This window comes from Stegostoma tigrinum, chromosome 13 (genome assembly GCF_030684315.1).
Source record: "Stegostoma tigrinum isolate sSteTig4 chromosome 13, sSteTig4.hap1, whole genome shotgun sequence".
In the NCBI taxonomy this organism is placed as follows: domain Eukaryota; kingdom Metazoa; phylum Chordata; class Chondrichthyes; order Orectolobiformes; family Stegostomatidae; genus Stegostoma; species Stegostoma tigrinum.
This window is the reverse complement of record NC_081366.1, coordinates 6455583-6682223: the sequence shown is the minus strand read 5'-3', so window position 1 is coordinate 6682223 and position 226641 is coordinate 6455583. Positions and strand designations below refer to the sequence as shown.

Sequence of the window (226641 nt, the reverse complement as noted above, 5' to 3'; positions counted from 1 at the left end):
TGACCTGTCCGTCTTCCCTGGACTGACCTATCCCCTCCCTACCTCCCCACCTATAATCTCCTCTCCACCTGTCTTCTTTTCTCTCCATCTTCAGTCCGCCTCCCGCTCTCTCCCTATTTAATCCAGAACCTTCACCCCATCCCCCTCTCTGATGCAGGGTCTAGGCCCAAAACGTCAGCTTTTGTGCTCCTGAGATTCTGCTTGGCCTGTTGTGTTCATCCAGATTCACACTTTATTATCTGGGGAGATTTTGAAACTGGTAAAGTCCACATTGCGATCATTCAGTTATAGACTCCTTTGATAATACTCCTTAATATATGCAACTCCACTAATTTTGGTACCTTCTGCAAACTTAGTAACTGGGCCAGTTGTATTTTCCTTCAAATCATTTATGTTCATCATGAACACCAATGATCCCAGCACTGATCACTGTGAAACAGCACTAGCCACAGTCCTCCACTTGGGAGAGCATCCTTTCACCACTACCCTCTGTCTGCTGTGACTAAGCTAGTTCTGTATTCATATTGCCAGCTAACCCCTGATACTATGTGGTTTCACTTTTCGTACCAGTCTGGCAGCCTTTTCAAAGGCTTTACAGAAGTATATGTCAACAACATCGACTGCTTCTCCCTCACCAATCATCTTTGTTGCCTCTTCACAAAACTTGATCAAGTTACTGAGGCACCACCTCCCGGGCACAAAACCATGCTTTCGTTAATGAGCCCATTTGCTTCCAAACGTGTATAGATCCTGTCCCTGAGAATCTTTCCCAATAATTTCCCTACAATCGTTGTGAGTCTCACAAGCCTGTAATTTCCAGGAGTACCCTTTTTACCCTTCTTAAACAATGGGAAATAATTGGTTGTTCTCCAGTCCACTGAGACCTAGCCTGTGGCCAAAGAGGGTATAAAGATATCTGTCAATGCTCCAGCAATTTGTTCTCTTGCCTCCTTCAATGTTCTAGGATAGATTCCATCAGGACCCAGGGCTATCGCTATATAATACTTTTTTTTTAAAGATGAAAAACACTTCTTCTGTTTTAATAGCAATTTGGATGAGAAACTCGACACTTCCTTTCCTGAGATGACTCTCCACCAATTCCTGCTCTTTGCTGAATACTGATACAAAGTATTTTTTTCGGACCTCACTTACCTCTTCTTGTTCCACACATATATGTGTAAAAAGCCTTTGGATTCCCATTAATCCTGTTTGCTAATGCTTTTATTGACGTCTTTTAGACCTTCTTCTTCCTAGTTTACGTTCTTTCCTACTCATCTTATATACGTCAATGACTTCATCTGTTCCTATCCTCCTCGACGTAATATATGCTTCACTTTTCTTTTTACAAAGTTTATAAAATCCCTGGGCATTTAAGTTTCACGTAATTTGCCACATCTGTCGTTCACTCTCGCAGGAACATGCCACTCCTGAACTCTTATCAAATGCTGTTTGAAATGCTCTGACATGGATGCAAATTCACCTTCAAACAGCTGTCTCCAATCAATATTCTCCAGTTCCTGCCTAACATTGTTCTAGCCTTGCCTTTATCCGATTTAACAGCTTTTCCTGAGTACTGCAATTATCCCTATCCATGAATGTCTTCTGGTATTACTGCTGCTACTTCGAAAATGGTCCTCCACTGAGACTTCATTCACCTGGCTGGGCTTGTTTCCTAAAACCAGGTCCAGCATAATCCCCTCCACTGTTTGGGATACCCGCACATTGTGTCAAGAATCCTTTCTGAATGGTTCTTCCAAATTCTGTCCATCCAAGCCCCAAGCACATAGTGAGCTCCAGTCAATACAGAAGAAGTTAAAATCACCAACTACAACAACCCTACTGTATTTTACATCTTTCCAAAATCTGTCTACGCGTTCTCTCCTTTATCTCCCAGTGGCTGTTCGGACTTCGGTAATATAGCTCCTTCATTGTGATTTCACCATTCCTATTCCTCAATTTTACTCATGTTGCCTCACTGCATGAGTTATCTGATGTAACCTCTCTCAGTACAGAGGTGAGATACTGCTTTAGCACTAATGCAACTCCTCCAACACTTTTATGTCTGCATCACACCTAAATAATTTAAATCCTGGGGCATTTAGCTGCCAATCCTGTCCCTCTCTCAGCCAAGTCTTCATAATCACAATAATGTCGTAGTTCCAAGTACTAACCAAATCTCTAAGTTCATCTAACTTGCTTGTTATACTTCTTGCATTGAAACGACCTCCTCTATTCTTTTCAGCAGCTTCAGTCTGCCTGTTCTTGTTCTTTATCGTGTTTGCCTTGATTTCTACCTCTCCCTCAATTTCTGAACCTACTACCTTACTCCTCTGTTTTCCGTCCCCCTTCCACACCAGTTTAAACCCTTGCCAACCATTCTACCAATTACCCTGACAAAGAAATCAGTCTCAGTCCTGCCAGGTGTAACACATCCAGTTTGTACAGATCCTACCTCACCCAAAATTTGTCCCAATGCCCAACGAAATCTGAAAGCCTCTCTCACATCATCTTTGTACCATGCATCCACCCTACATATCCTGCTGTTTCTACTCTGACTAGCTTGTGGCAATGATAGTAATCATGAGATAATTATCTTTGAGGTCCGACGTTTCAACTTTCTTCTTAGTTTTCTACATTCTGTTTTAGGACATCAACCCATTTTTAACCTCTGCCATTAGCATCAAAGAGTCCTACAACCATTGGCTGTTCGTCGTCCTCCTCCAGCATGTCCTGCAAACAGCTCCGAAGCATCCAGAACCCGAGCAACAGGAAAGTAACACACCATCCTGGACTCCTGTTTCCAGCCACAGAAATGCATAACGAACACCATTACAATTGAATCCCTCCAGAGTTTGCATTTCGAGACCTTTTTCTCCTCCTTCTTCAGCAGAACCAACCATGGTGCCATGAATTTGGCTACTGTCATTATCCCCTGTTGAGAGGCCTTTCCTCTCAACAGTATCCAGTACATCAGTTTTTCAGGGGAATAGCCACAGGAGATTCCTGCACTGCCTGCGTAACCCTTTTTCTCCACATGGTGGTCATGCATTCCCTTCCTGCCTATGGAGTCTGAGTCTGCTGTGTGACCACCTCTCTATACGTGCTTCCCTCGATGCCTTCCACCTTGCAAACACTCCACACTGTCCCCAGACACCAGTCCAATTCCAGACCGCAGGCGTCCAGGAGCTGCAGCTGGAGACGTTTCTTGCACATGTGCAGGTCCCGGACACCTGAAATGTCCACAGCTTCCCACATTAAGGCACATGAGTAGACTGCGATTTGGTGCTCTCCTGTCATGTGTTACCTCTTTTAGTTAACTATTACTTACAAGGCCAATTATTTTTAACAATAAATTGGGATTTTGATACTCTCTGCTCCTCAGGAAGGGCCACTTGAGCCGAAACGTTAACTGATTTTTACTTTACAGATGCTGCGAGACCTACTGAGCTTTTCGATCAACTTCTGGTTTTTTTTGATGTTGCTGATTTACAGCATCCACAGTTCTTCCCGTTTTTACCAAATCAAATGTCTCGCTTGATTTTCCGCTGAACACCAATGGCTGCAAAACTGGCGCAAAGAAGCCGACGTTCTCGTTTTAAGAAACAAGCAATATTCTGATCAGTTGAATACGATTGTCGGCCTGGAAGTCAATCAGAAACAAAAATGTTCGTGGTGATCGGGAAAAGTCCTTCCCAACATCCGTCAAAACAGTGTGAACCTGAATTGCGAAATGGTGCTGATTTTTCACTCAGGATGTTAAGCAAAATGGAACAACATCAATTAAATATCCCAGAGGTTCTCCAAATACGGAAATGTATGGCGGAACAATCGGTTCTTCTGATTTAAGAAACTGCATTCTCTTTACTGCTACACCGAAATTGAATGACACCGTCTCATGGTGAAACCATTAGAATGATTCAGTTTGAAAATGAAATAAAAACTGAGGAAGGGTCACCGGACTCGAAACATTAGCTCTGTTTTCGCCTCCACAGATGCTGCCATCCTGCTAGGCTTTTCCAGCAACTTTGTTTTTGTTCCTGAAATAAATACAAGTTCGTTGCTAAAATGCCAATGGTTGCTCTCCATTTTGCTGTCATGGGATCTGATTTCCGGGCAGTTTCGTTGTTCAAGTTCCGAAGAGTTCCTCCCCGGGTACCTTTGTCGGGAATATCGTCAACAATTTTGGTTTGGCTGTGAGTTCTCTGCTCACAGTTTGCACTTTGTGACGAACGGCAGAAAACTGAATTTGGCGATAAATTCAGACAGTGGGAATTGCTCAGTGCGGAACGAGATTGAGAAATCACAGCTTTTTCGGCCTAAACTCATTCGCTTGCTATCTTTGAAGGGCCTGTTTCAAACTCTCTTAATTTGTACCATCTCGAAATGTAGATTTTTGATGTAAATGATTATTTTCCCACATTTCAAATAACAAGTTTGACCTCGAAATCTGAGAAGTGGCTGTGCCTCGAAGGGTTGTTTCCCCCCTGAGTCTGCACATGGCCCGGTTTTTAGGGATCAGTTATGTTTAAATCTGCCAGCTGCTTCCGAACAAATCCTTTGCCCTGGATTTACGTGTGCGCAGTGGAATAGGAGCGTTCCTCTCTCTCAACAACGGCCCTTGTAGAACACCACTTTTCATGATCTGCCATCCTGAGAAAAAACCCTTTTAACTCCACTCTCTGCTTTTTGCCAGACAGCCAATTTTCTATCCATGCTCGTCCCTTGCGTCTAACGCCATGGACTCCTATCTTACGCAGCAGCCTCCGGTGCAGCACCTTGCCAAAAGCCTTGTTGAAGTCCAAGTAGATAACATCCACTGGCTTATCTTCGTCTAAACTTCCTGTTACTTCATCAAAGAATCCAACAGATTTTTCAGGCATGACCTCCCCTCATGAAGCCATGCACATTTTCCCCTATTTTGCCATGCACTTACAAGTATTCAGAAATCTCATCCTTCACAATGGACTCTAAAGTCTTATCCACAATCGAGGTTAGGCTAATTGGCCTGCAATTTTCAATCTTCTGCCTTACTGCCTTTTGAAACATTAATGATTTTCCAGTCCTCTGGAACCCTCTCTGATTTTAATGATTTCTGAAAGATCACCACCAAGGCCTCCACTGTTTATTCTGATATCTCCTTAACAACTCTGATGGGTATGGCAATGCATACAAAACTTTAGACCAAGTGTTGGCAAATGTGATTACAGTGGCTGCAAGGGTTTTGATGACCTCAATTGCGATTAGCACACAGCACTTTTTCCGTGCTGTAGACCTGATGTGAGACTATGACCAGTGACTAAGATTATGACTGTTTTGATTGATACTTTAAATCCAGATTTCTCCCTCTGCATGATAAACCACTGTTCCATTGCTTAACTTTTTTTCCACCTCCAACGTAAAAATATTCAAAGGCCCTGCTTATGACACCATCTCACAAACAGAGTTCCAAAGAACTCTTTAAAAAAAGTCATAATATCTGTTTTAAATGAACGACACTTAATTGTTTAAAAAGTGACACTTAATTTAAGATTCCACCGTAACAAGAAATTTCCTTTCTACATCTAGCCTGTCACCACCTCTCAGGATCTTATAGGGTCTCATCAAACCAAATCTTACCCTTCTAAACTCCACAAGATGCGAACCGAGCCAGTCCAAACTTTGATTATAAGGTAAACGCCCATTCGAGGTATTAGTCAGATAAATATATTCTGACATCCTTCTAATGCTGGAAATTTATACCAGCCAATTGCAATTCATCCAGATGGATATCCATGTCTGTCTACATTCCAGAATTGTGAAGTCTTTCGCAATTTAGATTGGGTGATACTTTTTGTTGCTCCTGACAAAAAGGCTAATTTCATATTTCTTTACACGATATTTTCCATTTGCCAGGTATTTACCTATTCACTAAAACTATCGATTTTATTTTGGTTTGGTAATCCCAGTATGTGCTCTTCACAACTTACTTTCCAATCAATGTTTGTGCAGTCAACGAAAATAAGTTCTGTTGCACCATCAAGCTTTACACAATTGTCAGAGTAGCTACATTGAGATCTCAGTTCACTTTCAAGGGCAGTTGAATTTTAATTCCTTAATGTCTTCAGAGAGCAAATGGCATCTTGAGATCTCTTCAAGCTGAACATTAGAAAATATTGAATGTAAGTGGATCACATCCATAAGGTGGGCGAAACATTCATGTTTCTGTGGCAAGGGCAAGGGAGAATAGTATCTTCCAAACTCATCCTCAAAGACAGGAATCCCTAGAATACATACCAAATATCAGGAACATCTGACCAGGAATAGAAAAATGAAATGTCAATGGTATTCAAATGATCAAGGACAGTGTTAAAACATGGTGATAGTAGGAACTGCCAAAGCTGGAGAATCTGAGAAAGCAAGACACAGAACTAGATGAACACAGCAGGCCAGGTGATATCAGAGGAGTAGCAAAGCTGATGTTTAGGGCCTGGACCCTTCAGAAATGGCGGAGGGGAAGGCGACTCTGAAATAAATAGGGAGGGGGAGGTGGTGATGGAAGGTAGATAAAGGAGCAGATAGGTGGAGAGGATGCAGACAGGTCAAGGAAGGGGTGATGGAACGAATAAAGATGAGTGTAGGTGGGGAGTTAGGATGGGGGTCAGTCATTCAAGGGAGGATGGACAGGTAAAGTAGGTGGGGTTGAAGCTGGTAGGTAGGGTTGGGGATGGGGGTTCGTCGGTGAGGGGAGAGGAGCTGATAGTTGGGAGAAAAAATGGACAGGTTAAGGAGGCAGGGGAGATCTGGGCTGGTTTGGGGATGAGTTCAGGGATGGGGAGATTTTGAAGCTTGTGAAGTCCACATTGATACATTCAGGCTGCAGGGTTCCCAAGCAAAATATGAGGTATTGTTCATTGTGCCACTGGAGGATGCTGAGGATGGGCATGTCGTCCAATGAGTGTGAGGGGGAGTTGAAGTGTTTCACATCTGGGAGGTGCAGTCATTTGTCATGAGCATAGTGTTCCACAAAGCAAACTCCAAACCTCCACTTTGTTTCCCCGATGTAGAGGAGGCAACATCAGGAAAAACAGATACAATATATCACATTAGCAGATGTGCAGGTGAACTTCTGTTTACTGTGGAATTTTTTTTTGGAGCCTGGGTGGGGTTGATGGGGGAGGTGTAGGGACAGGTGTAGCACTTCCTGCGGTTGCAAGGAAATGTGCCAGGGGTGGTGGGGCTGGTGGGGAGTGTGGAGCGGACAAGGGACTCATGGAAAAAGCAGTCCCTCTGGAAGACAGATAAGGGTGAGGAGGGAAAATTGTCTTTGGTAGTGGGGTCAGATTGCAGGTGGTGGAAGTGAAGGGGGATGATGCAGCGAACCTGAAGGTTGGTGGGGTGGTCCGTGAGGATGGCAGCGATTCTGTCTTGGTTGTTATTGTGGGAGGGGATGTGAGTGATGAGTTATGGGAAACGTGAGATATGCGTTCGAGGGCACTTTCAAACACTGTGGAGGAGACGTTGTGGCCCTTGAAAAACAAGGAGATTTGGGATGTCTGGGAGTGGAATGCCTCATCTTGGGAGCTGATGTAGTGAAGGTGAAGGAAGTAGGAATAGGTGATGGCATTCTTGCAGGATGGTGGCTGAGAGAAGTTGTATTTGAGGTAGCTGTGGGAGTCGGTAGGCTTAAAATAGATATTGGTTTCCAGGTCGTTGCCAGAGATGGAAATAGAGAGCTTCAGCAAGGAGATAGAGGTATCAGAGATCGTCCGGGTGAACAGGATGGGGTGGAAGGTGTTATTAAAGTGCATGATCTGTTCAAGCTGCTTGTGGGAGGGCAAGGTGGCGCCAATACAGTATTCATTATAACAGAGGAAGATTTGGTGATGGGGTCAGTGTAGCTGTAGAAGAGGAACTGTTCCACGTATCCTACAAAGAGGCAGGCATAGCTTGGACCAATGGAGTTCCCATGGCTACCCCTTTTGTCTGTTGGAAGTTGGGCGAGTTGAAAGAGAAGTTATTAAGTGTGAGGATGCATTCGACTAAGTGGATAAGGATGTCAGTGGAGGGGGAGTGCTCTGACCTGTGTGGGAGGAAGAAGCAAAGGGTCTTTAGGCCATCTGCATGGGGGATGCAAGTTTTTCAGTGTTGGACGGCCATTGTGAAGATGAGGTGTTGCGGACCAAGGAATTGGAAGTTTTGGAGGAGGTAGAGGGCATGAGTGATGTCACGGACATAGGTGGGGAGTTCCCAGACCGTGGTTGGTGGGGAGAAAATGGAGTCGAGATTAGGTCAGGTGTGGAAATAGAAAGTTCCAGGAAGGAGAGAGGGGTATACTTGTATTCCCCATGCAGATGGCCTAAAGGTCCTCCGCTTATTCATCTCCCGCTGGCTCCCCCCCTCCCACCCCTACTTATTTCAGAGTCCCCTTCCACTCCCCCATTTCTGAAGAACGGTCCATACACAAAGCGTCAGCTTTCCTGCTCTTCTGATGCTGCCTGACCTGCTGTGTTCATCCAACTCTACACCAGGTGAGCTCAGGAAACAAACAAAATATTGCAACCTTCTTTTACACAGTTTTCCTCATATTTTCATAGCTTATGGACGTGTACACAAAACAATGTTAATGTTTGTACCAACAGCATTTTGAACATTCAGTAGCAGCATTGTAGTTGTTCCATTGATATTTGCATGGCAGTGCGGAAAATTGCCCAGACATGTGCTGTACACAATGACATGAATGTTACACTCTAGTCAACTACTGCCACAGACTGCCCGTGGTTATCAGTAAGGTGATGCAAGGAGTTGCTAATCGTTCTATAAAGCAACACTTTCTCAGGAATAGCCTCGCTGTTCCTTCATTTGTGTTCTGCTGGTGTCATTTGTTCTCTGACCTCATTACAGCCTTAGAAAAAAGGCGGACAAGAGGGATGAAAACAGCAGTCTGTTGAGTGTGACTACCCTTAATATCACGGTAACATTTGTCAGAGTATGCCATGAATGACCCTAGTAATTTTAGAGTCAATGGGAAACAGGAACAAAATTCTCTGCTTTTTGTGTTATGCTAGTCGAAATGCAAGAAAGTTGTGATTGTTGGGTGGAGCCATCTCAGCTCGAAGTAATCTCTGCAAGAATTGTTCGGGTAGAGTGATGGGTCCAACTATCTTCACCTGATTCATCAATGCAAACCTCTTCATTACAAAGTCAGAGATCGGCATACTCACTGATTCTTGTGTAATGATCAGCAGCATTAATGACTTGTTGAAACAGCAGCATAACGTACCAAAAAAGAGCAAAACCTGAAAATATGCAATCTTGGACTAATAAATAGCAAGTAACATTCCAGCCTCACAACAAACAACAGCTACCTGTTCATCTTTAATGGCATTACCATCGCTGAATTCAACACAATTGATATCCTTCATGTTACTTTTAGCTACAAACTAAACTAGACAAGTCATAAAACTACTACGGCTACACAAGGATGTCCACAGAGCAGGAATCCTGTTGCAGGATTCCTTACTCCCTTCCTCACTTACTCAATTCCTTACTCCACAAGCCTATAATTTAGAAGTTACAATTCAGAAGTGTCAGGCAATACACATAACAAGCTTCAATACGTGCAGGTCCAATGATACTCAAGATGCTTCACCCCATCGGAGACACAGCAGTCCTCTGCATTGCCAGGTTGCACACCAGCATTCACTCTCGCCATTACAGACAAGAATAACAGCAAAGCAAACTATGTACAAATGCACTGTAGAAATTCACAAAAGTTCCTTCGGCAGCTCTTTCCAAGACTGCTCCCGTCTGGAAGGACCAGTGCAGTAGATAGTTGGAAATGGCATCAGCAGCTCATGCCCTCGTCAAATTTACTCACTGTTTTATTCCATTATTGCGACTGAACCAAAATCCTGTGATTCTATTCCCAACAGTACTGAGATTGGAATCAAATTAAATGGGCTGTCGCAATTCAAGAAGACAGTCTACTGCCACTTGCATCAATGATGATTAAGATGGCCAATTAATGCTGGTCCAGCAACCAAAGCTCACATCCCCCAAGTATGTAAATGCAATTTGAGATGTGCCAACACAGAAACAGAGACAGCGGAACCAATTCAGCCTTTCTATCTCTGCATTCACAACACATTAAAATTATCCCTTTCAAGATCCACAAAGGTTACTGCAATAATTCCTAACCATTTGAATATTGAAATTACCAACACCAAGTTTTTGTGAAATATTATACCCGACTTTGGTTTTGTACTTTAAACAAAAGACATAATTTATTATGCATATAAGAATGTTAGCAGAGAAGAAATAAAGGTACTCTCAATAACATCAATGCGTTTAATGTGAAACATTTGTTTTCAGAGCCCATTACAGAAGAGTATGATGTACAAAGGAAGATAGCTAAGGAATTAAATGAAAATAGCAAAACTGGCAAAATCACATCATTAGTTTTCACAATGCATTGCTTCATGGGCTTAGATGTGGATACTTCACTTACTTTTGTGGAACTGTGGATTAGGGTTACTTTTCCAGTTCATTTTGGTAAAGGTAATAACACTTCTGCCTCAGAGTTCCACTCTTTGGGTTTCCATAAGATTGTAAGGGAGATTACGTAGGTCATTTCCAAATTTATGTGCTGTGTCATCAGCAGCCAAACTCATCGTCACAGAAAAAAGTTCACAGAAAATCAACATCAGCTCTTTTCCCGTTCAACATCCTCTTGAACACAGCTTCCAGTTCCAATTTCCAGGTACTGTCCTCGTTGACAGCCAACTTCCGCCATCTGTTTTAACACAGGGCTCTTTCCGGGGTCGCTGCTTCTGTAGAAACCTTTTAAACTTCAATTCGCCTGCAATTAATCCCAGGCCTTGTCTCACAAACAAATGAGGATTGTTGGCCTTTTATTTTGCGTTTAGCATCAACTGCTTTCCAAAGTCCACAAGTAGTCTTCGGCTCAATTCCTAGCTCAGAGTTCGAAGCAGAAATTGATGATAAATTAAAGAACAGAAATAATGAAAAGTCAGCAAGGGTTCTAAAAGCAATTTAATATTCCTAATAAGTCAGGCCAACAATACAGCAATTTAATGTCTTACCAGATCTGGACTGTTGTCTATAATTTTGCAATCCCTTTTCCAAAATTATCATTAAACAAGTAAAAACGCTATTTGCTAGAGAAAAGCAGCAGGTCTGGCAGCAATGCTCTGAAAACGCCACTCAAGTTCCGACATTTATCTACCTTTCCAAAACTAATTCCACTCAAAGCCCACATCCCAGGCTTGTATAAGATGCAATCAATTTTGTCTTACTACCACCACACACACACATGCACAGCTCTTTTACTTACTGCAGCAAGAAGCAGAATTAATTTCCATCATCCTAAGCTTATCTGAGCTATTCCGAAAGACAAATCCCACTTTGGTGTCTCCCATCTTCCTATTGGAAGCAACCCATGTTTAATCCACACCTTTGATCATCTCATTCACTTTCTCATATCCAATCTCCCTATCCATGCACTCACTTCACAAGATCCTGTCAGCCTGGGCCTGCTATTGAGCTAAATTTGCGTACAGCCCAACCTCTCTTGCTCCGCAACTGGCTATAATTCCAGCAGTAGCCAGCACGCAAACCTGGGAGTGTACAAATTACGCAGTTGGCAGTCACCCAGTTAGCAGACTCAATGTTGGAAAGTTCGCACCCTAACTAACAGCAAACAGCTTGTATCATCTCCCCAGATGCATTAGACTGCAAGCTGAGAAATTTCACTGTTGAATAATTCCATGGATTTGGCAGAGCAACAAGAAACAGAGGCTAGGAATTTAGTGCTTCATTTGTTTTGACGAGAGGAAAGTTCGCAGTGGAAATCATATTAGGTGTGTGTTGGAAACTTTGCTTCCTTTTAATGCATATTAATGATATGGGCATTAGAGTATCGGACAGAATTTAAAGCTGTGTGAATGATAACAAATGCAAAAACAACACGATGTTGCAGGGTTTCAAAATTTTGAATTGTCCAGAAAGACAGGATAGGCTGGGACTTTTTGTTTTCACTGGAGTATAGGAGGTTGAGAGGTGACCTGACAGACGTTTATAAAATAATGAGAGGTATGGATATAGTTGATGGTAGTTATTTTTTTCCCGTATGATGCAGAATTTCAAGACTAGTGGGCATATTTTTGAGGTGAGAGGACAGAGATGCAAAAAAAACTACGTAAGAAGCATATTTTTTGTTACACAGAGGGTGGTTTGCGTGTGGAATGAATACCCTGATCAAGTGGTAGATGCAGGTCAGATTCCAACATTTAGAAAAGATTTAGGTGGATATATGAACGGGAGGGGTTTGGGATGATATGGGCCAGGAGCAGGCGGGTGAGACTGTTTTAGTTTGGTATTATATTTACAGTACACAAGTTGAAACGAAGCGATGTTTCCATGCTGTACAACTCTAAAACTGTAACATTGTTGGCGAGTGTGAAGTAGAACTTGAAAGTGATACATAGGCGGCTTTGCGTAATGAGCCGACAAATAGAAATACAATGCAGAAAAGAATGAAGTTATTCATTCTCATTTGGAGGAAGTAAAGAAGATACAGAAAATAAACTGTATAATTGGAAAGGTGTTGCAGGACCACATGGATGTGCATTTTTATGCTCGTTAAACATTGGAATTGGCGATAATAGATGAGAGCATAGTTAATTAATAAATGATCGCAGCATCATAACTTTATTAACAGGTATATGTTATATAAAAGCAAGGACTTTTATCTTAAAGTTGTATAGAACACTCTTGCAGCCTCAGCAGTTGTATGCATTCATATGCGTTTCTGCCTTCGCAGAGACAGTCACAGGAAATCTCCCTTGAACATAAGCGATCCAATGGTCTTTTTTACAGTGGTGATGTGAAAGGAGTTAGCATTAAGTTGTGGAACTTAATGAGACTGGAAGTTGAGAAAACTTAATCCCCTTTCCCTAGAATTATTGCGTTAATTTCTATAAAAGGTTACAAGCACGGTCCCAGGAAAGATGGGTTTCAGATTTATGGACAGATAGAAAATATTGGACCTGTCTTTTTTATCACGCACACAAGGAAAGATAATAACAAGTTTGATAAAAATACCAAACTTATGAGGGATCTAGACAGAGCAAACGTGGAGAATCTGTACGACTTGTGAAAACGGGTCAAAATGGTAATGTTATCAGAATAGTCTCCAGTTATTCAGGATAATGACCTGTGATTTGGGCTCGAAAGAGTCAAGGGCAGTGGACATTGAAGATGTCTTAAAAATTATTATTAATAAAACTGCTCATACATTACAGGAGACATTCAACTTATTTTTTTTTTCGTCCACAGTAAAAGGCATTACCCTTGAGCTAAAATGCTGCTTTGGCGGGTTTTGAATGCCACCAACAGAAGTAGAAATTTGAACCACTTATAAATTGCGAAGTCAGATTTAGATGCATCAAGTGGGAGAATGCAGTAAACATAGGTCACTATGCCTTGGTAAATGAACTGATAAAAATTGAAAGTATGAAATATTCTGTTTTTCTTCTTTTGGAAGATGCAGATTATTCAGAAATAACGTGATATATTTGTAAAAGGGAAAATGTGCAGGCATGAAGACAGTGCTGATTGTGATCTGTTAAGACAATACCTTGAAAGATATTGAAGTGTGAAGCTGGATGAACACAGAAGGCCAAGCAGCATCTCAGGAGCACAAAAGCTGACGTTTCAGGCCTAGACCCTTCATCAGAGAGGGGGATGGGGTGAGGGTTCTGGAATAAATAGGGAGAGAGGGGGAGGTGGACCGAAGATGGAGAGAAAAGAAGGTAGGTGGAGAGGAAAGTATAGGTAGGGAGATAGGGAGAGGATAGTTCAGTCCAGGAAAGACGGACAGGTCAAGGAGGTGGGATGAGGTTAGTAGGTAGGAAATGGAGATGCGGCTTGGGGTGGGAGGAAGGGATGGGTGAGAGGAAGAACAGGTTAGGGAGGCAGAGACAGGCTGGGCTGGTTTTGGGATGCAGTGGGGGGAGGGGATGAACTGGGCTGGTTTTGGGATGCGGTGGGGGAAGGGGAGATTTTGAAGCTGGTGAAGTCCACATTGATACCATTGGGCTGCAGGGTTCCCAAGCGGAATATGAGTTGCTGTTCCTGCAACCATCGGGTGGCATCATTGTGGCACTGCGGGAGGCTCATGATGGACATGTCATCTAAACAATGGGAGGGGGAGTTGAAATGGTTCGCGACTGGGAGGTGCAGTTGTTTATTGCGAACTGAGCAGAGGTGTTCCGCAAAGCGGTCCCCAAGCCAAGAGTGGGTGGCAGGTGGAGTATTCTAGGTAGCTGTGGAAGTCGGTGGGCTTGAAATGGACATCAGTTACAAGCTGGTTGCCTGAGATGGGGGATGTGCTGGAGATGGCCCAGGTGAACTTTAGGTTGGGGTGGAATGTGTTGGTGAAGTGGATGAACTGTTCGAGCTCCTCTGGGGAGCAAGAGGCGGCACCGATATAGTCATCAATGTAACGGAGGAAGAGGTGGGGTTTGGGGCCTGTGTAGGTGCGGAAGAGGGACTGTTCCACGTAACCTACAAAGAGGCAGGCATAGCTGGGGCCCATGCGGGTGCCCATGGCCACCCCCTTTTTCTGTAGGAAGTGGGAGGAATCGAAAGAGAAGTTGTTGAGGGTGAGGACGAGTTCAGCTAGGCGGATGAGGGTGTCGGTGGAGGGGGACTGGTCGGGCCCTCAGGACAGGAAGAAGCGGAGGGCCTTGGGGCCATCTGCATGCGGAATGCAGGCGTATAGGGACTGGAAGTCCATGGTGAAAATGAGGTGTTGCGGGCCAGCAAATTGGAAGTCCTGGAGGAGTTGGAGGGCGTGGGTGGTGTCATGGATGTAGGTAGGGAGTTCCTGGACCAAAGGGGAGAAAATGGAGTCCAGATAGGTGGAGAGGAGTTCGGTGGGGCATGAACAGACTGAGACAATGGGTCCACCAGGGCAGGCAGGTTTGTAGATTTTGGGAAGTAGATAGAAACGGGCCGTGCGGGGTTGGGGAATAATAAAGTTGGATGCTGTGGGTGGGAGGTCCCCTGAGGTGATGAGGTCACGAATGGTGTTGGAGATGACACAAACCCCACCTCTTCCTCCGTTACATTGATGACTGTATCGGCGCCGCCTCTTGCTCCCCAGAGGAGCTCGAACAGTTCATCCACTTCACCAACTCCTTCCACCCCAACCTTCAGTTCACCTGGGCCATCTCCAGCACATCCCTCACCTTCCTGGACCTCTCAGTCTCCATTTCAGGCAACCAGTTTGTAACTGATGTCCATTTCACACCCACTGACTCCCAAATCTACCTAGAATACACCTCCTCCTGCAAAAATTCCATCCCCTATTGCCAATTCCTCCGCCTCCACTGCATCTGCTCCCAGGATTAGGCATTCCACTCTCACACATCCCAGATGTCCAAGTTCTTCAAGGACCGCAACTTTCCCCCAACACAGTGGTTGAGAATGCGCTTGACCGCGTTTCCTGCATTTCCCGCAACACATCCCTCACACCCCGCCCCCGCCACAACCACCCAAAGAGGATGCCCCTCATTCTCACACACCACCCCACCAACCTCCGGATACAACGCATCATCCTCCGACACTTCCGCCATCTACAACCTGACCCCACCACCCAAGACATTTTTCCATCCCCACCCTTGTCTGCTTTCCTGAGAGACCACCCTCTCTGTGACTCCCTTGTTCACTCCACACTGCCCTCCAACCCCACCACAGTCGGCATCTTCCCCGCAACCGCAGGAAATGCTACACTTGCCCCCACACCTCCTCCCTCACCCCTATCCCAGGCCCCAAGATGACTTTCCATATTTAGCAGAGATTCACCTGCACATCTGCCAATGTGGTATACTGTATCCATTGTACCCGGTGTGATTTCCTCTACATTGGGGAAACCAAGCGGAGGCTTGGGGACCGCTTTGCAGAACACCTCTGCTTGGTGCACAATAAACAACTGCACCTCCCAGTCGCGAACCATTTTAACTCCCCCTCCCATTCTTTAGATGACATGGCCATCATGGGCCTCCCGCAGTGCCACAATGATGCCACCCGATGGTTGCAGGAACAGCAACTCATAATCCGCTTGGGAACCCTGCAGCCCAATGGTATCAATGTGGACTTCACCAGCTTCAAAATCTCCCCTTCCCCCACCGCATCCCAAAACCAGCCCAGTTCATCCCCTCCCCCAACTGCACCACACAACCAGCCCAGTTCTTCCCCTCCCCCAACTGCATCCCAAAACCAGCCAAGCCTGTCTCTGCCTCCCTAGCCTCTTCTTCCTCTCATCCATCCCTTCCACCCACCCCAAGCCGCACCTCCATTTCCCACCTACTAACCTCATCCCACCTCCTTGACATGTCTGTCTTCCCCGGACTGACCTATCCCCTCCCCACCTCCCCACCTATACTCTCCTCTCTGCCTATCTTCTTTTCTCTCCATCTTCGGTCCGCCTTCCCCTCTCTCCCTATTTATTCCAGAACCCTCACCCCATCCCCCTCTCTGATGAAGGGTCTAGGCCCAAAACGTCAGCTTTTGTGCTCCTGAGATGCTGCTTGGCCTTCTGTGTTCATCCAGCTTCAGGCTTTATTATCTTGGATTCTCCAGCATCTGCAGTTCTTATTATCACCTTGTAAGATATGACTGATGGATTGTAACTAGTATATAATTTGCTTCTCTTTTGCAAATAATGTACAATCAAGAAGGCCCTCGAACTTACAGGGGGTGAGAGTGAGATAGAAAATGAGAGCGAGATAAACAGAGAGAGAGAGGGGTGGGGGCAGATATATATATATATATATATAGAGAGAGAGAGACAGACAGACAGACAGAGAGAGTTGGTTTACAATGTTAGCATTCGACCTGAGAAATTACCAAGAAAATGTGTAAGCCTGATCATTGTGAAATATTTAGGCTTCAGCAGAGGAGGAAGAAAAATTGCACAACAAAACAGGAGAAATAATTTCAACGTTACAAAGCAATGAACATGGATAAAGGTAGAAAACTATGCAGGTGTGTAAGACGGAAATGTTTCACAAAGACAAATATCCAACCCATTACAGTAAAAAAAAACTTGTAATGCAGAAATCGCAGAAAATCACAATACTTACTTTGTGTCTGGCTTTACAGACAAAGTCTCAAGAGCTCTCCTTTGAATAATTGAGATTTAATGTCCTCTTGAGTATACTGAAATGAAAGAAATCAATATTAGAAAAGAAGTAATATTGTGGAACTCAACGAAACAGAAAGTTGAGAAAACACCATTACCTTTCATTCAGACTGTTGAAAGAAATGATCTCAGAAATGATGGAGGCATTGGTGAACATCTTTCAAGATTCTATTAATTCTACAACAGCACAGATCGATTTATACCTTGCAAACCAAACTGCCTTGTATTTTTGCCTCTCCCATCCTTACAATGCGTTCTAGATGCCCTCTGGGTGAAAGAGTTTTCTTTTTTGACACCTCCTCTAAGAGGTCTGTCCCTTTCCAGAAATCTATGCCCTCAGCCATTGGTCCTTCCATCAACGGGAAATGGTTCTTCCTGTCTATCAGGTCTTTGCCCTTCTTAGTTTAAAAATACCAGAAAAAGGAGGAGGAATAGACCATCTGATCCCTCGAACCTGCTCTGCCCGTTGATAAGATATGGCTGATCTTGTCATGGACTCAATTCCACTAACCTGTCTGCTCACCACAAACTTTTATTTCTTTACTGTTCAAAAATCTATCCATATTTGCATGAAAAACACTCATCGAGGTTCCTTGAACTGTGTCACGGGACAGTAAATTCCTCAGATTTAGAACCCTCTGAATGAAGAATTTCTCCTTAACTTAGCCGCCCCCCACACCCCTTATTTTGAGGCTATACTGCCTAGTCCTAGTCTCATCCACCAATGGAAATAACCTTCCTGCTTCTACCTTATCTATTCACTTCATAATTATATATAAAATCCCTCTTAATTACTCTAAATTTCAATGGGTATAATTCCAGTCTACTCCATCTCTCCTCATAGGCCAACCCCCAAATTCCAGAATCAATGTTGTAAATCTCTTCTCTACCCCCTCCAGTGCCAATTCATCCTTTCTCAATTAAGCAAACCAAAACTGTACACAATTCTCCAGGAGTCGCCTTATCGGCACTCTATGCACCTGCAGCATTAACCCCCTATGTTTAAACTCCATCCCTCTCGGAAGAGGGTCAATATTCCTTTTGCCATCTTAATTACCTGCTGCAACTGCAAGCCAACAATTTGAGATTGATGTACAATGTCAATCTGATCCCTCTGAATGCTGCATTTTTTCCCGATTTAAATAATAATGTATTTTGTCACTTTTACTTGCAAAAGGTTGACCTCACGCTTATCAACGTTGCATTTCATCAGCCAGACCCTTACCCACTCAAATAACCTCTCTATATTCCTTTGTAGTGCTTTTATGTGCGCCACACACTTTGCTCCAACACTCATTTTAGAGTCATCTGTGAATTTTAACAGCCTGCACTTGGTTCCCAACACCAAATCATCTATGAAAATTGTAAACAATTGCAACGCCGACACTGATCCCTGAGGCACATAACTGATCAATGATCACCAACCAGCAAAACACCCAGTTATCCTTACTGTTTGTTTTGTTAGCTAACCAATTCTACTTCTACACTAGCACATTACATGTAACCCCATGCGCCTTTATCTTATGCTGCAGTCTTTTGTATGGCACCTTACTTAATACCTTCTGGAAATCCAGGTACACCAAATTCACCAATTCCCCATTGTCCACTGTGCTCACAATGTCCTCAAAACATTTCACTAAATAAGTTAAACATGACCTGCGTTTCGTGAACCCATGTTGTATCTGCCCATTGTGTCAATTTCTAACTAAAAGTCTCGCTATTTCTTCCTTGATGAAAGATTCAAGCATCTTCCCGCGAGAGAAGTTAAGACAACAGACCTACATTAATCCTGTTTTCGTATACCTCCTATTAAAAACAGAGGCTTTACATTTGTTGTTTTCCAATCTACCAGAACTGGACCAGCTTCTTCATTCTATCTTCATGATTGAAGGCTCTTATCTCTGGATCCATTTGTGTAAGCAGCTTCTTCATTGTCTCCAATGTATTTATACTCTTCATGGAGTCATAGAATGATACATAATGCAAATAGACCTTTTAGTCCAAGCCAGCCATGTTCTCAAACCAAACTAGTCCCATTCATCTATATTTGGTCCATATCCCTCAAATCGTACCTATTCACAGAATTGTCCCAATGTCTTTTAAACATGTTTTAAGTGCTCCTGCATCTATCATCTCCTCTGCCAGTTCATTCCACGTACGAACCACTCTCTGTGTAAAACATTTGCCCCTCATACGTTTTTTTTTAGTTGTTCTCCTCTCAACTTAAAAATATGCCTCCTGAATTTGATTTCCAACACCCTAGGGAAAAGACTCTTGATATTAATCTTATCTATGTCCATCATGATTTTTGAAACTTCTATTAGATCAATCCTCAACCTCCTGTGCTGCAGTGAAAGAAGTCTCAGTCTATCAACCCTATTCAGCCTATCTATATAACTCAATAACTCAATTGTTGCAATATTCTGTTAAGTCTTTGATGTGGATGAATTAGTAATAGTGTAAAAATGAAGTGCCCAAAATTTTCATATCTCAAGAAAGGAAACGATATTGTCAGCGTAAGAGAAACAGCATGAGTGTGAAGCTGAGACAGAGTGTGTCAGAAGAAATTTTAGTGGGAATTCTTTTTTTTAGAAACCTTGGTCAGACCTAGGGTCAAGAGCTTTTAAATAATTTAGAACATCTAGTTAAACTGGTAGCTCCCTGATAGTAGTTACGAAATGTCAAACATGCGAAATGCTATGCTTGAAGTACAGTTGATTAGTACAGCAGTAAGTTAAAAACAAATAAGTCATCAGAGTTTTCTACTTAATAATGGCTGGCTCAAAGTGCAGTCATATTAAGCTGCCTGGTCAGTTAAGGGAGATTTCGATGAAGTGGCACTGGTATACAATGATTAGTTTTGTGGACATGTGAGGAAAATTTGGAAATCCATCCAGATTCAGTAAGTGCTGGTTTCATTCAGAGTTTTTGCAAGAAAAATAGTCTCCAGATTGATTGATGAGTGGGAGAGGACATAAAGTGCGGATTGAGAGGCTTACATCGACTAAGTCCAATGCTAACATGGAATCACGTGTGCAGGGAAGGCGGCTGATTGATGAATAGGTTTTGTCAACATTTTCAGTCTTCAAATTTAAAATTAGGCATTCAGTTTGCACTGTCTATAGACATTCTTCTGTATCTCTGAAAAAAAACTTGTTAGTTTTTCATAATAAGTCCAAATGTATTCGAGGGGTAACAAATAATTTTCAGTGGTACAGGGTGGAAAGCCAAAATGGTCAAGTGGATTGTACATCCTGTGGCAAATGTAAAATCATTAGCATGCTCCATATTACAATCAAGAGCGACTGTATAATGTCTGACCACCAGCAAACATTTTCCAGATTTCACAATTTGGAAATATCTGCAGTCATTGCTTTGCATCTGCGAGTCAAGGACAATGTAGATCGCGCATAAAGGAGGTTATCACACGGCAGATTTGCATTGTACAGAGAGAGAGGATTGGGTGGATTTCCAGTAGTCTAAGGAAACCAACCAAGCAATACAGAAGCCTGTTCTAATAATTAGTATTCCATTTTAGAATCTGGTGGGAGTGATGGTTCCTCGGTGTAGTGCAGTCACAGCCAAACCCATGGCGCTACAGATGCCTCAGCTGCGCATCAGAGGAGGTAGACAAATACCAAAACAATTGTTATAGGGTCTTCCATATTCAGTTGGCAGGTGTCTTTTCGGCACTGATCATGGTGCCAATATGGTATAAGGTCCTTGCAACGCACTTCTGAAGGAGTAGCATCCGCCAGAATTCATTGTCCTCATAGGGCAAAAGCAGGAGAAGAAATGATTCCCTGAAGCTAAAATTGAACAAGTTAGAAATAAAACTAAAAAGCAGGCCCTCAAAGGTAGTAACGTCTGGATTACTCCCAGTATCATGGTTTATCAACCATAATAGCAGGAGGACTGTATACGTGGCTTGACAGCAAGAAAGGAGGAAAGAGAACAGATTTATGAATAATTGGGAACTGGTCCTCTACCCGTGTTAGCCTGTACAAGATCTCCAGCTTACATCTTAAGAGACTGATGTCTTTGAAGTCAGATTTTCCAGTTCACTTGGGGAATATTTAATTAGCTGACCCAATGGATATGAACTTGAGGGTGAATCAAATTACAATGACGTAAAATGCTAATGAGAAGTCAAAAATTTCTCGACAGATGAGAATGCAGGAAAAACAAAGTCGAGTATCAGGCACGCTTCACAAGTAAATTCATGTCAAAAGGACAAAGTTAACCGCACTCTAACTGAATGCATGCAGCATTGTCAAAAAGGTGGACGATCTACTGTCAGAAATTAAGTTATACGGGTATGTTCTAACTAAAATTATAAAAACATCATTCGACAAATGAATGGACCCTCTACCTTCAACTAACGGCGATCTTGTTAATGTTGAACTTGTTTGACGCACCTCCTGTGCAGTGTAACCTGTATGCCTCCCTCTGTCTAAGCACTCTTTGACCTCTATGTTGTTGCTTACTATGATCTCCCTATACTGTTCACAAAACAAAGTTTTTTACCGAACAGATGTACACGTGATGATAATAAATCGAATCAAATTAAATCACGTTGCGTGGTGACCACCACCAGGAAATGTATATTCATAGTTATTCAACGTTTTTGCACTACAGGCGAGAAGAAATGGAGATAGGGTTGCGCTGTTAATATGACGTGGGAGGAACACATTAGTAATGGAGAAATGCAGATCAGAAACTAATATGTAGAATCTCTTGAGGTGGAGTTTAGAAATTAAAAGGGGCAACAGAAATTGGTTGGAATTATTTATATAGCTCCATACACTATTGGTTTTGGAGCAGCGTACTAATCATGAGATGACTGAAGCATGTGAGATGGGCAACAAGTTATCTGGGATGACTTCAATCTGCATGTAGACTGGGTAAACCTACTGCGTATTAAAGCAATGTAGAATGTGCTTCTGAAATCTGTTAGGAATGGCTTCCTAGAACAGTGTGCTGAGGAGCCAACTTGAAAAGCAACAATCTTAGATCTTGTAAAAATAATGGAAAAAGACTGCTTAACAAAAGGTGAGTGATCACAATGTGAGAGAATGCCATATTATGTTTGAAAGAGAAGTCGTTTATTCAGAAGCATGAGTGTTGAATTTGAAGATGAGAAATTATAAAGGCATCAGGCACAGATTCTCTCCATCTTCGGTCCGCCTCCCCCTCTCTCCCTATTTATTCCAGAACCCTTACCCCATCCCCCTCTCTGATGAAGGGTCTAGGCCCGAAACGTCAGCTTTTGTGCTCCTGAGATGCTGCTGGGCCTGCTGTGTTCATCCAGCCTCACATTTTATTATCTTGGATTCTCCAGCATCTGCAGTTCCCATTACCACAGATTTAAATGAAGTGGATTGTGAAAATAATTTTAAAAAACATTACTGTGCCAGGCTTACAAGATTTAATGCATGAATTAGAACAATTATGCACCCTTTTAAACTGCTGAAACAAAAAAAAAAGTCAATTGTGACTATCCAAGGAAATTCAGTTTTCAATAAAACCTACAAAGTTGTCAGAAAAGCAGTGATTCTGAGGATTGGAATGTTTATAAAATACAACAAAGCAGGGACAGGAAATTTATAGGGAAAGGGCAATAAATTGTGAATGAAATCTGCAAAAAATATCCGAAATGTGGACCATATAAACTTCTTAAATGTGCAGAGAAATGAAATGTTTGGCTAAAATTACTGTTTTATTATGGGTCATGAAAGGAAAAATATACTATGAATTAAGATATGGTGGAGAAGCTAAATTAATTATTTGTGTCTGAATGAATGCTTCGTTTCTGTTTTAAGTGAGGAATATAAGACAAATTTCCCAGAACTGGAAATCAAAATGGAGAATGAGTTTGAAGGAAATTGGTGTTTGTAACAAAGTTGTATTGGTGAATTCAACTGAGCAAAAAGCTGATAAATCCCCAGAAACAACTGTCTGAATCGAACACGTTTGAACCAGATGGAGATAGGTACAGCCAATGCATTCATGATTATCTTTCAAATTCTATTGGTTGTGCAATAATTCGTGCGGATTGGGACCTCTGAAAGATCACTGTCAGTTAGGAAATGGTAGAGAAAGCAAAGATCTGCCGACATCTTAGCCGTACACCAGACGTGGAAAAAAAACCAAATAGAATCTATTATAATGAATGAGATAAATAGACACTTGGCTGATAATTATCTGATTGGGCATATTCATCATCGAGTTGCCAATGGGAAATCATGTTTGCAAACTTGTTGTTCCTTAAAGATGTCACTCAAAAAAAAAGAAGAATACTGACAGATATCGTATACTCTAAGAAGATCTGGATGGGAGTTTGCTCGCTGAGCTGGAAGGTTAGTTTTCAGACGTTTCGTCACCATTCTAGGTAACATCATCAGTGAGCCTCCGACGAAGCGCTGGTGTTATGTCCCGCTTTCTATTTATAAAAAAATAAATAAATAGAAAGCGGGACATAACACCAACGCTTCGTCGGAGGCTCACTGATGATGTTACCTAGAATGGTGACGAAACGTCTGAAAACTAACCTTCCAGCTCAGCGAGCAAACTCACATCCAGAACCTCAACCTGAGCTACAAATCTTCTCAAAACTCACTCTAAGAAGATTTTTGATGAAGTCCCCCTTAGGATGCTAACCGAAAAGATTAAATCACATTCCACATGAGGTATGTACTGACAGGGATTAGCGATTGTCTAGCAGGCAAAAAATAAAGAGTAGGAATAAACGGGCCATTTTTGCAACGAATGAGAAACTGCAAGTTTCAGCACTTCAGCTCCAGTAGTTCACAATATTGAGCAATGATGTAAAAGTGGTGAGCAAATGTAACCTGTACAACTTTGCAGATAGTACATAGTTAAATATAAATATGTGTTATGAGTAATATGTAAAGCAGCTTCAGGAAGACAGACAGGCTTACTAAATTGGCAAGAACATGGTAGATGCAACATATTGTCGAAAATGTGAGGTTATCAATTTTGTTAGGAGATACAGACGCTAAAATATTTATTAAATAGTAAGAAGCTGTCCAGTCTAACAAGATAAAATGACCTAACTATTCTTGTCGACAATTAACTGAAGTTTAACATACAGGTGCAGCAAGGCTTTGAGAAAGCTGTTGGATTGTTAGTCTTTATTGATTACAGGAATGGTCAAATCGTTCCTCAGCTGAATACAGGCTTGATTTTACTGCGCCTGCAGTACTATGTACAGCTTTGGTCTCCCAGTTTCACGATGAATATGATTATCAGAATAATCAGACTTGTTCTCGAGATGGTGAAATTATCTGATGTAAAGGGATTGTGCAAACAAGTTTCTAGGAATGCGGCATGATCTAATTGAAACATACAAATAACCAAAGATGGAGATTTTGGGTGCAGGTAAGATATTTCCCGTTACTTGGGAGTCTAAGCCCGGGGACATAATTTAAAAATAAAGGGATGCCAAGTTGATCCGAAATTCGGAGTATTTACTGCTCAGATTATTGTGAATATTTGGAATGCCGAGCCTCAGATGATTATGTAGGCTCAACTTTAAGTTTGTTTGGAGTTATAAATTGGTAGATTTCTGACTCTTCTATGCTTCTAGCAAGAACGAGTTCATAATTTATTCTTCCTTAAAGTGCAGTCAATGGTGACTGAATTCGGAAAGCAAGATGCACTAATAATGGAACGTGCATGAGTGGAATTGAACTGACAGGCCTAATTAGCAACACTGACTTCAGTTCTTCTTATGTCTTTATTTCGTCTCAGCTGTTTCTACTCTTAGGCCTCAAAATGATCATTAATTCATTTTACTTCTTCTGCAGTGGCCAGGAGTAGCCAGAATACTGAAAATAACTCAGCGCAATTTTAACTGTGCAACAATAAATGTAAGTATCGGACGCTGGAAAACTGCCACTCAGCTTTAAGAAACGGGTTGCCTTATGATTGGTTAACTTTCAGTGAGCCTCTGTTCACCAATCAGAAGCTGATATGTCGTTGGGGATCCGGACTGCCCCTTTTCACTATCCAGGCAACATTACGTCTGATCAGAGCAGAATTGGACAGCAAACAGCTCGGAACGATTTGCGCATAAATTTACTGGCAATTTGAGACAAAACTGGAAGATTGGAATGACATAATTCAAGCATTTCGCAAGACGAACAGGTATTTTGTGTACCGTAGATAACCAATTCTATCGATCAAAACTGTCTAAATAACGTTTAATAGGATAAAGATTCGGGCGTCTCAGCACTGAAAATTTGCAATGCATTGACTGGAAATGAAACTTAAATCATTTTGTTTGGTAAAATGCGAGATAATATACTGTGTTTTCTCGTGGAGTCTGGTTTTGGGCCAGATTCGTTATTCAATTCCTGAAGAGCTGCAATTAGGCGCCTTTGTTGGAAATATCGCAGCCGATTTAGGTTTTGATGTAAAACTGCTTTCGTCTCGCAGTTTGCGGATTTCACCCGGGTCTAGGAAGCTGTATGTGGACGTGAATTTAGAAAATGGAGTTTTGTTTGTTAAGGAAAAAATTGATCGAGAAAGTCTTTGTGGAACAAGCCTCACTTGTGTAATATCTTTGGATGCAGTGCTTGAAAATCCCCTCAATTTGTATCAGGTTGCGTTGGAAATTCTCGATGTGAATGACAATGCTCCCAGTTTTCCAAAAAGTCAATTCCGCCTTGAAGTCTCAGAGGCTGCTGCAATTGGAGCACGTTTCCACCTCGAATCCGCTCATGATCCAGATATTGGAAATAATTCTCTACAAACGTACCAGCTGCTTCCTAACGAGTACTTTACTCTCGATATACAAATGCACCGCGGGGATAGAAAGCTACCAGTATTAGTGTTACATAGACAGTTGGATAGAGAAACAGCGTCGGTGCACAGGTTAAATCTAATTGCCAAAGACGGAGGGGTTCCCGTAAGGTCAGGTACTGTTCAAGTTACAATAATAGTAAAAGATGTCAACGACAACGCCCCCGTTTTCCCACAGTCAGTTTACACAGTCAATGTCTTGGAAACAGCAACTCCGGGAACCCAAATAATCAGATTGAACGCGACTGATTTGGACGATGGCAAAAATGGGGAGATAATCTACTCGCTCAGTAGCCATAGCTCTGCCAGAGTTCGGGAAGTCTTTGAGGTGGATCCCAAAACTGGCGAAATCAGAGTGAAAGGGAAATTGGACTATGAAGAAAACAAAGCTTTTGAAATTAACATTCAAGCAATAGACAAGGGATCTGCTGGAGTGCCCGGTCACTGTGATGTGCTGGTAACTATTATTGACATGAATGATAATCCCCCTGCGGTGTCGTTGATGTCATTGTCTAGTACAGTTTCAGAAGACATTCCAGTTGGGACTGTAATCGCTCTATTCAGTGCAGCAGATCGAGATTCAGGAAAAAATGGGCAGGTGAAATGCCAAATTTCAAATAAATTGCCATTTAAATTAGAGTCAGCTTTGAAAAACTATTATAGACTCCTTGTTCAGGATTTATTGGATCGCGAAAGTATTTCCAAATATGACGTCACAATAAGCTGCACAGACGCAGGAAATCCACCTCTCACAACGAAGAAAACTATTCGAGTAGATGTGTCAGATATAAATGACAACGCGCCACGGTTCTCACAACGTTTCTATACTGCAAACGTTATGGAGAATAACGATGTTGGAAACTCCATATTCTCATTGTCAGCCTTCGATCCAGATGCAGGAGAAAACGCTCTTCTGAAATATTCTATCATAGAAACTCGGGTTCAGAATGTTTCTATATCCACTTACGTTTCCATTAGTTCCGACAGTGGTGTGATATTTGCTCAGACGTCTTTTGACTACGAGCAAATGAAAACGTTTCAAATGCAAATTCAGGTTAGAGATACCGGATCTCCGTCACTGACTAGTAATGTTTCAGTAGCTGTTATTATTCTGGATCAAAATGACAATTCTCCAGTCATCATTCAACCAGTAACTGCGTTTGGATCGACAGCAGTAGAGACAATATCTAGATTTGCAGAACCAGGATACTTGGTTGCCAAGGTATCAGCCACAGATGCTGATGATGGTCAGAATGCTCTCCTTGCTTATTCAATTTTTCAGGCTACCCAGCATAACCTTTTCACTATTTCATCAAACACGGGGGAAATTTGGACTACCCGTCGTATTGTAAATACAGATGCCTCTAAACAAAGATTGGTGATTGTGGTAAAAGACACTGGAACACCATCATTTTCTGCCTCAGTGACAATCATCTTATCTGTGGTAGGAAGTGACATAGAAACATTTTCCAGCGTCAGCAGCTCGTCCGAAACTTTAGCATCCACTCCTGATTTGAGTTTTATCGCAGTAATGTCCTTGGGGATAATTTCTACTGTTTTTCTGGCAATATTGATTGTCCTTGCTATTAAAGTCCATAAAAACAGGAAAGCTTTAGGTGGTCAGCACTTTTCCCTTGGGGTCTGTTGTTGCAGTGACACGAGGAAATCTCTGAATGGAATTCAAAAGGCAAGTAGAAACCTACAAATACCCACAAACTATGTTGAGGTATTTGGGGGTGATCCACTTTCTCAGCGTTTCCGCTATGAGTCATGTTCAACATTGCAGTCAATAAAGAGGGGTTTCATAAACTCGAACACAAGCAAGTCATCTACAGACAAAGATTATATTCGAAATGAATCTATCGGAAAAGAAAACTCAGAAATTATTAACTGGCAAAACTACAGAAACAGTGTAAACAGTGAGGTGAGTTGGTTTTAAGAAAATAAGCTAATTTTCAGAATTAATTTTGGCACACAATTATTTCGAACAATTCTGGAATGCAAGTTTTTGCTATATTACCTTAAGTGAGTAATTTCAGTTCTATTCATTATTTACAATTCCTGTCAACATACCACCTGATTTTTTATTAAATTCTCGATGGTAAGGTATACATTTGCCTGTGAATATTTGCTGCTTTTGTATCGTAAAGTAAAGTTTAACATTTATTCTCGACACACGTAAATGTCTTGTTTGGTTATCAGTTGTCATGATTTCAGTACATTATTTTGATTTAATTAATATCAACATTTTACACAGATGCTGCAGAAGAAAACAGCTTTATTTCAATCCAATATTTTAAAACACCACATGTTTCATCTCTTTTTGTGTCAAATAGAGAAGGAGTATCACAAATTTTCAAATGTGCGAGCAGTGATCAGATTTCTGTTTGCATGCAAAAATATGTGAAAGGATTTCTCTACTTGATAGGACTGCCAGTGGGACCACCATCCATATCTGATCATTCCCTTAGATATAACTGAGGTCTAAAGATCCCGAACAAATCAGTTACCTGCAAAATCTGCCCTGGATAGCAAAAACAGAAAATGGGAATTTCGTTCAATCAGTGTGGGTGGAATTTAAGTCCTTGCATTTGCATTATCTCTCACCAACCTGATTGATTTATTTTAAGAGTTTACAAAGATAATTAATGATGAAATGGCTGTGGATGTAGTTTATATGGACTTTAGAAAGACATTTGCTTAGGTCATAGAAGGCAGAGGGTAGCAGTGGAAGCGTCTTTTTCTGAACAGAGACCAGTAATTAGTTGTGTTTTACAGTGAACAGTTGTAGATCCTCTGTTGTTTGTAGAATATATAAAATGTCTAGAGGAAAACGTTGTGGCGGGGTGGGGGGGGGGGGTGGGGGGACTGATTACGAAGTTTGCTGTGACACAAAGGTTGGTGGAGTCACTGAAAGTGCAAACAATTGGGCACAGATGAAGTTTTGTCCGGACAAATGTGACATGATTCATTTTGGTAAATCAAATTTAAATATGAATCATACTGTAAATGGCAGAAACCTTAGAATCATTAACACACAGGTGGATCTGGGTGTGCAGTTCCACTTTCACTAAAAATGGAAACACAGAAGGCCAAGTTGCTCAAGAAGGCATATTGAATGCTTGCCTTCATTGGCTGAGTCATGGAGGTACAAGAACAAAAGCGTAAATTGCTGAAAAGCTCAGCAGACCTGGCAGCATTGGTGAAGAAAAAAATCAGAGATTACATTTCGAGTCCAGTGACCCTTCCTGAGAACGGTTTTGAGGAAGGGTCACCAGTACTGAAACTTAAGCTCTGATTTTTTTCTTCACAGATGTTGTCAGACCTGTTGAGCTTTTCCAGAAACTTCTGCTTTTCTTCCTGATTTACAGCATGCAGTTCTTTCAGTTTTCATGGACAGCAAAACTTGGCCAACTATGTTGCCGCTATATAAGAACCTTGTAAGACTGCATTTGGAGCATTGTGCACACTTTTAGTCGCCACACGACCAGAATGACGTGAAAGATTTGGAGAGAGTGCAGAGATGGTTCACCAGAATATTCTCTGGCCTCAGGAACATTGGCTATGAAGAAAGGTTAAAAAGACTGGGACTTCTTCCACTGGAAAGACAGCAGTTGAGAGGAAACCTCACAGAGATCTACAAAATTGTGAGAGGCTCAGACAGGATGGATAGTCATAGGCTTTTTTTCTCAGATTTGAAGTTTCAGTTACACAGAGGCACAGGTTCAAGGTAAGAGGGGAAAATTTTAAGGGATACATGAGAGGTGAGTTTTTTTGTTCTTGCCGAGTGTGATTACAGACTGTAATGCAACGTCAGAAGGGATGTGGAAGCAGGCACATTGGTGACATTTATCAGACACTTGGATGGTTACACGAATAGGGAGGGAATTTTAGATTAGATTAGATTCCCTACAGTGTGGAAACAGGCCCTTTGGCCCAACAAGTCCACACCTCCCCTTGAAGCATCCCTCCCAGACCCATCCCCCTATAATCCACACATGCCTGAACACTAAAGGCAATTTAGCATGGCCAATCTACCTAACCTGCACATCTTTGGACTGTGGGAGGAAACCGGAGCACGCGGAGGAAGCCCACGCAGACACGGGGAGAAAGTGCGAACTCCACACAGAAAGTCGCCCGAGGCTGGAATCGAACCCGGGTCTGTGGCGCTGTGAGGCTGTAGTGCTAACCACTGAGCCACCATGCCGCCCCGGAATAGAGGGTTAATGCACAAATTGATGTCAGAAGGTTTGTTTTTTTTTACTTTACTTAGACCATGATGATCAGGACAGGCTTAAAATGCTGAAGGGACCTTTCCTATGCTGTACTTCATTTTTGTTCTTTTTGTTTTTTATGTTATCTCAAAATACAACATTTAAGGCAAGACAGCAGAGAATCCGTTTTAATATTCAAGGAATAAGTGAATACTACGGTAATAGTCTATCATACAGGTTACTTCCAAATTTAGAAAACAGTTCTAATCTATTCAATGCATGGTACACGTGATAGACAACGAGACTGGTCATCCGAAAGCAGTTTAACAAATGAAATTTTGCAACGAAAAATACAATAGAAATATCCGCAGGTATCTTATTGCGTTAAGTATTTCAACTTTTTAAACTGGATTTTCAATGGGTATTTGGCAATATTCGAGAAGTAAGATTTTTTTGGGGACTCATGGTATTAATTACAGCCAATACTGATGAGGTGAAAGTCATTTTGTTATTATTAATGTTATATAGCTCAAAATATATATGAAGAAACATTGGATGCTTGTGATAAAGGGATATAAGTAATCCAGGAATAATTTAATCTGAACTAATCTGAATAATCAAATTAATAATTATAACCAGGGTGGCTTTCATAAAAAGGTGTAGAGCTGGATGAACACAGCAGGCCAGGCAGCATCAGAGGAGTAGGAATGCTAACGTTTTGGGTCTGGACCCTTCTTCAGAAATGGGGGAGGGGAAGGGGACTCCAGGACAAATAGAGATGGGGAGGTGATGATGGAAAGTGGATAAAGGAGCAGGTAGTTGGAGAGAAAACGGACAGGTCAAGGAGGCGGGAATGGAGCCAGTTAAGTTGAGTGTTATTAGGGAGTTGGGATCGGGGTTGGTCAATTGGGAGGGAGTGGTGCGTGGGTAGCAGAGAAGACAGTCAGGTCAAGGCCGCTAGGGTGAGGCCAGTCGTTAAGAAGTGGGTGGGGGTTGGTCAGTGATGTGGGACGAGTAGATAGGTGGCAGAAATAACGGAAAGGTCAAGGAGGTGAGGACCAGTTGAGCTGGTCTTGGTATGAGGTCGGGGGTGGGAAATTTTAAACCTTGTTATCTCAGTCTCCAGCATCAGCAGTTCCAATTATCTCAGGATGGCTTTCGTGGTGGTTTCTAAGTGTATTATGCTGTCAAATCGACCAGAATACGTCATATCTGACCAGATGTGATGTAATGTGACAGGATCTATTGATGTCTTCTGAACTATGTCCCTTGACATAGCAACGACTGCAACATGATAGCACTTTACACCCACTTGAGAAGCGAAAGATTGGATCTAAATGATAATTCTATGCTTCATTAAGGAAAGCAATGAGCTCGCTGTCGTGAACTCAGATACCAGTTTGAGGATGGACAGTTAAGGGGATATTTCAGAATGTTCAGACGAAGTGTATTGCTACTATAAAGAAACAAAATCGGAAGGGATGACCTATCATCGATGGCCAACAAAACAAGCTACAAGCAGCATCAAACATAAAATAAAAGCTGCAGAAAGTTTGGATGTTTGGCTTTCACTTAAAGAACAAGAATGAATGAAAAATAAAATGAATTAGATGCCACAAATTACCATATTAGAGGATGATAAGTAGAAATTCAAAGCAGATGGCATAAGTTGATATTGGTCTTTAAAACAGAGTACAGTATCTAAAACAAATGCCTGTTCTCAAGATAGTGAGAAGAAGAAACGAACCATAGACAATAGTGAAATAGCAGATGAAATGAACAAATATTCAGCTTCGGTCTCCAATACAGAGAATACATTTTTCAAAATTCCACTAATACTTGTAAAACAGTTGGTGCAGGGAGACAGGAAAAAATGTGGGAAAGCACTACAGAAGTTGTACTGACTAAACTGATGGAGCTGTGAGCTGAGAAGTTTTCACCTCATAATGGACTTCAAACGGGAATCCATAGAAATAATAATTGTGGTGTTTTTTTTCATAATTACATTGATTCTGGAAAGATTGAATCAGAATGGAATGTAGCAGAGTCAATCCCTCTATTTGAAAAGTAATTGAAAATGAAAACAGGAAACTATCAGCAATTGACTTAACATCTGTCCTGGGGAAAGTGTCAAATTGATCGTTAAAGAGGATAAAGGTGGATTGATAGGCAGTGTATGTGTCACCAGTTTATTAGAGCTGTTTGAAGGAATATCTTGCTGGTGATAAAGACAAACATTTACATGCATCCTTTGTTGATATCCAGAACACATTTTACGAGGTGGTAAATCATAGGTTATTGTGCAAAATCAAAAGCTGGTAATTTTTTGTGCAAAATACTAGCATTGATAGATGCTTAACTGTCTGACTGAAAACAGATTTTGCAGAAATTGTTCATTGTTTGAGGGGCAAAATGTCTTGAGCAGAGTCATGTCTTGGCCTCAAATATTTTACAATTTACGTCAATGACATAGATGAAGAGAGCAAAAGAGTTGCCTCTGAATTTGCAGATTATGCAGAGATAGGTGTGAGGTTTGAGGAGGAAAGCATATTGTAAATGAACATCAGGATATTGCAGATGGGTATGGTTTTGTTTAGTATGTAGGGATATGGACTATAACTGGAGAACTGTAACATTGTTCATTTTGATGCGAAGAAAAAAAAAACTGTTACTCCAATACAGAACAATTACAGAACTTTTATGTTCAGAGGGGAATGAGGAGCAAGACGTATTAAATATTAACTGAATGCTATTCATTATCATGACAGGCATTGAAATAAGAATTTTACAAATTAACCATGCAGAAATTGGTAAGACACCGTTTTAAAAACTCTGTGTTGATTTAGGTTCTTTATTTTTGGAAGGATATAAATGCACTAGATGTGGTTCAGGAAAGGTTTACTAGATTTATATCTGTGAAGAATGGGCTTTCTAATGAGAATAGTTTGGATTGTTCTTTTTTCAACCAGAGTTTACAATGTTGATGTGTGTTTTGATTGTCGTATTAATATCCTGACAGGCCTTATGAATGTGGACATAAATCCCTCTTATGGGTAAACAATGATCGAAAGGAATTATTTCATAATTTTGTGTTTCCCTCTTCAGACTGAGACGAGGATTTTTTTTTTAAACTGCAGAGTGTTGCGTGACAATGGAACTCTTTGACTCAGAACTTGGTAGAAATGGGGTCATTGTGGTTTAAGGAAAAGATAGATAGTTGGTTGGTAAAGGAATCAAAGCATAATGGGTGGAGATGGAAATGTAGAATTCAAACCAAAAACAAACAAATCATGGTCATATTTAATGTGTTTGTATGCAACAAAATGAATAAATTGACAATGCAAAGGGCCTGTCCCCAAATGCGCATACCAAATCAAATTAAACAGATGGTCTGATCGTTCAAAGAGAAATAAATAATTGCAAATTGCGCTCCAGTAGAATGAAGAACAGAAATAACCATGAATGATAGAAATCAGAAACAAAAGGTGAAATTGATAGAAAAACTCAGCAAGTCTGGCAGTATTCGTGGAGAAAATTCAGTTTTAATGTTTAGTGTCCAATTACCCTTCCTCAGAACTGAATTGTCTCCATGAATGCTGCCAGATCTGCTGAACTTTGCCAGCAATTTCTGTGTTTGTGTTCCATAAGAGAGATATGGTTGGAGGATGATGAAGATTGGGAACCAAATATGAAACGCTACATGACACTTGAGAGTGCTATGAAGGTAGGTAATGTTGGGTCTTGGTTTGCTTAATAAGGGCGATGAAAATTCTAAGCAACTTCTGCATGGGTACCTTTGAGTACTTTCTCAGCTTCGGTTAATAATGGATCCATTACACTCATTTATTTCCCCAGCTACTTACTGGTGTACAACTAAATAGCACGACGACAGAACAATAAATAATTTTAGAGTGACAACTAACAAACTGGTTTTCAAATGTTTTAAGAGAGCATGTGAATACAACGTGGATGAAAATCTACTGTTGGCTTGGGTGAGAACAGGGAGACAAAATGTGTACTTTTATATCAAGTCTTGAAACGGTCTTTGCAACAGAAAAAGATAGTAATGCAACGAGACTGTAGTGATGCAATAGTTGTGGAATTATCCCAACCTCTAACTCAAGAGATGCAGGTTCAACTTCCAATTGCTGTCGAATTATGTTATAACATACTTGATTTGGAAAACATCTGCTCAGAGATAAAAACAAAGTTACTGGAAAGGTTCAGCAGGTCTGGCAGCATCTGTGGAGGAGAAAACAGAGTTAACGTTTCAGGTCCAGTGACCCTTCAACAGAACTGATGTTCGCTGGGAAAACATCAATTTATATGCAGAAAATAGAGAGGTGGGTGTGTTACAGAGGAAATGATAGGATTGAGTCCAAAGAAAGAGAAACACAGTTGGGCAGACAAAGGAGTTACTAACGATCATGCTGGGATGGTGAATAGCTGTTAATGGGTACTGTTAGTGATGAACAACAGCGGGTGTGTAAAGGTAGACTATGTGGTAACAAGTTTTGGTATGTGGGTTGGGGGGGGGGTGGTGCTGGGGCAATGGAGACTTTAGGCTCTAAAATTATTGAACTCAATATAGAGCCCAGAGGGCTGTACGGTCCCCAAGCAGAAAATGAGATTTTGTTCCTCCAGCTTGCATCGGGCTTCACTGGAACACTGCAGCAAGGCAGAGGCAGAGATGTTGGCTCGGGAGCAGGGTGGTGGGTTGAAGTGGCAGCCAACAGGTAGTTCAGGGTCTTTTTTGTGAGAAGAATATAGATGTTCTGCAAAGCAGTCACCAAGTCTATGCTTCATTTCCCCAATGTACAAGAGACCGCATGTGAGCAGCAAATGCAGTAGACTAGATTCTGGGAATTGCAGGTGAAGTGTTGTTTCACCTGCAAGGTGCGTTTGGGCCCTTGGATACTGGGGGAAAAGGACGTGAAAGGACAGGTGTTGCATCTTCGCCAGTTACAGGAGAAGGTGCCATCAGCTTGCAGGGAGGTGTTGGGGATGAACGAAGTGTGGACCAGGTTGTCCCAGAGGGAATGGTCCCTGCAGCAAGCAGACAAGGGAGAGGAAGGGAATATTTGTTTCGTAGTGGCATCTTGCTGGAGGTGGTGAAAATGGCATCTGATAATCTTCTGGATGTGGATGCTGTTGGAATGATAGGTGAGGTTAAGGGGAATCCTTTCGCTGCTGCGGGAGGGAAGAGAAGGGTTGAGGGCAGAAGTACGGGAGGTGGGTTGGACCTGGTTGAGGGCCCTGTCAACAATGGAGCTGGGGAATCCTTTGTTGAGGAAGAAGATGGCCATTTTAGGGGGTCCCTTGTCGAAGTTGGCCTCATCTGGGCATACACAACGAAGACGTAGGAACTGAGAGAATGGGATGGAGTCCTTACAGGAAGTGGGGTATGATGATGTATAGTCCAGGTAGCTGTGGGAGTCTGTGGGTTTGTAATGGAAATTAGTGGCCAGTCTATCCCCAGAAATGGAAACAGATTTATCGAGGAAGGGAAGGGAGGAGTCAGAGATAGACCAGGGAAAAGTGAGGTCAGGGTGGAAATTGGAGGCAAAATTGATGAAGTTTTCCAATTCCAGATGAGAATGGGAAGCAGCACCGATGATATCATTGATGCATCAAAGAAAGAGTTGTGGGTGGGGGCCAGAACAGGACTGGAACAAGGAATGTTCCACATAATCCATGAGGAGACAGGCATAACTAGGGCCCATGCATGTGCCCATGGCAATCCCTCTTACCTGACGAACAAGAGAGGAGTTCAAAGAGAGGACTTTGAGGGTGATGACAAACTCGGCCAAATGGAAGAGCGTGGTGGTGGGTGGGAATGATTCAGGTCTTTGCTCCAGGAAAGAAAAAAACCAGAGAGCCCTAAGACCCTGCTGGTGGAGAATGGGCATGGAAAGGAATTGCACGTCAATGGTAAAGAGAAGGTTGCTGAAGCTGGTTAACTGAAAGTTATGAAACTGGCATAAGGTGTCAGATGAGTCATGGATATATGTGGGCAGGGATTGTACCGGGAGGAGAAGCCTGAGTCAAGAAATGAAGAGATGAGTTCTGTGGGGCATGAGCAGGCTGAAACAACGTGTCTGCCTGGACAGTCCTGTTTGTGGATTTTTGGCAGGATTCAGAAGCAAGTTGCGCAGGTTTAAAGGACTATTAACTTGGAAGCAGATGGGCTTGGAGAGGGGGAGATCACTGATTGAAATTAGGTAAATAACTGTAGTGGATACAATGGCCTGATGTGCCATGTTGTGGTCATGATCCTTGGAAAGGCAGGAGGAGGTATCTGAGAGTTGGCGCTCAGCTTCTGCAAGGTAGAGGTCAGTACACCAGACTACAACAGCACCACCCTCATCAGCAGGCTTAATTGCAAAGCCAGGGTTAGATCTGAGTGCACAGAGTGCAGTTACTTCAGAGGGAAATAGGTTGGATTTGGTGAGGGGGCAGTGAAATTGAGGCAATTAATGTCACATCAACAGTTCTCAATATAAATATCCAGTGTAGGTAAAAGGGCGGAACCTGGGGTCCATGTGGAGGGAGAATGTTGGAACTGGGTGAAGGGGCCTGCGGGATGGGAAGAAGACTCTTGTTCAAAGAAATGAGCACAGAGGCAAAGATGGCAGAAGAAGAGTTTGGCATCATGTCATGCTCGAAATTCTTTAAGGTGGAGATGCAAAGGAACAAAGCCGAGGCTTTGCTGACTACAGAGCATTCAGCATTGGAGAGCAAAAGGTTAGGGGGGATGGTGAATACCCGACAGGAGGTGGAGAGGTTGGGAAGGCGGAATAGAGTCAGAGGGAAGGTGAAGAGAAGAAGGTTCAGAGGACTGTAGGTGTCTTTGAGTTGATGCTCAGAGATAGTCGTTTCTGAGCAGATTATTTAAAGAAGGATATCCAGTTTGTGAAAGAAAACAAAAGACAGCATAGATTTGAAGTGATTTGCAAATGAAGCAGTAGTTATGTGAGAAATATAACATTTTCACAATGTGAATCATCAGAATGTAACACGCATTGTCTGGAAATACCATGAAGTCAGATTCAACTCAGGCATGCAAGAAGGCATTTTATGATTATTTAGACAGAAATGATGTGCATGGATGTCGGAAATAAAGCAGGAAAATGGCACTAACTAATAAAATCAGTGCAGGTACCATGGGATAGATGACCTCTTCCTGTACCATAACAATTTTGTGCCTCTGTTTTATAACATAATATTTCACTATTTTGTTTTATTGATTCAATGCAAGTGAGTACTGCTGACTAAGCTTATTGCTCATCCATGACTTGTTGCTCTCGTAAATCTTCCTTGTTGAGATGCTTCCACGTGTTTTTGGATGCCTTGGTGATGTTAAGAAGGGAATTCTAGGTTTTGACATAGTGACAATGAAGAAATGAAAAGAAAGTTCCAAGTCAGGACTGTGGCTGACTTGAAATAGAAGTTGCAAGTGATAATGTCCCAATGTGTTTGCTTCCCTTCTACATGTCGGTGGTAATGGGCTTGCAAGATACTGTTAAAATAGATTAGTCGAATTACTGCAGTGCATCTTATGGATGTTGCCTTCTACCTGTGCACTAGTTGTGAAGAAGGTGAATGGTGGACAGTGTGCCAATTAAGCAGACTCCGAACTTTCATGGGCTGCACTTGTCCAGGCAAGAGGGGACTATTCTATCATTTTCCTGTTTTGTGTCTCGTAAACTGTAGGTAGGCACTGGGATAATAGCGATGAGATAATCACCGCAGCATTCCGAGTTTTTGAACTGTTCTCCAAGCCATCGTGTTTAGCTGTTGGGTCGCGTTCACATTCTGATCAATAGTTGCTCATTGAGTATTCAGCAATGCCATTGACCATTAAAGTGTAATGCTAAGAATTTCCTTGTCAGTAACGGTGTTGCTTAGCACTTGAACGTTAAATGTCATTTTGAGCTCAAGCCTCGATATTGTTCAAGTTTGCTTCGCTTAGTGCCACTGATTGATCAGTTTCTGAGAAGTTGAGAATGGCATTTTACCTTGAGCAGTCATCAACAAATGTTATTATTTGTCATTCGAAAAACAACACAAGGTCATTTATGACTGGGTTGAACATTAATGAGCTTTGCAGATGGTCTTGAGGAACTCAGGCAGTGATCACTAGGAGCTGAAATGGCTGACCTGAGGAAGGGCCACCGGACCGAAATGTTAACTCTGATTTTTGTTGACCGATGCTGCCAGACCTGCTAAGTTTTTTTTTATTCCAGCAACCTCTGCCTTAGTAAATGTTATTAAAGTTCTTTAATGGTGAGATAAGCATCTTTGCACATGAAAATCTCCATTTCAAGCAACAATTTTTCAAAAAAAATCTGTTCCAATGCCCTAAGGATGTGTAGGCTAAGTGGATTAACTGTGGGATATGCAGTGTTACAGAGATAGGGCTGAGGCTGGTTCCGGATTGGGATACTCTTTGGAAGGTCGGCGTGGATCCAATAGGCTGAATGAACTGCTTCCACACTACAGAGATTCTTTGCTGCTATGAATTCCGACTGCCGTTTTGCTGGGGCTGCACAATGACTTCCTCAATCAAATAGTGCCATGAGATAAAGTGCAGTCACACTCACTTCTCACCTGCAGTTCAGCTCCTTTTTTCACCTTTAAAATACAGCCCAAATTAAGTCAGCAATGGAGTAGCCCTTGTAAATCTGAAACTCAAGGCAGTGAATTGACTGTTCCTTTGCCAATGCCACTTGGTAGCACCAGTGATAACCCCCTCAATGCTGTTGCTGAAATTTGAAGCAGATGAAGAATTTGCTGAGATGGTCCTTTCTGTTGTTAATAGGACGTGGTTGGCTGTTATCCACCTGGTTGAATGGTAATTTTGTAACTACTGTAGTGACTTATCCAAGGTGCACCTACTTCTAGAGAACAAGTCTTGCACGCAATTGCTAGAATGCTGTCAAGGGCCAGAGTCTGTGTGCCTTCAGCTATCTACTGATTTTACTTGGAGTGAATCAGTTTGGTCGAAAAAAGATAATTGCAATACTGGGGGCATCAGCAGAACTCTAATATGAATCATCCACTCAGTATTACTGGCTGAAGGTAATGCAAATGGCTTGACATGTTATTTCGTGATTCCCTGAGCTCCCCCACGGCCGTGATAAATGTTACTTCTGGAACATCCACCTGTTAGTTTATTGTCTTTGCCCATCAGCATTCCCAACTGGACGTGGCATTTGGTAGGTATTAGAAATGGGCTGTTGGTTATGAGACTAAATTTAAACATTTGCTTTTCATAAGCATTCCCAAAGTTAATGGATCAAATCTAAGCTCTGCAATCCTGCTGCATCCAGTCATACCTGATAGGGGCCAATTCAAAGGAGGATCCATAAATACCTTGCCCTCAAACATGAGGGAGTCCAGCATTTTTCTTTCTACAAAAGAATGTTCTGAAGCTTTTTCATCGTTTTCGAATAGCTCTAGAGTATGACATATAACTAGGCATCTTTCTAGGGAATATTGCTGAGGATCTGGATTTAGATGTAAGACAGCTCTCGGCTCGTAATTTCCGGATTGCAGCCGGCCAAAGAAACAATATGTGGATATAAATTTAAACATTGACGTTTTATTTGTCAAGAAAACAATGGATAGAGAAGAGATTTGTTGCACGAGCTTGAGTTGCGTGCTAAACTTGGACGGTTTGCTCGAAAACCCCTTAAAGCTGTGCCAGGTTGCAGTGTAGATTCTGGATGTAAATGACACGCCCCCGCTTTCCCAAAGAGACAGCTCCGCCTTGAAATCTCAGAGCTTTCCATGCCGGGAACTCGCTACCCACTCGAGTCCGCGCAAGATCCGGTCGTTGGAACCAACTCCGTCCAAATCTATGAGCTCCTTCCGAACGATCATTTTATTCTCGAGGTACAAACATGCGATAGAGAACAATTGCCAGTATTGGTGCTACAGAGTTCCTTAGATCGAGAAAAGGAATCTAGCCACAGTGTAACGTTGATAAGCCAAGGACGGCGGTGTCCCAATGAGATCACGCACAGTTCACGTGACAGAGCAAAGGATACAAACGATAATGCCCCTGTATTTTTATCAGACAGTTTATCGAGTCAGCCTATTGGAAACTGCACCCACAAGAACGCAGGTAATTATCTTAAATGCCACTGACTTGGACGATGGGCCCCATGGAGAGATAACCTACTCGCTGAGTAGCCACACTTCAGCTAGGGGCCAGCAGTTGTTTGATGTGGATTCCAAAACCGGCGTGATCAAAGTTAAAGGCGAGCTGAGCGATGAAGAAAACGCAGCTTTTGCCATTAACGTACAACCTATTGACGGGGGGGACTGACGCAGGGCCAGCGCACTGTGATGTTCTGGTGAATATTATCGATGTGAACGATAACTGTCCTGAGGTCATGTGGACATCTCTGTCTCACACAGTCTCAGAAGACGCTCCAGTTGGGACGGCAGTCGCTCTGTTCCGTGCAGCAGATAAAGATTCGGGCAGAAACGGGGAGGTAAGTAGTCAAGTTTCAAAGAAACTACCGTTTAAACTGGATTCTTCTTTACAGAATTATTATGGGATTCTCGTTCATCATCCACTCGATCGAGAACTATATAACATGCACGGACGCAGGAAGTCCTCCTCTTACATTCAAGAAAACTATTTGGACAGAGATTTCCGATAGAAATGACAACACACCACAGTTCACGCAATCTGCCGACACGGCAAACATTGTGGAAAATAATATTCTCGACGATTCTATAATTTCCATCGCAGCCTTTGGTCCAGATGTGGGATTAAACGCTCATCTCAAATATTCAATCCTGGAGACTCAGGTTCACAACACCTCGGTATCCACTTACATCTCTGTTGACTCAATAACTGGTGTCATCTTCGCTCAGAAATCTTTTGACGACGAGAAACTGAAAAACTTTCAAATCCAAGCGCAGGTCGTGGACTCTGGAATACGACCACTCGCGAGTAATGTTACAGTAAATATTATTATCCTTGATCCGAATGACAATGTTCCAACTTTTCTACAACCCTTCGCCGAATTTGGGTCAACAGTAGTAGACACAAAATCCAGATTTGCTAAACCTGGCTACTCGGTTATTATGGTGTCTGCCACTGATACTGACGCCGGTCAGAATTTCTTACTTGATTTTTCAGGCCAGCCAGAATAACCTCCTTACTATTTCACCAGGCACCGGAGAGATTTGGACAATCCGTCATCTTGCAAATGAAGATGTCTCTCAGCAAAGTTTGATAATTGTTGCAAAAGATAATGGAATACCATCACTTTCTGCCACAGTGACCCACATCTTATCTGTGATATATGGTGATGCAGAATCATTCTCCAGTGTAAGTGACTCGTCTGAAGACTTCCGGTTCACGGTGGATTTGAGCATTTCCTTGGTCATCGTATTAGGAGGAATTTTTGTCAGTTTTTTTCGTCATTTCAATAATCATCGTTCTGAAGGTTCAGAAAAGCAGGAATGCTTTCGGTGATCGTTTCTGTTCCTTCGGTGATCCACTCCCTCAGATTTTCCACTGTGAGTCAAGCTCTATTACAATCAGCAAGGAGGGGATTCAAAACTCCACACACAATAACGGACAAGAATGGCATCACGAATGAGTCAATTAAAAATGAAAGCACGCGAATGAATGAACCTGAAAATTACAACAACTCTGTAATCAAAGCGATGAGGACAATTTCATACGCGCTGAACAATCTAATTAGGCCATTACTTCTATCCTATTCATTTCAACGTTTGTAATTTATCTCAACTCCGTAAATTAGAATCGCATCATGTGGGTAAATGAACAAACCTTGCTCACGATTACACTGTGCAGCAGTGTTTGAAAGCCTGAACAAACGGGAATTTATTTCAATGCACTGGAATTTCTGACTTTGTTCCACACATTCGAGTCTTTGAAATGTACATATCGCCTAAAGAACACAATACTGCCCAAGTATGTTTTTGTTTTCCTGGAAATAGAACAGCTGTTCTTCTAAACAGGTCCTAAAAACACGAGGTTAGTTTGTCATTGTTTCAGATATATTATTCTAACAAACTCATACCAGCTCGTTTCTGATTGTAAATTGATCAGGTTGTCTTACGTTATTGGGCTTGAGACAAATTGAATAAAACTGACTTCAGATCAATTCAATCTTTGAAAAACAGTAGTTTGGAAGCATTTTTGTCAACTGAACCAGAGCGATATTTCTTGGAAATGGCATTTCTTACCAAGAAATGGAGATACGTTCACACGTGAAAAAAAAACTGTTGAAAGGAGTTGCAGGTGCGACCATTATTCAATTATCACTACGCTTTTTGATTCCATTTTGCTCTGAAGTAACAGACGGTGTTATCTGCACCTTTCTCACAGAAAGAGGCATGATAATAATATCCAATTAATCTGAGCGGAATTCAAGCCCCTGAATGACAGCAAAATGAGGTGTGGCTGTAGAATATGTCAATCGTCATTTCTAGGTCTATAAGTTCATTACCTCATGTTGAAATCACCACCAAACTTTGCATAACTAAGATACTGGTGAGTATTGAGAGCATAACATTTAAGTTTGGTATATAATGACAATACAAGCATAATATAATATCATTGTGAATTTCCAACATCGTTTCAAGTACAACAAAATAAAACATGCTGAGTTCCAAGGATAAGCAATCAATTTGATGTTTTGAAATGTTAAAAAAACCGTACTGATGATGATCGACCATCCACCTCCTAAATTCAGGAAAAAAATGTGAATTAAGCAGAGAACAGTCCAAGTTGTGTTTAAAATCAAGGGTAAGCCGAGGACTTGTTTGTTAAATCTTATCCTGCATGATAAAAGTATAATTCTTTAAGAAATATCTAATTGCAAAAGTTATTGATAGCTTATGTCTCTAGTATAGATTTGATAACAGTTTAGAGGCAAATTTGGAGCTAGAATTAAAGAATCAAAGAATTCGTGGCAAAGTGAAAGAATAATTGAGCTGGTTTCAGAAATCAGACATTGGTGATTTTTCTTTCACTGGACTAGACAACCTAATCAATTTACTATGATATACTGCTCAAATAACTTCAATATAACATGGTCAGAACTACTGTGTTGATAACTGATACCTAAAAAGTAACAGTTGTCTTCATCTTTTCGAGGGAAGAGCTCAGTACTTGCAAGTTGTGTGTATAATCCGAATTCTTTTCAAATTGGGTGCATTTAAACAATTAGAGTGTGTGAAACAAAGTCAAAACTTACTATGTGTTGAAGTTTTGGAAGTGACAATAACATTTTTCAGCACAATTTTTGTGTATCCTTTTCAGGTTCAATATTTTATTTATTTCTTCTGAGTCATATTGAGACACCAGAGTCATTAGTAAATTACTTTTCCCAGTGACCATTAGAGGAGGGCATAGAGAGTGAGCTCACAGAAAGTGATTATTTTCAGTGTTCTTTTTTAACAAATAAAACAATTCTTAACAGTATGGAATGCAGTTAATGTGGAGAAAAATAAGCTGTAACATATATAATCGAATAAATAAATAAGGAAACTGGACTGATCTATTTATTTGTTCAGAGGCGAGGTCAGTATATCTAATTTTCCAAAACTCAGTTAAAAGGCAACAACATGAATGTGGTTATGGAGTTACCTGTCTAGGATCAGGAAGGGGCAGCAGAATTCCCAGCCTAACGGACATGAATGAACCAGCCAGTCTTTTTTTTTAGAAATAATTCTCAGTGATTCCAGGGTGATCGTGAGACTTGCTTGTAATTCCAGGTTTTCATGGAAGTATGAATTCGTAACAATTTGCTATTCCAGTGACATTATCACTATTGCTGCTATATATCATTCACAGAAATAACCAAGGCAACTTGAAAGGTAATAGCAAAAATAGAAATTTCTGAAAAAGCTTAGCAGGTCTGGAAGCATCTGCGGAGAGAAATTAAAGTTAACATTTTGGATCCAATGGCCCGTCTCCAGAACTGAAGAAGCATCTTCTTAACTATGATTTCTCTCCACAGGTTGTGCCAGGCCTGCAGAGTTCTTCCAGCAATTTCTGTTTTTGTTTTTGTTTCTGATTTCAAGCATCTGCAGTTTTTTCTTCTTATTTCAATGAAAGATAATATTATAGCCAATATCAAAGCAAAGTGAAGTTCAAGGATTTTGAAGCTATTAGTTTTACATAATGCAAATTAATTTATGCCTGGTTCAGGTATATCAATAGTTGAATTGACAATAGCATTCTGCCTGACCGAAAATGTCAAAGGTGACAGCAATGATTGCAGCCTTTGTGGTTGTCTGTGTTCGAATATTTTCAGAAGCTATGCATATGGCTCCCTTTAGGAAAGAGTTCGTCGATGCATGCATTTATAGTACAAAATGGTAGTGATGAAAGTGAACAAGCTATTTAACTGAACCTGAGACTGACAGTTGGAAGGTGTGTGGGGTACTCAGTGTTAAGGTTATATTGTCAATGCTCAAGATGGTTTTGAGTTGACAATGTGTATTTATTCACAAATTGAAGTAAATTTCTGGGAAAGAAAAGTGTATCTTAGTTAAGTGTTTCAGTTTGCACTTATCTGGACATTTGGCAAGAATATTGTGTGAGTATTGTGACTTTAGGATGTTGAATTTCCTTTCTTTTATAAAAAGAAATTGAGACAGAGGTTATGGGTGATCTGCTTCCAGCAAATAAAGTAGAGAGCTTGTGAGGCTTTGGCCTTTTTCTTCAAAGTTGCAAGTGACTATACATCTCTCTCTGTTACAGCCAACCTGCCCGTCTCTCTCTCTCTCTCTCTCTCTCTCTCTCTCTCTCTGTATGTGTGTGTGTGTGTCTGTGTGTGTGTGTGTGTGTGTGTGTGTGTGTGTGTGTGTGTGTGTGTCTGTGTGTGTGTGTGTGTTTCTCTCTCTCTTTCTCTCTGAGTTGTCTCTGTTCTTTCCTTCTGGACTGGAGAATTGCGTGTGAGACGATCTATTTTAACTAATTTATCTTTGCCAAAGGTGAGTTGATATGATGTTACTGTATTGGAACAGTTGCTGTTTCATAGTTTGATAAACTATGATTCTGTGAAGATTTCCAATCAAGTTAATTTGCTCCACTTCTTTATTTTGTTTGTATTTTAACTAAAGTGTAAGAACAAAGTGTGTTTTGTTTCAAACGTTTGACCAATTGAATTGCATCCAGAACACAAAGTCTTACACTTGCCTTTCAAATAAGAAAAACTTCTGGTCGAGGTGATCGTTTTAATATATTTGGAGGTCTTCTTTTTTTTCTGGTCCATAGCAATAGAAATTCAGCATTGCTGATTTATATGACATGTCTTAATTCATCACAGGTTGCTTTGCAGCTGACATGGCATAAAGGTATTATATCTAACTCTTGCCTGGAAAGCTTGGGTTCAGATCCCCTCTCTGAAGACATATTTGGCATGAGGGTGCAAAGGACCCATGACATATTTGAATAGTTAGATTGAATGTATTTACAGTTAAATTTTTCATTGCAGGTCTTGTGAAGCAATGGTTATGTCCCATCATCTGATCCAGGAGGCATAGTTTATCTGCCATGTGCTTTAGACATGCATTGTCATGTATAAGATGTTGTTTTGAAATATCCACGAATTCAAAGGGAAAGAATCAGTTCTGCTGCATAGGAGATTGGTTGGCAAATATGTTCTGATTAGTACAGTCTAAACCATGAGAAATGGATCCATTAATGATGATTGATAGTTAATAGGCCGATTTCATTCAATTTTAACTTGGGCAAGTTGTGTTCATTAGTGAGGGCATTACTTTAAGGAATGAACCAGCAAATGACTTTCATCTATTTCCTTAAGCTGAAACAGGTGCAGTGCGTGTGCATGTTCTTTCTGCTCTCAACATGAATAAATGTAGCTCCAGTAGACAAAAGTGTATTACTGTCCAAGAATAAATGATAATCCTAAATGTTTTGTCAGTTTTATTCGTCACACAACCAACTTGACCCAGCAAAAAATATTTAATTGCGTGATGACATCTAATGTTAGAAACTGTGTTCCAGGTTTCACAAGCATGCTCTGGTTAAGTCTGGTCAGTAACTTGCTTGTTGCACACAGAAAATGGAACACGCTGTTTGATGGACTTGTACAAGCCCACGAGGCTCTTGGGCATAGGGCATATATGCCTCACATCATGCCAGAACTGAAAGTCATTGACCAAGTAGCCATGTGTGTGATGGGTAAAACACATTTTTAGCTGGATTGTTAGGACCTTATTACTAACAAAAAGCCACTCATGTTGCTCAAATATATCAGCAACATTAAGCTTCTTGCTCCACCTGTTTCTCCTTTTATATTCAGATGCTTTACTCTTCCTCGGTATTCTCCTCGGAGAAGTACTCACCACTATTTAAGAAATAAAACTGTCTACCTTATGGGCATTTAGAACATAGAACATAGAAAAGTACAGCACAGCACAGGCCCTTCGGCCCACGATGTTGTGCCGTGGAATATTCCTAATCCAAAAGTAAAATAACCTAACGTACATTCCCCCCAATTCACTGCTGTCCATGTGCACGTCCAGCAGTCGCTTAAATGTCACTAATGACTCCGTTTCCACGACTACCACTGGTAAATTATTCCATACGCTCACAACTCTCTGGTGAAGAACCTCCCTCTGACGCCTCCTCTACACCTTCCTCCTAATACCTTAAAACTACGACCCCTCGTGGCAGTCAATCCTGCCCTGGGGAAAGGGCTCTGGCTATTGACTCTATCCATGCCTCTCATTACCTTGTACACCTCGATCAGGTCACGTCTCTTCCTCCTTCTCTCCAGAGAGAAAAGTCTGAGCTCAGTCACCCTCTCCTCGTAAGACAAGATCTCCAGTCAGGGCAGCATCCTGGTAAACCTCCTTTGCACCCTCTCCAAAGCCTCCACATCTTTCCTATAATAGGGCAACCGGAACTGGACACAATATTCCAAGTGTGGTCTCACCAGGGTTTTGTAGAGTTGCAGCATAACCTTGTGGCTCTTAAACTCGATCCCCCTGTTAATGAAAGCCAAAACACCATGTGCTTTCTTAACAACCTTATCCACCTGGGTGGCAAATTTGAGGGAGCTATGCACTTGAACACCAAGATCCCGCTCTTCCTCCACGCTGCCGAGAATCCTGCCTTTAATCCTTTGAGGTTGTGCATCATAAAGCAGGAACTTATCTAGTGTGATAACAAAGTGTGAAGCTGGATGAACACAGCAGGCCAAGCAGCATCTCAGGAGCACAACTTCATACTTTGTTATCTTGGATTCTCCAGCATCTGCAGTTCCCATTATCACTTGTCTAGTGTGAGGTATTTTTATTTCGCACTGGCCACCGGTGAAGGACCACGTGAGTCAAGAATAGCTTGTATGGTTTCTTATTCAAGAAGGACAGCAGAGAGAGGCCAGGCAATTAGAGAGCCGTTAGACTGAGGTCAATGATCGGGCAATTATTGGCAAAACTCCTGGGGGACTGTAATTGTTCAGGGATATCAGCACGGATTTCATAGAGGGAGATCCTATCCGTCTCATTTAATTGAGGTTTTGAAATGATGAGTAAATATATTGATGAGCATAGCTCAATTGATGTGGTACACATGGACTCCATTGAGGCCCTTGACAAGGTTCCGCATGGAAAGCTTGTCCCAAAGATAAGAGCTCATGAAATCGAAGAAAAGTTGGTACATTGGATCCAAAATTGTCTTGCAAATAGGACACAAAGCGTAATGGTGAATGACAGGTCTTGTGCTGGAAACCTTTGACCAGTGGCGTGCCACTATGATTTGTGCATTCTTTTTTATTCAATTAATGACCTGGTTGGGAATATTGAAGTTATAATTTGCAAGTCTACAGATGTCACCAAAATTGTGGTGTTGTCGATGGTGAGAAGGATAGTCTCAGGCTACAATATGATATTCATCAGCTGGTAAATTGGACAGAGCAATGGTCGATGGAATTTGATCCTTGCAAGTGTGAAGTGGTGCATCTTAGGATGTCCATTAGGCGAAGGATATAGGCAATGAATAGTAGGTCCCTGCAGAGTAGTAAGGAGCTAAAAAATCTCCTTGTACAAGTCCATTGATTCCTGGAAGTGTCAGCAGATATAGAGCAGGAGGTGAAGAAGGCATTCAGGATGCACGCCTTCATTGACAAGAAGGAAGCACAATAAGATTCTGTATTCAGGGCTCGTCTGTTCCTTTTCTTTCTGCCCCCTTTTTTTGAATGTTCTGTCGTCAACTTACCAGTCACAATTGAAAGAGACCGAGTCGGAGAGGCAATCCCCAGTAGTGGCCCAGAGGCGAGTCCATGGGAGTGGAGGGTACTATCAAATTTTTGAGATGAGTTCGTGGGGGCAGCGAGTCCAGCAAATTCTGGAGGTGAATCCGTGGGAATGGAGAATCCAGGCAAGTCTCAAACGTGAAGCCCAGGCCAAGCCAGCGTGGGGGTGGCAAGTTCAGGCAGATCCCAAGGAATTGAAATCGAGGCTTTTTTGAAAAGAAAACTTCTCTATTCCTTGTTCTAATGATAAAATTTTAATTATTAATCTCGGTACAGGTCTGTAACAAGCACGGGTATTCCAAACCGAGATCTCCTGTAGTTAAGATGGCACTGAATTGATGACATTATGAACATTTCACTGCCATGATTCGAGTGAAGATAAAGGCTGTGCTTTTCTATTCACTTCTGTTCTATTAGCCATGACATCGAAAGTCGGAGCAAGGAAGTCTCATTTCAACATGATACAATGTTGATGAGGTCACAGATTGGATACTGTGCACCGTTATGGTCGCCAGACTATCATAAATTCGCGAGTGTAGTGAAAAAGTTGCTGCATGGGATGTGATATATTTTAAGTGAGGAGAAACTGGATGGTCAGGGTTTGTTTTCCTTGGAACAGAAGAGGGTCGGAGGTGTGGATCTGCTTAATGTACATAAGTGATGAGAGGCATAGACAGGATAATTGTGAGAACCTTTTAACTGTGTCAGACGTGCCTTATATCAGAGGGCATATGTTTAAGGTGAGGAGTACGTGGTTTAGAGGGATCTGAGGAAATATCTATTCATCCAGAATGTGGTAGAAATATGGAATACACTTTCTGACAGGGCAGTGGAAGCAAGTCATGTTGCAATATTTTAGAAGCGTCTGATGTTCACTTAAATGCCACGGCATAGTTGGGTATGTACGAAGTGTAGAAACATTTAAATGATATAGTTGGTGATTGTTGGTTGGCATAGATATGGCGGGCTTAAGGGCCTGTTTATGTCCTTTATAAGTCTTGTCCTCAAAGGGTAGCGATTATTCTGCATGGCAGCTTTGACGTTTTGAATTGTAATATCCAATTAGCACAATGAGAAAATCAGTCCAGCTCTACTTACAAGAATACTGATTAGATCACGTAGTGCATTTCTCTGTAAGAATCGATATATGTAGTCTGATCGATGATGGTCAGTTTTCCAGAAAATCCCCTGACAATTACTCAGCTAGACAATGAGGAAAGGTAAACCATTTAACTGCTATATTTGAAACATAAGTTCAACACAGAATGGAGGCGACTGAGATTTGTGAATAAGTTCTTACACACAGATGCAGGTTCATATGTAGAAAACATATTGTAAATAAACTGGAAAAAATGCAAAATATTATCAGCCCTGAACACTCATGCAGTTTAAATGTTGGATTTCCTCTAGAATTTATATTATTAAGAAATGTACTATTAAGCACAAGATATAAACTTTAAAAAACTATATCTTCTTATGGGCAATACTTAAGTGCAATAATACAAAACGACAGTTGATTGAGTTTTTGATACAGAGATTACAGTTTGAGAAAGGTTAAGACACTTTAAGAAATTGTTCCTCTAGGCTTCTCAGACAAAATAGCATGATTATAAATGCCATTGTACTGTAGTTTTTCCTTTGCCTCTCTTCACTAACAGGATGACAGCATTGTTGCTAGGCAGCATTTGTTGCCGTTCCCTAATTGCCCAGCGGGCAGTCCAGAGTCAAACCAATTGCAGTGCTTCTGGAGTCACATGTAGGCCAGACCAGGTAAGGATGGCATTTTACTTCCCTAAAGGACATTGGTGACCCAGATGGGTTCTTCCCAACAATCAACAATGGACTGACGATCGTCATTAGAATCTTAGTTCGAGATCTTTTATTGAATTCAAATTTTACCATCTGCTGGGGAAGGGTTTGAACCCTTGTCCCCAGAATGCTATCTGTAACTCTGGGTTACCAGTCCAGCAATAACGCTATGAGGCCATCTCCTCCCCATCTACCAGTTGGCCAGAATTATAGGAGCAATAATTTATTTTTCCCCAAAAAAAGAATGAAAGCTGAAGGCACTTTGGAATTTTGCATTCAATGACATATTATTTTTAACGGAACCAATGAGTTATGCTTGTTTCAAGGATTCATAATAATTTATTTTGGGACTTATATTATTCTACATTCTAGAAAACATGACCGTGAACTTGCTCTTGAACACTACGAGAGATTTTTTAAAAATTATTTTTGGCAGGCACTTTCAAAATAGCAACAGAAAAACTGGATTTCAGTTATAATTGGCCAAAGATAAACGAAGGGAAAACATTGTTTGCAGGTTTCCATCTTTAAGGAAAGAACTTTACTTCGATTGGACGAATTTATCTATGACACTGTTCAATGATCGGAAGCTGAGATCTGATTGTGAATCTGAACTGCCCTCTTCACTGCCCAGAAACCATCAGGTTCGATCGGACGCACGGTAAATTTGGATAACGAGACACTCATATAGATTCGTTCACGGAACCATTAATTTAGAAAAGGCAAAACAGAAGATTTAAATGAAATTAGCCAGTCGCTACTTGAACTATACAAGTATATGCTATATCCCTTTTTATTTGTTCCGTTGAGAGGTTGTTCAGGTGAGAGGAGGATAATTCTTGGTACCGAATGTTCTGAATCAAACAGAATGTTTCATACTGGAAATGAGATATAAAATGTGAGGCTTGATAAAATGCCATTGATTTCACTTTGTGCTCTCCCCGTGGAGTCATGTGTTCATGCACATCCGTTCCTTAATTCCTGAAGAACTGTAGCAGGGTGTATTTATAGGGAATATTGCTGTGGTTTTAAGTTTAAATGTAGAGCAGTTCTTGGCTCGTTTCTTCCGTATTGTACCCGGATCCAGGAACAATATATGGCATGAATTTTAACACCATCATTTTATTTGTGAAAGAAACAAACGACAGCAAAGAGAGAGCCTGATTTTTCTTTTTTACCTTGGGCGGTTAGCTTGGACCTCCAGTAGAGCTATATCGGATTGTATTGGGGATTCTCGATGCAAAACTCAATGTTCCCAGTTTCCCAAACAAAATGCTGCCAACAAAAGTCAAAGCATTCAACATAAGAAACGTACTTTTCAGTCGTATCTGCACGTGATCCGATATCGAACCAATTCCATGTAAACCTATGAGTTTCTTCCGAACGATTATTTTACCCTCAGTAAGCAGATACGAAATGAAGAAGGAAAACTACCTGTTTTGGTGCTGCAGTATTTCTTGCAGTGAGAAACGAAATGCAACAACTGATTCTCGTCAATAACCAAGAACAGCAGCATTCCCATGGGACGAGGTAAGTTTCGTGTCCTAATTACGATAATGACAATGTTGCTGTATTTTCTGAGCTAGTTTATACAGCCCGTGAATTACAGCCTGCGTGCGGAGGAAAGCACGTAATCTTGTTGGAAAACATTGAATCGGACAATGGTCCGAATGGAGAGATAACATGGTCTCCGTAGCGACGCTTCAGCTCGAGCTCAGGAAATACTTAACGTGCATTTAAAGGAAAATTGAAAGGCGGATGATGCTATGAAAACTACAGAACGATTGATATTAAAATGAAAGTGATCGACAAATGTTACGAGCCAATGTCTGGGTACTGTGTTGTCCTTGTGAATAATGAAGTGATGATGACTCACATAAAGTAATGTTGAGGAGTTTTTTCTCGGATAATTTCAGGAAATACACCATTTGCGTCGTAGTCGGTCTGTTCATTGGTGAAGATGAATATTCGGTGAGAATTGAACGGTTGCAATGTCAAACCCAGGTTCCTGGCGCTGTGAGGCAGCAGTGTTATCCACTGAGCCATCATGCTGCCTTGAGATGCCTCTAAGCAGCTGTAAAATACATTTTCTGCCACGGAAACGCTATTCTTATTGCCAGCAAACATTGATTTTGAAACATTCTCCGCCATCAGTGGTTCGTCTGAAGACTAAGTTTACTCTTGATCCGAGCCGTTCACTTGTTTATCACATTGGAGTAGCTTCTGTCATTTCTCTTGTAATTTTAAGCCATGAACGTTCATAAAAACACGAATGGTTTGAATGCTCAATACTATTCCATGGCATGCAGCTGGTGCCTTGAACCCCGACGCTTTCTGACCAGAACTCAGAAAGCCAGTTAGGTATTCATTGGTGACCCATTTTCTCAAGTTTTTGCTCTGATTCATATTCAACATTGCAGTCCCCAAAGAGAGATCTTAAAACTGCCAACACGTGGATAGCACCCACCGACAGGAAGTCTGTTCAGATTTAATGTATCAAGAAGAAACCCAAGAGAATGATTCGCTTTGAAATTAATTAATTACAACAACGCTGTTGCCACTAAGGTGAGGAACATTCATATGTATAATAAGGTGTTCATACCTTTTCTTGGATGTGCAAACACTTCTGGAAAATGTGTGCTTGTGAAATTAATCTATCTGGAAATTAATATTAATATCAATGCGTAATTAATCCCCAAGCCAGATGGTTGCCTATTAGAACTGCACAACTGAGGCTGTTGCAACCAAAAAATAACAAACTGGTTTACACTGGCAGTGTATAACTTCCATTATCAACCAAGGTGCCCTGTACTTGCACAGATTTGTGTATGCACAAAGGTCCCTCAAGGCCAATTGGCTGGTACTCTCATCTTAAACTGTACACCAGTAATATTTCAGCAACATGTGTGATTTATTGCCTTTTGTATATTTATAAACTCACTGGAGTTTATTGAACATTTGAGAACTGCTGACGTTTCCATTCATGAAACATTTAAATCAAATTGACCTTGAGGGACCTTTGAGCATACACAAATCTGTGCAAGTACAGGGCACTTTGGTTGATAATGGAAGTTATACACTGCCAGTGTAAACCAGTTTGTTATTTTTTGGTTGCAACAGCCTCAGTTGTGCAGTTCTAATAGGCAACCATCTGCCTGTATAAGCAAACTGATAAAGGACTCCTGTGGTACGATGGCAGAGCATTACTTCTGGGGTGCCAAGCCCATGTTCAAACCCCTCCCCCTCCCACTATCCCAAATTGGAGGCGTCGTAGTTCAGTCTTTCGGTTATCTTTACCTTTCTGGATGGACGTAGCCAGTTTTGGAACATGCAATATAAGGAAGTTTAATGAAAATCTGGAGTCCATCTTGCAGGAGATACTCAGTGTTGGAACCAAGTACAGATGTTGGACAGAATGGATATTTGTGGATGTGGTGTCAGTCTATGAGACGCCATTTTCTTGAATATTTTCTGGTTTCTTCTGTGTTATTGGAGTTGTAGTTATCCAGGCAAAATGGGATACTTTCAATCACACTTCTGACTTGTCCCTTGTACCTGGTGGACAGCCTTTGGTAATCGTGGGATGAGCTACATGGTACAAAGTCCATAGCCTCTGGCCTGCTGTTGTAGCCTCTGCATTTATACTGCTGTTCCAATTCGAATATTTGCAATAGTAACTCCTAGGGAGTGGTTACAGGGGAATTTGATGACGGCAAAGCCATTGAATGTTAATGTACAATGGTTAGATACTCTCTTGTTGGAGATGACCATTGCCTGGCATTTGTATCAGGTGAACGTCATTTGCCACTTCTCAGTTCAAGCCTTATATTGTCTAGGCCTCGTTCCATTTGTGCTTGAATTACTTCAGCATCTGAGGAGACAGAAATGGTGCTGAAAATTATGTAATCATTAGTGAACATCCCCATTTCTGACCTTATGATGGAGGGAACACTAGAAATGAAGCAGCTGAGGGTGGTTTATACTAGGTGGCTACCCTACAGAACTCCTGTAGAGATCTCCTGAGCTGAAATAACTGAAACCCCAGCAATCGCAACCGCCTTCCTTTGTGCAAGGTATGATTCCAAATTGTGGAGAGTGCTCCCACATTGTCATTAGCCCCACTTTTACATGCACATGCCTTCAGTATTTCTGGGAAATATTCAAGCTTTTGTAGTATGCAATGCCTCTAGTCCTTACTAGATATCATGACAAGTGAATCGACTTGGCTGAGAACTGGCATCTGTGATTCTTGGGACCTCTAAAGTTGCATCATCCAGTCAGCACTTTTCAATGAAAATTGTCGTGAACGCTTCAGCAATATTTCTGACTCTGACTTCATTTGAGAAGGGAGATATTCATAGAACCACCTCTTCCAAACAATGTTTTGATTGTCCACCAGTATTCATGATGTGGCAGGAAAGCAGATCTTTGACCTCGTTCAGTGTTGTCAAATTACTTAGCTCTATCACTCATTGCTTGTACCATTTGACATGCCGGTATCCCGTTTCAAATGATCACCAGGCTACTGCCTGTTATATAGGTATGTATTCCTGTGCATTTCACTCCTGTGCATCTCGATTAATTAGCCTCTGGCTGGATTGTGATGGTAGAATGGATATGTCAGACCATGAGACTGGTTTAGAGAATGATACCACTGCCCCTGATGACACTTCCACAGGTGTTGTGCACAGCCCAGGCCGTCATGGAAGCCAACATTCCATAAATTCTGTTTGCATGGCTTTCAGCTACAAAAAGCTGCCAACATCATCAAATGCCCATCACACCCTGGTAATGCCCTCCTACAACCTTTTGTATCAGGCAGAAGATACAGAACGCTCAACAGATGCTCAGGCAGTATCAGGAACAGCATCTATCCGGCCATTATCTGGCTTTTGAATGGATTCTAGCCTCAAATAATGGAATCTGCAATGTCGCCTACACGCCTCTAAGTCTTTTTGACCTGTATATCCATTGTTTGTGGTGACGAGCCTGTACTATATGTAAACAAAGATTTTCATTGTAGTTTAGTACACGTGACAATAAAATTAATGAAATAAAATCAAATTAAAAACCCCTCGTGGATTCACAGTCTTGGATTCCTAGATTTGTTTGAAATCTGTCCAATTTAGCATGGTGATAACGCCACATATAAGTATGCTTTGTCGTGAAGTCGGGATTTTGACTCCAGAAGGAATTTGTGACAGTTACTCTTCCAAATACTGTCATTTGCAGCTGCATCTGTTGCAGCTGATAAAGTTCACAGCTTAAATATGCGCAATTGAATGTGTCTCGGTACGTACATCAGTGCTTCTCATACAGAACACATGCTGCTGCCATTATGTATTGGTGGTCATGAATGGGAATATTGAAGTTGGTGCACGGGCTGTCAATTAAACGATTTGTTTTCTTTTGGTCAGTGCCAAGCTTCTTTAGTTTGATTGCAGGTAGATACATCCAAGCAAGTGCAAATGGAAATTTCAATCCTGACCTGTGACTTTCAGATGATGGACAGGCACTGGGATGACAGGAGAGAGATTCCTTACCTTAAAAATTCTAGACTTTTTCTTTGTCTTCACAATACCTATATGACGGGACCATTTCAGTTCCTCATTAATGTTAACCCCCAGGACTCTGAAAGTTGTGGATTCAGCATAATCAATGCCTCTGAATGCTAAGAGGCAATCATAAGATGTTATCTTGTTGTAGATGGTCATTTGTTAGCACTTGTGTGGCATTAATGTTACTTCCAATTTTACGACTCAAAGGTAGATGTTGTCGTGGTCTTCCTCTAATTGGACTCAGTCTGCTTCAGTGCCTCATAAATTTTGCACGGTGCTGAACATTATGTAATTTTCATCTAATATCCCTGCATGTCGACATGTTGAAAGAAATCGCATCGGTGAAGTAGGTCAAGACAGTTGGGCCTATGATACTCTCATCAGGAACTCCTGTAGTGATATCCTGGAACTGAGATAATTTTTAAACTAATTTTGTTACTGATTTATTGGTCGTATGCTTCAGTGACTGAATAGCATTCAATGCCTGTCCCTCGTTGACATTGAGCAGATGATGATGAGCAGCCTTCTTGAACCACTGAGGTCCATCTGCTGTGGGTTGACCAACAAAGCCATTAGGGAAGGAATTACATGATTTTGACCAATGGCAGTGAAAGAACAGAGATATATTTCGAAGTCAGGATGGTGAATGACTTAGAGTGGAACTTTAATGCGGAGGTGTTCCCGTTTGTCTGCCACCCTTGTCCTTCTAGATGGAAGTAATAATGCGTTTGGGAGGTGCTGGATGAGGAATTTTGGTAAATCTCAGCAAGGAATGTTGTATGAAGCACACCTGCTGCGACTGAGCATTGGGTGATAATGGATGTACTGCCAATAAAATGGACTTGTTCTTTTTCCAGATGATGTTAAGAGTCTTCACTTTTGTAGATTTGCATTCATCTAGGCAAGTGAGTAAAATCCCATTTCACTTCTGATTTGTGCCTTGTAGATAGTGGACAGGTTTTGTGGAGTCAGGGGTTTATTTAATTGCCACAGTATTTCAAGCCTCTGACCTGTTCTTGCAGCCATTGTGTTTATGTGGTGAGTCCACCTGCAACAGCCTTGAGCACCTTAATTTATGCTGTGTATTATTCCAAGCAGTGATATGCTATCGCTATACTTTCTGCTCACTGTAATATTCGGTCAAATGCTGCCTCAGTGTCAAGGGCAATCACTTGCAACTCATTTTGTAGAAGGGCCACTTTTGTCCATATTTGGAGTAAGGATGTAATGAGGTCAAGACTTTAAAGGCATCTGCCCAATGCAAACTCTGTTAGCACTTTGTTTAATTGCAAGTTCTGCCTGATAGCACTGTTGAAGACCCCTTTGAGCAGCTTGACAATGGTGGAAAGTAAACATATATCAAATAATTGGTTGGTTTTGAGGTGTCCTTATTGATGTGGACAGAAAAGTCTTGGCAATTTTTCACGTTGGTGAGTCGGTGTCAATTTTTCAACTGTATTGCAACAGCTAGACTAGTGACACAGCTAGCTCTGCAGCAGAATTATTCACTCCTAGTGATGGCAAGTTGACAGAGCCAACATGTTGACAGGGTGTGATTTTTGACATCGACAAAAAGTTTCCTGTTGGTGATAAGTGCAAATGTTTCAGGGTTATGCTTTACACTGAATTGATGGGTTCACCCATTGCCGAGAATGTGCATATTTGTTGAACACATCTTCCTGTTAATTGGTCAATTGTCTACTTTCATTCAAGATTGGACCTGGAAGTGCTCCAGAACTTTGATCTAATCCATTTATTACCTGATTGCTTTGCAAAAACGTGTGAAGCATGAGTAGTGGTCCACAAGTAAACAAAAAACTGGAGCCTGTTCAGTGATTGGTGCCCAGCACACCAGCACAAACGACAACGCTGAGGAATGTTTCTATTTTGAGATAATTCTGAAGTACTACCTGTAAATATGATCAAACATACATTTCCTGCCTTATAATTTGAACTAAAGCCATGATCATTAGATACATTAAGGAACTCCCAGTGTGGGTCACAACAAGAAAGAAACTTCATGAATGTGTTTTTCTTGAAAATAAATTGAATGCTGCAGATGAAATTGAAAAGAACAAAATACATAGTTGCATCTATGTGTAAGATTAAGCTGAGAGAATGTGAGTGAGATAAGAATATTATCAGAGTGAGTACTGTGATTAGTGATTACTTTTACTAACACGCTCATGGATGGTATGTGATGCAGGAAATGAAGTATATTCCTAAAACATGAGTAAATAATCTGGGCTTCTTGAAGGACAATGTGCAATTTTGAAACTCTCAAAACAGTAATGTTCGTGTTTTTTTTTCAAGACAAAGAATTAACAACGAGTTAGGGATGAAAAATCAAAATCAAATATGGATAATAAAATGAACTGTATTATTGTAACAAATGCTCAATCTGATCTTCAATACGTTCTACAACTAGGACTCTTCGATTGTTCTTTCTAATTTGATTGAAGAGCATTGAAACTGTGACAACAGAAATGAAACAGATAATCGGACTAATATTTAAATATAATTTTAATTGTGCAACAAAAAAAAACACTGCATTGTTTGTAGGCGTTATAGCTTTACGAAATAAGTGTTTCCTTGATTGGTATGATTTCAATTGGCCGGCTTTCAACAATGAAAGCTGAGATGTGATGAAGAATCCGGGCGGACTTTTCACTCCTCAAATATCGTGACTTCAGATCAGATGCAGAACAAAATTTAAGAGTGAACAGTTTGGAAGGAATTGTTCACCAATTATCAGATAATTTCAGAAGAAAATTGGAGACTTAAGTGAAACAATCTGAAAGATTTATGAAATATTCAGGTATTTGATACATTCACAATAGTTTCAGGTCTTCAAAATACAAACAGAACAGTAATCAGAAAAATTCATGCTGTAGAAATGTTCTCAAATAATGCGAATGATTGACTCTGGAAATGAGATATTATTGGTTCATAAAATGCCAATTATTATACTGTGTATTCTTGATGAATGTAGTATTTGAACAGATTCGTTGCACAATTCCAGAGGCACTGCAACTTGGCGTCTTTGTTGGAGATCTATTCCAGCTTATGATCCAGATGTTGGGCTGAACGCTCGACTCAAATACGCCATTCTGGAGACTCAATTTCAGAACACCTCAGTATCTGCTTAAAGTATGTAAACTGCAACACTCTGTCTTTCTTCAGTAAGTTTATAGAGTGAGTCAATTGAAGAATGCAACTTTCCGATAATTGTGACTTTAACCATGCCTGAGCTCACAGGCACCCTGTCGTCCTTCACTATCAGAGTTAACCAGTGGTTTGGTTTATGTTTCTCTATCCAAGGAACTCTGCAGCACCAATGCTGATGAATTTTGTTTATCACTGCACATTTGTACATTGAGAATCAAATAACTGTTCAGAAAGAGCTGGTGGGCTTGGACTGAGTTAGTTCCAACGTCTGATCATGCTTGGACAGGCACTTTCCCAGAGGAGAGAGCTCTGAGATTTCGAGGGGGAATTATTTATTTGTGAAACTGGGAGCATTGGCATTTTCATCAAACGCTTCAATTACAACGTAACACAGCTTTATTGGGTTTTCAAGTAAACCCTCCAAGAATAACATACAACACCAGCTGGTGCCGTAAATCTTTTCTATGTCGATTGTTTCCTTCAGAAATAATACCACAACATCTAAATTGATGCCCACCCATTGTTTCTTGGGCTTGGGTACAATCTAAAGACTGTGATTGAGATCTGTTTTACATCTAAATCCAAGATCCAGATACTGGGGAAGTATGGGCTGCCTGTCATTTCGTTAATAAAGATGTCACCAAGCAAAGTTTGATTATTATATCACTTTCTACACAGTCACCGTTATCTTAGTTGTCAAAGGTAGTGACAGGAAAACATTCTTGATCGTCAATGTTTTGCCTGAAGATACCCAGTTTAATCCTGACCTGAGCTTTTCCTTAGTTATCGAATTGGGAGCAACTTCTACCATTTTTCTTGCGATTTTAATCATCCTCGCTGTGAAAGTTCAGAAAAGCACAAATGCTTTCCGTAGCCTACGCTGTTTCAAGGGAGCCAGTTGTTGCCTTGAATCCAGGTTTTCTCTGAATGGAATTCAAAAAGCCAGTAGAAACCTTCAAATACCATTAAAATACGTTGACATATTCAGGGTGGGCCAATTTATCAGATATTCCACTGTGTTTCATGTTCAACGTTGCATTCAACAAAGAGAGAATTCATAATATCCAAATCATGCAGGTGACCTACAGATACAAATTGTGTTCAGAATGGCTCGAGCAGGGAGGGTGCAACAAGAATGATAAATTCTGAAGGTTACAGTAACACTGTAAACATCAGGGAAGTTGAGATATTCAAAGATCTGATTTGGATGTGAGTATGGATTTGCACATATGATTTGCCTTGAAATGAGTCGGAATTACCTACGTATAAATATATAATCACGGTTGTTTGCCCTATTTCTAGATCCTCAAATCAACAATGATTTGTAATAGGGTTTTGTAGTAAGCGCCTAAACCCTTCTGATTGTACTTACTTTATGGATGTAAGTTTGCTCGCTGAGCTAGAAGGTTTGTTTTCAGACGTTTCGTCACCATTCTAGGTAACACCATCAGTGAGCCTCCGGTGAAGCGCTGGTGTTATGTTCCGCTTTCTATTTATGTGCAGATGATATTACCTCGAATGGTGACGAAACGTCTGAAAATGAACCTTCCAGCTCAGCGAACAAACTTACATCCAGAAACTCAACCTGAGCTACAAATCTTCTCAAAACTCACTAGTATTTACTTCATGTTTTATTAGTCGTGTTTAAAATGTTTTCTCCGCCCCCATGGTGTCTGTCAGCACCTCCTGTACCAATTCGAATATACATAAATATTCGGACTTTGCAACCCGAAACATTGAAATGGAACTATCTGTCAAGGCAACCTGAGCACACATGAAACCCATATAACCACAGGCTATAGAAATAGCCAAAAATGGGCAGATACAAATTCAAATAGCAAACACATTACCCCCTAAACTGGATTCTTCTTTGGGTGACCATTATGCAATACTTACTCAGCATCCTCAAGATCGGGAGCATATGTCCAAGGATGATGTAGCATAACATGCATGGATGCTGGGCACCCTCCACTTGCATCAGAGAAAATCATTCAGGTGTAGATTTCTGATATACATAACAGTGTGCCACAGTTCAGGCAATCACCATATAAGCTAGCCTAATGGAGAACAATGTTATTGGCTCTTCCACATTTTCGATTCGTCACTACAGAACATTGCACGGTCGAATTGCAGTTCCACACAAGTAACATAAATCAGTTGCCGTGTTCTTAGTTATGGCAGTCTCCTCTTGAGCACACTAACTACCGAATGTCCACATAATTCTTAGTTTCTGATCATTATACGTTTATTAGATTGTCACATACTATTAAACTTCATAAAAAATGAAACAAAATTTCCTTTTAAACAATTCAATTTGTGAAAAACATTCACTTGGCATTTGTTTCAATGTTAACAAGACCTGCTTCTTATATCGTCTAAGTAGCATTTCTGAGCATAGTTGAAGACACTGATTTAAAATAAGAAATGTCACATGTTCATACAATATGTCAGCCTTCTCTTTTGTTTTGAAGCCGAATCATCACAGGTTGAAATCGTGAAGCAACTGTGCAAAACCAATACAAGTCGGGTAATTAGCACAAGGGTTTGCATATTTGATACGTCACTACAAAATTAGTGTGACGTATTTTTTTCGATCTGTGAATAGTATTTTGAATTGTATAAGTCGAGCAGCAGATCATTACACTTCACTTCCACTGGACGAAAGTTTTCTTTAGGCCTGTGTAGTATTTTGTAAGAATGTTTATACTTACATTGTATACCGGATTAATGATATATTTATTAGTACTGAAATTAAATTAAAATCTGTGCAGGCACTTTAAACCACGAAGAGGAATGTCGGTAGTTGGAAGATTCTGCCAAAGAATTCTGTCTAACCCAATCACCCCTTCCAAAGAGTCTGGTATATCTGTTATCTAGCCCGTGAAAATAAAAATAGAGAAGCCAATTTCATCCAAATAGTAGAGCCAAGATTAAAGACCCCGTATCAGAGCAGAGAGAGCACTTTTATGGTGTGATCTTCAAAGCTTTTGATGATTGAGGCTTGAACTTTTATCGGCATATGTTTGATCTCTACAACAATGTATATACTTTCATGAAGGTTAGAAGGAGCGTCTGTAGGCTGGCAAATTAAAACAACATGATCAGAAGGAAATATTAATTTTGACCTGCTGATATGTTTCAGCATTTTTTTATGTACAGTATCTAGTGCAAAACATCGGTTGGTTGTCATTTTCAAACTAGAGGAAGTTATAATGGGAAAACATTTCTCAATGACTAACTGGATGGCACAATTAAGGATCGTGAAGTACAGAAAACCGTAAGTCATAATAACAATGATAGGTAGCACGATAAAATAAAACAGAACATATCAAAGTGTTCCCCAAAATCTGGACCAAATCAATATATCGCACTAATGAGTATTTTCGATGCCCATTTCAAGACAGGAGTGATTCTGGTTGAGGATTTTAAGTATCATAAATTTGATGACTCATGAGAAAGTTGAATGAGAATTAACATGGCTCCAGATGACTATTGATTTTAACATGGGATAATAAAGACAACCTATCAAAGTGCTGGGGGCTAACATTGACCATGGGCACAATTGGACTCGCCATTCAAACACAGTGGCTGTAGGAACAGGTTAAAGGCTAAGAATACTGTGGTGAGTTACTCACCTGCTGACTCTCCAAAGCCTGTCCACCATCAACAATGCACAAGTCAGGAGTGTGATGGAATACTGCCCACTTGTCTGGACGGGTGAATTTCCAAAGACACTAAAGATGCAAAAAAAAACCCAGCCTATTTGAATGACATCACATCAACAAGCATCTATTCCCTCCACCACCAATGCCAAGCAGCAGTAGTGTATATTATCTACAAGATACAGTGCAGAAATCCACTAACGCTTCTAACACAGCATATTTCAAATCTAGAAGCACTACCATCTAGAAAGACAAGAGCAGCAGATACATGAGAATACTACCTTCAAGTTCCCCTCCAAGTTACACAGCATCCTGACTTGAAAATGTATCACGCTGCCTTCACTGTCATTGGGTTAAAATCCTAGAGTTCTTCCGTAAGGAGATTGTGATTCTATTCACAATGCATGGACTGCAACAGATGAAGAAGTCACCTCAACACCACCTTCTCAATACACCCAAGGATGAGCAATAAATGCTGGATAGCCAGTAAAGCACCGGTCCCACAAGTGAATTAAGAAAAGGGACCTGAATATTTTCGTAACTGGAAATCAGAACCATCCTGACAATATCTGACGTGATCTGCTACATTGTACATTGCAACTAACACCTGGTTTACCACACATATACAAAGGTCTGTACTTGCATGGCTATTTGCATGGCAAGAGTTCCTCACAACAAACTATTTTACATCATGCAGAGTACGTCGAATAAATGACATCTTCTTCATGGATGCCTTCTTAGATTATTATCATTCGTAACCATTCTAAAACACAAGGAGCCTCAATGGTCAGATAATTAAGTTAATTAAGCAGACGTGCATGAGAACATGGCAGCTTGTGAGCAGAACAATGATTTTCAGAATCACATGTATTAATAATAAGAAGGGGTTTGAGACATTAGGTTTACTTGCTTTGCATAAGTTAAAAGGTTTGTACGTGTAACATTTGGGAGAAAACGTCAGAAACTGGAGGGTGGCCAATGCTAAACATTGAAATATTAAGGCCAAGGAAAGATGTAGAAATTTAACAAAACCAACATGTACTTAAAAGTTAAAAGTTGTGAGTGCAAACAAGTAATTATACTGGCACTTTGGAAGTAATTTTATGATTGCTTTTTGAGTATTGCCTTTGATACTGAGAAAAATATTTTCATTATGCTGGAACTTCAAAAGTGACAGCGAAGATTATTGTCATTTACAATGAGTACTTTTTTAACAACAATGAATGCATGATTCACTGAAGAAAGGAGGGCAGGAATGGTGGTATTTGCTTGCATTTAAAATATTGAAAGCCGCAAGTTAAATAGAAGGACATACAGTTCACATATTGTGTCTTGCGTAAGATTTTGGAAGAAGTGTGATGTTGTTTCAGCATATGAATATCGATTTCACGTAAATTTCGAGACTAAATTATATTTTCTACAGGTCAATGGATGCATGACACGAAGAATAGAGTTCATTGAAGAACAAACAGCATGCTAACAGGATTAGAACAGTTATTGTTTTGAGTCCAAAGGCTTATCTTCAAAACTGAAGGGATGAAGAAATGACGTTCTTCTACACTGTTGACAGAACTGGGGGCACTCACCCCATCTATTTTATGCCCTCTACCACCTTTGTCAACACCATTGAAAACAATAACTTCCAGCATCCACCGGTCTTGGAGTAAACTCTTTGGGCTCAAAACGTTAACTCTGTTTCTCTCTCCATAGACGTCGCGAGGCCGACTGAGTTTCTCGAGAAATTTCTGGCTTATTTTAATATCAAGTGTCCAGTATCTGTATTACTTCGCCTTTGCTCGAATAAAAGAGTGGGCTGGATGTTTAGAAGGGAATTTAGGATGAGAATTCCCAATTGATTCATAAATATTGTTTGATTGTGCCAAAGAAAGGGAAATAATGTATTTTTTGCTCAGTGAAATACCAGCTAGTTGGCGATGAACACCATGACTGAACATTCATACCTATATGGGATTGAATAAAACTAATGAATGATGTTGAATGTTTAAATTCTTCTTTTTATTTGTTCTTTGGAAACCCAAGTCTTTAGCTTTTTTTTGCACTGTGGTTGTAGAACTTCAATCCGTGCAAAAGGCAGGAAGAATGAAGAACACTGATGTAACGCTTAATCCAATTTTAAATTGTGCAACATTAAATCGAAGCACGTTGAATCATTTCGAACATTGCAGCTTTAAGAAACGGGACATGCATTCATTGGTCAACTTTCAATGTGCTGATATCCACCAATTAGAAGCTCAAATGCAACTGGGGATCCGCACAGCCCCCTTCACTAACCAGACACCATCACATCCGACCAGACGCAGTATAAAATTGGAGCTGCTCGGGCGTACTTTTAAACAAGGTTAGAAGATTTAATTCAAATAATTCGAGAGATTCGGGAAAAATCCAGGTATCTTAACTTCGTAGATATTCCAACCTTAAAATATAAGTCTGTAATGAGGATATGTCATTGTGTGAGCACATTCTGAAACAAAGGGGAATGTATGAAGCTGGAAATGAAATATAGCATTTATTCGCTGCTAAAATGCCAATTATTGTACTGTGCATTTTCCTCGTGGAATCTGGTGCGTGGGCAGATTCGTTACTCGATTCCTGAAGAATTGCAGCTGGGTGCCTTTGTTGGAAATATTGCAGAGGATTTAGGCTTAGATGTAAAACAACTCTCCACTCGCAGCTTTCGGCTTGTACCCGGTCCTAGGAAACAATATGTGGAGATCAATTTGGACACTGGTATATTATTCGTGAAGGACAAAATTGACAGAGAAGAGATTTGCGGCCGGAGCCTGAGCTGTGTTTTATCCTTGGGCGGTTTGCTTGAAAATCCCTTAAAGCTCTACAAGGTTACAGTGGAGATTCTCGATGTAAATGACAATGGTCCCACTTTCCCAAACAGACAATTCCACCTACAAATATCTGAGCGTTCTAAAGCAGGAATGCGTTTTCCCCTCGAGTCGGCTCACGATTTGGACATTGGAAACAACTCCGTTCAAAAATACGAGCTCCTTCCGAACGATTATTTTGTTCTCGACGTTCGGACTGGCGAAGGAAAAATGCCAGTATTGGTTCTGAAAAGTTCCTTGGATAGAGAAACGGAACATAGCCACAGCTTAACTTTAATAGCCAAGGACGGCGGGATTCCTGTAAGATCGGGCACAGTTGAGATCATAATCATTGTAAAGGATGCAAATGACAACGCCCCTGTATTCTTTCAGAAGGATTATCGAGTCAGTCTATTGGAAACTGCGCCAACAGGGACTCAAGTAATCATGTTAAATGCTACCGACTCGGACGATGGTCTAAATGGAGAGATCAGGTACTCATTTAGTAGCTACATTTCAGCTACTGCTCGGGAAAAGTTTGGCGTGGATGCCAAGACTGGTAAAATACAAGTGAAAGGGAGGTTGGATTATGAAGAAAACAATACCTTCGAACTTCTCATACAAGCCATTGACGGGGGATCAGATCCAATGTCAGGCCATTGTGTCGTATCGGTGAATATTATTGACGTGAATGATAACCCTCCTGACGTGACGGTGACATCTTTATCACGCGCAATTTCAGAAGCTGTTCCAGTTGGGTCTGTGGTCGCTCTTTTCAGCGCAGCGGATAAAGATTCGGGAAGAAACGGTCTGGTACAATGTCAAATTTCAAATAAATTACCATTTAGACTAGACTCTTCTTTGGAAAATTTTTATGGAATACTTATTCATCAGGCACTGGACCGGGAAAATGTCTCCAGCTACGATATTACAATAACATGCACGGATGCAGGAAATCCTCCCCTTACATCGGAAAAAACCATTCGAGTAGACGTTTCGGATGTAAATGATAATACCCCACACTTCACGCAGTCTTCATATACCGCACATGTCAAGGAAAACAATGCTATTGGCGCTTCTATATTTTCCATTACAGCCTTTGATCCAGACATTGGACTGAACGCTCAACTGACATACTCTATCCTGGAGACTCAAGTTCTGAACTCTTCGGTATCGACTTACATCGCTGTTAACTCGGAAACTGGTGTCATATTCGCGCAGAGATGTTTCGACTACGAGAAATCGAAAAAATTTCGAATCCAAGCTCAGGTCATGGACCATGGGACGCCACCACTCGCAAGTAATGTTTCTGTAAATATTATTGTCCTTGATGAGAATGACAACATTCCGGTCATTGTGCAACCATTAGCCCAATTTGGATCAACAGCAGTCGAGACAATATCCAGGTTTGCAGAACCAGGCTGCATGGTTGCCAAAGTTTCGGCCACGGACGCTGATGCCGGTCAAAATGCACGAGTCTCTTATTCCATTTTTCAGGCTACCCTTCATAACCTTTACACAATTTCACCAGACACTGGCGAGATTTGGACAATACGCCGTATCACGAATAATGATGCCTCTGAACAAAGGTTGGTGATAATTGCGAAAGATAATGGAAACCCATCACTTTCTGCCACAATGACCATCATCTTATCTGTGCATGGTGGCGATACTGCAACATTCTCTAGCGTCAGTGGTTCGGTTGGAGGTCCTAAGTTCACTCCTGACCTGGGCCTTTCCTTGGTCATCGTATTAGGAGGAATTTCTATCATATTTCTCGTGATCTTAGTTATTCTCGCTGCAATGGTTCATAGAAACAGAAACATTACAAGTAGTCAGCACTGTTCCCTGAGACTCGGTTGTTGCGCTGAGACAAGGCATTCTCTGAATAGAATCCAAAAAGCCAACAGAAACCTTCAGATCCCCCCGAACTACGTCGAGGTGTTCGGGGGTGACCCACTTTCTCAGAGATTCCGCTATGAGTCATGTTCAACTTTGCAATCAACAAAGGGAGATGTCATAAATCCCAACATATGCAGCTCAAACGCAGACAAAAACTGTGCCCAAAATGAGTTCATCAGGAAAGAAAATGCAAGAATGATTAATTCTGATAATTGCAGCAACACGTTAAAAATTAAGGTGAGGAGCCTTCTTCATGGAGAATAAGAACCTCGCGGCTTTGATTTGATTGTGTGGCAATATTGAAAATTATTATGTATCTTGAAATTCTTCCTGTAGGAGTAATTACCTAATGCATTATTCGCATGTTTTCTGCTTTATTTCCTGTTCTTGTTCAAAATAATCTCTGGTAGTATCATATCTTGTAATAATTTTATGCTTTAAAGGATTGCGGTATTACATTGTAGAGCTGATTAAAATTGTGTTCTGGTAGCCTTGGATACCTGTTAGGACTTTCAAAATCTATTGGAGTTCCTTTGAATCGATGAAAATAGTCGACTTTTCACCCAATGGATAGTGGAATGTAACTACCTCTGATGAACTGTTTGCAGATATGAAGCCATGCAGCTGCAGAACACGTTCTTCGACAATGGAGGAGCAATTGCACACATATCCAGAAAACAATTTGGCTAGTTATTAGTTGTTGCAGTGTCAGCTGTTTCGATCTCATGAGCTAATATCAGCATTTTCCTGACTGTCAGGTTATTCTGAATTGATATAAGCTCATACAAGCTTGGGAAATAGTGAACGTAGATCAACTTAACTTTCTTTTTTCAGATTTATTCGCATTGAACTGTTTTCGTGTCCACATTGTATGGATACTGTATATGTTCAAACTTAAATCTAAATCCAATGGAAAAATGGCCTGTTAGCGTGTTTTACTTGTTGAACAAGCCTCCTTAACGTGAATATTCTGGTGATGATTCTCGAGTCAATAAGAATAGTTTGTAACTCCAGTTATTAGTTCATATTGTGCTCCAAAACTAAAAAATATATCTCCTATTCTATCAGGCGTTAAACAACAAAAAAGAAATGGAAATGTCATACAGTTATCCTCAATAGAAACGAAACTCCTGTATTGGAGCAGAAGAGGTAATGTTGGAATGCAATGCACAAGGCATATTTTGGACCTTGAAATTTGATTTCCATATCCTAATACTACAATCCAACTTTGCACAACTAAAATTAAGCTATTGATTAGTACAGGAATTTGCAGGTTCCATTTAATCCTGCATTCCACCCCCCACCCCCCACCCCCCCGCCTCCCAGATTCTATTACCACTACAGCTGGGAACAAGTATTAACGTGTCTGCATGTTCAAACATGAAACAAGGGACTACAATGGTAACCAATTCCAGTTCATGTACGTCCAAGACATTCCTCCATTCAGAACATTGCAGACATAATGCTGGTGGTGCTCAAAAACGCTAATATAGCATGCGCAATGGCAGACTGCACCAGGAAATACAATAGAATTGTAATAATTGTCTACGTGATGGAAAGTAAATAGATATCTTTAATTAGATTTACAATGGGTATTTGATAACATTGCAGAAGTGAAATTGGCTCTGGATTTGTAAAGACTTGTAAAATTGTTTGTGAATAATCTAGAGGAAATGTCAAGTACTTCGGAAACATAGGACTTTGATGGTATTCCCACTGTACAAAACGCTCTGTTCAACTAGGGAACTAGTACTCCAAGAGTGCTTGATTTAACTTATCTGCAACCACAATGGACATTGCACAAGCTTGGAAATCATCACCTTATTGTGAAAACCTGTCCAAACTGTTAAGCTCTTTTAGGGAAATATACAATACTTTCACTTGTGAGTTATATGCTCTTAATTCCTAACAAAGTGCTTTCGTTTCATTGTTTAGAACGTGTAAAACTTCTGATTCCTTTCACATTAAACAGAGGCCAACGATCTTAGTGGGTCGTACAATGGATCCCAGCACTTCACAATTATTCTCAATCATATGCACAAATGATAGACTTGTAATTACTTTTCCCTGTGATGCAGATGTGTCGCAGTGGAGAGTGAGATGAAAGAAAGTTATTTATTTCCAAAGTGATATTTGACAACTTAAAAACTCCTTGAAGTTGTGAATTTTAAGATATTTAAGCTGGATACGAATACTAGATCATGGCTGTTGTCAGTTATAAAATGTACAAATTAAGTGGGAAAGATGATAAACCAAATGGAGAAAATATTTATTCAATTCTAAAGATGTCAGAATATAGCAAACTCGAAACATAGGTGTAAATGGAAGAGAAGAGTTTCACCAAACGGCAAATTGATACATGGCATTATGCAAACCATTTCATGCCCATTGCTGTGCCATTACTATTATTTCTGATTAATCTACCGTTTCTGCCTTGGAATTTGTAAGGTAGCTCTGATCATTTTAGGTCTTTATAATTAATCGTTTTGCATAACTGTCGGAGCGACAAATTTAGTCCAGTTTATAACCTATGTAAAAAAGGTTCACAGCATTTGTATCCTTAAAACATGAAGTCCATTTGTTGACTTTGAAAATGGCAGACTATTTATCTTGAACAAAAGTGAAAGATAGGGGTATTGAGGGCTGGTATGTGCTTACCCTCAATATTCATGCAATGGTCGCAATTAGTTAATTTTTTGAACATAAATCAGTTTGTGGGGCAGAAAAACGAATTGCAGGTTAACATTTAATCTAACAAGATGGTTCGCTGGATGTCTGGAAGAGAAATTGAGAATTATGGAAATTTCAGTATTTTAATTTCCATCACTTGATTGTCTAGCAGAAAGATACAAAATTAATTTCGCTTTGAGGTGCATGAACTAATTGGTCAGGGAAGTCAGAACCCATCTATTGTTTATAGATTATGACTTGACCACTATTTTTGGCACAAAGAATGGTCTTAACTACTTTTGCCCTTATCTGTCAAATATGCAACAATCTTGACACGACTTATTCCTGGGAATTCTGTTCCAATGCTTTTTGCAGCACAGAGTGCAATCCAGTGTAGAATATAAAATCATTGTGCAATTTTGAGTTGTGCAATAATAAATGACAGTCTTTGCGCTCATTTTAGACTTTGCAGCTTTAAGAAGTGAATGGCGTTTGGTTGGTCGAATTTCAATGAGCTGGCATTCACCAATCAGAACCTAAGTTGGGAATGGAGATCTGAACAGCCCCCTTCACTACCCAGACAACTTCACGTCCGATCAGACGCAGAATTAAATTGAATAGCGAACAGCTCGGCATGAATTGTTCACGAATCCCTGATAATTTTGGACAGAACAGTAAGGATTTAGATAAAATTATCCGAGTGATTTGAGAAACATTCAGGTATTTGTTGCATTGCGGTTGATTCGAATCTGAATCAGACTGATGGTTCATGAATATTTTCAAGGTGCGGACATATTGTGAAACAACGGGAATGTTTTACAGTGGAAATGAGATGTAAAATATTTTGGTTTCTAACATGCCAGTTGTTCTACTGTGTATTCTCCTCGCGGAACCTAGTGTTTGGGCAAATTCGTTACTCGATTGCAGAAGAACTGCAGCTCGGCGCCTTTGTTGGGAATATCGCTGAGGATTTAGGTTCACATATAAAGCAGCTCTCGGCTCGTAGTTTTCGAATTGTGCCCGATGATAGGAAGCAATATGTGGGCATAGATATGGGCACTGGCATATTATTTGTGAAGGAAAGAATTGACAGGGAAGAGATTTGTGGGTCAGGTTTGAGTTGCGTTTTATCCATGAGCGGTTTACTTCAAAACCCCTTAAAGCTGTACTCGATTGAAGTGGAGATTCTCGATGTAAATGACAACACTCCCAGTTTCCCAAAGAGACAATTCCGCCTTGAAATTTCAGAGCTTTCTTCGACGGGAACGCGCTTTCCACTCGAGTCAGCACATGATGCGGATGTTGGAACCAACTCTGTACAATCCTACGACCTTCTCTCTAACAATCATTTTGTTCTCGATGTGCAGCTGCGCGATGAAGTAGAAAAGTTACCAGTACTGGTGCTGCAGCGTTCCTTGGATAGAGAAAAAGAATCTACCCATAGTTTAATACTGATAGCCAAGGACGGTGGTGTCCCCGTCAGATCGGGCACGGTTCAGGTTATAATCATTGTAAAGGATGCAAATGACAACGTCCCTGCCTGCTCACAGTCAATTTATAGAGTCAGTATTTTAGAAAATACAACCACGGGAACGCAGGTAATCGCATTAAATGCTACTGACCCGGACGATGGCAATAATGGAGTGATAACTTACTCAATCAGTAGCCACAGTACCTTCGGAGTTCGGGATTTGTTCAGCGTGGATTCAAAAACTGGTGAAATCAGAGTGAAAGGAAAATTGGACTATGAAGAAAACAAAGCATTTGGTATCAACGTTCAAGTTACAGATGGGGCTCCTGACGCTATGTCAGGGCACTGTGAAGTGTTGGTGAGCATTCTTGATGTGAATGATAACCCGCCCGACATGACGTTGACGTCTTTGCCTGGCGCAATTTCAGAAGATGCTCCTCTTGGGACCGTAGTCGCTCTGTTCAGCGCTGCAGACAAAGATTCAGGGAGAAACGGGCAAGTACAATGCCACGTTTCAAACAAATTACCCTTTCGAATAGATTATTCTTTGAAGAATTATTATGGATTGCTCGTTCAACATCCATTGGATCGTGAAAACTGTTCCAACTACGAGATCACAATAACATGCACGGATGCAGGCCTTCCTCCTCTCACGTCCAGGAAAACCATCACCGTAGACATTTCCGATATAAATGACAACCCGCCGAGGTTTTCGCAGCATTTGTACACCGCACATGTGACGGAGAATAATGCTATTGGCGTGTCTATTTTTTCCATCACAGCCTTTGACCCAGATGAGGGACTGAACACGCAACTGAAATATTCTATCCTGGAGACTCGGGTTCTCAATGCCTCGGTAGCCACTTACATCTCTATTAACTCGGAGACTGGCGTCATATACGCGCAGAGATCTTTTGATTACGAGAAATTGAAAAACTTTCAGGTTCAAGTTCAGGTCATGGACTCTGGGACACCACCACTCGCAAGCAATGTTTCCTTGAATATTATTATCCTTGATCAGAATGACAATGTTCCAGTCATTGTGCAACCACTAGCCGAGTTTGGATCAACAGCGGTCGAGACAATATCCAGGTTTGCAGAACCAGGCTACTTGGTTGCCAAGGTATCGGCCACGGACGCTGACACCGGTCAGAACGCTCGACTCTCTTATACCATTTTTCAGGCTACCCAGCCTGGCCTTTTTACGATTTCACCAGACACTGGAGAGATTTGGACTATCCGTCCTATTGTTCATAAAGATGCCTCTAAGCAAAGATTGGTGATTGTTGTAAAAGATAATGGAAAACCAAGGCTTTCTGCCACTGTAACCATCAACTTATCTGTGATTGGAGGTGACACTGACACATTCTCCAATGTCAGTGGTTCGCCTGAAGTACCCAGTTTCCGTCAAGATCTGAGCCTTTTTTTAGTCATCGCGTTAGGCGTAATTTCTATCATTTTTCTTGTGATTTTAATACTTCTTGCTGTGAAGTTTCATAAAAGCAGAAATGCTTTGGATAGTCAACACTGTTCCCTGGGGTTGTGTTGTTGCCTTGAAAGCAGACATTCTCTGAATGGAATTCAAACGGCCAGTAGCAGCCTCCAAATACCCCCGAATTATGTTGAGGTATTCGGAGGTGACCCACTTTCTCAGCGCTTCCGCTATGAGTCATGCTCAACATTACAGTCAACAAAGAAGGAATTCAGAACACCCAACACATGCAGGAGATCTCCAGACAAGCACTTGATCGGGAATTATTCTGTCAGGAAAGAAAGTACAGCAATCATTAAGTTTGACAATTACGGCAACTCTGTAAACAACGAGGTGAGGGAAATTATATATTAAAAAGTAGATTATGATTATCAGAGAGTTGATCTTTATACATATTTATTTGGGGTAGATTGACTGCATCATCATTAATTGGATGAAAATAATGGCTTGAATGAATCACACATTGTTCTCTGCTTTCTGCATCCTTTCTTTGTTATGGCATCTTGCATGCTATATTTTAATTCCCTTGGAATTTTTGCGAACTCGTTCATTTTGAACAGGAGAATTAAACTGGAATATTTTATTTAAATGGAAAAATATTGGACATCCAGAAGTACAGAAGGATCTTGGTGTCTTTGTGTGACAACCATTTAGAAAATTTAACATATTTGATCCCTATTACTCCTAGGATTGTGAAAAATGTTAAAGATTTAATCAAATTGCTCTAAGTTCTCAATATAGCTGTCTGCTCGACCCATGTTAACGGAAACCTCTGAGACCAGGTTCTTGTACTTAACAGGGTATCATATTTACTACAAATAAATTAATTCAAATATTAGCCAAATGAAATATGAATCATTATCAACCTATAACTCTGTTACTTTAAAATCTCCAACTTGGTATGAAAAGTTGGCTCCCAGATGGAGATAGACGCAGGAAAACAATCTAACGCACATCTTGTGGATGGAAAAAGAAACATATAGCAGGGGAGTCCAATTCACTAGCAACAGTCCAGTAGATTCGATTAGATGTTCATTTGCTCCTCGAATTCCTTGTGATCTCTTATCTTATTTCTGGTCCTTTCAGTTATTTCCTGCAGACACAAGATAAATGGCACACTGTTGTTAAGTCTGTTGGTCACTGGTTACAGGCAGAGCGTTGCAACAAATAGAGGAACAAAATAGCTAGCTATTTTTCAATATTTCCTTGCTTCACTGAATAGAGAGGGAGAAAGAAAGAGAGATACAATCACCAATTTTTGTTGCCTGGAGTTTTCTGCCTCTGTATTATTCATGCAGAGATTGTCCACGAGCCAATGAAAGATTTGTCGCCTTGCTGATGGTTGGGTATAAATCGAAAATAGCAATCAATAAGACGTCTCAGAGGCAAACCTGCGCTCGAGATACACTCATTGTGCTGAGACTGAAACATTTTCCCCTCGAGTGGGGATCAGTGTCAATATAACTAACACTGAGTTTAATCAACTTGTTTTTAAAAGTGCAACCTTTCCTCCTATAGTCCTTGGCTTACAATAGTATCCTATTCTCATTTTTGACCAAACCCAAATTTAAGAAATCATGAGGAGTAACAGTTTTGACTTGAATATAACACATGAAGTGATTGCATTCAAATACAGCAAGTGATTTGGAAGGAAAACTGAGGGCTATAAGTTATTCAAAGTGGCTGGAGCATCAAAGTGATGGTGTCTTGCTATATTTGTACAGGTCGTTAATGAAGCATGAAATTATTGTATATACTTCTTTGAAGCTTACCAAAAAAGGAAATAAATGCATTTGGAGCAGCTCATAGAATGTTCATTGAACCAATTCAGGAATGATGGCAGCTGGAGGAGTGAGGCAGAGATGGGGGGAGGGAAGAGATTATTTCATGATGAAAACTTGCACAGGTTAGACATTTAGCGATTGGATCCAATAAAAAAAAGATGCAACTTCATTGAAACATGCAAGATAATGAGGGGACTAGATAGTGTGGATGACGAATGGATATTTCCTCTTATGTGGGAGACCTGAACAGCGGACACAATTTAAAATTAGTGAGTCACTCTTTTAAGACAAAGATGATGACAAATTTGTATTATTTGGGTATGTTGGAATGAGGAGTTGATACCACAATAAGATCGCCAATAAGATCTTGTGGAATAGCAAAGGACATTCATGAGGTTGAGTAGTCTACACCTGCTCCCAATTTTCATGTTCCAATGATGAGCACAAAAAATAAGAAAAACATGAGTTAAATACATCAAAAACAGATGGTATCGAGCAAGATGAAAGAATTAGTTATGTAGAAAATTAATAATGAAGAAATATCCAGAAGTTAATGAGTTAAAATTCAAAACTCAAAGAATCTAAAAGCTATTATATTCTATTAACCAAATTCGTTCTGTGCGAGATAAGATGCATGAAATGCCCTGCCCGAAACGTCAACTTTTGCCCTCCGAAGATGCTGCTTGGCCTGCTGTGTTCATCCAGCCCCAGACTTTGTTATCTTGGATTCTCCAGCATCCGCAGTTCCCATTATCTCTGATGGTAATTTTAAATCTTCATCATTGGATGTTTCCAAAGAGCAAAAGCAACTAGATATGTGATAAAAACCGGAAGAACTGCGAATGCTGTAAATCAGGAACAAAAACAAAGTTGCTGGAAACGTTCAGCAGGTCTGGCAGCATCTGTGAAGGAAAAAACAGAGTTAAAGTTTCGTGTTCAGTGACCCTTCCTCAGAATTGATGGTGGCTGAGGAAACGTCAGTTTAAATGCAGAAAATAGGGAGGTGGGTGGAGCTAGCAATAAATGGTAGGATTGAGCCCAAGGAGAGAAAAAGACATTTGGACAGACAAATGAGTTACTAACAATTAGGCTGGGATGGTGAATAGTTGTTGATGGGGATTGTTAGTGACGAACAACAGGAGATGTGTAATGGCAGGCTATGTAGTAACAAGGCCTGGTGTGTGGGGTAGGGGGTTGGGACATGGGAGTGTTTAAGCCATAAAATTGTTGAACTGAATATTGAGTGCACAGAGCTACAGGGTCCCCGAGTGGAAAATGAGATGTTGCTCCTTCAGTTTGCATTGGGCTTCACTGGAGCTCTGCAGCAAGCCAGGGACAGAGATGTGAGCCAGAGAGCAGGATGGTGTGTTAAAGTGGCAGGCACAAATAGTTCAGGGTCTTTTTTGCAACCAGAACGGTTATGTTCTGCAAAGTAGTCACCAACTCAATGCTTTGTTTCCCCGATGTGGAGGAGACCACATTGTGAGCAGCGAATGCATTAGACTAGATTTTTGGGATTGCAGGTGAAGTGTTACACCATTGCCGGTTACAGGAGAAGGTGTTGTGGGCCTGGTGGGGAGGTGTTCGGAGTGAAGGAATGTGGGCCAGGGTGTCCCGGATGAATGGTACAATTGGAATTCAGGCAAGAGAGAGGAGGGGAACATGTGTCTGGTGGTGTCATCTCGCTGCTGGTGATGGAAATGGTGTCTGATGATCTTCTGGATGTGGATGGTAGTGGAATGATAGGTGAGGATAAGTGGACCCCTATCGCTGTTGTGTGAGGGGAAAGAAGACATGAGGGCAGAAGTGTGGAAGATGCGTTGGACCTGACTGAGGGGCCTGTATAGAAATCCTCAGTTGAGGAAGAAGGCAGACATTTTGAAGGCTCCCTTGTCGAAGTTGGCCACATCAGAACATATGTGACAGAGACAGAGGAACTGAGACAATGGAATGCAGTCTTTATAGGAAGTGGGGTGTGAAGAAGTGTCGTCCAGGTGTTTGTGGGAGTCAGTGGGTTTGTAGTGGAAATATTCAGAAGTTAGTCACTAACAGTCCCCATTAACAACTATTCACGCTTCAAATCTGATCATTTGCAACTCCTTTGTCTGTCCAACTGTCTTTCTCTCTCTTTGGGCTCCATCCTATCCTATACCCCAACGACCTGCCTATTTTCTGTGCATAAACTAATGTTTTCCTAGCCACCCCCAGTTCGGAGGAAGGGTCACAGGACCCGACACTTTAACTTTTTTTTGTCCTTCACAGAAGCTGCCAGATCTGCTGAGCTTTTCCAGCAACTTTGTTTTTGAACTGATATCTGGTTCGTCTTAAAAAAAAGGGATGAAAATTCTGCGTGTGAACTTCTTCAGAATATTGAGCAATACAGAATAAATTGAAAACAACAAATTTCGGCCTAAGTGATGAGTCTGCGATGAGTCTGGGGAATCCGGAAAGCCCCCTTCCCTACCTAGACGCCATCTCGTCCAACTTGACGCAGACTAAAATTGGATAGCGAGCAGCTTGGCAGGAATTCTTCGTGAATCCCGCTGAAAATTTTCAACAATTTAGAAGACTTAAATGAAAATATCTGAGCAATTGTCAGAGCATATAAGCATTTACTACATCGCAGTTGCTTCAGTATTTAAATATATTGATCAAACTGGAAAACGAGTAGCTCATGGTGCTTACAGATTCTGAAAAGACGGGCATGTTTGACACTAGAAACGAAGCATTAAATATGTATGCTGCTAAAATGCTCCTAATGCTACTGTATATCCTTCTCGTACAATCTACTGTTTGGAGAGATTCATTACACTATTGCTGAAGAATTGCAGGTGGGCTCCTTTGTTGGAAATATTACAGATGATGTCGTCTTTGGCCCCAATCAGAATTCAGATTGTAGTTTTCAAATTGTACAGTACAGCAGGAAACAATGTGTGGATATATTTGGACACGGGCATTTTATTTGCGAAGGGCAAAAATTGACAGAAATTAATTGAGGCCCAAGCCAAAACTGTATTTTATCCTTGGGCGATGAGCTTGAAACCCCCTTAAAGCAGTTGAGGTTGCTTGGCTCGTCCAGCTGGTTTGTTGTTCCGCAGATGTTTCATTACCATGCTTGGTGATATCCTCAGTGCAGCCTCTGATGAAGCGTCGGTGTGTTTTCCCGTCTGGTTTTTAATCTCTGGGGTCCGTTGCAATGGATTGCCTCACTTCCGGGTTTCCTCAGTAGTGGAATGTAAATGGGATCGAGTTCAATGTGTTGATTAATAGCCTACTTCGTGGAGTGCCATGCTTCCAGGAATTCTCATGCTTCTCTCTGCCTAGCCTGTCCCAGGATCTTGGTGTTGTCCCAATTGAAATCATGGTTCTCTTTGTCCATGTGTTAAAACCCAGGCGGGAAAACACACTGACGCTTCAGCAGAGGCTGCACTGTGGATGTTACCAAGCTCGGTAACGAAACGTCTGCGGAACAACAAACCAGCTGGAGGAGCCAAACAACCTCACCACCAACAACCCCAGCTACAGATCTGCTCCAAAACCCTTAAAGATCGACAGGGTTAGAGTGGCGATTCTCGAAGTAAATTACAATGCTCCCAGTTTTGAGGAGAAAGAATTTCGCCTTGAAACGTCAGAGCGCTCCATGCTGGAAACGCGCTTTATCTTCCGAGTCCGCGCATGATTCCGAAGTTGGAACTAACTCCGTCCAAACCTCTGGGCTACTTCCCAATGACGATTTTATTCTCGATGTACAAATGCGCAGTGGTAAAGGGAAATTGCCTGTTTTTGGCGTTGCAGAGTTTCTTGGATATAGAAACCGAATGTAACAACAGGCTAACGCTGATGGCCAAGGGTGTCGGGTTCCCGAGAGATCGAACATAATACATATTTCTATTAATGTGAACGATGCAAACGACTACGCCCCTGTCGTCTCCCAGGCAGTTTAGAGAGTCAGCCTGTTGGAGAGTACAGCGACAGGAACGCAGGTAATCATTTTAAACGCCTCTGACTTGGACCATGTCTCCAATAAAGAGACAACCTCGATCAGGGGTCACACTTCAGCTAAAGCTCGGGAACTATTTGGCGTGGATTCCAAAACTGGTGAAATGAGAACGAAAGGCAAGTCAGACTATGAAGAAAACAATGCCATTGAAAGTAACATACGAGCAACAGACCTTACACTGTACCGGAGTACTGCGAAGTTCTGCTGAATATTTTTTGACGTGAATGATCACCTCCCTGAGGTGCAGTTGACGTCTTTAGCTCGCACAGTTTAAAAAAAAGATCCGGTCAAGGCTGTAGTCGCTCTGTTCAATGCAACAGATAACGATTCGGGAAGAAACAGGAAGATACAACGTCAAATTTTAAATGATTTTTTACGTTAGATTCGTCTTTGAAGGATTATTGTGGAATACTTGTTCAAATTCCACAGGATCCGGAAAACGCGCCCAAATATGACATTACTATAGCATGCATTTAGGTTGGAAATCCTCCTCTTCCAACCGAGAAATCCACTTGAGTAGAGATTTTCGATGTCAACGACAATGCACCAGGGTTTACAGTCTTTATACGCCACAAACGTCATGGAGAGCAATATTGTTAGCGCTTCTATATTTTGCATGATAGTCTTTGATACAGATGTGGGACTCAAATTCTCAAACGTGGAGCCTCAAGGTCAGAACTCTTCGGTGTCCAATTACGTTTCTGTTCACTCGGAGACTGGTGCCATATTCGCTAGGAGATGTTTTGACTCCGATAAATCGAAAAACTTTCAAATCCCATCTCTGGGCATGGACTCTGGAGTACCACCACTTGAGAGTAATGTTTCATTAGAAGTTATTATTCCTGATCAGAATACAATGTTGTCGTCAATGTGCAGTCATTAACTGAGTTTTGGGCCACAGCGGTAGAGATAATATAGAGGTTTGTAGTGCCAGGCTATTTGGTTGCCAAGGTATCCGCCACTGACGCTGACGCCGGTCAGAACCCGTGTGTTTCTTATTCGATTTGTCGGACCACCAGCATAACTATTTGGACTATTTCATCACAAACTGTGGAAATGCGGACAATCCGTTGTTTTGTGAATAAGATATTTCTAAACGAAGGTTATTGATTCTGGTGAAAGATAATGGAATACCATTACTTTCTGCTTCGGTAATCATCCTCTTATCTGTGGCTCGCGATGACACTGAAGCATTCTCCAGTGTCAGTGGCTCGCCTGAAGATCCCGATTCACTCTGGATCTGAGCCTTTCCATCGTCATCGCATTTAGAACAAATTCTTTGATTTTTCTTGTTGTTTTAATAGTCTTCACTGTGAAGGTTCAAAAAAGCACGAATGTTTTGGACGGTCAGCACTGTTCCTTGGGAGGGTGTTCTTGCGTTAAAGGAAGGCATTGTCTGAATGGAATTCAAAACAAAAGTAGAAACCTCCAGATACCCCAAAACTATGTGAGGTATTCGGGAGACATCCCTTTCTTCAGTTATGAGTGATATTTTAACATTTCAGACAACCAAGAGCGACTTCAAAACCCACAATACCTTTCAGTTATCCACAGACATGAATTATGTGCAGAATGATTCTAGTGGGAAATGAAACATGAGAATTACTAATTCTGAATGTGACACTGACCCTGTTATCAACGAGGTCAAAAGATGAAATGATTGCAGATGTGTTCTGCCGGTAAGGATATATTTGGACAAAATGTGTGGGTGTTGAGAGAAACAGGACAGAAATAATAGCTTTAATGGGTTACTAACACCTCTGTACACCTATCTAGTTCTTGCTAATAACAGTGACCTGTAATGGTATTATGCAGAGTGCATTTACATCTCCTGTATATTGGTGATTTGAGTGTACGTTTTGTTTTGGAATTCCTGTTTGCTGTTGACACTTACTGAACCCACGGATTTGATTTGAATCAGCCAGAATTTTTGATTTTGTCTCAAACTAAACATTTAATTGGATTAGCCTTTGGAGAATTCTGTGCAGCCACATATCAGAGCATTAACGGAACATTCTCCTGGACAGTGGAAAGCAATTATACACAGGTTCGGTAAACCAATTTGATAGTTCTTGTTTGTCACCATCTCAGCTTTGACATTCTAAATAATTAATGTCAGCATGTCCCTACCAGTCTTATCACTGTAAATTGATTAGATAATCCTGTATGAGAAGGATTTACTTAAACTGGAGAAAATATGAGTCAATTCAATTTTTCAAAACAATCATTTTGTATCCTTTCTAAGTAAGCAGGGTCAAGATTTGTACTTCTTGTGACAGAAATTTAAATAACAGTAAAGAAAACCTGAGCAGCACTTGGTGAAGAAGGCAAATTGGTGATCTAATGGCACAAAAATGCAAGTATTAGGGCTGGCAAAAAGAACTTTAGGACTAGGAGCAGGAGCAGGCAAAATAGACGATCGAACCCGCTCCAAAACTTAATGCAATTACATGTCAGGCCATATTTTGACTCCACTATCCTCCCTATTCCCCATAATAGTTAACCCGTTATTAACGTAAAATCGGTGCATCTCCTTCTTTTCCCAACCCCACCGTTAAATACGATATGTCTTGCTGCAATTGTGCAGGGTCTTGGAAGAACAGCCTTGGAGTATTGTGTGTTGTTTTTGTCTTCCTATCTTAGGAAGGGTGTTCTGTTCACGCAAGGACTGCAACAAAGCTTTCACCAGACTGATTCGTGGGATGGCAGAACTGGCCTATGAACACAGATTATATTGGTTCAGGCTACATTCATGGGTATTAGTAAAATGATAAGTAATCTCTGGGAAATTTATAAAATTCAAATAGAAGTGGACTATGTAAATACAGGAAGGATATTCCCAATAAACTGGGCAACCCAGAACCGGGGCTTGCATTTAAAAGATAAGGGCTAGGCCATGTTGGACACAACTGAGGAGAGAGTTTGTTACCCAGAAACTGGTCAACCAGCGGATGGCTTTATGTGTGTTGTAAGGTGGTTGAGGCTAAAGCATGAAATAATTTCAGAAAGTGTGAGATATACTTTTCAGGGCTAAAAGAGTCAAAAGGTATGCGGAGAAAGGTGGATCGAGATCCTAAGACAGGTATCATTTCTGATCAGGGTGGATAGTGCAGCAGACTCGAAGAATAAAATGACTTATGTCTGCTCCTACTTTCGATGATCAGGTGAAATAACAACCGTCCATCTCCAGTCAGTTCCACAGATGACTTTCTCTTCTGAAAATAAGCACCAGATTCTGAAAATACAGAGGAAAAGAGGGAGATAACAATTTCATTCAATTATTTTGAACAGCATCGAGCCCCTGCATTAGAGCAAACAAAAGGGATAACGATGTGATTAAATATACCAACATCCCATTGTGAATTTTGATTGCTACTGATTACAATGGGTCTGAGAAAAATATTAGTTCCTGATAAACTTTTGATGCAACTGCATCATCTGAGAATTAACGATTTCTTTTCCAGTGTCTGACTTAACCCCCTATTCTGTTATCAGGAAAATGGTCTTACGTGCACTGATTATTTGTATAGACAGAACTGCTCATATGTGAGCAAATTCACTTACGGTGCATAGGATGAAAAGCACACTTCCTCCTTTCAGATATCTTAACTTGAATCCCTACCTTTAACAATGTTTCTGAAACTTTGGATGTTATTGTAGTTGTGTGCTTATTTTTTTACAAGCAATGCAGATTTGCGTGCTCAGATAGTGAGGTGAAAAAACGTTTATTATGATAAGTGATGTGGAGATACTAGTTGTGGGCTGGGGTGGCAAGGTCAGAAATTAGATGGCACCCCATGTTATCATCCAACAGGCTTATTTGAAATCACAAGCTTTTGAAGCGCTGCCCATTCTTCAGTTGAGTGAGAGGAAAACACACAGAGTTTATAGTTAGACAGATCAATGGGCAGAGAGATCAAGCATTCATACAAATTGTGTGAGTGGAGTGTAAACAGGCCAAATAATAGGTGTCTACAGGTGATAAAGAATGTCACACAGTGTGAGTAATGTGTTAACAGCTGAATAACGAGTGAAATGATGACCAATAATTCAATTAAATGAGTCAGAGAGATAATTACGAAAAACAAGTTATATTATTAAGCCTTTTGACACTTCACTTACACTACGATCTTTTGATCTCTCTGCTCAGTGACCTCTCTGCCTGTGTGTTTCTTTTTAACTTCACCTGAAGAAAGGGCAATGCTCAGAAAGTAAAATGTGAGGCTGGATGAACACAGCAGGCCAAGCAGCATCTCAGGAGCACAAAAGCTGACGTTTCGGGCCTAGACCCTTCATCAGAGAGGGGGATGGGGTGAGGGCTCTGGAATAATAAGGGAGAGAGGGGGAGGCGGACCGAAGATGGAGAGAAAAGAAGATAGGTGGAGAGGAGCGTATAGGTGGGGAGGTAGGGAGGGGATAGATCAGTCCAGGGAAGACGGACAGGTCAAGGAGGTGGGATGAGGTTAGTAGAGGTGCGGCTTGGGGTGGGAGGAAGGGATGGGTGAGAAGAAGAACAGGTTAGGGAGGCAGAGACAGGTTGGACTGGTTTTGGGATGCAGTGGGTGGAGGGGAAGAGCTGGGCTGGTAGTGTGGTGCAGTGGGGGGAGGGGACGAACTGGGCTGGTTTTGGGATGCAGTGGGCGAAGGGGAGATTTTGAAGCTGGTGAAGTCCACATTGATACCATTGGGCTGCAGGATTCCCAAGCGGAATATGAGTTGCTGTTCCTGCAGCCTTCGGGTGGCATCATTGTGGCACTGCAGGAGGCCCATGATGGACATGTCATCTAAAGAATGGGAGGGGGAGTGGAAATGGTTTGCGACTGGGAGGTACAGTTGTTTATTGCGAACCGAGCGGAGATGTTCTGCAAAGCAGTCCCCAAGCCTCCGCTTGGTTTCCCCAATGTAGAGGATGAACTGTTCGAGCTCCTCTGGGGAGCAAGAGGCGGCGCCGATACAGTCATCAATGTAAGGGAGGAAGAGGTGGGGTTTGGGGCCTGTGTAGGTGCGGAAGAGGGACTGTTCCACGTAACCTACAAAGAGGCAGGCATAGCTGGGGCCCATGCGTGTGCCCATGGTCACCACCTTAGTCTGTAGGAAGTGGGAGGAATCGAAAGAGAAGTTGTTGAGGGTGAGGACGAGTTCAGCTAGGTGGATGAGGGTGTCGGTGGAGGGGAACTGGTCGGGCCTGCGGGGACAGGAAGAAGCGGAGGGCCTTGAAGCCATCTGCATGCGGAATGCAGGTGTATAGGGACTGGATGTCCATGGTGAAAATGAGGTGTTGCGGGCCAGGGAATTGGAAATCCTGGAGGAGGTGGAGGGCATGGGTGGTGTCACGGACGTAGGTGGGGAGGTCCTGGACCAAAGGGGAGAAAATGGAGTCCAGATAGGTGGAGATGAGTTCGGTGGGGCAGGAGCAGGCTGAGACGATGGGTCGACCAGGGCAGGCAGGTCTGTGGATTTTAGGAAGGAGATAGAAACGGGCCGTGCAGGGTTGGGGAACAATGAGGTTGGAGGCTATGGGTGGGAGGTCCGCTGAGGAGATGAGATCATGAATGGTGTTGGAGATGATGGTTTGGTGCTCGGGTGTGGGGTCATGATTGAGGGGGTGGTAGGAAGTGGTGTCGGAGAGTTGGCGTCTGGCCTCGGCGATGTAGAGGTTAGTGCATCATACTACTACTGAACCACCCTTGTCTGCGGGTTTGATGGTGAGGTTGGGATTGGAGCGGAGGGCTGCCCATTCTGCGGGGGAGAGGTTGGAGTGGGTGAGAGGGATGGAGAGGTTGAGGCGGTTATTATCTTGACAGCAGTTAGAGATGAGAGTTCGAGGGAGGGTAGGAGGCCTGGGGGTGGTGTGCAGGAGGAGGATATGTGTCGGAAGCGGGTGAAGGGGTCAGTGGAGGGAGGGTTAGGCTCCCATTTGAAGAAGTAAGCATGGAGGCGAAGGCGGTGGAAAAACTGTTCTATGTCCAATCATGACTGGTTTTCGTTGATGTGTGGTTGTAGGGGGACAAAGGTGAGCCCCTTACTAAAGACTGACCGTTCGTCCTCAGTCAGTGGGAGGTCTGGGGGGATGGTAAAGATGCGGCAGGGTTCAGTGTGGCTCTGGGCCATCTCCAACACATCCCTCACCTTCCTGGATCTCTCAGTCTCCATCTCAGGCAACCAGCTTGTAACTGATGTCCATTTCAAGCCCACCAACTCCCACAGCTACCTAGATTACACCTCCTCCCACCCAATCTCCTGTAAAAATTCCATCCCCTATTCCAAATTCCTCCACCTCCGCCGCATCTGCTCCCACGACGAGGCATTCCACTCCGGCACATCCCAGATGTCCAAGTTCTTCAAGGACCGCAACTTTCCCCCAACAGTGGTCGAGAACGCCCTTGACCACGTCTCCCGCATTTCCCGCAACACATCCCTCACATCCCGCCCCCGCCACAACCGCCCAAAGAGGATCCCCCTCGTTCTCACAAACCACCCCACCAACCTGCAGATACAACGCATCATCCTCCGACACTTCCGCCATCTACAATCCGACCCCACCACCCAAGACATTTTTCCATCCCCACCCCTGTCTGCTTTCCGGAGAGACCACTCTCTCCGTGAATCACTTGTTCGCTCCACACTGCCCTCCAACCCCACCACACCCGGCACCTTCCCCTGCAACCACAGGAAATGCTACACTTGCCCCCACACCTCCTCCCTCACCCCTATCCCAGGCCCCAAGATGACTTCCCACATTAAGCAGAGGTTCACCTGCACATCTGCCAATGTGTTATACTGCATCCACTGTACCCGGTGTGGCTTCCTCCAAATTGGGGAAACCAAGCGGAGGCTTGGGGACCGCTTTGCAGAACACCTCCACTCGGTTCGCAATAAACAACTGCACCTCCCAGTCGCAAACCATCTTCATTCCCCCTCCCATTCTTTAGATGACATGTCCATCATGGACCTCCTGCAGTGCCACAATGATGCCACCCGAAGGTTGCAGGAACAGCAACTCATATTCCGCTTGGGAACCCTGCAGCCCAATGGTATCAATGCGGACTTTACCAGCTTCAAAATCTCCCCTTCCCCCACCGCATCCCAAAACCAGCCCAGTTCATCCCCTCCCCCCACTGCACCGCACAACCAGCCCAGCTCTTCCCCTCCACCCACTGCATCCCAAAACCAGTCCAACCTGTCTCTGCCTCCCTAACCTGTTCTTCCTCTCACCCATCCCTTCCTCCCACCCCAAGCCGCACCTCCATCTCCTACCTACTAACCTCATCCCACCTCCTTGACCTGTCCGTCTTCCCTGGACTAACCTATCCCCTTCCTACCTCCCCACCTATACTCTCCTCTCCACCTATCTTCTTTTCTCTCCATCTTCGGTCCGCCTCCCCCTCTCTCCCTATTTATTCCAGAACCCTCACCCCATCCCCCTCTGTGATGAATGGTCTAGGCCCAAAACGTCAGCTTTTGTGCTCCTGAGATGCTGCTGGGCCTGCTGTGTTCATCCAGCTTCACATTTTATTATCTTGGATTCTCCAGCATCTGCAGTTCCCATTATCACCAATGCTCAGAAAGCTTGTGATTCCAAACAAGTCTGTCACTCCATAACTTGTTGTTGTCTGATTTATGGCATTATTTTCGGTGACATTTACCAGTCTTCAGAATTGGTTGGACGTAAGAAAAATATTTAATTTGGAGAAAATATAAGCTTATACGTGTATAATCAGTAACGTTCCATAAGAGAAAAGAAAACTTCACAAGCCAAAGAATGAAACAAAAAACAGAAATTGCTTGGAAAAAGTCAAAGTGAATGACAGTATATTTGAGAGCAGTCAGAAGAATGAATGTATTTCAGCAAACCAAAGTTGTATGATGTAGCACTTGAAAATATGAACTAATGTAAAAGTTACTAGTTTTGAGTCATGACTATTTAAAATACTCACATAATGCAGATTTTTTGAATAAAAATATTATCTTTCACATTAACCAAAACAAATTTCTCTGTCTTCTGAACTTGAACAAGTGGTCCTAATGATTTAAACTCTTTGGGATTAGTTCTTTCACGTGTTTGAAGGAACTAAATGTCTGAATGACTTCAGAAAAGACTGGCTCATATATGTGTGCCTGTAAAATATTAAGTGCTGTAGATAATAGTGAGAGTGTAACAATTTAGGTTGGAGCTGAGTACAATGCTTGTGGAGGGATTGATGGTTCAACATGAAACTCTCAGTATTGATGAAAGGTTGGCAATTAGACCACTTTCTTCGTAGGTTATTTTAGACTATGAAATTTACTACACATTAAATAACTGAAAAATAGTTGCAAGGATAAACATGAAGTACTGTAGTTATTGGATACCTCAAATAACAATTGGAAATACTAAACAAACCTAGGCACTCTCACTGCGATTTCAGAAAAAAAAGAAAAGTTAATATTTTAAGTCTGATATGACCCTTCTTTGAAACTTGCCCTTCTGAAGAATTCGTATCAATTTGAAAGGTTGACTCTGTTTCACTCGCTGCTGAATTTCTGCAGCACCTTACATGATGATACGAATGTCTAGAAGAAACATGACAGTTTATGCTAACTTCATTATGGTTATCTTGTTGTTTAAAGCATAGAAGTGAGTAAAAGAAGGATTGCATAATCTGGTTTACTTAAGTGAGAATTACAACAAGTTAAAGACGGAAGATAATATCAGAATTGTCCGAAATAGATTTTATGAGCAATCAATGGCTTATGTTGTATCCTTAGATTTTGCTTTTATTTTGACTGTCATATATGCTGCAACCCGTATCTTACAATTTCTGATACAATTCAGTTCTAGCTGTAAATTTGGGAACAGGGGAAGCCAGTAGAGAGCTGTGAAATACATGTTAACGTAATTTTTATTTGTACAACAATAAATGTTGGTATCGGAAGCCATTTCAGACCATTCAGCTTTAAGAAATGAACATTATTTTGATTGGTCGAATTTCAACGTGCTGGTGTTCACCAATTAGAAGCTGATATGTGACTGGAGATCCGGACAGCCCCTTATAGTACCCAGACACCATCACGTCCGATCAAATATACAGCAAATTTGGATCGCGAACATCTCCGTCCGGTTTATTCAGAAATCTAATGGAAGTTTTGAAGAAACGTAGAAGATTTAAATGCGATATTTCCGAGAGGTTTATGAAGCAGTCAGGTACTTGCTACATTGAAGTTTTGTTTTTGACGTTTTATATGGTGAAGGCACGTTCTGAAACAAAGGGAACCTTTACCGCTAGGAATGAGATATCAAAAATACCTGTTGCTAAAATGCGAATTATTCTACTGTGCATTGTACATGTGGAATCCAGTGCTTGGGCTGATTCGTTACTCAATTCCCGAAGAGCTGCAGCTGGGTTCCTTTGTTGGGGACATCGCAGAGGATTTGGGTTTAGATGTAAAGCAGCTCTCAATTCGTAGTTTTCGGATTGTATCCAGGGCCAGGAAACAATATTTGGACGTAAATTTAGACACTGGTATTTTACTTGTGAAGGATAGAATTGACAGAGAAGAGATTTGTGGCCTGACCCTGAGTTGTGTTTTATCGTTGGACGGTTTGCTTGAAAACCCGTTAAAGCTGTACCCGATTGCAGTAGAGATCGTCGATGTAAATGACAATGCTCCAATTTTCCAAAAGAATAAATTCCACATTGAAATTTCGGAGCTTTCCACACCGGGATCGCGTTTTCCCCTTGAATCCGCATACGACTCTGATATTGGAACTAACGCCGTGCAAACCTACGAGCTCTATCCGAATAATTATTTTATTCTAGATATGCGCAGCGGCGAAGAAAAGATGCCAGTATTGCTGTTGCAGAGTTCCTTGGATAGAGAAACCGAATCCAGCCACAGTTTAACGCTGATAGCCAAGGACGGCGGGGCCCCTGTGCGATCGGGCGTGTTACAGATCTCAATTATCGTAAAGGATGCAAACGACAACGCCCCTGTCTTCCCCGAGTCAGAATATGGAATCAATATATTTGAGAATTTAGCCACAGGAACACAGGTGATCATATTAAATGCCACTGACTTGGACAATGGTCCCAATGGAGAGATAAGCTACTCGTTTGGTAGCCACACGTCAATTACAGTTCGGGGACTGTTTGGCATAGATTCCAAAACTGGCGAAATCAGAGTGAGAGGGACGTTGGACTATGAAGCAAACAAGGTCTTTGAGATTGCCGTACAGGCAGTAGACAGGGGCTCAGAGGCGATGTCCGGGCACTGTGTAGTTTTCGTGAATATTATTGATGTGAATGATAATCCCCCTGAGGTGACTTTGACGTCTTTGTCGACTGCAGTATCGGAAGATGCGCCAGTTGGGACTCTAGTCGCTCTGTTCAGAGCAACAGATAAAGATTCGGGGAGATATGGACAGGTACAATGTCAAATTTCAAATAAACTGCCATTTAAGCTGGACTTCTCTATGGGAGATTATTATGCAATACTTGTTCAAAATTCACTGGATCGTGAAAATACCTCGCTGTATGATGTGAGTATCACATGCTCCGACGCAGGAAATCCTCCTCTTTTATCAGAAAAAACCGTTCGAGTCGACGTTTCGGATATAAATGATAATGCCCCACGGTTCACTGAGTCATTATATACCGCAAACGTCATGGAGAACAATGCGAACGGCGCTTCTATATTTTCCATTACAGCCTTTGATCCAGATGTTGGACTAAATGCTCGACTGAAATATTCTATCCTGGAGAGTCAAGTTCACAACGTCCCCATAAATACATACATCTCGATTGACTCGGAAACTGGTGTCATATTCGCTCAGCGAACTTTTGATTACGAGGAATTGAAAAACTTTCTGTTCCAAGCTCAGGTGGTGGACTCTGGGTCGCCATCACTCGCAAGTAATGTTTCAGTAAAAGTTATTATCCTTGATCAGAATGACAATGCTCCAGTCATTGTGCAGCCAAAAGCCGAGCTTGGGGCAACAGCCATGGAGACAATATCCAGACTTGCAGAACCAGGTTCTTTGGTTGCCAAAGTATCGGCCACTGACGCTGACGTTGGACAAAATGGTCAGCTTTCTTACTCGATTTTCCAATCATCCAATCATAATCTTTTTGTTATTTCCCCAGACACTGGGGAGATTTGGACTAAACGTCGTATTGAGAATAAGGATGCAAATAAGCAAAGTTTGATGATTGTAGTAAAAGATAATGGAACACCATCACTTTCTGCCACAGTCACAATAATCTTATCTGTAATGGGCAGTGACACAGAAACATTCTCCAGTGTCAGTGATTTGGCTGAAGAACGCGTATTCACTCATGATTTGAGCTTTTCCTTGGTCATTGCATTAGGTGCTATTTCTGTAATTTTTCTCGTGATTTTAATAATCCTCGCTGTGATGGTTCATAAAAACAGAAATGTTTCAATTCGTCAGCAAGGTTCCCTGGTGACATGCTGTTGTCTTGAATCGAGACATTCTTTGAATGGACTTCAAAAAGCCAGCCGAGAACTCCAAATACCCCCGAACTATGTTGAAGTATTTGGTGGCGATCCACTTTCTCAAAGATTCCGCTATGAGACATGTTCAAAATTGCAATCAACAAAGACAGACTTCACACCCTCAGAACCATTTGGGCCACCTACAGACAAGTATTATTTCCAAAATAGGTCTATTAGGAAAGAAGGTATGACAAAGATTACTTTTGAAAATCACAACATCCCATTAAATAACGAGGTGAGGCACTTGTAATACGCAACATTATTAATGAAACTGCTTTAGATTTTTAGATATATTTCTGACAACGTTAACGTGTTGAAATGAGCGGGATAAAATGTAAGATCTTAAATTCATCATTCTATTTTTCTGAAATATTTCTAATTTATGTTCATGACATCGTCTGCAATGCTCTCCTGTAAGAACTATGAAGTTTCCTTTACGATATTCCGTAACTTATTACGCTGTCTGGCTAAGTTTGAATTGAGTTCTTCAAGTCCTATTTGCCTGTTGGCACTTTCTAAAATAAGGAAGTTTGCCTGAATTTCAGAGAATTGTTGTATTCTTTCCCAGGCGGAACAATTGCATGTAACTACAATGGAGATTTCCATGCAGGCTCATACCTGTGAAAGCACAGAACACTTTCATGGCCAGTAAAACACCAATTACACACAAGGACTAGAAACCAGTGATTACTTGCTAGATAATGTACACTCAGCTGGCAGCTGCTATGAACTTACAACGCATTTCTTTCGTGTCATATGATGCTAAACTGATCAGGTAATGATGTAGATTTCAAGAATACAAACTGTAACTCAATGTGCGCCACAGGAATCAGTGCTGATACCACAATCCATATGTATGTGGAAAGTGAATGTGCTATAGCCAGATTTTCAAATGGTACATATATAAATGGGAAGGCAAGTGGTGAGAGAAAGCAAAGAGTTTGTGGTGATATATACACAAGTTAAGCAGCTGCGCAAAGTAATTGCAAGAGGGAATATATGACATTATGCATTTTGGCAGGAACAATACGGGAGCTGAATATTATTTACATTTGGTAAGACAGCAGAAAGCATCAGATAAGAGGGATGTACGCGTCCTCATGCATGAATTACAAAATATTAGCATCCAAATCAACAGGAAATATTGGAGGAAAATGGAATGTTGGCCATGATTTCAAAGTGAAAGAATAAATGTGGAGAACTTTTGCTGAAACTATACAACTTACTGGTGAAAAACCAGCTGATATACTGTTGGCAGTTTGAGTGTGCCTTATTTAGAAAAAGATATACTAGCTTTTGAGGGAGTCTAAAGAACGTTCACTTAGCTCGCAGCAAGTGTGGAACGATTGTCTTAAGAGGACAGGGTGTGTAGTTTGGGCGTAATTTCGCTGGAAATTAGAGGAATGAGAAGAGAACTTATTTAAACCACGAAGATATTTAAGGGACTTAACAGAGTCAGTGCAGAGAGGTTGTTTCTCCTTATAGTAGAGTTTGAGAGAAGAGGGCATAATGTCAGTGTAAAAGTTCACACGTAAAAGACAGAGATAAGGAGGAATTTCTTTCCTCAGAAAGTAGTGACTCTGTGGAATTCTTTTGCTCAGGTGCTTGTCAAAGTTGGATCATTAAATATATTCAGCGCTGAGATAAATAGATTTTTGATCAATAAAAAAAACGAGGGTCACAGAGAAAAAGACTGGAAAGCAGCGTTCAAGGTTATCAGATCAGCCATAATCTCATTGAATGGTAGAGCAGACTTGATTAACTGAATTGCATCCTTCTGCTCTTAGACCATATGCTCTTATGGCAGTAGTAGTTGTCAAAAAATGCTTTACATGAATTCAATATTTTGAAATTAATCATTCTTAACTTTTTGTAGAAAGCATTGATTGTAGGTGTTATATTTATTCAAACTTAATTTTAAATATTATCAAAAAATTAAATGGTTGCACACTGACAAATGTTGAATGAAAACTTACTATTCAGGACATTCTGAAAATAAGACCAGTTGACTTGAACATTGTACATCTCTGGTCACTAGTTTAGAATCCATTGTGCTCTCAATGCTGAAATCTATTAATTGTAACATCTGAACTTCAACAGCAAAAGGAGAGATAGGAACTTTATCCAATTAGACTTTGCAGAACTGAGCCCCTTGCAGAAGACTAAAAACAGCAGTGGCATAACGCAATGTACTAATCTTCTCTTACGTCCACGAAATTTGATTAACTCTACAAAATTAAAATTAAGGTTAAATTTAGATGAGGAATTTTGAGGGTGTTAAATGTCTATAATATAAGTACAATGCAATGCTAACTTAGTCCTGGCAATATTTTTCATGCACCTAAAATGGGCAGCACTTAGAATCAAGGTAATCACATTCAACTATAACAAAAACTAATTTAATTTGAGTCCATTTTTCATCTAAACTATATCCAATATTGTTTTAGCCCTGACACCATTTTTCAATAGCGAGTTTTGAGAAGATTTGTAGCTGAGTTTGAGTTTCTGGATGTGAGTTTGCTCACTGAGCTGGAAGGTTAGTTTTCAGACGTTTCATCACCATTCTAGGGAACATCATCAGTGAGCCTCCGGTGAAGCGCTGGTGTTATGTCCCGCTTTCTATTTATCTGCTTAGGTTTCTCTGGGTTGGTGATGTCATTTCCTGTGTCGGTGATGTCATTTCCTGTTCTTTTTCTCAGAGGATGGTAAATTGGTTCCAAATCAATGTGTTTCCTGATGGAGTTCCGGTTGGAATGCCATGTTTCTAGGAATTCTCGTCCGTGTCTCTGTTTGGCTTGTCCTAGGATGGATGTGTTGTCCCAAACAAAGTGGTGTCCTTCCTTATCTGTATGTGAGGATACTAGTGATAGTGGGTCATGTCGTTTTGTGGCTAGTTGATGTTCATGTATCTTGGTGGCTAGCTTTCTACCTGTTTGTCCATTGTAGTGTTTGTCACAGTTCTTGCAAGGTATTTTATAGATGGCATTACACAAATATACCTTGCAAGAAATGTTACAAACACTGCATTGGACAAACAGGTAGAAAGCTAGCCACCAAGATACATGAACATCAACTCGCCACAAAACAACATGACCCACTATCACTAGTATCCTTACATACAGATGAGGAAGGGCACCACTTTGATTGGGGCAACACATCCATCCTAGGACAAGCCAAACAGAGACACGCACGAGAATTCCTAGAAACATGGCATTCCAACCGGAACTCCATCAGGAAACACATTGATTTGGAGCCAATCTACCATCCTTTGAGAAAAAGAACAGGAAATGACATCACCGACACAGGAAATGACATCACCAACCCAAGGAAACCTAAACAGATAAATAGAAAGCGGGACATAACACCAGCGCTTCATCGGAGGCTCACTGATGATGTTACCTAGAATGGTGACGAAACATCTGAAAACTAACCTTCCAGCTCAGCGAACAAACTCACATCCACGATAATAAAGTGTGAAGCTGATGAACAAAGCAGGCCAAGCAGCATCTCAGGAGCACAAAAGTTGACGTTTCGGGCCTAGACCCTTCATCATCTGCATTTCCCATTATCTCTGATACAATTTAAACTCACATCCACCATTTTTCAATAATCTAAATCATGAAATATTCAATTTTTGAAAGCTAATATCATTTGAGTCCACTTTTCATCCAAATCGGAAAAATGTTTCTCAATCATGGAAGTTACATGCCAGAGGCACAAAAATCCTGAGGTGATATTTGCCCAGAAAGGCGACACCATTACATTGAATATAATTCTACTCAGACATACCTAAGCAAGTTTCAATCAATCAATACCCGTAGTGAGTAATTCCAAAGGTGATTTGATAACAGTGCAAAAGAGAGACCACTTCAAAATTTTAAGATTTGTTAAAGTGATGGCAGGTGTTCTTTAGAAATTCACAATTAGCTTTATTCCAAAAGCCTGAGGCGAGTTTCTGAACCAATAAAACAAAGTTAGACTGAAAGACATGGGAGCAGAATTCAGACATTTAGCCCATCAAATATGTTTCACCATTCAATGTGATAACAGCTGACTTGATCATGTTCAGTGTCACTTTTCCTCATACTCCTTACTTCAGAACTCACTGAAAATTGGTTTACGTCAGCCTTGAGTATACTTAATGACCTAACCTTGGTAGCTCTGTATGATAATGAATTCCATACATTTTCTATCCTCTCAATCTTCTTCATTTCTGTAATAAATATATGACGTTTTATCATAAGGTATTGCCTTCTAGTGCTAGACTGTATCACAAGGCGAAACAACCTTTGTGCAACTACCCCACCATGTCCTCACAGAATAGTGTATGTTTCATCAAGGGCACCGCACATTATTCTGTATTCCAGCGATGCAGGCCCAATCTATTCAACATCTCCTCATGTCTTTCTCTTCATAGTTGATATCAGCTTCGTGAACCTTCTTTTGACAGCTTTCAATGTCGATACATCTTTCTTCAGATAAGAGGCCCAGAACTGTTCTCAACAATTCCAGCAGTGGGCTGGCCAGAGCCTTGCCTCGATTTAGCGAAAGTTCTTTACTGTTCAATATCATTCCCTTTGAAATAAAGGCCACTATCCCATTTGTATTTCCTATTGCATGATAAAACTTGATGTTCCCTGTTTGAAATTGATGGGCTAAGACTCCCACTGACTGTTCTGTTGCTCCCTGAAGTCATTCTCAACAGACCTGACAATCAAAGACACTCTGATACTAAATCGTTACAAGCACTACAATTAAATTGCATAAAATTAGAACGAACCATTTAGTTAAAGCACCTATCTCAACCTCCTACTTTGTTGTCAAGGTAATTTCAAGTACTTCTACGGGTTATTTATATATTCTGAGGTTCTCACAAGATACTCCGATTGAATCATTTAGACAGAGAAGGGTCAAGAAAAGACCACTTAAATATTTGAAGTTTAGAAAGCTACAGGATGGCTTCTTTCACGAATTCTCTCTTGAATTTTCACCTTTTATACCGCATCTGAATCCAATGAGACGACTGTGCTAATGTAATTAGTTTTGTTCGTGATGCTGATTTGTGTAGTGATAGTGAGCTAAAAATGAACAATTTGTACCAGCAGAGCATTTAATGATTAGCAAAATAAAAAAATTAAAATGTTTTTACTTTGGACAAAACAAAGCAACCACTGCATCACTGATTACGAAGAGTAAGAAAATTGAGAATGTCCATAAATCAAACCCTGAAAACGCATAGGCCATATCAAAAAAGTCACAACTTCACAGCCAGAAAATATAGATGGATTTCGAAGTTAATAGTTTCCAACCATGCCTTGTTAATATGCTGGTATTATTTCTTTTTTACCATGATAAATTGTACAACGTTGTTTTTAGCACTGACCAAAATATGTTTTCTTCCCTTACAACTAGAAATGTGTGCCTGATTGTTATAGGCCTCTGTGATTGAGTGTTTTTGAACAGCTGAATGAACAACGTGTGTACTTCAGTTTTTTGGAAAATTCAGGCACATCTATGCTTGCCTTTATAATATTGAAAGCAATAGAAGACATTGCAGATAACAAACAATTTAAGTTGGACCAGAGTGAAAGACATGTTCAGAGGAGCGGATGGTTGAGCGTTGAATTCTAAACAGCCATGTCTTACTGCTTCAAATGAGAACACTTTTTTGCCATTGGCTAATAGGTGTCGCTCGCAGAGAATGAAGTTTGTTGCAGATCAAACAACACCACAACAAAATGGTTACATGGATTTCTGGAAACTAAATTAATTTTAACGTCTATACCAACACAGTAATGCACATTGTTTAATTAGAACAGGGAATGTGTAAATAATTCAGTCTTATTTTCGTGAGAATTGACAGGTGGTTGGTAATGAAAAACTAGAATACAACAATCATGGATGAATTGTAAACTGAACCATATTCATCAGGACAATGTGCCCCACTGAATGCTTTGGTTATATTTCCTCTTTTACTTCTCTTGTCACTTATGTGATAATGCTATCAAACAAGGCAACTAGCAACTTTCAGTACTAGAGATAGAATTGGAAGCATGTAGTTTGTGAAATAGATGTAATTATTAATTGTGCAACAATAAATCTAAACATGTGCATTTCATTCAGACCATCCAGCTTTAAGAAATCAAGACTAATTTGGTTGGTTGAATTTCAATAAGCCGGTTTTCACCAATCAGAAGCTGAGTTGCGTTTGGGGATCCGGCCAGCCCCTTCACGACACAGACACCATCACGTCCGATCAGACGCAGAGTAAAATTAGATAGCGAGCAGCTCGGCAGGATTTGTTCACAAATCCACTGAAAATTTCAGAGGTAAAAATCGGATATTAAATCAAATAATCCAACCGATTTGTAAAACATTCAGGTATTTATTACATAGCAGTTGTTTCGGATATAAAATACATTGATATAGCTATGAAGAGGGTAATTCATGGTGCGGGAATGTTGTGAAACAAAGGGAATGTTTAACGCTGGAAATGAGATGTAAAATATATTGGATGCTAAAATGCCGGGTACTGTGCTGTATACTCTCCTTGTGGAACCTGGTGTTTGGACAAATTCATTACACGATTCCTGAAGAACTGCAGCTGGGCGCCTTTGTTGGGAATGTCGCTGAAGATTTGGGTTTAGGTGTAAAACAGCTCGCGGCTCGCAGTTTTCGGATTGTGTCCGGGTCCCGGAAACAATATGTGGACATAAACCTGGACACTGGTGTTTTGCTTGTAAAACAACCAATTGACAGAGAAGAAGTTTGCGGCCCAAGCTTGAGTTGTGTTTTATCTTTGAGCGGTTTGCTTCAAAATCCGTTAAAGCTGTACCCGATTGCGGTAGAGATTCTCGATATAAATGACAACACCCCCAGCTTCCTAAAGCGAGAATTTCACCTTGAAATTTCAGAGCTTTCTTCGCCGGGAACGCGCTTCCCTCTCGAGTCTGCGAACGATCCGGACGTTGCAACTAACTCCGTGCAAACCTATGAGCTCCTTTCCCACAATCACTTCGCCCTTGATGTACAAATGCACGATGGGGAAAAATTGCCAGTTTTGGTGCTACAGAGTTCCTTGGACAGAGAAACTGAATCCAGCCACAGTTTGACACTGATAGCCAAGGACGGCGGCTTCCCTGTGAGATCGGGCACTGTTCAGGTTTTAATCAGCGTAAAGGACAGAAACGACAACGCCCCTGTCTTCCCCCAATCGGTTTACAGAGTCAGGGTGTTGGAGAATGCAGCGGCAGGTACGCAGATAATCAAATTAAATGCCACTGACTTGGACGGTGGTCCTAATGGAGAGATAGCCTATTCACTCAGTAGCTACAATTCTGCCAAAACTCGGGAAAAATTTAGTGTGGATTCGAAAACTGGCGAAATCAAAGTTAGAGCGAAGTTGGATTATGAAGAAAATGCGGTATTTGAAATTAATATTAAAGCAGTAGATGGAGGTTCTGACTCTATGTCGGGGCACTGTGATGTCTTAGTAAACATCATTGACGTGAATGATAACCCACCTGAGGTGACATTGACGACTTTGACGAGTACACTCTCTGAAGATGCTCCAGTTGGGACTGTAGTCGCTCTGTTCAGTGCAACAGATAAAGATTCGGGGATAAACGGCCAGATACATTGTAAAATCCCGATCAAACTACCCTTTAGCCTGGATTCGTCTTTGGAGAATTATTACGGATTAATTGTTCAACATCCGCTCGATCGAGAAAATATCTCCAAGTATGACATTACTGTAACCTGCACGGATACAGGAAATCCTCCTCTCACGTCCAAAAACACCATTCGGTTGGACATTTCCGATGTAAATGACAACACGCCGATGTTTGCGCAGTCTTTATATAGGGCAAGCGTAACGGAGAACAATGATTTTGGCGCTCCTATATTTTCAATTTCAGCCTTTGATCCCGATATTGGTCTGAACGCTCGATTGAAATACTCTATCCTGGAGACTCAAATTCACAACGCCTCGGTATCCACTTATGTCTCTATTAACTCTGAAACTGGTGTAATATTCGCACAACGATCTTTTGACTACGAGAAATTGAAAAGTTTCCAGGTCCAAGCCCAGGTCATGGATTCTGGTTCGCCACCATTAGCCAGTAATGTTTCAGTGGATGTTGTTATTCTTGATGAGAATGACAATGTCCCTGTAATCGTGCAGCCAATGGCCGAATTTGGATCAGCAACAGTGGAGACAATATCCAGGTTCGCAGAACCAGGCTATTTGGTTGCGAAGGTATCCGCCACTGACGCTGATGCGGGTCAGAACGCTCGCCTTTCTTATTCCATTATTCAAGCTACCCATCATAATCTATTTACGATTTCACCAGACACTGGGGAGATTTGGACTATCCGGCGCATTGCGAGTATAGATTCTACGAAGCAAAGCTTGGTGATTCTAGTAAAAGACAATGGAAAACCATCTCTTTCTGCTACAGTGACCATCAGCTTATCTGTGGTTGGTAGTGACTCTGAAACATTCTCAGGCATCAGTGATTCATCTAAGGACCATCGCTTCGGCCCTGATATAAGTCTTTCTTTGGTCATCGCCTTAGGGGTAATTTCTATCGCTTTTCTTGTGATTTTAATTATCCTCGCTGTGAAAGTTCATAAAAGCAGAAATGTTTTAGGTGGTCAGCGATGTTCCCTGGGGGCATGTTGCTGCCATGAAAACAGATATTCTCTGAATGGAATTCAAAAGGCCAGTAGAAATCTTCAGATACCCCCAAACTATGTTGAAGTATTCGGAGGTGATCCTCTTTCTCAGCGATTCCGCTATGAGTCATGTTCGACATTGCAGTCAACAAAGAGAGACTTCATAACCCCCAACATGTGCAGGTCATACACTGACAAAAAGTATGTTCGGAACGATTCTCTTGAGAAAGAAAGCACGAGAACGATGGATGCTGAATGCAAAAGCAACTCTGTGTACAACGAGGTGAGTTTCTTTTCAAAAGTTAAGATATTGACAGATTTGATTTGGTAATACATTTCGTAAAGGTTTGAGACATTTGGAGACACGGAATAGGCTGGGGTTCTTTTTGTCTGGAACGTTCGAGGCTGAGGGTTGACCTCACACATATTTATAAAATCGTGAGAAGCATGACTTGGATAAATACCCTAGTCTCTGGAGCGCTAAACTAGAGGTCAAAGGTTTGAGATCAGAGGAGAAAGAATTTAAAAGGACCTGAGGGATAACTTTATCATGCAGAGGATGGTGCACAAAGGGAACAAGCTGCCAGGCGAAGTGGTAGGTATGTACAATGACATCAATCAAAAAAAGGATGGATATATGAATAAGAAGTGTTTAGAGGAAAAAAGAGCAAATACTGGAAAATGTGATTAAGTCAGATTGGGATGCCTGGTCAATGCGCCCAAGTTGGACTGATGGGCTTATTTCCCTCTGTAAGGCTCTGTGACTCTGTGTTGATGAATTTAGAAATTTTCTGTGTTGAAGAAGGAAGTAACGGCTTTGATGTATCATCCACATTTTTCTCTATTTCTTTTTATCGTCAACAGTAATGTTTCCTAATGGCATTTTTGATTGCACTTATATTAAATTCTGATTATAGGCAAGTTTTGCCCTGTCAGACGGAGTTTGAATTTTGTTATGGAAGTCGTGGTCGTTTGTTGGCAGGCGGGGGTACTTAAATCTCTAAGAATTGTTGACTTTATCTAATGGCCAACATTTAAGAGTTATTAATCTGTAAACAATTCTGTACAAATACACGGAAGTGAAAGTACGGAGCACTTTTTGGGTCAGTGGAACGGCTGTCATCGTAAAACAAGTAAACATATTCGTTTGTCCTTTGTTGCCATGTTCACAGCTGGTACTCTTCGTTAACTAATATGAGCACGTTTCAGTGCGTCAGGTCTTGTTTTTAATTGATGAGGTACTGCTGTATGATACTGCTTCACTTTATTGGGAAACAGACTAAAGATCAATACAATACGTCGTTTATTCAAATATTACTTTTGAATTGTTTTAGTGAACTTAAATTTTTGGCGAGTATTTCTTTACATTATTGAAGCACCGTAGATTGAATGTGCCATTCACATACTTCTACTGGTAAAAGAGATATCTCTGCTTGGGAAGTGCAAGCAATGAGAGGTATAATCACAAAGACCTGATCTCTTTACAGAGGGATGACTGCTGGTGCCTTAATCTAGGAACACCACTCATCAAGTGAGGGCAACGGTAACAAGACATGATCTACACGGTGTTCTGTGTTGGTATGGCGGAATCAGACCTGTGCTGTCAGCGTCTCATTGTTTAGAAACCAACCATCCAGCTAACTGAGCTAACAAACTCCTCTTTGCTTTTACTGTTGATATCCTGTCACTCTCAGAACATATTAGGCTCTCAATGTAGAGATGTGCTTTCTACAACAACTGGCTCTTAACTGCAAAAGGCGGGGGGGGCGGGGATTTTCAACAAATTATTCATGGATATTTGAACATCGCTGCTCAATCAAAAGTAGCAGTGTCAGAAGGCAATATGTCACCCTTCTCTACGTAGTTAATGTGATCAGCCCATACAAACAATGCACTGCATTGCATGCATAAATTAATGTATGAATTAGAAAGGTAGTTTTTTTGTTTCATTTGATACATCACCAGAAGATAAACGGAAAGAAATATTAACGCATTTTTTAACATATTTCTGATTTCTTTAAGTACAGAATCTAGACTCAAATTAATCAATGTCCATGTGCCATACGAAGTCCAGGTAACAATAAATTGGGCCTATTTTGCTCAATCATTGACTGGATCATCGAAATGACAACCTGGAAATGGGAAAATGGTAATGTGGTGTTTGCAAAGTAGGCTGTGTCATCATATACAATAGAATTCTGAGGGTTACATATGTGAGGGTAAATCAACTGATACGCTTTACAAAGTTATTTAACAGATATTTTAAAAGACAGCTGAAGTGTGGTTGGATCTAGATTTTAAGGCTCAAAGAAGTCATAGTAGCTAGCTTTATCTACACGAAATGAGAATTGGATTTGTGACAGAAAACTGTTGCGATTTTGCCAAAACACAAGAAAGCTCAATCAACTCAGTGGCAGAAAACTTAAACGCCCCAAAGTTAAATGAATGCAAACATCGCACTTTTTCAGCAAGGAACTAGCAATCTGATTTGCACAACATGTCTGAATCTCCAACTCTACTCTCAGGGAAAGGGTCCTCCGGCGTCTTATTTGTGCTGTGGTCCAGACCAGAACCCCTCAAAGTACTTTAAGCTGTTTTCCGAGACCCAAACCTTTTCTGAGTTAAAAGGTAGATGTGAAGTTTGTGTTCCGGATGTGATGTGACTGGTCGAGCTACTCGATGTTAAACAAAACACGAATTATCTAAACACTATATTTAAAATTAAAACACAATAAAGAGCAATTTAGAGTAGCATGTATTGGAAAACCTAACTGAATAATACTTACGGCAACTATTACTGATTAACTGTTCCCATATGGTAACATCCAACATTAAGGTACATTCAGAAAAAAAGATTCATACATGCAATTTTCCAATCCAGGAGGAAACAACGTCCAGAATATTACAGAGTAAGTAGCAGCTCAGAATCATTCAGTGAAACAGCAACTCTTCTGGGATCCCTAAAAGTTTCTGACAGTTAAATCTTTCAAAAAAAATGCCTGGTCTTTAAGAGGTAGCCACTGCTTTTTCGTTACATTTTTTAAAAAAAACTTGAAGGTCTCACAAGTTATTTGCTTAAGCTGTTTTCAGTGGCCAGTTCATAACCTGTGCCTTTACAACCTCTCTTCAAAAAAAAAACCTTAGGACAAATTAAGCTGTGTAACGTCACACTATTGTCACATCTGTATCCTCATGACTTCTCGGAGTATGCATACATTTCATCATTTAGAATGCGTAGAATAACGAGAAAACATTGTAAGCATTTCAGGTTAGAAAACGAAGGGAAAACTTCTTTCATGAGTCCTACCCTTTATTGCAACCTTTTAAATTTTTTTTTTTGGAATCACAAGGGCTGACTGGAATTACATTTTCCAGTGACCCAGAATTGTGTGGTCAGTGCGAGAGATGAAAGAAAAATCAGTCTTTTCAGAGTAACATATTGCCATCAAAAAAAATGTTTTCAGATTTGAAATGCATTTAAATTGGGAATAAGTCAGGAAATAAATGTATCAGAGTTATCGCCTGTAGTGGGGAAGCTCTTGGAGAAGATACTGAGGAACAAAATATTTGCACATTTGTTAGAAAATAGCCTGGTTAATGACAGACAGCATGGTTTTGTACGGGGAAGAACATGTCCTACGAACTTGATTGGGTTTTTTGAAGAAGTGACCAAGATTATTGATGAGGAAAAGGCTGTAGATGTAGTTTATGTGGACTTTACAAGACATTTCATAAAGTCTCACATGGCAGATTGTTACAAAAACAAAAATCACATGGGATTCGGGGTAGGCTGGCTCGGTGAAAACAAAACTACCTTAGCCATACAAGACATAGGTTAGCAGTGGAAGAGTGTTGTTCAAAATGGAGGCCAGTAACTCGTGGTGTTTCACAGGGATCAGTCTTAAGTTCCCTATTGCTTGTAGTATATATAAAATAATTGCAGGACAAACGTGAGTGTACTGATTAGTAAGTTTGGAGACGACACGAAGATTGGTGGAGCTACTGGTAGTGAAGACAACTGTGAAAGGACACAACAGAGTATAATTGGTGTGGTGAATTGGGCACAGAAATGGCAGATGGTGTTTAATCCAGACAAATGAGAGGTGATCCAATTTGTAGGGTCATATTTAGGTGTGAATTATCCTGTAAATGGCAGAATCCTTAAGAACATTAACATGCAGATGGACCTGGGCGTGCAGGTCCACAGTTCATTTAAAGAGGCAATGCAAGTGGGCAAGTTGATTAAGAAGGCATATGGCATACTTGTCTTCACTGGCCAGGGCACAGAGTTGGCCAGCCATGTTGCACTATATAAAACCCTGGTTAGGCAGCATTTGGAGTCTTTTGTGCAGTTTTCCTTGCCGCAGTACTCGAAGGATGTGGAAACTTTGGAGAGAGTGTAGATAAGGTTCATGAGGATGTAGCCTGGTCTCGAGGGCATTAGTTATGTGGAATGTTTGAAAAGACTGGGATTGCTTTCACTGGAAGGACAGCAGCTGAGAGGAGACCTGATAGAAGTCTATAAAAATACAAGAGGCATCGACAGGGTGGATAGTCAGAGGCTTTTCCCCCTGGTTGAAGTTTCGATTACGAGGGGGCACAGATTAATGGTGAAAGTGGGAAAACTTAAGGGAGATGTGTGAGGGAAGTTCTTTCATGCAGATAGTGGTAGAAGCCTAGAACGCACTGCCAGAAGATGCTGTGGAAGCAGGAACGCTGGTGACATTTAAGAGGAATCTGGATGGTTGCATGAATCAAGAAGGAATAGAAGGCTATGGACCAAATAAGGGCAGAAGCCTTTTTAGTTTCGTTAGAGCATGATGATCAGTACAGACTTGGAGGGCCAAAGGGCCTGTTCTTGTGTTGTACTTCTCTTTTGTTCTTTGGTAAACATGCAGCAAGTTATAATTCAAACAATCAAACATAGATGACACTTGAACAATGCCAAAGAGTTATGAATTTCACAAACTAAGAAATGGGGAGAATTTGAAAGAAGATAATTTCAAGGGAACCTTGACAATTTCATATGCTTTTCACACTCATTTTAATGTCCATTCTGGAATGTGGACATTAGGACTGATCAAAAATGTGTTTCCTACCTTAACATTTGAAAGCTGCCTCAGATTATTGTTGACCTCTGTGACTGTGTCTTTTGTTTGAGCAACTGAAAGAACGGTACGCACTATGCAGTTTAGAAAATAAGGGTTGATGAGGGGTTCATGTATGTGTACCTTCAAAATGTTCATTGTTCATGTTAAATTGCATTAACAGACTTTTTAACGTGGACCAAAGTGTAAGACATGGAGGAGGGATAAGCTATTCAGCATGTAATATACAACAGTTATACAAGATTCGACATTGGAACATTTTTTACACAGGTCAATGCATGCTTTACACAAAGAATGGAGAGTGTAAAGAATACCATTATGGGATAGTCATGTGGATGCCAGGAAATGAAACAAATGCTCATATAAATTTAAATACTGTAAACATTCTGTTTCATTGCGTTAGAGAAGAGTGAAATCACTTGACTTTCCTTTAGTGAGAATTAGTGACTCATAGGGGATAGAAAGCCACCACGGAAGAATCACATATAGATTGTAAATTGCATTATATTTACATATCAACGGGTTTTCCTGACTGTTGAGTGATTTTTTTTTTCTTTAACTTCTTCTGTGACATAGAGAATAATTCTAACTCGTAAGAGATCATCCAACACAATTTCGTTCGAGATATTGTTACGGGCACGCAAATAAACTGCACAGAAGAGTGTGTTACCTCTTCATACAATTTTTAGTTGTGCAACATTAAATCTGAGTATTTGCTCTTACTTCAGACTTTGCAGCTTTAAGAAATCAACAGCACTTTGATTGGTCGTATTTTAACGTACAGCTATTCACCAATCAGAAGCTGAGAGGTGATGAGGGATCCGGACAGCCCCCTTCTCTCCCCAGACACCATCACGTCCGATCAGACGCTGAGTAATATTGGACAGCGAGCAGCTCGGTGGGAATTACTTAACTATCCAGTTAATTTTCAGAGAAGAATAGAAGACTTACAGTAAACAATCCGAGCGGCTCGTGAAACATTCAGGTATTTACTACATCGCAATTGTTTCGGAGATAAAATACATTCATATAATCCGAAAGTAAAGCTGATGGTGCGGGCACGTTGTGAGAGAAGGGGAATGATTGAAGCTGGAAATGAGGTATAAATTATATAGGCCTCTGGAATGTCCATTCTTCTACTTAACATTTTCTTTGTGGAATCTGGCGTTTGGGCAGATTCGTTATTCAATTCCTGAAGAACAACAAATAGGCTCCTTTATTGGGAATGTTGCTGAGGATTTGGGTTTAGATGCGAAGCAGCTGTCGGCCCGTAATTTACGGATTGTGCACGGTCCTAGCACACAATATGTTGATATCAGTTTAGACAGTGGCATTCTATTTGTGAAGCAAACAATTGACAGAGAAGAGATTTGCGGGCCGAGCACCAGTTGCGTGCTATCCTTGGACGTTTTCCTTGAAAACCCATTGAAGCTGTATCAGCTTGCAGTGGATATTTTCGATATAAATGATAATAAGCCCAGTTTCCCTAATAGACAAATGCACCTTGAAATTTCAGAGCTTTCTACGCCAGGAACGCGCTTTACCCTCGAGTCCGCGCATGATTTGGACGTTGGGACCAACTCAGTGCAAAACTACGAGCTCCTTCCGAACGATTATTTTATCCTCGATGTACAAATGCGCAGCGCTGAAGGAAAATTGCCGGTATTAGTACTGCAGAATGCTTTAGATAGAGAAACGGAATCCGGCCACAGTTTAACGCTAATCGCAAAGGATGGCGGAGTTCCGGTGAAATCGGGTACAGCTCAGATAACAATCCTCGTTAAGGACACAAACGACAACGCCCCTGTCTTCCCCCAGTCAATTTATAGAGTCAGCCTATTGGAGAATGTAACCATAGGAACGCAGGTAACCCGATTAAATGCCTCTGATTCAGACGATGGTTCCAATGGAGAGGTAACCTACTCGCTCAGTAGCTACTGTTCGGCCAAGGCTCGAGAAAAGTTTGCCGTGAATTCCAAAACTGGTGAAATCCGAGTGAAAGGGAACCTAGACTATGAAGAAAACAAAGTGTTTGAAATTAACATACAAGCTACAGACGGAGGCTCTGATGCTATGTCGGGGCACTGTGATGTTTTGGTGAATATTATTGATGTGAATGATAACCCACCTGAAGTGAAGTTGACGTCTTTGTTGAGTACAATTTCGGAAGATGCACCAGTTGGGACTGTAGTCGCTCTGTTCAGTGCAGCAGACAAAGATTCTGGGAGAAACGGGCAAATACAATGTCATATATCAAACAAACTATCCTTCAGACTAGATTCTTCATTGAAAAATTATTATGGAATACTTGTTCAACATTCATTGGATCGTGAAAGTATCTCTATGTACGACATTACAATTACATGCATGGATGCAGGAAATCCATCTCTTACATCCGAGAAAACCATTCGCGTAGAGGTTTTAGATGTAAACGACAATGCGCCACAGTTCACGCAGCCTTTACACCCAGTAAACATAATGGAGAACAACGTTATTGGAGCTTCCATATTTTCCATTACTGCCTTTGATCCGGATACTGGAGTGAACGCTCGACTGAAATACCTAATTCTGGGAACTGAGGTTCACAACGCTTCGGTATCCAATTACGTCGCTATTAACCCAGAGACGGGTGTCATATTCGCTCAGCAATCGTTTGACTACGAGCAACTGAAAGACTTTCAGATCCAAGCTCAGATCATGGACTCTGGGACACCACCTCTCGCAAGCAACGTATCAGTGGATGTTTTTATCCTTGATCAGAATGATAATGTTCCAGTCATTGTACAGCCATTAGCGGAATTTGGGTCAACAGTAATTGATACAATATCCAGGTTTGCAGAACCAGGCTATTTGGTTGCCAAAGTATCGGCCACTGACGCTGACGCCGGTCAGAATGCCCGCCTCTCTTATTCCATTTTTCAAGCTACCCAGCACGGGCTTTTTACTATTTCGCGAAACAGCGGGGAAATTTGGACTATACGTCGTATTGCGACCAAAGATGCCTCCAAACAAAGGTTGGTGATTCTGGTACAAGATCATGGAATACCATCATTTTCTGCCACAATGACCATCATCTTATCTGTGGTTGGTGGCGACACTGAAAGATTGTCCAGCGTCAGCGACTCGTCTGGTGATCCCGAATCGACTCCTGATCTGAGCATTTCCTTGGTCATCGCATTCGGCGTAATTTCTTGCACGTTACTACTGATTTTAATTATCCTCGCTGTGAAAGTTTATAAAGATAGAAATTCTTTGTCTAATCTGCACTGTTCTCTGGGATTCTGCTGTTGCTTTGACACCAGACATTCTGTGAATGAAATTCAAAAAACCAGTAGAAACCTTCGGATACCCGCAAATTATGTTGAAGTATTTGGGGGAGATCCACTTTCGCAAAGTTTTCGCTATGATTCATGTTCAACATTGCATTCAACAAGAAGAGACTACAAAACTACTAATACATACAGGTCATATACAGGCAAGGATTTTGTTCAGAAAGAGTCTCTCGGGAAAGAAAGCACGAAAATGGTTAATTCTGAACATAACAGCAAATCTGTAAACAACGAGGTGAGAATCTTCTAAAAAGGAATACGGTTTTACATGTTTCACTTTAATATCTGGATATGTGTGTCTTGAAGTTAACGTCATGAATGTCAGAGCGTAAACGCATCATTTGCAATTTTCATTTCTGTTTCTGTCTCTGACCAAGAGTAACGGCCGACTATCGTAAATTGTAGGAAGTATTAATGTTACTCTGTGGTTACATGAACTTTTCCAGCCTGAATTTTAGTTGTTCTCCGGAAGTCTCGGTTCCTTGCTGATAGTTTCCAAAACCACTGGAATTAATCTGAATCTGTGACAATTGTTGGTATTGTCTGCTGATAATCATTTAAGTTTAACTCCTGATATTTTATTCTGTACAGGTACATATCTATTTATTGAACGTTAGAATGGCTATTCTACACAGGTCCTGTGTGTAAGTTTTATTTCCCAGTGCCAAGTTCTCAGTTCATTGTTAATATTAACTAATATCAGCGTATTTGCGAGTGTCAGATCTTTGTGAGTTGATGAGGCAATCTTGTATTCTATAGCTTCACTTTAAGTGTTCATAATGTGTTTTCGGTCAATTCAAAATATTTTTAAATACTTATTTTGACATTTTCTGGTGAGCATAGATTAATGAACTCACATTTATTTAAACTGGTTTTTAAATGCCATAGAATCAATGAACTATTCACTTGCTTCAAATGGTAAAAGCCATCACCCTGTTCTGGAGATTTGGAGATACTTCCAACGAGATTAGCTGCTGTCACTGCAGTGTACCTCCAATCAACTTCTTTGAACCCATTGTGCACTGAAGTGGTAAATTTGATTCTTGATATCAGGATGTTAAAAGTAGTGATGGTTGGGAGAATTATATCAAATTATTCTGAGTAAAATTGAAAACCAACCTTTGAGCAGAAAAGGCATGTTTCACAACAACTCCCTCTGATGTGTTGGAAATTTGATCAGCCTGTGTTAATACTGCACTGGAAAGTTTCATAATTAAAAGCTGTGTATCAATTAGAACAGCATATTGTACATTTGGGAAATCACCAGAAGATAATGAAATAGTATTTAAAGCTTGCTAGCATTTTTCAGACTTCTGTAAGTATAGAACCTAAAATCAAATTTGACAGTTTCCATGAGCAATGAAAAGTGATTTTACTCCAGCCCAACTACCATCTAAATTGAACAAACATTTCTAAATCATTGCCTAGATTATCAAAGCAACAACTGGAAGTATAAAATTAGTTATATGGTAATTTTAAAGACATGTTTATCCAAAATATATAACAACATTGTTTAGGCTGTTGCCCAAGTGAGACCAAATCAATAGATTTGATGTTGAACTTGTACAAGGTAAATCATTAGACCTCACCGAGACTCTGTGTACGATTTTGGGTACCACATTAAAGGAAAGTTGCAAATGAATTGAAAAGAGTGTAAAAGCAATATACTTGAATCGTTACAATGCGAGAAAATCCAGTTATGAGGGTAGAATGGAATGGTTAAGTCCGTTATCCCTGGACAGAAGAAGGTTTACAGGAAACCTGATTGAGATTTGTAAAATGGGCAAAGTAGATAAGGTGAAGCAGTTTAATTTGCAATTGCAATAAGAATCAGACAGCATACATTTCGAGTAGCGTGCAAACAGGGTAAGTGTAATGTCAGAGATGAACATTCTCACATAACGAGTTTTGACGGTATTGATTGCACTTAAAAATATGGTGAAGGCCCTGCAGAGGGCTTTGGATTATTTTTTGAAAGGATAGTGTGCAGGCATATGCGGAAAAGGCAGTAGATTGACACTACATTATAGGACCGAACTAGATACATAGAGATAGTGTAGGCATGATGGGTTGAATTTAGTCTTTCTGCATTGTCATAATTCTGTGATACTTTGATATAATTATACAAACTGCACACGAGACATTTCAATATACTACTGTATTTGGCTGGATATGGATGCTAAGACTCAGAGTATTGACGGCAGTTCATCTATCCCGTACAAATTTGGAATTGTTGCATAAAACATGGATGATTTTTCCAATGTACAAGACACTTTGTTCGATTTACGAACTTTTAATCCAAGAATTGCTGATAGAAAATACTTACAGCTCTGGTTTTGATATAACTTCATTCAGGAAATTGCAACCTAGTTTACAATACATACCTGAAACTCCTACTCTGTTGTCAGAGATAAGAGCTTGAACTTCCGCTCATTATTTATATGTTCAGACCTCATAAGCTACTTGTATTTCACGACACGATTTGGAGAGCAAAGAGAGCATCTCACAGCCATTTCCGAGATTTGCAACAGGTGGAGGTCACGGAGCCTGACTTGAACCTATAAGCTTTAAAATGCTCCTGAATTATATGATCATGCTGTATACACTTGTATGTACATACACTTCTCAAGTGAGATAGAATTGGGTGGACGGTCAGTGAGACGAAAGAAATATCCCTATTTTCAGGGTGACAATGGCATAGTTGATGAAGGTATAGAGTCACACCACACAGAAACAGGCACTTCTCTCCAACTCGTCTATCCTGACCAGGGTTCCTAAACTGAACTGTACGGCCAATATCCGTCTAGCTCTTTCCTATCTATGTACCTGCACAGACTGAAAACTATCTAACCTGGAAGGTAAATGAGGAAATGTATCCATTATTGGTTACAAGAGTGAAGTAAACTGGCAATGATGATTACGCCAACATGGAGACAGAAACACTGAAACGATAGAAACTCGGGTCAGAACCAGGCCTTTTGAACTTTCACACCTGCTCCACCATCCAATGTGATCATGGCTAATCCTCTGTCTCGGGACATATTCCTCCATTGTCCCCAATTTCTTTGGTGACTTAAAATATGAATATTGATCCATCTCCATCTGAAATATATTCAGTGAGATGGTCTCCACATTCTTTATTAGGTGATAATTCAATTGGTTCACGGCAATTGGAATGAAGAAATGCTCCCTCATTTCAGCCTGAAATGGCCTACTCCATATGCACGACTGTGACTGCTGGCTCTAGACAGCCCAACAAGAAAAAAAAATCTTCACTGTATCTTGTCTGTCTAGCCCATTAGAATTTTCTACGTTGCAATCAAATCTGCACTCATCCTTACAAGCCGTCATGATTACAGAACCAGTGAAGCAAATCCACTCTCACAGGCAATACTTCGCATCCACAGTACTAGCTGAGTGAATCCTCTTCCACACTCCCTCAATGAAAAGTATATGGTTTCTTAAGGAGAGAGCCCAAACCTGCACACAATACTCAAGATGCAATTTCACCAAGACTTGTCGTAGTAAAACACCCCGCTTCTGATTGCATATCTTCTTGCATTGAAGGACAATATATTCCCTGCTTGACCACTTTCATTGGCAAACGTGCACGGACACTAGGGAGACAGCAAGAACTGAAGATACTGCAGTCAGAGATAACAAACATGGGGCTGAAGGAACACAGCAGGCCATGCAGCATCAGAGGAGCAGGAAAGTTGAAGTTTCGGCTCGGGACCTTTCTTGGGAATGGCTCAAGTCTCGATAATTGTCAACAATGCAAACGACAATGCCCCCGTCCCTCCCAGTCAGTTTCCAGAGTCAGTATATTCGAGAATGCATCCACAGGAACGCAGGTTATTAATAATATGAAAAGCCACTGGCTTGGACGATGGCCCCAATGGAGAGATACTCCATTCTTTTGGTAGCCACGCTTCAGCTGGAGTTCGGGAACACTGTGGCATGGATTCTAAAACTGGTGAAATCGGAGTGAAAGGCAAGCTGGACTGTGAAGGAATCGCCGCCTTTGAAATTAATATACATGCTACAGACGCGAGGTCTGAGGTTATGTCAAGGCACTGTGAGGATTTGGTAAATATTATTGATGTGAATTTTCACCCCCTGAAGTAACTTTAATGTCTTTATAGAGTAAAATTTCTAAAGATGCTCCAATTGCGTCTATAATCGGGTTGTTCGCTGCAGCAAATAAAGATTCCAGCAGAAATGGACAAGTACATTGTCACGTTTCAACTAAACTACTACTTGGACTGGATTCCTCTTTCATACTTTTTTATGGAATACTTATTCATCATCCACTGGATCGTGAACATACCCCCAAGTATGACATTACAGTAACATGCACGGATGCTGGAAATCCTGCACTGAGTCGGAGAAAGCTGTTCGGTTCAAGGTTTCCGATATAAATGACTGTACGCCACAGTTGAGGCAATCTTTATTTACACCAAGCGAAGAGAGAATAATGATCCTGGCGCTTCTATAAATTCCATTACAGGCTTTGATCCAGATATTGTGTGAACGCTCGACTGAAATGCGCTGTCCTGGAGATTCAAAATCAGCGCGCTCGTTATCCAATTGCATTGAAGCAATTAATTGTGCATGCATTGCCTTATTCCAATTATTCGCAACATGGTCCTGTACTGTCTCATGCAGTAAGCAGTAAATCCCACCGTTGGATGCATGGTGAGAAGTAATATAAATTGACGGCTTCATCGTGTATTTCCACTAACCACAGACAAATTTAACCAGATCTGTTTTCTCACACATTATGTGCACCCCACTCTCTCTGCACTCCCATTTTTCCCAAAACTATCGAGAACACAAAGTCAATCAGAATCCATCTTGCACCAGGTGCTTAAAGTACATTGAAATAAAATCAAAAATATATGACACAAACTCAACAGATCTGTTTGCAACCGAGGAGAGAGCATCAGACTTCATGCTTTGATTCCACTGTGACTCTCCATTATACGTTGTACACAAACTTAAAGCGATAATTTCGTCTCTCTTGCCGGAAATTCTGCCATACCTACTGAGTTTCTCAAGTACGCTTTGCTTTAAATTCGGATCTCCAGCATCCACAATATTCTATCTTTTATTTTACAGTAACCATAATTTTCAACCATTTCTTTACTTCAAGTGATCCTGTTGAGTCATAAAACGTAGAATCTGAGTGAGCATCGAATGAATATCAAATGTTGACAAGTCAATGGTTAAATTTAGTTAAGAATATTTAAATAGTGAAGCAGCAAAACGTTCATGTTAAGTGTGTTAAATAGAGTCTAAAGAAATGGACTGGCGAGAAGGAGAAGGTAATCCTGCTCCAGTCATTCACTGTATAAACATCTCACAAGCTATATTTCAGCAAAGGGAACCAAAGCTACAAACAAGGAAACAGATCTCATTTTTAATTGCACAATCACAAATGTTAATCGAAACTAAAAATAATCTGCCAAGTCATTCCATCTGAAACAAGCCCTTTATTCGGTGATCGGTTGAATATGAGAGCTCAGTACGAAGCAATCAGAAGCTAAAGTTTGAGTTTAGGAGAATGGAATGGAGAACTGCAGCGCATTTCTGAGGCTACTGCAATTAGTGAGGTTTTCGCGGGGAGCAGGTATATTTGTAAGCAAAAATCTCAGTGAAATGGAAATCTGAATGCACCTTATGCACATTATCATACAGCTAATTGTTAGCGAATGAAATCCAATCAAAAAATTGTGGCAGAAGCAGTTCCAGTTGAGGCATTCAAGAAGGCATTAACTTTTTTAAATAATATTTTGCGCAGTGTAAGGGAAATGCAGAAGATCATCATCAGGTAATGGAGCTGCCCTAAATAAAAAAGACAGTGCAGATGCAATAAGCTGAATTTTCTCTTTCTGCATTGCAAAAATTGTGTGATCCTTTGACATCATTAACGAAACCATTTAATAGAAATTTCAGTACATGACAGATGAGACTTGGTTTTAAAGTTGACCTCAAATAGTTGATAGCAGTTCATCATATCGTATGAGAATTTGATTTGTTGCAGAAGACAGATCATTTAACCAAGACACGGGAGAATTTGATTGATTTAGGAACTGTTACCCAAAGAAGAAGTGGTAATAAATATTTACAGCTCTGGGATCTCTTAAATTACATTAGCCTTTTTTGTTGCTTCACTATTTGAATATGCTGAACTGAATTTAACATCATGGGAAATGGCATCTTAATTTACAGCACATACCTGAACCTCCTACGCTGTTGCCGTAGAGAGAGTCCTGAACATCCACATCATATTTGCATGTTTGACCTCGTAAGACGCTTACATTCCACAACAGAGTTGGAAGAGCAAAGAGAACGCTGCATACTCTTTTCCCAGAACACAACAGATGGAAATTATGAAATATTTCTTGGATCCCTAGCTTTTAAAATATTTCTGAATTATATGAGCATACTGCAATCGTGTAAGTACACTTATCAGTGAGCCTGAATTACGTGGGCAGTGCATGAAATGAAAGAAATACCCTTGTATTCCAGGTGACACTTTACAATGAGAAAAGTTGTGTGAAAATACATGCATCCATACTGACCAGGTTTCCTCAACTGAACTGTGCTTGACCAATATCCCTCTGAATCTTTCCTCTCCATGTATTTGTGCAGCCTGAAAACTATTTAATTTGAAAAGTAAATGAGAAAATCCATGCATGATCAGTATCAAGACGTAAGCAAACTGGAAATGATATAAATCAAACACTGAAGCAGAAATATTGAAATATAGAAAGTAGGCCCAGAACTCAGCCAGTTGCACTTTCAAACTCGCACCACAATCCAATACGATCCTGACTAATCATCTATATAATGAAATATGCTTCCGCTTGAAAGCTACAGGTGACCTTGAAAATAACACACTACTTAACTTGGATCAGAGTGTAAGACCTGGAGCGGGAATAAATGGTTCTGCACACAATTTTCTACAATAACTGCTTGAAGACTTTTTCACGATTTTTTATGTGTATCATGGGGAGAATTGAAATTATGACAAGTGAAACTGGATAATTCTACGGAGCATGAAAGTGGACATCAGGGTATAGTAATATCTATTGTCTCATTATAGAAGAGAACGATCAGATAGTTTTGTGCTCCTGGTGTGAGAAGCGCCTAAATTGGCTAGAGAATGCATTTACAGAAGAACCGCTACGAAGTAAGAAGTCAAATAAAACTGAAATACAAACGAGGCAGTTGGCTCATCCGATTTTTTTTTCCTGTTCCATCATTTGTAGCATATTGTAACTTTGGGAGCGGGAAGGAATGATACAGCTCAAAATATTTTTAATTGTGCAACAGTATTTGCGCTCACCCCAGAACTCCCAGCTTTAAGAAATCAACGATAATTTGATTGGACGAATTTAAACGGACTGCTCTTCACCAATCAGAACTTGAAATGTGGTTCGGGATCCGGACGGCCCCTTCACTACCCAGACACCATCACGTCTGATCAGACACTGAGTTACATTGGATGGCAAGCAGCTCGGCAGGATTTGTTCACGAATCGAATGGACATTTTAGAGAAAATAGAGCAATTAAATGTTATAAGCGGAGCGATTCATGAGACGTCAAGGTATTTGCTATGTCGCAGTTGCTTTCGATACAAAAAAAGACAGAACTATAAAGAGAATAATTAATGCTGCGGGGACATGCTGAAATAAAGGGAATGTTTGACTCTGGAAATGAGGTATAAAATATTTTGGTTTTTAAAATTCCAATTCTTGTACTGCATATACTCTTCTTGGAACCGAGTGTTTGGAGAGATTCGTTACTCAATTCCTGAAGAACTGCAACTCGGCGCCTTTGTTGGGAATATCGCTGAGGATCTCAGCTTAAATGTAAAGCAGCTCTCGGCTCGCAATTTGCGAATAGTATCCGGACCCAACACACAATACGTGGATATAAATTTGGACATTGGCATTTTACTGGTGTCGAAAATAATTGACAGAGAAGAGATTTGCGGACCGAGCCTCAGTTGTGTGCTAAGCTTCGATGTTTTCCTTGAAAACCCTTTAAAGCTGTACCAGGTTGCAGTGGAGATTCTCGATGTAAATGACAATGCTCCTAGTTTCCCAAATACACAATTCCGCCTAGAAGTGTCAGAGCGTTCTATTCCTGGAACGCGCTTTCCACTCGAACCGGCGCACGATCTGGACGTTGGAACCAATTCCGTACAAAACTACGAGCTCCTTCCGAACGATTATTTTATTCTCGATGTACAGTTGCGTAGTGGTAATGTAAAATCCCCGGTACTAGTGCTACAGAGTACCTTGGACAGAGAAGCGGAAAGCAGCCACAAATTAACGTTGATAGCCAAGGACGGCGGAGTGCCCGTGAGATCGGGCAAGGTTCAAGTTATAATAATTGTAAACGATGCAAACGACAATGCTCCCGTCTTCTCCCAGTCACCTTACAGAGTCAGTCTGTTAGAGAATGTAGCCACAGGATCGCAGGTAATCAGACTAAATGCCACTGACTTGGACGATGGGTCCAATGGAGAGATAATCTACTCATTTGGTAGCCACACTTCAGCTCGAGTTCGGGAAATGTTTGGCGTGGATTCCAAAACTGGTGAAATTATAGTAAAACGGACATTGGACTATGAGCAAACCAGTGTCTTTGAGCTAAACATTCAGGCTACAGACGGGGGTTCTGACGCGATGTCGGGGCACTGTGATATTTTGATAAATATTATTGATGTGAATGATAACCCACCAGAAGTGAAGTTGACGTCCTTATCAAGTACAATTTCGGAAAATGTAGCAGTTGGGACTGTAGTCGCTCTGTTCGCTGCGGCAGATAAAGATTCGGGCGCAAACGGGCAAGTACAATGTCAGATTTCAAATAAATTGCCATTTAAACTGGAAACTTCTTTAAAGAATTATTACGGAATACTTGTTCATCGTGCACTGGATCGTGAAAATACCTCCAAGTATGACGTTATAATAACATGTTCGGATGCCGGAAATCCTCCACTTATGTCTGAGAAAAGCATTCGGGTGGAGGTATCCGATGTAAATGACAACGCGCCACAATTCAGTCAACCTGTATTTACAGCAAACATAATGGAAAATAATGATATTGGCGCTTCTATACTTTCCATTACCGCCTTTGATCGCGATGTTGGAGTGAACGCTCAGCTGAAATACTTCATTCTGGAGACTCAAATTCTGAACGCCTCGGTATTCGATTACATCTCTATTAACCCGCACACTGGTGTCATATTCGCTCAAAGATCTTTTGACTACGAGCAACTGAAAAACTTTCAGATTCACGCTCAGGTATTGGACTTTGGGACGCCATCATTGACAAGTAATGTTTCAGTGGATGTGATTATCCTGGATCAAAATGACAACGTTCCAGTCATCGTGCAGCCATTAGCCGAATTTGGGACAACAGCAGTTGATACAATATCCAGGTTTGCGGAACCAGGCTATTTGGTTGCCAAGGTATCCGCCACTGACGCTGATGCCGGTCAGAACGCTCGTCTTTCTTATTCCATTTTTCAGGCTACCCAGCATAACCTTTTTACTATTTCACCAGACACTGGGGAAATTTGGACAATCCGTCGTGTCGTTTCTAAAGATGCCTCGAAGCAAAGGTTGGTGATTCTGGTAAAAGATAATGGATCACCATCTCTTTCTGCCTCAGTGACTATTATCTTAACTGTAATTGGTGATGACGCTCTAACGTCTTCCAAAGTCAATAGTTCATCTGAAGTACCCGGGTTTCGGCCTGATCTGAGCCTTTCCTTGGTCATCGTATTAGGAAGCATTTCTACCATTTTTCTCGTGATTTTAATTATTCTCGCTGTGAAGGTTCATAAAAGCAGGAATCCACAGTGTGGTCAGCACTGTTCCCTGGGAGTTTGTTGTTGCATTGAAACTGGGCATTCTCTGAATGGAATTCAAAAAGCCAGTAGAAACCTTCAGATCCCCTCAAGTTACGTTGAGGTATTCGGTGGTGACCCACTTTCTCAGAGTTTCCGTTATGAGTCATGTTCAACATTGCAGTCAACAAGGAGAGACTTCATAACCCCCAACAGATGTAAGTCACATGTTTATTTGGAGAAACAGGACCCTGAGTTGTTGCACACAGAGAAGGTCAGCAACACTTTGCGCAATGAGGTGAGCAATTTCGAAAATGGGAATTTTTTTTATTCTTTCAAGCAATGTCAGCATCACCATTTGGCCAGCACTTTTGCATGGACCTAGTCTTCCTCAAGAATATGGTGTCTAGTTGCCTTCCTGAACTGTGATGGTGTTTTTTTTTTTACCCTGGGTTTAGGGGGGGTCTCCAGTGATTTAACTCCATGACAGTTTTGGAACCATGTTTTCCTTTAAGTCCAGGTCAGTCTCTGCCATGTCAAGTTATTTTTTTTAATTTGCATCTCCTATTCTTGCCCTTCTAGTTGCTACTTGCAGTGCTATTACAAGTGATGTCTCAGAGGCGTTGGTGAGATGCTGTAGTGCATCTTATAGATCATGCACAGTGCTGGTATTGTGCTTTGCTAATGAAGGGAGTGGATGTTGAAGATTTTATGTGGTGTTCCAGTCAAATATGTTGTTTAGTCTTCGTTGGCATTAAATATCTTGAGTTTTGTTTGAAATACATGCCCCCCCCCACCCCCAGGCAAGTGGCGCTCAGTCCATCACAGTCCTAACTTTCGCCTTAAAAATTTTGAACTTGTCTGTGAAGTCAGAAGGTGAGATTCCTACCCAGAATTAATAGGTTCTGACCTTCTCTTGTTTGTCAGGTCGCTCAGCTGGCTGGATGTCCAGTTTCTCGTGAAAATAACACCAATAGCTGTTCTTCTGGATCATGTCCAGATTTTTGTTTTTCAGTGCTGTTAGGGTTGCACCATCCAGGCAAGTGGGAAATCCTCTTTCGTACTGCTGCCTTGTGTATTGTAGATGGTGGGTCAGCTTAGGGTGGTCATGCGCTGTGCTGCTCGCCATTGTATTCTTGCCCTCTGACCTGCTCTTGTTTATATTCTACAATAAGAAGGGTATTATTTAGCAGGAAAAGTTTCAAAAGTGAGTCACCAGGATGTTGCTGGGAATGGAGAGTTTGAATTATAAAGAGAAGCTGGATAGGCTGGATAGCTTTTCTGATGAAGGGTCGAGGCGTGAAACGTCAGCTTTTGTGCTCCTAAGATGCTGCTTGGCCTGCTGTGTTCACCCAGCTCCACACTTTGTTATCCTGGACAGGCTGGACGATGTTGTTTTCCACTGGACCATTGGAGTTAGAGGGGTGACCTTATACAAATTTTGAGGATATGGATTGAGTAAATGGAAGGTGTCTTTTCCCTCGGGTGGGGGATTTCTAAACTATGGGGAAAAGCTTTGAGTGAGAGGAGAAAGATTTTTTAAAAAACATGATGGGTGACTTTTTACCACAGAGCGTGGTTTGTATTTGTAATGAACTTTGAGAAGAAATTTTGGATGCTGGTACAGTTGCAATGTTTGAAAGATGCTTCGAAAAGGAGATGCGGAAGTGAAAAAGAAATGTCAGCAGACAGATGTCCTAACCAGAAGAAGATGGGAGTAGTTTAGTTTGTGATATTGATCAGTGTAGAATTGTTGGATCGAAATGCCTGTACTAGTGATGTATAACTATATGATTCTACTGTAATTAAGTGTAATTCCAAGAAGTTCTTTAGCCATTTTTTACCTATTGTTCTGTGGCTCATATCATTTTCATATTATATTTAGGTGTATAGTTGCTCATTTTAAAGTATTGAACATGTAGACACTACAAAGAGCAAAGAACAGTACAGCATACTACCAAGCCATTTGACTCCCACCAAGACTGCGCCCACACATGGTGCCGTTTGAAACGAAAAATCTTTTGTCTCGACATGGCCTCTATCCCTCTGTTCCCTAACTATTCACATCTCTGTCAAGATGCCTCTGAAATGTTATTAACGTGCCTGCCTCCACCAGATTCTCTGATAGCTTATTCCAGGCACATCCCACCCTCTGCTTGAAAACCTGATTCTCACACCTCCTTTAAACTTACCCCCTTTTGACTTAAACCTGTGTTCCCGAGCCTTGACAGTTCTTCCCTGTGGAAAATACTCAGTATAACTATTCTATCCGTGCTTCATCCGTTACCTAAACTCTCTACTCATTTGTGTTTTAACTGTGCAGTAAAGATTCTAAGCTTTGATGTAACAACACAAGTACGGAGCATGCTCACTGACAGCAGGATTGCAGTCCCAAGCCAAGGGTGCAAAGTAATTACATAGCGTCTGGATTTGAAATAGATCCAAGCAAAGAAGATTAGAAGTTGCTGAGGGCTCTGACAGAAATTCGAGTAAAATCAATGAATCATCTTGATGGCTCTGGAACTCTGTTGTACATGCAAATAATTCACTTCATGGCTGTAAAAATATAATTTGCAAGATTACATCGAAGTAATTAATGGTTTATACATTATTTTAAGTCCTTTCTTCATTATATCATTGTGTAAGAGATAATGCAGTAAACAGTAAATCACACTATTGCATACATAGTGAGTAAAAGTATGAATTGAGGGGATACAACTTGTATTTACACACTATTTAGAATGCAAAATCCACCAAGCCTGTTTTCCCAAACACTACACAACTCACTCTCTGTTAATTCCCATATTTTACCCCAACCCCATAAAGAATACAAAGTCAGCCAAAATCCATCTTGCATCATCCACTATAATTATATTTAAATAAAATCAAAATGTGTGAGAGAAACGAAACAGATCTGGTTGCATCTGACGAGAGAGAAACAACGTTCGTGTTTTGAGTCCAATATGACTCTCCATCAAACTACCCATATAAACTGACAACATTATCCCTGTTCCTCTCTATGAAGCTTCTGCCACACCTGCTGAGGTTACCCCGCACATTTGGCTTTTAATTCAGATCTCCAGCATCCACAATATTTCGCTGTAAACACATTTGACAACTTTTTTTAACTTCAAGTGATCCTGATATCGAGTATTAAAATGTTGCTACTGTGAATGAATAAATAATAAATAGTAAATGTTGACAAATCGGATGGTTAAAATCCGTTAAGTATATTTAAATAGTGAAGCACCAGGCAATCCATGTTTCATGTAATAAGTAGGGTCTACAGAAATGTGCTTAGTAGAAGCAAAGGTAATCCTGATCTAGTTATTCATTGTAAAAGATCTCACAAATAATGTTTCAACAAATAGAACTAAAATTATGAATGAAATAAAAAGATTGTATTTTTAAATGGGCAATCATAAATGTGAAATGCAAATAAAAAATCTTCCAAATCGGTCCACCGTTAAGAAATCATCTGTATCTTGATGAACGTGAACGTGAGAGCTCCCTACTGTCCAATCAGAAGCTGAAATGTGGGGGGCGATCTTCATAGCCCTACTTCATTGCTCCCACAAAACTAAATATAGTGTAGAATGGAACAGCGAATTGTGGCACATTTGAGCGGTTTATGCGGTTAGAACATAGAACATAGAACATAGAACAGTACAGCACAGAACAGGCCCTTCAGCCCACAATGTTGTGCCGACCATTGATCCTCATGTATGCACCCTCAAATTTCTGTGACCATATACATGTCCAGCAGTCTCTTAAATGACCCCAATGACCTTGCTTCCACAACTGCTGCTGGCAACGCATTCCATGCTCTCACAACTCTCTGTTTAAAGGACCCGCCTCTGACATCCCCTCTATACTTTCCTCCACCCAGCTTAAAACTATGACCCCTCGTGCTAGCCATTTCTGCCCTGGGAAATAATAGGATGGGTCAGCAAGTTTGCAGACAACACAAAGGTTTGAGGTGTCATTGACAGTATAGAGGGCTGTTGTAGGCTGCAGCAGGACATTGACAGGATGCAGCGATGGGCTGAGAGGTGGCAGATGGAGTTCAACCTGGATAAATGCGAGGTGATGCATTTTGGAAGGTCGAATTTAAAAGCTGACTGGTTATCAACTGGCTATCAACTCTATCTGTGCTTCTCATTATCTTGTATACCTCAGTTAGGTCCCCTCTCCTCCTCCTTTTCTCCAATGAAAAGAGACCGAGCTCAGTCAACCTCTCTTCATAAGATAAGCCCTTCAGTCCAGGAAGCATCCTGGTAAACCTCCTCTGAACCCTCTCCAAAGCATCCACATCTTTCCTATAATAGGGCGACCAGAACTGGATGCAATATTCCACGTGCCGTCTAACCAAAGTTTTATAGAGCTGCAACAAGATCTCACGACTCTTAAACTCAATACCCCTGTTAATGAAAGCCAAAACACCATATGCTTTCTTAACAACCCTGTCCACTTGGGTGGCCATTTTAAGGGATCTATGTATCTGCACACCAAGATCCCTCTGTTCCTCCACACTGCCAAGAATCATATCCTTAATCCTGCACTCAGCTTTTAAATTCGACCTTCCAAAATGCATCACCTCGCATTTATCCAGGTTGAACTCCATCTGCCACCTCTCAGCCCATCGCTGCATCCTGTCAATGTCCTGCTGCAGCCTACAACAGCCCTCTATACTGTCAATGACACCTCAAACCTTTGTGTTGTCTGCAAACTTGCTGACCCATCCTTCAATCCCCTCATCCAAGTCATTAATAAAAATTACAAACAGTAGAGGTCCAAGGACAGCGCCCTGTGGAACCTCACTCACCACTGACTTCCAGGCAGAATATTTTCCCTCTACTACCACTCGCCGTCCTCTGTTGGCCAGCCAATTCTGTATCCAGGCAGTTAAGTTCCCCTGTATCCCATTCCTCCTGACCTTCTGAATGAGCTTACCATCGGGAACCTTATCAAATGCCTTACTGAAGTCCATATACACTACATCCACAGCTCGACCCTCATCAACTTTTCTAGTCACATCCTCAAAGAACTCGATAAGGTTTGTGAGGCATGACGTGCCCCTCACAAAGCTGTGTTGACTGCATTTGATCAAGCCATGCTCTTCCAGATGGTCATAAATCCTATCCCTCAGAATACTTTCTAACACCTTGCAGACGACAGATGTGAGACTTACTGGTCTGTAATTGCCGGGGATTTCCCTATTTCCTTTCGTGAAGAGAGGAGTTACATTTACCTCTCTCCAGTCCTCAGGTACGACTCCAGTGGAGAGCGAGGATGCAAAGATCTTCGCAAGTGGCGAAGCAATTGCATTTCTCACTTCCCAAAGCAGCCGAGGACAAATCTGGTCCGGGCCTGGCGACTTGTCAATCTTAATGTTTGACAAAATTTTCAGCACATCAGGTTGTTGAGGTTTTTCAGAAAAAAGAGGAATGATGGTCAGGAAAAGTCTGAATGAATTAGAAACATTCTCACAGATCAAGGTGTTAGGGTGTGGAACCAATTCCATGAAAGAGTGGCGGAGTCAGTTCCAGTCTAAGTTTTCAGGAGAGCATTAGTTTATTTTATTATAATATGACGAGTAGGTGTATGGGGAAAATTCATGATATTGACGTGAGATGACAGAACGAGATGAACTAACAAAGACAGTGCAGACACAATGGACTGAATTTACTCCTACATTTTAATAATTATTTGGTGCTTTGGTATTGTTATCGAAACTATTCAGTAGACATTTCAATGCACGACAAATGAGACTTGGTTTGCATTTTGACAGTGAAAGAATTGATGCCACTTCGTCAACAACATATGAGAATTGGATTCCTTGCAGAAGTCTGTGATGATTTTGCGAATAGTCAAGACAATTTGATCGATTTAGGAACTGCTATTCAAAGAAGTGCTGATATTAAATGTAAACAGCTGTGGGATTGACATAATTTCAACCAGGAAATGGCAAGCAAGTTTACAGTACACACCTGAACCTCCTACTCTTTGTCAGGGAAAGGAACCCCGTTTAAATAGGTTATTTATATCCTTGGACCTCATAAGACACTTACATTTCGCAACAGAATTTGAAGAGCAAAGAGAACATTTCCTCGTCATTTTCCAGAATGCAACCGATTATGGAGCCTGCTTTGAATTCCCCGTGCCCCCACTCCGCCTCCCCTCACCACCGGCTGTTAAAATGTTTCTGAATTAAAAGTGCCTACTGTAGATGGATAAGTACATTTGTTATTGAGCCAAAATAACGTTGACGGTCATGAAGGGGAAAGATAAATAGATAACAAAGTGTGAAGCTGGATGAACACAGCAGGTCAAGCAGCGTGAAGCTGAAATCCCTGTTTTCAGGGTGACATTTTACAATTGAAAAATGTGTTCGAAGGCATCAAGTTATACAACACAGGAACAGGCCCTTCAGTCCTATACAGTTAACGGGACCAAGTTTCCGAAAATGAATTGCTTTTGTCAGAAATCCCTCTAATTCATTCCTGAACACGCACCTGTACAGACGGAAAAGAATCTACTTTCCAAAATAAATATGTAAATGCATGCATCATATGATACAAGAAATGAGTGAGCTGGAAATGATCGTCAATGAAACACTACGGCAGAAAAGTAGAAATATTGAAAGTAGGGTCAGAACGATGCTATATGGAACTTTAAATCTGCTTCAACATCCAATATGATTTTGGCTAATCCTCGATCTCATGAGATTTTCCTCCGTTCTCTTCAGTCTCCTTGATCATTTAAAAATCTAAGTATTTGTCTACGACCTTCTTGAATACATTCAGCGAGGTGTCCTTTCCAGCCTTTGATGGTGGATAATTCCATAAGCTTACTACTATTTGAAGAAATGTTTCCATATCACAGCCTTAAATGGTCTCCCATGTATCCTGAGACTGTGACCCCTGCGGCTACACATCCCAACCAGGGACGTCATCTTCCTTATACCTGAACTTTTCATCCTTTTGGAATTTTATATGCTTTTATCAAATCTCGTCTCAACCTTATCACGACTCTGCAACGAGTCGAAATTTCTCATAGGGCAATGAAGCCCTTTGAAACCTTTTCCACACTCCCTCTTTGAAAAGTATATCCTTTCTGAGGGAGAGAGATAAACCTGCATGCTATACTCAAGACGTAAGTTTCCCAAGCCCTGCAGTAGTAAACACGTCTACTTCAGAATGCATGTCTTCTTGCAATCAAAGACAATATGCCCTAACGTTTTGGAGTAGATCTGTAGCTCGGGTTGTGGCTGTTGACGTTGGTTGGCTGGCCGAGCTAGTTTGTTGTTCCGCAGATGTGTCGTAACCGAGCTTGGTAACATCCTCAGTGCAGCCTCTGAGGAAGTGTCAGTGTGTTTTCCCGCCTGGTTTTTGAACTCTGGGATCCGTTGCGATGGATTGCCTCACTTCCAGTTTTCCTTTGCAGTGGAATGTATATGGAGTCGAGTTCAATGTGTTTATTAATAGCCTGCTTCGTGGAGTGCCATGCTTCCAGGAATTCACGTGCTTGACTCTGCCTACCCTGTCCCAGGATCTTGGTGTTGTCCCAGTCGAAGTCGTGGTTCTCCTTGTCCATGTGGACTGAGATGAGTGAGTATTGGTCGTGTCTCGTGGTAGGCAGTTGATGTTCATGTGCTCTTGCTGTTCGTTTCCTTCCTGTTTGTCCGATGTAGTGTTTCTCGCAGTCACTGCAGGGGATCTTGTAGATGACATTGGTCCTGTCCATGGCCGGGAGTGAGTCTTTATTTCGGGTGAGCACTTGTCTAAGGGTTGATGTGGGTTTGTGCGCCACCCTGATGCCCAGCGGTCTTAGAGGTTTTGTGGCGAGTTCTGACGTGTTCCTGATGTAGGATAGCGTGATGAGTGTGTTGGGGCGAGTAGATTTTTTCTGATACTGTTCCTATGGGCATCTCCTGACCCAGTTCTTTGGATATCCATTATCCTTAAACACTCGGAAGAGACACTCCTCCTCTTGGTGAAGTTCCATGTTGCCGCAGTGTGTTGTTGCCCTTTTAATTAGTGTTCGCACGCAGCTCTGTTTATGTGTGCTGGGATGGTTACTATCTAAGTTCAATACCTGACCTGTGTGTGCGGCCTTTCGGAGTATTTTCGTTTGCAGCTCCCCATTTGTCTTGCGTCCTACCATGACGTCCAGGAATGGGAGTTGTTTGTTCTTCTCCTCCTCTCTGGTAAATTTTATTCCAGTGAGGGTGTTGTTTATGAGTTTGTGTGTCTCTTCTAATTTTGTCCGTTTAATGATGACGAAGGTGTCGTCTACGTAGTGTATCCACAGTTGAGGTTGGGATTTGCGGAAAGGCAGTCCTTTCCAATCTTTGCATCACTGCTTCTCCTATGAGTCCGGAGATAGGCGATCCCACGGGTCTCCCGTTGATTTGTTCGTATATTTGGCCGTTGAAGGTGAAGCAGGCGGTCAGGCATAAGTCCATTAGTTTAAGCACGTTGTCCTTGGAGATGGCTGCACTGGGGTCGTGTACTTGTTCAGTCAGTGTTGTCATTGTTTCCCTTGCTATTGGTATGTCTATTGACGTGAATAGGGCAGTGACATCAAACGATGTCATGGTCTCTCCGTCCTCTATCCTTAAGTTTTTGATCGAGTTGAGGAATTCTTGGGCTGAGTGGACGGAGTGGGGTGATTTGTTGACTATGTGCTTGAGTCTTCCTTGTAGTTCTCCGGCTAATCTGTGCGCTGGAGTGCCGGGTGTGGAGGCTATGGGTCTGAGGGGACTTCCGGTTTGTGCACTTTAGGGAAGCCGTAGAATCGGGGTGTGTTGTTTCCTTCGGGTTTCATTCTTCAGAAGTCTGCTTTGTTGATCTGTCCTGTTTGTTTAAGTCTTCGTAGCATGTATAGAATTTTGTTGCCTAGCTGTGGTATCGGGTCGGTTTGTACTGGCCGGTATGTGATCTCGTCGGCGACCTGCTTGTGCTTTGGAGATGTCGTCCTTTGTATTCATTATCACTCACATGCGCCCTTTGCCTGCAGGTAGGAAAGTGATGTTTTGTCCTTTAATCTGTCCAAGGCTCGTCTTTCCCGTGTGTTGAGGGTGTTGAGTTCCCTCTTTCTGGTTAGTGTCGGGACTACCGTCAGTCTTATAGTTTGTTGTGTTTCTTCGTTGACATTGTTGGCCTTGAGTGTGGCTTCCAGTGTAGCTAGCCATTCTGTTTTGTTGGCGTCCCTGTAGTTGTAGTTCAGTCCCCGGGTGAGAACAGCTTTTTTCCGCGTCTGTCAGTTTCCTATCGGACACGTTCCATATCCATGTGTCAGTTCTGTTGTTGTCGCTTTTGTGGGTAAGTGTGGTTAGTTTGTCTTGCAGGGTCTGTACTTTCTTGGCTCTGATGGTCTGTCGGCTGATGTTAATGGGTCGTGACATTTCGGTTGTCCATTCGTGATTGATAGCCTCCTGGAATAACGTTTATTGGCGCGTAATTTCTTCCAAATGTTCAAGGATAATAGATATGCAAACAACTGGGTCAGGAACAGCATCAGAAAGATTCTACACGCCGCGATACACTCACCGCTCTATCCTATATCAGAAACACAGCGGAACTCACAACAAGACTTCTACGACCGCTGGGCATCAGAGTGGCACACAAACCCACATCAACCCAATGACACGTGTTCATCCGAAATAAAGACCCACTCCCCTCCATTGACAGGACCAATGTCATCCACAAGATCCCCTGCAGAGACTGCGAGAAGCACGACATCGGGCAAAAAGGAAGGAAACTAACAGCAAGAGAACATGAACACCAACTGACTACAAAAATACGCGACCAATACTCACTCATCTCAATCCACATGGACAAGGAGAACCACGACTTCGACTGGGACAACACCAAGATCCTGGGACAGGGTAGGCAGAGTCAAGCACGTGAATTCCTGGAAGCAAGGCACTCCACGAAGCAGGCTATTAATAAACACATTGAACTCGACCCCATATACATTACACTACGGAGAAAATGCGGAAGTGAGGCAATCCATCACAACGGACCCAAAAGTTTAAAAGCCAGGCGGGAAAACACACTGACACTTCCTCAGAGGCTGCACTGAGGATGTTACCAAGCACGGGAATGAAAGTCTGCGGCACAACAAACCAGCTCGCCGAGCCGACCAAACTCAACAGAATATACCCCGTGCCTGATTACTTTCATTGGCAGACGTGCACGGACGCAGGGTCCTTGAATATGTCCACACCTGCAAGTCTCCTTCCAACTTTCTCATGACTCAAAATCTCACAATGTACAAATGTTACATTATAATTTATTCCTTCATCCTAGACATACATATCTATGAAATGCTGTGACTGAAACCTTGCGGTACCCCAGTATTCGATATATTACACTGAGAAAACAAACGTCCTTTTCATCAGTCTCTCTGTTTCATCTCTGTCAACCAAATTTCAATCCATGACAATTTATTAACATGTATCATGCGTAATTTAATTTTGCTTACTAAACTCCTTTCTCGGACATTATCTGGTTGATCGTGGAACACCTCAGAAGATATCATTTTTGGAAACTAAAGACGTGTATTTGGATGCATTTGGAAGTAAATCATGTCAACCCTGACAAATCATTGTGCCAGCATTCTTTATTTTTTTCCTGGAGAAATTCTGGAATGTTGAGTATTGGACTCGTCAAAAACACATTTCATGCCTGAGAAGTTGAACACTGTCCATGTTCTTCAGAGGACTCTGGTAACTTCATGTTTTTGAACAGTTAATAGAACTACTTGCGTGATCCAGCTGAGAAAACAGGGCTTCACATGTGTGCTCCTTTAATATCTTGACTGCTACCGATAATCTTGAAAATAATACAATATCTACCTTGGACGAGAGCATAAGACGTAAGTGAGGAATAAATCGCACTGCGCATAATTCTCCACTATTGGGCATGGCAAAGAATGGAGTATTTTTTTCCACGGACTGATCTAACCAGAACATAGAGAATGGAAACTATTACAAGTGACACTGGATAGCTATATGGAGTCTGACAATGAAACGGAGTATAGTAATGCCTATTTTCGCATTTCTCATCAAAAGATGAACGATGAAATAGTTTTGAGTTCTTGTAGTGAGAAATGGCAAATTTGGCAACGGAATGCAACGACACAAAAACCGCAGCTGAATTATAAATTAAATAATACTAACATTCAAAAGAGGCTTATGGCAGTTGTACTTTTATTCCTATTTTTCCAGTCATTTGTAGTATGTTGTCATTTCTTTCCAGATGTAACTTTGGGAACAGGGAGAAACAATGCAGTTCAACAGGTTTATTTTTCTATTGTGCAACAATAAATCGAGGCATTTGCACTCACTGCAGGACGCCCAGCTTTAAGAAGTCATCAGTAATTTCATTGGTGGAATTTAAGCGCGCTGCTCTTCACCAATCAGAACTTAAGATGTGGATGGGAATCCGCACAGCCCCTTCGCTACCCAGACACCATCACGTCTAATCAGACGCAGGGTAAAATTGGACTGCAAGCGGCTCGTTAGGAATTGTTCACGAATCGACTGGACGTTTCGAGAAAATACAAGGCTTAAATGGTATAATCCGAGCGATTTGTGAAATGTTCAGGTATTTACTCCGGTGCAATTGCTTCCGAAACAAAAACATTGGTATAACTCAAAGGAGAATAAGTAATGCTGCGGATACATGTTGAAATAAAGGGAATGTTTGACTCTGGAAATGAGATATAAAATATTTTGGCGTCTGAAATGCCATTTCTTGTGCTGCATATTCTCTTCTTGGAACCTAGTGTTTGGACAGATTCGTTACTCAATTCCTGAAGAACTGCAACTCGGCGCCTTTGTTGGGAATATCGCTGAGGATCTCAGTTTAGATGTAAAGCAGCTCTCGGCTCGCAATTTGCGAATAGTAGCCGGACCCAACACACAATACGTGGATATAAATTTGGACATTGGCATTTTATTGGTGTCGAAAATAATTGACAGAGAAGCGATCTGCGGACCGAGCCTCAGTTGTGTGCTAAGCTTCAACGTTTTCCTTGAAAACCCTTTAAAGCTGTACCAGGTTGCAGTGGAGATTCTCGATGTGAATGACAATGCTCCTAGCTTCCCAAATACACAATTCCGCCTAGAAGTGTCAGAGCGTTCTATTCCTGGAACGCGCTTTCCACTCGAGCCCGCGCACGATCTGGACGTTGGAACCAATTCCGTACAAAACTACGAGCTCCTTCCGAACGATTATTTTGTTCTCGATGTACAGATGCGTAGTGGTAATGTAAAATCCCCGGTATTAGTGCTACAGAGTACCTTGGACAGAGAAGCGGAAAGCAGCCACAAATTAACGTTGATAGCCAAGGACGGCGGAGTACCTGTGAGATCGGGCACGAGTCAGGTTATGATAATTGTAAATGATGCAAACGACAATGCTCCCGTCTTCTCCCAGTCAACTTACAGAGTCAATCTGTTAGAGAATGTAGCCACAGGATCGCAGGTAATCAAACTAAATGCCACTGACTTGGACGAAGGGTCCAATGGAGAGATAAGCTATTCGTTTGGTAGCCACACTTCAGCTGAAGTTCGTGAACTGTTTGGCGTGAATTCCAAAACTGGTGAAATTATAGTAAAACGGACATTGGACTATGAACAAACCAGTGTTTTTGAGTTAAACATTCAGGCTACAGACGGAGGTTCTGATGCTATGTTGGGGCACTGTGATATTTTGGTAAATATTATTGATGTGAATGATAACCCACCTGAGGTGATTTTGACGTCTTTATCGAGTACAATTTCCGAAAATGTCGCAGTTGGGACTGTAGTCGCTCTATTCGCTGCGGCAGATAAAGATTCGGGCGCAAACGGACAGTTACAATGTCATATTTCAAATAAATTGCCATTTAAACTGGATTCTTCTTTAAAGAATTATTACGGAATACTTGTTCATCGTGCACTGGATCGTGAAAATAACTCCAAGTATGACGTTACAATAACATGTTCTGATGCCGGAAATCCTCCACTAACATCCAAGAAAACTATTCGGGTCGAGATAACCGATGTAAATGACAACGCGCCACAATTCAGTCAATCTGTATTTACAGCAAGCATAATGGAGAATAATGATATTGGCGCTTCTATACTTTCCATTACAGCCTTTGATCGCGATGTTGGAGTGAACGCTCAACTGAAATACTTCATTCTGGAGACTCAAATTCTGAACGCCTCGGTATTCGATTACATCTCTATTAACCCGCACACCGGTGTTATATTCGCTCAAAGATCTTTTGACTACGAGCAACTGAAAAACTTTCAGATTCAAGCTCAGGTATTGGACTTTGGGACGCCATCATTGACAAGTAATGTTTCAGTGGATGTGATTATCCTGGATCAAAATGACAACGTTCCAGTCATCGTGCAGCCAGTGGCCGAATTTGGGTCAACAGCAGTTGATACAATATCCAGGTTTGCGGAACCAGGCTATTTGGTTGCCAAGGTATCCGCCACTGACGCTGATGCCGGTCAGAACGCTCGTCTTTCTTATTCCATTTTTCAGGCTACCCAGCATAACCTTTTTACTATTTCACCAGACACTGGAGAAATTTGGACAATCCGTCGTGTCGTTTCCAAAGATGCCTCGAAGCAAAGGTTGGTGATTCTGGTAAAAGATAATGGATCACCATCTCTTTCTGCCTCAGTGACTATTATCTTAACTGTAATTGGTGATGACGCTGACATATTTTCCAAAGTCAGTGGTTCGTCTGAAGACCCCCGGTTTCGGCCTGATCTGAGCCTTTCCTTGGTCATCGTATTAGGAATTATTTCTACCATTTTTCTCGTGATTTTAATTATTCTCGCTGTGAAGGTTCATAAAAGCAGGAATCCACAGAGTGGTCAGCACTGTTCCCTGGGAGTTTGTTGTTGCATTGAAACTGGGCATTCTCTGAATGGAATTCAAAAAGCCAGTAGAAACCTTCAGATACCCTCAAATTACGTTGAGGTATTCGGTGGTGACCCACTTTCTCAGAGTTTCCGTTATGAGTCATGTTCAACATTGCAGTCAACAAGGCGAGACTTCATAACCCCCAACAGATGCAAGTCACCCACGGACAAAACGTATGCCCAGAATGATTATGTTGGGAAACGGGATCCTGAGTTGCTGCCCACCGAGAAGGTCAGCAACACTTTGTACAACGAGGTGAGCCATTTCGAAAATGGGAATAGGTTTTTTTTTAATTCATTCAAGCAATGTGAGCATCACCATTTGGCCAACGCTTTTGGCCTGTCCTACTGGTCCTGAAGAAGTTGGTTGCTCGTTGCCTTCTTGAACTGTGGCATTAGTGTTTTCACCCTGTATTTAGACAGGGATTCCCAGATTTGACTCCATGATAGTTTTGGATCTGTGTTCTTCATTCGGGCCATGATAATCTATGTCGTGTCAATTTTTTTTTGCATATGCTCTTCTTGCCCTTCTATTCATGCATTTACAAGTAATTTCACAGAGGTAATGGTGAGTTGCTGCAGTGCATCTTATAGTCAGTGCATACTGCTGGCATTGTCCATTGATGATGAGGAGGGTCGTTATCTAACTTGTTATGTGTTGTGCCAGTCAAATGCACTTTGGGTCTTCATCAGTGTTAAATATCTCGAGTGTTGTTGAAAAAGTATACCTCCAGGAAAATGGAGTACATTCCATCATGCTCCGAATTTTCATCTTGACCGCTCTGCGGACTCACAAGTTGAGATTCTTGCCCAGAATTATTCGGTTCTGACGTACTCTTGGTTGTCAGGTATCTCAGCTTGCTGGATGTCCGGTTTCTAATGAAAAACAGTACAACCAATGTTCCATTTCTACACTGGTTGATGTTCCACCGGAAATATCCCCCTTCTTGGCATCTCCCTCACCTAAGGTGTCGTGATTCTTAGGGAGAACAACAACCCCTGCAATGACAGAGCAACTTTAAGGGATCAGTAGGGCTTTGGTCAATTTACCTTTTACCATTTCTGGCCTATTGGTCAACAACAAATGGTTCATCCATTGCTGTGCAAAATTTCTTTTAGGAAATACATCAGTTGTAAATGATACGCTTGTTTATTTAATGTAGATTTAAATATATTTAATTTCAAGGGTAATAATAATTTCTTCTCACATTTCCTGATTTCATGCTGGTAACTCCGATGATGTGTTTCTTTGATTCACCTATGGGACATGGGCGCCATTGACTGGATAGCATTTATTGAATGTCCCTCATTGCCCTTGAAAAGGTGGTAGCAAGTTGCCTCCTTGAACCTCTGCAGTGCATTTGGTGTAAGCTGACCCACATTGGGATGGAATTTCAGGATTTTGACCCAGCATGAGGCAATATGTTTCCATATCAGGATAGTGAGTGGCTTAGAGAGGAACATAAACATAGTGGTGTTCCTGTGCATCTAATGCCCTTATCCTTCTGCGTGGAAGTGGACCTGGTTTTGGAAGATGTCATCTAAAGATCTTTGGTGAATTTCTGCAGTTCCTCTTGTCGATAGTACACACTGTGGAGGAGGGAGGAATAACTTACTCTGCGTATAATTCTCCACAATTGTGCATTGCGCCAGATTGGAACGATTTTTTTCCCCACAGATTAATATATCCATAACACAGAGAACGGAAATTCGTACAATTGAAACTGGACAGTTATAAGGAATCTGAAAGTTCAGTTGAGTATAGTAATGATTATTTTCAGATTTCACATCAAAAATTGAACGATGAAATAATTTTGTGCTCCTGTAATGTGAAATGTCTAATTTGGCAACAGAATTCAATGACAAAGAACCATAGCTGAATCATAATTTAAACAATACTTACACACAAACGAGGCATATGGAAAACGTTCTATTATTCTTATCACACCTGTCATGTGTAGTATGTTGTCATTTCTTTCTAGACGTAACTGTGCTAACGGGGAGAAACAATACACTTCATTACATCTTAAAATATTTTTTAGTGCGCAACAATAAATCTCGACAATTGCACTTACTGCAGAACTCACAGCTTTAAGAAGTAAATGGTAATTTGATTGGTCAAATTTAAGCGTGCTGCTCTTCACCAATCAGAACGTAAGATGTGGACGGGGATCCGGACAGCCCCTTCACTACCCAGACACCATCACGTCCGATCACACAGAGATAAAATTGGATTGCCAGCGGCTCGTAAGCAATTGTTCACGAATCCATTCGACATTTAGAAAAAATAGGAAACTTAAATGGTAGAATCCAAGCGATTCGTGAAATGTTCAGGTATTTACTACGTCGCAGTTGCTTTCGAAATAAAAGCATTGATATAACTATAAAGAGAATAATTAATGCTGCGGATACATGCTGAAATAAAGGGAATGTTTGACTCTGGAAATGAGATATAAAATATTTTGGCGTCTGAAATGCCATTTCTTGTGCTGCATATTCTCTTCTTGGAACCTAGTGTTTGGACAGATTCGTTACTCAATTCCTGAAGAACTGCAACTCGGCGCCTTTGTTGGGAATATCGCTGAGGATCTCAGCTTAAATATAAAGCAGCTCTCGGCTCGCAATTTACGAATAGTAGCCGGGACGAACAAACAATATGTGGATATAAATTTGGACATTGGCATTTTACTGGTGTCGAAAATAATTGACAGAGAAGAGATTTGCGGACCGAGCCTCAGTTGTGTGCTGAGCTTCAATGTTTTCCTTGAAAACCCTTTAAAGCTGTACCAGGTTGCAGTGGAGATTCTCGATGTGAATGACAATGCTCCTAGTTTCCCAAATACACAATTCCGCCTAGAAGTGTCAGAGCTTTCTGTTCCTGGAACGCGCTTTCCACTCGAGCCCGCGCACGATCTGGACGTTGGAACCAACTCCGTACAAACCTACGAGCTCCTTCCGAACGATTATTTTGTTCTCGATGTACAGATGCGTAGTGGTAATGTAAAATCCCCGGTATTAGTGCTACAGAGCTCTGTGGATAGAGAAGCGGAAAGCAGCCACAAATTAACGTTGATAGCCAAGGACGGCGGAGTGCCCGGGAGATCGGGCACGGTTCAGATCTCAATAATTGTAAATGATGTGAACGACAATGCTCCCGTCTTCTCCCAGTCAGTTTACAGAGTCAGTCTGTTAGAGAATGTAGCCACAGGATCGCAGGTAATCAGACTAAATGCCACGGACTTGGACGATGGCCCCAATGGAGATATAAGCTACTCGTTTGGTAGCCATACTTCAGCTAGAGTTCGCGAACTATTTGGCGTAGATTCTAAGACCGGTGAAATCAGAGTGAAACGTAAGTTAGATTATGAAGAAAACAGTGTCTTTGAGTTAAACATTCAGGCTACAGACGGAGGTTATGACGCGATGTCGGGGCACTGTGATGTTTTAGTAAATATTATTGATGTGAATGATAACCCACCTGAGTTGACATTAACGTCATTATCGACCACAATTTCGGAAAATGTAGCAGTTGGGACTGTAGTCGCTCTGTTCGCTGCGGCAGATAAAGATTCGGGCGCAAACGGGCAGGTACAATGTCATATGTCAAATAAATTGCCATTTAAACTAGATTCTTCTTTAAAGAATTATTATGGAATACTTGTTCATCGTGCACTGGATCGTGAAAATACCTCCAAGTATGACGTTACAATAACATGTTCGGATGCCGGAAATCCTCCACTTACGTCTGAGAAAAGCATTCGGGTTGAGGTATCCGATGTAAATGACAACGCGCCACAATTCAGTCAATCTGTATTTACAGCAAACATAATGGAAAATAACGACGTTGGCGCTTCTATATTTTCTGTTACTGCCTTTGATTCCGATGTTGGATTGAACGCCAAACTGAAGTACTTTATTCTAGAGACTCAAATTCTGAACGCCTCGGTATTCGATTACGTCTCTATTAGCCCGCACACCGGTGTCATATTCGCTCAAAGATCTTTTGACTACGAGCAACTGAAAAACTTTCAGATTCAAGTTCAGGCGACGGACTTTGGGACGCCATCATTGGCAAGTAATGTTTCAGTGGATGTGATTATCCTGGATCAAAATGACAACGTTCCAGTCATCGTGCAGCCAGTGGCCGAATTTGGGACAACAGCAGTTGATACAATATCCAGGTTTGCGGAACCAGGCTATTTGGTTGCCAAGGTATCCGCCACTGACGCTGATGCCGGTCAGAACGCTCGTCTTTCTTATTCCATTTTTAAAGCTACCCAGCATAACCTTTTCACCATTTCGCCAGAAACTGGGGAAATTTGGACAATCCGTCGTGTCGTTTCCAAAGATGCCTCGAAGCAAAGGTTGGTGATTCTGGTAAAAGATAATGGATCACCATCTCTTTCTGCCTCAGTAACTATTATCTTAACTGTAATTGGTGATGACGCTGACAAATTTTCCAAAGCCAGTGGTTCGTCTGAAGACCCCGGGTTTCGGCCTGATCTGAGCCTTTCCTTGGTCATCGCATTAGGAAGTATTTCTACCATTTTTCTCGTGATTTTAATTATTCTCGCTGTGAAGGTTCATAAAAGCAGGAATCCACAGTGTGGTCAGCACTGTTCCCTGGGAGTTTGTTGTTGCATTGAAACTGGGCATTCTTTGAATGGAATTCAAAAAGCCAGTAGAAACCTTCAGATACCCTCAAATTACGTTGAGGTATTCGGTGGTGACCCACTTTCTCAGAGTTTCCGTTATGAGTCATGTTCAACATTGCAGTCAACAAGGAGAGACTTCATAACCCCCAACAGATGCAAGTCACCCACGGACAAAATGAATGCCCAGAATGATTATTTTGGAAAACAAGATTCAGAGTTGCTGCATACGGAGAAGTTCAGCAACACTTTGTACAATGAGGTGAGACCATTCGAAAATTGGAATAAGGTCCTTTCAGCTTTATTTTTTTTATTCTTTGAAGCAATGTGAGCATCACTGTTTGGCCAACACTTTTGTATGGCCCCAGTTGTCCTGAAGAAGGTGGTTTGTCAGTGCCTTCCCGAACTGATATCTTCCATGTGGCGTTGGCGTTGGTATATTCAGACTGCATTTAGGAAGGGAATGCTATGATTTGACTCCACGACAGCTTTGAAACCATGTTATACAGCTGTGTCAGGACAGAATTCCTTACACAGCTTTGTGTGTGTGTGTGTGTGTGTGTGTGTGTGTGTGTGTATGTGTGTGTGTGTGTGTGTGTGTGTGTGTGTGTGTGTGTGTGAATTATTCTTGCCCTTCTAGGTGCTATTCATGTGTTTGCATGAATACCACAAAAGCCTTGGTGTGTTGCTGCAGTGCGTTTTGCAGATGATACACACTACTGCCACTGTGCATTAACAGTAGGGGAAGTAGATATTGAAGAAATTGCGTGGTGTTCCAGTTAAACAGTCTGCTTGCTTCTGTATGGCATTAAATATCTTGATTGTTGTTGGCTCTGCATACATCCAGGTAAATTGTACGCATTCCATTACAGTCCTAATCTGTAAGTTATAAACTCCGAACTGGTCTGAGGAGTCAGGTCATGAAATACTTACCCAGAATCATTGGTTCTGATTTTCACTTGTAGTCACCATGCTTGTCTAATTGTCGTTGTCACTTCACTCAGTTGACATGATAGCAGGATTTTAATGCAAGGTAACGCCCACAGGCATTCCACACCTGCATTTGTGAGGTTACCATGGAAGGAATCTCATGGCTAATCTCTCAGCCACCTAAGGTGTGGTGATCCTTGGGTTAAACGGTGGCCATTCATCCATACCATTTGAGAGAGCAGTTCTGAGGGTCAGTAGCACTGTGGCAACTTTATTCTTCGCCATTTCAATTTCTGGCCAATTGGTAAAGAACAAGAGGTTGCTGCTTGGATGTGTAAAACTTTGGATAAATGTTTCATTACTAATCTAAGAATAAGACTGTTATTTAATACCCAAACATACTTATTTAGTTTACTTCATAATAAACATTTCTTCTCGAAATTCCTGACTTACTGCAATGTGGAGGTGTCTCCAGGAGTTGTTTATTTTTATTCACTCCTGGGACATGAGTGTCACTCGCTGGGCAGCATTTATTGCCCCTCCATGTTGCCCTTCCGACGCTGCTAGCAAGCTGCCCCCTTGCTGCTCATTTGATGTAGGTTGACCCACAATGCCATTATGGAGGTATTCCAGGATCTTGATACAGCGATGGCAATATCTTTTTCCAAACCAGGAACATAAGTGGCTTGGAGAGGAATTTTTCGGTGGTGTTGTTCCTAAGTAACTGCTGTCCTTATACTTCTACATGGAATAGATAATGGAATTCGAATATCTTATCTGGGATCTTTAGAGAATTTCTGCAGAACATATTATCGAGAGTGCACGCATTGCAGAGTGAAGAGTATTGGTGATGGAAGGAGTAGATACTTGTGGATATGGTGTCAATAAAGTGGACTGCTTTGTCCTGTACAGTGTCAAGATTTTTGAATATTGTTACGATAGCAACCATCCAGGCAAGTGTGGAATATCTGTGACACTCCTGAATCGTGCCTTGTAGACGGTGGGCAGGCTTTGGGGAATCATGGAGTGAATTATTTTCTAGTGCCTCACCTACTCTTTTTTACAATTTCCAATTTAAAATTATCTTGTTATAAAAAGGATATTATGAAGTTAGAGATGATTCAACTGATATTTGAAAGGATGTTGCCAGGAATGAACAGCATGGTTGATCAGGAGAAGCTGGATCAGCAGGTCCCTTTTCCACAGGACCCGAGGAGGTTGAGAGTGACATTTCAGAGTCTTATAAATTCATGAAGTATCTAGATAAGGTGAATAGAAGATGTATTTAAATGATGGGGGCATTTTTTAAGGTGTGTGGGAAAAGATTTTAAAAGTTTATTCAGGGCCTTTTTTAACACCGAGAATGGTAGATGTGTAAGAAGAACTTCCAGAGGAATTGGTGAATGCGGGTATAATTACAATGTTTAAAAGGCATTTAAATAAGTACATGAATAAGGCATGTTTGGGGGTATATGGGTCATACGTAGGCAGATGGAGCTCGTTTAGCTTGGTATTATGGTCGGCATTGGAATGGTTAGAGGGAGTGGTCTGTTTCAGTGCTATATGACTCTATGACTCTACTGTGAGTAAAAGTAATTCCAGTACGTTGTGAAGTCGTGTTTAGCAATTTCTCTATCGTCCATATCATATTAGGATTCTTTTTAAATTCATAGACATTTCTTTCTATGTTCTATCTATAAGCATTGAAAGTGTGGACACTACAAAGAACAACTTCCAGAACCCTCACCCCATCCCCCTCTCTGATGAACAGTCTAGGCCCGAAACGTCAGCTTTTGTGCTCCTGAGATGCTGCTTGGCCTGTTGTGTTCATCCAGCCTCACATTTTATTATCTCGGATTCTCCAGCATCTGCAGTTCCCATTATCACTCAAAGAACAACAGCAAGCCATTTGATCCACCAAGACTGTATCAACACATAAGGCCTTGCTGAGCTAAAAAAAAACTTTTGGCTCTACGTGGTTTGCATCTGCTGTACTCTGCCTACTCATAACTAGGTCAAGATGTTTCTTAAACTTTGCTGTTGTATCCACCTGTACCACCTTAACTGATAGCACAGCCCAGACACTTACCATCCATTGTGTAGAAAGCCTGTTTCTCACATCTCCTTTGAACTTACTCCTCTACCTTAAGCCTACGTTCCCTAGTAGTTGACATTTCTCCTGTGGAGAACAAACTATGACTATCCATTCTCTCCCGGCCTCAACCATTACTTACACTGTCTAATCGTTTGTATTTTAACTGCAGCAAAGACATCTCGGCTTAGAGGCACCCACACAAGTACAGAATGTGGCCATTGACAGCAGGATTGCCGTCCCAAACAGAGTCTGTAAAGTAGTAATGGAAAGACTGGATTTGAAATAGATCCAAACAAATAAGATTTGAACTTGCTGAGGGCTCTGGCAGAAATTCATATCCTTGCCATATTTTCCAGAAAAAAAAGTCAAACAAAATTAATACATCATCTTGATAGTTTTGGAACTCTCCTATTCATACAAATACATTATCTTGTGTCTGTATAAATGCAATTGCAAGCTTACATTGAAAAAATTAATGGTTCATGCATTACTTTAAGTCATTCTCCAAAACATGGTCGTCAATTATAGAATGCTGTAAACAGTAAATCCCACTATTGCATGCCTGGTGAGCATTAGTATGAATTGAGAGGCTACATCATGTATTTTCATATTGATTAGAATACAAACTTGACCAGGCCTGTTTTCTCACCCCGTACACAACCCCTACATTTTCCCGACTGCCATCTAATCCCCAATCCGTCAAGAATTCAAAACTAGTCATAATTCACCTTGCAGATGACAGTGAAATTATATTTAAATAAAATCGAAATGTGTGAGAGCAACTTAGGAGATGTCGTTGCGGCTGAGAAGAGAGAAAAGCAGAGTTCATGCTTTGAGTCCAATGTGCCTCTCTGTGAATGTTCCACAAAAACTTAAAACATTAATTCTGTTTATGTCTCTGAAGATTTTCTGAAGTTTTCCAATATATTTTGCTTTTAATTCAGATCTCCAGCAACCACAATATTTTACTTTTTATTTTATGGTAATAATATTTATCAGGCTTTTCTTAACTTCAAGTGATCCTGTTAGTGTGTCATGGAATGTTGCCACTGTAGACGAGAATGCAATAAGTATTATATGTTCACAAGTTGATGGTTAATTTCAGTTCGGCATATGTATATGTTGAAACACAAGAAAATTACTGGCTACCATGATAAGTAGGGTCTAAAGAAATGTGCTTAGTAGATGGAGGAGGTAATACTGATCTGGTTATTCACTATGAAACATCTCACAAGTAAAATTTTAGGAAAGGGAACGGAAGTTATGCCCGAAATAAAAGGATCTTAATTTTAGTTGCACAACCATAAATGTTAACTAAAAAGATCTGCCAAGTCATTCCAGCTTTAAGAAGTCGTCTGTACGGTGATTGGTTGAACGTGAGAGCTCCCTCCTGCCCAATCAGAAACTGCAATGTAAGTGGAGATCTTGACTGCCCCCTTGTCTGCTCATACACAATCGGATACAGTGGAGAATGGAATGGCGAGCTACGGAGCATTTGTGAGGTTTGTGCGTTGTTGAGATTTTTCAGAAAAAAGGGAATGTTTGTCTGGAAGAATATCAGTGAATTGGAAAAATTGAACGTATGTTATGCACTGTAGCTTCACTTCTCCAAGAAAATGATACATGAAGACCTCGATTTTAAACACTGAATTACCAGCGGCGCACAACGCTGAAGCAATTGGAATGTTTTGTACTGGCGATGGGATGTTATCAAATATATTGGTGGTTAACTTGGCAACTGGTGCATTGTCTATCCCTATTCTGGTCTGTGGTTTCTGGACAAATTCGTTATTCGATTCCCGAGGAGCTACAACCAGGCGCCTTTGTTGGAAATATTGCAGATGATCTGGGAATACGTGCAAAGCAGCTCACGGCTCGCAATTTTCGTGTTGTGTCTGGTCCCCGGAAGCAGTATTTGGAGGTAAACTTAAACAATGGGAATTTGTTTGTGAAAGAAAAAATTGACAGGGAACAGCTCTGTGGATCAGGCCTCACTTGCACGTTGTCTTTGGAGGCGGTGATCGAGAATCCCTTGACTGTGTATCACCTTGAAGTGGAGATTCTTGATGTAAACGACAATGCTCCCAGTTTTCCGAACAGCCAGTTTCGCCTTAAAATCTCCGAGCTTACCGCACCGGGAGCGCGCTTTGCCATGGAGTACGCGCGCGATCCGGACGTTGGAACTAATTCCCTGCAAACGTACCAACTGGTTCCTAACGAATATTTCATACTGCATGTTGATTCGCGAGGCGGGGACGGAAAGTTGCCAGTGTTAGTGCTGGAACGGGCCTTAGATAGAGAAATACAATCGACCCATCGGTTAGAACTAATTGCCAAGGACGGCGGGGTTCCTCCCAAATCAGGTACTGCTGAAATTATAATTGTCGTGCAGGATGAGAATGACAATGCACCCATCTTCCCAAACTCAGTCTACACAGTTAGTCTGTTAGAAAACTCACCCAAAGGAAAGTTGGTTATTAAACTGAATGCTACTGATATAGATGATGGATCCAATGGAGAGATATTGTACTCGTTCAGCAGTCATACCTCTGTCAGAGTCCGTGAGCTATTCAGTGTGGATTCTAAAACTGGGGAAATCAGAGTTAAAGGGACTTTGGACTATGAAAAAGACAACGCCTTTGAGATTAACATGCAAGCGCTGGACCAGGGAATTAATCCAAATCCCGGGTACTGCCACATTTTAGTTAACATTATTGACGTGAATGATAACGCACCTGACGTGACTCTAACCTCGTTGTTCAGTCCCATTAGGGAAGACTCCAAACCCGGGACTGCGGTTGCTCTGATCAGTGTATCCGACAAAGATTCAGGAGAGAATGGACGGGTAAACTGTGAAATAGCAAATAGCCTTTCATTCAGATTAGATTCATCATTAAACAACTATTACAGGTTGCTGAGTCATCAGCTGCTAGATCGAGAAAATGTTTCGACGTATGACATTAGTATTCGTTGCAGTGATTCAGGATCTCCTCCTCTGACATCCAGGAAAACAATTCGCGTGGAAATCTCGGATACAAACGACAATGCGCCACGCTTTACGCAGACTTTGTATACAGCCCAGGTGATGGAGAACAACGCTATTGGGTCTTCAATCTTCGCAGTAACAGCTCTTGATCCAGATTTGAACCAAAATGCCCGATTAATCTACTCTATCCTCGACAGCCAGGTTCAGAACGAGCCGGTGTACACTTATTTGAGTATCAATTCCAAAAATGGGGTGATTTATTCTCAGAGAACTTTTGATTACGAGCAACTGAGAAACTTTCAGGTCCAAATCCAGGCACGGGACTCCGGAGAGCCACCACTCACAAGCAACACTTCCGTGGATATAATTATTCTGGACCAGAATGACCACGCCCCAGTGATCATTCACCCTTCCATGGAGTACGGTTCAACAGCATTGGAGACAGTGTCAAAGTTCGCAGAGCCAGGCTACCTGATCACTAAGGTAACAGCAACGGATGCTGACTCAGGCCAGAATGCTCGACTGAATTATCAGATTCTTCAGTCTACTGATTCTGGACTTTTCACTATCTCACCTGATACAGGAGAAATTTGGGTAGTCCGTGGCTTCACGGGCAGAGATGCAAAGAAACAAACGATAGTCGTGACCGTCAGCGACAACGGAACACCAATGCTCTCTGCCACAATGACTCTTATCTTGTCACTGGTGGAGGGCGATGCAGAAATGCTCTCTGATATGAGTAATTTATCTGCCGATTCTGGTTTGTCTAAACACACTAGTTTTTACATAGTTATATTTTTAGGGAGTATTTCGGCCATTTTCCTACTTGTTTTAATTGCTCTTGCAATTGCAGTCCATAAAACCAGAAATGGGCGCGGTGGCCCTCACTGTGCCCTGGATTTGTGTTGCTGCTTCCGAGCAAGGAACTCGTTGAATGGGATTCAAAAAGCCAGCAGAAATATTCAAATACCTCCGAACTACATTGAAGTGTTTGGGGGAGATCCACTATCTCAGAGTTTCCGGTATGGAACATGCACGACTTCAGATTTGACCAAAGGAAAGTTCTTGTACTTCAACCAGTGTAGCTCATCCACCGGCAAGAATAGTATCGGCAATGAAACAATTTGGGATCAAGAAAAACCACAAGCATCAATTTCTAATTGTAGGAACATTAGTGAGGTGAGCCAGTGGTAATGCAACTTTACTGGTTATATCTGAACCCACGAATTTCTACTGTTAAACGCACTGAACTGTTTTGTTTGGTACGTCTGAGTTGCAGAGATGTCTGAACTTGCAATTTTTGCCTTTTTTTTTCTTTTTAGTTTCTGCACATTATGTGCAAAGCAAGCTCCAAACTCTGAATGGTGCTTAGGAGAGTGCTTCCAAATGCGGAAAGGTGTAATCATTTGTAACACTTAATGTGTTTTGCCCATTTCCTTAGCTGCCATTAATTGTCAGGGTGCACCATACCAAGTCATTGTATGCACACAGTACAGGTGTGCTGTCATCAAAGATCTGTCATTAGAAAGACGTATGTTGAGCTCGGTGACAAAGCAACTAATGAACTGTACTGCAGCCCAGATCAGAAGGATACATATATTTTTGGTAGCCGCATCTACAGTTATGAAGTCCAGTTCAGTGCCCTTAAGTGGAAAGTATCTTTTCTTGGTGCAAAAAAAGGGTAATGTCCGAAATAAAACTTCGGAACTACCTACTAATCAAATCTATATGTCTCCATGGAATCTGATGTCCCCACGGTAAAATGTATCACATTTTATATTCAGAAAAATATAACAGAAATTTAATTAATTTTCGAGGGTGTTGGGTGGATTATTTTGCTAAGACATTGTCACTGGAGTAAGAGCATTGTTGGCAAGGTCAGCATTTATTACTTATCCCTAATTAGCTTTGAGAAGATTGCAGTGATCCTTTCTGATCTATCCAACGCAGTTGTGTGTAATTCCTTATGGGAAACATTGGAGCAGAGCACAGTTCATCAAAAGCGATTTTTTTGGACATCAACTGTTTCATATGAAACTGCTAATCAATTTAGGATAACTTTATGTAAGGATACATATTGTTAGGCAACACAATAGGTAATAGAGGAACGTGCAATCATAATACACTTCACTGAAAACTCGTCTGCAGATGCAACAAGGATTGTGGAAGACAAGCAATATGTTTGTCTTTCCCACATTAGGATGCCTTTGTCAAATTCACTCATGAAATGAGGATTTAACTGACTGTGTCAGCATTTACTGCCCTTCTCTAGTTGCACATGAAACGCTGATAGGAGTTGTCTTCTAAACCATTGTAGTTAATTTGTTGCAACAACACCCGTACTACCACCTGGGAGGGAGTTGTCAGGTTTTGACCTAATGACTGTAAAGGTGCAGTAATATGTTTTGAAGTCAGAATTGTGACCACCTTAGACGGAATATGCAAGTGATGGCACTCCCATGTATGTGATACATTTGTCCCTCCAAATAGTAGTGGTTGTGAGTTAATAAGGTGTTGCCTAAGAGGACATGGCGAATTTCTGCAATGTATGTTGTTGATGGTGCACACTGCTGCTACTAAGTATCAGTGATGGAGGGAATGATTTTTTTGTAAATGTGGCATTAATCTAGTGGACTGGATTGTTGTGGGGTGGTGTCAGGCTTTTCGATTGGTGTTGGAGATGCACTCATCTAGGCAAATGGAGAATATTCCATTACACTACTGACCTGTCCCTTGTCGATAATGGACAGTTTTTTGGGGATAGCAGAAGGTAAATTTGTTATTACAGGATTTCTAATATATGACCTGTCCTTGTAGCCACAGTATTTATTTAGTTTCTCCAGTTCAGCTTCTGGTCGATGGTAAACCCCAGGATATTGATAGGGGCTGCTACTTAATTTGACTACAAGAGAAATCACGTCTAGTTTCAATTGTGTGGAACAGTTGTCAAATTGGACCTGGTGCATTGTGTGCATTTCTGGTCACCTTGCGTGAGGAAGCTTATACTCACCCAGAGACAGGTTGTCATGGACATTCAGTAGGCTGATTCCTGGGATGATGGGATTAAGCTATAAGTAGATACAAAGAATTGTAGGCCTTTATTAATTGGAGTTTTAAAAAATGACAGGAGAGCTCGTAACAATGTAGGAAAGCCTTAAAGGCATAGGAAAGTTTGGATGAAAAACAGTGTTTCCTTTGGCCAGTGTGTCTAGAGCCACAATATGCAACTTCAAAGCAAACGGCAGCTATTTAGGAATGAGATGAGGAGGAAATCATCATTCAGTGATGATGATATTTGGAATTCTCCATCCCAGATGGTATTACAAGTTAAAAGCAAGGATTGGTAGATTTCTACACACTAATGTGGTCAATCGCTATTTGAGAAATTGTGAATGTGACATTGACGTGGATGATCAGCTTGGTCTAGAACGAATGCAGTTGAAATGGTCATTTGACTATTGAAAATGACTGATTGGAAAAATGAGGGTGAGAGTCAAGAGTAAGAAGGCTGCTCTTTCAAACAGATGGCACAGGCATATGTACTGTACAGTTTTATGATCTTCTCTGCCCACTGCTTGGACACTAGGCCCACTTGTCCACCTATTAAGACCTGTACTTTCTCTAATTAGATTTTGTGCACATTGTTTCTAAACATCTAGCAGACTTGTCATCTTTGTAGGAAGAATACTGATCCTTGACTCAACCTTCACAAAATGCCAACCCCTGTTACAATGAACTATTGTTCCTCTACACTATCTGAAATATGATTAGCATTACTGACTTTGTTCTGCTAACGACAGAAAAAAGATAAAACTATTTAAATGTATCCAAATGATAATATACACTAAAGCCTGTGATTTGGCTGAGAACGATCAGAATTCAATGAAATGAGATACACATAACAGTCCAACAAAGAAATAGAGACGCTGCAGATCTGGAAAAAAAACAGAAATTGCAGGTGGAACTCAGTGTGTCTGACAGCAACTATGGAAAGTTAATGTTTCAAGTCCAGTAACTCATCAGAATAAAAATGTATTTCTTACCTTGCTCTCCAAGCAGTGTAGGTTTTCAAATGTTCAGTGTATCCATAACTGTTTAAAAGATCAATTTTGCAGAAAGACGGAAACTTCCACAGCTTTAAGAAAGAATTTGCGTTTTTTGGTTGTGCAACAAAAATTTGGAATAACAATGATTTAGGGGAACATTCTACCTTTAAGAAATGAGTTTTATTCTGATTGGTTGAACGTGAGTCTGCCAATCAGAAGCTAGAAACTTGGTGGTGATCCGGCCTGTCGCTTCCCTTCCCAACTAGCATCGCACTCAGCCCGAGACAATGTGAAATTGGTCAGCGAGCTATAGAGGGTTTGCGATCGTTTTCGCCGATGCATTCATTGGGATTTTAACCACAAAATAGAGGCCTTTTTGAAACTATTTCGAGCATCACTTAAAAGGTGAAGACATTTTCCCTGCATTGCAGCCTTTTCAGTAATGAAACTCGGCACAAACAATTCTAATCTTAAGGAAACGCCGAATGCTACGGAGCTGCGGTGAAACAATTGGAATGCTTAATACTGGCAATGAGATGTTACAATATATTTTACTTTTTAAAATCGAAACTGCTATTTTGCATGTTTATCTCCTGGGATCTAATTTTAGGAGAAATTCGTTACTCGATTCCTGAAGAATTGCATCTGGGTGCATTCGTTGGAAACGTTGCTGACGATTTGGGATTTGATGTCCAGCAGCTATCTGCTCGGAATTTTCGACTTGTATCGGGTCCAAATCAGCGATATTTGGAAGTCAATTTACACAATGGGATTCTGTTCGTAAATGAAAAGGTTGACAGGGAACAAATCTGCGGCCCTCGTCTCACTTGCGTTTTGTCTTTGGAAGCTGTGCTTGAAAATCCTTTGAATTTGCATCAGATCGAGGTGGAGATTCGCGATATAAATGACAACGCTCCCAGTTTCCCGAAGGGCCAGGTCCGCCTTGAAATCTCCGAAGTTGCTGCGCCGGGTAAGCGTTTTCCCCTCGAGTGCGCGCACGATCCTGATGTTGGAATTAACTCCGTACAGACCTACCAGCTGGTTGCAAATGAATACTTCTTGTTAAATGTTGAGGCGGGCATTGGAGATGGGAAGTTACCCGTACTAGTGCTAGAAAAGCCCCTGGACAGAGAGAAGCAATCGATCCACAGGCTACTGCTGTTGGCCAAAGACGGCGGGGTACCCGAGAGGTCTGGTACTACCCAGATCAATATCATAGTTGAAGATGCCAACGACAATGAGCCATTTTTCCTGCAATCGGTTTACAGAGTCAGCCTGGCAGAGAATATAACTAAAGGGTCCTTGGCTCTGCGGGTAAACGCCACGGATTTAGATGATGGTTCTAATGGAGAGATTGTGTACTCTTTCAGTAGTGTTGCATCTGCTGAAGTCCGTGAACTGTTTGGTTTGGATTCGAAAACGGGCGAGATCAGAACCAAAGCGAATTTGGACTATGAGGATGTTAACGTTTTCGAATTTATTGTACAAGCAAAGGACCAGGGACTTAATGCCAACCCAACATACTGTCATGTTGTGTTGAACATTATTGATGTCAATGATAATGCCCCTGAAGTGACGCTGACATCCTTATCCAGCCCTGTTCCAGAAGACTCTCTGCCTGGAACTGTAGTAGCCCTGATCAGTGCGTCAGACAGGGATTCCGGAAAATTTGGGCAGCTGCAGTGTAAAATCGGCAATCATCTTCCCTTCGCACTGGATTCGTCCTCCAAGAAGTATTTACGGTTGATCACGCAGGAACGGCTGGACCGCGAATCCTTCTCTACCTATGATGTGACTATCACTTGTAACGATGGCGGAACCCCGCCTCTCTCCACCAACAAAACCATTGTGGTTGAAGTTTCAGACAGGAATGACAACGCGCCACAGTTTGCGCAACCGTCCCTCACAGCCTACGTGATGGAGAATAACGAAATCGATGCGTCCATTTTCTCGGTGTCAGCTTCGGATCCCGACCTAGGGCAAAACGGCCAGCTGTCCTATTATATCCTGGAGAGCCAGGTTCAGGGCGAATCGGTAAGCAGGTACATCCACATAAATTCAGAGAGTGGCGTGATATATTCCTTTCGATCTTTTGACCACGAGCAATTAAAAAACTTGCAGGTCCGAGTTCAAGCGCGTGATCGTGGAGTCCCACAACTCGCTAGCAACGTCTCCATAGACATCATTATCCTTGATCAGAATGACAACGCTCCAGTGATTGTGCATCCGATAACTGAGTATGGGTCAACAGTGACAGAGACCCTACCCCAATTGGCGGATCCAGGGTATCTCGTGACCAAGGTAACGGCCACTGATGCAGACTCAGGGCAAAATGCTCACCTATCCTATCGGATTTTCCATGATAACAATTGGGGACTTTTTACGATTTCATTGGAAACGGGTGAAATATGGACAACCCGAAGGATTACAAAGACAGATGCAAACAAGCAGAAGTTAGATATCCTTGTAAATGACAATGGAGTACCAGCACTTACAGCGACAATTACTATCATCCTGACAATTGTAGAAGGCAGTGCGGAAATGCTCAATGACCCAGGCAGTTTAGCTGAAAGCCCTGGCTTCACTTTTGATACCAACCTGTACTTAGTTATTTCTTTGGGAATTATCTCGTCGGTTTTTTTGGTGGTTTTAATCATACTGGCTATTAAGCTTAATGGAAGCAGAGCTGCTTTTGATGGACGCATATGTTTTTTGGGCACATGTTGCTGCTTTGAATCGAGAAATGGAATTCAGAAAGCCAGCCGGAACCTACAGATTACCCCCAACTATGTTGAAGTATTTGGGGGCGATCCACTTTCCCAAAGTTTTCGTTATGACACATGTTCGCTAAAGAGGGACGTCCATTTCCCCAGCACGTCCACAGAAAATAACAAAGCTTGGAGGGAAATCGTTGTAAACGGGGAGAAAGCTATACTTAGTGAGGTGAGGCGCCTGGATGGAAAGGATATTAATCGACTATGCCAACCAGATTGGGTTCGGGAATTTACAACACATGTTTTACTATTTCACACAATTTCTTGTATCTATTTACAGGCCGATCCAGATGCCATGGTACAATGTTCTTTTTTTACTTGTTGATCTGTAAATTCCCACTGTAGCTGTCACTATTATTGTAATTTGCCCCCTCCAAACACCATCTTCCACCTCAAAATGACACACAATGGGCCAGAAGACGGGTTGGGCTCTTCATTATTAAAGCTGTTCCAAAGATCATGAAACAGAAAGGAGCAAATGTAAGTTATTTGATACACAGAACCTGTCCTATCATTTAATATGATTACAACAAAAAGCATGCAACCTTAACTCAAGCTTCCTGTCAGCACCTCATCATTCTGACCTCTCCTGTCATTAAACGTCTGTCTTACACAATCTTCAATATGTGTAATCACCTCCACTACTCTCTGTTGAAGAGAACTTCAGAGACTATTTATTGATCCTCAAGAAAACATTCTCCATCATCTTGATCTAAAGCAGGAGGCGCCTTATCTTTAAAGTGCACCCCTGAGCATCCACTTTGTCAAGCCTCCTCAGAATATTTCATTCCATTTCAATAAGATCACTGCTCATTCTTTTAAGATCAATGTGTATAGGTCCCCCACTAATTCCTTCAGCACAAAGGTTTAGCAACATATCATTGATTATTAATTCCTCAGTTAAGACACAAAGGCTGTCAGTGAAGCACCCAATCTTGTTTTAGCCCATGAATGTTGTAATGTGGGTCAGGAGTGTACAGTACAATAGCGATGGCAGTTTCAGATGCTGTCGATGAGGGGGAAACCAGCTCCTTACCATATCTGGGCCATTAAGTCATGACTGTTGCAAACATATTTCAAAAACAATATTGCAGCAAGTTATGGAATTTTGTGACATTCTTTTCAAGAAAGTTGATTGAACTTCACATGTCCTATCTAAGAACGTAAAACAGAGGAGCAGAAGCAGGCCATTCAGCCCACTGAGTCTGCTGTCCCATTCAATGAGAAGATGGGAGAAATGATTTCCTGCCAATCATATTTTAGCAATCTTAAGTCCAATTCAATTGGGCATATTTAATGGAGAAAATAATCTGGCCAAGTGAACTTTATGGTGGCAGAAACTTTCAGGTTATCTTATGAAGACAATTATATTTCAGATCTATTTAGAATATAATTAATAATTCAAATGAGTGAAAACTGCACAAAAATAGTGAAGGAAATGGTTAGATGATTTTATATTGCACAACAATAAATCTAACTATTGAGCAATGTCTTAGAAATGCATTCCAACTTTAAGAAACGTTCAGTGTCGTGATTGGTTGAATGTAAGGCAGCCCTTTCCTCCAATGAATGGCTACAATGTTACCGGAGATCCTTACTGCCTTACCCTCCCCTCCGCCATTGTGTCCAACCAGATAGAGCTTGGGTCGAGCTGCGTCTCGTTACATTAGGTCTTCTACTTTTCAGCCACTGGTGATTTTAGACAAAATGAGAAGGTTTGTTCGCAATAATATCATAGATTTCTTTTAATTTTAAAACTGTGTTATTCAGGCAAGCTAGCTGTTTCGCCAGAATGGAAATATAATTGATTCTTTTGCCAGGATTATTTTTTGTTTTGTTTTCACTCTGCGCTTGTATCACTTGAAATGTTTTGTGCTGGAAATGGAGTATTGGAAAACATATCGGCTATTGAAATGGCTATTTTTATATTGTATCGTCTTTTCTTGGGAACTGGCTTCCGGACAGATGCGTTATTCGATTCCTGAGGAACAGAATTTGGGTGCTTTTGTTGGAAATATCGCCGACGATTTGGTTTTGGATAAAAATGAGTTATCAGCTCGCGGCTTTCACATTGTGGACAGTCCCAGTAAGCAGTATCTGGACGTGAATTTAGACAATGGAAATTTGCTTATCAAAGAAAAAATAGACAGAGAGCAGCTGTGTGGACCAGCCCTCACTTGCACGCTGTCCTTGGAAGCTGTGATTGAAAAGCCCCTGAACGTGTATCACTTTCAAGTGGAAATTCTGGATGCAAACGACAACGCTCCGCGTTTCCCAGAGAGTCAGTTCCGCCTGGAAATCTCAGAGATGGCTGCCCTGGGAACGCGATTTGCTCTGGAGTGCGCGTTGGACCCGGACGTTGGTGCCAACTCTGTACAAAGTTACCAGTTGTCAGCCAACCACTATTTCAACCTGGAGCTGGAAACGCGAGGTCGGGACGGCAAGCTACCCGTTTTAGTCTTGGAAAGAGCCTTGGACAGAGAACAGGAGAATACGCACAGGTTAGTGTTAACTGCTAAAGACGGAGGCATCCCTGAGAGATCTGGCACAGCTGAAATAATAATCGCAGTGGAAGATGCCAATGACAATGCACCTGTTTTCTCACAGTCGGTTTATAGGGTCAGTTTGCTGGAGAATGTGCCTATAGGAACTTTGGTGATCAAACTAGATGCCTCTGATTTGGATGTTGGTCTCAACGGGCAGATCGTGTATTCATTTAGCAGTCACACTTCCAATAGAGTTCGGGAGCATTTTGCTTTGGATCCAAAAACTGGTGAAATCAAAATTAAGAAACGTTTGAACCACAAAGACAACAGCGTTTTTGAGATTAATGTACAAGCAAAGGACAAAGGACCTAATGCGACTCCTGTTTACTGTCACGTTGTAGTTAACATCGTTGATGTCAACGACAACGCTCCTGAAGTGACCCTAACCTCTCTGTTCAGTCCTGTCAGTGAAGACTCCCTTCCGGGAACTGTGGTGGCTCTGATCAGTTCAACAGACAAAGACTCGGGTGAAAACGGGCACGTGCAATGTCAAATCTCAAATAAGCTTCCATTTAAGCTTGACTCCTCCTTGAGTGGTTATTATAGATTGGTTACTGGAGAGACACTGGATCGGGAGTATTTCTCGAAATACAATGTAACTATTGTGTGCAGTGATGCCGGAAACCCTCCACTCACAGTCAACAAAACCATCCTGCTGGAGGTTTCAGATGTAAATGACAACCCACCGCAGTTCAGGCAGCCTTTATATACTGCTCACGTGATGGAGAACAGCGCTATTGGTGAGTCCATATTCTCGGTCACTGCTTTTGATCCCGATTTAAATCAGAATGCCCGCCTAACCTACCATATCTCGGAAACACTAATTCACAGCATGCCAGCATCTACTTATGTCTCTATTAACTCGGACAGTGGCGTCATATACGCTCAGCGAACTTTTGACTACGAGCGTCTGAAAAGTTTTCAAATCCAGGTTCTGGCACATGACTCTGGAGAACTGCCTCTTTCTGGCAACACTTCCGTCCACATAATTATCCTGGACCAGAATGACAACGCCCCGGTTATCGTACATCCCTTGCCCGAGTTCGGTTCCACGGTGTTGGAGACGGTGTCCCGGTTCGCAGAGCCAGGCTACCTGGTCGTCAAAGTTTCTGCTACAGACTCTGACACCGGTCAGAACGCACGCCTCACTTATCAGATTCTCCATTCTTCTGACGCTAGCCTTTTTACCATTTCACCAGATACGGGAGAGATCTGGACAATACGCAGCATCGTGAATAAGGACGCTTCAAAGCAGAGGTTGATAATCGGTGTTAACGACAACGGAATACCTCCGCTGACAGCTACAGTAACGTTCGTGCTGTCTGTGACGGGAACGGATGTACAAATGCTCTCTGATGTGACCAGCGACAACGCTGAGTTCGTTTCCGATTCGAGTTTTTACCTGGTGATAACTTTCGGCCTCACCTCCTCCATTTTCCTAGTGATTTTGATTACCCTCGCGATTAAGGTGTACAACAGCTCTTCGGTAGACACCTGTGGCTGTTTGACTGCAAGGGACTCCCGAAATGGGCTTCGAAAAGACAGAAAATGTCTCCAGATACCAGCGAGCTATGTTGAAGTGTTTGGGGGTGATCCACTTTCTCAGAGTTTCCGTTATGATACTTGCTCATCTTCATATTCCACAAAGGGAGGTTTCTTGTCTTCCCACAGAGGCACTATGTCTGCCAGGAAGAACAACACCCAGAATGGTGATTGGGGAAATGGAGACACCCCAAGAACACCAACCCATGCACAGTGCAGAAGCACTGTGAATTCTGAGGTGAGGTTCTTATTCAAAAACGAAAAGAAAACACCTCATGGGTTTGATTTGGAGTTACAATTGTCCTCGGGAACAATGCTGATCATGAAGATCTGGGTTAGGAAATGCCCAAGAGAAAATCCTTTCATTCGGCTTTGTTATCTGAAGGCCCAGTCGCTAATTGTGGACCAGCTCCTGTGCTATTCAATAAGTTGCCCTTAGGTGCGTTCACATGGCTTACCATAGCGCTAAGTGTGTTGGTTAGAGAAAATTACCATTAAGCATGTGTGTATAAACCAAAATTGACATGCCAGAAGCGCCACCTGCAACCTACATAATCTATAGTTTAGAATGGAAGGAAATGGTAGCTTGCTCTGGAATTCCAAACTCGTCCATAAGGACAAAATAAATTAAGTATCAGCGCTCTGATGGTAGTTATACGTATTGTTGCAATGTGTTATAGCCCAGGGTTTACATTTTTGAGCAGAATTAAAACATCTCATACTTCACTGGGGGAGATATTCTGATCAGCAGACGGTCAAATGAAATAATTGACGAAGTGTTCTGAAGGGTCATTAGACACTAAACGTTCTGTCCACAGACGTTGCCAGGCCTGCTGAGTTTCTGCAGCACTTCGTGCCTTTCTAAATGAAGTAACTGGATGGGATCGTAGGAAATTAAATGTCACATGTGAAAAAAGTGAGGAATGTGTATCGAAAGGCAGGGGAATCTGAGTTATCACTCAAGTGGCATAACACCTTATTAGGGAAGAGATAAAATAATTTCAGGTTTTAAAATAGTTTCAAAGAAGCCATTTTTTGATCATTCACCAAAGTTTGGAAAAGATGGGAGAGGAGCCACCAAAATGGTATAGGAAATAAAGGAGAAATTTAGATTGCACAATGCTAAATGTCAATACCACTGAGATATTTACAGGGACATTCCAGCTTTAAGAAATGTTCTGCATGGTCATTGGTTGAATTCCCATTCACCAATAAAAAGCTGTAATGTGTCTGGAGATCTTGACTGCCCCGTTCCCTCCCCATCCACCATTACGTAGATCAGATACAGTGTAAAACCCGTATAGAGAGCTGAGTAGCGCTACACCGGGTGTAATATTCGTTTATGTTGGCAATTTTATAAAGAAATACGAAGATCAGATCGACTTTTCAGTGATATGTGAAAAATACAGGTATTTTAATGTAATATTATCCCTCTTTATCGGTGAAAATCGCTTGCACGGAATCTTATTCCAAGGATTCACTGAATGGCGAGACGCGCTGAAGCATTTGTAATGCATTGTGCAGGAAATGGGATTTTCTGAAATACACTGGCTGTTGAAATGGTCACTTTTGTTCTTTATCTTACCCTACTGGGTGCTTGTTTCGGGACAGATTCGCTATTCAATTCCCGAAGAGCTGCAACTGGGCGCCTTTGTTGGGAATATCGCAGATGATTTGGGTTTGGATGTGAACGAGCTCAGAGCTCGCAATTTTCGGACCGTGTCTGGGCCCAGGAAGCAGTATCTGGACGTAAATGTGGACAATGGGATATTACTTGTGAAAGAAAAAATTGACAGAGAACAGCTCTGTGGACCGAATCTGATATGCACCTTGTCCTTAGAAGCCGTGATTGAAAATCCTTTAAACGTGTATCATTTCCAAGTGGATATTCTGGATGTAAATGACAACGCTCCCAGTTTCCCAAAAAGTCAATTCCGATTGGAAATCTCAGAGGTGGCCGTAGAAGGAGCGCGTTTTGTCCTAGAATCGGCGCAGGACCCAGATGTTGGAACTAACGCTTTACAGACCTACTTGTTAGTCAGTAACGAGTATTTCACAATAGACATCCAGTCGCGCAGTGGAGATGGCAAATTGCCAGTGTTAGTATTGCAAAAGCCGCTGGACAGGGAAAAACAAAAGACACACAAACTCGTACTAATTGCCAAGGACGGGGGAATCCCTGAAAAATCTGGAACTGCCCAGGTAATTATTATCGTACAAGATGCGAACGACAACGCGCCTGTGTTTTCGCGATCAGTACAGAGGGTGAGAATGCTGGAAAATGCATCTAAAGGCACACTCGTCATCAAACTAAACGCAACTGACTTGGACGATGGCCCTAACGGAGAAATTGTATACTCGTTCAGTAGTCACGCCTCTTCCAAAGTTGGCGAACTGTTCACCGTGGATTCCAGAAGTGGGGAGATTAGAGTCAAAGGCAACTTGAACTATGAGGAAAATCGTGTTTTTGAGATTAATGTACAAGCAATGGACAAGGGGCCTTATGCGACGCCTGTGTACTGTGATGTCCTGGTTAACATTATTGATGTCAATGATAACTCACCTGAGATAACTTTGACCTCTATGTTCAGTCCTGTTATTGAGAACTCCCTGCCTCGAACGGTGGTAGCCTTGTTTAGTGTGGAGGACAAAGACTCGGGAGATAATGGACAGGTTCAATGCCAAATTGCAAATGACTCTCCTTTCAGACTGGATTCGTCTGTGAAGAATTACTACAGCTTGGTCACTCAGAAGCCACTCGATCGCGAAAAAACGTCAGAGTATGACCTTACAATCTTGTGTAGCGACAGAGGATTCCCTCCTCTCGCAGCCAAGAAATCTATCCGCGTGGAAGTTTCCGATGTTAATGATAACGTTCCACGTTTTACACAACCTTTATACACTGCCTATGTGATGGAGAACAACGTTGTCGGCTCCTCTGTTTTCACTGTGACAGCCTTCGATGCAGACTTAAACCAGAATTCTCGACTCTCCTACTCCATCCTGGAAACTGAGGATCAGGATTTACCAATATCCGACTATGTTCAGATTCATTCAGAAACTGGTGTGTTATATTCTCACACAACATTTGACTACGAACAACTTAAAAACTTTCAGATTCACGTGCGGGCACAGGACTCTGGAGCTACGCCACTGGCCAGCAATGCCTCAGTTCAATTTATTATCCTTGATCAAAATGACAATGCGCCAGTGTTCACACAGCCATCACCAGAGTATGACTCTACGGCGATAGAGACAGTTTCGAGATCGACCGAACCAGGATACCTGGTTGCAAAAGTGGCCGCAACCGATGCGGACTCTGGCCAGAATGCTCGCCTTGACTACCAGATTTTTCAGTCTACTGACCCGGGACTTTTTACTATATCAGCGGACTCGGGGGAAATATGGACAGTTCGTAGCATCCTGGACAAGGATCTCAGGAAGCAAAAGTTGGTCATTGTTGCAAAAGACAGTGGAGTCCCGCCACTTACAGCGACCATGACCATCATTGTATCTGTGGAACAAAGTAGAACAGGAATCTTATCCGAGATGGACACTTTACCAGAAGGAGCTGTTTTTGCTTCGGATGCAAACTTTTACTTGGTCATAGGTTTGGGGTTACTTTCGGTCATTTTTCTAGTGATTTTAATTATCCTCGCCGTTATGGTTTATAAAAACAGACCTGGTGTTGACCACCGAAGCTCTTCTCGGGGCACCTGTTGTTGCTTTGAGACAAGAACTCACAAAGCCAGTCGGAGCCTTCAGATTCCTCCGAACTACGTGGAAGTGTTTGGGGGCGACCCACTTTCTCAGAGCTTCCGCTACGAGACGTGCTCGTCTTCAGATACGCTGAAGAGAGACTTCATGTTTCGCAGTATGCGGAGTTCACATGCTGGAAAGACCGGCCCTGCTGGCAAAGATCCCCCACCAATGTTGAACTCTGCAAATTCTAGAAATACTGTTAATTGTGAGGTGAGACACCCGGCTATTGGGTGAGTGGGAGGTAATGCGTTATTGGCAGTTGCGCACGTTAAACTAAAGCTATATTAATGTGGATATGAAGCGATGGTAGACATTTTCCCTGGGCTTTCAATCTTCTTAGCTTTTCAAATTCCTCGCCATCCCAACATCTGCGCCTAAATCGAAGCCAAATATTTTCCCTCATAATTATTCTGTTATATGTATCGCTGTAATTGCTCTGCTGTATTAAACTGTTAGTAAGTCTTTGACGCATCGTATGAATAGTAAAGGAATTCATTGTTCTCAACATAAAAAGAACTGCAGTTTTGAAACGCTGAGATTCTTCTTTCCCTCCCTAAACAGGCAAGACGACTGGTCATATTCTCAAGGTGATGAATCCTTATTTAGTGCTGACGTGGAGAGAAATGTAGAGAAATAGAGGAGATGGCCGTATTGTGGTATACCCCTGGTATTCCAGAAGCCGATTGAATTTGAATTCAGGGTCTATATGTGTAAGGTTGAAAAAGCATAACAGGTCAGAAGCATCACAGGAGCAGGAAATCAGAACTTCTGACGAAGGTTTTCGGCGGGGAATGTTGACTTTCCTGCTCCTGTGATGCTGTCTGGCCCTCTGTGCTTTTCAAGCCTCACACCTATAGACTCGGAATTTAAATCCAATCCATAAATCTGGAATAAAAGTAAAGGTGACTGAAAATATCATCAATTAGTGTACATATCTTATCTGGTTCGCTAATGTACTTTGGATAAGGAAACTTCCCAACCTTTTTAAGTCTGGTCTATGTGTGACTTCAAACTCAGAGCAATGTGATTGACTCTTCAGTGACCTCTGAAATAGCCTAAGAGTCCATTTAGTTCAATGGCAATTCGAGATGGGCAACAAACGTCGGCCTTGTCAGCGACGCCCACATCGATGAAAGAGTAAATAAAAACAGTGGATGTTCAATCAAATGTATTTTAAAAATGAGGTGGATTTAAGCACTTGAAATGAACAATAGTTTATGGGGAGATGATGGAAAAGTCGAATTAATGAAATGTTGGGTCATGTTCTTACTGAAGCGGGGGGTGGGAGGAAGAAGTTGGATGGCCCATGTAGCTTATTTATGCCTCTTTTTCTTATGTTCTTGTGTATCAATGCCTTATGATGGTGAAAGTCAAAAGTCGTTTTCTCAGCTTTGTTTTTACCTGCCTAATAGACAGTCTCCACATCTGTGCTTTGCGCAGTGTCGTCTATACGTGACATACAGTTAATAAAAAGAAACTGCTGTACCATTTATCTGCAAATAATAACTAGGATCATTAGCCTTGCTGTAATTTTGTTAGAAAATGTGTTTGTATTGCTGAAAAACTCTTTGATAGTTAAAAGTCTAGAGCTAACAGATTGAAGGAAAGAAGTGGGAATATTTTTGGTTGTACAACCATAAATATTGTTCTTACGCAAAAGGTTTGCAAAGACATTCGAGCTTTAAGCGACGCCTAAGACAATGATTGGTTGATATGGACATACCTACGTTCACCAATCAGAAGCTAGAACATGCCTGGAGATCCCTTTTCCCTCCCCATCCACCATCAACCTAAGATCGGCGACAGTGTAAAATGGACAGCAAGCTGTCGGTTTCTGTCTTGCGATTTGCACGTATACCTACGGATGATTTTCGAATGAATAGGAACGGCCGTCACAAATGAGACTAGGATCTATAAGTAATACTGGTACTTTGCAAATTACAGCTCTCGCAAAATTATATATAGGGAAGTTTATTGAGACCAGTTGGCGAACGGAGCTGCGCTGCACTGAAGCATCTGAAATGTTTTGTCGCTGGAAATGGGATATTATAGAATACACTGGTTAGTAAAACTGCAACTGTTGTACTGTGTATTCCCCTCTTGGATTCTGGTTTCGGGGCAAATTCGTTACTCGATTCCTGAAGAGTTACAGCTGGGTGCCTTTGTTGGAAACATTGCCGAGGATTTGGGTTTACACGTGAAAGAGCTGTCGCCTCGAAATTTTCGAATTGTGCCCGGCCCCAACAAAAGGTTTTTCGACGTAAATTTAGACAATGGGATTTTACTTGTGAAGGAGACAGTTGACAGAGAGCAACTCTGTGGGTCGAGTCTCATATGTGTATTGTCTATAGAGGCTGTGATCGAAAATCCTCTGAATGTCTATCGAATTGAGGTGGAGATTTTGGATATTAACGATAACGTTCCCCATTTTCCAAAAAACGAAATCCGCCTTGAAATGTCTGAACTGGCTGTACCGGGAGCGCGCTTCCCTCTTGAGTGCGCGCACGACCCTGACGTTGGAACCAATTCCCTACAAAGCTACCGATTGCTTGGGAGTCAGTACTTCGGTCTGGACGTTGAAACCCGCAGTGGGGACGAGAAGCTGCCGGTGCTGGTGCTTGAAAAGGCACTGGATCGAGAGAAAGAATCAACCCACAGGTTAGAGCTTATTGCCAAGGATGGAGGGATCCCTCCGCGGTCCAGCACTGCTCAAATAATAATCACGGTGCTGGACGCCAATGATAATTCTCCCGTGTTCTCCCAGTCGGTTTACAGGGTCAGCCTGAATGAAAATGTGCCCAAAGGAACAATGGTGATCATACTGAAAGCAACTGATTTGGATGATGGTTCTAATAGCGATATAGAATATTCTTTTACCAGTCATACCTCAGGGACAGTGCGTGAGCTGTTTGATCTGGACTCCAAAACAGGGGAGATCAAAGTGAAAGGCAATTTGGACTATGAAGAAAATAATGCTTTTGAGATCAATGTTCAGGCAATGGATAAGGGTCCTTATGCGGTTCCAGTGTACTGTCACATACATGTCGATGTTACCGATGTGAATGATAACTCACCAGAGGTATTAGTAACTTCTTTGTTCAGTCCAGTTAGTGAAGGCGATGTGCCCGGGACTGTGGTGGCTCTGATCAGCACCACCGACAAAGACTCAGGAGAAAATGGACATGTCCGCTGTCAAATCCCAGATAACATTCCGTTTAAATTGAATTCTCCTTTAAAGAACTATTACAAATTGTTAACGCGGGAGGAACTGGACAGGGAAACCGCCTCCAAGTACGACATCACTGTCCTCTGTAGTGATGCAAGCTCGACCCCACTGTCTTCCAAGAAAACTTTGCGGGTGGAGGTCACTGACGTAAATGACAATGCTCCACGTTTTAAACAGCCCGTGTACACAGCCTATGTGATGGAGAACAATGTTATCGGAGGGTCAATCCTCTCTGTGGAAGCGTCCGACCCGGACGTCAATGCGAACGGTCAGATATCTTACTCTATTCCGAGAAAACAGATTCAGGACGAACCAGTGACCAACTACGTGCGTATTGATTCAAATAATGGAGTCATCCTTTCTCAGTTAACATTTGATTATGAGAAACTTAAAAACTTTCAGTTCCATGTTCAGGCACAGGATTCTGGAGTTCCAGCACTCAGCAGCAATGTGTCAGTAGATGTTGTTATCCTTGACCAGAACGACAATGCTCCAGTGATTCTGCACCCACTACCTGAGTATGGGCCAACAGCAACAGAGGCAATGTCCCGTTGGGCGGAACCAGGATACCTGGTTACCAAGGTATCTGCCACTGATGCAGACTCTGGTCAGAACTCTCGCCTATCTTATCAGATTATTCAGGCTACTGACCCAGGACTTTTCACGATTTCACCAGATACTGGCGAAATCTGGACAGTCCGTAGAATTGAGGGCAGAGATTCAATAAAGCAGAGTTTAACAATTATTGTAAAAGACAACGGAACTCCACCACTTTCAGCGTCTATGACGATCAGTATATCGGTGGTCGATGAGGAATCAGAGCTGCTTTCTGATGCTGGAAGTTTAAATGAAGATCCCGGGTTCCCTTCTGATTTGAGTTTTTACTTGGTGATATCCTTAGCATTAATTTCGTCCACTTTTCTGATAATTTTAATCGTCCTTGCTGTGAAAGTGCACAGGAACAGAACTCGGCTCGGAGTTTACAGCTGTGCCCTGGACACCTGCTGCTGTTGTGAATCAAGACATTCATTGAATGGCATTCAAAGGGCCAGCAGAAACATTCAGATACCTCCAAATTATGTGGAAGTATTTGGTGGTGACCCTCTGTCTCAGAGTTTCCGCTACGAGACATGTTCAACCTTAGGTTCAACTAAGCATGACTCTGCCTTTTCAAAGGTGTGCACTTCATCTCATTTGAAATGTAACGTCAGGAGTGAATACATTGAGAAGGGAAAAAACCCACACATCTCACCTCCAGAAAAATGTACAAACATTGTAAATAGTGAGGTGAGATATTGCTTCAAAAGGGGAAAAAAGATACACCACAAGTTTGATTTCGTTGCACATAAGTCGATCGGCTGAGTGGTCTGCTTCTACTCCTTCGTTTTGTGGTCTTACATACAATGGAGATTTCCAACGCATAGCTAACTATTTCTGTGTGGTTCTATGCAGTTGAAGGTGAAGATAAAAAATACAACCCAGTAGCTTTCCTTGCATTTTTGGAACAAGAACATATATATTTATGGTATATTTTAAAAAAGGTCCCCAGAGGTGGTGGAAGAGGTGGGGATAGCTGAGAGACAAAGTGTGGAGCTGGATGAACACAGCAGGCCAAGCAGCATCTCAGGAGCACAAAAGCTGACGTTTTGGGCCTAGACCCTTCATCAGAGAGGGTCTCTGATGAAGGGTCTAGGCCAGAAACGTCAGCTTTTGTGCTCCTGAGATGCTGCTTGGCCTGCTGTGTTCATCCAGCTCCACACTTTTTTATCTTACATCTAAAAGAGAACAAGTTAAAACAAAAATCTACAAAATACTATCATTTAACAGAACAATTCCAAATGTTGAATACATATTTACTTTGGGGAAAACTGTGAATCCAAATATATTTTGCACTATATTTATTGGGAAAGAATGCATTTTAATTTGGCATGGAAAAGTGAAAAGTTGCAGATACTGAACGTCTGATGTGTTTAGAATCGAAAATGCTGTGCAAACTCAGCAAGTCTGACAACGTCTGTGGTGAAAGAAAGTGAGTTAACATGTTTCAGATTTGTGTCTGTTCATCAGACTGGGAATAGTTAGAAATATATTGGGATTTGAGTAAGAAGTAGGTAAGACAAGGACAAACAAAGGTTTGCAATAAAATGAATGCCAGGAGAGATATAACAGCCTATAAGCTAGTCTTCCAGGACAAAACGGAATGAGGCAAGAAGCAAAATATATGTTTTGAGTAGAGGTATTGTAAGTTGTGACAAAAACATGAAGAGAAAACCCAACACAGGGAAAGAGAAGAAACAAAATGGGGCAGAGGTTATTGTGAGAAATTAGCTCTCTTGTTCATGCACAGCATGTCGGTTTTGCTGGCTGGACCACCATTTAGTGTCCATACCTAATTGTACGTAGGGCAGTTAAGGGTCAACCACAATGCTGTGGGTCTGAAGTCATATGCAGTTCAGACTAGGTAACGATGGTGGTGTTCTTGTTGTTGGTAAGGATGTTAGTTCCCTTCCCTAAAAGATATTAGTGAATCTGATGGATTTTTCCAACAATCCAATGGACTTGTGGTCAACGTTAGTGCCTTAATTCCAGAATTTTATTGAATTGAAATTTTACCATCTGCCGTAGCATGATTCGAGCATAGGTCCTCAGAACATCATTTAACTCTCTGGGTTGATGGCCACACGAAGATATTGCCTCCCCCAACTGAAGCCAGAGTTAAAATTTGAGAGGTGTAAAGTGTCTATCAAAAGATAAAATACTGTTCCTTACATGCACATTGCGCTTCATGGAACAGTGATGCAGACTGAGGACAGAGATGTCAGTGTAAGAACAAAGTGCAGGACTAAAATAATAAGCCCTTGAAAGCTGAAAGTCATGCCTGCGAACTGAACAAATGTGATCCACATAGCAGCAAGGCAGTCTGCATTTGTTTAACACACCATCCATTCCCTTGGGAAAGAGGAAAAAATATTTTGAGCATAATGTATCCTAAATTAGATTGAGAGAAGTGCGTGTAAATTGCTGCTTCAGCTGAAAGGAGTAATTGGGGTCTCGGGTGTTTAGGGCAGAGAACGTCTAGGTGCCAAACCTGTGATAGCATGAAAGACGCACTTGAATGGCAAGTGTTATTGGGGGTTACTGAAATCTGCATACTTCCCCCAGAGTGTCACGGATAGAACAGAATGCCGGCAGAGGGATCTGAAATCACTTAACTCAATGTGAAAGGGGGATGTCCGTTTGAGAGCATTTTAAGGGGATCAGATGATATGTTTTCAGCATTTCTTTTTGTTTTCCTCTCACTTATGTGTAGTTTACAGTTAAGATAGCCATTACGCATTCACAATATGACACGTGAATCTTGTGTATTAAGTATATGGTTCGAACAGTTCCATTCGAGCTTCTCATAAAAACAAATCACTTCAACTAGTTACTTGGCGTGCATGGCAACATATGTTTTGCACAGAGTGCATATAGATGCATTTCCAAATGTTCATCTTTCTTCAGCTTCTTCTTAGGTACTTTGACGGAGCAAGTTAGATCACTTAAGTAATAGATCAAGGATTTTCATTGTACAACAATAAATGTTAAACTTGCTGACCTGATAGCTTTAAGAAATGCTGCGAGTTGTGATTGGTTGAGGACAAATGGGTCTCCATCCACCAATCAGTGACTGAATGGTGACTGGAGATCCAGACTACCCCCTTCTCGTCCCATCCGCCATCACATAGGATCTGATACAGTGTGATATTGGGTAGCGAGTAGCGGGATATTTTATATTCCCAATCTATAGTGATTTTAGAAGAATTGATAAGATGTATCAGAAATTGCTTCTGAGAATGTATCTCAATTGCAGGTATTATGTCTCTTTATTTTGGATTTTGAAAAATTATACGTAATCATTTTATTCCAAGGAGTAAAGTGGACAGCGCTGTGACGTGCTGAAAGGATTGAAATGCTTTGTGCTAGAAATGGGATTTTATAAAATATATTGGTTGTTAAGATGGCAACTATTGTGTTTATTGTTCCGCTGGAACCTGGTTTCTGGACAGATTCGGTATTCCATTCCTGAGGAATTACAGCTGGGCGCGTTTGTTGGGGACATCGCGGCTGATTTGGGTTTAAATGTAAAGCAGTTATCGACTAGGAATCTTCGGATCGTATCCGGTCCCAGGATAGAGTACTTCGGTTTGAATGTAGACAATGGGATTTTAGTGGTGCAGGAGAATATTGACCGAGAGCAACTCTGTGGCTCGAGCCTCGGTTGTACTTTGACGCTGGAGGCTGTGATCGACGAGCCACTGAATGTGTATCACGTCGAGGTGGAGATTTTGGATATAAACGACAACGGTCCCCATTTCCCGAAGGAACTGCTCCGTTTGGAAATATCCGAGTTAGCGGTGCCTGGAATTCGCTTCCCATTGGAGCCTGCGTACGATCCCGATGTAGGCACCAACTCCTTGCAAAGCTATCAGTTGGCTCCTAATCAGTATTTTAAGTTGGATGTACAATCTCGCAGTGAGGACGTTAAACTCCCGGTTCTGGTGATGGAGCGACCTCTTGATAGAGAACAGCAGCCCACACTGCAGCTAGTGTTGACGGCCACAGATGGGGGCATTCCGCAGAGATCTGGCACTGCACAGATTCTCATACAAACTCTGGATGTCAACGACAATGTACCTACCTTTAGCCAGTCCCTTTATCGTGTCAGTTTGATGGAAAATGTGCCCGTAGGAACGTTGGTGGTCAAAGTGAACGCCACTGACCCAGATGAAGGTTCCAATGGAGAAATTGTCTATTCCTTTAGTAGCCACATTTCTGTTACAGTGCGGGAGCTGTTCAGTGTGGATCCCACAACTGGAGAGATTCGTGTGAAAGGACATCTCGATTTTGAATCAGCAAAGCAATTGGAGATTAGTGTGCAAGCTGTGGATAAAGGCTCAGGATCCGTACCCGTGCATTGCGATGTGATAGTGGACGTGGATGATGTGAATGATAATGCGCCTGAAGTAACGGTGACTTCTTTGTCCAGTTCAGTGCCTGAAGATGCCCTACTGGGGACTGTGCTAGCTTTAATCAGTGTGACTGATTCGGATGTGGGGGAGAATGGAAACACACACTGCCAGATCCCAAAGAACCTTCCTTTCGAATTGGATTCAACATTTAAGAACTATTACCGACTGGTCACCAAAGATTTACTAGATCGAGAAATGGTTTCTCAATATGATATCACCGTTACCTGCTGGGATGAAGGTTCGCCCGTACTCACCTCCAACAAAACCATTCAGCTAAAGATCTCTGATATAAACGACAGCCCGCCACGTTTCTCGCAGAGTTCATACACTACCTATATCACTGAGAACAACGTCATTGGCAGTTCAATCTACTCAGCGCCAGCTTTTGATTCGGATCTAAATCAGAACTCCAGACTGTCCTATTCTATTTTACAGACACAAGTCGGCCACGACCCCGTTTCTAATTATGTCTCCATTAATTCAGACAGCGGTGTAATATCTGCCGAGCGCTCTTTTGACTACGAAGAATTGAAGAAGTTTCAGATCCGGGTCCAAGCTCTCGACGCTGGAATCCCTCCACTGAGCAGTAATGTGGATGTGTTCGTGGTCATTCTAGACCAAAATGATAATGCCCCAGTCATTATATCCCCAATACCGGAGTATGGGTCGACAGCAGTGGAGACAGTATCTCGATCAGCAGAGCCGGGTTACCTGGTGACCAAGGTGTCAGCCACTGATGCGGATTCTGGTCCCAATGCAAGGCTCTCTTATCAACTGGCTCAGGCTACTGACCCTGGTCTTTTTACCATTGCTCCGGACACGGGAGAGATCTGGACAGTACGCCGCATTACGGGTCAAGATGCAACCAAACAGCGCTTGGTTGTCCTAGTAAAAGACGATGGGCTTCCCCCATTGACTGCCACCATAAATATCATCTTATCATTGACGGACAGTGAGAGTGAAATCCTTTCTGAAGTCAATAGCTTAACTGAGGATGACAGACTGCCTTCGGACCTAAGCCTATACTTAGTCATAGCTTTAGGGACGACCTCATCCATTTTTCTAATGATTTTGGTTATCTTGGCTATCAAAGTCCACCAAAGTAGGAACGTTTTTCACCATCACAGCTGCTCCCTTGATACGGGCTGCTGCTTCGGGTCAACGCATTCTCTCAATGGAATACAAAAAGCCAGCGTGAACCTTCAGATTCCCCCGAACTATGTTGAAGTGTTTGGCCGTGACGCACTGTCTCAAAACTTTTGTTACGAGGTATGTTCTACATCGGATAAAGAGACAAGTGGCAACGTATTTCCCAAAATTCAAATTCTTAATCGATATAGGCTACCGCCTTATTGTGACCTCAAGACATGGTCAGGCTTCAAATGTTGTAAAATGATGGGATCAGTTTCTTCAGTGAGGTAAGGCACAGCGCGCAGTAAGCTGGAGATCTTGAAGACCCGTCATTGGTATTGTGCATATCCTCAGGGTATTAATTGTTCTTCCACGCGTAACACAGGTCTGAAACCCAAAGGATAGCTTTCTCCACTTCTGTATTGATTGTTGCCCAAGTGCAAATCATTTTGTAACCTTTCATTTGTCAATAACGCAAACAAAATTGCCTGCCCTTTTTGTAGACTGTTTTGCATAGGCGTCCACCGATGGGTTCAAGAATAACCTGGGAGCTTGAAAGGGTGACCATGGAGAGAATGTTTCCTAAGAATTTAGAATTAAGGGTCACAATTGAATTAAGAATCGCCCATTAACAACCGAGGATTCTTTTTTATTTCAGCGAGGATTTGAGTAGTGGGCTCTTCCTGACAATGCAGAATCTTTAGATACTTTTCGGCAGAGGTAGATAAATTTTGCTGAGAGGTGTGAAAGTTAGGTGGAAATGAATCTAATGTTAGTGTTGCAAATTTAGATTTATAGCCTGGAGACCAATATAAATACAATGCAAAGTTCATAAATTCTGACCAGGGCTTTAAAAAGAACAATTTCAATGTTCGTTTCTAGGCGCCTAATGCGTGCTTCAGCCGGCGAAAAATTTTAGAAGCATTGGGAGAACTTTAAAAAAGAAGTGTGTAAAAGAGCTGCGGATGATGTAAATCAGAAACCAAAACAGAAATTGCTGGAAAACCTCAGCAGTTCTGGCAGTGTCTGTGGAGAGAAATCAAATTTAATGTTTCTGGTGGAGTGATCCTTCCTCAGAACAAAGTAGTGTGACTTTCTACCACTCAAGGGATTAAGTATTGTCAAATACGATATTTTTAAAAAATTTGTGATGTTTATTTAAAGTTTAAAATTGGTGGAACAAATGAGGTCATCCAAATAACGGGGAAAGTCTAGAAGTTGTGTTCCTTTTCAAAACACTGGATAAGGCAACCAACACATCTTTGAATAATTTGTTTTGATGGTCATTCTCAGGGTGTGGGTATGGCTAGGCCAGCAATTGTTTCCTATTCACAATTTCCTTTGAGAAGGCCATGATGCACTGCCTTTTTGAAGCCATTCACAGGGCATAGGTGCATGTGCAGTGCTAAAGTATAACCAGGTTTCATCGAATCAATGCGAACAGATCAATAACAATACATTAAATGTATTTGTAAAAGACTGTCCTGAAATGAAAATGGATAAGAGTGGGACAATGAGCAATAAAAGACAAAAGGAAATGATTGGATTGTGTAAAAGTGATAAGAATGTCTAAAACAGGATACCATGGACACTGGAAACCTGAATGGAAGTCAGAAAACACTGAAAACATTTGGAGGCATTTGTGGAGAGAAAGGCAGAGTTAATTTACTGCTGTTTTATCAGAATGCTGCTGGACCATATTGGGTGAATTCTTTGCCAAGTAAATGAAATATTAGAAAGTTAAAGCATAGCCTATTTTAAACACCTCTTAAGGGTGTGTTAGTCAGTCGTCTCACTTTGTTAGCTAAAAGGGGTGACCATATTGCGGTTAATAAGACCATGAGGGGCATAGATAAGGTGAATAACAAGGGTCTTTTTCCCTATGGTTGGGGGCATATTTTTAAGGTGAAAGGAGAAAGATTTAAAAGAACAAGACGGGTAACTTTTTGGTGCAGAGAGTGGTTTGTGTATGGAATGAACTGCCAGGGAAGGTGGTGGATGCAGCTACAGTTACAGTGTTTAAAAGACATTTGGATAAGTGCATGAATAGGAAAGGTTTGGAGGGATATGGGCCAAGTGCAGCCAAGTGGGGCTACTTTAGTTTGGGAACATGGTCAGCATGGACTGGTTTGACCAAAAGGTCTGGTTCCATGCTATATGACTCTATGACTATCGTTTGAAGAAATATGTGGGCTATATTTGTCCTGATTTGGGAATTCAATTCTTTGCCAATGTATTTATATTCCAGGAGTGACTCGGTATAGTTTAGTTTCTATGGTATAGTTTGACATGTTTGAAAAGAGGCTGCTCAGCATAGTCTAGTCACTCCTGACAGAAAGATGTCATATTTGGTGGAGTGTTTAGAAGGTCAAGTTCTGTTAATGTTTGGAAAACCCTTCAGCAACATAAACTTTATTGATCCTAGACTAACCTTGCAATTCTGTGAGAAGTGCACACAACTGAAGAAGGCATTGTGTGTGTAAGTGAAACGTTATCGCAGCTTTCAAAGAGATAAAGTCACCCTGTGATAGTGATGCTTGCTGCATCAGGAGCAGATATACCTGAAGTGTCCTATGTGAATAATTGAGCACCATCTCAACTGTAAATACAATTGCCTGAGATTCTGACAAATGCAACAAGAGTAATTCCAATATTACACTCTTTGTCAAATTGAATTTGCATTGTTTCGTACTGGTCAGCAACTGGGTTCTGGTATGTGAATTCATGTATTGTAGAACATTGTTTGCTCTATTAATTTAGTCAGGCTGCTGCAGATTTCAAGTGTGAATGATAACAATGTATATTTTAAGTGCCTTTCCTATGTTGTCTATAATGTTGGAAAATGGTATCAGCTTTTATGTATGTTTGATGATGTTTCTAGTAGAATGTGAGTTCTGTTGCTTTACGCTGTAGATCAATTTATTGGAGGTAGTTTTACATATTTATGTCTTGTGACAAACTCATATAATGGAAACATTTACTCATTTCCTTCTTTTGAGTGAGGAGCATAATATATTGGAATCTCAACCCCTAGAAGCAATATATTCACATAGGTTCATTTCTTTTGTTCGGTATTGACACATAGATGGATTGATAATGGTTTTAGATGCCAAAATCTTGTCATCTTTTCAATTCCGCAAGGAGCATACTTATTCTATCTCATGCGTTCAAGAAAATCTCGTGGGTGTTTTTTTAATTGCCTATGTTTATTCCAAATTGCTCAACATTGAACATTTAGATTAAAAGTGTACTCAAATTCAGTTTAGTTCAACTGAGCCCTTTCTGAATATGAAACGGTAAAGAAAAATACAGTTTCTTCATTTACCTGCTAATCTCAAACATTCAAGTCACAAATTTTATTTCACAGCAAAAGTTCAACCTGTATTTGGAGATTGTTATTTTGTGAAGGCTAGGGTGTTTTTACTTATGCTGTACCATCACCTGTACATTTTTTAATCACTCAGGAGATTGGTTAATATAATGGTGAAATTCATGTTGTAATCCTGACAGTCACACATTATTTAATTTGTATACTTGATAATCAGCCCTTCTGGTTTGAGAAATATGACTTTTTCCCCTGTGCTGTTGGGGGAAATATCTTATGCTAGATATTCAGAAGATTGAAGTTATATTTTCAGTTCCATATCGTGTTTGGCCCTGGGAAAAGTTAAATTGACATAAGGTACTTTCAAACATGAACTAAGTTCACTCACTGATTAAATCTTCAATGTCCACAGAAAGCTGCTTGGCAAGTGTTAAGATTATATTTGATTACTCTTTGGCCATTTTAACACTTATATTGCAAAAAAATGATGCTAAAATACGGGAGACTACTCTCTGGAGAGTCTTAATACATGTCTTAAGTGATGCTGCAATACTGATAGTGTTCCATCGATGCAGAAAGGCAATATAATTTGTCATATTTGATTCAGAGTAGATGCCTCATACTCTTTTGAATTTACACAAACCATCTAGCCAAAAGCCAATTTAATAAGTCAGGCAATTAGTTGAAAAATTTTAATGTTATATTTTTCTTATAACATGAGAAAACTGATATTCTCATTAATACTGTCTCAAAATCATTCAGTATCTGTAGAAAACATGCAAGTTCTTTAGTTCAGAGTGTGTGTTGTTCTCCAATATAACTATAATTTTCTTAACTGGATTATATCTTATAACTGCTACTTGCAGCTCAATAGTACTGTATAGATTGTATCAACACAAAACCCGAACTATACCAAATGCATACCGAAATAATTAAAAGAAAATTGCTCACCAAAAATTTGAGGAGATTCCTAAATATAGGGCGAGGGTTCAGGTCACCTGAGCACTAGATTCAGTTATTCAAGTTCATCTCACTGAGTTGATCTTTTAGCGTTTTTTTTCTCAAAAAAAGCACTGAGAAAGTTGCATCCTTTTGTTCTTTTGTGATTCTGAAGTTTGTTATGAAACTAAACACAAGTTCTCTCATAAACTGAAGAGTGTATAAAGGAATACCAAAATCCCAAGCATGCAGAAATTAATGACACTGAGTGGTAGAAGGATATAACAGCTAAATCATAGAATTGGGGTTTGTATTAAAGAAAACCTCTGGTATTATACTGCAACAACTGTTCCTAAGCAACAAACATGGTGGATAGCCCAAAGTACAGCAGTAAATCAAAAATGTAAAAGTTTCAATGGATACTGAGCTTTTCCCCCTTAATGTTAGACATTATGTCATGTGGAAATAATTTTAACAGATTTAGTGCATGCTTTTATTTCATAATGATTGAGTGATGCTGGGTTTTATTTCCTTGGTTTGACATATTAAGTACAGTTAAATCCTTGGGAAATGGAATCTTCATACTTGTTGATAAATTACATGTATTTGTGTCTTTTTTTAACATGACTGTAAAATATATAAAATAACTCAGTTACAAACTTCCCCAAATTGTGTTGAGGTAGCACTGCTAGCAGCATTTTCCTGAGATAGTGCCCATTTTAGAACTGCAGCCATATTGTGTACTGCTGCTGCAGAGGCAGCTTCTTGAATCATGTGTCTGTGGTTCATTTGACACTTTACTGAACCAAAGTGAGAGTCCCTGGAAGCATTCTCAGCTAAATCAGACCTTCAAACCTGATTTATGACCAGATGTTAACACAGGGGAATAGGTGTTTTTGGCTTCACACTTACATCAAACATGAATGCTGTCAGTGTACAGTTTGTATATATAGACATACAGCATGCTTTCTGTGACAGTAAACCTGGTGGTTTAACTCACAAGCTATAGATCTCAGACTATAGTATGAAAATAACCTTCAGTAGTGCGACATTTGAAGCACACAGTTGAAAAAGGGAACGTCTGGTACATTGTGCTGTGATAACATGAATCAGTTGTTGGTCTTTTTACTACCTAATATTGCAAACTGCTACTGTTTAATCAGAGATTTGCAGTTTTCCATTAAGTTTACCATGCTGCAAGACAATTCCTTGTCCTTTTTTCCCTAGTGATGAACAAGCATCTTTATGGAACTAATTTGCTATTTTTAAATTTAAATATTTCTGATAATAGTGAGTATAAACTATGAAAATGCCTCCTTTAGCCCAATAGTCAATAACCCATTTAAACTGCATGTAACATAATAACTCATCATCAACATTGCATTGACCTTACTAAGTTTTGTTTAAATTTTGTCCATTTTTTGTTCTTAACTACTTAAGAAGGCAGCATTAAGTAGTCACAAAAATAAAAGAAAAATACATGCTAGCAATCTGAAATGAAAATAGAAGTGTGGAGAAATTTAGCAGGTCTGGAAACACCTGCAAAAGGAGCAACAAGAGTTAATATTTCAAGTCCATATTACTTTTCTTGTTTCTGAAAAAGAGTTATATTGGATGCAAAATGTCAATTCAGTTTTTGAGTAATTGAGTTTCTCCACCACTTTCTATTTTTATTATATAATTAATTAGGGGCAGTTTGAAAGATTGCTTGTTATGAAATAATTCAGATGCATAATTAATTATTCACCTCTGCCAGTTGAGAACAGAAGAAGGTTTGGGGCGACACAGTGGTGCAATGTTTAGCACTGCTGCTGCATGGCATCAGGATCTGGGTTCAATGCCACTCTGGGGCGACTATGAAATTTGCGCATTTTCCCCATGTTTATATGGGTTTCCTCTCAGTCCTTCAGTTTTCTCCCACAGTCCAAAGATGTGCAGGTTGGGTAAATTGGCCATGCTAAATTACTCATAGTGTCCCAAGATGTGCAGGCTAGATAGATTAGCCATTCGTAATGCAGTGTTACAGGGATAGGATAGTGGGGTGGGTCTGGATGGGATGCTCTTCAGATGGTCAGTGTGGACATGATGGGTCAAATGGCCTGCATCCACACTGAAAGAATACTATGATTCTAATTCAATATAATTTACATAGCCATCTCACAATCACTACCAATGGTGATCCCAATCTAGAAATTCAGATGTGTGAATCTCCTGTTTAAGTTTCACACTTTTAAAGGTTAAATATGGTCTTTTCGGGCAATGGGCTGTATTAAGCAGTCAAACACATTATAACTCTGGCATTTAGTCCTTTTTGCTTTCTGGAATCCAGCTCATGAGTAAACATTCCAATGGTGATGTGCCCAATAAAGATGTCATAGAATCATAGAGTCATGCAGCACAGAAACAGGTCATTCCACCATTTTAAAAAATGTTAAACTGAAAGTGAGCATACAATCAAATGTCCTTAATTAAGGAAAAACTGGAACTTTTAAAGGTATAAAACATAAAAGATGATGAACCTGTATGAAACTCCAGTAAGTCTTCAGAATATTATGTCTTGTGATGGACTCCCAAAATTTTGAAAAAGTCACACTTTTACTTTGGAATGATGAGAGTACTTTTTGTTTAATTCTAACCTATTGTGCTGCTTGGTAGAAGACAATTTATTGGCCATGTCATGTTACACACAAACCTAAGTGTCCATTGCAGCTGTGAATATGGTCCATTGGATAACTTACAGATAAAATTTGTTCTAAGCTAATTAGTTTTTTAAACATACTGCAGTATCATATCTAGACATTACAGAAAAACAGCTTGAATATACAGAATTTTTGCTGAAATAACACTGATTTTATGGCAGAATGATATAACTATTACAAATTCTGAATAAATAGGACTGTATATGTCGATCGTTGAAGGGTTAGGAATAAATTGAAGCCATAATACAAAACTTAAGTTAAAATATTTGGAATAGAGCTCTAGATAACATTTTTTTGAACAAACAGTCAAGAGGCTGTGGGGTTAATTTGTACAGTTAGTTGATGAGACAGAAACTAGGTTCATAATTGATATTTTCCAGTGGGCTTGTTGATGGTAACATCAGTAGCAAGTTGGGATCTTAAGCCCACACTTGGCAGAAGCCAGGCCAGTGGAGCTTTTTATCCAGGAAGCAATCTCTTGAATGACTGTAGGATGGAGCTTGCTATCCTACCAAAGAAAGGAGTCAGTATGGTTGACCAAATCATAAGACTGGCAGCTGCAGAGCCTTGGCGGCTCAAGTGGGAGAGGTTAACCCCTGCCTCCACTGTCATCAAAATGGAGTCAGAAAATTTCAGCACAAAGTTCAGGAGCAAATTGGATAGGTGAATAGGGAAGAAGATAGCTGTAATGATTTGGGAAGAAGGAGGTGTTTAATGGGTTCTGAATTATTTTCTGGCATAGAAGGCAAGTGTTGCAACATAATGACTGGGCTAAATTATCTGTTCTTATGGTGTAACTTCTATTTATTTATATGTGTACATTAAGAGCAGTATTTTTTTTTTAAAAGCAACATTCTCAATAGTATTTGGGAAACACTTGGAACAAAAATAACAGTCCTTTAACTTTCTTTCCAATTTTAATGAGGTTAAAGTTGTAGATAACATTTAAACATGTCCACATGGCATGTAACATGTCGTACATATTAATAAGAGTTTTTTTTGTAGGTAAAACAACCGAATGCTGACTGGCGTTTCTCACAGACTCACAGAGCCGAGCTAAACAGGTACTTATACATTTTCTTTTGATGCCCTGGAGTTTTCTTAGTTCCAGAATTCATGGTTATGTACAGCCATTGGCATATGGACTACATTGAAGACGTTTCACATACTTAACTTCAGTGTTGTTATAAACATTGGTGATTCCTTCAGAACATTTAGCTACTTTCTAACTTATCAACAATTCACTCTTTTCCACCTAGTGGTCCAATGTGCGAAAGTAATAATATGAAATGGGTTACCCATCTTTTTAACCATAAATGGGCTAGTATCTCATTCAATGTCTGTGATGAGAGTATTATAATAGCAGGGATACAACAATAGTTCTTAATGATGCTAAACTAAAGGGATGAAAAGAATACCATGTTTGCATGTTATCCAATAGCTGCTGACAGAAAGGGCATTTGTGAATGTCAGCTGTAGGCAACATTACACTTACTTTTGAAGCTTTTTGATTACTGAATATTTTGGCAATACTTGTATGTCAGGTTTGCACGTGAAGTAACAGGGAAAGAGAATATTTTGGAAGTGATAAAAATGAGCCATTTTAGAAAAAAGTAGCTGATGAGAGATTTAATTGTTAAGAGGAGTTTAAATAGAAGAGAGAGGAAGGATTAATTTCAATTAGAAGAGAGGTTAATAACCAGGCAGAATTGATTAAACATAATTAGTAAAGGATTAGGGGAGGTGTGTGTGAAACTCCCTGCCTGAAAGGGTACTACAAGGCAGAAGTCCTGGAATCGCTCAAAAAGATTTGAAAGTGCCTTTAAAGTGTTTGACATCACAGGGCTATAGTTCAAGTGCTGCATAGTACAATCAGGCTTGGGTCATTTGGTGGAAAGTGCCAATCAGATTGCATAGAACCAAATAGAAGATCATTAAATGTTTTAAGGCTTACATACATGGATTCTTGTTAGACACGGGCATTGAAGGGTATCAGGAGTAGAAGGAAATGCGCAATTCATGACACAAAAACCTTAGCCATGATATTTTTGAATAGTAAAGCAGGCCTGAAGGACCAGAAGAAATACCATTGCCACTAATTTGTAATTTGTTTATTTTCTTTCCTGCTCTTTCCTCATGATATATTTTCTTCCTTTCAAGTATCCAGCCAGTTCCCTTTTCAAAGAATTGAATCTGTGTCAACCAGCCAGTATTTTGCAGATTATAGCAACTGCTGTGTGAAAAAATCTCTTTAATGCTCTTCAGTTTTTGTACCAAATATCCTAAAACTGTGCTGTCTGTTACTGACTCTTCAGTAGGACTCCTAAGTGGTAACCGTTTCTCCTCATATACTCTATTAAACTGAATTATTTTTGCACATCTCCATTGAATTGTTCCCTAACATTCACTGCTGGAATTAGAACAATCACAAACTCTCCAGTTTCTCCATTAAACTGAAGTCCCTCATTTCTAATATTAATCTCAACCCCTAATTTGTGTCCTCATTTGGGTATGTAAGATAGATCTGTGACTGGAAAACAGTAAATGCTAAATATTGCTTTAAATTATATTACAAAAGTTGAACAAAGTAAAAACTAATGTCAGAAAATTCTGGAACTTAAGTGTTTCTTGTGAAAAATAATCAATATGCCGAATGCACACCTGATGGAATGATAGACACCATTTGCTGATGGTTTCCTTCGTGGAGTCCTTCTAGGGATTCCCATGCTTGTTTCTGCTTTGGTCCAATTTGACTGGGACAACACCAAGATCCTGGGACAAGCAAAATGGGGATAAACAGGATAATGAAAAGTCTGCAGAAAAACAACGAACCAGCTCAGCGAACCAACCAACCACAACATCCACAACTGAGCTTCAAATCTACTCCAAAACCTTAATACTGGGCTCTTGGTCTTTCAGCATAGCTAACAAATTTTATTTTCAAACACATATTAAATTCCATTTTGAAAGTTTCTTTGAATCAGCTTCTACCACCCTTTCAGACATACATTAAAAATTATTAAAACCCACCGTTTAAGACGAATTGTCCTCTGCCTTTAGTTCTTAATTCCTAAATTTGAAACTTTTGGATGCTACCCCTGCAGAAGTTGCAAGTATCTTCTCCTTCCTTTCACCATTGAACCTTCATGATTTGGGGCATCTTTGTTAAATGTCTCTTACTGCTCCCTGATTTAAGAAGAACAGTTCCAGCTTCTCCAGTCTCACCATGTATCTGAAGCTTCCCTGTGGTATCTTTATAGTAAATACTCTCTTGTACCCTCTCCAAGGCCATACCACATTCTTCCAAATATAAGGTTCTGAGAACTGAACATGGAACTCCAGTTGAGAACTAGCCTGGTGAATGGTGATTCAGAAAGCTTAAGTTAAAATTCCTTGCTTTGGTCCTCTATTCGTTTATTGAGAAAATCTTATATGTTTTTGTTAACTGCTTTATCAGTGGTACTGTTACCTCCAAACTTTAGGGCTTTACAACCAAATTCAAGGAAATGTTACAGTGGAGGCTATTCGGCCCATCATGTTTGCACCAACTGTCCGAGCATTTTGCATTAGGGCCATTCTCCTGCCTTCTCCCAGTAACCCTGAACATTCTTTATATTTAATTAATAGCTAATGCCTCAATTGAAGCTGCCTCCACCACAATTTAAATACTCATAGTTTTCCCATCCCAAATTGGAAACTTGCCTCATCTTAAAAAAGAAGCTTGCATTTATATAGTGGCTTTAAAATGTTCCATCGTTCCCCCATACTAGTTCTGCCTAACCCTAACCTAAACCTTATTGCATCAAGAAAGTAGAACACCTAGACATGAAGAGAGATACAGGTAGGTGACCAGAGCCTTGTGGGAGTTTTAGGGACCATATTAAAGGAAGAGAGAATGTGCCCAAGCAGCTGAAGGGATGGACACAAATGGTGATGCAATTCAAAAATAGGGAAAATGGGGAAGTCTTGCTAATACTGTACAAAGATTACCAGACCACAGCTGGAATACTGCACACAGTTTTACTCTCTTTACCTAAGGAATGATATACTGGCATTGAAGGCAGTCTAGTAAAGCTTCACTATGTTCATCATGGGTCTGGAACAATTTTCTTATGAGGAGAGGTTGAATAATTTGTGCTTGTAGTCAATGGAGATTAGAAGAATGAGAGGGGATTTATTGAAGCATATAAGATTCTTAGAAGGCTTGACTGGGTAATGCTGAGTCTTAATTTCAGAATAAGGGGTCTTCCATTTAAGACAGAGATGAGGAGGATGTCCATCTCTCAGAGGGTAGTGAATCTGAGGAATTTGTTAACACACAGGGTTATTAAGTCTGGGTCAAGAAGTATCTTCAAGAGTGAGGTGGACATATTTTTAGTCAGTAAGAGAATCAAGAGTTATGGGGAAAAGGCAGGAAAGTGAAGTTGAGAATGATCAGATCAGCTCTGATCTCTGAGTAGTGGAGCAGACTGAATGGGCTGAGTAGCCCATTACTGCTGGTATACTGTGTGATCTTAAGGTTTAAAGCTGAAGAAAACAATTCCTTGATTTGAACAGACAGCATAAGTAAGAAATCATATTAGGAAGTGAAACTTCTATTTTAGGTCAGTTCAGACTCTGGTTCATCATCTACAACTTTCATACCCTTGTTTTCATGTCTAGTGACTACATTCCCTGCTTTTTCTGCAGTTCTCAGTATCAGGAGGATGAAGGACCACAGCATGACATACAACGTGAAGTTCAGCGTGAGGTACAGTGTGATGTCCAGTGTGAAGCACCTCGTGACGTCCAGTGCAATGTGCCCCATAACATTCAGCATGAGGTTCAGCGTGATGTTCCCTGTGATGTGCAGCGAGTGGCTGAGAACGAACCTGGTGGAGCAAGGAAACCAGCATGTGCAAGGCCTGCAGCCATCCCTGGTCAGTGCTGGACAAAAAGCAACATACATGTTGAAGACTAATGTTCAGATAGGTCAAATTAACTTTTCTCAATGCTTTTCCTTTTTACAGTGCGGCAGAATTATGTGCTGTTAACAAGACTTGCCATGCTTATGTATAACTTAGAGAAATAAGCAGTTAGTTAACCAGTGCTAGACATAAGCGACATCACACTGTATGAATGTTAGCATATAAAAACACGATCAATTTCCATAAAATAATTTTCTCCATCAACTTAACAGAGATGCTAGAAAATTGAAAATAAACCAGTAGCATGTTGGTTAATATAAGCAAAGCTATAGTTTACATTCATATTTCAATGACATTATTTCAAGGCTATTATGCTTAAGGAAAATGAATTCATGAGGATTGGGGAGAAACTGCAGCAAATAGAGGTTTGGAAAGGGAATGTAAATTGAGAATATTTGGAGCATATTATGGAAAGCATAGTACAAGAAAGTAATTTTGCAATGAACCATTTTGATGTCAGGCTTCATAAGCTAGAAGTTTTCCAGGCACTTGTAACTTCTGCATGTAGTTTGCATGACTGTGCATTCATCTGTTCAACTAGCCTAAGTTGCCATTGTCATTTTAGTATTATAGTCCTCAAAATGGTTAAGGAGATTGAAATCATTGTCAGCAATATTTGTAACGAAATTAGTAATATGTTCATGCAAAATCAACAGAATAATAAATTCATTGCAAATTCCACTGACGTAAATTGCACCACCAAAAACTGAAAATGTGTAGTGTTAGCAAGTGTCCAAGAAAGGTATGAAGAAAAATATTGCCCAACTAAAACACAAAATACACTTTGGGCCTTGCAGTTAGTGAGCTAAAGAAGTACAAATACTTAATGCCATTCATCTCAAATTCCTCTATCTGCTTTTAGAGGGAAATCAGTGCAACATACTCTCTTTTCAACTAGTTATTGTCATTACTTAAATACTATTAAATGTGCTAAACGTAAATTTATGCTTTGGTGTCTCACTGCAAGAGCCTTTATTTCCTTGAGCAAGTGGTTTATTCCGACAAAGACTGAGAAGGATATAAAGATACTGTATTTATTCCAAATGTTCTTGTTCCTTCACTAAAAGAGGAGAACAGAAATGTAAAGGCATCTTGTGAGTAAATTAAAAAAGAACGCCATTTGTAAAGGTATATTCGCCCAAATACGACATGGATTAATCAACTTTTGTGTGCTATATTTAGAAACAAATGAGAACACAATGAACTCCAGAGTAAGAAAGGATCCTGCAGGCACAAAGTAGAAAAATGTGCTGTATTTCCACATCTGGAGATTGGTTGGAACCTCAGATGGAACAATTTAGGGGCCAAGTAAGGGTATTCACTTTCTGCAAGAAGTCATATAAGCTACATCAGTTTTGTTACTGAAATGACTGTCAGACACACTCTGCTTGCCAGTAGTGAGCAGGGATAAAAGCTGGCATTATTATCATTAGTAAGTAGTATATCATTATACTAAGGTTCCCTATCTGAGATATGTACGTCCTGCTATTGGACTGATGCAGTTCCTACTTCTTTCAATTCAAAGATCTCATAAATTTTAATGGTACATGTAATTTTCAATATTGTGAAAGTTTATTTGGCCTGTCTAGCAGTGTCCTTTTAAAAGCTATTTACAATCATTCCAAACTAGCACAGCCGTTTAACCATCTGTCGGAAAAGAGCTACAAAAAAATTCCATAATTGCCGAAAGATTAAGAAGCAAACTGGAAGTGAGGGAAATGAAAATCATACTTGTAGTCACTTGTAGCAATATCATAAAGAGTTTAGCAACATGTGTTCTCGAAATGAGTTTGTTTGTTTGTGCCATTTTATTTGTTATTTTTATGTAGCAATGCCATTAGTTAGTTTAGCATTGCATTGTACTATCTGGGATAGAGATCAGATTGAACTTCCCACCGCAATAATTCTTCAACGGAACTTTGTGGTCTTCAAAGTTATATTCCTGGTTAATGGGAAGGATGAGATTGTATCATCTGCACAATATAATTGAAACCAGCCTAGTTACTGGCATTTATCCAAACCCTTCATGGTTAATTCTTTGAGTTGATAGATTCACGATGAACGGTCAAACTAATGTTGAATCAACCAAATTCCATTAACGTTTGGAATTTCCAGTGTACTGCACTATAAAGCATTATTGTCCTATGCTGCAGGGATTGCTACATTCTGTGTGGCACAGCATGTTGCTTCATTAATTTGTGCTTATAACCTTTCAATTGATGATACTTTTAATGGAATCATGCCACTGTAAACAGGGAATGGTAGACGTTAAGGTGAGATGGGCAGCGAGGAAGGAACCTGAAAGTAGAGTCATTATGGGGTTTCAAGCATTGTTTAGTGGCATGTTCAAAACAGCAGTGCTGGAGACTGGGTTTGGGGTGGTGGGTGGTGGGGGAGCAAGATAAAAACAAAAGGTGCTGGTAAAAGTCAGCAGATCTGCAGCATCCATGGAGAGAGAAACTTAACTTTTGAGGCTGATTTGACAATGATTTGAATATGAATTCCAGTTCCGAAGAAGAGTCATACAGACTTGAAACATTTACACTGTCTCTGCTTCCATAGATGCTTACAGTTTCTCTCGCATCCTCTCTTCTTATTTCAGATTTTCATATTGTACTGTATTTTGCATTAATTTGAGTTTCTTGAAGTGCTGGTCATGAGTGATATTGTTGTGATTACTGTCAGTGTATTGATCTTTTATGGTATAGATGATTATGATTTCAACTAGAATTCTTTGAGTTGTATTATGGTTGCAATGTGTTTGAACAGGGCTAATCAATCCAATTTAAGCATGAAAAGATCTGTTGCGTAGTGAACATACAGGCATTGTTGGTGTGAACAAAGTGCTTGAAACTCTGGATTTATGAAACGAATCCTTCTGAGGGCCATTGAGATACTAAGATAATAAAATGTGAGGCTGGATGAACACAGCAGGCCAAGCAGCATCTCAGGAGCACAAAAGCTGACGTTTCGGGCCTAGACCCTTCATCTGATGAAGGGTCTAGGCCTGAAACGTCAGCTTTTGTGCTCCTGAGATGCTGCTTGGCCTGCTGTGTTCATCCAGCCTCACATTTTATTATCTTGGAATCTCCAGCATCTGCAGTTCCCATTATCTCTGATGCCATTGAGATACTGTTCTGTTCATGAAAGATTTTCCCTTTACTGTTGAGATTGTACCTTATAGAGAGATGCTATGCAACATTCTGTCATTTTCAGGAACAAATATTCAAATTCTATAGTGAGACATCAAGGTTGCTCATAAAGCACACATCTTCCTGCCTTCACATGAATATTTCCCTTCAATTAGCTCCTCTTGGCAGACCTTACTTGGCATGCACACATTTGGTATTTGGCTAATATATCCTGTCAATCTTACTGTTCAGCAGATTGTAGATGCCTGGCATATTGGTCAGGGAGACTATCATAGGAAGAAACTTGGAAATGTGGCACACATCGTCAGGACATAGGCTTTGGCTGAGCTAAAGTGGCATTGGATGTTTTTTATGTAAATCTGCGAATATAACTCAAGAGGTCAGATAGACCTGACAGAAAACAATATGCAGGTTTCACATGGATTAAATTTCACGTATATAATTTTTAGATACAGCATGTTTGAAACATGTTCAAACTATTCATTACACTTCCTAATAATGGCCAAAAGTTGATTTGGAGCCTATTTAATATTAGGATATATGTGTCAGCTGATTCATCATAGCAAAGAATATTTTGGAACTTAGTGAGTGGAAGTCTTCAGATACAACATACAAGTGCAAGGCAAGTGCATATGTCTACTCTCACTTGTTTAAACCAATGTGAAAACTAGCAACCAAATTCAAAAGTTGCAGCTCCCTGTGATACCACAAATGCACTGTGTTCAAGATTGTTATCTATAACAAAACCTCTCCGTATGTATCGACACCACAGCAGTTGTTCTGCTGCAAAAGACCTTCAGTCAGCAACAATACTATGAGTACAGTATATAATGCAGTTCAGGGTCAGTGACTGATCTGACAGTAGAGCGGCACAGCAAGATTCCCTGAAGGAGGAAATTCATTCTGCTACATTTTTGTCCCAGCTTTGGCTTTGAAATACAATTTTCACCCTACAGGAGGAATTTCATATCAGAAATTGGTGAGCCCTCTCAAAGACCTCAGCTTCATTTCCTGCTCCTGACCATCTGTTGGTGATTGCTGATTGCAGGAGGGCACACCTCCAAACCTGATCCATCTGAAAGTTGAACCTGTAACAGGGTGGCTAGTGATTGTTGACATATGAGCAATGCACCCACACCTCCTCGCTACATCAACAAAATGGCAGGCTTTCATCAGACATTTTATGAGTGGTCACTGGACTCACATTCAAAAAGACACTGATTAGTCTGCTCAATGTTGAGAACAAGTAAAAGCAATCTTTGCTGAGCACGAAGCCTTTCTACATTGAAATTTCAACTGGTTTTATGTAGGTAATAAGGACATAACCTGCATATTTCAGTAGTTTCCTACCTAAAACAGGCTACCTCATCAGCTGCCTCTCCGAGGACTCTATCCAAGATGATGGTAATGTCGCACCAGTGTAAATGGGTCAATAAGTGACCCAATTTCAGGACACAATTACAGTGTCTGGAGGGGAGGTAAAATCAGGCCTTGCATCTTTGAGTGCACAATTGGAATCACTTGGCAGGAATATTAAATGTGCATGATGAAGTCACTGTCATGATAAAAGAAAAGTAGGGGAAAAGGTTAGTTCTTCGTTACCTCAATATAGAGCAGGTCAGTACCTCTTACAGAAGCATATTTATAAACACATCTGTCTCTCTAGAACCAGTTACCTGACCTGCATATTCTGTCCCAGATAAGCTTTGGCAGGATAACTGCTCCATCTTTGCTGCAATACCTTTTTTTTCTTGAGGTTTGATTTTATTTCATTGCAGATGAAAGAAACACTGCATCAAAATTCACAGATGAAATACCCACTGCAGAGGAAATTCAGCATAAATGTTACAATATCTCATAAAAACTCACTTATTCAGAAGAAGACTGTGTCGCTTCACATCTAATTACACAAATCTACCTTCTCTTCTAGCTCACATTTTAAATAATTTGTACACTAACTTGAATATGAGAATCTGGAATCAGTATGGATGTCTGTGAAAGCATTTTAGTGACTTAAGGCAGCTAAATATTTGGGTGTTTTCCATCAGCTCTGCTGGGGGATGGGTGAGCTGCAGATGTAGTATATAATGTTCAGACATGCTGCAAAATGTTAAATTAATCTAACAGCAACACACAATCTTGGTGTTTGTAAGGTATTTTTGAAATCACTCAGGCTCTCTAAGGCAATGTGCGATGGTGATAGATTTTGAATTCTAACTAAGGGGCAATTTTTTTTCCCCAGCTGTCTTCGTTATGCTGGTCTCAAATTTCATCTGCTTTGATTAATAGCATGAACACTTTACAGCCCTGCTGTCTATGTCATTGACAAACATTCTTTTAACTGTCACCATTGAAGCACCACTAGTTGAGAATAAGACCACAGATGGTTCATGCATGGTTTAATCCTGTTTTGTTTTAGGACATCAGCATTGGGTTTGCATTCCCACCTCTGAGCCAACAGATTAAACTGAAGGTTCAAATCCCAATTCAGAGATTTGAGCTCATAATTTACAGTGATATGTCATGCGGAGTGCTGATGGCATTATGCGGTGTTTTGTTTCAAGTGAGACACTAACTTGATGTGTTATGTTCCCTTTAATGGAAAGATAAAAGATCCATAACACCATTCAAAGAAGGGCAGGAAAGTTTCCTTTACTGCCCTGCTGAACATTTATTGTTCAATAAAAATAACTGGAGATAATCTGCATGAAAGAAGATAGACAGATTATCTGAGATAATAAACTGGATGAACACTGCAAACCAAGCAGCTTCATAGGAGCACAAAATCTGATGTTTCGGGCCTAGACCCTTTTCTGATGAAGGGTCTAAGCCCAAAACGTCAGCCTTCCTGCTCCTCTGACACGGCTTGGCCTGCTATGTTCATCCAGCTCTACACCTTGTTATCTCAGATTCTCTAGCATTGGCAGTTCCTACTATCTCTGGACAGATGATCTGATCTTTTCTCTTTGTTGGATTTCAAAGTAAAGAAAGATGGGCATATAGTTGTTTAGATACCTGTGTTATTCTTTGTGGATACAAAAAATAAGGAGGAAGTAGACCTGTTCCATACTTGCTGTGCTCTGAACAGCCAGTGACAGGGATGCTAAAATTGAACTCAAGTCCTATGCGCTAGAGAAGAAAAGACAGCTTTCTTCAGAGACCTGTGTTGGAAAGTGAAAATGTTTGTTGGTTTGGAGCTAGGACAATTTCTGACTTCATTATGATCCCCTACGCAGTTGAACAATTTGCCTTTGAAGCTCATTACCAGGTACCACTTGACTTTCCAGCCTCGTGAACAGAGCCAGCCTGAGTCAGAGTCTTCTGGAAAGATTGGAACAAATTGGAGAACTGGCAACAAATTATGGGCATTTATCAGAACTGCCATCAAATAATGGGCATTTATCAAAAGCCAAATAATAATTTTACAACAAAAAGACCCCCAGCATTTATTTTATATTATTTCAGCACAAAATTATATTCGCATTAAAACAAATGTTGTTTTTACTGTGAGCTAGCAAAAACTGCAGATGCTGGGGTGAATTTCCTGCTCCTCTTGTGTTGCCTGACCTGATGTTTTATTTACTTTTCCTGCTTATTTTAAGATCTGACATCAGAGTCCTATTCCCCAAAGCAAATACCACACCCAAACACCAGTTCCAGTTCCCCACCTCCCCGCCCCCCGCCACCAACAAGGTCCAGGTGAAGTATCGTATATGGCAGCAAATATCCTGAGGTTAGTACAGTCTCTGAAGCACATTCACCCATTTCATATTTCATCCAACTGCAATAGACTCATTCTCCACCAGGGGTCAGCGTATAGAGATCAAGAGCAAAGGCTTCAGCTGTTTACATGTTCATTCATGGGAAATGGGATCACTGGCAAAGCAGGCATTTATTCCCTCTCTCTAAAAGCCCCTGACAAAAGCTTAAGACCCAAACTTGGACCTGTCTGATCTTTATAGCTCTGCCACACCCTTAGTCAGCAAAAGGACCAAAGACATCAGAAATCACCTTCAAAATTCTAGACATCTGCAGCTCTGCAGCACAAGCTTTAAAATGGCAGCTTTGGCAAAGGCATTTTGGATAAAATTTAATTCACGTAAGAAATTAGATGGCAGATCTAATTTCTGCAGTAAATAGAATATCGGTACAGCCAGTACAACAATAGTACCAAAGTACCAAATTGAAGAATGATTAAACTAGTGTGAAATAGTAATCTAAAGCTATACGTGCAATTTCATTTGTTGGAGAATTAGAAAATAAACTCACTATTGAAAAATTACGGCATGTTAAGCAGCAGCTGCACCCCTCTGCCTCCCCTACTCTACCCATCATCATTTTTCAATACTTGGATTGCATCTTTGCTCTTTTAAAATGTTATTGTTAAACAGACATGGTATTTGAGTGTGAATACAAGGTAGCTTGTGAACATAGCAGCAGGAGTAGGCCAGTCAGCCTCTCAAGTCTACATGTCAATTAGAACCTGCTGATGTGTACTTCGCTTCCATTTACCTGTCTTTAACACACATCCCTTAATGTCTTTGTGTAACAAACAGCTGTCCATCAAAGACCCACAAATTTCAGATAGCCCCTAGCAATTACAGCATTGTTTTAAGGTGGAAAACGATGTTCTGATTTCCTTGTGAGTAGCAACTTCTTGATTTTGCAACTGAATGATTAACATTAAAACTGTGCTCCTGATTTTCCATTAGTGAACTTTGCAGTCATGATTTATTCTGTAGTCTGTACAGGGCACCCAGTTAGTAGAAAGCTAAGGCATTCCATACAGGGTCCCATGCATACATTATGCCGGACATGTTTCCTGATCAGTGACAGATCTGTGGTGAAATTTTCAAAGTGAGTAAAGAGGTGATTATCTTAGATATTGACAATAAAAGAAACATGCTATTGAAACTTTTCACCTTGCACTCATCAGGATAATTCACAAGAAATACCAATATGAAGGAAAAACAGCTTGATACCGTATGGTACGATACTTTCACACAGACACGCGGTGGTAATATCACTGGACTGTTAATCCAGAGACGCAGATAATGTCTGGGGACCGGGGTTCAGATCCTGCCACCACAGATGGTGGAATTTGAATTCAATAAATATCTGGAATTAAGAGTCTAATGATGACCGAGAATCCATTGTTGATTGTCGGCAAAACCCATCTGGTTCACTAATGCCCTTTAGGGAAGGAAACTGCCATCCTTACCTGGTCTGACCTACATGTGACTCCAGACCCACAACAATGTGGTTGACTCTTAACTACGCTCTGGGCAATTGGGGATGGACAATAAATGCTGCCTAGCCAGCAACATCCTCATTCCATGAATGTGAAAAAAAATGCAAAGAGTTGGCTAGGACGTGGACTGTAGAGGAATGCACCAGTTAGAATTTAAAACATGACAGTACTTCCAGCCTGGTCATTTGTTAAACATTTTTTAATGTTCATAAAGTCCAGCTACATTCAGGAAGTTGAACAATTGAAAGCCTAGGCTTTTATTTTCTCCTAAAGCGGGTGGCAGTGCATTCCCTCTTGCCTCAAAGCAGCTGCACACCCAAGGAGTGTGACAATATGGAGATCAGACCAATCTAAATTGTTTGGTTTCCTTCCTATATATTTTCTCAATGGCTCACCTGATCCATTACTACATGGCACAAGAGAGACAGAGGGCTGTAGCCAAGGCCTTGGGTGACTGGTTCCTGCTAGATGAATGCATATTGAGAAGGGAGGTCTCAGAATCTGAACAGGATTGGGGAAAAGGAACTGATGTAAATGGATGTACAAACCTTCAAAAAGAAGTGATATTGTCCTCCTAGTTCTCCTTAAAAGCAGCTAAGAATTTTCAGTCGTCAGCATCTTCTGGCCAGTGATCTCTCGGCTGACAATACTGCCCTGATAGTGAATCTGTCACAGTATCATTTTCATGCTTCTGACTAAAATTGCAGATTGGGTCGCAATTACCCAATGTATATGTTTAACACAATTGACCAATTTGGATCAAGTTTAGTCAAAACAGCAGGCAAATTCTACCTAAGGGTATACAGATTTGAAAGGGTTAATGCTGAGGAATGCATTAAGCAACCTCCAATAGGATGTTCCCACATGGATTTAGAAGGAGGAACAGTTTTGGATTTCATAGAAATCTGACCTAACATTGAAGTTTCCCTCATTGTCTCAGCGACAATGTATCTCAATAAAGTATCCCTAGTTGCCAATATGTAATAAACTCCCACTTATTTATGAGATGAGCGTCTTGTTAGATAGACTGCAAGGTGGTTTCCACCAACACATTAGATGAAGCAGGTCCAGTAGACCATTGCTAGGAAAGAGGTTGGTAGCAGCAAATCCATCAGAAGAATCTTGCACTGTGATGAACTATGGTGAGGGTTTATCTTACAATACGGTGTAAATGGTGCAGATTCCTTTTAGCTGTCAACAACAGTTAACATTGGGATGCATGAAGGGGGTGAAAAGCTGTCCACATTTAAATGATCCCTTCCTTCCAGCTTCAGTGAGCTATGGGTGATTAAAATCAAGAACTCATATTAAATCACAGTATACAAACCAGAAAGCTTTTCATTACAACAAATAATAAACTTCTGGTAACAGCAATCTAAAGCAATGTCCCTCAGCTTCCTTTCAGCTACAAAACAATTATTAACTGTACGTTAAGACAAATCCAATCACATATTTGTTTTAGTGGAAATAATTACCTTGGCTTTGTTAATATTTAGCAGTTAAACATCATACACCACATTTCCACCAAATATGTTACATTTTGTTGCATACAACAACTTGATTTAGTCTAAAGGAGCATTATCTTCATTAAGCCATTAGGCACAACTTCTATATTTCCCAAGTACTGGAGTCATAATGATATCAGTTTCCTTGCATTACATCACTTTTGCACATTTAATCATCCTGTTTGTTAGTTAACAATTCTACCACCTGCCAGGATGAGAAAAGATGGTTTTTGCTTTGTCCAGTAATTCTGTGTAAGAAAGTACTATCTTCTGTCCTTTCTTCTGCTCCAAGTGTAAAATTAGCCCTGATATAATCTTTCATTATGCCTATGTCACCATCATGTTTTGAACACAACTTTCCTTTTTAAGATTGTGAGTGAAAGTACCAGAGTTGATTTGGAGGAAGTTTTTTTTTAATGGCAGAGGACAATAAAGAACCAACCTAACTCAATGCCAGAGGAAGATTAGATTGAAAGAAAGAATATGCATTCACACAGCGTCTTTCACAACGTCATGATGTCCAAAGCACTTCATTGGTTGTCATCGTTTAATATAGGAAACACAGTAGCTAATTTGGGTGCAGCAAGCATCCACAATTACCATTGTCATTGCAGACTAATAATCCACTTCATTACAACTGGTTGAATATTAATTGCTCTGGATTCCTTGGAGAACCCCCCTGGTCTTCTTCAAAGTACTGTGGATCTTAGATTACTGTCTCCTCCAAAAGACAACAGATCTGAGTTTGCTGCATTCCGTCAATACTACACTGGAATGTTAGCCTAGATTTTCTGCTCCAGTCTCTGGAGTAGAATCTAAGTCCCATAATTTATGATTCAGATGTAAGTTCTGAAGTATGCACACATTTATTAGAATTAAAAGTCAGGATGAGGGCAAGTAATGTAGCTTGGGACCTGATTGTCATTTTATTTAGATATTTTGTAGCTGATGACCCATTAGTAGCTAAGCATTGTACCCGAAGCTGAGTTGCTTAATATAATAAATGGGGATTGGTTAGATCAGTTGGTCAGACAACTGGTCTGTCAGGTGAACAGTGTAGTTCAATTCCCACAATGCCTGAGGATACCACTACTGTCCCACCTTCACAGTCTTGCCCCTTGCCTGATATGTGGTGATCCTTAGGTTAAGCTGCCACCAATTGTCTATCTCTCACAGGATAGTAGCCCTACATACTCGTGGGGCTATGGTGACAAATTAAGATCATAATATTTCAGTTGCACAAACATGATGAAACACTGTAAGCTCTTGGAGAATTGCATCTCTGTTTAGTCTGTCCACAACAAGATTGCAAACTCTCCAGGAATCATTAGCAAACAACTGAATTGCAGGGCTCTGCTACAATCAACCAGCAGAAAAATCATAGGAGTAATTTTAAAAATGCTGTTTAGTTTTCTTTGAATATTGCTATTTACTGGTGCTATGAATATTATAGATGAGCCAACAGGATCTGGTTGACAATCTCAAATCAGCCAACTGGATAATCCAGAGTTATTCATATTCCAATTGGTCTGGGAAGGTATGGAACTGACAGGATCAATGAATTAGGTTATAAATGGCAGAATGTTTGAAAGCAGGGTGTTATACGTTGAAAACTCCATGCAATATGTTCAAGCAAAGTTAGTTAAATCTTAAACATGATCTAGTCAAAACTACCAGGGAGGCTGAAGGAGCAAAGCAGGGGGCTGTGGTGCAGAACCTAATTATAAATCTTCCAGTTGAAAATGTGCTGGCCTGAAAGGAAAAGGGGATTCAATTTCCTTCCTGTTTCCTTAGCCTCCACAGATCACTCAGCAGTTGGACTGCAGGATGTGAACCAGTCTGGAAATCATCAAGGCTATGTTAAAAACAGACAGCTTGTGCAGGAATGTTTTTTTTTAATGCAATGAACATGCTAAATCAGGACAGAATTGACAAACTAAGCAGAAATTCTGAATCTGGGACTTGCTTGTATTTTGACATCCTGGCTTTTTTAGACTTATTATAATGCATGACTCAATCTTGATTTGAAAAATTGATTTTCCCGTAAGTGACTTTGCCAGTTATAACAAAATGCAAACATCACCTGTGAAAACCTTTGATTGCTACGTCAAATGTTAACCCTAAAAGTGGTCATTGCAGCAATTCCTGTGCATTGCATTCGTGGAGTTCATATTCATTTTGCAGATTAAAATTTGTTTTGAACACCCAGCATCCATGTACTTGTATATAGTGGCAAGGCTATTTAAGAAACTGTGCAGGATTGATTCCATCTGTTGACTTTGAAATAAAGATCTGTGCTTTTATTCTGGACTATATAAAAATCCAAAATATGAAATGCATCAAGACAAAACAGTACACAGTTCTCAGAGTGTCACATAATGCTGATGTTATATGTCGATCTTGCTTCCAGAACATCTTGTTTGTCATTTGACTGACCTCTTAAAGATCCTTTTTTTAACAATTTTTACGAGTTTGGCTATGATAGTTTAGACAAAGCAAACCACTTTGATGTAAAATGTAATTAACTGTAAGAAAAGATGCCAAAGCTTTATCAACTTGGAAAACAATAAAAGGCAATTTAACAGGGCAGTTTTTGGGGACGACAAAGTTTTTTCCATTAGGCAAGTCGGAAATTGCAATACAAGATCAGCTTTTGTTTTCTGTTCTAATTGGAAGGCAATTTTTGTTTTATAACCATGAATAGTACCATAGTTCTTTTTCTATCGTGTTGAGGCCATTTAGATTTACTGGCACTAGCATGAGCCAGTAAGCTCTCTGATTGATTGTTCTGGAAACCAAGCCAGCCACTCTATAAAATTGTATTTAAGTGGGAGTGAAGACACGGCATTCAATTACACTGGAAATTACTTGCACTTATGCCATACATTTAATTCAGTGAAAAGTTCCAGCTTGCATAGAAGAGGAGAAAAACGCATATGGCAAGCCGAAAAATGATCATTTAGGAGAGGTGAGCTGACAGATTGATCAAAAAATTGATTTTAAAAGATTTTAAATGAGGAGAAGGTAGTGTAATTGTGGATTGGGATTTCAGTACCAGGGAATACGAATGAGGCAAGTGAAGTCATGGCTACGAATAGCCAGCAAATGTGATATGCTTGGCAAGGGACTCGAAGCCATTCGGTCCATCAAGTCCACACTGACCATCCGAACAGCATTCCACCCTGATCCTCCCAGCTACCCTATTCTTGAAACCCTATATTTCCCTTGGCCATTCCACCTAGCCTACGCATCCCTGGACACTACAGACAATTTAGCACAAAAAATCCACCTAACATACACCTGTTTGGACAGTGTGAAGAAGCAGGAGAACCCAGATTTTCTCACATAGACACAAATTCTGCACTGACAGTCACCTGAGGCTGCAATAGAACCCAAGTCCCTGGAACTGTGAGGCAGCAGTGCTAACTACTGAGCAACCATGCCATCCCTATGCATGTGTATTTTCAGAATGTCCGTACGTTTCGTGTACCATGCTGCTTGTGATAAATGTGCAATATGAAGGTCTGTCTCCAACCTTCTTGCCTGTATCATCTTTCAATTATATAGCTTTCTCAACCTTGTTATTAGTTTCTTTTGGATTTCATGTGATCACTGGAGATTGAGGTGCACATTATGCATCAAATGGGAACATATATGATGGAAATCACGAGCAAGTGAGCTGAGATTGAGCTTATGAAACTCTGGAGCTACTTTGGAAATGTTAGCAGGTATTTAGATCTAAGTTAAAAATTATTAGCCATCAGCTGAGGTAATTTGCATATCTGTACATTGGTACCTTTCTTATGCCAGAGAAGACAAAACCAGGGCATAGGTCACACCCCAGATTAAGATAACAGTGATTTTATGATAGCTTTGACCTAATTGTAAAACTGAAAGAATTGTGGATGCAAGAATCTAAAACAGGAACTTAAATTGCTGTAAAAACTCAGCAGGTCTGGCAGCATCTGTGCAGAGAAATCAGAATTAACATTTTGAGCAGAGTGACCCTTCCTCAATTGCCTGACCCTTCTTCAATCACCTAATTGGATTCTAGATGGACAAAGAGGAGTTATTTAGAGTTTCTGCATACAGTGTACAATATTGTGGGTCTCTTGTGACATAGTGATAGCATCCTTACCTCCAGGCTAGAAGGCCTGAATTTAAGTCTCTGTTCCAGACATGTGTCATAACAAGCCTAAACATGTTGGCTAAAAATATTCACATTATTGTCTCTAGACAAGGCAGGAGTATCTCTGGCTAGTCCATGTATATCAACTATTTATACATGGCTGGCACCCAAGGGACAGACTGACACAACTAAACAGCATGATGTAGAACCAACACAAGCACTTGACCTTGCCATAAGAGGATTCCTTCTCAACATGATGTCAGTAATGATCTTGAATGCCACATGCATAATATCAATTTGCATTGCATGTTTCTGTTACTATGTGGAGCAACTGCACTATTTCTCTCACTTAGTAGTATAATAAGGCAGCTTGCAGTCGTCTCTCATTATAAAACCCTCGAAGGTACTAAAGTACTAACATCCATAAAGTTTTGGCAGGAGGGGCAAATGAGTAGTGACCCCTTTGCTACCTCATTCCCCAAAAAACTTCCAAAACAGCAGGAGACCCAGGAAACTTGCAGAAAACAGTAACTAAAAACTGCATGCTGAGCTTCTTGCACTGTTAAAAGGAATTTGAGTTTATATAATGTATTTTGCAACGTCTGCGAGTGCATCACAGCTAAGTATGTGCTTTTGAAATATATTCACTGTTGTAGTGCAGGAACATAGCAGTTAAATCATGCACAGCAAACTCTCACAAACAGCATTAAGACAATTTATTTTTGAAATGATGATTAAGAAATAAATGCTGACCAGGCAAAGGCACTCCTCTATTTTTAGGATCTTTTATGTTTACCTGAAAGGATAGGCAAGACTTAATTTTTAGATCTTTTCTGATAAACAGCCATTTCAACAATGCAGAAATCCATTAGAAACACATTTGAGTATCAGCCTATATTATGTACTTTTGTCTCTGGAGTGGAATGTGAGCACACAGCCTTCAGGGCTCAGGGGTGAGAGTGCTACCCAAATATATTCATAATTACTGACCAACACAGGCAAGACTTAAGTGGTTTGTGGATATATCAGCAAATGCTTAAAGTCAAGCGTACAGTTAGGAAGCGTCCTGCCTTTCTACCAGCACATCTGCTGACCTAGATAGATGGAAACATCCACTCACATCAAATTCTCAGGGGTGTGAGCACATTGAAGTTGAATGCCATCTCTTGCTCATATGCCTATTCCTCACATTGTCAAGATTGCAGCTCTGCAGGTGCAGCACTAAAAATAAAACCCTCACTTCAAATCAGCACAATCACATGGGAGCCAGTGTTGTTCAGTAATTGCTCTCTGCAAAGATTTCCCCCTCCCCCACCTAGCTTTATCAGAACCTACCAATTTTAGATTTTTGTGCACTAATGTATTTAGCTCCTGATATGTATAAATTTTAAGAAGTTGCATGTTGAATTTTCTATGCCAAAATACAGTAAAGAAAAGTATTCCCTCCACTGACTAAATAAATTCAGAAACATGCAATCTCTTCATGAATCTGAAGGGACAGTTGAACCCTTCATCAGTTTGATTCTGAAGCTACATCCCATTCACAATATTTGACCATCTTCCTCTTCAAAATATTGAATAAAGTATAACAGAATTGTATACTTCTTTAAAACTTTTATACGTATAATGGTTGAATATTACAAAGTAGGTAAAAATGGCAATTATGTATGTGCTTGCTGGCTTCAAACTTACCTTGTCGAGGACTCTAAGGATTTAGTTGTTAATAGCACTCTGCAATATTCTGGCAAACTCCAGAGCAGGATAGATCTTGGGCACTCTTCACTGGTGTTAAATTGAATTACTCACTTTAAGCCTTGATGATCATACATGACCCACCAAGCAATGGACAGATGAATGTTAACTTGGGTGCTTCTTGAACGTTGTGAGTCATGGTGGGATCTACACATGCATCTGGCAAGAGCAGAGTTTTGCTCAACAGTGATGTCTCCCCTATTTGAACAGCCTGTCAAACCTCAGTAGTTGTGTTCTCATCTGAAAATTGACAATTTGGATAAAATACCTGATGTTTCTTAAATATATATCTGATCAATAGTTTCAAGAGACAAGGCAAGGTAAATTATTTTAATCAAGATGTTAAATTTGATTTTCTGTAAATTTCTCACTCGACACTCCACCATTCAGATAACAATGTCCAGTGATCTAGCTTCAAGGAATCTGCTTAGTCTTGAAGAAATGTGAAACAAATCCCCAGTGAAACTGAGTCATTATTGTAAAGTATTGGACTAACTTTGTATGACAGAATGATTCACTGCCTTTCTAGGAATAATGCAGCCTGGGCCAATTATCAATAGTTCCACAGATGAAGGAAATGGAAAGGACTCTCATAAGATTAGTCACCTTCCATTGTAGGCAATTAGCTCAGAAATCTGGGAATAGGCTAAATACTTCTTTAAAAATTACTCTTTCATAACTGTAAAAAAAATACAATAACCTGCATTCCCAAATTTATTGAAATTTGCCCAAATTTATTAAATATATTTCCCCCAAACGGCTGGGAACGATGTGTTTTTGTTCCACAACATAAGTAATTTTTTGTGATTGTTCTGGGAGGTAGGCATTGTTGACTAGTGCAGCATTTATTGTCCATCATAATGGCCACAGCAATGAAGGTGATGAGCTGCCTTCCTGAAGCTCTTCAGTTCTTGTGGTAGGTACACTGAGAGTGCTGTTAACTATGGAGCTGCAAATTTTGACCCAGTGACTGTGAAGGAATGGCAATACATGTCTTCAAGCATTACTTCACTAGCCCCCCAATTCCATGCTGAAATTGAAATGAAATTTATGTGCTTCCTTTAAAAAAAGTTGTCAGCTCTAGGTTTATGGTTCTTACAATAATGAGCAATACATAAAACTTTAAGCCACCAGGAGATAGTTGAGTCATGGAGACCCATTACAGTTCACCTTATAATCTTTTAAAGCTATGGTACTGTCGGTAGTATCTGGTCTGACTTGGAAATAATAACATTCTGTCACAGGTCAGGTGCTCAGAGAAGGGAGAAGATCCAGATCCATAAACAGACACTTCAAGAAAGGCTGCCACACTGTCCATCTTTAGTTCTGGGGGCATGGGACATCAGAGTCAGGCTAGAGCAATCTGGGAAGAGCTAAGAAGGTTCCCTGTTCATCAGGGCAGAAAGCCTTCCTCAGGCCTCCTGCACTTTATCCTAAAATTAAAGTAATATATAAAACATCACTCAGCCTCATCCTTAATGAACCTCTCACTCCCCTTTACCCACACTCTCACATGCCCCCTCCATGCCAATCTGTATCATCAGATAATCTCTTCCCATCCCCAATGCCACCCTTTACATTTTACCCATCTCAATGGATTTTCAGATTCCAAATGCAACCTCAACTCTATCTATGTGATCCCTTTTCATTTGTGCCCCCAATGTCCCCCATGTTTCAACTTTGTGCGAGCTCAAGCCAACTAAAGAGTCCTACCCCGTTCCCCTGCCCCTACCATGCTAATTCATATACTTTAATTTGTACCCAAGAATGCTGCGACAATAAAAGTTCTGTTACTTATATTAACTCTATTTTGCAATCTACACTCAATTGGAAAAAACATGGTCATTGATTACAAACACATTTTGACAACTGTTGTCAGAGTTCATGCTTCTTGGTTGTTTTAGATAGTTGTTTAAAAGTCTGAAACTTCTTAACACTTCTTGACAAGTTTGACAATTCTTGACATTGCTTGGCAATCAGTAGGCATGCCCCTGGCTTAGAAAGTAGACTATCACAGGGACTTCCCTCCACTAATGGGACTGATGATTCTGCCCAGAAAATGCAGGTGCGTGTCTGTTGGGTGAGAGTTATCGTGAACTTGCCTCTGACAGGTGGAAACTGTTGGGCAGACACCCGATATTTGAGTTTACAAATGAAGAATCACAACTTGCATGAAGGAATAAAATATGAGGCTGAGGCTCTTAGACTTTCAATTCAATTTTTAAAGTTCACACAATATTGATATTACCTTATCTGACACAAAAATGTAGTTATCATAATAAGATCAGCCAGACAGATCTCATAGAATATGAGTTCCTTGATTGGAGCTGTTAATCTGGTCCAATCAGGGAGCCCTGGCTGACAGATAAGAACTGAAGGGTCAGAGGTACTGTTCACTCTGAGATCCAGCTCTGAGAGAGCTGGAAAAGTATCAAGGACTCTCTACGTGTAAATAAAGGGTACGTTGGTAATGGGATACTGGCCTCTGTGGAGTTATTTCAAAAAGTGTTTCAATAGATTGCAATGTTCAAAGAGAAATTTATAAAGTACAGTTGAGATTCATATTGTATTAACCTGTTGTTCTTGGATAGAAGCTCTGACTTAAAGCCACAGGCTTGCTACTTTTATACTCTTGTCTGCTTGCATGGTGCCCTGTTTTTGACCTCTCCCCAAGTAATCTTGAGATGCTCATTCACTTAAAATTCTTTCATTCTTTGTCACATGTCCACTACAACGATGTCAACTTATTATTACTCGTAGTCTTATGATTCAACATGTTCCACTTTCTAATGATCTTATTGAAACATTTAATGGTAGAAGAGGCTAGATAGAAGCAGAATATTTCCTTTTGCAGGATCTCCCTTGAAGATGGACATGAAAAGTTTTCTTTCTCCCAGGGTTGTTTTTCTGGGGAATTCTGCTCCCCAAAAAGGACTGGCTGCTGAGTCATTGAATTTATTGAGGAATGAGTGAGATGGATTTTTGATTGACAAGGGAGTACACTGGAATGTGGAATTGAGAGCACAATCAGAAAGTCATGATCTTATTGAATGGCAGAGCAGATGCCAAAGACCGGTCTGCTCCTGCTCCTTAGTATTATGTTCCTACAATATCATGTGATTCAAGAAATGAGTCAGTACATATTTATAATTGTGGTTTCTAAAGTTCAGCTTTCCTAGATACATATAAAATTATTTTTGCAGAGGTTAATAGAAGCAGGAGTCGGCAATTCAACCCCTTCAATTCCTTCTGCTATTCGGTTAGATCATGGCTGATCTGCACTTCAAAATCCATTAACTTGCCTTAACACCTTTTCCCTTGCTACCCTTACTTAATCTATTGATCTCAGCCTTGAAAACATTGAATAATTCTTATTATGCACAGTCTTTTGAAGGAGGATGAGAAAAGAAATGTTTACAAATTTTTCTTCTGATCAGCTAGCTCTAAATTTAATGTTATGTCATGCATATAGAAAACAGCAGGGAGTGGTCGCACTCAATCCTCTTGGGTTAATACAGTTAAGTGTGTTAAGCAGGGTTAAACGTCGAGTCATGAAATGCTACCTTGTATATTAGTTAATAACAAATTAAAATAACTGCCTGGAATCATCAGACAAAGGAGGCATCAAACAGAAAGGTTATAAGAGAAGCATAGGGGAGATGTGAACCAAGTCCAAGATGCAGGAAAGCATTTAAATGAGCAGGTTGTCATGGAAACTGAAGGAAAGAGAACAGAATTGACTCACTGGTGGGAAATGTTCATGCGACAGAGAGGGAGGTGGGGCATAAAAAAAGTATTGCTTTTCTATATTAATGTTTCAGCTACAGAGCTGCTCAAGCTTCTTGCATTTTGACTCCATTATAATTTTAAATCAAAATATTCATTATATTGTTCTATTAGCTATGGTCCTCTTTGGATAATATTAGACAGAGGAGAAAGCTTGACCTGTAAGCTAAGAGGAAAGCAAGTAAAGTAAACAAGTTCACAACATCATTTGAGAAGAAAAAACATGAATTTATGATAAACTGGCAGTACGACAGTTAAGATCCATAAGGGGTAGGCAGCTGTATTTACCTTAATGACCTGTTCCTGTTGCGAAAAATCCCCTCTTACCTCTGTAACATTCAGACTTTCATTCTATACTTAGTAGTAACTCTTGCCTATACCACTTTATGCACTTTCACACTGATCAATAAAGTTATAGAATCAAAAAGCACAGAAAAGTTATTCAGCTCGCAATGTCAGTTCCAGGAAGAGTTGTCCAATTTAATGCCATGTTACAGTTTTCTCCCTGTGACCCAGAAAATTAATTCTCTGACAATACACATCCATCTCCCTTTAAAGCTCTCGTGTAATCTGATTCCACCACCCTTCAGGCAGTTAATTCCAAACTATAAAACCTTTTGCATGAGATAAATTCTCTCCATCTCCTTTTTTAAAATTTGTTAATTATATTATGGCTATGTCCTTTGGCTAATGGCTTATTTACCAGAGAAAACAGATTCTCCTTATTTAGTCCATCAAAATCCTTTTAAGTTGAATCTATCATGAGCTCTTTGTTTCATTTATGCAGCTTTGACTTTGAAGGCAGCAGATGTTAGGGCAATTATGAAGGCTATGAATTGAGATTAGAAGCAAAAGTCATTTTTGTACAACGTGATTTGAAATTCATCAAAACTGAGTTTCATTTTGGTGTATTTGAGAGGTACCTACCTGTGCAACATACTCACAATAATTCTAATATTTACCATGTGTAGTATCCAAAGAATCATAAAATTCTGTGAATACTACTGATGTTGATTGCAATGCTATAAGCTTTCTTCCACAATTATTTTGTTTGAGGCTTTGACACCAGTGCAGTCTGGCTTAATCCTTCCCTCAAGGAGCAAAGTGCAAACATATGACTGTTGAAAATTGGTGTGCATTATTGCATTTTTGCATTTAACAGTGCATTTTACTGCTACTGTTAAAAATGAAAATGCTAAGTATACATTTCAGGAGAAATGATTAGGAACAATATGAAAATGCAATCAGTGAAATCAGGCAAAATATTATCACTGAAAAGCTTGCAGAAAGTACATCAAGGGAAGCTAATTGAAGTCAACAACATTAATGTGATCAAGAGGAAATCAGGTCTGTATCTAGCAAGGGAGGAATTGAACGATTTATGAAGAAGGTGAGTTCTAAATGCTTTTGTTTGATTCTGAGTACCTGTGCAAATACCAATAACAACACATTAACACATGCAGTGAAAGATGCCCTTAACAGCTCTCTATTTATCTGCAGCAAGAATTCAACTCCCGCATGTAATAGCAGCAGTGATGTACAAAATAATTTACTACCTTCATTGTGGATCATATCTGAATTATGAGTATAACATAATTCTGCACCTGTTGAAAACCTTAAATTGGTTATACATTATTTATATTGAAATAATATGTATTTTCTGATTGTATAAATGCTTTCCTATGCTTCTCATCAGGTTTTCATATGTTATAGAAAATATTTGTTTTTCAAAGGGAAAATGTGCAAAAACATTAATATTTTGCTTTCCTGTTGATGGAAGTGAGTTGGATGGACTTTATGGATTTTACAACAATTTGCATTTATGACGTTAACATTGAACAATGAGATGTCTGACAGAGATGAAACAAAAGACAGAGGATATATTAAGTACAACAATGATCTTAGTTAAGTAGATAGGTTTTGAGGATAATGGTGGAAAGGCGTAATTAAAGATTTCTGGAGAACCTGGTCTAGCTGGCTGAAGGCACAGTGTGAGTCAAGAGTGGGATGTCAGTGAGGGTCAGGAAAAACAAAATGTTTAGGTCAGGAGATAGTGCTGACAAATTACCATAAGAAACAAAAACAGGAGTGGGTCATTCAGGTTGTAAACTTGCTCTGCCATTTAATAGGATGATGGCTGATCTGACCTTCCTCACATCCACTTTCCTGCCTGTTCTCCATCACCCTTGATTCTTCTTCGAATCAATAATCTGTCTATCTCAGCCTTAAATATACACAAGGAGTCTGCCCCACATCTCTTTATGGTAAGCAGTTGCAAAAACTCACAAACACCCAAGAGAAGAGATTCCTCCTCACCTCAGTTTTACATTGGTGCCCCTTTATTTTGAGCCTATGCCCTGTAGCCCGAGACTGTCCCATGAGGGGAAACATCCTCTCACCATCTACCCTGTCAAGCCCCTTAAGAATCCTCAACATTTCAATGATGTCAACTCTCATTCTTCTGAACTCCAGTGAGTAGAGTCCTAACCTTTTTAACCTTTGGTCAGAAGACAATCCCTCCATTCCATGGAGCATCCTAGTGAATGTCTTCTGAACTGTTACCGATGAAATTATACTGTTCCTTAAAAAAATGGAAAGCAAAATTGTACATAGCACTCCAGATGTATTCTCATCAGTACTTTGTACTGTTGCAATAGGTCATCCCTACTATAATACTCCAACCCCTTTGAAAAAGCAGCTAACATTCCATGAACATTACTGATTACCAGCTAAACGTGTGTTAGCTTTCAGTGTTTATGCCCACAAACCCCCAAGTACCTTTGCACTGCGACTTTTTGCAGTTCCTGTTCATTTAAGTAATATCCTGCTGTTGTTGGGTTGGAGAAGGTTAGAGTGACTGAACAGGGGCAAGACCATTGGTTAACATTTCTAAATTAAGATAGTGAGTGACAGGAAATATTGTAGACAAATGGGGATATAACGATGGATGAATTTGACTTAGCATGAGTTAGGTTGCAGGCAGTGGAGCTTTGATAAACTCAACTTTTTGCATGATGGACAAAATGAGGCTCTCCAAAGGGGTTTTTGAATTGTCTTGCTGGAGATGACACAACCATGAATGGAAGTGTCAATTGCACATATGCTTAAGTGGAACAGAAGATAGTAATGCTACAGGTTCTGAATGAGGTAAAACTAAAATATCTTTTGCAGAATCCAAGCCAGTAGAATGGAAATTTTCTTCACTGCAATAAGTGATTATAATCTGGAAATTGCATTATTCACTTTCACATAAGTATTGAATAGCTTTATATTTCTATTAAAAGTACTTGACAGAGGAATTGGAAAAGTGCATTAAGTATTCATATGATAATTTGTTAATGTTCAAGGTTATATGTAATACCTATTAAATATTCTTCAGGTGAACACATAAGACAACCCTTTTGGTATCTCAGGACATGGAACTGTTTTAGTTATGTAGATATCAAAGTAAGCATAACATTAAATTATTACAGATTATCTATCATCATGTTATTATAAATTGAATCTTGTCAACCAAATTGTCGCATTGATATGGGATTTTTGACAAAATAAATCAAGGTATTTAAATGATTAAATAAGTAATTTACTTATACATCTCAATCAGTGCACAATGCCAGGCTGAGTTTGTAATCAGGCATCGGTACCTATGTTATAGGGAACCTGAGTGACAAAGGAAATCAAGTGCTGCCACAATATCCAGATTGCTTTTCTGCTCAATTACATTAACTATCAAGGTCATGGCAAAGTGACAGCAACCCTGATGAATTGATCTCGCACTTGCTTGATGATTGTTTAGGACAGGCTTAGCATGTCTATATAACCCATTATAATTATTGGCAGAATATAAACAGGTTCACTATGTTGTACCAAATGACATGTTGAAGCTGCTTTCAAAATACATTTTATGCTAATCTGTTTTTGTCAAGCTGCAGATAACACAATTAGCTCCATTCCCCATATCCATCTTCCACAGCATAAGATTGTTCATTCTGAACATTTTTACAATTTTACATATTGCAGATAAATCTCAATTTGTTTTCCTTGTTTTATATCCAAAACTCTGTATAGCCTTATCCCCTGCCTATAATTGTACTGCTTCTAGTCTTAATTAAATTGATCAAATAAGCAATCAATTATCAAGGATCCATTAACTCTGTGGGTTAATTTGTATAAAGCAGTAAAACACACCACAAGTTATGAAGCAGACATCACAACAAAGTGACACTTCCAAGCACGACAAACCCCCAAGATTCCTATGGTCCTTCAGGTCTAGTTTTGTGCACATTGGCAATTTATTTAATTCCACTAATGATAACTGCACTTTCCACTACCTAAATCTTGAGCTCTGCAATTTTCTCACTGAATCTCATCACTTCTTAGTTTTCTGTCTCTCTCTCCTCCTTCAAATCACTCCTTAAAACTCATCTCTTTGTCTTTTGGTTTTTGCTTTTGGTTGCATCTTAAATTGTTTTATGTGGCTTGATATACATTGTCACATTCTATTCTATATTCTATATGGGCACATGAGAAATGTGAAGCTTATTCAAGGAAAAGCTCCTGTGTCCTAGATAAGTATGCACCTGACAGGCAGGGAGGAAGCTGTAGAGCGCGGGAGCCGTGGTTTATGAAGGAGGTGGAATCTCTGGTCAAGAGGAAGAAGAAGGCTTATGTTAGGATGAGATGTGAAGGCACAGTTAGGGCGCTTGAGGGCTACGAGATAGCCAGGAAAGCCCTAAAAAGGGAGCTCAGAAGAGCCAGGAGGAGACATGAGAAGTTGTTGGCGGATAGGATCAGGGTAAACCTAAGGTTTTCTATAGGTATTTAAGGAATAAAAGAATGACGAAAGTAAGATTAGGGCCAATAAAGGATAGTAGTGGTAAGTTGTGTGTGGAGTTAGAGGAGAGAGGGGAAGCACTAAATGAATATTTTTCAACAATATTCAGTCTAGAAAACAACAATGTTGTCGAGGAGAATACTGAGATACAGCCTACTAGACTAGGTGGGATTGAGGTTCACAAGGAAGAGGTGTTAGAAATCCTACAGAAGGAGAAGATAGGTAAGTCCCCTGGGCCGGATGGGATTTATCCTAGGATCCTCTGGAAAGCAAGGGAGGAGATTGCAGAGCCTTTGGCGTTGATCTTTAACTCATCATTGTCTACAGGAATAGTGCCAGACGACTGGAGGAATAGCAAATGTGGTTCCCCTGTTCAAGAAGGGGAGTAGAGACAAACCTGGTAATTATAGACTAGTGAGCCTTACCTCAGTTGTTGGTAAAGTGTTGGAAAAGATTATAAGGGATAGGATTTATAATCATCTAGAAAAGAATAAATTGATTAGGGATAGTCATCACGGTTTTGTGAAGGGACGGCCATGCCTCACAAACCTTATTGAGTTCTTTCAGAAGGTGACCAAACAGGTGGATGAGAGTAAACCGGTTGATGTGGTGTATATGGATTTCAGCAAGGTGTTCGATAAGGTTCCCCACAATAGGCTATTGTACGAAATGCAGAGGAATGGAATTGTGGGAGATATAGCAGCTTGGATCGGAAATTGGCTTGCTGAAAGAAGACAGAGGGTGGTAGTTGATGGGAAATGTTCATCCTGGAGACCAGTTACTAGTGGTGTACCGCAAGGGTCGGTGTTGGGTCCACTGCTGTTTGACATTTTTATAAATGACCTGGATGAGGGAGTAGAAGGATGGGTTAGTAAATTTGCATATGACACTAAGGTCGGTGGAGTTGTGGATAGTGACAAAGGATGCTGTAGGTTGCAGAGAGACATAGATAAGCTGCAGAGCTGGGCTGAGAAGTGGCAAATGGCGTTTAATGCGGACAAGTGTGAGGTGATGCACTTTGGTAGGAGTAACCAGAAGGCAAAGTACTGGGCTAATGGTCAGATTCTTGGTAGTGTAGATGAGCAGAGAGATCTCGGTGTCCATGTACACAGATCCTTGAAAGTTGCCACCTAGGTTGACAGGGCTGTTAAGAAGGCTTACAGTGTTTTAGCTTTTATTAATAGAGGGATTGAGGTCCGGAACCAAGGGGTTATGGTGAAGCTGTACAAAACTCTGGTGCGGCCGCACCTGGAGTATTGGGTACAATTCTGGTCACCGCATTATAAGAAGGATGTGGAAGCTTTGGAAAGGGTGCAGAGGAGATTTACTAGGATGTTGCCTGGTATGGAGGGTAGGTCTTACGAGGAAAGGCTGAGGGACTTAAGGTTGTTTTCATTAGAGAGAAGAAGGTTGAGAGGTGACTTAATTGAAACATATAAAATAATCAGATGGTTAGATAGGGTGGATAGGGAGAGCCTTTTTCCTAGGATGGTGACAGCGAGCACGAGGGGGCATAGCTTTAAATTGAGGGGTGAAAGATATAGGACAGATGTCAGAGGTGGTTTCTTTACTCAGAGAGTAGTAAGGGAACGGAACGCTTTGCCTGCAATGGTAGTAGATTTGTCAACTTTAGGTACATTTAAGTCGTCATTGGATAAGCATATGGACGTACATGGAATAGTGTAGGTTAGATGGGCTTGAGATCAGTATGACAGGTCAGCGCAACATCGAGGGCCGAAGGGCCTGTACTGTGCTGTAATGTTCTATATGTTCTATATGTTCTATGTTCTATTGAAATACATAGTTGTCAAAGTGCTTTGGGGCAAGTTATTGTATTTAAAGACACTATATAAATGCCAGTTATTGTTGCTGTTCCTTTAGAAAAAGAGCAAACGTATTTTAATTTAATTTTAAAAGCTTACTTTACATCTTGTGATCTCTCAGGTTAAGGCAGTAAGTGAAAGATTATATAACCATTTGCTGTTTGTAGCTTACATTTCTTTTGTTAATTTAGAAATACCTAAGTGAATATACTCTGCATGCCAGGTAAATCAAGAAATCTCCAAACCAAATTGCTTTTAGTTAACAAAAACAGAAGTTGCTGGAAAAGCTCAGCAGGTCTGGCAGCATCTGTGAAGAAAAAAATCAGAGTTAACGTTTCGGGCCCAGTGACACTCCCTTAGATCCAGTTCTGAGAAAGAGTCACCGGACCCGAAATGGAAACTTTGAATTTTTCTTCACAGAAGCTGCCAGGCCTGCTGAGCTTTTCCAGCAATGCCTGTTTTTGTTCCTGATTTACAGCATCTGAAGTTATTTTGGTTTTCAATTTGCTTTCAGTTAACATTAGCTGAAAGCATGGATGAGGTAGTGGAAATGGCGATAATTGATTAATCGATTAACACAAAGCCAGGAGTTAACAAGAGATTTTATATGTATACACATTCCTCATTGGACATCACTAAATGAGGCTCTCCCATTTTTGGTCCTGTGCCCTTGCTATATGTGAATTTGTTGCTCGATTGTGTACCCCAAGAGGTCCGGGTTCAAGTTTCACCTTCTTCAGAGGTGTGCAATGATATCAAGAAAATATCCACAGCATTGACTACACTTCAACAGTATGTCACTGGCCATAAATTCATTTAGGGCATCCCAAAGCTGTAATGGGGTGATATAAATGCAAGTTCCATTTTTCTATGTCTCTTATAGCCACATTACAATGAATTCCCATTTTAAGTCTTTCAGTTAGAGAATTACATTGTGCATGTTTTATAAACAGTTTGCCCACATGCCCATCCTATTCATGTCCACTTCGTGATGGTTCAGTTGGCAAAAGCAGAGCAGTGATACTAAAAAAGGAAGCACCAGATCAATGATGATAAAGTGTGAAGCTGGAAGAACACAGCAGGCCAAGCAGCATCTCAGGAGCACAAAAGCTGATGTTTCGGGCCTAGACCCTTCATCAGAGAGGGGGATGGGGTGAGGGTTCTGGAATAAATAGGGAGAGAGGGGGAGGGGGACTGAAGATGGAGAGAAAAGAAGATAGGTAGAGAGGAGAGTATAGGTGGGGAGGTAGGGAGGGGATAGGTCAGTCCAGGGAAGACGGACAGGTCAAGGAGGTGGGATGAGGTTAGTAGGTAGGAAATGGAGGTGCGGCTTGGGGTGGGAGGAAGGGATGGGTGAGAGGAAGAACAGGTTAGGGAGGCAGAGACAGGCTGGGCTGGTTTTGGGATGCAGTGGGTGGAGGGGAAGAGCTGGGCTGCTTGTGTGATGCCGTGGGGGGAGGGGACGAACTGGGCTGGTTTTGGGATGCGGTGGGGGAAGGGGAGATTTTGAAGCTGGTGAAGTCGACATTGATACTCTCTCCACCTATCTTCTTTTCTCTCCATCTTCGGTCCGCCTCCCCCTCTCTCCCTATTTATTCCAGAACCCTCACACCATCCCCCTCTCTAATGAAGGGTCTCGGCCCGAAACATCAGCTTTTGTGCTCCTGAGATGCTGCTTGGACTGCTGTGTTCATCCAGCCTCACATTTTATTATCTTGGATTCTCCAGCATCTGCAGTTCCCATTATCTCAGCACCAGATCAATGCAAGGCTCCATAGGAGCATAGTCAGAGTAGTAGGCAACGGCCCCATGTTAGCACCAATTTATAGGGAACAAAAAAAGGAAAATAAATTATGTCTAGCAGCTGCTGATGACCAGACGTGTGCCTTGTGCCCTGTAAAGTTTGGCAGAACTCACTGATTAAGTTCATAGATACGTAATGGCTTTTTTGGACATAATCCATCGCTTGTAGTATTCGTTCCAAATATGATGCTGCACTTTTGGGAAAAGATTTGGGACTGCAGAGGTGGGAGCAGTGGTTGGTGAGTGGGTGCCAAATACTTTTTAAAAGGACTTGAGTCAATATGGTATGACTGATATCTCAACTGTTTGGTGGCACAGACCTAATTCTGAAGCATTCTGCATCCAAAATAGCATCGTATTTTTTTAGACCAACACACAGCTGACTTCCTTTCATTGAGAAACTAACAAAGACATCATAGGACTGAAATATTCCATGAATGAATTTAACTAAAATAGATTTAAATCAGCAAGGTCTCACAATAAATAATAACTGTAGGCAAAACATTGATGCCATATCTCCAACATGCTTTGTCAGATGTCAATTTAAATGCTTAATGGCAGCTAATGAGAAAAATAATTTTTTGTTTTGCAGGAGTAATAAATGTCTTGAAAAAACACTGAAGCAAAAGCAAATAGTGCCTTATTCTGCACATCCTTCTGTTACACAATCTCTTTATGTTTGGTGTGTATGGTCAGCCCTGAATTCTAATGTCTAACTCACATGGCTCTTTCCTCAAACAAGATCTCTGCACATTGCGTGTATCTCAAAACCAAATAATGATCTATTGGGTTGACAATGAATGAATGCATGGGGGTACTCATGGGACCAGTAACAACAGTCATGTGGCATTTATTGAGTGCAGTATTTGTCTTCTATACTTCTAAAGTAACCACCATCTTGGTGGACATGTAAAAGCACATCAGGATTGCCAGCAAGCTGTAGAACCAAGAAGTTGACTGTGGGTATCAGTTGACCAGTCAGGTGACGCAAACAAGGGGCCCTTAGACAGAACATTTTTGTGACTTTGAGCAGCAGCATTCCTCTTCTTTCTGTTGCTGATATACAATTAGAGTAAAAATAACTCGGGCCATTTTATGACTAGTTTCAAGCCCCTCTGAGGAAACCTGATTAATCTGCATGGTGCCTTTTATAAATAAACGAATCTACTTGTTTCATCTTAGATTAGTGTTACACTTTGGAATGCTCTATCAATGTGAGTAGCTTAAACCATTTTAAAAAAAAGTGTCCTGCAGAACTGTGTCTCCTACAGTAATGCATGTGCACGCATAACATGTGACAAAGTAATCCCAGATCATTGTTTTAAAACATGCCAGGGTATCTGGAGAGGTGTACAAGATGATTGGTTTAGGCAGTGCCAGAAAGTTAAACTTTACACCAAATGCAATTAGCTGTTTAAACAGATTGTAAGGCTATGATGGACTCTTTTGTAATTTGACTAGTTTTGGAATTATGATGATTATGGTTGTGGTGTTTTTAAATGATGAGATCATAAAAACCAAAGTATCATCTTCTTTAAGAACAATCCTGTAATATATATGGTACCTTGGAATCAAAAAATATCATCACAGAAAGAAATCATTCGACCCATAATGTCTGTGCTTGGTATTTGGAGAAGCAATCTGGTTAATTCACTAATCTTTCCCCAACCCTATACATTTTTGTATAGCAAGTATATATCCAATTCCCTTCTGAAGGTTATTGAATCTGTTTCTACCAGCCTTTCAGGTAGTATATGGCAGATCATAGCAACTTTCTGTATGAAAATATTCTACTTGATTATTTTTGAATTTTCATCAATTATCTTATTTTATGTCCACTGGTTACTGATCATCATGATAGTGAAAACCATTAGTCCATGTCTACACTATGATTCACCATTGTACTTCTGCAATGATCATTAATGAGGCTCTGTGATCAGTTGGCCAGAATGGATCAAATGAGGTGGAAAGGACAAGATCTGCCTTCTTTCAACAATTGCAGTGTTCTACACCTTGTTTAGGTATGTATCCGGTATACGGTCAACGATTGATCAAACACACCTGATGGAGGTAGGCTAATGCAACTTTCTTTAGAAGGCAAAACATCCACTGAGTGGGTCATTTATAATCACTTGCATTATGCTCACTTTATTGCTGAAAACCTTCCACGTTTTTCTTCTGTTAAAATGCACTTTTACTCCCTTTACAATTGCTATGCTCATTCAAAGTTACCTTTTATTTAATTGCCATGATCCCTTTTCCACAGCAGGTGCTATAATTTCTGCATAACTTCACGAGTTACTTATTTTTTGCATTTATTTCCCTGATTTTTTTTATATTTCTCCCCACGTTTCCCACCACCATGTATTCTCCATCAGCTGGTAGAGACGGGTGGACGCTACCACGGACAGCTCCACGAATGCAGTTGCAGATGACGCTAGGCCCTCACGTACCAGGAAGCTTGCGAAGTCAGTATCTCATCCCCCGAGGTGAGCTCCTCAACTGAGGCTTGGTGAAGCTCATCACCAGGGCTTCCCTCTGCTTTGTTTTCAAAGTTGTTACCTTACTTGGTGGTTCTTGAAAGTTGTTACTGATGATAATTAATGCTGGCTTTTGCTCTTGATCTTCCAGACATTTTCATTAGATGTGCAGTCATTGCTCTTGCTGCCAAGATCTTCACCATCAATGTGTTCAATGTACCAGGCTGCTCTTGCTGACTTCAAAGCTTTGTATGGCCGCTGCTGCACAAGCATTTCTTAGTTTAACAACTTGCCAAATTCTGTTATTTCTCCCCACCTTCCTGAAAGAGGCCCACCCTAGCCTCATCCAACTGATGACTCTTCATTTATGACCTTCAGTTAATGAGAGTAAGTAGGCTATTTGCCTTGATTGGGAACCCATGTCTATTGACTTATATCCATGTCCGGTGCTCATGCTTATGCACTGTACAATGAAAATGACCAGAGAGTAATCAGTAATCATAACCCTGAATGATTTGCTCTCTCCCTTACTCCTCCACTGAGAATAATTATAGTTTCTCGACAACTCCCCAGATAACATCAGCTTACTCAACACAAACTGTGGGCTGTAGCTGGGTCTTTTATGGCTTCTGTGTTCTGGCTTTACTGTAGACAGTGTCTGGTCTTTTGAGGATCTTCCTTACTTTTTGCTTGTAACCGTGTGGTATTTTTCTTCTCTGTGTCTTTGTGCTCTGCCTTTCCATTGTCTCACTGTCCTGCTTCAGGAGAACATCAATACAATCCAAGCTACAGACTTCTTCATAATTTTATCACCGTAATATCAGTATGTAAGTTATGTCTTACATGAGGAGCAGGTTCCCTAGTCCTTTGGTGATTTTCTGTAGCCCTTGCCTAATGAAGGGGCACAACTAGATTAAACTTTAACAAAATCTCCATCTATGAACCATTGAAATGAGCCTGTGGGGAACTAGCTGAAGTTTTATACTCGTCGAGGATATGGTTCAAAACCAGGAGCATGAGCACTCAGGGTTTGGAAGCTGACCATGGCGTAAGTTTCAAAGTTGGAAACTGAACAGTAAGAGGGCAAACGGTCAATGTCAGCACTGGAATAGCAGCCAATAAGGAATCAATATCTTCCCTTTTTTTTAACATTCAGCTTTCCCGTCCATGTCCCCATCTTAGAAAGTTTCAAAAAGACATTTCAATGTATTGCCACCTCCAGTCAAATGGAAAATTATTCTTATTCTATCATTAAGCTGAATAAAGTAACATAGATTTGTTAGTCCTTTTTAAAACTTGCAAGGATACGAAGCGACACTTTGGATTTATAACATTAAAATCTAACTGATAGTAATTTTGTAAGAAACAGACATTAGAACTGTGCACATCTGCATTTCAGGCAGCTCAATGAATCTGGTAGCAATCTCTACACGTTTAGTCTTTAAATTATAGACTTATGTATTTCATTTCTGAAGAAGGGTCCAGACCAAAATGTCAGCTTCCCTGCTCCTCTGGTGCTGCTTGGCCTGCCGTGTTCATTCATCTCTCCACCTTGTTATCTCAGATTCTCCAGCATCTGTGGGTTCCTACTATGTCTGAGACTTATGTATTGTAAGGTTATGTATGTTTGATAATGCTCATGTCCTGGATTTCTTAATTTATGCAGTTGAAGCACATTCATTTATCATGCAAAGTTATTTTTTAAATCACTAATCTGACAAACTATTTCACATTTAAAGAACATTATATCACGCCTTCCAAGGTCCCTAATTAATCTACATTAAGATAAAAAGCTATATCTGGAGGCAATAGAATGCAATCAACCTTGTTCTGATTTTAGAGAGATGGAAGCTAAATTGTTGAACATAAAGATATAAAGGTATAGATTATTCTACAGAGAAAGGGTATCAGCATTGGATGAAATTATTTAAGTAGTTAGAGAACCATAAGATTATGCTGGGTCAAAACTCATTCTGACAGATTCACAGATTCACCAAGCAAGCTCTTCAGCCTTGCAGAGGTGAAGGTGAAAGTAAAGAATTGACTGTTACATGGATACCATGGTGACCTCTGTTTTGCAACAGAGATTGGGAAAGATAAGGAATTAGAGTTAACACAGTGTGGAGCTGGAGGAACACAGCAGGCCCGCAGCATCAGAGGACAGGAAAGTTGACGTTTTGTGTCGGGATATGAGAGGGCTTCGGTGAATCATAATGGCTATTAATATGTGCAGCAATAAGCTTAAAGGCCATATAATCTGATCAAAACTTCCTGAACTAACCACTAAACAAGTCAATGAATCCACAGCACGTACAAAGAGGGTAAAGACATATTGAATTCAGTGATTAACTGTACTACAGTTTACATTCCAGGAACTATGCTGAGCCCAGTCGGGAAAATGACATGTTGGAAAGATTTTAGTCATTGCAATATTCAGATTTTTAAAACCTGTTGGAGGAAAGAGAAATTAAATATAAGTTATCTATTGGCTGAGAAATGCAATGGATCAGAGAAAGGAAATGGTGTGAAGAGTTTTGGTTCCAAAAGCAGGACACAAGCAGAAAGAACAGAGTCTGAAATCGGTTATTAGGGAGAAGTAGTACTGGATGTCCCAAGCATCAATGAATGGACTGAGGTAAAAGAAAGGTTGATACTTTTTTCCTTTCATTCCTTGCAGCAAATTTACAACTGCTTCAGGCAAATTGTTATTTCATCTCTGGCAGTGATTCAGGGTGTTTGAAAATAGCTTTGGCAAGCCCCATTGCTGTATTCAGTGCACTGAATTTCCCACAGGATTACAATGGTAGGATAATAAATAAACAATCAATTGGCTCTACATTAACATTTTGAAAAAGACGTTACTAGCAAAAACTTAGTTAGTGCCAAGTTAACTTAACTCATTGAGTATTGGTACAGTGCAAAATGCAACCTTTTTTATGTTACGTAACAAATGATGATGATAATCAGCAAAGAAAAACTTCCAGAAAAACAAGGCATCACAGGTGAAAAGGCCTTTGACTTGAACATTAATATTAATAACCTTTCTCTTCGGATGCAGGCTCACCTGCTGAATGTCACCAATATTCTACTGGGGAGGGGGTAGGTGATTCCATTATCATAGGGGTTTCTTTCACTGAACCAAAAAGTTGAGACATTTTTTATTGAAATTATTATTGTTGATGATGGAGCATTGAGATTAGTGAAATACAAATATTTTCCTCAAAACGAAAAATCCCGGTAAAGTATTGCAGAACAGTTAGTCAGAGCGGGGAGATTGTTTTTCACATGAGTAGGTGGCAAAAGCACTTTAAATGTGATATTGCTCGAGATTTTGCTAGAGAAAGATACAAAACACCATGGAACTAATGTGTGTGATTGGAGTTAAGCTACAGATCAGTCATAAAATCATTGAGTTGCAGAACAGGACCTAGCTGCTGATCAATGATCTCCTGTTTCAATGTTTTCAAGAAGGGCATGGTTCCTGAACGCAGTTTTGAAGTCATTGTGCAATAGCTCCTAATGTAGGACTGGCTAAGACTCAAAAAGTCAAACATAGAAAGAATGGAAAAGAATGTTATCTATTCCCTTGATTTGATAACTTTCCAACAAAGGAAGAAGATTAGAACCCTAAATTAACGTGCTAATTGATCTGAGTCAATGAAAGTTTAATAGCGACATCTCAGCGAGTATGCTAAGAATGGCTCGATGTTGCTAATCAATGTCAAGATAGATGCTGCACTTTCCAAAAATGCTGGAGGGTAGTAATCAGGAGAGGAATCCCTTCTCATACTCATTGACTTCATGGCAAGTGTCAGCTTGGCTCACTTGGTACCACTGTCATCTTTAAGTCAGAAGATTTTTAAATCATGTTCGTGCTAATTGTTCAAAGCGTTATAATTATTAATCTGCAGCCTGATCTAGTTAACTAGGCTTATGAAATGCTCTTCAAAGAAAGGGAAGAGCTCTCCAGCTGTTTCAGCCAAATATTGCTCTGTCAGGTACTGTCATACCAAAATATAAATTAGCTGATCATTCATCTCATTGCTGTTTGTGGGACATTGCTGTGTGCAAAATGGCTGCCCCATTTGCCTACATGATGAAAGTGATTGTGAATCAGTGTTTGCTTCGCAATGCTTATAAGGAATGTGGTAAGGTATTTATAACTGGATGTTCTTTCTTTTTCTTTTCCGAGCATAGGAATGATGAGGTGAATGTAGAACCTCAACTGCAGCTTTGGTTGAAATCAGCTCATTCAGCAGAGCCCAAGGACCCTCTACTCAGTGTGATTCAATACACAATTGGTACCATATTTCTCCACTTACCCATTGGGGAAAGCTATGACGTGTATATATTCTCATTCTGGCAAATGCCCAAAAATGGTTTCCAAAGATGTTCAGACACGTATACAACGCTAAAGGATAAATGATTGGTTTGCTGTGTTACTTGTCGCTGTTAGTACATTTCCACATTTAGTGTCTCAGTGAAATAACTTAATTAATGCACATTGGCTGTTCTTAAATCAGTTTTTCATTGCTGCAGATACCTGAATCTTACTCTCCACACCGTTCCTACAATTTCAAGATTTTTCCTCACTGTGGCATCATTTGTATGCATAGGTGATCTGCAAGACTGTAGCTGCTTGTGATGGATGAAGTTACGAATGTCACTTCAACAGATGGATTCATTTTTTAAATTTTACAGCTTGGCATGTTGAGCACTGTGCTAGTGCAATTCCTCTGAAGTATCTCAAACTGCCTTCATTCATTTTTTGATTGCTGAAAGTGGCAGCTTTCAATAAAATGTCAGCAACTCCAATGCACCTGAGCTACGAAAAGTTCATGGCTATGTAAATATCCTGAATGATACAAAAACAGGAATTGCTGGAAAAGCTCAGCAGGTCTGGTAGCATCTGTGGAGAGAAATCGGACATAACATTTTGGGTCCTTCTGAGGAAGAATCACTTGACTTAAAATATTAACTGTAATTTCTCTCCGCTGATGCAGCCAAACCTGCTGAGCTTTTCCAGCAATTTCTGTTTTTATTTATGATTTACAGCATACAAAGTTATTTTAGTTTTTATTTGGTGCTGAATGATGCATTTGTCTTTAATTTGTGAAAGGAATTTTTGAAAATGTATTTTGCTTTCTACAATTTATTACTTTTTTCCAGTCTTCCCTACAGATTTATGGGAGTCCAAATTCTTTTAGTTGTGTCGCTATGTTGCAGATATATTTGTGAAGAATTAGTCTTTTCATTATTTCTGGGGTGAAGTTATATCACATTACAAAAGAATAGAGTAAATAATCTGACTGCTGCTACGCTTCTACTAACACTAAACCTGAAATTATTTTTAACATAGGTTAACCATATATAAGAGAACAGAAAAAAAATCTCAAAGTAGTTTGGATTTCATTAGAATTACCCATTACAAATGCATTTATAAATGTAATTACATCCAAGCAGTGATATTCTTACATTTCCTTCTTTGAGGAGAAGAGCAAAAATTGGAAGGATGAAATAATATGAAAGCAAAAGATTTCAAATGTGTTATTGCTCAGAGATGTACACTCAAAAAGTACATCAAGTTTATATGTTGTTAACCAAATATGTGTGAATAAAATATTATAATTCTTGATCAATATTCAGCCTTGGATGAGTCACAAATTCCTCCACACTGCATTAGGAATATTGAAATCAGGTATTTAGCGCCACCAGCTTCCATCACTGACAGAAATTCTGATGTCTTGTCATGAACTCAATGCCTCCATCCTTTCTTCCTTTCCTCTCTGACTACAGGCTCAGGCATTTCCTTCCAGCATCACAATATCCTTGCCTTTGTACCTATCACTGCTATTCGCCATTGAAACATTTAAGCTTGCCATCTATTGTTCTTATACTAATCTGTGAAGAACTTTGACATGTTCTTTCTTCAAGGTGCATTATAGAAGTGTATGTTGTTTTCGTAAACCAACTCTAATCTTTAGTCGCCATCAAGGCCTTCTCCTCCTTAATATCAAACACCTTATTCCTTGCTTCCTCCTCTAATTCTCTGACACTGGCCTCATATGACCATCCAATCCCTGTTTGTCCATTGTTAGTAGCAAAACCTTCAGATACATTTGCCACTCCCTATCCTTCTGCCCCATAACAGCACACTCCTATGATACCTGTCTGCCTCCCCCCTTTGTCCTTAAAATAAGTTTTAAATATTCTTCCTTTTAATGAAGCTTTAGGTAATTTGTTAACTCTCCCACAGAGTCTGGATATTCAGCCGATGTCCCACTTATGTCTGTGAACTTTCTTGGGGCAATTTTTGAGTTAAAATGTCAAGCCTAAGTAGCTATTGGCATTGTTGTTTTTGCTTTTACTGTTGTCTCATAAAGGCTTAATTGTGGAATGTGTTGAATGTACCCCAGATGAACATTTCCAACATATCCAAAGCTTTAACTTGCACATATCTTCTGTTATCTTCTTTACAGAGGTTCATACAAGTGGAGCACGTATCAGTAATTCAAGCGTGGAGTTCAGTGCATCTATTAATGGCAGCCTGCATGGTCCATGGGCTGCAAATCAGACACGGTAACAACTACACTTGGATTCCTGATATGCGCTTCAGACTGTGCCTCGAGCACAAAATTGTAGCACTAACCCTCTCTGCACAATGGCTGTAAACTGATCCTATGCATATATTGACATGATACTGCTTAACCTGCTCTGCTGTCTTTCAAAAGGCATTAATCTATTTGTAGCAAATAGGTAAAGACTTCCAATATATTAATATACTTTTAATAATGTGATATAATTTTGAGGCCGAGATAATGGGAACTGCAGATGCTGGAGATTCCAAGATAATAAAATGTGAGGCTGGATGAACACAGCAGGCCAAGCAGCATCTCAGGAGCACAAAAGCTGACGTTTCGGGCCTAGACCCTTCATCAGAGAGGCAACCAGCTTGTAACTGATGTCCATTACAAGCCCACCGACTCCCACAGCTACCTAGAATACACCTCCTCCCACCCACCCTCCTGCAAAAATTCCATCCCCTATTCCCAATTCCTCCGCCTCCGCCGCATCTGCTCCCACGATAAGACATTCCACTCCCGCACATCCCAGATGTCCAAGTTCTTTAAGGACCGCAACTTCCCCCCCACGGTGATTGAGAACGCCCTTGACCGCGTCTCCCGCATTTCCCGCGACACATCCCTCACACCCCGCCCCCGCCACAACCGCCCCAAGAGGATCCCCCTCGTTCTCACACACCACCCTACCAACCTCCGGATACAACGCATTATCCTCCGACACTTCCGCCATTTACAATCCGACCCCACCACCCAAGACATTTTTCCATCCCCACCCCTGTCTGCTTTCCGGAGAGACCACTCTCTCCGTGACTCCCTTGTTCGCTCCACACTGCCCTCCAACCCCACCACACCCGGCACCTTCCCCTGCAACCGCAGGAAATGCTACACTTGTCCCCACACCTCCTCCCTCACCCCCATCCCAGGCCCCAAGATGACATTCCACATTAAGCAGAGGTTCACCTGCACATCTGCCAATGTGGTATACTGCATCCACTGTACCCGGTGCGGCTTTCTCTACATTGGGGAAACCAAGCGGAGGCTTGGGGACCGCTTTGCAGAACACCTCCGCTCAGTTCGCAACAAACAACTGCACCTCCCAGTCGCAAACCATTTCCACTCCCCCTCCCATTCTCTTGATGACATGTCCATCATGGGCCTCCTGCACTGCCACAATGATGCCACCCGAAGGTTGCAGGAACAGCAACTCATATTCCGCCTGGGAACCCTGCAGCCATATGGTATCAATGTGGACTTCACCAGTTTCAAAATCTCCCCTTCCCCCACTGCATCCCTCAACCAGCCCAGTTCATCCCCTCCCCCCACTGCACCACACAACCAGCCCAGCTCTTCCCCCCCACCCACTGCATCCCAAAACCAGTCCAACCTGTCTCTGCCTCCCTAACCGGTTCTTCCTCTCACCCATCCCTTCCTCCCACCCCAAGCCGCACCCCCAGCTACCTACTAACCTCATCCCACCTCCTTGACCTGTCCGTCTTCCCTGGACTGACCTATCCCCTCCCTACCTCCCCACCTACACCCTCTCCACCTATCTTCTTTACTCTCCATCTTCGGTCCGCCTCCCCCTCTCTCCCTATTTATTCCAGTTCCCTCCCCCCATCCCCCTCTCTGATGAAGGGTCTAGGCCCGGGGCGTACCTCTCTGATGAAGGGTCTAGGCCCGAAACGTCAGCTTTTGTGCTCCTGAGATGCTGCTTGGCCTGCTGTGTTCATCCAGCCTCACATTTTATTATCTTATAATTTTGAGGCCAGTGAGTTTTCTGAATGACATTTTACACAAAAGCAATTGTACTTTTTTATCACTTTTTTGATACCTAAATGTTTCAGAAGCTGTCATTACATGAAAACTATTCTATCAATAGATACGTGTATTAAATATTCATTTTTAAAATTTCTTTTGAGGTTATTTGCTCATTTCTAGGAATTAGTTTGAGTTACGACCAAACAACCTTATGCCAGAATGGAACTAAACCCCAATGTCTAAGTTGAGAAATGTGACTCTCCAGTGTGTAATTGTGTGATACAGACAAGAAAGGTCCCAGATCCAACCAGAGGTCTGTGCTGAGTCCCCTGAGATGGCAGTAGAAATGTAAGGCTTAACTGACAATACAATGTACCAGGATGCTGCCTGGACTGGAGGGCTTATCTTATGAAGAGAGGTTGACTGAGCTCGGTCTCTTTTCATTGGAGAAAAGGAGGAGGAGAGGGGACCTAATTGAGGTATACAAGATAATGAGAGGCATAGATAGAGTCGATAGCCAGAGACTATTTCCCAGGGCAGAAATGGCTAGCACGAGGGGTCATAGTTTTAAGCTGGTTGGTGGAAAGTATAGAGGGGATGTCAGAGGCAGGTTCTTTACGCAGAGAGTTGTGAGAGCATGGAATGCGTTGCCAGCAGCAGTTGTGGAAGCAAGGTCATTGGGGTCATTTAAGAGACTGCTGGACATGCATATGGTCACAAATTTGAGGGTGCATCCATGAGGATCAATGGTCGGCACAACATTGTGGGCTGAAGGGCCTGTTCTGTGCTGTACTGTTCTATGTTCTATGTTCTATGTTCTAATGCATAGGTGGAAATTAAGTGATGTTCCTACTCCTGATAATTTATCTGCTGGAAATGTTCTTCCATGTGCACAGTAGATGAATGATGTTTTTTGAGATGCCCAATAGATAGAGAGTCAGGATCACTCCCTTGAACCACAAATAACAATTAGAAGGGTAGCCAACTGCTAAGGAGCTGAAGTCAGTGACTTTAAGAGAGGAAGATGAAAACAGATGAAACTTGAAGGGAAAACAGAATTGAAGAAGAGCAATGAAATAGAATGTTGTTTCATGCCTTAAGCGAAATTGATTCATATACTTCATATATTCAACAGTTTTAAATGAATCATTAAAATTTCTCACCTTTTCATCGAAACTCTGTTTCAATTTTGATTAAACAAAAGGATGTTACAGAATGGAAATTCCCCTTAAAATGCACCAGCCACAAAATATCCATTGATGTATAAGAAGGCATCTTGTTTATAAGTACGAAAGGTAGGAGCTGAAGTAAAGCATACGGCTCTTGAGCTTGTTTTTGTCTCATTCATGGAATTTGAGCATTGCTGGCTTTATTGTCCATCCCTACTTGTCCTTGAGAAGATGGTGATGAGTTTTCTTCTTTGACCACCCAGAATGAAAAACCAGCAAAACTTGTGAATGGCACATATTGGTCAGACTTGCCTTACATACCTTAGAGTAGAGCTGCAGTACAATCAGTGCATTCATTTCTAAGTTCTGTTTTCTTTTCAACTGGATTTTGCTGTGGAGTTGCAGTCTATATACGTAAACAAACCCCCAATGCAGTTTGGGAGAGAGGTCCAGGATTTTGACCCAGCAGCACTGAAGGAACTGCGATGCAATTCCAAGTCAGGATGATGAGTGCCTTGGCAGGGAACTTGTAGGGGGTGGTATTCACATATATCTGTGGCTTTTGTCCTTCAAAATAGAAGTAGTCATGGGTTCAGAGCTGCTAAAGACTCTTGGTAAATCTCTTCATTGCATCTGCAGATAGCACACACTGCTGCTACTGAGCATCAGTAGTGGAGGGAGTGGATGTTTGTGAATGTGGTGCCTACCAAGCAGACTCCTTTGTTTCAGATGGTGTCAAGTTTATTGAGTGTTGTTGGGTCTGCACTCATTCAGAGAAGTGGGGAGCATTCCATCATGCTCTTGATTTGTGCCTTGTAGATGGTGGATAGACTTTGAGGAAGTCAGAAGGTGATGCTCCAAAAATTTGTTCCAAAATTCTTAGCCTCTGATGTGCTCTGGAAGCCATTGTACTTATTTGGCTAATCCAATGATATTCCTGGTCAACGTTAATTCTCAGGATGTTGATAGTGGGGGATTTCGGTGATGGTAATGCCATTGAATGTTGATGGTTAGGGATAAGACTGCCTGTTCTGGGAGATGGTCATTGCCTGGCACTTGCCAGTTTCCAGCCCAAGCCTGAGTATTGTCCAGGTCTTATTGCACTTGAGTAACAATAGAATCTGGAATAGAGCTGAACATCATGCCATCATTGGTGAACAGTTCCACTTCTGACCTTAGGTTGGAGCTAAGGTCATTGATGAAGCAACTGAAGATGGTTGGGTCCAGGACACTACCCTGAGGAATTCCTGCAGAGACGTCCTGCAACTGAGATAACTGACCTCCGACGATCACAGCCATCCTCCTTTGTGTGAAGTATGAGTCTGGCCAGTGCAGAATTTCCTCATAATTCCCACTAGTTCCAGTTTTGCTAGGCCTCCTCAATGCAACACTCAGTCAGATGTGACCTTGATGCCAAGGGCTGTCACCTCACCTAAGGCATTAATCTCTTTTATCCATGTTTAAAGCAAGACTGCAATGAAGTCAGGAGCTGAATGGCCCTGGCGGAAACCCAAACTGAGCACCGATGAGCACGTTATTACTAAGCAAGTGCTGCTTGATAGCACTGTTAATGACACTTTTCAACATTATAATGCTGATCGACAGTAGAGTGATGGGGTTAGATTTGCTCTACGTAATGATCAGGAGTGGAACCTATCACTGATATTTTTCAGCTTTCATGACATGAGGTCACAAGTATTTCTATTGCTATCTCAGTTGACATCAGCATAAACTCAGGGGGATCAAACTGGGACCAGAGTTGAGGGTCCAGAGGGAGGGGGCTTTCCCTGTTCTCTATTTGTATTTCAGGTGCATGTTTCATATGACATTTTGTTCTCTATACTGGTGATGACCAAATACAACAGATGAAGAATCTTGACTCTTCCTGCTAAATCCACTGAACAAGAACTAACTAGAAAGCCATTATATTAAACCTCTTTATTTCTGCATGTGTCTTCCAATTGACAAAGGTATGCTTATTAATGAGCAGCCACTGTGCTGTGAATAAATATCTAGTGGCAGTACACTGCTTCACAGCATGTTCCTGGTGTGCCCAGGCTTGCACATAATCCAAACTTGCAAAGAGAAATATGTCTTACACTTTCATGTTACTGCAATGACAGTGTGTTAATCAATGAGAGTCTAATCCTACTTTAAATTGATTAGATCAATATTTGGCACAACAATTTCTGCTCTCTCACAGAAATGATGAAGTATTATTTGTTTAATTTCACAAATATCATTTGAAGTATTTTACTTCACTTCATGAGCGAGGAGCATAAAGCACTCAGCACCCATACACACACTTCCTTGAAATACCTATATTAATTTCTTTTTGGAAATAAAAGTTTGCATGGAAGTGAAACAAAGTTTTACTCCAACCTTGACATTCATTCGATGGAATCGTTAAAATTGGAATAAATGACAAGGGCAGTTTGGCCAAAGATGTCTCATCCATTCACAAAGGACTTACAGTCACCTTTCTACAGAGGGCCACCTTCCTCTCACCCCATCACAGCATCTAGCTGTTTCTTAATTGATCCAGAGATCGTTTCGCCATGACCTGAACATGAGGGGACTATATATACCTGCTGAATGTGGTGCAGGTTTAGCTTCAAGAAGTCCAAATTTCCCTTTAGCTGCTTGAGGATATTTTCACAAATTGATTTGTGGTTGAAATTGATAGGCTGACGTCCATCATTTGTTTTGGAAAAAAGAAGACAACTTTGACAAACCAATACCAAATGAATAGTCGAATCAGGAATATGTTGGGTTGTGAACTGTGATTTAGGGAGTGTTTTCAGACTGCAATAGAAAAACAGTGCTTGCTACTTCACAGTCCTGGCAATGTTAGTGGAGGTGTTCTTGTAATGTTTTACAGATTTTTGCCAATGTAGCAAAGCACCTACTTAAAAAGTAAATTGTTTAAACAGCAGCATTGGAAAAGCTATTTGTGACCTCAAAAGATAGTAGAAGAAAAGAGAAAGAGGTCTTCAAGATGGTTTTAGTTTTGATGACCTAGGTTATTCGGGAATACTAAGAAATGCTTATTTTGAGACAGTTTTCCAAAGACACTGATGCACCAACCTGACACAGTGCTGACTTGGAAAACTGAAATAAAGGGAAGAACAGCAGAAAAAGAGAGCCTGAATTTCCTGTAGATTTTAAAGCAAATTTCACCAATAAAAGGACAGGGAATAAACATATGTCTCCAAGCACCCACTCACTGGCTTCCTAATGGTAGGCTGCATAACACGTGTCAACAGCAGCAAATTGAAAAGCAATAAAAAAAAGACTGAAGCATGGGCTGCTGTCTAAGAAACATGCAAGAGGTAAAAGCAATGATACATTACTGTCTCACACTTGGGTATTAACTAATATTTTACTCAAAATCTTCTTTTCAGAGATCATAGAGGCATCTCCAGTTCGAACACCAGGAGACCAGAGCTGGACACCCAGGCTTGCGGTCAAATTCCCGGTTCACCATCAGGCCAACGACTATCTACACAATGTCTACATTCCCGGGACAACCACCACGCTCTCCGGGAAGTCAACTACTGAGCGTGAAGGGAGGAAATCCTTCATTACTTTCGGGAAGAAGAAGAAAAGTGGTAAATAAAGTGAAGAAGAAGCAAGATGGAATTGAATATTAATGGTGAGAATTATAAAATGGAGCTGCATGACTGAAGCACGTCTTTTTTTTAAATAAATTACTAAATGTCACTCAAAAAAAAACACTGGACCAAAGCTGGTCTTTTGCTGCACTAAGTATTAGTTTGAAAGGGAATGGAGTTTTCTTTAATTGCATTTCCAATGTGTAAGTTCAGAATGCTTCAGTAATCCTCAATGAAATAAGGATCAACAAAATTGCACCAACTGCAAATGCTTATAGATGTGAACACTTCTCTCCCAGCAATCCAGAGATTAAGGTAATTTCGTCCAGGCTGTGTGGATGTGATTCTGAGTATCATTTCTGCATGTCCTACCCAGAGTAGTCTGATTCTTAGAGTAGGATAATAGGTCGGCACAACAAAATAGGGCGAAGGGCCTGTACTGAGCGGTACTGTACTATGTTCTATCTTCTATTGCCACAGGGGATTTGTCAGAAATACTTCATCAAATGCCATTGAACAACTAAAATTGGTATCAGTTCAGTGTTGCAACATTTCTATCAATGAGCAAGATCCCAAGCACTGGCTTGACCAAGGAAAGATTTCAGGAATACTCCCAACATGATACATAATGTACTGATGAGACTCGATTCCCTCCACTCTTCATGATTCCTCCCATGGTGGGCTTATAAATTCAGTTTTTACATAGTGATTGATAGGCCTTGGCAAGAATTGCATCCACATGGCATTCATTTGCCGTCTCTGAAGAGCAAGAGATAAAAGAATGTGCTGGAAGCCATCAACATCTGGGATGGCTGTAACCAGAACTCTACAGACAGATAGAAGAAATAGATTTTCTGAGTTTTTCAATTAATGAGCAGTGAGGCTGCAAAACCTTTAGACCATGCAATGAGGACAATTGGCATGGACCATCGTTTTCCATTTCATAGCATGCAAAGGCCACAGGCTAAGTGGTGAAAGCTGGAACTAGACTAGGTGCGTGTTTGATGACTGGCATGGACAAAATTGGCCGAAGAGCCTCTTTTCACACTGTAAAACACTATGACTGCACATGTCAGCAGCAGAGAGAGAGCTACTTAATTAATTCACTGCGAAATTGTGCCTTTCCTGGAGAAATAGAAGTTCGATCCTCGCTCATCACCATGATGGGAAGAAATTAAGGAAAACATTTAAAGAAAATCCATTCCCTTCTGTAAACAGCTGTTGCACAATGCTAGCAGCCACAATTTTAATTCAGTCAACAATTCATTGTATCATGTCTCCATTTATTCAGTCCAATGTGGCAAACAGCCTTAATGTAGATTAAGGAACACTTTAAGCGTCCATTTCCTCATTGTGCATGTTAGCCACACTGAGGGTTATCGCTTGCATTACATTTTCTGTAATTTATTCCCTGTTTAACACCCTATATTTAGCTTTAGGAGGGTTGAAACAGAACAGGAAAGAACTGAAAGGAGAAAAAAAGTGGAAAAAGAAAATAACTGCAATATGATTTCCTCTATTGGTTTGTTGAATTGTATGAGGCGTCAGTCAGAATTGGCAGGTGGAGCACTAATTGGGAACAGCATCCACCCAAGAACATTCCTTAGGAGCACCATTTGATTCTAAGATGGCAGTAACAATGACCTAGGGCATTCACAAACTTGTGGATTTGAGTGTTCTTTCATCTGCATGAAATAGAAAATATGACGGGACAAGGCTTACTTACTAAGGGGGAAAGAATGAGCAGTAAGAAAGAAGGGAGTTAAAGTATAATGAAATACCAAAAAAAGACACATTTACAAACGGGGCTAGGGTTATCGCCTACAGAAGGGACCAAAACTAGCGAGGAGGGTTAAATCAGACTGAACCACAGATAAAAATATTAAAATATTCTGAGGCATCAGAATATGAGAATTTGTTAAGAACTTAATAATGCTTCTGCCTCAAGAAAAATGGTATTGAAGAAAAAAAAAACAAGGTTTCATCTGTTTAGAATGTCTTTAGAAATTCCAGACCAACTACAATGGCGTAGATCTCAACTTTGACCAGCCATGTTAAAAGGATGATAAGCATGTTAGCAAACACTGTTTACATCTTGGCTTTTCATTGTGTCAAAGTAGGTAGGTAATCTGGATGCATTACAGAAGATATTGCCAACTTGCTATCATCTATTCTACACCATTGTACAACGTTAAGATATGCCTCCTCTGTTCTTCATTGTCAATGACTTTAGCACAGATAGCAAATAGAGAGCCCTAATGTCCTGAGCTCAGCGAGGAACAATCACCTGGCCTTCCTGCTCCTGCCTGCAAACTAACAACCACTACCAGAGGTCCAAGTGGACTATTCCTTGGGACCAGGTATGGGAGTGCAGGCTGTGCCCAAGGATCCATACAGAGTCAGTGCCTTCAAAAGAGCAGAAAAGAAAGGACAGAAGAAATAATTGGCAAAGTGGAAAAGCAAAGAGTCATTGAGTTCTTGCCCCCAGAGGTGGTAAATATGGATTGGACAAAATTCTTTTGGAACAGGGACTTGAACTATTTAGACACTATTTACAGCCCTGTCATTTAACTTTGTTTAAATACTAGCGATAACCCTATAACAAGTTTTCTCTAAGACTGGATCAATCAGCCATAGCTTTGAGAGTAAAGCTTTGGTAGCCAGTGCAGAAGAGGTAGTTTGTAGCTGTTTTAATATGTAGGCATGCTGAATATGTCCTGTGAGTATTGAATATAAGTATATCCATATACAAGTAACTGTCTTATTTCTTTGGAAAAGCAAAAGACTGAATTAGATCTTGAGACATTGTGAATCTCTATAGATTTTTGGATTTTTTTTGCTAAAACTTGTTTGATTATGATTATACTGTGTGGTGTTGTAGATTTCCTATACACTGCTTTTTAAGTACAATTATCCAAAATTAGTGGGACATAAAGTGGTAGATTCTTTCTAATGATGTACATGTCTATTTCTGAAGTTTGCTTGCAAATGCTGACGTCAGTATAATAGCCTGTATGACACTTAGTGAATATATTGTGCCCTGTATTTTTCTTCAGAACTAAATTGCTGTAATCCTAGTGTGACAATCTTGCTTTACTTTAATTGCAGTAGTTTATAGTAGTAATGTTTTGATCTAACTTCAGTCTTTACATTAAAATTATTCCTTTAATCCAGCATTGTATCTGTGTTTTGATGTTCAGAGGTTCTTCTGTAATAGGACTGACAAATTCAGTTTTGCAATATGTTGCTAAGCTATGATATCATATAACCAAGCCATCTAAAATTACACATGGAGAATGAGGCTAATGAAAGTCTAGTAATCCTGTTAAATGCTTCCCTGTCTTAAGCAAATTGTCCCAATGTAACACCCAACTATACCTTAAAACACCTCGAAGGTCATTCCAAACAGTTTTCATTTATTTAGTAAAGAAGTTCTCCCTAAAACCCATTTGAAATTTCCCAGGCTAAAAGATCGATCATTTTTGACTGAAATGAGGAGAAATCTCTTTCACTCAAACAGCAGTGAAATTTTGGAGCTTTATTGACACAAAGGGATATAAATGCTCTATTTTTATGCATACTTGAGATTTATGTGGAAGTTTAATGGTGGGTCAGAAAATCAAGAAAAATAAGGAGCCAGTGAGAAAATAAAATCAAAGCCCAATTCCAATCTTTCTTGTATAGCTTAGCAGAAGCTCAATGAGCCATATGGTCTACTCCTTTCCTTATTTCTTTGGATCTTACATTTTCTTATCAGTAGACCCCTAAAATCAAAGAATCACAGAATTAATAGTGCATAGAAGAAAGCCAATCAGTCAGCTGAGCCCATGCAGGCTCACTCCAAGAACCATTTGGCAAGGCCCATCCTCCGACCCATTTCAAAAGAGACAAAGACCAGTATAGCATAGGAACAAGCCCTTTGACCTACCAAGCGTATTCTGACACATGACTCCTTTCTAAACAAAACAAACTCTTTGCCTCTACATGGTCTATATCCTTATATTCCCTAGCTATTAGTGTATTTGTCAAAATGCCTCTTAAAAATCATTGTTGTGTCTACTTCTAACACCTTCTCTGGCAGTGTATTCCAGGCACTTATTACCCTCTGTGTAAAAAAAACTCGCTTCTCACATCTCCTTTAAACATTTCTGCTTTTACCTTAGACCTTTCCACTAGTAATTGACTATCCATTCTATCCATGCCACTCTTAATTTTGTAAATTTAGGTCACCCCTCATCCTTCAACGTTCAAGTGAAAACCAACTAAGTTTGTGCAATCACTCCTCATACTGTGCAACATCCTGGTTAAAGGTGATAACAAGGCATAGAGCTGGATGAACACAGCAGGCCAAGCAGCATCAGAGGAGCAGGAAGGCTGACGTTTTGGGCCTAGACCTTTCTTAGTTAACCTTTTCTGTACTGTGTCCAAAACCTCCACAACCTTCTGGGATAGTGGCAAAGAGAAATCATTGGGGATTCAATTGTAAGGGGCGTACATAGGCGGTTCTGCGGTCAAAATCGGGACTCCCGAATGGTATGTTGCCTCCCAGGTGCACGAGTCAGGGATGTCTCCAATCGGCTGCAGAACATTCTGAAGGGGGAGGACGAACAGCCAGTTGTCGTGGTGCATATAGGCAGAAAATGGGATGAGGTCCTACAAGCAGAATTTGGGGAGTTAGGAGTCAAGTTAAAAAATAGGACCTCAAAGGTAGTAATCTCAGGATTGCTCCCAGTGCCACACGCTAGTCAGTGCAGAAATGAAAGAATAGCTAGGATGAATGCGTGGCTTGAGAGATGGTGTAGGAGGGAGGGGTTCAGATTTTTGGGACATTGGAACTGGTTCTGGGGAAGGTGGGACTATTACAAATTGGGCGGTCTACACCTGAACCAGACTGGAATCAATGTCCTTGGGGGTGTTCTTGCTAATGCTGTGGGGGAGGGTTTAAACTAATGTGGCAGAGGGATGGGAACCAAATATTGGACAGAAAAAAGGTAGAAACGAAAGCCTGTAGGGAACTAGATAATGGAGTCAGTGTGACTAAAGGGAACAGTAGTCGGGGAGCAGATGATG

At 40.8% G+C, this 226641-nt stretch overlaps 6 protein-coding genes and 2 pseudogenes across 13 annotated transcripts; all 8 read left to right on the top strand.

Annotated features, from left to right (window-relative positions):
• The first annotated feature begins 25252 nt into the window (after positions 1–25252).
• Positions 25253–131660, top strand: LOC125458398 (protocadherin-10-like). Its single transcript, XM_048543654.2, has 2 exons — positions 25253–25375; positions 128631–131660. Exon 2 carries the CDS (start codon positions 129090–129092, stop codon positions 131658–131660), a length of 2571 nt encoding a protein of 856 aa, XP_048399611.2. The 5' UTR covers positions 25253–25375; positions 128631–129089.
• LOC125458288 (protocadherin gamma-A11-like) lies at positions 25444–224744 on the top strand. Of its 8 annotated transcripts, none has more exons than XM_048543453.2 (6): positions 25444–27956; positions 173973–174031; positions 177657–177886; positions 208348–208458; positions 214929–215028; positions 221362–224744. In XM_048543453.2, exons 1-6 carry the CDS (start codon positions 25491–25493, stop codon positions 221516–221518), a joined length of 3123 nt encoding a protein of 1040 aa, XP_048399410.1. In that variant the 5' UTR covers positions 25444–25490; the 3' UTR covers positions 221519–224744. The 8 variants fall into 8 exon arrangements, with proteins under 8 accessions (XP_048399410.1, XP_048399408.2, XP_048399409.1 ...); XM_048543451.2 differs by lacking the exon at positions 25444–27956 and adding an exon at positions 70724–73432; XM_048543452.2 differs by lacking the exon at positions 25444–27956 and adding an exon at positions 96636–99338.
• LOC125458401 (protocadherin gamma-A7-like) lies at positions 40524–60146 on the top strand (annotated as a pseudogene).
• LOC125458400 (protocadherin gamma-A12-like) lies at positions 76502–80127 on the top strand (annotated as a pseudogene).
• On the top strand, positions 87961–90629 carry LOC125458399 (protocadherin-10-like). The gene has a single exon (XM_048543655.1). It carries the CDS (start codon positions 88152–88154, stop codon positions 90627–90629), a length of 2478 nt encoding a protein of 825 aa, XP_048399612.1. The 5' UTR covers positions 87961–88151.
• Positions 140448–143159, top strand: LOC125458397 (protocadherin-10-like). The gene has a single exon (XM_048543653.2). The coding sequence runs from the start codon at positions 140679–140681 to the stop codon at positions 143157–143159; it is 2481 nt and encodes an 826-aa protein (XP_048399610.2). The 5' UTR covers positions 140448–140678.
• On the top strand, positions 145968–149110 carry LOC125458396 (protocadherin-10-like). The gene has a single exon (XM_048543651.2). It carries the CDS (start codon positions 146543–146545, stop codon positions 149108–149110), a length of 2568 nt encoding a protein of 855 aa, XP_048399608.2. The 5' UTR covers positions 145968–146542.
• LOC125458214 (protocadherin-10-like) lies at positions 157512–163778 on the top strand. Its single transcript, XM_059650516.1, has 3 exons — positions 157512–161037; positions 161526–161573; positions 163773–163778. Exons 1-3 carry the CDS (start codon positions 158674–158676, stop codon positions 163776–163778), a joined length of 2418 nt encoding a protein of 805 aa, XP_059506499.1. The 5' UTR covers positions 157512–158673.
• Positions 224745–226641: the final 1897 nt, after the last annotated feature.

Coding starts and splice junctions, on each gene's coding strand:
- LOC125458214 (XM_059650516.1), top strand. CDS start 158,674: ATGGGATATTATAGAATACACTGGTTAGTAAAACTGCAACTGTTGTAC. Junction 161,038..161,525: donor ATGACTCTGCCTTTTCAAAG/GTGTGCACTTCA, acceptor CTAGACCCTTCA/TCAGAGAGGGTCTCTGATGA.
- LOC125458397 (XM_048543653.2), top strand. CDS start 140,679: ATGGGATGTTATCAAATATATTGGTGGTTAACTTGGCAACTGGTGCAT.
- LOC125458396 (XM_048543651.2), top strand. CDS start 146,543: ATGAGATGTTACAATATATTTTACTTTTTAAAATCGAAACTGCTATTT.
- LOC125458288 (XM_048543451.2), top strand. CDS start 70,964: ATGAGATGTAAAATATTTTGGTTTCTAACATGCCAGTTGTTCTACTGT. Junction 174,032..177,656: donor CACAGAGCCGAGCTAAACAG/GTACTTATACAT, acceptor CTTTTTCTGCAG/TTCTCAGTATCAGGAGGATG. Junction 208,459..214,928: donor TCAGTATCTCATCCCCCGAG/GTGAGCTCCTCA, acceptor TCTTCTTTACAG/AGGTTCATACAAGTGGAGCA.
- LOC125458398 (XM_048543654.2), top strand. CDS start 129,090: ATGAGATATAAAATATTTTGGCGTCTGAAATGCCATTTCTTGTGCTGC.
- LOC125458399 (XM_048543655.1), top strand. CDS start 88,152: ATGAGATATCAAAAATACCTGTTGCTAAAATGCGAATTATTCTACTGT.